This window comes from Eleutherodactylus coqui, chromosome 7 (assembly GCF_035609145.1).
Source record: "Eleutherodactylus coqui strain aEleCoq1 chromosome 7, aEleCoq1.hap1, whole genome shotgun sequence".
In the NCBI taxonomy this organism is placed as follows: Eukaryota; Metazoa; Chordata; class Amphibia; order Anura; family Eleutherodactylidae; genus Eleutherodactylus; species Eleutherodactylus coqui.
Window position 1 is genome coordinate 99,278,246 of NC_089843.1, and position 288,358 is coordinate 99,566,603.

Sequence of the window (288,358 nt, forward strand, 5' to 3'; positions counted from 1 at the left end):
CCGCGTATCTCACGCACGCTGTATAGTGTAGTATAACTAGTTTTTTTTGTTTTTTTTTTTAATTCCCCCACTGTGTCTCTCAGGGGCGTTGCGTATTAAATGCCGCACATATGCAATGTTTTATGTATGTACAACGTTTAATATGCAACCCATAGAGAACAATAGGGCTGTACGCGCGTAGTACGTGGTAAAATAGAACATACTGCATTCCTTTTTATGCACGAGTCAATAAAAATCAATGTAGCTTCATTGACTCCATCTACCGCGTGATACGCAGTGAAATTACGTTTGTGTGAATGAGCCCTTACACAGATAATGTGCACCAATATAGTCAAAGATTTCCATTTGGCAAACTCAGAATGTGGAAGAAGCCTCCATGACAGACAGGGCATCATTGGGAAGACTGCAATTAGGGTGCCTTCACACTTCCCATGTTTCCCTATGGAGCCTCCTTTTTATCGCATCGCAACGCACGAACTTGCGATTTTCAGAAGCGGCAGTGATATTATAGCAAGAAAAAGCATCACCGACGCTCAAAAATCACTAGGAAAAAAGTCATGATTTTGCCGCGATTTTCTCACGAAGATATCGCCAGTGTGAAAGAGCCCTTAGGCCTCATATCCACGGGCAAAATATGATTTTAAATCCGCAGCGGATCACCCGCATGCGGATCCGCATCCCATAGGGATACATTGACCACCTGCGGGGTAGATAAATACCCGCGGATGGTCAATAAAAGTGAATTTTAAAATAATGGAACATGAAAAAAAAAAGTAACATGCTCCATTTTCGTGCGGGTCTCCCGCGGGGGCGGCTCCCGCAGGCTTCTATTGAAGCCTATGGAAGCCGTCCAGATCCGCGGGAGACCTAAAATAAGAATAACTTACCCGTAGCGGACAGGGCAGGTCTTCTCTTCTTCACGGCCAGATCTTCTTTCTTCGGCCCGGCGGATGTGCCCGGAGCATCCACGCGGCGCGCGGCCGGCGGGCCGAGTACATCCGCCGGCCGAAGAACGAAGATCCGGCCGTGAAGAAGAGAAGACCTGTCCGGTCCGCTACGGGTAAGTGTATTCTTATTTTCAGCCTCATGTCCGCGGGGCAGGAGGGATCCGCTACGGATTCTCCATGGAGAATCCGTAGCGGGCCTGATTTTCCCCGTGGACATGAGGCTTTAGGGTCTGTTTACACATGGCAGATTTGTTGCGGATTTTGACTCTGATCTGCAGCAGATTTCACCCTTTCAATTGAAGTGTTGAAATCTCTTGAGGATCCGCGTGAAATCCACACCAACTGACGTGGATTTGCACCGTTATCCACCACTTGCGAACGCACCCGAGAGAAGAACTTGGCAGGGCGGAATTGAAATAAATGATTGTTTATTTTGTCCTTGACTGCATCTGATCAATACTTAATTATTTCATCTCATCTGCAGTGTAATGATAGGCTGCATTATTCATTGAGGCTAACTTTACACGACCGAGCGCGGTATCAGGACGTGAATCTCACCCCCGTATTGCGCTCGCCATTCATGTGAAATACCCAGTGGTGTGGGTGATGGCGGAGTTTCTCCCCGGCACTGTGAATGAGCCCTTAGGTGCCCGTTTGGCCATTGTGGTTTTCAGCTACAGATAGCCTGTGTGAAGCCGACCTCCGTCAGTCACAGTACGGTGGTATGATTCAGCTGCTGTATGCAGTGCTACTTGTTCATGGTAGAGAGGCATGCCGAGCCCCTTCCTGTACAGAACGAAGCTTGAGTGAGCTGCCATTATGGCGTAGTGATGGAGCAAGCACAGTAGCTGTGCCCACACCACCACTAGCAGGTGCCAGTCACGGTTAACCTCTTAGATGCTGCCGTCAATGCTGATCAGGAGATCAAGTCCCTTAGTAGGAATAAAATAAAAATGTTAAAAATTGGTTATAGGAAAAAAATTCGTCCTTTTTCCAGTAATAAGTCCTATATTTTCGGAAAACAAAACCAAAAAACGTATTGTCGCATTTGTAACGAACCTTAAATCAGGATGAACACATTATTTATTCAGCACGCTTGATAACAGTTAAAAAGAAAGAAAACTATGCTAAAATTAGTTTTTTTTTATTCATCACACTACACAAAATGGCAATGAGTGCTAAAAATAATTGTAATCTACCTCTAAATGGTGTCAATAACAGAACCTGTGCCTGTTGCCCCTAGCAACCAATCAGAGCGCAGCATTCAGCTCTGCAGCTGCTCTGGTAAAATGAAAGCTGCGCTGTGATTGGTTGCTAGGGGCAGCAGACATGTTTTGTTTGATACTCTGTAGATTCAGCTCATAGCTCTAAGGTTAATAACTCTATTTCCCGGACGGGTATGTCTGTGGCTACAACACAACATCCTTCTGTGCCCTTAATAAAAATGTCGCTCAGTTGTTGGCAGCGGCGGCGGAAGTGACGTCTTGGTTGCCGGGGCGGTGCTTTCATGGTAGACTGGAGCTATGTTTTGCTAGCACCACAGAGGTGAGTGCGGCGCGCCGTGTTGGAGCCGTGCGTGCAGCGCTATCGCCGAGTACTGCTGAGCCTCAGCTGAGAGCAGGTAACAGCGGAGGTGTGAGGGCTGCCGAGCGCCCTCCTCCCTCCTCCCCCCTCCCCTTCTGATAATGCTGGACGTGGGGATGTTCTGTGTGCCTGGTCGGAGCGCTGACCAGAGCTGTACCCCGCGGAGCTCCGCCCTCTCCCGTCTCCATGGAGACGTGATGCGTCCTCAGTGCTGAGTGACAGCTGTCATGTCCGCTGAGCTGTGTGTGCGGAGAGGGCTGTATATGGCTGATCCGAGGCAGGGGTATACAGTATGACCGGTGGCCTCCATTGTGTGTAGCAGTGAGGAGCTGACCGTGTGATGCGGGATGATTATTGGGGATCCTGGGACTACTTTACAGCCTCAGCGCAGACTTGTTTTCTATTGTACTTTATGAGTGATGGAAGGTCTAACATCAGCCCCACTACACAGGGGTGTGCATCTACACCTCAGGGACACCTTATTAGGGCGCGTTCACACGTCGCTGTTTTGCTGCAGTTTTCACCACTTCCATTTGAATTCATTCGTAAAATCTGCTGCAGATTACATTATAATCCGCAGCGGTGGGCAGACTTTTATGCGTGTTTTTCGCTGTGGAAAATCCACAGCATTTCTGCTACATTTGAACGCACCCTTAGGCCGAATGAACATGCCAGGTCACATTTTGCATGTGGGATCCCGCAGCGGAATCTGACCCAGTGCCCGGTCGGTGTCCCCTGCGTATCTGTCTGCAGTGTCTTCATCTATAATGGGGATGTGCCGGCCAGGCCAGCCAGCACATGCGCAGTACAGATGACGCCGCACCGTCGCTAGGCGATAACATGGATTACGCGGCGCGTCTGCAATCATGTCCTCGTCCCTGCGTGGAAATCACACTAAAATAGGACATGCTGCAATTTTCTCTCTGTGAGTGGAAAATCGCTATTAATTTCTGCTCGTGGACATGGGAAAGTATTTTTGCATAGCATGTCTATGGGAAGTATGTGCTGCGGAATCTGGAGGCGGACGCCTGCTCCGAATTCCGCGATGCAAATACACCCATGTACAGGCGACCCTAGGCCATCTGCACATCGGCAAGAGCAATATCGGGCCATGACTGATGGATGCGAGGCGTTTTCATATGAAAACAGCCTCGCATCACTGCAGGGAATTGCTTCATCCCATTGCTTTCAATGGGGCAGCAGCAGCGCCAGCCCCATTGAAAGCAATGAACGAAGATTGCACTCCCCTGCCACTGCTGTGACAGCAGCGGCAGGGGATTCCTTCATCTCTGCGGGCAGTCCCCTCATCACTAAACACCCTGCCGCTGCTGTCAGTGTTCAGTGATGAGGGTACTCACTGTGGGGATGAAGGAATCCCCTGCTGCAGCTGTCGCAGTGTTCGGGGATGAAGGAATCCCCTGCTGCAGCTGTCGCAGTGTTCGGGGATGAAGGAATCCCCTGCTGCAGCTGTCGCAGTGTTCGGGGATGAAGGAATCCCCTGCTGCAGCTGTCGCAGTGTTCGGGGATGAAGGAATCCCCTGCTGCAGCTGTCGCAGCTATGGCACAGGAGCACCATCTTCTCCCTATGTTTTCAATGGGTGTTGCTGCCGCCGGCCCCATTGACAACAAGGTTAAGGCCCTGGATGTGACAGCATCCAGGGGCTTTACATCCAAGAAAGCTGCCCTCTGCTGTCACAGCGGCAGCAGGGTATAGCGATCCTCTCCCATTGCTTTCAATTGGGGCCGACGCTGCTGCTGCCTGCCCCATTGAAAACAATGTGCAATATCGCAAAAAGAATGGGCATGCTGCAATTTTTAATTTTGTCTTTATGCAGCATCGCTGAAGCGAAAACCAGGAATCTTCTTGTAGACGCCGCAGATTAGATGGAGGTGCTGACAGGAAGGGGTCGGTCATCTATTGAGGCTGCTTGCACAAATTCTGACCTCTCATCAGGACGATGCAACAGAAATCTGGATTCATCTGACCAGGGGATGTTTTTTCACGGCTCAGTGATGCAGTGCTCTTTTGACCCCTGGAGTCTTGTCCTTCTGTTTCTTTTAGCAATGGTTCTCTGTTCGCCTGCTGTTGTAGCCCATCTGTGCCAAGGAAGGAGGAGTTGGGTATAGTGACATGTTAGTTGAAGCACCAGCTTTGCACTCATTGAGTTTGCAGGATTGTGCAGCGCCTGTTCATCAGAATGGTTCTTGACATCCTCCTCTGACCCCTCGACACGTTGTTTATATCCCACCTTTGCTGGATGTCTTCCTCAACCCCACCATTCTTCACATTTTATCCACACTGTTGCACAAGGAAACCCCACAGGGTTGGCAGTATCTGAAATACCAGCCCCAGCTAGTCTGGCACCAATGATCAAGCCGTGTTGACAGTTACTCAGATCATTCAGTTTTCTCACTCTAAAGCCAGTCTCACTTGACCGGATTTCAATTGCGTAATCTGCGATTGTCACCTGCGCGAACAATGCGTGATATTCCATGCCTATTGAATAGATAGAACTTTCGTATGTCTGCTCAAATGAGCAGATAACTATTGCGATTTCTGCGAGCGGATTCAAAATTGCACCATGTTCTGTTTTTGTGCGGAATCTGTACGGGCGGCCTCCATTGAAGTCAACAGACGCCGTCCGACCCGTGGCCCATCCACAATTGGCATTGCAGATAGGCTGCAGGTAGCCGTGTCATCGCCTAGTGACTGTGTGGGGGAAAACGTCTGTACTGTGCATGACCGTCAGTGAGCATCCGTGGTGATCTGCATTACAGAAGTGACAGGTACACTGGGTCGTCGGCCCGCGTCAGAGCCAGATTCTGTTATGGGCCCCCGCATGCGGAATCCAACTTGTTCCAAATCACATGGTCACCTCTGCAGTGACAACTAGACCTGCTTATTCTTGGCGTTGGTGGGGGTCCTAACTTTCCAAGAGAGATGTCTTTAAAGAATTTTCTGCTCAACTCTGATCTCATAGAATAGAAATTGTTGCTATCACATCTCAGGTAGTAATGTAAATGATTTGCAGTGCTTTCCACTGAGCAGTGTGAAGGGCTTCTAGAATAATTTGCACACTGCATATTCACTGCATTTAACCCTTTCCAATCCAATTTTGGATTCAAGGTTTCCTAAAAGGCTTTTTTTTTTTTTGCTGTTATACAATGGAGCCATCTGCTGGCTAAAGCCAGTGTGTGTGCAGCAGAGAGGCTCCGACAGCGGAGTGGCTGGCAATAGACGGTAAGAATACCCTGTTGGACGTCTTCTGACAATGGAGCTGTACAAGCTTTAATCAGAATATAGGAAGAAGTCAGACAGTGGATAGGAAAGGGTTAATGTGTATGACTCGGTGGCGTTCACATTAATCAAAATATTCCACCCGCGCAGCCTGGCTTGGCCTCTAGACGTACTGAACAGATGTTTAACTGTCTGTATTCTGCATGAAGCAGCCGGACCCTGTGAGTCTATTAAATTGGCGGTCCAGTTGTTATAACCGGAATATGGACAGTTAAACGCAGGACTGTATTCCCACCTCAAATCTATATTTTTCAGCAGTTGAGTTCTGTCGAGGATTTCTCGTCTCCCCTGCAGACATGTGACCAGCTTTTTTTACACATAGAATTGGGGTTCTGATACACTTTTTTTTTTGTTCTTTCTTCTGCCTCTAGATTAGAGACCTAAAATATCATGGATCGTTACGGAAATCTTTCTGATGATGGTGAAGTGGATCACTCCTTTTTTGACAGCGACGACGAGGAAACAAGAGGACAAGGTGTCAGTAAGTCGGTTCCAATCACGTATGAACACAAGCAAGATAAACAGGATTCTGAATCGGAGGACAGTGGAAGAGTAGACAAACCACAGCAAGAACCAAGCAAGGAAGGGACTAAAGAGCCTTCAGTGGAAACCAAACAGAAGTCCCCAGAGCTTGTGCTGTCCTTGGTTGCCCCAAGACCCAGCAGTGCAGTAAAACCCGGCAGGAGCTCTGCACAAGGCCTGCGAATAGAAGCTACTGTTCCAACAGGGATCCCCCAGATAAGACGAGACTTTGAGGATAATTATTACCCTGATGAAGATGACAGCAGCGAGGAGGAGAATCTGAGCTCCAGACCAAGACCTGCAAAACAAACAAATCTTGGGAAGAAGAGCATCGGAAAATACAGCAGAGACTTTCCTTCTTCCATCTCTAGCTCTGATACTGAGTTTTCAGATACTACATCTGATGATCACACCTCCAAATCCTATCCGTCATCCAAAGACCGAGCTCCCCCTTCTGCTCATTCTCCAGAGCGTAGATTACATAGACCATCCGTAAGAGACCTTAGGGACTATGTTGATGAGTCAGAAGACACCGTCACGGATGTGACCCCACTCTCCACCCCTGACATCAGCCCAATACAGTCTTTTGACATAGCAGCTACCAGTGAAGCACTAAAAGCTAAAGTACAGCGACAAGAGAACATAAGACAAGAATCCTACGGTAATTTTAGTTTTGCTCTATTTTATTACATTTCCGTTTTTTGTCCTTTTATTCATGGTGTTTATAGCTTACTGTAGCATCATATACACCTCTAATACTGCAGAATTGTTCTGGAACTGGAATTAATATAACGTTTAGGGCTTGTAGTTATATATTCGGCACACTTGTGTAGCAGGTTCTACAAAGTCCACTTCACTATTTTTTTTCCTGAAACACAGATCCAGAGTTTGATGGCAAATCCGACCCAAAGGCTTTACAGGATGCCATGGACCTGAACCAGCTTCTGAAGGGTAATTATGCTTCTACAGTCTTTATCATATATAGTTTTGTAAGCTTTGAATGGGGGTTTATGTTAAGTACTCAGTCTATTAAGGGGTTTGCGTGGGACTAGACTATCGATGGCCTATCCTCAGGATGGGTCATCAATGGTTGATCAGCGAAGGTCCACCACTTGGGATCGCTGCCGATCAGCTGATTTAAATGACAGCTGCCTTTTGGGTGAGGGCTGCAGCCACTTCAGTCCATATCAGGCAGAGTGCCATGCATCATATAGCGACTGTGCCTGACATAGCAGCTCAATCCCATTTTCTTAAATGGGACTGAACAGCTCTCAGACCATGTGACCAGCGAAGGTGACATCACATGCCTGAGAAAAGACCTTAGCATTCACTAGAGCCTCTTCAGTCAGCTAGTCGGCAGGGATCTGGAGAAGTGGACCCTGGATTTGGCCAATCAACAAGTGATGTCCTATCATGAGGGTAGGTCATCAGTTTAGTGCTGGAAGACACCTTTCAATTGCTGGTATAGATGATTTCCTTTAACTCCAGTGAAGCGGCTCTTTTTGGCTTTAACCCTTAAAATAATACAGTGTCAGCCCTCATCCGACATTAAGATTTCCCTGCATAGCTCCAGTATCGGACAAGGGGCGACATGTTTCTAACGGTATGCGGGACAGAGCTCCAATAACTGGAGGCTGTTCTGCATATGCATCTCACAGTATACAGGACAGTCTCTGACATCAGAGATCTGTCCTGCATACTGTTAGGGCTCATGTCCACGGGCAAAATAAGAATTAAAATCCGCAGCAGATTTTAACTCTTCTCCTGCCCGTGGATCCGCACCCCATAGGGATGCATTGACCACCCGCGGGGTAGATAAATACCCGCGGATGGTCAATAAAAGGGATTTTAAAAAAAATGGAGCATGAAAAAATCTGGACCATGCTCCATTTTCATGCGGGTCTCCCGCGGGGACGGCTCCCGCGGGCTTCTATTGAAGCCTATGGAAGCCGTCCGGATCCGTGGGAGACCTAAAATAGGAATTTAAAAGAATTTACCCATCCGGAGCAGGCGGGGAAGGTCTTCTCTTCCTCACGGCCGCATCTTTCTTGCTTCGGCTCGGCGGATGTGCCCGGCGCATGCGCGCGGCACGTCGGCGACGTGCCGCAGCCGTGACGAGTTCATCCGCCGGCCGAAAAAGAAGATCCGGCCGTGAGGAAGAGAAGACTTTCCCCGCCCGCTACGGATGGGTAAATTCTTTTAAATTCCTATTTTCAGCGCTCATGTCCGCGGGGAAGGAGGGACCCGCTACGGATTCTACATGTAGAATCCGTAGCGGGCCTGATTTTCCCCGTGGACATGAGGCCTTAGGGTTAATTTAAAAAAAGCTAATAAAATCATCATGACATTTCATTTTTGGGTGTTTCTGTTGAGTAATTCCAAGGTATCCACAATGTGCTTTCCCACCAAAAATAAATAAGAGCTGGGGAGTGTGCGGGTGGCAGGAAAACTGGAATGGAAAGAGTTAAGAACACAGCAATTTTCTTTTTCAGTTTATTATTGTTGCATTTTGAAAGCCATAACTTTTTAAGATGAAGGGCTTGTTTATTTTGCAGAATGAGTTGTAATTTTGAATGCTGCCATTTTTTGGAGTAATACATTTATAACTTATTGACTAATGTCTATTACCTCTCTATGGAAATTATAGGGGGAATTGGGGGGAAAAAAAACAAATCTTGGAGTCTGGAATGATATAGATGGCAAACACCTTTTAAAGAAGTTTTCCACAGCTTCACATCCACTCTGTCTTTCCAGGTTGCTGCTGTTGTGACCAGTGATTGGCTGCAGCAGTCACATGTCCTTGCCAGCAGCAACCGGGAAGGACAGAGTGGATGTGAAGCAATTTTAAGTTGTGGTAAACCCCCTTTAACCCCTTGAGTGGCACGCCCGGAAATTTTCTGGGACGAGCTCCACTGCTCATAGCAACATAGCCCGGAAGATTTCCGGGCTATGTATCACTATGGGAGCTGCAGAGCACAATGCCACAAGCTGTGACATTGTGCTCTGCCTGCACAGACCCACAGAGAACAAAGCAAGGGCTTTGAAAAACCAGCAGAAGATATTGCCGATGTGCTGGCAACCTCCTGCTTTGTTTACAGGTTGCCATAGAGACCATCGGCTTGTCAGAAGCAAGCCGATGGTCTCTGTGGCAGGGAGAGCTTGGTGCTTGGCTGTCAGAGGACAGCTAGGTACCTGCTCTTACAGCAGAGATCAGAGAAAACCTCCGATCTCTGCTGTGTTAACCCTTTACATGCTGCAGTCTATGTGACTGCAGCATGTAAAGGGCTGTCACTGCAGCATGTAAAGGGCTGTCACCATCGGACCCCCGGAATGTGATCAGGGGGTCCTGATGGGTCCCTGTGGAAGTCCCCTAAAGGGACAAAAAATTAAAATTAAAAAAAAAAAAGTTAAAAAGTTATAAAAAAAATAATAAAAACACTTGTCTCCCTTTACTTTGTAAAAAATCAAAAATACAATCACACATGTGGTATCCGTGCGTCGTAATGACCCAGAGAAGGAAGTTAATACATTATTTAACCCTTTAATGACATAGCCCCTTTTTTTCTTTTTCCCCCTTTCTTTTTTTCCTCCCCCGTTTAAAAAAATCACAACTTGTCCCGCAAAAAACAAGCCCTCACATGGCCATGTCAATGGAAAAATGAAAAAGTTATGGCTCTTGAGACGCAACTGCAAAATTAGTTGAAATTCAATGATTAGACCATTTTAAAAAACCTGCCCTGGTGGGCACGACAGGGTGGTAGGAAACCCGCCACTCAAGGGGTTAAAGGGGTTGGGAGGATTACCACATTTTGACACGATTTCCATAGGAGAACTGTGGAAAGTGTGGCCCGACGTCCATAATCGCTATGATTCTCCGCTTGCGTGATTAAAATCGCAGAGACTCTGCTTGGCGAGCCTATCTATTAGATAGGCACATCGTGGAGTGGAAACCTTTTAGTGCTCCCACCCTCATCCCCAGCGCTGACTATTGCTAGCGATATTCCATCCCGGCCATGGACAGGTGGCCTTAGTCTTGTGCCATTTGTTTTATAGCATATGATTGTCCTGTGTCAGCTCACTCACATTCAATGCATGAATCCTTTGAATCTGCATATAGAGGTCTCCGTACTGTTATCATTTGTGTTCTTTTAGGTCACACAAAATTGTAAGGTGGCAGTTGTATTGATTTCTTTGGGCAGTAGCGGCACATTTGGCATATACCAATGTACTGCAACCCACTGTGGCACATATTTTGTAGTCTAGGTTGCTTTGAGTACAGTAGATGTTTGGTTTTGCATAGATCCCATAGTGGGGTCCCTACGTAACAGACAATCAGCTTAATATCAATTAAATAAGTTCAAGCTTACTTATAGCAAATCATTGACATGAAATAAAAATTGGAAAATATGGAACTACACTATCCTGCCAATAGTAATTGGACACCCAAGTAAGAATCAAAGGTAGCATTTATTTCCTTATGTTAATACTTCGAGGGGCCTTCTTTGGCCTTAATGACATCGGATACTCCCTGTGGCATACTTTCTACTAGTGTCTGATACACTTCAGCTGGTATTTCCCTCCATTCATCCTGAAAACATTGGGTGAGTTCTGTAAAAGAAGATGGACGCTGTTCATATTTCCTGACCCGACGTTCCAGTTCGTCCCAAAGATGTCCAGTAGGATTCAGGTCAGACTCTGTGCAGCCAGTCCAATTGCGGAACATCTGTACCCTCAAACTAGCATAAAACAGCATTGGGTTTATGACAAGGCACGTTATCTTGTTGGAAGTATTGCTGACCATCACCAGAATATTGCCAAAAGCAGATTGTCTAGAATGTCAAGGTACATCTCTGTGTTCATGGCTCTTGTCACTACAACCAACGGACTGAGACCATGCCACGTAAACCATCTCCAGACGACAACACAACTTCCTCCATACTTAACTGTTAGCAGAACACACCCAGGCAGGCAGCGTTCCACAGACATCCTCCACACCCAGGTACGTCCATGTTATTAGGAAAAGGAGTAGCGTGATTCGTCACTCCGTAGCACGATCTTCCATTGCTCAACTGTCCAATGCCGACGCTCCTTGCACCATCGTAGATGGGTCGCTGCACTGCACTTCATGATGGAAGTCTTCTGCGGAGCTATAGAACTAGTATAGCCAATAGCATGCAGTTCCCATCACAAGCTATGGCTGACACCTCCAAGGGTCTGCAGCTTATGTAGCATGGTTTAGGACCCAACATGCTCATAAGACACAATCTATTTTACTAATACGGCTGCCAAATACTTCTGGTAGGATAGTGTATATGTTTCCTTATTTACACATGGGTTACATTGTATACAAAATTCAGAATCGAATGCTAGAGATGAAACATGAAGTTGGCTACATAGATAACTTGACAGAATTTGGTTTGTAACCTTACATGTTATCACATTGTCTGCCAAGTATATACAGTAATTCAGGAGCGAGATTCAAAACCGCCTCCGACCGTGTGTGTGGGCCAGTTCTCTTCTCATCATGAATAGGAGGTTACTGAAGGACACACCAGGGAGCCGCCTGATGCCGGTTATGTAAGAGACGAGTAGATGATTATTACATATAGAACCAAGTCTCTATCAAGGTCACATTGAATTGATGATATCTTCATTCTTATTAGCAGGAGACTTTATCTCTATCTTAGATGGTAACGTTCTCTCGTGCTTTAGTGGTTTGAGGTGGAGGGTTATGCGGATAACAAGGGTATGAAGTGGAACATGGTACATGAAAATGATCACAGCAATCCTTTTTCTATTTTATTTCCTGTATCTCCGTTCATATATACAGATCATGTGCACATCCACTGCACCAGAAAACTCACAAAAAATGGTGAGCACTCCTAGATCACGATGCAAGAATAGTGGTTATTTATTGCTGATACAAACAGAATTGCAGAAATAGCAGCGTTTTGGGCAAAGTATTCATATGTGCGTGGAAAAGGGACCAAACATGATGTCCCTCCAGCGATAACAAAGGGATTGAGCATTGAATGTTAATGTACTTAAAGGGAATCTGTCAGCTACTTTCAGCTCTAGAATCTAAGCTGATGGGCTCAAAGTAGCTGACACACAGAGTTGGAAGTTTTATACTTGCTTTCCTTGCCGTTCCCCTGTTTTCAGTGATCTAACCCAACGCTGCAGTACATTGACGGACGCGCTAAGTAGTCCTCACATTCTACGCATTCAATGACACGTTGGGACAGACCTACAGTGCATCCTTTTGACTGGAAGGACAGTTGAGCTTGGAGGAAGAACAAAGCCCACTTTTTTGCATATTTAAATGGCAGCTGGTGTTTTGTAGATTACCGTTGTAGAACGTCAGTGCCGGTGATACATGAAGCTGTGCAATGATTCTCTGATAGGCTGACAGCGAAGATCAGTCTGCCGGCTCCTGCTCCCAGGCGGCGGCTCCCATGACCGAGTTCTGCCGCGGGATACCGCAATGCCCGTGCACAGGTGGCCTAAGGCCACTCTCATATAGGTGTTTTGGTTTTTTTACAGCTAAAAACGCTGTACTGAGCCTCCAATCATTTCAATGGGGCTTCTCAGATGACCAGTTTAACAAAGCGCTTTTACGACGCGCTAAAATGAACGCTGTATATACAATTTTCGTGCATTCAGCTCGTGTTTGACGCACCACATCACTCTTTGCAATGACTGGGTGTGTTAAAAACGCTGTCAAATGGCGTTCTAAAATGCTGTAAGGTCTGGATCTTTCAAACCGTACGGTCAGTGGATCTGTGAACACACTGGGAACAGCTTAGTTATGTAATCTACTTTCTGGAGCTAATTCAGTCAAGGTTAAAGGTGGAAGCCTTCTTACACGGCAGTGCATGACATAAGAGCTGTGGAAGAGCTGGGCTAAACTTTGTAGCAGGGTTTACTGGGACTTTGCTAAGACTTTAATGGCCTATCCAGTAAAATACCTCCTAAACAATGAGAGGGGCGCTGCACTCGCTAGGTTTCAGCAGGCTCTTTTGTGAAAAGTGGATGTGGCCTGTTGGGTGGGAGTGTGGCCACCCAAACCGACATGGTTATGTATAATCGTGTATTAGGTGTATTCTATGCTGATGGAAATATTATATTAAATAGACTGTCACCTGTTTTTACCCCTATACGCTAAGCTTATGGGCTGAAAATATGTGACCCGCTGAGTCCGGAGATGTCAGTGTTATACTTACCTCCCATTGTTTAACTAGTGTGAGCGCTGGAAGCCGTTGCTGAGTGCAGTGAGTGGCGCTGCTAAGTAATCCGCCCATTATAAAATTAGAACGGCCAAAATACTTACTACACTGCTCAATGCATCGAGTAGTGGTCTTCATCACTGTCACCAGGGGAGCAATGGAGAAGGTAAGCATTCAGTCTTTTTGCGTAGCTGCCTCTCAGCATGGCACATCTTGACTTGGCAATCTTTGCCCGCTCTTCTTTGCAGAAGCGCTCCAAATCTGTCAGATTGCGAGGGCATCTTGTGTGTAGTGCCCTCTTCAGGTCAACCCACAGATTTTCAATGGAATTCAAGTCTGGGCTCTGGCTGGGTCATATCAAAACTTTGATCTTCTATTGAAGCCATTCTTTGGGTGATTTGGAGGTATGCTTTGGGTCGTTGTTGTGCTGAAATTCGTCTTCAGCTTCTTAGCAGAGACCTGAGGGTTTTCTGCCATGATGGACTGATATTTGGAACTGCTCATAATTCCCTCCACCCAGTTCCAGCAACAGGAAAACAGTCCCAAAGCATAATGCTGCCTCCACCATTTTCTCTGTGGGTTTGGTTTTCTTTTGGTGATGTGCATTGCTGACTTTACACCCAACATACCTTTTGGAGTTATGACCAAATGAATTTCCCCTCGGTCTTCTTTAGAAACCCTGTATTTTACAAGAAGCACCAAATAATGTACTTTGCAGAGTGTAGCAGCGTTGGAAGTGCGAAGGGATATAAGGAATTTATCAGATTCTCGGTGTGGGCGTCATGTCACCAGCCCACTAAGCAGCACAGGAGGGAAGATTTCTAGGTATATCCAGCAGTGAGGAGGAGGGAGATCTAAACCACTTACTCTGAGAATATGTTCTTTCTAGAAAGATATAAACATAGAATTAGTTATGAAAACACGACCCACATCCACAAAGCCAGCCATTTGCCAAGCACAGGGCAGTATTGAAGTGAAATGTACTAAAACTGGAGTTTCATACACCAGTCAAAAATCCAAGTGTGCAGAAATTTCTTAAGGAGCGCATGTCTTATACTTATTTATCTTGTTCGTGCTCCATAAATTCACAATCCGACCCGCTATGGGTAGGCGTGGGTTTGATCTACAATTTACACAAGCTCGGCATAAATTTGATGGTCCAGAACAAAAGGAAATAAAATCCCTGCGCTCTCGGTGAACGGATAGTGGATAATAAATATAGTTTGCTTACTTCATAAAGGAGGCCGCTATGTGAATGCCGCTCCTCTAAAATCCAAGTGGCCAGTAATAAATCCAAGTTCATGGTGCAGAAATCCAATTCTTTTCTTTATTATTTCCAATCAGACAGGAACAAAATAAAATATCAAACTAGACAGAGGACTGTCACAGTAAGTAGATGTAAAGCAACGCGTTTCGGAGGTCCTCAAACTGCCTCCTTTATCAAGCCTAGTGTTTAGGAACGTTTACAGAAGGAGTTCTTTTATAGTTAGCTTTAGAGATAAAGTAGGAGGGGAAACAAGGGGATTTTCCTGCCAGATATGCCAGGGTGGGGGAGACCCCCTTTATCACAAGACCCCCTCAGAGATAAAGCAACCAGCGGGAGGATGTCACATCGCGGACTAATTTGTTATCCACTATCCATTCACCTACAGCACGGGGATTTTATTTCCTTTTCTTCTGTTTCACACGACCGAGGTGTCCCATATACCCCCAAACCCCTTTCCCCAAGATCAGACACTTATCCCCTTCCTCAAGAGTTAAGATCTTGGAATAACCCATTTTAAATAAAGGGTTGGGTATTTTTGCCACACAGAATGCAAACTAAAAGGGTTGTCCAGCTCTTGATGATTGATTGACTTATCGTCTGGATAGGTCATCAGATGTTCCATCTGAAGTCAGTAGGAACTGCGCCCTCCGTACCATGCTGGGCCGAAGTATTGTGTATGGACCTGTGTGCTTCTGGCAATGTATGCTGACACTGTGGCCTAGCAAGCAGCTGATCAGCTGTTGGTGACGTATCCTGAGACTAGGTCATTAGCCATTTAGAGTTAAACATCCTCTTTAACTAGACTAAGGGCCCTTTTACACAGAACGATAATCATTCAGATTCACTCTGGATCATGGGAATCTGAATGTAACCACGTTCATTGTAAGCGCTGCCAGCGACTGAACGCCAGACAATAATCCGTTCACTTATCGTTCATCGTTCAGTTTAGGCATGCATAAAAACTGAACGACGATGGGCCGGTGTAAATTGGGGGCAGTTCATCTATGAATGACTGTTTGGTTACTCTGAATGGAGGCTGGCAAGTGGAAGAGATCTCTGACCCGCTCCACCTCCGTTCACTGAGCAATCATCACTCCTGTATGAAAGCACATGAGCAGTTATCGCTGGGACAACTGTCAGGCGCTTCTGTACCCCACAGTCATCCCATATAAAAGGGGCTTAAGTCCTCCCAGGTAATCATGTGCTTCGATGGGTCATATGGTGGTAGTTTCTTTCACCTGCGTAGACTTTCATCTTCAAGAGAAGAGCTCTCTTGGCACATCTGATTGGCTAAGAGGACTCCGAGTTATTGATTTGCAAGTTACACATTGAAATGTAGTCCTGCAGTTGGGTGATCAGCCGCTGCTGTTGGTGCACCTTATAGAATTACCGGGAGGGTGTTATTGTCACATCAGGAAATGGATTTTCTCTAGGGCAGTTCATGGCTATCCTATAACACCGTTGTCTTGGAAATATCTTTATATTTCCCCTTCTACTCTTGTGATCTATGTAAATCATGTTCAGACTTTCTGTATCTACTACCATATGTGATGGGGATGGTAGAGGTTTTGCCATGAATATTGATGCCGTACATTAGGGAATAGCTAGCCATTACAGATCATTTACATGCCACAGAATTGTCTGGGGTTCTTATCTCCTAAGTAATCACATTGTTAGGACATTTTTTTTTTCCTGGCGCCTTAATGGAGCATTCGGGAAAGAGCTGTTGGCATATAAATAAGATCCATCGCTCAGGACTGAACACAGTGTATCTGCATTGCTAATGGAGGCTTATTGTTGGCACATTGTAATATTATTGGAAGCTACTTTCCTTTTTAATGTGAAACAGGGAAAGCTTATTGAACAACGTTACATTCATAATGTCTTTATGTCTCTACAATTAATTATCTACACTGAGATGAGAAACTTGTGCTGGTTCTATAAGCCATGTTCATATGGCAGAAATTACAGTGGAAACCGCTTTAATTTAAAAGGGAATCCGCCATGTAGTTTTACAGAACGCGGTTCTACTTCAGTTTGCAGAAAGAAGTGACCTGTCGGTATTTAAGACACTCCATGTCAGGATATCCACACGGAAAATATTCCTACTGGGGGCGAATCCTGGTGCGGATTCACAACATCTGTAAATGTAAATATGCAGGTGAAATTTGAGATCTGGCCACAGATTTCTGTCGCGGTTTGTTTCAGATCTTTGGCGATTTTTTTATTTTTTTTTATTTTTTTTATTTTTTCCTCTCCTCCCCCCTGCATATATATGCCGAATTGCATGTTGTACATGATCAATGATGTTGGTGGAGGTAAAGGCCATTCATTTACAGTATGTAGGTTCAGAGTGATTAAAGGGGATGCCTGGTTACTGCACAACATGCCCCTTTAATGCCCCTAGTGCTTAAATAAGTAAAAGAGCTGTACTTGGCTGTTCCCTGCCACCACGATCCAGCGCTGCAGCCCTGCTGTGGTCCATGTGTGTGTTGTGACATAAGATGTCACTGCAAGTCACGCAACCGCTGCAGCCAATCAGTAGCTGCATCATCGCCGCTCTTTCCTCTGGCATCAGCACTCGCAGGACCGCTCCTTTTCATAATTTAGCACAGGGGGCACTAATGAGGGTATGTTGTGTAGTAACCAGACCCCTCTAAATGAATTTAAAGGGCAACTAAATATGACTTCTTTTTTTTTATCGCTTTTCCCAAACTAAAGCTTACATTTCTAACGCCCCACCTCCTCTTGTATTCCCAACAGTTTAATCAACCTGTATCACCATATACATCAAACATAATGGACAATGATTATTTGTCGATACATAATGTCCTTAGATGAAGAGTCATATTCTTTGATATCTTGTAGTGAGATCCCTTCTTTCGGAGAACACAGCTGAAAAGCTCTATCAAATACAGAAATACATCAAGGGAACCATATAACCTATACATCATATTATTAAGTTTGTACCCCCACCACCGCCCATTGCAACAGAACAGCTACACAACACTCCTGCGTCGGCTGGGACAGCATCACAATCTAGTTGTTAATCGTTAGTCTTCGGTTTGCCACTCAGCCATTTCCTTCATATCTCGTTGTATTTGTGGCAAACATTTCTTTTAAGACATATTCCTTTTTCGCAGGGTAAAAGACAATTAACTTTAGTTTTAAATTCTCCCACTATGGGGGGCATTTCATCCAGCCAATGTTGGGCTATCAGGTTTCTTGCTACATAGAGTAGCCTCGCTACTGCTATTCGTTCTTGTTCCTCTATTGGCAGATCGCTCACATAACCCAATACGTATTCTAGTGGGGAACGATCCAGATTATCTTTATATACCGTATTGATTAATGAGTGTACATCTATCCAATATTCCGTTTAATTTTGGACATCTCCACATCATGTGTATTAACCCCGCCCTTTGGATCTTACAGCGCATACATAACTGGTTATTCCTTACTCGTATGTCATGCAAGAGCATCTAATGACTTCTAAAACTTCAGCTTCTAAGATCCCGGTCTCCAGCAAGAATGGCTAACCTCATTCCTATATGTCCGAGCCGGAGATTCATGTAGGATAAAGTAAGCTAGTGATCAGGTGACACACATTTTCCTGGACTTGTAGTCAGTTATATCTTTGACCATGACTGTCGTCTTCCTTCAATTGTTCTAGATCTTCAGATCTAGAACAGTTGATTGCATTTAGCGGTACAGCTGACATGCATGGGCTTCAGGTGCATATTTCTGTTCCATCATTCGGTTCGGCTTATATTGCCTTGTAGAAGTGGTATTTTCTTCAGGCATTTTCATCTGCTTCTAATGTTGTCAGTATTTATGGGATGAGTCATGTATGTGATTATTTCAGGAAAATCGTGTTTGTTGTCATAGACACCATTGCTTCCGTTAGCACTACATATCTAGGCAACCGGTTTTGCTTTTATCTCACAGCATTTTGGGGCTTGCAGCATATTGGGTTAATAGTTCTAGCATACTGACTTTGTACATAGTGGAATCACGTCACCTTGCCCACCAAATTCTGTACACATTTTAGTTTATGAAGTGTTTCCCACGGTTTATACACTTTTTTTTTTTTTTTAATTCGGAAAGGAAGATGGGCCAACAGGATTATAAACTCTTAGGTTCAGCTATTTGTGTTGTCAAAAATGGACCCATTAAATGAATCACACTTTTTGTTTAAACATTTGCTAAGAAGTTTTTTTTATTTTTCCTGTGTAATTTGTAGTCACAATTTATATTACAAAAAAACCTAGAATTGTGTATTTTCACACTGGCCACAGAGCCTGGTATTAGGCTGATACTTTCTGTTCTTTGGAGAAAGTTTTGCAGCAGTCCTCTCGCGAACATCACAGGCAGGATTACACTGAAAGGTAAACGCTTAAACTATGTTGAGAAAAGTATTGGACCTCCACCAGTCCTGTGCTGTTAGGCGAAAAGAATATGCTAATCAGATGCGTGAGCATTAGGTATAAAAAGAACATCACACATGCACATTCCAGGGCAGAAGATGCCACTAGCTGTAGAGTTGACAGACTTCCAATGGGTACAGTAGTGGTTTGTCACCTGAGCATCCAATCAGTATGGGACGCCACAGCGCATTTTTGGACCATTCAAAGTCCTCTGTTGGCAATGTTTTGTGAAAGGGAAAACCTCTAGTGTGTGCGGTGCAGCCACATTCGTGGAGACCTTGTAAAGTGACAACATGGACAACGATGCCTTGTAAGAGCTGTGATGGCATCATGCACATTGTCCATGGAAGCACTTGCTCAGGAGGTCTTGGAGGCCATTGGAATATCCTATAGTAAAATAACCATCCATAGGGAGCTCTATGTGAAGGCTTACCACATGCAGCTGCACACAAGCCCAATATCACAGCAGTGAATGCAAGGAGGCGTCTGCGATGGTGTTTGGAGTGTCTTTCTTGGACTGTAAATGAGTGGAAGCAAGTATTGCAGACTGTAAGGAGAATTTATGTGTTTATGAAAGAGAAGATCCCAGATCTCGTGCAGAAGTCTGGGCCCAGGAGAAACACATCACACCAGCTGTGCGGTATCAAGTGATTTCTAATTTATTCTAAGGTGGTCAGAGCATATATAGCATAAATGACATCACAGCAAAAGTATATACCTCCAATACATAATAGGCTGAAACAAAAATGATTAACATAAGTTACACCTCTTAAGGTGTATCTATTACATACAATGAGACCGTTATGAATTCAGGAGAAAGGAATGCATGTAATGCCTTACAGTCCTACCCCCTGTAGTCTTATAGTTTCCTGTCTATAGATATGCATACATGGGGGATCTAGCAGACTCTCATCTTTAATCTATTTTCCTGAGAAGACATGGAGGCCCATAGAAGGGTGTTATTTAACCCCTTCAGTACTTATACTAGCAGCAGGCTATATCTTACTATTCTATAATGCAATATAGAATAATTAACTGATACATTGATCTACAATTTTCTTAACACAGACAGCCGAATGCCAGTACACCATCTTCCAGCTCAGATCGCTGCACTTCCTGGAGGGCAGTTTCTACGCGACTGCATCAACCTAAGGGCTCGTGTCCACAAACGTGCCTTCACCGTGTAACACGCGTGCATTGCACGCATGCACACGCAGTTCACTGTGAATGAAGGCAATGAAGGCCAATGGACTATCGTTCTTCCATGCACATCGGCGTGTGGACACTGCATATCCACACACGAGAAGTAAATCAGAGAATGCTCTCTTTCTCTGTGTATGATACACGGTCCATACGCAATACATTGCATAGGGCAGCGTTTCGATACGCATTCCCGCTCTGTAATTGCATGTCAGTCAGCGCTGGTTCTGCTGCTCAAACCGGCAGAGGATCAGTGGTATGGGGACAAATCGCTGTTACTGTGATCGTTGTCCCTATACCAAGTGCATACCTCAGCAGCACAAAGTGTTCATGTGTATAAGAGAGTCGGGAGATATAGTCACCAGAGCTTTCTGGCAGCGGCTTTCTCCACTCTTGTGTTCGTATGCAGGGGCGTAACTATAGAGGATGCAGGGGTTGCGGTTGCACCCGGGCCCACAAGCCTTACGGAGCCCATAAGGCCTCTCTTCTGCATAGAGGGAGCCCAGTACTATGAATAAAGCATTATAGTTTGGGGCCCCATAACAGAGTTTGCATTGGGGCCCAAGAGCTTTAAGTTATGCCTCTGTTCGTGTGTTTTCATTAGGCAGAGTGCAGAAAGCCACTGCCATACAAGTCTGGTGACTGCTTATCTACAGGGGAACACAAGGATCAGGCACTGAAATTCTACTTGCTCGATCTTTCTCTTTCTTTACCCTTGACATCATCTGCCTGGGAAGAGTCAGGAGGTTCCTCCCTATGCGATAGTTGTGTGGTCCTACCTAAATTGGTGGGTTTGGCCCGCTTTTCCTTAGTGTATATAGGGGCTTTTACTGTGGATATATCTGCTGTATACAGGGGACATTGATGTATCATTTGGATGACACTTTCTGTGTAATGGGCATTCTTTCTAGAAAGTAAATGATATTTGCAAATGAAATGGCTGTTTACATTGGTGTTTACATTTTTTACAGCATTTATGCATCTTGACAAGAAGGATCAGGAAAGGTTTTCTCTTGATCATCCACCCATCAGAGTCAAGAAGAACTACTCTTTCAAAAATGAAGAAGTAAGACAAATTGACCAGGAGAACCAGAGGCTACTCAAGGAACTGTCCAGACATACCGCAAAATCTAAAGCCAAGAGTTTAACTCCTAAGAAACTGAATATGACTCCAACCCGGGTGTATCACAGCGCAGTTAATCGCCAGAAGGAACAACAGCGCATCGAAAGGGAAAACCTGGTAAGAGATTTGCATTTTACATTCTCACTGTAGCATAAATTTGAACATGTTTTGAAATATCCAACAATGCACAATTCACCAATGCATAATATGAATTATTATTATGTACTGTAGTTAACAATTGTGTAATCTACCCTCTTTTTCTGATGCTACATGCAAACTGTCGACAAGCAACTGCCTGTGGATTGTACTAACCCTTTCAAGACTGAATTTTTTTAAATATATATATATATAATCAGCGAACTTTAGACAATCAACAATTGATGACCTATCATGGTCATCCACCTCACGGGCACTCTGACCGCTCTGCGGGGATCCTCACCGGCAATTTGACTGTGCCCACACAGCTGCATATACAGCGAGCTGTGATTCCCTGCATCTTCTGACACCTTTCTATCATAGCCAACAGAAGCTTCTGCAGCAGTTTGTGCTACAGTCATTTTTCTGTTTGGAAGTGGCTTGCCTTCAATTTCCATATGCATCAATGAGCATCAGGCGCCCATGACCCTATCATCACTGCTCTGTTTGGCCCTCTTTGGACCACTTTTGGTAGGTACCAATTCCTGCATGATGGGAACACTTCACAAGACTTGCCATTTTGGAGATACTTTGACCCAGTTTCTAGCTATCCCAATTTGGTTCTTGTCAAAGTTGCTCAGATTCTTATACAGGGGCTTATTGAAATAAAGGAAACACCTAGGATCAATAATACTCATCTAGGCGTTTCCATTATTTTGATAAACTCCTGTACTTGTTCATTTTTATGGCTTCCAATACATCAAATTTAAGAACTGACTATACACTTGTTACCTAATATATTCCACCTCTGACAAGTGACTTTGTTGTAAGCTAATCAATGTTATTCACTTCCCCTGTCGGTGGTTTTACGGTTATAGTTGATCAGCGTAGATGCACATATCGGCTTTCTGGTATGTAATCGGTGAAAATTAGGAGAGAGAGACACGAACCAAGAAAAAAAAAAAAAAAGCTCTGGACCCGGCGTCCCACATACAAAAGTGCTCGAGTCTCCCATTGTAGTCAATGGGGTTCGTTACTCGAGTAGAGCTCTTGAATCTTACGAAAAGCTCGACTCGAATAACGTGGACCCGAGCATTTGGGTGCTCGCTCATCTCTATTGACAACCCAAAATTGGCACCACCATCTGCCAAAATGTATGCCATATCCTGTCTCAGATAGGAAAACGCCAACCTCAGAGTGCGTTTATTAACTTGCCTGATAAATATATTTTATATACACCCTAGAAACATACTAGAGCCTACACACAAAATATATCAACTAGAGCATTTAACAAAACAATACTATATACACCTACAAATAAATACACTCCAACACAAAAGTAAAAGTATACTTTATTATGAACCTCCTAAAATATGTAAAAGATGGCACAGATACTCATATGAAGCCCCATCACAGGAATGATTAATCACAAAACATGATGAAAAGGGTACTATACATGTAATGACATAAAGGAGAATGCAGACCCGGATGACAGCTGTGCAGCTCTCATTTGTCGTTATGTCATTACATGTTATTTATGAGGTCGCTTTCCTGTATCCAATTACACTTTACTATTCAGTTACTGATATAGTAACTTTCTGATTAACGTTTAGTAATTAATTATACCTGTGATGTGGCTCATATGAGTTTCTGTGCCATCTTTTATATACTTTGAGTTCTCATAATAAAGTATGTTTTGTGTTTTGAGTGTACTTATACATATTTTGTCAAAACTACTTTGTTTTACTGAAAAAAAAACCAATACTTTAGCTTAAAATGTAAATATATAGCACATTCTAAACTCGCAAACCCTTGGGCCTGTGTTGGAAAATCCCTAAACACCCTTATGACTACTGTTGCCTTTACTAAAACTTCCCAGACAAGGACAATGGGCTGCGCACTCTAGAACCTTTATATGACCTGGTACCGTGAAAACAGTTGACGATATCTGGCAATCCTATGACGTTCCTCCAACTGCCTTTTATAAATTCCTTTAACTATGACATGCTCTAAACAGCCAGTATGGATCAGCTAGCCTCCCCGCCTCATCATACCCCTTGTTAGGTATTCTAAGAAGTCAGGGTTCTAGAGAAATTATTTCAATATTGTTCACCGACCTCACAAATATTCGTTTGGCTTTGGTACCCCTGGAGGTTAAGTGGTGGCAGATCTCCCCCTACCTTACAGGAGATGATATTCAGGAGGCCATGGAGTTGCATCTCTGCAGCTAATAATAAGTTGGTCTAATTGTATATTTTCCACCAATGCTATCTCACCCCAACTCTGTTCTGAAAAGGTGTGTTGTCACACATGGGGTGCCACCGGTGTCCTGAACACAGGATGGACTTTATGCATCTTTTATGATGCTGCCCTGGACCGTCAGCCTTTTGGGAGAAGGTGATAAAGCTGCTGGGAATGCTGATATCTGAGGTGTGCCTTTTAGGCATCCTTGAGGATGACGTTTGGATGCAGCATCAAAGCGTTTTCTTAAGGAGTATACTCTTCTTGACACACAAAATGATAGCCCTAAAATGATTGGTACCTAGGGTACTGCCTATTGATCAGTGGGAAAATATGGTGAATACTACCCTGTATGAAAAGATGGCCTACAAAAACAGAAACTGCCATGCAAATTTTCAGGTGTGGGGGTCTTGGTGTGATTCATGTTTGACATTGGTATCTCCAAGTGGTTTGGGTTCTCTGCTGAATGTCTAACTTGAGTAGTTGTGGGCTCTGTCGAATTTGCCCTCCTGACTCGTTTCTACTGTGAATGAGATTCTGTTCACAAGTTTTACAACTGTAACTCTGTATTTTAATATCTCTTTGACTCTGCACTTGATGGGTTAACTATGTTTTAACAATTGTTTAAGTAAACCAAATCTTTAAAAAAAATAAATAAAATTATATAATTTTTTTTTCTCTGTAAGCAATGTGTAGTTTGTAGCTTGGGAAATTGAACATGTAATAAATAGAATGAACAGTAGGGGGCACCAGATTATCTGAGAAATAATGGAGACGATTCTCGTGCAGTAGATGTTATGCAGGTCTATGTAATGGAAATAATTCTAGTAGTAATGATGTGCGCATGCATTTCTCTACATATAGTGATTGCTGGATCCTATTGCTGTATAAGTCTGACCGAGGGGCGTCCTTTTGGAATCTCTTATTGCTTGGCTATATTGTATGCTTCCCGTTTAAATAAAAGGCAGGTGTGAGACATAAACCTATATGTCATCATCTGAGATATCGGAATTGACAATGCGGCACATTGATAAGTCTGCCTCAGACTTTACGGTTTGATCTAGTTCTCTTCTTGCACTATTTAGGTGAGTGATCTTTCAGTTCTTAGCAGCATGACCCCTATAACATGTCTGCAGCTCGTTACCCTGCCCACCTTGAGTGCTGCCATTGAACGCTGGAAGCTTTTATGTGTCTGGGTGTATTATGTCTTCTCCTTTTTATTGCTTGGCAGTTTCTGAACTTGGACTTCTCTTTATGATATAGAAGAACACACATTGCAAGTGAATGCCACAACAGCCTTGTGAAAGTGACATTTAAGAAGGATGTCTGTCATATAAATAAGTTGGAACAGGTGGGACATTCAGCTGTCCAGCGTTCCAGCTGTCTGAGGACACAGTGATGCAATGAATGTGCATCTACAGCTACACAGGAGGATCTACAGAGAACTTGGGTTTAGATTGCGGACATTGACTTCAATAGAAGATGCAGAACAAGAAGCATTGTAGACATTGCAGTCTCTGACAAACCGATTATGTAGCAGAGCTCGTTGTCAATCTGATTCCTTATCTCCTATTACTGATAATTATTTAAATCTGGCAGAAGTAGCAGAATTACTTAATTTCAAGACTATTTATTTTATGTAAAGACTATCACCCTGCTGTTGCTGCCCAGATAAACGGTATTTTATTTCGGACTGTTTATGTCCCATTGATGATATTGAAGCAACATGCACAGCGCTGCACATGCAGATGGCAATCATCCTCTACTTCCTATCTCAGCAACTATTGCCAAGAATGGCAGTGTCCTGTTGCTTGTGGGTTTTCTTTCTGTTTCTGCCATTTTTTTGTGTTCTTGGTGAACAGTTGGGGGGGGGGGGGGGGGGGGGGAAAGGTTCCTGAAGTTTTCCACTCAGCTAATCTTCTGTTTAGTTTGAAAGTTCTGACATCCTGTAAAGCCTTGTTATGTTACAGATCTTCATTAGGCTCGCACACCCAAGGGATGTTGCTATTCCCGATGAAAGGCACTTCTGTAATGCACTAAATGAAAGGTTTTATGGCTTACAAGACAAAAGATGTCTGATCAGGATATTGTACTCAGTGTAGTCTTCTAAAAGCCGTGGAAATATTGTATCTCTTCCGGCTACATTGTAATAACCATGACACAATCTTTTCTGGTACAGGTCATGCCACGCAGAGAGGGTGAAAAATCAGAGCCAAACGTTTCGGGAACCAGATTCTCAGAGGTTTTCCTTTCCCAAATTAGAGTTCGGAGTGTCCCTAATCTACTGTTATAACTATATTTAAGCCATAGAAACATTTGTGGGCAAAATGTGTTCTGGGACCTATAGTTTTTGCATACAATATGTCTGCAACATATTCTGTTCACATTGCAAATCCTTCATAGGGAGCTGCTAGCTGCAGAAATACTGTGGTCAAGAAAAGGTGCATTTCATTTAAAGGGGTGTTCCCAAGATTGCCTTTTATCGCCTATTTGTGAATGGGTGAAGATAATCAATTAGAGAATACCACTTTTAAGTAGAAAGGATTGATTTTTTTTTTTTTTTTTTTAAAGACTTTAAATTAGCACATTTTCTGACCCTCCTGGAATCAAGCAGGGATGGAAATTTTGGATAATTTGTTTGATAAGGACACTTTCTTTGAACAGCAACAAGGAAGCTATAAACTCAGTTGTTTAATCAATACCTGTAATTAAGGTGTTTGAACAGTAGGGCTGCAGGGTGGCAGACATTTAAACATTTCACTAAGTGAATTATCCAAAACCATGGCCAAATACAGGGGACCAGGGTGGGGTTTAGCATTTAAGGGGTTGTACGACTTGCAGAATGATTAACCTATCCTGAGGTTATGCTATTGATATCTGATTATGAGGGTCCGTGATCCAGGAGCTCAGCTGATCATCGGGGCTAGTGTTCTAATATATGGAGCTGCTTTGTTGCTGAAAGAAGACAGCTGTATACTGCAGGCTAAGTCCCATTCATTTCAGCCTGCAATACTACTCCAGGCCACTGCACAATGTACAGAGCACTTTGCTTCTGCTCCTAGTAATAAAGAAGCTCTGTCAGCAGAACATTGGCCCTGGTTATCAGCTGATTTGGCAGGGGTCCCAGGGGGCAGACTCTAGCTAACAGCTATTGATGACCTATCCTGAGGATAGGTTATCATCCACTCCCGGCTCGACTACTGCAACTCACTATTCATTGGCCTTCCCCGCACCAATTAAACTAAACTAAATTTAAACTCCTCACCCACAAAGCTCTCCATGGCACCGTGTCGCCTGACCGTACACCATCCAGTTCGTACACTCTGATCCGCTTACACACTCAGACTAAACACTCCTCTAATACAAACCTCACATGCTTGCCTCCACAACTTCACCAGAGCAGCACCCATCTTCTGGAACGTTCTACCCCAAGGTATCCGGACAGTGTCCAGTGCACGAAATTTCAGATACACCTTTAAAACTCACCTCTTCAGGAGGCATACCAAATCCCATGACCTAGTCCCCCTCCCCTCCCTATGGCTCCCCACACCTTCCACCCTGCCTATCGCATACAACCTCTACCCCTGCACCTCCTAACCGCCCCACCCAGTCTTAATGACTGATTTGCACATGTAATTCCCTACTGCCTGTGTTCCCCCATTGCTTGTCGCCCCCCGCCCCAACCCCCCTTGTACCTCTTGTATCACCCCCACCTCATTTGTTTCAAACTGATTGTAGATCACATATAATTGTTGTATTGTTTGTGTTTTTCTCCCATGCTTGAAAGCGCTGCGGAATACGTTGGCGCTATACAAATATTATTATTATTATAATATCAATCTTAAAAGTGGGACAACCTCTTTTAGTTCTAAAGATTTATCAAATGAAACCTACTACTTAAAAAGGTTGAAGTAATCTGACGTGTCACTTTGACATAGAATAACTCCGCGAAGGTTTTGCATATTCAAGTGATTCTGACATTTTTTTTTTTTGGCTACGTTTGGTAGGCAAGAGCGGGGAGGTTTTATATTATCCCGGCAATCCGTGGCTATTGCGCATGCATCTGCCATTTTGGCAGTGTGCGCAGACGCCAGGGTAAGGTCTGCGGATAAATCTGGGGGCTTTAAATATGTAATTTTATCTCCCCTCACGGAAATGATCAATGAGGAACAAACTTTTTTTTTCCTTTTTAAACTTTTACATGATTGCTGTTATCCATTGGATAACAGTGATCCTGTGACCGGGATCCACATGCAGCGCCTCCAGGTGACAGCTCTGTGCTCTCGGCTACTCATATTAGCCGGGAGTTTTTAAGTTTCCTGGGCTTCTGTGAATTTATGTGACGTAATGCCGTCTTGCCCGCAAACACTGGCGTCAGGTTCTGGAGGACGAGAACGCCACGGAACATCGCAGAGGATGGGGGCGAATAGCCTCAGCTCCTCTTATGGATCCGATCCGTAAGGGGTGCTGAAACTTTAACGTTTTTTTTTAACCTTCCATTTACTTTAATGTGATCGGTGATATCGCATGATCGGGGGGCTTCTGGCGGCCCCCTATGATAGCTCCAGTTTGTCGGCTACCTCCCAGGAGCCGGCAGCCTGGAGTTGTCACGTCCAGAGCCTGCAGGGCTTTAATCCCAAGAGGATGCATGTTTTACGTCCTCGGGGATTAAAGCCCACTTGGGCAGGGCGTAAAAACACTGTAGGGTGGTCACTAAGGTGTTAAGAATCATGGAGGCTGCTGTGCTCTTGAAAATGTTCAGTGCAGCAGAAATGTTTTGTAGCCTTCTCCATATCTGTGCGTCCACACAATCCTGTCTCTGAGCTCTGCAGGCAGTTCCTTCTTCATCATGGCTTGGTTTTAGCTCTGACATGCTTTGTGAGCTGTGAGACCTTATTTAGACAGGGGTGTATCTTTTAAAATGATGTCCGATCAACTGATTTTACCACAGGTGACTCCACCAAGGTGTAGAAACATCTCAAAGATGATCCAGAGAAATGGGAGGCCCTCAGAACTAAATTTCAAGTGTCTTACCAAAGGGACCGAATAGTTATGTCTATGCAGAATGTTCGTTTTTAATTTTCTTTTAGTTTACAAAAATTTTTTAACATTCTTCTCTAAGTTTGTCATTATGGGGTATTGAGTGCAGAATGATAGGGGAATAGCTTGAATTTCTTTTTGTTTGCACAAGGCCACAACATAACAAAATGTAAAAAAGTAAAAGGGTCTGAAGACTTTACGGACCCACTTGTATTTTTCACTTCTGAAACAGGTATCATTCAGTGTATATTGTTTGTAGAGATTTTCTTCTGCTACTTACGGCTTTTTCTTTTTACTGAACCATTAAAATAAGTGTTTTTCTGCAGTGTTCCACTTGGCTAATCGCTGGTGTAGGAGATGATAATCTTGACATCTTGTAACACTCTGCTGTATTATATATCTTCATTAGGCTCACACCCATGGGATGATAGTAACCTGATGCAAGGTGCATAAGTAATGCTGTAAATTAAAGGTTTTATGACTTGCAACACAAAATATGCCTGATCAATGTTTGTACCCAGTATGCTCTTCTAAAAGCCGTGGAAATATTCTGTCTCTTCCAGCTACATTGTAATAACTATGGTGCATTCTTTTCTGGCACAGGTCATGATATGTGGAGAGGTTGAAAAGACAGATACAAACATTTTGAGAAGCGATTTATCAGTTGGGTTTTCCTTCCCTAGCATTGCAGCTCTGTTATTTGTGATGAAAGAACTGGAATCTAGGAAATGTTTGAATTGCACATTTTGTCAAATGCATATTTGTTCCAAATTGAAACTGCAAATGAATCATTCAAGGTTGATTGACAGGGAACGTGATGTTTCAACAGTGGATGCCATCATGGGGAGTTCATTGGGAGTTTTCTCTTCTAGTTATTGCACCCACATCAACTCCTCAACTGCATGTACTTCATACTTATTTATCATCTCTGGTAACGCTGGGGGTTTGTCTTACAGGCCTTGCTAAAGAGATTAGAATCAGTAAAGCCAACAATTGGGATGACCCGTTCTGAGCAGCTATTGGACTACCAACGTCAAGCTGGATATTTGAGCTCAACAGCAACATCTCCAAGACCTGGAAAGGCTTCTGTGAGCCGCCTCAGCCATGCTTCATCATCAGGCAAGTACTTTATGTGGTCTTTTGTATTGTATGCACCTGCTGTATACTGGCACATATAAAAGATAAGAAAAAGTCAGCAGGTGTACCCTTTCTGTTTTCACATGTTCCACACCGCTTTTTGAGCCAACCCTCAATTCTGCGTTTCCTTCAGTGTGTTAAAGAGCACCTGCTTTAGTGGAGTTTTCCAAGCAAAAACTATTGGTGACCTATACTTGCCGCTCAGGATCCCCAGCAATCAGATGATTGCACGCCCCGCTGTCAGTGCAGTGGAGCCAGACTTCATCATTGGAGTTAGAAGCAGAAGTGCCATAGCCAGGTTCACTCCCATTGAAATCAATGGCAGCTGAGGCCAGCCATTACACTTCCATCACTTCAGCCTTGGACTCAGGGGTCCAACTTTCATTGAAATCATGAGATTTCATTTTGTATTTTGAGCAAAAGTCTCCACGCCAACTTAGCATGTAGTGGCCATTGATCTTAATGAGAAACCGTCCCTGCAGTTACAAGCGCCAGTCACTACATGGAGGTTGGCGCAGAGGCTTCCGCTCCGACCTCTGTGTTATTGCGGCGCTGACAGCATGCACCCCCTTAGCTGATCGGTTCGGGGTCCGAGCAGCAGACCCTAGCTGATCAACTATTGATGACCTATCCTGATGATAGGTTATCAATAGTATTTCACTGAAAAACCCCTTTAACGTCTAGAGCACCAGCCATGATTAGTTTTTGTGTTTTTCATTCCTGTCTTACAATAGCGATACCTTTTTTTTTTTTCTGTTTTTATTTTTTTCTTCCTATCGCCATAGCTGTATGAGGGCCCGAAAAAAGTTTTAGCTCTTGGAAGGCGAGGATGAAAATGTGGCAACAAAAAAAGCTTTGACTGAATGAGTGAGGAAGGGGTTAAATATTCACAAGTTTTCTGCTACATATTTTAACATCTGTTTCATTCAATTTCTATTGCTGTTAAATACAAAACTGGGTTGTCTAGTTTAGGAAACGTATTTTCATTTGACCATTTTAGGAAATTCTCCCTTTTGGAGACTCTCATCTATTAGCCTGTTAGTGGCTGTAACGGGCATCTCTTTCACTCTGTGGCTTCTACTCTCCCTCATCTTTGAAGATCTAGCATGTCTGTACATTATATAGACATTACATTGATTTCAGTAGTTAATATGCAATGCCTTATCTCCACCCCCCAATTCCCCCACAGATTACAGTTGGTACCTGGTGGTCACAGCAGCAGGACACACTGTGATCAATTAATCATTGAGACAATATATAATTACTTTATATATTTTTACTGGAAACTTTGTCTTTTATTTTAAGGTGGTGTCTCTCGGGTGTCAAGTGCCAGCAGTCGAAATAGTCGTATGGGAAACAGCGCGGCTCTACTTAGACCCACAAAGCCCAGCAATGTCCGAGCAGCTTGGATGTGATGACCTAACCAAGATTTTTCTTAACGTGTTATGATCCTTTAAAGCAGCTTTCTGATTTCGGGGCAAAATTCCGGCCTAGACCCAGAGCGGGTATTTTATCTCTCTGACACCCCTCTGATTTGCTGGTTCGGAGTCCGGATTTTGGCTATCCAAGATGGTCAATGTAATCTTCAGACTATCTAATTCCCACAGTGCATTGGTAGTGTTTAAAGGGGTTGTCCCGAGGCAGCAAGTGGGTCTATACACTTCTGTATGGCCATAATAATGCACTTTGTAATGTACATTGTGCATTAATTATGAGCCATGCAGAAGTTATAAAAAGTTTTATACTTACCTGCTCCGTTGCTGGCGTCCTCGTCTCCATGGAGCCGACTAATTTTTGGCCTCCGATGGCCAAATTAGCCGCGCTTGCGCAGTCCGGGTCTTCAGCTTTCTTCTATGGGGCTCCGTGTAGCTCCGTGTAGCTCCGCCCCGTCACGTGCCGATTCCAGCCAATCAGGAGGCTGGAATCGGCAATGGACCGCACAGAAGAGCTGCGGTCCACGGAGGAAGAGGCCATCTTCAGCGGTGAGTAGAGAAGTCACCGGAGCGCGGGGATTAAGGTAAGCGCTCCGGTGAGCTTTCTTTACCTCCCTGCATCGGGGTTGTCTCGCGCCGAACGGGGGGGGGGTTGAAAAAAAAAAAAACCCGTTTCGGCGCGGGACAACCCCTTTAACTACTCATACACTCTACCTGCTCTCTGATTGGCCAGTGCTGATCATATGATCAGCACTGGCCTATCAGAGAGCATTGTACATTAGGTAAAGAATTGCTACCGACATCTTGGATGCCTGAAAACGGGGCCCATAACTGGTGGGTCAGAGGGATGACGAAAAAAAAGGACAAATGCAAGTAATATACCCCGCTCTTGTCCTGAGACAGAATTTGGTTCCAAAACCAGACGGCTGCTTTAATTTTAAATTATTTTGTAATTCAAGCTTCCTGCTGCTATGGTGAATTCCTTGTCTTAATGAGTGAACAGCATGATGTAGTGTAAGGTTTATTTATATTGTTTTATACATAGTCTATATATATAAAATTGAATGTATGTCTGTCTGCGTGCGTGCGTGCGTGCGTGTGTGCGTGCGTGCGTGTTTGTCCTTTATGCGCTACTACACCATTCATCCGATCGCCATGAAACTTTGGGAAGTTGTTGAGTACACTCCTGGGAAGATTATAGGCATAGTACAAATATCCTACGATAAATGGCGCGCGAGCTTCGTCGAAAGTTACGCCCCCCCCCCACGTAGATCGAATAAGTAAGCCACCTGCTATTGTGATGTCATCACTGATGTCATCAACATCGGACGCCCTTGAACATGCCCCAACATGTTCTATAAAGCTGCATTGTGATGTCATTAAGGCTCTATTATGACACGTACAGCTTGGAACCACTAGAGCACGCCAGCCAATTACCATTGGAGTTGGAAGTGGGTAAACAAGTACTAGGATATCTTCCTAAGAAGCCACAGCAGCTGGATAAATTGTATGTTCCACCCAACGGCTATTTTATTCAGCCCGCAAGGGGGAAGCAGCGGCCTACAAAATCTAATTCTCTCATTTCCTGATGTCATAGATAGATAGATAGATAGATAGACTGTATGCAATAACCCTGATAGATAGATAGATAGATAGATAGATAGACTGTATGCAATGACACGTACAGCTTGAAACCATAAATACTAGAGCACGCCAGCCATTTACAGTCAGTCTCCATTGAAGTTGGAAGTGGGCAAACATGTACTAGGCCAGTGATGGCGAACCTTTTAGGGACCGAGTGCCCAAACTACAACCCAAAACCCACTTATGTATCGCAAAGTGCCAACACGTCAGGGGGCGGGGCTTATCACAACGTATGATTTTACCCCCGTCGTTCTAAAAAGGACAAGGCTGTTTCAGAATAGACCGGGTGCAGATTCTGACTGCTTTTTGGACGCGGAAATACTGCAGAATGTGCTCAGCGGAGATTTCTGTGGAAAATTCTGCAGCATTTCCGCATCTAAAAAGCAGTCAAAATCTGCACCCGGTCTATTCTGAAAGAGCCCTGCCCATTTCTGCCACATGTACACATACCCCAGCGGTAATAGTGACACCTTCACCCCAGCGATAATAGTGACATCCCACAGCAGTAATAATAGTGACACTCCCCCCATTAGTAATAAGAGTGACATACCCCAGCGGTAAACCTCAGTGGTCGCTGCTGCCGTCATCTAGATATATAAAAACGTAGTATGTATGTATGTCTGTCTTCGCAGCAACGCGCGAACATGCCCCAACATGTTCTCATAAGCTGCATTGTGATGTCATTAAGGCTGTATTATGACACGTACAGCTTGGAACCACTAGAGCACGCCAGCCAATTACCATTGGAGTTGGAAGTGGGTAAACAAGTACTAGGATATCTTCCTAAGAAGCCACAGCAGCCGGATAAATTGTATGTTCCACCCAACGGCTATTTTATTCAGCCCGCAAGGGGGAAGCAGCGGCCTACAAAATCTCATTCAGGTAGGTAGGTTCAGTTCTTGGAGGTTGGGGAATGCTTATGGGCAAGGCCTTATGTCTCATCCCAACTTAATTCTCTCACTTCCCAATGTCATAGAAACTTAAAATTTGGCACGAGCATTGATTATGTCATAAATAGGAAAAGTTAATGGGTCCCAACTCGATTATTCAATTCAAAGCGCCAAAGAATTAGCGTTCAAATTTTACGTACGGAATCTAATTCTCTCATTTCCTGATGTCATAGATAGATAGATAGATAGACTGTATGCAATAACCCTGATAGATAGATAGATAGATAGATAGATAGATAGATAGATAGACTGTATGCAATGACACGTACAGCTTGAAACCATAAATACTAGAGCACGCCAGCCATTTACAGTCAGTCTCCATTGGAGTTGGAAGTGGGCAAACATGTACTAGGCTATCTTCCCAAGAAGCCACAGCAGCCGGATAAATTGGATGTTCCACACAACGGCTATTTTATTCAGCCTGCAAGGGGGAAGCAGCGGCCTACAAAACCTCAGTGGTCGCTGCTGCCGTCATCTAGATATATAAAAACGAATGTATGTATGTATGTCTGTCTTCGCAGCAACGCGCGACGGGTACGCTAGTTTTTAATAAAATATAAGTACGTTATTCCAGAATGCTCTTGAGGGACAGCTCTTATATTGCCTGTTGTATTGAAGATTCCACTGTGTTTCTCTTTTAATTATGATGTAATGAAAAGACCCCAAATGGCCATGTGTATATATAATATCTGCTACATTCCAGCTGTTTTATATTTTTCTTGATATTGTAAAGTTCTCTGATTGAACTGCTTTAGTGTATTATGATCATCTTTGTACATGCAGCTTCATTCCTACTTTTGAAAAGTGATTTGTTTACTTAAAAAAATCCTTTATTTTGAGACATTCAGTAAGCAGAAATGAATGTATCACTACTGAAATATAATTGTGCCACATTTTAGGCTAATCTGTATTATAGCACATATTGTGAGGTCTCCAATCTAAAGGCAGCATATGATGGAGCAGGAGATGCTGAGCTTAGGGGTATATAGAGATTCAATATATTTTTTTTTTCTGTCTGAACCTGGAGAAGATTTTTTTGAGTCCTAATTTCCTTCTTCATCTCACTTGCGCTCCATGACTGGCAACATAGGCAGAACAAAATTAGGACTATGATCTGTTTGTTATAAATTGAGTAATAGTAAGCTATATATCTCTGAGCTCAGCATTTTCTCCTCTGTAATATACTGCCAGTGTAATAGGGTAGTTTAGCAGACTTTACAGAGACGCTCTTCCGGAACGACCGAGTAGGCCTATGTACAGTAATCCATATAGACCACATGCACACTTCTCTCTCCCTTAAACATATTTAAAGGCGCTTTCACACTTCATTGAAACACTGCAGATTTTCCACTGTCACTGTACTGAAACAAAACTACAGCATTTTTTCAACATGTGAACGCACCCTTAATCTTTTGCCTAGAATGTTGTTTAATGAAAATCATTTTAATCTTCATTAGGCCTTATGTCCACAGGCGGGCCGGATTACGCATGCAGGAGCCCGCAGCAGAATCCGACCTTGCCCGCAGCTGAGGATCAGTGCATACCCGTCCGGGTCTTCTCTTTCCTTTACTGCAGATGTGTGCAGCAGCGACTTCTGGCGCACATGCACAGTAGAGGTTTGTGGTTTTTTTTCCAAACTCCTGCTTTCCCATGGAATCTGCAGCCCGTCCGCAATTGACATTGCCGTGGATCGGATGGCTTCCATCGACTTCAATGGAAGCCATCCATGTGGAAACCGCACTGAAATGGAGCATTCTGCAATTTGATTTCCGCATCCAAAGAGCAATTTAATCTTCATTAGACCTCCTGTCCACGGTGGGTCGGATTCCACCTGCGGGAGACCGCAGCGGAATCCAACCCTGCCTTCGGACAAGGACTGTGTGTACCTGTCCAGGTCTTCTTTCTTTACTGCGGATGCGTGCACAGTAGAGTGTTTGTTTTGTTTTGTTTTTTCCCAATTGCAGACGGGCCATGGATCTGACAGCTTCCATTGACTTCAATGGAAGCCATCCGTGCAGGAACCGCACTGAAATGGAGCATGCTGCAATTTGATTTTCGCATTCAAAGATCAGTAAATCAAACCCGCATGCTTTAATTCAGGCGCAGACGCCCAAGTTTCCCATGGGCAGCTTGAACTGCGGATCATCCACGTGGGTGCCCCAATTCAAATCTGCCTGTGGACATTGGGCCTAATGAAGTCCGTATAGTTTGCTAAAATAACACCTTAGAGATGCTTCACTAACCGACAAGAAGCTCTGTATGTTCTTGTAAAATGTTTACGTTTAGGCACTCTTTGCTAAAGACGTTTAGATGTTCACCTTCATTTTTCATAGTGGAAATGGTGTGGGTTTTCCGTAGCAGAAAATTCACAGCAAATTCTGCAGCAAAAAACACATCACAATCCGCACCCTTGGATTGCAGATTTTGGTGCCGAATTTGCCATGGATCTGAAGCCAACCTCACCCCTTCATTTGAAAAGGTTAATTCTGTTGTGGATCCACAGCAACAACCGCTTTAAAATCTGCACCAAAGGTTCAGATTTTGACACAGTATTTGCTGAGGATATTGGTGGTGATTTTCTGCTGTGGAGAATTTGCGTAATTTCTCCTACATATGAACATGCCCAGAGGGATCTTCTGATATGCCCTAGGCACATATATGAGAAAATCGACTGTGACCTGAGATCAGAATATAAAGTGGTGAAACCCCTCTAACTTTTCACAGACTTTCTAGTTGAACTCTGAAGCAGCAGATTCATAGTTGCCAACATTTGATAACTTTTTTCTAGGGGCACTAAGGCATTGACAGGATCTATCCTATTGGGGTGCAGGTCATGGATTGCCAGAATCTACACTTTTTATGAATATTTCCTGTATGTTGTCCTTATTATGAGGACCTTACAATAAGAGCGGTATAGAGGGACGACACTGATTGCAACAGTGATGTCTGTCACCATTTGCTTTCTCAGTTCACTTTTTTAACTACTGGATATCCTCTTTAACCTAGAACAGATCCAACACAAGACCCAATAATACACACCCCAATCTTTAGACCTCAGATCACCAGATCCTGCTCTAACCATGCTATTATTAAAGGGAACCTGTCACATTGAAAATGCATTGTATTCAGCAGGCAATATATTATAGAGCAGGAGGAGATGAACAGATTGATATATAGTTTTGTGGGGAAAATTATAACTTGTATTTTATACATTTACATCATTCTGATTTTAGAGGTCCAGTGGGCGGTCCCATCAGTGATTGACAGTTATTTCTGTATACATAGTCACACCCAGCTGCCAATCACTGATAGGACCGCCCACTAATAATAAGCTGAGGTGTAAATGAATAAAATGCAAGTTTTACTGAATCTTTCCCTGTAAAACTAATATCAATCTGCTGAGCTCCTCCAACTCTAGAACATGCAGCCTGCAGAATGAACTACCATTTTCAGGCTGACAGGTTCCCTTTAAGGACATAGTGCATGTCTGAAACATGTAAGCACTTGTGTTTTTCTGTAACCCAATTTCTATGTTGGATTTTAATGGTTCTTAAATAAAGCCTTGACTAAATTAATTCTCCCTGGCGCTGGGCAAGATTCTTTATATTCCTTTTACAGAAATTGGACTGAAAGCGAGCTCCGTGCACTAGATGTGCTCTTAAGAGAAGAAACCAGTTCACCGTTCTTATGTACTATTTCATGCTGGATCCCCAGGTGCAACATCTTCTTACTTTTTCACAATCGGCAGCAATGTGCTGAAGGGTCCATTACGCTAGGACCCCCCAGTTATACTGCATTCTTTTTGAAAAGAAGGGTTTTGAGATTCTTGGGTTCAGTTCACATAAAGTTTCTGCCCTCCTCTGACCTTTCCAACAGGGTATTACTTTTGATTACCTGAAAACTGTATTCAGACGTATCTCACAGCGGATCTGTTCATGTTAACATGGCAAACTTTGGACTTTGTTTGACTTGGTTTCCATTTGCCTACATCTTCTTTTTTTTTTTTTTCTTAGAGGAGACCATATTGTGGTAATCTATACTGCTGTGCCCTATAAGAAAGATGTAAATAAATTGAAAGCAGGTCAAGTAGAGTCAAACGTTTAGACTTTTGGACCAAGTTTGTCTCATTAAAGTGATTGAAATACTGTAAAGCTCAGCATAAAACTAAAATGCTTTGTACTCAGAGTTTTACTTGGTGACTGGTATCGGCTAATGACTGCGGCACAATAATAATAATAATAATCTTTATTTGTATAGCGCCAACATATTCCGCAGCGCTTACATAGACAGGGGGAATACAGAAAGACAAAAGTACAAAAAATTACAGAACCACAGTTACAATCGTAATCAGTTGGTGGAAACAATAGGGAAGGGTCCTGCTCCAACGAGCTTACATACTACAAGTAATGGGGGGATACAAAAGGTAAAGGGCTGGAGATGTGCACGGTATGGCGGGGTGGAGAGTGAGGGATTCTATACACAAACAATGGTCAGATGTTTGGCCATGTGACGGCAGAATCGGTATGACTGCAGGGGCAGTTTATGACAGCAGGGATTGCAGTCAATAGGTCAGAGAGCATGTTATCAGGTGGCATACAGAGGAGTCGGTTTAGGGTATGCGGTATGCCTCCCTGAAAAGGTGCGTTTTTAGAGCACGTCTGAAGTTTTTCGAGTCCTGGATTGCCCGGGTATCCTTTGGTAATGCGTTCCAGAGGGCTGGTGCTGCTCTGGAGAATTCTTGGAGGCGGGAGTGAGAAGTTCGAATTAGAGGGGTGTGCAGTCTAGTTTCGTTTGCCGAGCGGAGAGCCCAGGCTGGGTGATGGATTGAGATGAGGGAGGCAATATAGGGGGGCGCTGCACTGTGGAGGGCTTTGTGGATTAGGGTAGTAAGTTTAAATTGAATTCTGTATTTAACGGGCAGCCAGTGCAGTGACTGGCACAGGGCAGAGGCGTCCGAGTAGCGGCTGGACAGGAATATGAGCCGGGCTGCGGCATTCAGGATGGATTGGAGAGGGTAGAGTCTGGTGCAGGGGAGGCCGATCAGCAATGAGTTGCAATAATCGAGTCGTGAGTGGATGAGGGCAACAACAAGTGTTTTCAGTCAGTAGGTCAGGGAGCATGTTATCAGGCAGTGTACAGAGGGGTTTGTTTAGGGAATGCGGTATGCCTCTCTGAAGAGGTGCGTTTTTAGAGCATGCCTGAAGTTCTGCGAGTCCTGGATTGCTCAGGTAGCCTTTGGTAGTGCTTTTCAGAGGACTGGTGCTGCTCTGGAAAAGTCTTGGAGGCGGGAATGAGAAGTTCGAATTAGAGGGGTGTGCAGTCTAGTTTCATTAGCAGAGCGGAGAGCCCGGGCTGGGTGATGGATTGAGATGAGGGAGGCAATATAGGGTGGCGCTGCGCTGTGGAGGGCTTTGTGGATGAAGGTAGAGAGTTTAAGTCGAATTCTGTATTTAACGGGCAGCCAGTGCAGATTCTTGAGATATTCTTGAGGTGCAGCTGACATGTTCGGGCAAGAGATTGGATGTAGGGGGTAAAGGAGAGATCGCAGTCAAATATGACCCCAAGGCAGCGGGCGTACTGTCTGGGAGTGATGGTAGGGCCACACACTGAGATAGAGATGTCAGGATGAGGTCGGTTTGTGGAGGGTGGAAATACCAGTAAGTCAGTTTTAGAGAGGTTTAGTTTTAGGTAGAGAGAGGACATAGTGTTGGAGACAGCAGACAGACAGTTGGTGATGTTTTGGAGGAGAGGTGCAGAGATGTCACGGGAAGAGGTGTATAGCTGGGTGTCATCAGCATAGAGGTGGTATTGGAGGCCAAAGCTCCTGATGGTTTGTCCAACAGAGGCTGTGTAAATAGAGAAAAGGAGGGGGCCGAGGACTGAGCCTTGGGGGACCCCAACAGCAAGGGGAAGAGGAGGGGAGGTAGAGCCAGCAAAGGAGACACTGAAGTAGCGGTCAGATAGGTAGGAGGAGAACCAGGAGAGAGCGGTGTCCTTTAGGCCGATGGAGCGAAGCATACTGAGGAGGAGTTTATGGTCTACAGTGTCAAATGCTGCGGAGAGGTCGAGGAGGATCAGTAGGGAATAGTCGCCCCTTGATTTGGCTGTCAGTAGGTCGTTTGATACCCTTGTAAGGGCAGTTTCTGTCGAGTGTTGGGGTCGGAAGCCAGACTGTAGGGGGTCGAGGAGAGAGTTCTCTGATAGATGGCTTACAAGGCGGGAGTAAACCAGCCGTTCAAGTAGTTTGGAGATAAAGGGGAGGTTTGAGATGGGTCGGTAATTGGCAACGTCAGTCGCGTCCAGAGTCGGCTTCTTTAGCAGTGGGGATATGATGGCATGTTTGAAAGAAGAGGGAAAGATGCCAGAGGTCAGAGAGAGGTTGAATATAGTGGTGAGATGGGAGATGACCACTGGGGAGAGGGATCGGAGGAGGTGTGAGGGGAGAGGGTCGCTAGCGCAGGTGGTGGGGCGAGCAGACAAGAGCAGTTTGGAGACTTCTTCCTCTGTCGCTGGTCTGAGTACAGACAGTGAGCAGGAGCTAGATGCAGTGCTGACAAGACTAGGGTCAGGGCTAGTCTGGGATTGGGAAGTTATTTCCTGACGGATGTCATCAATTTTCTTTTTGAAATAGGCAGCCAGCTCTACAGCACTGAGATCCGTCACCGGGGGCTGCGGTTTAGGGCCGAGAAGGGAGTGAAAAGTATCAAAGAGCCGTTTAGGGTTGTGGGATAATGAGGAGACGAGAGAGGTGAAATAGACTTGTTTGGCGTGATGGAGGGCGAGGTTGTAGGTTCTGAGCATGAATTTGTAGTGGAGAAAGTCTGTGGATGTTTGCGACTTCCTCCACAGCCGTTCAGCACTTCTAGAGCACCGCCGGATAAAGCGCGTTTGAGGCGTGAGCCAGGGTTGCCGCGGTCTACATCGGATGGCTTGGATCCTGGGGGGAGCCGCTTCATCCAGGGCATGTTTGAGAGCGGTGTTGTAGCGATCGGCAGCCAGGTTGGGGCAGGAGAGGAGAGAGATAGGGGACAGAGAGGACTGTAGGGACTCAGCAAAATCTTGGGTGTGTATGGCCTCAAAGTTCCTATAGGTACGGTAGGTAGGTGGGTGTGGAGAGATGTTAGGGAGTGTGACAGAGAAAGAGAGGATGTTATGATCTGAGAGCGGGAGAGGGGAGTTAGTGAAGTTGGAAGCAGAGCAGAGACGGAGGAAGACCAGATCCAGAGTGTTGCCATCCTTGTGAGTGGGAGACGCTGTGAGTTGAGAGAGACCAAGGGAGGAGGTGAGCGAAAGAAGCTGAGAGGCAGATGGGGAGTTGGGGTCATTAGTGGGGATGTTAAAATCGCCTAAGATGAGGGTTGGGATTTCGCAGGATAGGAAATGGGGGAGCCAGGCGGCAAAGTGGTCCAAAAACAGGCGAGCAGCACCTGGGGGGCGGTAGATAACTGCTACTCGCATGGACAGTGGGCGGAAAAGCTGTAACGTATGTACCTCAAATGATGGAAAGGTGAGTGAGGGTATAGGGGGGATGACCTGGTAGGTACAATTTGGGGAGAGAAGAGCACCTACTCCTCCGCCACGCCTGTCATCTGGTCTCGGATGTAGCCCAGAGCAATTGCCGCTAGGCTTGTTTCTCCCCTCTGTTCATTTAATGGCTCAGAATGACATTAGAACAACAGGCAGTTTGTGGCTATGTAATTGCAAGCAGCAGGTAAGGTTGCTTTCACACGGTCTTGCTGTGGCTTTCAGGGTTATGCATTGAGGATTTCCTCACGTATATCTGACGGCTGCCTCTGACAAAAGCTGCTGTATAAGGCTTTTTAGGTTTAAAAATAAAAATAAGTAAACTGTACAGTATAGATTTTTTTACTCTGTCTTTGTATAGGATAGCTCAACAGACTGATCTATTGCAGGGCGGCTTCAGATTACCGTATATCGGCCGAGTTTTCACGCCCGGCCGATATACGGTGTCCCTGTCTGCAGGGGGGAGGAGGCTGGAAGAGTCAGGAGCAGTGCACTGGGCTCCCGCCCCCTTTCCACCCCTCGACACTATTTGCAATGAGAGGGGGCAGGGCGGAGCGAAGCTCTGTAACTTAGCTCCGCCTCCATTCCACCCCCATTGCAAATAGTGGCGAGGGACGGAGAGGGGGACACAGTATATCAGCCGGGCGTGAAAAGTCGGCCGATATACGGTCATCTGAATAAGCCCTCAGACTGCACAAAAAAGGCATACAGATGTATACAAACCTGACACGCCAAAAGGGCACTCTAGTAAATGGAGGCCTATAGATACCTTTTTGCATATGCCTTCGGAGATTTCCTAGTGCATGAGGCAAGTCAACGCTGCGGAACACATTGTGAAAGCATCCTAAGCCTCTTAAACTGACAGGGTTTTGAGGGCTCAGTATGTGTGTTGCAGTTAGTTGTATCGAGTGGGGGACTCTGCCTAATGGTGTTATAACTATAGACACGGCATGGTAAGCTGGCAGTGAAGAAATAAGGGGCAGGGTTGGAGAACAGATCTGCTTACTCCACCACTGGAAACGGCCATAGTGCTCTCTAAATGCTTCAAAAGTTATACCCTTGAACCCCTTTAGTGGCAGGTTTCTTACCACCCTGTCAGACCCACCAGGGCAGGTTTTTTTAAACGGGACAATCCTTTAATTTCAACAAATTTCCCAGTTGCTTTCTTAAGAGCCATAATGTTTTCATTTTTCCATTGACACGGCTTATTTTTTGCAAGACAAGTTGTACTTTTTGATGGCATCATTTTTGGGGTATATATAATGTATTGCATAACTTTTGTAAAAAAATTTGTAGGGAGATTGGGAGAAATTCAGCATTTTTTTTTATTTCATTTTTATGGCATTCATCGTGTAGAATAAATAGTGTGATAACATTATTCTCTGAGTCGGCGATACCAAGTTTATACCGTTTTTTTAATGTTTTGCTATTTTTGTACATTTAAAACATTTTTTTTTCTTAAAGGTTTGCTTTTGTGTCGCCACATTCCAAGAGCCGTATTAATTTTATTTTTCCATTTCCAGAGCCCCAGAAGGCCTTGTTTTTTTGCGGGCTCTAGTCTTCATTTATCTAATTTTTGGCAACGTGTAAAATTTTGATCGCTTTTTATTCCATTTTTTTCTAGGGACAAGATTTTAAAAAATCTGTAATTCTGGCATGTTTTTTTTATTTTTCACTGCATTGTCTGAGCAGTATAAATAATATATTAAAGTAATTCTACAGACCAGTACGATTATGCCAATACCAAATTGCAATAGTTTTTTTCTTTTTCGCTACTTTTTCACACTTTAAAAATAATAATGATTTTTTTTTATTGCTGCATTCAAAGACCCCTAGCATTTTACTTTTTTTTTTATCAACGGAGCTATGTAAGGGTTTTTATTTTGCGGGATGAGTTCTACTTTTGATTTGTACCAATTAATCCGTGCAGCATTTTGATCACTTTATATTGTGTTTGGATGGTGAGATTGGCTAAATTAGCTATTTTCACCACTTTTTAATTATTTTTTCCATGCTGTACACCCTGCATATTAAATAATGTACTAACTGCCTTCCCTAGGTCATTATGAACACAGGGATACCACATGTGTAATTTAATTTTTAAATTTTTTTATTTTTTACAAAGTAAAGGATGAAAGGTGGTGTTTTGTCGTTTTTTTTAAATTTTTTTTTACATTTTATACTTTTTTTTTAAACTTTAACTATTTTTACATTTTTGTCCCTTTTAGGGGACTTGCATAATACTTTTTTTTATTCTTCTAATACTCTACTATGCTGAGGCATAGCAGGGTATTAGACAGGCTATGACGCTCAGACTGAGTCTGAGCATCATAGCCTAATGTAGCTGTCAGACCTGAAGGCTATATTCAAGCCTCCAGGTGCCACAGAGACCCATCAGGACTCTCTGATCACATTGCAGGGGGTCCGATCGTGACGGCCCTTTACATGATGCAGTCGCACAGACTGCGGCATGTAAAGTGTTTAAACAGCGGAGATCAGAGGTTTTCTCCGTTCTCTGCTGTAAGAGCTGGTGCCCAGCTATCATCCGACAGCCGATCACCAGCTCTCCCTGCCAGGGGGACCATCAGCCGGCTTCTGAGAAGCCGGTGGTCTCTGTGGCAACATGTAAACAGTGCAACATAGCCTGGAAATCTTCTGGGCTATATTACTATGGGCAGTGGAGCTAGTCCTGTAAAATTTCCGGACGTGCCACTGAAGTGGTTAAAGCACTTATGAATTTAGATGATGTCCATGCCCAAAAATTAAGAAACTCTACATTAGAATTTACTTCCTGGTATGCCAGAATACAGAAGAACATCTCTGCAGCCTTTTTCAGGGACAGAATAGAGGGCACACCTAACTAAAGTGAAAGGTAAGGGTTTTTTTTATTCCTTTTTATCCAATTGAAGAAATGATAGTTTTACCTTTTAATTAGCCCCCTCTTAACCTCTGTGTCGTTTAGATTCCCTGAAGCCATGTGATCAGTGAGGTATAATTTTAACTTTAGGTGGCTTTACCAGGTGGCTATCACCTGAATAATTTCTTCATAGAATAAATTCGACAGTTGTTCCAACTACACACAGCCACCAACTGAGTGACGAGCAAGATTCTATTCACTATATGCTAGTTGCTTTGTTTCAGCTCACCTAAAAATAGTAAGTGGTTCATTAATTATCGCCTGGTGTAAACTGGTAATTGTTGTCCTTCAATGACTAGCCAACAATTTTGCAGGGAGATATGCACTTGTTTGACAGGTGCTTCCCATCAAATTGAATACTAATTGTGCTCCCGCCTTTCGTCAAACATTTTGCCCTCCCACTTAATTCTCATTGGTTCCCGAAAACACTCAAATACATGTAAGTGATCCTTGACTGAACAATACTTGCTGCTCTTCAAAAGCACACTTTTTGTCTCTAGCTGTTTTTTGTCTTCGAAGATACACTCGCTGTTGTGCTATCTCGCTAGTTTGGTTTTCAGCAGAATAGAGATGAACCAAGCTGTGAACAAAAATGAAAGTAAAGTCCTTGCAGGCAAGAAGGAGGAGAGGCTGCGGCACTGACTGTTCCATCGAACCAGTGATAGACACTGGCAGTAAGTGTTTACTCGAAGATCGCTCACATGTATTTATGTGCAGTCAGAGGACTCTGCAACCATTGAGCGTGCATTGGGGAAGGGTAGAAATTTCAAATATACACCCAACAAAGAGCCTCATGCCTCCTAACTAGTTGACAATATTTTCGCCCTTGTAAATACTTCCAACAATGGGTTTAGAGTTTGGGAAATTAAACAAGTAAGCAACAATCACTCTGTGTAAAAACACAAAAACACCAGTCGATCATACGCTATAGCAACTATTACTAGCAATTATTCAGCTGAACGTTATCTCGTGTAAGGGCTCTTTTGCACAGGATGACCTGTCGGCTGCAGATGCCCTACAGGTCATCCCAGCGACAATCATTCTTGTGCTTCTACACGGGAACAAGCATTGCTCTTTGAATGAAGGCAGAGCAGGCTGGGATCGTTTTGGCCTACCTGCCTCTATTCACAATAAACAGGCAGTTGTTCAAGTGACTGACTGCCTGTTTACACTGGGCGATCCGTTGTTCAGTTTTCTAGCCATGATTTAGGTATTGAAGAGAATTTGGCATAATTTGTTCATCATCTGATAGAGCAGAGGCAATTCAGCTCTTCATTAAATGTTGATGCCACTTTGCGCAGATCTGGTGCTTGGGTGATACAGTTGAGTAATTCATATTCAACATTTCTCATAATGAGGGACCTTATAAATAAGAACTATTTTATTCTTTGTAAGATTACTTTTATTTATAAATTAAATTACATAACTTCATCCCTTTATGTGTTTCACAGGTTTCCATGGATCCAGCTACAATCATACAAAGTGCAACAAAATACATGAGAGGAGATTGTATCCATTCTAAACATGTACAAGATATGCATCTTAAAGTGTACATCTGCACGGGTTGAGAAACTATTACTGTGTGCTCTTGCTGCATACCTGCCTTTCACACTCAATTTCCCTAGGAAATAGGAATTTTATTCCTGAAATCAGATGCATCCGTGAGTCTCTATGAAGTATATAGAAAGGATTAACATGGTGTTTATTAGTTTATACATATTTCTTGATTTCATCATACAATACTAGTACAAATGCACCACCCATGCCTCTCAGAACGTTGGACCAAGCACCCTTGAAGAAGGCTTTAGATCCTTCATCTTTTGCAATCTTCTTCCAGCAGTCAATTGTTCCCTTATACATGATATCAGCTGTTGGGGTAGAAAAACATTCAAATTATTAGAGAAAAAAAAAAACATTGAAAAATTCTACCCCGTCTTCCTGAAAATAAGCCCTTCTCTGATTTTTAGGGATTTTCGAGGAGGCTAGAAATATAAGCCGTGTCCCAAAAGTAAGTCCTAGCTGCATTACAAAAAAAACCACAATACATTACCTAGCAGGCTCGGTAGGGGCCGAACACCCACAGAAGATTGCTTCCTGGTTACGGGATTTATAAATCCCACCTCCAGGAAGTGATGGCTGTGATTGGTTCAGCCAATCAATGTAACGCTTGATGAACCAATGTGATGGCTGTGATTAGTTCATCTAGCGCTGCCAATTAATTGATTGGCAGCGCTCGAGAACCAATTACAGCCATCGCATTGTAGAGGCGGGATTTATGAATTGGTCAATCAATGTTACGGCTCAGCCCATTCATAAATCCCACCTCCACATCGTGATGGCTATATTTGGTTCACTAATCACAGCCCTCGCTTTCTGGAGCTGGGATATATGAATCCTATAACCAGTAGGCGGCTGAGGACTGCAGCAAGCTTGCTGGAGCTCTGGAGACCAGCAGGAGGACCTGGGCCGAGCCTGCTAGGTGAGTATAATAAGACATCCCCCGAAAATAACACATAGTGCCTCTTTTGTGACAAAAATGAATATAAGACAGCGTGTTATTCTCGGGAAAACACGGTAGTAGCTTAGCAGTATAATGCACAGAAAGCCAATTTAAGTGCTATGGACACATTTTCGGGAGTAATTTTTTTCACTTAAATACATGTATTTTAGGCTGACAATCATTTTGTAATAAGGCTTAACTAATACTTTTACACTGTTTGTCCTCTGCAGCTTCTACTTATCACTGCATATTGACACCGCAGTCTAAGGCTAGCTTTACACAGAGCAACTATCATCCCAAAAAATTGCTCAATCTAGCAAATGTTAAGTTATAGTTTTTCCGTGAAGTACAGCCACCAACAGGGTAACGATTGCACATTTGCTCTCTACTAACTAGTATTTTTCTAGATCACATAAACAATAGTCACTGGTTGATCAAAAATCATCTGGTGTAAAGTCACAGCCTTTCGTATCTGAATGACTTTTGAACGAATTAGCATGGAGACTAATTTTCATCGAGAAGCCCCCCCCCTCAGACAATATCTCGGTAAAGGCCCATTTAGACACAGCAATAATCACTCAAAAGAGCGACTTTTGAGCGATCATATTTGTGTCATTTACAGCACAAGATGATCGTTCAAGATGAGCGATCACCTTACGCTGCCAGCAGAGGATGCAGAAGACAAGCGGGTTGTCCCCGCTTGCCTTCTGCATACAGCTGTTCCGCACTCCAAGCGCCCAGCTATTTTACAGTCGAGCGCTCAGAGCGCAGGATGCAGAAGACCAGCGGGGTGTCGCCACTGAGCTTCTGCATCCAGCTGTTCCCCGCTCCGAGCGCCCGGCTATTATATAGGCCAAAATACATGCATTTACCTGCTCCTCCAAAGGTGTACATAGCCTTTAAAGTTGCATTCTGGATGCACCAAAGTTTGGGAAATCCATCACAACATCAGTGATCTCTGCTGTGAAGAATCCAGTTTTGTATCTTATTCTCTTCAGACTGTGTACTTTGCACTTTTCTTACAGACTTAAGGTCACATATCCAGCACTCTGATAATGCTCTGTGTCCTGCAGTTAATCGGACGGCTTTATGTTAACTGTCATAAAGAAAAACTGTCTTTCTCGCACATTAGCAACCAATCACAGAACAGTTTTATTTCACATTCTGCTCTTCAGATGAAAGCTGCATTGTGATTAGTTGTTATAGGCAAGAAGAATAGTATTTCTTTATGGCTACAGACATAAAGTTTACCCATTGACTGCAGGACGCAGAGTGTTGTCAGAGTGCCGGTCATGTGACCTGGAGCATGTAAGAAAAGTACACAGCCTGTAGTGAATGAGTTGCAGAACTGGATTCTTCACAGTTGAGGTCAGTGATACTGTGATGTATTAACCCAAAATAAAAAAAAACAACGGAGTGCTTCATAAAACCTTGTACAATCCTATAAGTAATTTATGTAAAACATATGAGCCTGGAGCCACTTCAGGAATACCCCACTTCTAAATAATTCTTAGCATTTTCCACATATAGCTCCACTCTAGTCTTTGGGTTGGTTCTGCTATTGCAGTCCAGTTCATTGACTTGAATGTAGTTGAGCGCCTATACTAAACACAGCCCTATGGCAAAAGTGGTGCTGTTTCTCAAAAATAAGCATACTGGTTTTTTTTCTTGACCCAGACAACCCATTTCTATCTTCTCCTGTGACCACATCCAAAGCTAAATTGATCGCATTTAATGCTAAGCTGTCAAATAACATATCTAACATTATGGTGTAAAGGCCGATTAAGACACAACGATTATCGCTCAAAAGATGTCGCTCAAGCGACTTTTGAGCAATAATTGTTGTGTTAATTACAGCGCAAGATGATCGCTCAAGATGAGCGATCACCTTGCGCTACCAGCGGAGGATGCAGAAGACAAGCGGGGCCGAGCGCTCCATGCCGGGTATGGAAAACAGACCTGGACCGCTCTGTTCTTCATACTCCGCCTGTCATCAGGTAGTGGGATACAGCTGAAACAATAGTATCAGCTGTATCCCACTGTGAATCCCTGACGAGGTTCATCGTCATCTTTCAGCACGATGATGAGCGTTGGGATAACGAAAAAATGCACAATGTAAGTGCAGTTACACACAATAATTATCACTGAAAAGACGGCTTTTGAGCGATAATCGTTGTGTCTAAATGGGCATTAAGTAAACCACAGCCTGTTTCCAAGAACATATTACAGAATTTTGAATGCAGGTATACTAGTAGATATGAATGTAGGAAATATGTGGAAGTGAAAATAATAGTAAACCAAAGTGTTTCTGGCATTGTGTATAGGTTTAGGCTGTGAAATATTGCTAAAAGTGGTGTTGTGGCTTAAATGGGAATTCCATGTGAAATTTTATGAACCACAAGCTAAACCAAATGATACAATATGTATGTTACTCTTTGTGCAGGACCTAAATGGAAGTTCTAAAAGGTCACCTTAGCTAAGTGCTATATGCATGTGTGCAGAAAATGATGGCTAACTGATGGTGTCCTCTTTCTTTCCCATTTACCACTGAAAGGACATCACATTAACCAGTACAACTAGACCGCTCTAAATAAGAATTCAAAGATGGACTCCAATCTTAAAGCACTGAGGTCTCAATTTTAAAAAAGAAACCAAATGTTAATTTTGACCATCTCACCTCCTTTTCTGCCAGACTGCATCATCATACGACGTCGGACAGTGTCAAAGGGGTAGGAAACAAGACCAGCTACGGCAGTGACACTCTGAGCAATCATCCAGCTTACTATAATGTGCACATTCTTGGGATCTGGCATCATGCCTTTAGGGAAATCACAAAAAGTAGATTAGCATAAGGTAATGGCATAATGCCACATTAATTGCATTTAAACACATAGGGATTTACTATATTGTCCATGCAGGTTGTCTTGGATTTAATCTTGTTATACACAGATCAGCCATGACATTAAAGCAGCTGCCTAATATTGTGTAAGTCCCCCTCGTACTGCCAAAACAGCTCTGATCTGTCAAGACATAGACTCCACAAGACCTCTGTAGGTGTCCTGTATATCTGGCACTAAGATATAGCATCAGATCCTTTAAGTCCTGTAAGCTGTGATATGGGGCCTCCATGGATCACATCTCTTTTTTTCAGCACATCCCACAAATACTTGATTGGGTTTATATCTGGGGATTTTAGAGGCCAAGTCAACAATTCAAACTCTTTGTCGTGTTCCTCAAACCATTCCTGAAAAATTTTTTGCAATGTGGCAGCATGCATTATCCTGCTGAAAAAGGCCATTGCCATTAGAGAACACCATTGCCATAAAGGGATGCAGCAATGTTTAGTTAGGTGGTGCATGGGAAAGTAACCACCACATGAATGCCAGGACACAAGATTTATCAGTGGAACACTGCCCATAGCGTCATACTGCCTATGCAAACTTGCTTTCTTCCCATAGTTCCCCCTGGTGCCATCTCCTGTCTTGCACATATACCCTGTCATCCACATGATGGAAAAGAAAATGTGATTACTCAAACCAGATTATCTTTTTCCATTGCTTCATGGTCCAGTTCTGATGCTCGCCTACAGGACTTCACCAGAGCAGCACCCATCCTCTGGAATGCTCTACCCCAAGGCATCCGGACAATTCGCGATGCACGAAATTTCAGACGTGCCTTAAAAACGCACCTCTTCAGGGAAGCATACCAAATCTCCTGACCTTGTCCCTCGCCCCTCCCTATGGTGCCGCACCCTGTTTGCCTTCTAATAAATGATCTGTACATGAAATTTCCTATTGCCTGTGTTCCCCAACCCCTGCACCTCCTGTACCACCCTCAACCCATTTGTGTCTAACCCAATGTATCTCATATTGTATTTGTTGCAATTGTTGTATTGTTTTGCATTTATCCATGCCTGAAAGCGCTGCGGAATAAGTTTGCGCTATACAAATAAAGATTATTATTATTATTGATGTCCACATGCATGCCCATTGTAGAGACTTTCAGTGGTGAACAAGGGTCAGCATGGGCACCCTGACTGGTCTGCAGCTAGGAAGCTTCATATGTAGCAAGCTGCGATGCCCTGTATGTTGTGCCACCTTTCTATCATTGCCAGTATTAATCCTTTCAGCAATTTGTGCTAGAGTAGATCTTCTGTAGGAATGGGCTAGACAGACTAGCCTTTGCTTCCCACAAGCGTCAGTGAGCCTTGGACTCCCATGACCCTGTCGCTGGTCCTTCCCAGATCACTTTGGGTAAGTACAAACTACAGCTTCTTGGGAGCAACCCACAAGACCTGCTGTTTTGGAGTTTCTCAGATCTAGTTGTTTAGACTTCACAATTTGGCCCTTGTTGGAATAACTCAGATCCTTATATTAGCCCATTTTTCCTGCTTTCAACTGATTGTTCATTTGCTGCCTAACATATCCCACACATTGACTACTGCCATTGTCATGAGATAGCCAATGCTATTCACTTCACTTGTTAGTGGATTTAATGTTTATGGCTGATCAGTGAAATTGATTACTTTTTTACCAGCTCTGATACCTTATAGAATGATCAACATTGAATCATTTGAAAGAAAACTACGCCTTTTAAATAACTTATAATTCGTACAATTATGGCTGGCCAGGGGAACTCTTCTGAGCCAAATATTTTTCTTTCACTGTGATACGGATATGCCAATAATGGATTTACATCTAACTACAAACAAAGGTTTAGGGAGAATGTGGTTGAATTAGATCTTTGTTACCTTCTGCAAAAATTGTTACAGCGCACTACCACTGTGAATCACCAGTCACAGGAACCATGGTCAAGTCCCACTGCTAGACTTACTCTGCATGCTGGGCCATGTCTGATCCCTGGTCCTCTTCTTCTACATGATGCCTTTTCACTGCCTGTAGGGCGGGCATGCACTTCTGCTCCCTATCTTAAAGGACCAATGCACACTCACAAATTCCATCCCTCAGCAATCCCTGTACACCTCTGTCTATAGTAGGCATCCTTCCCTCTTAGAAGATGCCTAAGTAATTGGTCTATAATAGCCATTGTGACAAAGCCCCGATCTGTGTATCCCAGTTTTGGCTCCTGCTTTGACTCTTGACTACCCTGATCTCTGTGCTCCCTGACCCCAGCTCTGTTATTTGGACTACTCTGTTGCTCATTGCCTGACTTGACCCTCTGCCTGGACCTCATTTATGCATCTGTGCCACTAGTCCTGACCTTAGCTTGTCAAGCCGCTACACTCCTGTACAAATCATTAGGTACTGCACCTCAACCCTGCGCATCATCTCTGCCACTCTATTGGGACTATCGGTGTCAGAAACAGCTTGGAGACCCCCCAGCAAAGACTGTATCCCACTTGGCAGGGTCAAGGGTGAAAAGCGGAGTTCCCCAGGTGCTGCCTCCATAAGTAGCCCTAAGTCAAACCAGTGTATGGCAAGGCGGATCCATATCTGCCTGACAATATCTATGAATATATATGAATGACATTTGTTCCTAAAAATTCTTCTGTATATCTACATTCAACATCATTATTGGATTTCTCTTACCCTTAGCAGTGTCATAGACACCAAAATAGGCTGCTCTGTAAATGATGATGCCCTGGACGGACACATTGAATCCCTGGTAGAGACCTTTAGCACCATCTGACTTCCAGATTTTGGCTAGGCAATCTCCAAGTCCATTAAACTCTCTCTGGGCTGGACCTTTACCCACATCAGCAGCTAGACGGGTTCTGGCAAAATCCAGAGGGTACACAAAGCACAAAGATGTGGCACCAGCAGCTCCTCCAGATGCCAAATTACCAACGAAAAACCTCCAGAATTGAGTGTGCTTATCTACACCCCCCAGAAAGATTTGCTTGTACTTGTCCTTGAAGGCAAAGTTGAGAGCTTGGGTTGGGAAATAACGGATAACATTAGCAAGGTTGCCTCTCCAGAAGGAAATGAATCCTTGTTCTTTGGGAATTCGGACTACACAGTCAATGATTCCCTTGTATTGTGCCTCTGCTGAAATCTGCTTGCTGGCATGCTGGACCTAAAGAGAAAGGTTGAAGAAAGTAAGTATTTGTCTAGGTAAGAAATTTTACATATTCATGTTAATAGTAGTCAAACGAAAAGATGTCAATGCATTGCAGTTAATGTGTGTGAGCTCTTTCTCACTTGTGCCTTGATGTTCTGTTGTTCAGCTTCATCATTGTAGCCAAACAAGGAGAAGAATGGAAGTCGTGGATCCAGGACATGCCAGAACACAATGACTCTGGACAGGCAACATTGACTATAATGTGATCAATTCATATTTGAATGAAGTTAAATTACAATAGTAGACAATTTCCAAGGATAAGGGTGGCGCCATTTCTGGAAAATGTTAGACCTGTCTTTCTCACTTAAACATTCTCAAGGCTCAAGCCTACATGCAGCCTTTGTTCTGGCCAGCAATTTACCTCTCTACTTGGCGCACCCCCTCATAAATACAAACCTCTTGAAGCATTTCTCTATCTTATTCATTTGACTAGGTACAAAACCTTAAAACACACCTTTTTCAACCAGTTTCTAACCTGGCCTAAAGTCTCCTTCAGCAGGTATTTCAAACAATGACAAGTAGTTCAATTTTTTACCTGTTTTAAGTTATGAACTGATGAAGTAGTAAACTACATGTAGCCAAAACCCCCTACCCACCCACAGCAGCAAACAACCACAAATTTAGCCACTAAGGCCTTAGTCAGACGGGCGTTTTTAGCCGCGATTTGCGCATGCGCATGCGTCCGGCGATTTTATAAAACCATTGCATTGCAATGGTATCGGACACATGAGCGCTTTTTATGCGCTCGTCCGATAAATTATAGAACAAAAAATCGCAGATCGCACCTATCTGTGATCTGCGATTCCTGTTCTCTTCTGTTTATGCGCTCAATGGGGCCGGCGGCAGCAGCGCCGACCCCATTGAGAACATATAGAAGACAAATCATTCTTCTCTGCCACAGCTGTAACAGCTGTGGCAGAGAAGAACGATGTTTGCCCATTGAATTCAATGGAGCGGCAATACAGCCGCTCCATTGAAAGCAATGGGCTGCCGGCGTGCGCGGGGTGAATTGTCGGGAAGGGGTTAAATATATAAGCCCTTCCCTGCAATTCATCCTAAAATGTGTTAAAATAAAAAAAAATTATATACTCACCTTTCCGCTGCAGCCGGAGTCCAGCCGCGGCCGCTGTCAGTTCTCCTGAACTGCTTCTCAGCACTATTCAGCCGGCGGGGCTTTAAAATCCCCGCCTGCTGAATGATCTGCCTCTGATTGGTCACAGCCCTGACCAATCAGAGGCCGGTTTCACTCACACACCCATTTATGAATTCATGAATGGGTGAGTGACTGCTGCCTCTCAGCGCTGAGCCAATCAGGGGCAGGTCTGACTCACATCCATTCATGAATTCATGAATGGGTGTGAGTGAGGCATGCCTCTGATTGGCTCAGTGCTGAGCCAATCAGGGGGCAGGTCTGACTCACACCCCCTTCACACCCACTGCAGGACGGCCGCGCGGAGCTCCGGCTGCCGGGAGAAGGTGAGTATACAAACTTTTTTTATTTTAACAGATTTTAGGATGAATTGCAGGGAAGGGCTTATATATTTAAGCCCTTACCGACAATTCATCCCGGGCTCGCCCGCAGCGCATTGCTTTAAATGGAGGCGGCTCTATTGCCGTCTCCATTGAATGCAATGCGCTGGACAGCTCCGGCCCGTTTCTAATGAAACGCGGCTAGGAGCAGATTTTCGGGCGATTTGCGGGCGACTTGCGTGCACCGGTCACGCGATTTGCGGATGCGCATCCGTCATGCGATCCGCAAATCGCGCGAAAAAACGCCCGTCTGACTAAGGCCTAAGACTAAGTTCACACTAGAATTTTTTGAATGATCCAGTTTTACTAAAAACGGAAATCAGCAAAACTGAAGCGAAAAGCATTTCTTATGTTTTGGTAGATTCATAAAATGGATCTGTCAAAAAATGAATTAAATGCTTTGTGGCATTTTTCACCATTTAGAACCAATCTGATTTTTTTGGGTTAAGGTTTGTATAGTGGTTCTTCTTCAATGAATATGGTTCAGTGGTTAGCGCTGTTGCCTTGCAGTGCTCAGGTCCTAGGTTCAAATGTCACTAACGACAACATCAACTTTGAAAAACTCCATACAGATGTCACCCTTGGTCAGATTTGAACCTAGAACTCCAGCACTGCAAGGCAACAGTGTAAGGACTGGGCCACCATGCTTGTTCTTCCTTCTTTTGCTTTGTCCTCATTCTCCTTTTTCTTCCTCCTCCTCTAGAGGAGAAGGAGAAGAAGAAAGTGAAATAGGAGAAGGAAAAAAATAAGGCGAATAAGAAGGAGGAGAAAGAGAATGGAAAGATCTTGTTCTCCAGAAAAGGAAGAAGCAGGCAGAGGAAGAAGGAAAAAGCTTGGTGGCTCAGTAGCTAGCACTGTTGCGTTGTGGCGCTGGGGTTCTTGGTTCATGTCTGACTACGGACTACATATGCATGGAGTTTGTATGTTCTCATTGTATTCTTCCTTCTCTTCTCCTCCTCTGGAGAAAGAAGAAACAGCACAGTGTTTAGCACTGAATCTTTGCAGTCCTGGAGTTCTAGTTTCAAATCTTAATCTCATATCATTATGGTGTTTTTTAATCCCTTAACGCTACAGGACGTATGGTTACATCCTGGCTGAGGAGCACTTAATGCAACAGGATGTAAATTTACATCAGAGAATGATAGTTCTGTAGAAACTGTTTGGGCAAGAATACAAGGAGAGAACAACAGAAAGGACACCATTATAGGTATTTATCATAAGCTGCCTGGACAAGCAAAAGATATGGATGAACTCTTACTACATCAGATGGTCGAGCTCTAAAAAAAATACGACACAGTGATCATGGGAGATTTTAACTATCCAGACATTTGTTGGAAATCTCTCTCAGACAAAAGTAATGGGTCCAACAATTTCTTATCCACTGTTGCTGAAAACTTTATCTTCCAAAAGGTAGAAGAGAAAACAAGGGGATCTGCTATCTTGGACCTAATTCTTACCAACAGGGAGGAAATGGTTGAGGAAGTATGGGTGACTGGGGCCTTAGGAGGCAGTGATCATACTATCCTTGAATTTTGGATCAAAAGGGGAGGAAGACCTGAGAACACTCAGACCTCTAGGTTGGATTTCAGAAAGGCAGGATTTTTATGGACTTAGAAAGAGCGTAGGAAGGATCCACTGGCTGGATTTTCTTAAAGAGACAAATGCCCAAGAAGTTTGGGAAATATTTCAAAATGAGATTCTCAAATCATTAACAATCCCTAAAATAAGGAAGAATGGAAAGCATTTAAAGAGATTAGGATGGAGGATGACGGAACTTAAAGGGGTTGTCCCGCGCCGAAACGGGTTTTTTTTTTTTTCAACCCCCCCCCCGTTCGGCGCGAGACAACCCCGATGCAGGGACGTACAGACAGCTTACCGGAGCGCTTACCTTGATCCCCGCGCTCCGGTGACTTCTATACTTACCTGTGAAGATGGCCGCCGGGAACCTCTTGCTTCGTGGACCGCAGCTCTTCTGTGCGGTCCACTGCCGATTCCAGCCTCCTGATTGGCTGGAATCGGCACGTGACGGGGCGGAGCTACACGGAGCCGCTCTCTGGCACGAGCGGCTCCATAGAAGACTACAGAAGACCCGGACTGCGCAAGCGCGGCTAATTTGGCCATCGGAGGGCGAAAATTAGTCGGGCTCCATGGGAACGAGGACGCTAACAACGGAGCAGGTAAGTAAAAAACTTTTTATAACTTCTGTATGGCTCATAATTAATGCACAATGTATATTACAAAGTGCATTATTATGGCCATACAGAAGTGTATAGACCCACTTGCTGCCTCGGGACAACCCCTTTAAATACATGCTGAAAAGAAAGAAAAATATGTTTATCAAATGGAAAAAGGGGGGAATATCTAAAGAAGAATATAATGCGGTCTGCAGAAACTGTAGGGTAAGTGCCAGAAAGGGTAATAATGAATTGAGGTTTGCAACAGAGGATAAAAGCAATAACAAAGGATTTTGGGGGTATGTCAAAAGCAAAAGAAAAGTCAAAGATGCTATAGGATGTTTTCAGGATGAAAATGGTGAATTGATTAAAAATGATGTTGAGAAGGACGAACTTTTAAATTCCTATTTTGTATCTTTGTTCTCTCAGAAAGTAGATGGGACATCAACTGATCTTCCCTGTGCTATTGGGGGAATAAAAGAATGCAGGCTATCTATAAGCAGAGAGATGGTAAGGGGAACACTTAGCTAACTTAAAGGAATTCAAGTCTCCAGGTCCAGATAAATGACATCCTAGGATACTAAAAGGAAGCAGCAGATGTAATTGCTGAACCACTCGCCATAATCTTTAAAAAATCCTCGAGAACAGGAGAAGTCCCAGAAGATTGGGAAAGTGCAAATGTTGTCCCTATCCTCAAAAAAGGGAAGAGGGTGGATCCAGGAAACTACAGGCCTGTGAGCCTGACTTCTATACCAGGAAAGCTCTTTGAACAAATTATTAAACACCATGTATGCAAGTACTTGGATGGGAATTGAGTAATTAACCAGATCCAGCATAAGTTTGTTACAAACAAGTCATGTCAGAGGGAATGATCAGGAAAATGCAGTAGATATAGTGTATATTGACCTTAGTAAAGCATTTGACAAAGTATCTCATACCATCCTTATTGAAAAAATGACCAGATATGGGATCGACAAGGCAACTGTTAGGTGGCTTCACAGCTGGTTGAGTGATCATTGTCAAAGAGTGGTCATAAAATGCTGCACATTCAATTGGAAGAATGTGTCAAGTGGGATACCACAAGGCTCTGTCCTGGGCCCAGTGTTGTTCAACATTTTTATAAATGATCTGGAGGAGGGAATTGAATGGAAACTGATCAAATTTACCAATGACATAACGTTATGGGGGATAGCTAACACTAGAGAAGAAGGAGGATTCTAAAAGATTTAGAAAAGCTTAAATAGTGGCCAGCGACTAACAGAATGGTATTTAACAAGGAAAAACGCAAAGTCCTACATCTTGGCAAGAAAAATGAAAAAAAGCACATACAGAATGGGAGAAATTGTGCTAAGTAGCAGATGTGAAAAAGACTTGGGTACACTAATAGATCACAGACTGAACACGAGGCAACAATTTGATGTAGCAGCAAAAAAGGCAAACAAATCTGAGATGTATTTAGAGAGGAATAGAGTCTAGATCACGTGAGGTAATGAACCCCCTCTACTCTTCCTTAGTCAGACCCCATCTGGAATACCGTGTCCAGTTCTGGGCACCCCATTTTATAAAGATAGACAAACTGGGGAAAGTTCAGAGAAGCACTACCAAGATGGCGAGTGGTCTGCAAATCATGTCCTATGAGGAACGGTTAAAGGATCTCGGAATGTTTAGCTTGGAATAAAAGAAGTCTGAGAGGAGACTTAATAGCTGTCTACAAATATCTGAAGGGCTGTCACAGAGCAGAGGGATCAGCCCTGTTCTCATTTACACAATGAAAGACTAGAAGCAATGGGATGAAACTGAAAGGGAGGAGGACACAGATTAGATATTAGAAAAAACTTTCTGATAGTGAGGGTGATCAATGAGTGGAACAGGTTACCACGGGAGGTGGTGAGTTCTACTTCAATGGAAGTTTTCAAACAAAGGCTGGGCAAATATCTGTCTGGGATGATTTAGTGAATCCTGCACTGAGCAGGGGGTTGGACCCGATGACCCTGGAGGTCCCTTCCAACTGTACCATTCTATGATTCTATAAGTTAGGGGAATGGTGAGTTTATGTATGTAGTTTATAGCTTCTTTTCATGAAAAAAGTTGTTAAAGACACCCTTACTCCACAATTCAGACTTCCCTCCTGGGCTAGAAGAAGCTCAATTCACATGGTGGAAAACAAACAACTTGACAACCTTATACGATTTTCTTATCCATGGTAAACTGATCTCGATGTCCACCTTTACCAATCTCTATAGCCCTCCACCTCAAGAATGGTGGAGAAAATTACAAGTCTTCCACTTCTGGACCTCAATACTAACACCATCAACAAAGATAGAATTGAATCGCATGGAAGCAATGTGCAAATTCTGCCCTACACATCCAGGTACTCTATCCCACTTTTACGCTATGTTAAATAGTACACTTCAAGAATCTAAGCTACCATGTATGTTGCAATGGGAATCCGACTTGAACACTTCTCTATCGTTAGGCCGCTGGCATCATTGTTGCGAGACCCTAAGCAAGAACAGCTGGCAAGTTGCATTAACTGAAACCTCTCTAAAGGTGCTGCACCAAACGTACCTAGTACTGGAGAGATTGATGTCACATACCCGGAAGTCTCTCGTCTATGCTTCAGGGGATGTAGTGACACGGGCTCCCATCAACATATATGGTGGACATGTCCAATTGCACAGGCCTTTTGGAAAAAGATATCCTACCTTATAGCCTCGGTAACGGGGATAAGCTTTGGACTAGACCCATTTATCCTATTACTAGGAAATAAGCTCACAGAGATACGCAACCCTTCTTTCAAACTACCTCAGCACATTACTATGGCAGCTCGCATATTAATAGCACAATGGCGGAAGCCCACACTACCATACGAAGCCTGTATTACCCGCATAAACAGAATTTTCATGAATGAAAAACTTGTAGCCATTCGCCAAGATAAAACTCCTCAATTCGAGAAAATATGGAGTCCCTGGATAACGTATATTGATATCCCCAACCTGCATAACCACATGAGACCATAGGTGGAGGACACTGCTTAAAAAATCCTATAACCACCAAAAACGTAAACAAGTTACCTATCTAACACCAAACCTCTCCGCCCCACAATAATTACAATAGATCGGGCGCAAAGGACACCGAGATCTGTTCAACCCCTACCCCCCCTTTCCTCCAAAAATATGTGAGATATATAATAATCTGCTGTATCCTTACTACATGCAAATTGAATATAAACCCTGATTGGTTATTCTGTTATTATGTTTATGTAACATTAGGATAAACGGTAACTCTGTTCTACAATGAAAAGACCATAATATATCCCCCTGCGCGGGGTAACTGCGGCAGAGTGTTGCCAACCTTACTATTCTAATTCAATAAAAACCGCTGAAACATAAAAAGTTGTTAAAATGTTGCCAGGGCTTCTAGAGAATACCTGTTTGTCTTGCCTCTGTTTCCCATATAGAGTGATTGACAGCTCTCTCTTTATAAAAACTGATTGAGGAAAATCTGTCAGTCACTCTGTACGGTGGGGAAGCAGGACTATTTTTTCTCTGAGTCCTGATATCATTCAAGGAGCTTTTTACACCCAAACACTATGAAATCATAGAAAACTATATACCCCTGAGGTCTGCATCTCCCTCTCTATCGTATACTATCCACAGATCCACTTTAGAGCAATAACTATCAATTGGGCATTGTCATCTAGCTTTACTAAATGACCTTGTGTAACTTCAGTTTTTCCCTTTGTCTCCAAGCCCTTACCTGTTCCAGATGTGTGTGACATTAAAGGGGTAGTACCAAAATCGCAAGTTATCCTCTATCGGCACTGCTGAGCCCCCCCACTGATATCCAGAACAGGATTTCTGTGTCCTGCTCTGCCTGGTATTGCAGGGGTCTCTTCACCGCTCACAGTGGTGGCAAAATGAAGGGAGCACTTGCCACACATTCGCAGTCAGCGCTCCATTTATTTAAATAGGGCTCACGGAAATACCAGAGCGGGTGCTGCTTGAGTGACAGCCCCACAGCCCCACTGAAAGTGAATAGAGCGCTGGTGTACTTGAGTGACCAGCACCCTAATCAGTCCCCTCCTCACTGGTGTGGGTGCAGCAACTCTGAAAGGAGGAGGATAGGAGACATGGGACAACTGATCTCAAGATTGGCAGGGGTCTCAGAGGCCCCATGATCAGCAAGTTATCATCATCCTATTGATGGAAAATAACATCCAATCTTGGTACAGCCCGTCTAAAGGAGTTTTATGAGATGCATAAAATATGTACATTGTATAGTGGCTGTGCCTGGTATAGCAGCTGAGTTCCACATTCACTTCCTTGGGATGCAACTGCTCTCAGGCCATGTGACCAATGATCATGAGATCACATGCATAAGAAGAGACTGTTGTACTTAAAGGGGTTGTCCCGCGAAACAAAGTGGGGGTATACACTTCTGTATGGCCATATTAATGCACTTTGTAATGTACATTGTGCATTAATTATGAGCCATACAGAAGTTATTCACTTACCTGTTCCGTTGCTAGCGTCCTCGTCTCCATGGTGCCGTCTAATTTTCAGCGTCTAATCGCCGGATTAGACGCGCTTGCGTCTTCTTTTCTGAATGGGGCCGCTCGTGCCGGAGAGCGGCTCCTCATAGCTCCGCCCCGTCACGTGCCGATTCCAGCCAATCAGGAGGCTGGAATCGGCAATGGACCGCACAGAAGACCTGCGGTCCACCGAGGGTGAAGATCCCGGCAGCCATCTTCACAAGGTAAGTCAGAAGTCGCCGGAGCGCGGGGATTCGGGTAAGTACTGGACGGTTTGTTTTTTTTATGCCTGCATCGGGTTTGTCTCGCGCCGAACGGGGGGGCTATTGAAAAAAAAAAAAAAACCTTTCGGTGCAGGACAACCCCTTTAAGTTGGTGCTGCTGCCTCTTCAAACAATCTGATATTGATGACTTATCCCAAGCATAGATTATCAATATTTTACTCTTGGAAAGCCCCTTTAGGGTGCGTTCACACATAGTGGGTTTAGTGTGCTGCAAACCTGCACCAAATGGTGTGGATTTTGAAATGGAATTTGGTGCAGATTTACTGCAGATTTATTCTGCTACGGAAACTCTGCAGCGAATCCACAATGTATGAACACACCCTTAAGGTAAGATGAGCAGAATTCAGCATAGAATTCAGCAGGAGAATAATGAAAGCTGCAGCTTCTTATGCATTAGGCCAGATTCACACGGCCTTATGCGTGTTTGGGCACAACACACATCGGACAGCATATGGACACCCGGCTGTTTGTTGTCCAAGCTATTCGGACCCCATACATTTCATATGCTATTCTTGTCTGTTAAAATGGGAGAAAATTTCCTTGACACAGACCATCAGATTGCTCATTTGAATAACCTTATAAGCTATAATGGCTCCATGTGCTGACCGTCAAATACACCGACAGCATATGGACCCATTATACGGCTGTCTGAATAACCCCTTAGAATAATGCAAGCTGCCGAAACAAAAACATCACCCCAAAAGTATTCATAGCCTTTAAGGACTTAATTAAAGACTGTATTAATTATGTACTAAAATGAAAACTGTTCTAAATGCAATTGACAATATTAATTTTAATGCATTTATTTTTACACATTTGTTAATTAAAAAGACTATATTTTAATAACCAGAATGTACAATTTGTAGATCTTTTCACTGAAAAGTAAATTGTGCCTCACTATCACGCATAGTATTACTATTGCAAATGCTATTACTATTAAATTCACTATTACACATACTAGTAATTTGTTGTATCAAAATACACAATTCTCACAAAAAAGCAGAATAGACCAATTATTGTGTTGCATTTGTAAGAAGCCAGTGTCTGTAAGACTGACTTGGCGTGTGTTTCAGGGCAACCATGTGACAGGTCAGTTCTAAAAACAGTCAATGGGCAGAGCAGGAGACACTTTCCATATTTAGTCACTCAAAGCCTTGCTTGGAACATATCATGTAGTGCCCTCCCCACGGGCTTAGCCTCTGCCCATTCTGGCTCACTTGTATTCTGACGCCTGCATGTGTCGTTTGTACATCTTGTGACCTTCCAAGTTCCATGTACCCTACTACTTACAGGAAGCAGTGGTCTAAGAATAAGAGTCGGCACGCATTTACTAACCATACATATTATCCTGTATAGCAGTTGAACTATAGTCTAGCAGAAAACATATGTAAGCATCTAATTATAGAAGTTAGGGCACTGCTATGCCAATATTACAGTATCTGAACTGCACATATTATAAAAATAAACATGCTGTTACAACCACTACTATTAATACTATTACCATTACTACTACTACTAATAATAACAATGTTACCTGCAGCAACAGTTTCACTCTTTCGATTGGGGCCACAGCAGTCTTAGAAATAGCTGCAGCAATGCCACCAGCTAAAAAGTCCTTGAGAAAGCTCATAGCTTGGTTACTCATCTTGCAAGCGGTAGAGTTGGAGCACCTGCTTCCTTACAATATAATGTCAATACTTCTTCAGGCAGCTCCCTGTCTGTACTGCCGGCCAAAATAGGACGAGTGACAGACTAACTCCTCTTTATAAAGACACTAGATATCCTCCAGGGGTGGGAACTTGAAGAGTGCTTGTAATTGGCTGTTGTGCCCAGATCAGAGGGCAAAGGGGGCATGGGAGACATGTTGCTTCATGGAGACCCCCATGATACACTTAGGGACATTTAAAGGACATTTTAATGTTATCTGCTCAAGTGTGAGCAGCTTTGTGTCACACCGTGTACCCATAATATTAATAGCTCACTGGGTAGTTTAAGAAAGGATACGGACATTGGAGAAGCAAAATAATGGTGACAATCATAGGGATCTTTCCTCATCCCATAAAAGACAGAGTTTTGACTTCCTGTAATGGACAATTTTGACATACAGTGATTATGACCAGATTGAAAATGTTTATCCCGTTTAAAGACAATGATAGTTAACATGATTGAACTATTTAATTATTTTTCGGCATTAGGATGGGGATTTTCATGAGATATTCAGACAAGCAGAGCAAGTGCTGGTATATTGCAGACAGAGGCCCATGAAGAGGAGGCTTCAGGGCAGGTCAGCCCCATCCTCCTTCACCATGGACAAGGTGAACCAGTAAAATAGTGGACCATCCTACAGGGATTGATGTATAATGAACCATTACAGGTGAGCGATTACCCTATTTTTATTTTTTATGGAAGTTCCTATATTTAAACATCGCTCTGTGAACACAATTGCTGTATTATACTTGATTTCATTTATTGGATATTTTGTAAAGGCTGATTTAGACATAACGATTCTCGCTCAAAAATCGCTCAAAGCCGTCTTTTGAGCGATAATCGTTGTGTCTAATTGCACTGACATCGTGCAGTTTTCGTTAAGCAGTCACTGATCATTCTCTTTTAGCATGCTGAAAGAGAACTATCAGCCTTATCAGGAGTTCACAGCAGGATACAGCTGATACTATTGTTTCAGCTGTATCCTGCTCCGTGAATACAGGCGGGGTATGAAGAACACAGCAGTCCAGCTGTGTTCTTCATACCCCGCACGGAGTGCACAGCTGTATACCAGCTGAACGCTCCGTAAACACAGCCGGGATATGAAGAACACAGTGGTCCAGCTATGTTCTGCATACCTCGCTCAGAGCCCTCAGCTGTATAACAGCCGGGCGCTCTGAGCAGAGAACAGCCGGAAGCAGAAGACAAGTGGCCCCACTTGTCTTCTGCCAACCCCGCTTGGAGCGCAAAGTGATCGCTTAACGTTTGAGCGATCACTTTGCCCTGTAAATGCACACAACAATTATCGCTCAAAAGACATCTTTTGAGCGATAATCGTTGCGTCTAAACCAGGCTTTATTTTGCAACTGTTCAAATATTGTTACAACTATGAAGAGCTTTATGAAGTTTATCATATTAACTAGAAGCAGTTATCTAATCAGTTTAGTGTTTCCTCTTACTGACTGTTTTCATAGAATTTTTAGTTTGCTACTTCTACAAATGGTCTAGTTACAATTTTTCATTAACATCAAATACAGATACTTCATTTTCTGTATGTAATTGGGGCTCTAGGTCATGCACAAGTCACCTTCACATCCGATTCCATAGGACGTCACAGCAAAGTTCCATGTGACACTTGATGTGACTGAAGAGCACAAGCTGCTCTGTCCTGGATAACTGTTACTATAGCTTCACAGGACCTACAATGTGCTACAAATAAATCTGTACGGGATGCCACAGGAAGGGTCAATGAAAGAGCAGTCATTGTTTTTTCCACTGTATGTAGTAGTCACCTGAAAAAAAGAATCTTCTCTAAACTTGTCATTGAAAGTATGCTGGCTGTTAGTTGCTTGCAAGTGAACTGTTGTTCCCTTTGTTCTGAATCTAGAAATGATACAAGTATTTGTTAATCATCACAAATCTGAAATAAACATCAAAATACTGAATTCCTTTTTTTTCATTCTTTATTTTGAAAAAAAGGAATGAATAAAGGGAAAAAACTTCCCATCCTGCAAAATCAGTATAAATCGAACAAAGAATAAGGCACAAATAATATCAACTATAGACATTGTTATACAAGAATCAAATACCTACAGCATAGATTGGAAAACAGAGTCTCTGCCTCCAATTCGCCCTCTGACTTTAATCTTTTATAAAAAGAACAAAAAACAGAGGAGATACGGCAGAAGAGAGAGAATAGAGACTAGAAAAAGGAGGGGAGAAGAAGGAGTGGAGAGGGAGAGATAAGCCTTATTCACATGGCACGCATAGATTCCAAGTGAGGAATTACACACGGAATCCGCCCGTGCCCGCTGCCGGCAACCCAGTTTACCTGTCATTTCTTCTTTTCTTCTGTACTGTGGATGAACCGCCGGCGCACATGTGCAGTACAGATTTCCCCGCCGTCGATAGGCGATGACGCTGATCCGGCAACACTTCTGCAATGCTCATTGTGGAAGTTCTGCTGGATGGACGGCTTCCATTGCAATGAAAGCTGTCCCTGCGTATCCCGCTCTAAAACAGAGCATGCTGCAATTTTTTTCGGCACGTTGTGTCCGCAAATTAAATCCGCTTGTATGCATGGAGAGAGGAATCTCCAGACACATCTATGGGCAAATTGAGCGTGGGATCCGCAATTCAATTTGCCCTGTGTGCATGAGGCCTAATTTCTCGTTAAGTTTATACAGGCATAAAAACCCAATGATAATTGGCCCAGGTAAACAGGCAGTTCATCTACGAACAACTGCCTGTTTACTCTAAATAGAGGCAAGCGGCCAAAGACATCTCCAGCGCACTACACCTTGATTCAGAAAATCACATAAAGCGTCTATATAATTACTGATACAGGAGGACAGGCATATACACCATTTATCCCCCAACATGCAGACAGCCAAATTATTAAAAGAAGGAGCAAATTACACATGTGAAGGACGCTGGTGAGGGTGGGTGCTTAGTGCTTATTCCTACACAAAAAAGTAGATGCAGGGTGTCAGACCACATGGTATATGTAGTGAACCATGCAGGCTTACATCCTATTAATGACACCATATTTGAATCCAGCGGGTTGCCCTGCACCCCAACGGTGAACGACATTGGCACCGTGGGCTCCCCCAGCATTCAAAGCCACACTGCATGTTTCTGATAAATAATGATAGGTGTGAGGTATTAGTTGATATTTTGACAAAAATACTTGAGCTCACTACCCATCGTCAAGGGCCCTTGCTTATTGTGAGTCCCTACACTAACATTAGTAAAAAAAAATCACAGAGAGGGATTTGTTTTTATATTTCCCTTTCTGTGATTCTTTTTCCACTTCTGTTCAGTGAGTGATTAGAGTTCCTGTAGTAATAATAGTAGTAATAATCTTTCAGATGACTTTAGGGGTGTAAGCGCTCGAGAGTCGCCCCCTGTAAAAAGCAGAAAGAAAGGGGAGATTGGAAGAGATAACGAAAGAAAAGAGAAAGCAGGGGAGAAAAAAACAGAGAAAAGTTCTTTAAAAAAGCGTAGTTTAGAGACAGTGATACATCATGACGAAGCACTGAGCAAATAAGGTTTGCTGGAATTCCGTCCAGTAGTACCACGTTTTATAGAATTCATGAAACGTATCACGCAGTGAGGTTATCAAATTTTCTATATACAGTGCTTTGTAGAAATATTCACCCCCGCCTTGGTTGATGTGAGTGCTTTGAAGAAGAATGCTCTAATACCAGGTACGCTTTGCAAACGGTACAGCACTCTAGGCAAAATATTCAGTTTGAAAATCTCCCAATTCAAGTTCCTCTTGTGCAACCAGAGCAGTTTTCCTGTATGTTTTCCAGCAGCCAAGGGAAGTTTACTTGATGTGTAATCTGCAGATCAGAGGAAAGGTTAGTTTCTAGGAACTTTTCGATATGGCGAGCGCAGCAGAAACAAAAGGACCTTTCCAAAGAGCGTGCCAAGTTAGATGGAAGAGTAATGTTCACTGCTTCCGATTTAGATTAAAATTAGACAAGTTGAAATAACTCTTGAACTCATCAGATTAGGAAGACAGACTGAAAGATGTGATACAAAAAGTAATTAATTATCCGTGTTGGCTGCTATTTTATATGTTGACCCGTGAGCAGAGATTTCAGGGTTACACTGAACGCGTTGAAGAAAAGGTTCAATGGTAAGTAGAAACATTAAAGATCATTAAAGTCCTGAGACAGAATGCCATTAACCCAGACCCTTGGGCCGGGTTCACACAGGCGTATGATTACCATGTATTACGCAGGCGCTCTATGCCCATGTTATACGTGGTAACTCGCAAGTAATCAATTACATTGGCTTACGCATTTCCTATCACATTTGTATGTCGGAATTGTGTAATATGCAAGTGCAAAAAAAAACACAGGATGTTACCAGCAGGGTGAGCGAAACAGGTGAATATACAATTTTTAAAAAATTTCTCCATAAAAGGGCTTAAAGACAGAGGAAAGGCATTTTGGAAGTATAATAACAGTGTAGAGGCATATTAGGGCAGTATGACAGAGAGGAGGCATGTGGAAGCATGATTACTGAATGGATGCATCTGGGGGCGTTACTATTACTGCACGGGGGGCATCACAAGTGGAATTATTACTATTTGAGGTATTATAGATGGGAATATTGTGTAGAGGTATGAAAAAACAGAGGCAGGTTGCTGGAAAATTGAGGAGCCAAAGATGTCTATTTGCTGGTAAATGTTCATGCTCGAGGCGGAATGCCCATTCAAAAATTCTATCTATCTATCTATCTATCTATCTATCTATCTATCTATCTATCTATCTATCTATCTATCTATCTGTCTGTCTGTCTGTCTGTCTGTCTGTCTGTCTGTCTGTCTGTCTGTCTATCTATCTATCTATCTATCTATCTATCTATCTATCTATCTATCTGTTTTGACAATTTTGGTGATGGTGGTGCCCAGGTACATCCATTGCACAAGGGCCTTCTGCACTCTATGACCAAAGCTGTTGGGAGCTCATGGTTTGCTGTGGCATTGCTGGTGGTCAATCAGCAGGAGCGTAACTATAGGGGATGTGGTTGCACCCGGGCCCAGGAGCCTTCAGGAGCCCATAAGACCTCTCTTCTTCATACAGGTTTCCCAGTGCTATGAAAAGAGCATTATACTTGGGGTCCCCTGTACAGATTTTGCATTGGGGCCCAGAAGCATCAACATACGCCTCTGCCTACAACCTGTTGTGATTGGATATATTTAAGCATAATTAGAGGTGTGACATAGTGAAATAAATTTGCTGAGACTTCTGTGTCCCTCTTTCTGTTTATTAAAAAGAGAGAGTTATGATTATGCCATACTCTTGATTGACAGGAGTGATTCTCTCTGAGGCCTTAGTCACACGGGCGTTTTTTCACGCGATTTGCGGATCGCATGACGGATGCGCATCCGCAAATCGCGTGACCGGTGCGCGCAAGTCGCCCAAAAATCTGCTCCTAGCCGCGTTTCATTAGAAACGGGCCGGAGCTGTCCAGCGCATTGCATTCAATGGAGACGGCAATAGAGCCGGCTCCATTTAAAGCGATGCGCTGCGGGCGAGCCCGGGATGAATTGTCGGGAAGGGCTTAAATATATAAGCCCTTCCCTGCAATTCATCCTAAAATGTGTAAAAATAAAAACTATATATATACTCACCTTCTCCCGGCAGCCGGAGCTCCGCGCGGCCGTCCTGCAGTGGGTGTGAAGGGGGTGTGAGTCAGACCTGCCCCCTGATTGGCTCAGCGCTGAGCCAATCAGAGGCATGTCTCACTCACACCCATTCATGAATTCATGAATGGATGTGAGTCAGACCTGCCCCTGATTGGCTCAGCGCTGAGAGGCAGCAGTCACTCACCCATTCATGAATTCATGAATGGGTGTGTGAGTGAAACCTGCCTCTGATTGGTCAGGGCTGTGACCAATCAGAGGCAGATCATTCAGCAGGCGGGGATTTTAAAGCCCCGCCGGCTGAATAGTGCCGAGAAGCAGTTCAGGAGAACTGACAGCGGCCGCGGCTGGACTCCGGCTGCAGCGGAAAGGTGAGTATATAATTTTTTTTTATTTTAACACATTTTGGGATGAATTGCAGGGAAGGGCTTATATATTTAAGCCCTTCCCGACAATTCACCCCGCGCACGCCGGCAGCCCATTGCTTTCAATGGAGCGGCTGTATTGCCGGCTCCATTGAATTCAATGGGCAAACATCGTTCTTCTCTGCCACAGCTGTTACAGCTGTGGCAGAGAAGAATGATTTGTCTTCTATATGTTCCCAATGGGGTCGGCGCTGCTGCCGCCGGCCCCATTGAGCGCATATAGAGAAGAGAACAGGAATCGCAGATCGCAGATAGGTGCGATCTGCGATTTCTGTTCTATAATTTATCGGACGAGCGCATAAAAAGCGCTCATGTGTCCGATACCATTGCAAAGCAATGGTTTTATAAAATCGCCGGACGCATGCGCAAATCGCGGCTAAAAACGCCCGTCTGACTAAGGCCTTAAACAGAGTTTGCCAGAAAATCCACATGAGGAAAATGGCATTCAAAGTAATAGCAGCACTTAACAGCACAATACCAAGCATGTTTCTGCAAATGACCAACTATGTACACACACATCAAAATGACAGTAGGTTTTTACCCCGTGGTACTGCGTTTTGGTATTGCACTATATTGAGAGAAATGCTTTTTCGGTACTATGTAATATACAATAAAGCTGGTTGTGACCAATGTTTAATGAAAAAAATTTGGCATGGAGGTTAATTACTTTGTGTGCCAGCCGTCTTATAAAGGAAGATAACAGTCCCAGAGTCTAATCTCCCAAGTGCCACTGTCACCATATATAGATTTAATAGGGTGGGGGTTAGGACATCTCTTACAGAAGAACAATCCTTGATCATTTGTATGTCTATCTATTTAGATAAGTGATAGAACTTTAGACGTTCAATTAGTAGGTTGTTTCCAGAAGTCTTGAGCTAACTTTAATTGTTACCTCCAAAGAGAAACCATAGCAGCAGAAATACATCTGCTAGTCCTGTGTAAACAGAGGCCAGCCAAGCTTTTCATAGGGACCTATTAGCTGAAACAGAACAACAATGCAAAAGACGCATAACAAAGGAGAGAGCAATTAGCAAACACTTGGTATTTGTGTTATATTAAAAAATATCCAAACATATATACTTAGATAGATATGTATATGTAGTATAGATACAGATAAGTAATGAACATGAGGTCATTCTCCAGCATCATATAGCTCCCAGTTTCATATACAATATGCATTTATATCAATATAAAAGAGCAAGGTTACTTCTGCGGCCTCCTTGACACGCACCCACATCCATCTTGTTCCAGTATAGTTGTCAAAAAACGTCGAGCATATCAGGTATTTTACATTGTGTCTTTTACAATTGTTGTAGGTGACATACTTGAATTTGTTACATTTTTTTACAACATTTTTCTGTCATTCTTCATGTTCTACAGAGATGTTTATTGGAAAAAAGGCCAGATTAAAACACCATACCTACAATATGCTGCATTTCAAAGAAAACACTGCTGTTCCAAAACAGAAAAAGAACACAAAAAAATGCATTGTTTTTAGTGTGTTTAATATTTTACTATAGATTTGAATGTAACATCTCATTGTACAAAAAATGCTGAAAAAACCACAGTAAGATATGCCATGAAAAACGCCATACAAAATGCGACATTTTCCAAGAAAAGTAGCGGTTTCCCTAAATCTACAGAAAATGTTGAGTAATCCTGTTATGATTTGCCAATCCTAGTATTTTGTATGCAAGAACAGCTGTCAAAAATACTGAAAACCAAATGGATCCCATTATAACACAGTGGGGTTCACCAGGATTCATCAAGTACTATTTGCAAAAACATCTGGTATAGCTGTCATGGCTTTGTTATCAATGGAAGCCATTATGCTAGCGAGACCAGAGCCTAACATTGCTAATGCTTTATTGATTTTGTCCAGATTTTGAATACAGGAAACAAGCACAGTTCTGAATTTTAGTCATATATAGTTGAAAAGCATCATGTAACTCAAAATTGGAACAATACAAGTAAAGCAAAGTATTTGCAATGTTACTTAAAAGGTTATATAAAGTGGAAGGTTGTAAACTCTTCAGAATTTGGAGTCTGCCTTTAAAGGAGTATTCTATATGTACTCCATCTGTAGGCAGTGCCGTCACTGATCAGTGCAGATCCAATAATAATAATAATCTTTATTTGTATAGCGCCAACATATTTCGCAGCGCTTACATAGACAGGGGGAATACGGAAAGACAAAAGTACAAAAATTACAGAACCACGGTTACAATCGTAATCAGTTAATGGAAACAATAGGGGTGAGGGTCCTGCTCCAATGAGCTTACATACTACAAGTAATGGGGTGAGACAGAAGGTAAAGGGGCTGGAGATGTGCACGGTATGGCGGGGTGGAGATGTGCACGGTATGGAGAAGTGGAGATGTGCACGGTATGGAGAGGTGGACCGTGAGGGATGCTATACACATAGACAATGGTCAGACGTTTAGCCATGTGACGGCAAAATCGTTATGACTGCAGGGGCAGTGAATGGTGGCTAGCAGAAATTGCAGTCAATAAGTCAGGGAACATATTATCAGGCGGCATACAGAGGAGTTTGTTTAGAGAATGCGGTATGCCCCCCTGAAGAGGTGCGTTTTTAGAGCACGCCTGAAGTTCTGCGAGTCCTGGATTGCTCGGGTAGCCTTTGGTAGTGCGTTCCAGAGGACAGGTGCTGCTCTGGAGAAGTCTTGGAGGCGGGAATGAGAAGTTCGAATTAAAGGGGCGCGCAGTCTAGTTTCGTTAGCAGAGTGGAGAGCCGGGCTGGGCGATGGATTGAGATGAGGGAGGCAATATAGGGTGGCGCTGCGCTGTGGAGGGCTTTGTGGATGAAGGAAGCGAGTTTAAATTGAATTCGGTTTCTAACAGGCAGCCAGTGCAGTGACCGGCACAGGGCAGAGGCGTCCGAGTAGCAGCTGGACAGGAAGATGAGCCTGGCTGCTGCATTCAGGATGGATTGGAGGGGGTAGAGTCTGGCGCAGGGGAGGCCGAACAGCAAGGAGTTGCAATAATTGAGCCGAGAGTGGATGAGGGCAACAATAAGCGTTTTTAGCGTGTCCACAGTGAGAAAAGAGCGGATTCTTGCAATATTCTTGAGGTGCAGCTGACATGTTAGGCCAAGAGATTGGATGTAGAGGCTAAATGAGGAGTCGAATATGACCCCAAGGCAGCGGGCGTGCTGTCTGGGAGTTATGGTGGTGCCACACATTGAGATGGAGATGTCAGGATTAGGTCGGTTAGTGGAGGGTGGAAATACCAATAGGTCAGTTTTAGAGAGGTTTAGTTTTAGGTAGAGAGAGGACATAGTGTTAGAGACAGCAGACAGACAGTCGGTGATGTTTTGGAGGAAAGGTGCAGAGATGTCACGGGAAGAGGTGTATGGCTGGGTGTTGTCAGCATAGAGGTGGTATTGGAGGCCAAATCTGGGTTCCCCACTGACAGCTAGAAGGAAGGGGTTCCAGCACTCCATCAAGCACCCCAGCTTCTTCTGAAATTTTCCATGCACGGTGCCAAGGCCTTCCAATAGGTGGCACTGTGGAGGTATTATTCCATCTCCCTTATTTGCATATTACCTAGAGGAGTATGAATGGCCTTTTGAGTCTCCTCACTCACCGTCTAGGTGATCTTTCTAAGGAGAAAAGATAGTGGTTGTAGAGGTGCTATGCAGGTACTTCCCTTGGATTTCTTCTTAGTTCTCCACACAGCAGCTACTGACCAGAAGAAGGTCCAGAGAGAAGACCTGTGTGCAGGAGGAAAGGCATTTTCCCACCCGCTTGACCAGTGAGTGATGAATGTAGCAGAGTGGTCTCCCTCCCCGCAAGTCTTCCACCAAAGGGACTGCTGCAGCAGTGACCAGGCATAAGATGCGCACTGAGTGTGTGTCACCCACTCAACAGACCTGAGAGACTACATCTGAGGAGTATCTTTGGGGGCAAAAACAATGGTAGATCCAGTGACAGTGAGAAAACTTGGTCAGCAGGCTGTAGTTTTCCTGGGTCCCCCTCATAGTTCAAAAGCAAGTAATCTTGTAGTGATTTTGGCTGGCTGCAAGGTAGGGACGGGCAGAAGCCTCTTGCAATGTGTCCAGTTTGGGCCCACTAGACCCAGTAGGGAAAGTAAAAGGAAAGCAGCTGCCCTATGCAGAACATTGCCCCTGTATGAGGGACGTTCCTATAGAGCAGGGGTGCATAACCTGCAGCCTGGGGCAATGTGCAGCCCATGGAACCATTCTGTACCCCCAACCATTTGGATATAGAAATACTTGCTTGTGTGCGGTTGCTCACATACACTACCGGTCAAAAGTTTTAGAACACCTAAATTTTTCCAGTTTTTATTGATATTCACACAATTTAATGTCTCAAATGTACTATGAAATGAAAGCAGAGAACAAATAAGATAAAATGAATAAAAATAATGATGGATTAACTTTGTGTCACCAATTAAATCTAGATTTTTGACTATTCAAAGTAGTCACCTCTGAAAGAACTTCAGAGCAACGCAGTGAGAAGACCCGGCTAGACGTGCCGAGCCCCGGCAGCTGCAGAGAGGCGAGTATATATATTTTTTTTTTATTTTACACATTTTAGGCATGATTTTCAGGGAAGAGCTAATTTTTAAAGCCCTTCCCCAAAAATCACTGCAGTGCTTGCGTTTTTGCGCACATAAATTCGCCCATAAAAACGCCCGTCTGACTGAGCCCTGGAAATCTCAATTTTTATTGTAGATTTTTAATTTATGTATCATGCAAAGACATTTGGCGCAGAACTCAGTTGCCCCAAGTGTATTTTTACTTTCAAAATATTTTATTGAAATTTTGTGAAAAAAACATGCTGTTTTGATGAGTTCCCCACGCAGGGGGCATCTTAAGATCAGTATTAATATAGAAATAAAAAGGAATACCAAAAAAAAACAAGGAAAAAGTATAAAAAAGAAAAAGGATAATTGAATAACTAAGGTTCCAGATGATTTATTGAGCTCTATGATGTTAGCTGTCAGACTCCGAATCCTCCCCTTTTCCTCCCCTCTCCCCACCTTTTCCTACATGAGGTGTGTGTTGTGTGAGATCCTCATCATCCCGCTCCTCTCTCACCTCTGCGTTTTCCGACGATCCCCTCCCCCTATCCCGCAGCCCCTCTAACGCTATTGCTTTGTCATGTACTCTATTCCACCCTCCACCCTCCCCCTCTAGAGCGCCAGGGAAAGCATTTCATTAATCCCAGTCCGTTATCTTACGAGCTAAGAGGCCTGGATATGCCCGGTATGCCTAGACGATCCACCCAAGTTTTCCACGTCTTGATGAACACTTCCATACTGTCTCCCCTCTTGGCCAACAATTTTTCGTATAGCATCATTCGCGATACTCTTGCTATGATACGCTCCAAAGAGAGAGTGGGTAACAGCCACCGAGAAGCAATATAAATTTTAGCCGCCATACAAATATGCTTAGAAAGCTTATGTTGCTGGTTGTTGTGATTCAAGGGTTTGTCGGCTAGGAGGCAAGCAGATGGGGATAGGGGGAATGTTCTGCCCAGGACTCCAGAAATAAGTCTGGTCACCTGTCTCCAAAGCGTCTCAACCATCGGACAGGTCCACCATGTATGGGCCATTGAGCCCAGACTGTCACAGCCCCTGAAGCAATTCGGGGATGTGGATGGGGAGTATTTGTGGATCGTGGAGGGAACCAGGTAGGACCTATGTTGGATCTTCAGCGAGGATTCAATAAGAGCTACTTGGTGGCTACCCTTTGAAATGAAAGTACAGCAGTGTTGCCATCGGGGTGGAGAGAGGGAAATGCCAAGGTCTGATTCCCAGCGACGCATAAAGGGGAGTTTGGTTTCTGGTAGGGGTTTATTCATGATGGCATATAGTGAAGATATCATGCCTGGTTGAAGTGGGGACCAAATGCAGGACCTTTCAAAGCCTGTGGGAGTGACGGAAGAGCCGGTTGCGCCTAGCAGGGAGTGAAGGAAACTATAGATTTGTATCATTTCTAGCCATAGGCGCTCCGGGATGGAGTATTTTTTGGTCAGCTGTTGTGGGGTAAGGAGTTTGCCCTGCGGCATAAAGGGATGAAGAAATGTAATGTTCCTATCTCTCCACCACAGAAAGCTCTCAACCTGTAGGCTTAGGGGGAACGCCTGGTTAGGGAAAACAGGTAGTAGCGGAGAGACAGGCGACATCATGGCATATTTTAATCTGTTTTTCCTCCAGATCGAAAACTGGTGGTGGGTTAGTGGGGATAAGTGGTGGGTATTTGTAAATTTCCAGTTTTTGTCCCAGAAAATTGCCCCAAGGTCCATCGGGGCTAAAAGAGAAGCTTCCTGCTCGGCCCAAAGGGGTCTCCCCGTGCCAGCGAATATGAGTGGGATTTGTGATAGTTGGGCTGCTAAGTAATATTTTTTCAGGTTAGGCACTGACAGGCCCCCAATTCTTTTATGATAATGCATCACTTTTTGTTTAATTCTGGGTCTTTTATTTCCCCATATAAATTCGAAAATGGATTTCTGCATTTCTTGCATATCTTTTGTAGAAACATCTATAGAGAGACATCTAAATAGGTATAAGAGATGGGGTAGAATTGTCATCTTAACCGAATTGATACGACCTATCCATGAGAGGAAGGGCTGGCTCCATTTTTTCAAATCTGCTTTTAGGGATGCGAATAAGGGGGGGTAGTTCCATTTATATAGAACCTCTATATTGGGAGTGAGTTTTATATCCAGGTAGGTAATATAATGTGGGCATGCCTTGAAGCCAAAATGTAATTCTATAAGTTTCTGCGTGTGTGAGGGGATGTTGTGGAATAGGGCCTCCGTTTTGTCCATGTTGACTACCAAACCTGATACTTCTGCAAACGCATCTAGGGTTGTTATTAGATTCAGTAGGGAAGTAAGGGGTCTGGATAGGGTAAGGAGAATATCATCCGCAAAGAGACTAGCTTTATATTCTTTGTCTCCTACTTGAATTCCAGAGATGTTCAGGTTTTTTCTAATGGCCTGGGCGAGAGGTTCCATCGCCAATGCGAAAAGGGCTGGGGACAGGGGGCATCCTTGTCATGTTCCTCTGGACAGATATTTTATTGTCTATGGAGGAAGGGAGTTTTAGTTCAGCTGAGGGAGTTGAGTAAAGGGTCCGCAGCGCTGTGGTGAAACTCCCTTGGATGCCTACCTTTTCTAGGACTGCGAAAAGATAGTCCCATGTGAGGCTGTCAAAAGCCTTTTCAATATCCAGGGCCACGGTTATCAGCGGGGTTTTGTAAGTTTTTGAAACATGGATAAGGTTGAGGACTTTTCTAATATTGTCGGACGCCTGTCGGGAGGGGATAAAGCCAACCTGATCCTTGTGGATCAGTGAGGGAAGGAAGTCATTTAAACGGTTAGCTAGGATACTGGTCAGGATCTTGTAGTCTAGGTTTAGGAGTGAAATTGGTCTGTAATTTTTAGGTGAGGTGTGGTCCTTATTTGGTTTGGGAATAACTGTTATGTGGGCCTTCAGGATCTCTTCAGGGACCATCTTTCCTGCTAAGATATCATTATAGAAACATGTTAAAGGGAGAGAGAGGGACAGTGAATTTTTTGTAATACAAGGCCGTCAGACTATCGGGGCCCGGAGCTTTACCTGGTTTTAAGGACTTAATGGTCTCCTCCACCTCTTCCACTGTGATATGTTGGCCAAGACGCTCGCTCTGGGGGACCGTGAGCTGTGGGAGGGCAATGTTCTTCAGGAAGTGCTGAGGGGCAGAGGGGGATTTCTGAGGTTTATATTTATATAAGTTGTTATAAAAGTCGTAAAAGGTTTGGGCTATTTTATCTGGATTCGAGGTGCACGACCCATTATCCGCTCTGATAGAGTGGACGGAGTTAATCCTTTCCTTTGTTCTGAGTCGTGATGCCAATAGCTTATCCGGTTTGTTAGCTAGTTTGAAGTAAACGGACTGTGTCCACTGGAGGGCCCTCTCTGCCTGAGATGTGTATAAAAGATTGATCTGAAGTTTTGTGTCTCTTATATTTCTAATCAGGGCTATACTAGTACGTTGCTGATTGGCCACTTCGAGCAAAGCAAGGCGCCTCTCCAGGGCCAGTAGGGCCTGTGCTTTTTCCCTCTTTTTAATGACGGCTATCCTGGAAATTTGGCCTCTTATGAAGGCTTTGTGTGCCAGCCATATCCACACAGGCTGTGTGTCTTCATTGTTGTTAGTTGATATGAATACTGCCAGTTGCTCCGAAATCTGGGTGGTAGTTATGGGGTCCTTTAATAATGATTCGTTGAGTCTCCATCTCCCAGAGGTGGGCTGGGCAAAGTGGTCGACAAAATGTGTTAGGAGGATGTCATGGTTGGACCAGGCACACTGAATATGTGTCATCTGCGCGAGAGAGGGGAGCAGATGGGTTGAAACCAGCGCCCAGTCAATACGTGAGTAGGACTTATACAGGGCTGAGAAAAAGGTGCAACCCCTTCTTGAACCATGGACTTCTCTTCAACTATCTGCTAGTGCTAGATCTTTCAGCGTAGCGGTTATCGAAGCCCTTTGTTTAGGGATGATTTTATCTAGACTGTGGGATGATCGATCCAGGGAAGGGGAGAGAACCATGTTAAAATCTTCCATCCAGTAGATGGATACCCTAGGCAGTGTTTTAAGTTTTCCAGTGATCTGGGAGAACAGTTTGAAGGGGCTGTTACCCGGGCGTATGAATTTACCAGAACCAGCCTTTGGTCTCGTAGTATGCCTTGTAAGATTACATATCTACCCAGGGGATCTATTTCAACATTGGTGATCGTGAAGGGGAGTGAGTTATGTAAAAGGATGGTGACTCCTTGGTGGGTTTTTTTGGTTGCTACAGATGAGTATGTTCGTGAATATTGGGGGTGCATACATCTGGGGGCCAAGGAGGAGGAGAAGTGTGTCTTCTGGAGGCAGATGACATCGGGCTTAGTTCTGAGGTACTGGATAAATGCTTTCCTCCTTTTTAAGTGGGGAGTTAAATCCTTTCACATTATGTGAAATTATGGTGACCATTGTGAGGAGGAGAGAGTCAACCAAATTACACTAACAATCAGAGGTGTAACTTGAAGCTTCTGGGCCCCAATGCAAAACCTGTAATGGGGCCCCCAACTATAGCACTTTATTAATAGTACCGGGCTCCCTATATGGAGAAGAGGGGCCTTATGGGCCCCCTAAAGGCTCCTGGGCCTGGGTGCAACTGCATCCCCTGCATCCGCTATAGTTACGCCCCTGCTAACAATCTGTCGTGGAGTTTGCGGGCCTGCGGAGCTCTGAGCTTCAAGCAAACAGCGTGTGGAAACAACTTTCAACATAATATATGAAAACAAGATAAGTAATAAAAAAACAAAATATTGAGTAGTATTGGGTTCCAAAACCCAAGAAATCCCAGACTGAGTGTTCCCTACTTATGTAGAGGGGGTAAACCCTGAGTCTGGAAGGGAGTGGGCATCAAGTTTCTCCGCCCCGTCCCAGTATGTAAATAATAACAGAAACATCCAAACATAGCGATTTACGTAATGTAGTAGATGGAAGTCAAAGATTTCAGGGGTCATTCCCTAGTCACTCACACCCTACCCCCCAACCTCTCCCATTTTTCCTCTACGCTCTTTGAGCACTATCTTTGGTTAAGAACTCCTTTTTTCTTTTCCTGTCCGTTTTTCTATCCCCTCATGGACCCCTACCTCGAGGTGGGTTAGAGTTTTTTTTTTTTTCTTCCTTAAAGGAAAATGGTGGGCGGAGGTGGGTCAGCAACAGGCTCCACAGAGGTGAGGTGGTGGAGCGGGAAAGCGGGTGCTACATAAAGTGCACATATGCTATAAATGTACTAAAGATTGAAATGCACCATTCGACTATATTGTTTCCCTCTATGTCTCAATAAAAACCTTTTGAACCAAAGATTTCAGGGGTCATCAGGAATGTGCGAATCTGCACAAAGCCGAATGAGCTCTGTGTGGTGCCCGTGGCAGTACTGCGCACACCCAATTCCTCCAAGAATGACGGAGGCAATCAGTGCACACAGCACGTGCCCCAGGGACCCCCCAAGCAAACCGCATCAAAAGTGGGCTTAATGTAGCGTTCCACGGGGGCCTGGGTGTAGGCCGCCACATGGGGCTTTGTATAATGTCAGTGGGCTGATTTTATTGGGGTTGTTCCCTCTGAGCTCAATGACCCCTCCCCCTGGTAATAGGAGAAGGGGGAAAAAGTGTCCCAGGCCATTCAGTGGACGACTCAAAAAAAAAAAGGTAGAGGAAAAAAAAAAGTAAAAGTTTTCATTCTTTCAGTAGATGCAATAAAGAGAAAGTTAGAATATGTAGCCTGTCTCAGTCGCTCGGAATCCGACGATCTGCCGCTGCCACTTGGCGTCAATGATTTCCCACCGTTGTCCAAAAGCAAGCCGGTCGTTGTGGTCTGGGGGACCTGCCATTCTCCGCTTCAAAGGGAATTTGTTCTTCCTCCAGCATGCACTTTCCTTCCTCCAGTGATCTGATAGTGAACGATCTTTGATTAATGCGGACCAGTAAAGCGAAATTCCATCGGTATCTGATGTTTGCCTGTTGTAAAGCAACGGTGATGGGTCTCAAGGCTCGCCGTTTAACCAAGGTGGACGGTGCAATATTGGCAAATATTTGAATGGAGGGGGGGACCCCTGGCAATGTATTCATGTTACGGGCGGCCAGCAGGAGTTGATCCCACATTTCAGAGTAGTGAAGTTTTAGTATCGTGTCTCTTGGAAGATCTGAGTTAGTTGGCTTTGAGAGGGCCAGGTGAATTCTGTCTATGCGGAAAGAGTCATGTGCTACTTGGGGGAGGAGGGCGGAGAACATGTTAATGGCGGCCTCCTTCAGGTTGGTATTGGACTCAGGTAGACCCCGTATGCGGATATTTGCCCTTCTGCTTTGATTTTCAAGATCCTCACACTTCAACTCAAGGGCTTCCACTCTTTCAGCATAGTCATCCGATCTTGCTCGCTCGTGGTCTAGTGCATCAATAATGTCGTCGGTCCTATGTTCAAGTTCATTGGTGCGTTGACCCAAGTCGTTAATCTGTTTGGAAATGTCGTGCACCGCAGTTTGAAGCTCATCTCAGAACAATTTCTTGATGTGAGTAAGAAGCTTAGATTCCGATGCTGAGAGGTCGTTGTTTTGAGTTATTGTAGGTAGGTCGATGGTCTGGCCAGTGAGGAAAGGTTCCCCCGAGTCAGAGCTGTGGGATGGCTGCTCCATTTGAGAAAGTGGGGTGAATTGATTGCTCGAGAAAAGTTCTGGTAAGGTGCATTGAGTGGCCGGAGGTTGTGATTTGTTCTGTCTGCTGATTCTGGACATATTAGGTATTCAGATTATTATATTCGTTGAGTTTGGTGTTAGGAAGTGTCTCTGTGCTGGTGGCTGGGACGGGGTCAGAACACAGCTCATTGGGTAGGTCATGACCATTCCACTAACTGTGTATGAACAACTCCCTAGGTGTGGAGGGAGGCAGTCAGCAATGGGTGCACAGAGTGAGCGTCGCTGAAGACCTTCAGAGCAGACCATGTCCTGGGACTGGAGGCAGGAATTTGTAGTTGATGCAGTCTAGTAAAGGGTCTTATCCGGTTATCAGGTTATAAGGTGGCTTACATATGTATGAAAATGTTCTCTTGTTCGTAATAACCAGAATTATATTGAACTTATGGGTCGAGGTTGACCCTTCTCTTTTTCTTGTCAGTGCCAAATCTTAAAGAGATTTTCCCCGTTCAGGGAAGGTCTGATAAGGTTAGGAGGGTTGCCCTGGGTTCTGGAGGGTTTTTCTCTGATCTTCACCCACCAGCGGGTTTCTGTATCAGCAGTGCTGGTAGTTGATTGCTTTATTGCCTCCCTTATGGTGCCCGCTGTGCCTGGTATTGTTGGCTGGTGTGGTCAGGCAGTCCTCCGCTCAGTGCCGTCGTGTGCCCTTCACCCTTCCCCGAGACTCAGGCCTGAGGCTTCACCTCGCTTTGTAGGCTGTGCTTTAAGATGGCGGCCGTATAGGCCATGGCGCCTTAAAGTCCGGGCCTCTGGCACTTGCGTGGGCTCCGGTGCTGTAACCGGGCTCCGGGTGTGTGGCTGCGTGCTCCTTATGTCAGTGCCTGGTGTGAGTTGCAGAGTGCATCGGCTACCGGACAGGCCACTGGTATTCCCAGTCAGCACTGCTTCCTTTAGGGAGGTCTCCGGCACCCGCTTTCGGCGGTCCCCCGCTTCTCAGCAGGGCTCTAAGTTCTTTGGCCGCGGCTTCGGAGCCGCTGCTGCTTCGTGTGGGCACCTGGGACAGTCGCGCCAGACGACTCTTACGGCTCTGCCGTTCCCGCCCACGGGAGGTTGTGGTGGTGCTGGGCTGCGGCTACGTCTTCCTCCGTACATCTGCGGCGCTCGTTCAAATTGCTCTCCCGTGGCCAGGTGGAGGATCCGGTGAGCTGCGGGTATAGTTGCTGGGGTGATCTTCAGTTGGAACACCTTTTTGGGCACAAAATACCGAGATTCAGTGCCGGAGCTGAGCTGCGTGCTGCCTCTTCCTCCGCCCCTATATCTCTTTTCACCCCAAGTGTATTTTAAACCCCTTAGTGACATAACTAATTGTTGCCTCAAGAACCATTAAATCATTTCTAGAGATGAGCGAACGCGTTCGTCCGAGCTTGCTATTCGTGCGAATATTAGGGTGTTCGGGATGTTCGTTATTCGTAACGAACACCATGCGGTGTTCTGGTAAATTAAACTTTCTTCCCTGAGACGTTAGCGCTTTTTTTTGGCCAATATAAAGACAGGGAAGGCATTACAACTTCCCCCTGCAACGTTTAAGCCCTATACCACCCCCCTGCTGTGAGTGGCTGGGGAGATAAGGTGTCACCCGAGTATTGAAATCTGCCCCTCCCGCTGCTCGCTATGGATGCATTCTATATGCGCTCAATGGGGCCAGCGGCAGCAGCGCTGACCCCATTGAGAACATATAGAAGACAAATCCTTCTTCTCTGGCACAGCTGTAACAGCTGTAGCAGAGAAGAACGATGTTTGCCCATTGAATTCAATGGAACCGGCAATACAGCCGACTCCACTGAATGCAATGGGCTGCCGGCGATCGCAGGATGAATGGTCGGAAAGGGGTTAAATATATAACCCCTTTCCTGCAATTCATCCAGAAATGTGTTACACTAAAAATATATACCGGCGTATAAGGCGACGGGGCGTATAAGACGACCCCCCAACTGTCACCTTATACGCCGGTAATACAGTGGAGCAAAGAATAAAAAGCATTACTTACGTTTTTAGATGATCTGCGGCGCTCCTGCAGGCTGTCACTCCCTCCTGGTCCACGGCAGACAAGCTTTCTCCACGAAAGACTTTAAATCCCTGCCTCCAGAAGCACATGTGCCTTCAGCCAATCACAGCCAATGACAATGATGTCATTGAATGGCTGTGATTGGCTGTGTTTCTGGAGGCGGGGATTTCAAGGCTTGAAATCCCCGCCTCCAGAAACACAGCCAATCACAGCCATTCAATGACATCATTGTCATTGGCTGTGATTGGCTGAAGGCACATGTGCTTCTGGAGGCAGGGATTTAAAGTCTTTCGTGGAGAAAGCTTGTCTGCCGTGGACCAGGAGGGAGTGACAGCCTGCAGGAGCGCCGCAGATCATCTAAAAACGTAAGTAATGCTTTTTATTCTTTGCTCCACTGTATTACCGGCGTATAAGGTGACAGTTGGGGGGTCGTCTTATACGCCCCGTCGCCTTATACGCCGGTATATATTTTTAGTGTAACACATTTCTGGATGAATTGCAGGAAAGGGGTTATATATTTAACCCCTTTCCGACCATTCATCCTGCGATCGCCGGCAGCCCATTGCATTCAGTGGAGTCGGCTGTATTGCCGGTTCCATTGAATTCAATGGGCAAACATCGTTCTTCTCTGCTACAGCTGTTACAGCTGTGCCAGAGGAGGACGATCTTTATGCTGACAGTGGGGGGGGGGGGGGGGGGCACTCTTGCCGCTATTGTGGCTTAATAGTGGGACCTGTGAACTTGAGATGCAGCCCACCATGTAGCCCCTCGCCTGCCCTATCCGTCACTGTGTCATTCCCATCACTTTCCTGAATTGCCCAGATTTTCACACATGAAAACCTTAGCGAGCATCGGCGAAATACAAAAATGTTCCGGTCGCCCATTGACTTCAATGGGGTTCGTTGTTCGAAACGAACCCTCGAGCATCACGGGAAGTTCGTTACGAATAACGAACACCCGAACATTTTGGTGTTCGCTCATCTCTAATCATTTCCCCTTTTGAGTTCCGGTTGTCATAACTTTTTTTTTTTTTTTTTTACTGTAGCAGTATGGCACCTTGTACTTGCAGGCCCAGTTCTAGTTTTGGGAGCCAATTTCAGGTATACATAACAAATTAAAGGCCTTATTTTTTTACTGAGGGGCAATGGAAAAAAAAGCAATTTCATCATTGTTTTTTTAATTTATTTTTCTGGCATTCACCATGTGGTATAAATATTATGTTACTTTTATTCTATGGGCCATGATTATGACAACATCACATGTATAGAGGTTTTATTCTTTTTTTATTACTTTTGCACAATGTAAACGGTTTTTTTTTTACAAAGACTTTTTTGGTGGTGCCAAATTCCAAGAACAGAACAGTTTTATATTACAAGGGCTTGTTTTTTGTGGGACAATTTACAGTTTCTATTGGTACCATTTAGTGGTATATATCACTTTTAAATTATTTTTTATTCCTATTTTGCATAAGGAAGATTACCGTACATACTCGAGTATAAGTCGACCCGTGAATAAGCCGAGGCACAGATACAGCCCTTTCAGCAGGCGGGGATTTTACATCCCCACCTGCTGAAAGAACTTCACTGCACTGCCGGAGGACCAAGCAGCTGGATGCGCCTGAACCGCGACAGCAGCGGAGAGGTGAACATTTATTTTTTTAATTTTTTACATGTTAGGGATGATTTTCAGGGAAGGGCTTTAAATATAAAAATCACTGCACGCAGCCCATTGCTTTCAATGGGGTTGCTGGCAGCAGTGGCAGCCGCATTGAAAGAAATGGTGCACGGACCTGCACTCCAGTATAAGCTGAGGAGGACGTTTTCAGCATAAAAAATGTGCTGAAAAAGTCTGCTTATACTCGAGTATATACGGTAACTGAAAACTGCTAATTTGGCATTTTATTTTCTTTACAGAATTTATCTTGCTGGATTAATAATATTATATTTTATAGTGCAGGGTGTTATGGATGTGGTGATACCACTTATGTGTAGGTCATTTTGTTTTTATTTTTTCAATACTTAAAGCCTTATGCAAGGGGAAGGAAGTTTTTACATTTTTTTTCTGTAAAAACATTTAGATATCATGGCTACTGACATACTTTTGGTGTGGATGAGGCGGAAAAAAGAGAGAGGGGTGGAGCAAAACCCGTATGGTCATGTTAATTGTGAAGAATGAAATTACATATAAGGTGAAAAGAGTAGAATGATATCTTTAATGGTAGAAGTGCTGCCTGACCAGATGACACACCACTTGGGTGGGCATAATAGAACAACAGAGTAGGACTAAAAGCTGGCAGTGGAGGAGGCTCAACACTCCAGGTAAAACCATGTAGGAAGTGACCAAAGGTATGGAAATATTCTCCACTATTACTAATAGTGTCTCCTTTATCAGCCCCAGTAGTAAGAGTGGGTATTAGTGTATCTTGACGCCACCGGAAGGTAGGGGTGTGACAGAGCTTATATAGAGGGACGGCCCTGTCACACCCCTACCTCCGCATTGGCAGTTAATAAGCGTATTGTGCTGTGCCCCTGCAGCAGTGTTACTCACCAGCCGCCCGCCCTCGTTGCTCTCTGGTTCCACGCGGATCCGTTGGGTGCTGCTTGTGGTGCGGCGGAGGCTTTTTATGAGGCCTCACAAAGCAGGGCCGGAGGAGCGGGAGGCACAGTAGCGGTGGGGAGCAGCGCCTTGGACATAGCAACAGCTGAGCTTGCAGCGGAGCACAGGGGAGACTGCAGCCGGCCCCACCTCAGACTCCGGAACCCAGCGACGAAAGTGGAGCGCAGCAGGTGACAAAGTGGAACACTGCACATGACCGGGGACTGGAGGCGCTGAGCCACCGCAAGAGACTGCCGCAGCGCGGACAACTGGAGGCAGAGGGGAGCTGAGGAACGCCTTGAAGTGCACCGCCGGAGGCTGCAGAGCAGCCGGTGGTAAGGTGAGCAGGACATGAGCTTTTAAGAGCAGTGCTGTAGCCCACAGTGCAGCCAGGGAAGGCGAGCATCGCAGGCGGGGGAGCGGGGAGCAGAGACGGGGGGGGGGGGGGGGGGGTACTAAGGCTAGGCTATTTCGCTGAGTGCCGCTGGCTTCTGCCACAAATCCAGCATAGTAAGACCTTCAGCTCTTGAGCGAATTGGAAGCTAGGCGTGTGAGAGGAGCGTTCCTCCTGTCAAACCCCTAGCTTCCGGTGGTGTCAATTTACACTAATACCGTAACAGTGACCCCCACAGTAGCCCCAGTAGTAATAGCACCCCCCTGAAACCCATATACTTACCTCCTTCTGGTCTTCAAAGCGATGCTGCTCTTCTTCTCAGTGCTGCTGTGTGGCGGAAGTGTGTGTGCCCAGACTCCTCTTCCAATGATTTCAATGAGAGCCGTGCCTGCAGTTACAAATGCTAGCCTCTACACGGGGGTCAGCGAGGAAGCTGTCGCTCCGACCTCTGTGTTGTTGTGGCGCTGACAGCATGAGCCCACTCAGCAGATCTGTCGGGGTCCTGAGTGATGGACCCCAGCCGATCAACTATTGATGACCTATACTGATGATAGGTCATTAATAGTATTTCACTGGAAAGCCCCTTTAATTTATTTTCTGGAAAGTTTACATAGTAATATCAAACGAACATAAACACAGATGCAGAATCTTATCTCCAGGTAACAATGATTCCTGTGACTGAGAAATACAAAAGCTGTATGACTTTACTCTACCATGTCAATAGGCTTCTGTACACATGTCCAGTCTTTCTGTTTTATGATTTAGTTGTGGTCACAAAAAATAAACATTGAAAGATATAAAGGGCATTTTATATTATGCGCATTTCAGTAGAAAGTTAATAACTAGTGCTACTGCAATTAGTAATATCAATGTAGTAATTTTCTCTAAATATATTGTGTTCCCTGTTTATTTTGAAATGGCCCTGTCGCTTATATAACGATGAAGGTAAAATCATACGTTGTGATAAGCCCCGCCCCCTGACGTGTTGGCACTTTACGATAAATAAGTTTGTTTTGAGTTACAGTTAGGGCACTCGGTCTCTAAAAGGTTCGCCATCACTGATCTAGATGCATTTTGCCATTATATGACCCTCAGCAGTCATAATATGGCAAATACCTAATAAGATGGTTCATATACTGTATAGCAGGGTCCCCAACTTTTTGCAGGTTGCAAGCCACTTTCAAATATAACAGATGTGCTGAGGGAGGGAGCAGTTAGGCTGCAGATGGAAGTAGAGGCTTCTTCTATTGGCTACTTCAGGGACAGAGTACATCGACCTTTGGGGGGCAGAAATGGTGAAGTATGAGAAGCTAGAGAGCTCAGAGTCAAGAGGATCCTCATTCCCTCCCAATGTTGGTTTGAAAAAGAAAATTATCACTCCCATCAAACAGGTGTGGACTGTTGATAATCCTATTAAATTTATACAAAATTAAAGCCATATTATTGCTTTTACCTGAGACTTGATTTGTTCATTTCAATTGTTATATTAAAATTCATTGTTTAGAAACATAAATGTCGTCACCTGGAGCTTGTGTTCACTTCACATGGAGCCTCTGTGCTACAGCAGCTAACGGCCTATTTGAAGACATGGCCTCTCCTGAACCACATAGCCGGGACCAGACTATGAGTCCTTCATGTCCCACCTGCCCACACAGGAGCACAAAGGAACTATGACCTCCCTCATGAGGTTGGACTTGGCACTCCCTGTCCGGAGCTGGGTCCACTTACCGCCCACCAAACTGATATCAGGCCAGAGATTCAGGGAACCCTCAAGCCTACTACCCCAGCCCCATGTCTTTTATGTGGATGTACTGTGCAAAGTGTCTTGTTTGCTGTTATGTGTATTGCACAGCTGCAACATGCAAGAGGTTAATGTCTGACAGTGGCTGGGATATGTCTGGTAAAAGTAACAAGTCTGTCTCGTCACATGATGTTTGTACATAATAAATACGAGTGATTGAGAGCTAGGTGAGGTCTTCTGTCATCTTCAACGGTTGAGAAAGGAGTTAGTGTGCCGGCCACAAGGGGGTACCTTTAACCCTCATGTGGTGAAGTGATGGAAGTGGAGGAAAGGTATTCTGAGGCCCAGAGTCATAACTTAAAGCTTCTGGGCCCCTAGTGCAAAACCCGCAATAGGGCCCCCAACTATAATGCTTTATTCATAGTACTGGGCTCCCTATATGGAGAAGAGAGGCCCTATGGGCCCCCTAAGGCTCCTGGGCCCCGGTGCAAGCGCATCCACTGCATCCTCTATAGTTACGCCAGTGCTGAGGCCTACCATTCCAGGAACAACCTCTGAGGAGTGAGAGAAGAAAGGAGTCCGCTGTGCAGTGTTCATGCTGCAGAGTACAAGTGAGTGTCCATGGAGTGTTCCCTTCCTCCGTCCCCCTGCGGAGTGTTTCCTTTCCAGGAGCCAAACCTTACAGATAACTTAGGCTGAAGGTCCGATGTAATCCTATGTGCTCCTCCCTGACCTTGCCTAACTGTAATTCCTGAACTGGTGTGTGAAGCTTATTTGGCAAGAAGTAAAGTTCCAGTCACTGCCCGTTCCCAGTGATTGAGGCATTCAATGTTAACTGTGTGTGGACTCTCTTATTTATCTGCGAGAGAATCATCGGTGTGAAAAGAATCTTGGTGTCATGCATGACAACTAATCCATTCCACTACACCTATTCAGGTAACCACCACCCGGCGTTGCCTGGAGTAGGCCTAGGGGTGCCTTGGCCGAGGTTCCGTGCATCCCTCCGGGGAGAAGTCTGGTAGAGCCACCGTGACAAGTGACACCTCTACCCCCGCCATCTCCCCAGCGTGGGCCTCGTGTCTTGGTCGCCGTGGGGCACCACAACTCTTCTTTTGGTGGTCATGAACAGGATAAAACACCTCTGTGCTACATCTACACTTGCGTTACCGCAAGGAAAAGTCAAGAAAATTTATTCTGGCGAGTTTGGAGCTAAAGCAAAGTCTCCGTTAGCTACACCCATATATACAGCATATGTTCTATGTCCGCATGCGCATACCATGTTTATAGTATACCTTTTTCTCAGTGTATAATGTGAATCAGTAAGCAGTTAGTTATTCACAGTAAAAATACAGCATCAGTCCTGTTTGTAACCTTGGATTGTTACATTTTCAGAATAAGTTACATTATAGTCAAATAGTTAACCTGATTCCAAACCTTCCAGAGAAGAAGCTGACTGACTTTACAGGACAGCGTGCACATTCTGAATAGTGTAAAGTCTAGTTACAGAGTAAAGGTGTGGCTGTCACTGCTATTCACAATGACAATGAATGCAGGGGCTTGGTTAGTGCATTGATGGACAGCAAGGCCTCCTGCCTGCTGCCTCCTGCTACAATGCATTGGCAGGAGATTTTAGGTTTCTCCATGTTGCCTCTAGCAACCTGTCTCTGTCCAATAAAAGAGAACAACACTACACCAAACACTGCGAGGACTACAAAGCGAGTGAGCCCGGATAATAAGGAATTAAAGAGCAAAGCTGCATAGCCAGGCTTACAGTAAGTAGTGGATAAAAACTGTTTACTTAAACTTTGGAGAAATCAGAAAGTTTTGACTATTTACCTGTTTAACAGTAAAATCAAGACTTAATTTATGTGTTAAAGCAGTGAATGTCATTGAATGGATTGCATTTAAATGCGCAGTACACCACTGATCCTGGAGGCATGAAAGGCAGGATGTTTTGGTAGATTAATAGTCTATTAACTCTGTGAAAACAAAACTTTAACAAGAAATAGATTAAACCAGCGCAGTGAACAATGTGTTGTGGACATGAAGCACGATTTCACTTATCATGATAGTTACATTACTGTATATACTGTACTTTCTGGGGTAAATGTACAATGAATATGCTCTTCAGTACTACTTAAAATGTGTAACTATAAATTTGAGAATGTACTTTCATTATCTCATCATATGCAATGATATTAATACGCACCAAACATATTTGGGTATTTGACAGCATAATGTTTATGAATAATGGCCAATATAACAAACCCAACCAATGCCTCAATATCAGAGTCAGCCACTGTGCCACCAGGGCATTTAAATATCAAGCAAGCAGTTAATGTTTTGCCAGACAAAGGGGCTTTGTCTTTCATGTGTTTGCCCTTGTTAAAAGATTGTGTTTGCTGGGTTGGAAGAGAAAAGAGGGATCCTCTACTCCAAGGCAGTGCACATATAGGGCTACAATCATGCACCATGTACAATATCCCCTACTGTAGCTTGTGAGTTATTCAAAAGTGCTCCCAGCCTGGGGGAAAAGACGGTGACACCAACCTGCTATTCTAGTTTGAATACTGTTTGTTTTTGGTTTTAGAAAAGTATATACAAAGGAAATCTGGTGTGGGGGGTCTGGAACGCAGACCGTAATGCGAATGTTGCCTGTATCCAAATTAAGAGGAAATATTATATAGAGTACTCATAGTTGAGAACCATAATGACCCACTATACACAGACTTAGTAAATCAGAATGAATTCCCTTTATTGTTGTACATTGCTAGTTTATATGCAAGTTGGAATAGAAGGCGTTTCCAATACCTAGTTTCATTCTACTTTTGCTGACCAAACCCTCATTCCAACAGATTACAATAGGGCTGTAAATCAAAAGCCTTTTAAACAAAAGGTATCAACAAAGCTGTTTGAACTATACATAAAACAATTACATGTGATAATAAAGGTGGTCTCCTGGCTGTCTGAGTACCTACTTAGTCAGAATGTAATCTTAAAGATCCATCAACAATTTGCACATCAAAAGAGGGGACATTGTTTCTACTTTTCACATAGACAAAACTGGTCCAGCCACCTACTGGGAGTCAGCATAAAGTTGATAAGTTGGTATTCAGTAAGATAGCTGAATAAAATCTAATTAATCATACATTTAGTATTCTAAAATCAATATCCAAATAAACGCTTGAATATACCTTTTTACATATGATTCTATATCCAAATTCTACTAGCAACTTCCGGAATGTTTTACATATAATACATAACATTATATAACCAAATAACTAATGTCACATTTATTACACTGTTTCCTTATCTTTCTTATGTTAGATTATTGATTAATAATGATTGACCCCTATCATTCCCTCATTTGGACATCAGAGCCACCATTATCTCCTGGTTCTATCACCCATAGGTGCCGGGTTCCCAGGTAGGAATGGTGCACTCTATGTCCATCAAGATATGAAGACATAATATCAAATATTGCAAGTCAATCAAGTTTACAATACAGTAATCTTAGATTTATCAACATCAATATCGTCATCGTCATATTAGACACTTAAAGGGGTGTATTTTTGGGTATGTCTCGAAGAGTCTCTACAGGAGTGGGGACAGATAATAGACAAGTCCGCAAAATGTCCTCTCCACTCCTGAGGTTGGGCATACACGTGTGGGAAATATTTGCCCATCCAGTCCATCGCTTCTCCATGTGGATCGTTCGTAGTGGTGTTTCCCAATAAGAAGATAGTCCAATAAGACAAATGCAAAAGTCAAAATCAAAATGTCCATTACCTCCCCCACCCAAACAACGCCGGGATCCCACCCATCACTTTTCCTCTGGCTCGGGAACTTTCTTGCATTGGGAGGCATGTATCCACTTTTACAGAAGTAGGCGTTGACAACAGAACTTGGTATGGTCGTCAAACCTTGGGTCCAAGGCCTTTACTACGTGTCTTTTTGCGACCACCCAATCTCCAGGTGGCAAGAAATGAGTCCCCTCTAGGTTGTCAGGGTCTGGAATTGGGGAAAACACTAGATCGGGTGTTATTTTCAGTTTACGACATAGTTCTTGTACATATTCAATAACCTTATCACACCCCTGCTGTAGGGCCTGTGGATGGTACAGGCCTAATCTTGGCATAGAGCCAAACACTTCTTTTAACTTAAGCATATCATTTTAGTTCTTTCAACTCTGTTAAACTCTGCGGGTGGTATGGAGTGTAAAACGCTTGTTCCACCCCCAAGGCTGACATCACCTCTCGCATCACTTCACCTGTAAACTGTGTACCTCTGTCACTCTCAATTGTCTCTAGTACCCCAAATCTACATACAAGTTCTGACACAAGTTTAGTCACTGTACATTGTGCGGTGGCTTTGAACAGGTCCACGCACACAAGGACGTACTCATACCTGCCTGATTTGGGAAGCTGGATGTAATCGATTTGTAATCTCTGAATAGGATACAGTGGTCACTTCACATGCCTTCACATATGCCTTCGCCAACCTGTCCAACCCTGGAGCATACCATACCTTGTCCATAACAGAAACCATGGCATTCCGAGAGGCATGCACTTTCCCGTGAGCTAGGACGGCGAGGTGGGTGTATGCAGCCGCTGGTACATCATCTACGTCCCGTAGGACGCCAAATTCCAAATCAACAAGAGCGGTGGGACCAAGATCCAACTTACAGCACAAGGGGTCTTGCGTCCTGTCCAGGAGAGCTGCAGCCTTGGCTGCCCTATCCCCTTGTTCTCTGGTGACTGCCCCTGCGTGTGTGCTTTAACCTTTATTATGGCCACCTGTCCTGGCAACATGATAGCTTAATGGGCTTGCCTTGTGCCGTGAGAAAGCTCCTGGACTGCCAGATGGGTCCATAATCGTGTGCAGTACCAAAGACGAGCCTGGAATCAGTGTAGATATTAGTAGTGGTATATTTTTCAATCGTACAGGCCTCAGTTCCTGCGCTGACATGTGTGGCGGCAGTGGTTTTTGTACAAGCATCTCATTCAGTGTGACTACTTCAAAACCTGTTACAAACCCTCCTTTGTCATTCAGGTATCTAGATCCATCCACAAACATTTCAAGGTGGGGGTTTAGGAGGTGTTTGTCAGTGACATGTGCGAACCCAGCTGTCTCAATCATGCTGGTGTTCTGCGTCAAAGGCCTCCTCTTCATCATCAGTCAGAGAATTTGCAAAGAGCTGGTCCTCTGTACTTACTCCCCCATTTGAATCAGTGTCACCTAATGGCAATAAGGTGGCCGGATTCAAAGTGGTGCAACGTTGAAATGAGACATTTGATGAAGAGTGTAAATGCAAGTTCCATTTTGATCCGTCTAGCACGGGACAGATGTCTATGGCTTACCTGTGTCAGGATACCATGTATGTCATGTGGGGTGTAGATCACCATGGTGTGATCTAGGACAACGTCAGAACTTTTGTCCATTAGTGCCTGAACTGCTAGAACCGCTCGGACGCAGGATGGAGACCCTCTAGCCACCGCGTCAAGATGGGCACTGTAGTATGCTACAGGTCGCTTTTTGTGTCAGTACAGCGGTGGCGTGTCCCTCCATCTCAGTGACGTACATTTGGAAAGGGTTGTCATAGTCTGGCAGCCCCAGTGCACCCGGTTACCTGTACTTTCAGCAGATAGAAGGCTGACTCGGCCTGCGAGGTCAGGGCAAATGGCCGTGAACCCAAACAGTCGTACAGAGGCTGCATGGTCATGGAGGCAGAGCGTCCATTGCCAATAGTATGAAACCAGTCCCAAGAAGGTACGCAACTGGGCATGGGAGGTGGGAAGTTACATGTCACTTACCACCTTCGTGCGTTCCGGCGTCAGGTGCTTAGTACCTGGACCTAGGCAGTGGCCCAGGAACACTACGTGAGACTTGCAGAACTGAAGTTTCTCTTTGCTGGCTTTTCAGCCATTCTACTCTGATGGAGGAAACACAAAAGGCTTAGTGATGCATTGAGGTAACTGTCAGCAGTACATAAAAGTAAATTAAAAACAAATCATCAACATATTACAAGAGGGCGGTGCCCTCGCGAATTGGCCAGGCGTCTAATACCAGTTTCATGAATCTGGTGAACTGGTATTGGGCTATACTGTGCCCCTTGTGGCAGCACTATCCAACAGTACTGCTTTCCTCTGAAATTAAATACAAACAAATACAGACAGTCTGTCGAGGTCCGTCTGACTGGTAGCCCAAAGGCTCAAAGGAACGACACTAAGAACTTGTTTCTCTGCGTGCGTAAGAGTGAAGACAGGGAGAGGTGTCGCTAGGTCTGCTGCCATCCGACCGAAGGTCGGGTGACTTTCAGACCTGGGGTGTATACGAGCCTCACCGGACGGGTGAAATTCGATACAAGATCCCAAGGATCCCATCATTTCGGTTCCCAATATGCTTTCAGGACTTTCCAGCACAAGGAAGCGCATGAGGCATCGTGACCCTTTAAACATTACCTCTAGTGGTTCAGTTTCTGCCAGCTGAATCGGCACTCCTGAAACCCCTTGCACCAATTACTGCTAGACAATCAGGCTGGTATTCTATTTAAAATAGATCAGAACCTTGTAGCAAAATTAAAAATTAAAAATTTAGAAATTGCTGACCTGCAATACCTGGATCACCTATGTCAGATATCCAGTTCCTTGGGCTAAGCAATGACTCAGGAATTGGAGTTTGTCTTGGAGTGGCTTACTATTTGTCAGGACCTGCGGAAAGCTGAGTTTCTGCAGTGGCTATCAAGACAAATACATGAGCCGGATCTACCAAGAGAGCAGTTAGTTTACAAAACCTCCTCTGAACTGTCACTTGAGGTTTCAACCCGTACCGATCCATCCGGTGAAAATTTGATGGATGCAGATAAGGCTTGTAAGATATTAGTACAAATAACAGACATGAATTACAACAAGGCAGAATAATCCACAAACATGTATTCATATTGGAATATGATATTCTTTAAGCAAATTCATTATTAATCTGATCCTGCCTGCAATGTCTCATCAAATTTAAGAAGAAAAAAAAAAAATTTCCTAACTGCCCAAGCTCCTCACCCCCTCCTTTGTAGACAAAAGAAGGATGAAACATTACCTACTTTTACATTATCTAGCTCCACCCCTTCGATGCTGGTCGTTTGCATGTCTCTCCTACAGAACATTCTTTCAGAGACAGTGCAGTACTAACAGCATTTAGCAGTGATATAGACGTCCAACCAATCACAGAACTGACATTTACACAAAAAGCAAAGAAACTAAAATATATCTTAAAAAAAAAAAATCCCTATATGTTCTCTATTTTTAAGACCGTATAATTCACATAATTCATTACAAGTTTCTTATTTCATCAGCGTCTGTCTTCCTTTCTATGACCCTGAATTTTATCTCTATGAAACAATAGCTAAGATATTAATAAGCAACTAAAACATTCAGACTTTAAACAGCATTAATTATTAGTAATTACTAGACGTATACTTCTCTCCTAGGCTGGTCTGTGTTGAGGGTGGAAGAACACCTCTTCCTATTGTTCTTCCCTCCCATCTCCTTACATCACCTAGCTCCACCCCCTGTGGTCTGGCTCAGCGTTTGGTCTTTCTTGCCTCATTTAGTTTCTAGCCACCGGACAGTATATACCATATAACACAATCTAACTCTCATACGGGCCCTTCATTAATACACGAATTCACACTCACTGGGGTTTTTAATTCACTCATACAGACTGATAATATGTGAAGTAGAAATTGGGATTGTATTTACTGTACACCAGACTTCCAATAATGAGCGAATTATGTATAGATAAGAAAAACTCTTAGTACCGCGGTTTTTACACGATTCGCTCAGAATAGGCTACCCAATGACAAACATAATACAACTTATGCCCATTTCCACCCACATACTTATATTCACCACTCCAGATAGCAACTATTATTACCGTGCATTGTTAAACCTTCTACCTTTCCTTAACTCATTGACTTGCTTTTTTTTTTTTTTTTTCTTTCTTTTAACAAGTTATACTACACTTTCTTTGTTCCCTATTAACCTGCACAGTCTGCTTACACCATTCCTTACTACAGAGACAATACAACCCCCCCATAGCTCATACCTTCTTTACACTCAGGAAAAAAAAACCAAAAAAAAAACCACCCAGTATATATATACTTCATTGTTCTTTTGAACACCCACAGATGTGAGTGGGGTATAACTTTCTTACACTTAGAAATTAGACATTACAAGAACACTAAGACGTACAACAAAGATTAGTTTACATAACAACAAGACTTACAAGACAAACGATAGTGGTTTTCATTGGGACAGATTCCGGCGATGCGGTGCGTTGTCGCCGCTGGGAGTGGTGCCCTGATCTGTCTCCTGATCATGAGGGTTCTTGGGACAAGGGCAATTCTTGGCCAGGTGGCCATTCTTGCGGCAATTATAACACTTACGTATTCCTCTGTTGGGTCTGTCCTGGAACTGCACCTTTCCCCCTTGGTTGCTATAGTATTTAACCGCCGCTACAGGGCGCTTCTCATCCATAGCAAACCCTACTGCCTTTTTATACAAGTCCATGGGCTTGGCTTGTCGCCAGCCGGGGGTACATGCCTTTACTTTATCTGCCAATGATGGGCCGATGCCTTGCATGAACACCTCACACATCATTGGGTAGTACACTTCATCTGCACAGAGGGTGAAACCAATGTCCCTAGCCTTCGTTCCCAGCCTACTAAAATAACATTCAATAGTTTCATTCTTTTCCCGTCTACACATAGTTAAAGCCATTTGTCTTCGTAAAGGGTTTTGTTGTCCGCACCTGGGACAATCCTGACAGTCAAGAAGAATGTCGGAGCTGTCCGCGGTTGGTAGGACCGGGTACATCCTAGCCGGGTTTGGCACCGGGGATGAGTACACAAGTATGCCGTCATCCTTCGGTGCACAATCCCATTGTTCTACATTTACGTTTTTGCTATATCTTATTATGGCCTCTACTCCTTTTTCTAGACCGGCGTTTCTGATATCTTTCATGCTTTTTCCCGTACTATTGCCAGAACTCATAGTTAAAGGTTCCTGCTTTTCTAAGTCCTATCTTTCTATATTTTATACACTTGTCTGCAATCGTCTCCCCCTTCCCTTTCTCACACAGCTTATGGCACACAGAACCTTATTTGTCACACAGGTTTCTATTTGTCACACAGGTTTCTATTTGTCACACAGGTTTCTATTTCACACAGGCTTCTATTTCACAGAGGCTTTTATTTCACACAGGCTTCTATTTCACAGAGGCTTTTATTTCACACAGGCTTCTATTTCACAGAGTACACTAAGGACCCCTGGTCCTGGAATAGTTTTACGGACTCCTTAAGGGGGGGTTTAGGGGAGACCAGACCTCTCTTCTAAGGGAACTTCTGGTGATATTATAACAGACTCAGTAAAAGCAAATTATGGCTAACACGACACAGACTATCAACGTACAGATTTCAACAATTACTACAGGCAACATGGCAATATACACACAAGAGTTCTTCCGTCTAGCACGGTCACTAAGAACACCGTAAATAACAGGCAGAAGCGTCCTATATAACATACAGCAACTCACCCCCTGTCGACACGAGGACTGAATGAAGTCAGGAGAGCCCAGAGCTTGAGTGGCAAGTCAAGAGCTTACCGTATACCGGTGTTTTGTAGATCTGGGGTCCCGTGGCCTCTCGTCCGGCTGGTCGGCAGGTAGTGTAGTCAGGTATCGGCTGCAGGTAAGGAGTTAGCTTTGGCCCCACGTTGGGCGCCAAATAAACTGTGGGGGGTCTGGAACGCAGACCGTAATGCGAATGTTGCCTGTATCCAAATTAAGAGGAAATATTATATAGAGTACTCATAGTTGAGAACCATAATGACCCACTATACACAGACTTAGTAAATCAGAATGAATTCCCTTTATTGTTGTACATTGCTAGTTTATATGCAAGTTGGAATAGAAGGCGTTTCCAATACCTAGTTTCATTCTACTTTTGCTGACCAAACCCTCATTCCAACAGATTACAATAGGGCTGTAAATCAAAAGCCTTTTAAACAAAAGGTATCAACAAAGCTGTTTGAACTATACATAAAACAATTACATGTGATAATAAAGGTGGTCTCCTGGCTGTCTGAGTACCTACTTAGTCAGAATGTAATCTTAAAGATCCATCAACAATTTGCACATCAAAAGAGGGGACATTGTTTCTACTTTTCACATAGACAAAACTGGTCCAGCCACCTACTGGGAGTCAGCATAAAGTTGATAAGTTGGTATTCAGTAAGATAGCTGAATAAAATCTAATTAATCATACATTTAGTATTCTAAAATCAATATCCAAATAAACGCTTGAATATACCTTTTTACATATGATTCTATATCCAAATTCTACTAGCAACTTCCGGAATGTTTTACATATAATACATAACATTATATAACCAAATAACTAATGTCACATTTATTACACTGTTTCCTTATCTTTCTTATGTTAGATTATTGATTAATAATGATTGACCCCTATCACTGGTATATACAGTATAGTGCAAATCACTTTATTTACCTAAAATGATGTTTTTGTGCTGAAAAGTCCCTCTAAACTGCTGGCCACTAGCGGTCTCCCTTCCATCTAATTTGCCTATTGTTAAGTGAAATCTGTCTCTAGTAACAGAAGAAACAATACAGATAGCAGAAAATGGAGGAGGGCGTTGACTCATGCTGCCCATAGAAGTCAATGGAAAGGAGAGGTTGAGGAGAAAGAGTCACAGTGATGCTTCGGCAGCGAACTGGTAAAGCTCTGTTCACATTTGTGTTCAGGTTTGACTATAGTGGGATCCAACTGGCTTCCGTTACGCTGTCTAACAGTTTCCTAGATTAAATAGAACAGCATGCTACACTATTTTATCTGTGATTTCCTGATGGAACGGTGCTGCACATCCCAAAGAGAGTCTCGAACATAGATCTGAACAGAGTCTAAGGCATCTACATCTACTGGAGTCTGCAACGTAGAGATGAATAGAGCCAAAGTGATTTATAGCTACTGGAATCGCATTAATAATACTCAGCACTTCTCTGACGTCCTCCATGCTGAAGTTATTTCTCTGTATATGCTACAGAAAGTAGGGAGTTAAACCTACTACTTTCTCTATAGGCAGTGTATGGAGTCATCAAAGTAGCAGTTTTCATCCACCTTATTATAGATGTCGTATAATGGCCAGAAATGTTATACCACATGTACACAGAACACAGCTTATTCTGAGAAGTCACCCAAAAGTGTGGATAAGCTTTAATCCACAATGCCTCCATGTTAGTAACAATTACAGGCCCCTAACCCTTTAAGCCATGTAGTGACAGATAGGCACTTAAAAGCTCATCATAGTGCCCCCAGCACATTTTACCTACCCACTGCACAGTTCCCAATGCCACGATGTACCATTGGCAGTAAGTAACTGTGGGAAGTTTATTATAGGCCACTTCTGAGTATTTGCTTGTTTTTTCTGTTTGATCATGGACATATTCACAAGGGGCAAAAATTACATGGGCTGTCTGATCGTCAGCCCATGTAAAAATATATAGATTGCATCTGGCATGCTCTTGTCTAGGGTTACATTGCAATGTGCAGCATTGCCTTGTGTATAGAACTCTCCAATAAAGATTCCCCTCCCCCACTGCTTCTATACAAAGCAGCCAAGCACATTTTGGGGGCTTTAAAAGGTAACAAGAGGTGCAAATGATTGTTTTCTCATGTTATATAGAAAAATGCCATCTATTGTCACAGCTCATGTCAGATGAGGACGATCCGGCGTCCGCCCCAGCCTATGTGATCCATATGCCGGCACATGCTCAGTGGCATTTTGGCATTGGATGCCTACACGAATCCTTCTCTGCTGATGTGTAAATGGTTTGGTTTGCTGGGAGGTGTGTGTCCCCAGCTGGCCAATCTGCACTTGTACACATTTATTCCGGCTCCTCCTCATAGAGGATGCCAGTTACACTTCTAGTCTGAATGTATTCTTTGTTTAGCTGATGGCTCCTGTCCTTTTACACTGTCAGATCATTCTGCTTGGTGTTCAGTATATTTGGGGGGCTTTATCTTCTATCTCCTAATTTCCATTTTTGTATTAGTATTTCATCTGGTTCAGTTCATGTTGTTTAACATCCATACTACATGTATTGCTATTTTTTGTTGCAAACATTAACCCAGTTTCCATCTAGGGATAGGTTCCTGACGTGGGGTTGCCTTCTTCAAGGTGAGTGCTCCACTTTAGGTAGGGTCTCACTGCATTAATAGATTAAGGTCAGACTTCTGGTTATGTTAGAGATATTTTGTGCTCCCTACGTTAGTATATTATGTGTATTTCTGTCCTTTTACGACACTAATTATGTCCATTCAAGGTAAGGTATTTGTGCGTCCATCTGAGATGTAACACCTGTCTTATTAAAACGTAGGAAAACTTTACCACTGACTGTGTTTTGAAATACCTGTTTTGATGATTTCGATTTCAAGATGGATAGGAGCTCCTATAGCTGTAATTATGTATCTAGACTTGGGAACCAAACAGCTGCATAAAATATTAATGATATCGGTCTGTGTTACACTTACACACCTATTACTCAATATTATGAAATATACTTTTTACTATAAGACTGATTGTACATGTGATTGGCATTTTTAAGTATGGTTTTCCTTTATGTTCTTCAGATTTCAGCAGTTGAGCTCTACAAGATGTCCAATCATCTTCTATCACCACCTCGATCCTCAATGCCAAGACTACCCATCATTGAGCATCCATTGTCTCACCTTGGTGACCCAGAAACCTTGTCATTAAGAGGATTTTCTAGGGCTGATGTACCATGTCAAAGAGAAGAAGAAGTGCTACAAACCAGAAGGAACATTGAAACAGCATTGTCCTCCTCCAGAGAGAGAAATCTGCCACTCACACCTTTGAAGCATCATATTCCAGAAGGTGTTCAGGTGACCATTGCAACTGACCAAAACAAGTCTAGGCTCCCTGTATTTGGTAGGTTTACACATGGAATATGTAAAACAGGTCTTATATTTACTAAACTAATTTTAATAGGTTTTAATATCACCAATAATCCATTAATGATTTTATTTATTCTCCTTATTTAAATACTCTGAAGATGTTAAGATTTAACATCACTTGTGCGTCCATTTTCTTATTTCTTAGTCTTTATTACAATGTATTATAGTGTATGGTGTTGTGTTCTATCCATAATTGTGCTTATATGTATTGCAATACTTAATAGCGTAATAAATAGGAAGATTAATTGAATTAATAAATGTAACCTGTACACTGCCTATAATAAGCTTGATCTTGGATTGGTAGCTAAGAAAGCTTGAGAATGTCTTGACAATAGGGAGTGTAAAGTAACCCAATTTATGACCTTCAGAACAGACATCCATTGTCTGGGACTGCATTGGTTTCTAAGTGCTCATTTTACTATTAAATGCTTTTTAATTGCCAGCGATATAGAATGGGTGTTGCCATAGAGAGAACAGAATCTTTCAACGTTCTTTCTGTGCTTTCTTTTTACAAGACTTGACTTTATAGATGTGTTTGCGGGTTGAATACCTCATGAATAGTGAGCTGTCTGTTGAGAATACGTAGATTTACATGGATGGATATTTACAGTACATTAAAGGGAACCTGTCACACGGCTCCCCAATCCAGCGCTATCACCCCCGAAAGTCAGTGCTTAAGGAGCTGGATAAATATAAGAAATACCTCCCTGGACTCCAGGCAACCTACCATATAAGCACCATTATTTTATTTCATGTTCCATGTAGTACTCACCCACCATGCATAAGTACTGTGTCTAATGGTTGTGTCCCAGGTCATTTAAGCCCCTTTGTTATCAGAGAAGTCATTTACGTTGACTTTATTCTGACCACCCGACCACCACATTAGTCACTGGTCAAACCAGAGGTCAATCTCTTCCTACAAACTTGACTTCTAGTTGCCCACAATTTAACGTCACCATTAAATTTGAGCCACCCTAGTTCCATGCAGAGCCTGGCAGCTGTGAAACTTCACCAACTGGAAGGAGAACACAAGAATAAGATAGGCTGTGAATTGTGGTAGCAGCTGCTCTGCGTTTGCACTGAACATGGCTTCTGCTGAATTCAGGAGGTGGCCCAATCCAAGATCATGGAGCAATAGGCCTGGAGCAGCTTCTGGAAAAGATAGTTAGATAGCTATGGACTCTTTTATTCAAAAGCTATTGATCCCAGCAGATTTTGTGGTTCAAGGGCTGCTCAAGAAAATTGATTGCTGACTGCAAACGATATCGCCGCATTTTTTTTAACGCAAATGTTAGTGGGACTTTCTAATGTTAAAACAGTATTGTACAAAAATCACATTTGTGTATTGCTATTTTGTGTTATGCGTTTTTAACAATAGAAAGTCCTATTGACATTCGCATTAAACAAATGCAGTGATATCGCGTGAAAAAAAAACGCGTGTGAAAAATGCTATTGTGCAGGGGCCCTTAGGCTGAGCTGCATTGTCAGATCAGAGTGCTGCTGCAAAAGTACAGAACCTCTACATACATAGATATAGTATTTAAAAACATTCACACCAAATTAAGACCTTTGCAAATGTAGGCACAGCTGTGAATGTGTCCGGAAGCTGCATGACATATTCCCAGATCAGAGAGCACACAGTTAGTATTCAATTTCAGCATGTACAATATGGAAGCACAACATACTGTTCTTCTGCGAAGAAGTCGCCTATGGACTTTAGATTCAGTGCTGGATAAACACCTTGGTCACAAGACAGCATCTCCCTTGTGAAATTACATGTGAAGTATGTAAATTGGAAACAAGATATAGGGAAGTTCACTGCAAAGCATTATCTGCTATACTGTGAAATAACTTGCCAGGATATATGCTGAACTAAGTGGAATTAGTGATGGCAAAATCAATGGAGGAGTTTAAGAAGGGGACTCGGCGTGTTTTTGAAGTGCTATGATATTGCAGGATATAGACATTAAATAACCAGTAGGGTTGTTGATCCGGGTCTTGGAGTCAGGCAGGAACTTTCAAATGTTGATCCAGGGATTATTCTCACTGCCATTATGGAGTTGGGAAGGAATTTTCCCCTCAAAATGGCTTCTCCCTCATTGTTTGGTTTTTTTTTGCCTTCTTCTGGATGAACAAGGGTGGGGGAACTGGCTGAACTGGATGGACATTTGCCTTTATTCAGCCTTACATACTATGTTACTAAGTGTATTTAGAAGTTAGTGATTTAAAATTGGAATCAGAATCTCATATGATAGCCAGTGTGATAACTGGCAAAACTATTTACTTTATTTACCTACAATGATGTTTTTCGGCTGAAAATCACTTTACAGTGCTGGCCACTAAGGGTCTCCCTTCCTTCTACTTTGCTATTCATTGCCTGCTGTCAAGTCTGTTACTGGAGATATCAGGATGGCCAAACAAGAAGTGGAGGAGGGGGATGAGTCAGCTTGTTTCCTGAAGTCTATGAAAGCAGAGGGTAGGGAAAAGAGGTAATGACGCGCACACACACACACTGAGCTAATTGTGAGTTATTTGCTGCTATTTATTCCCATTCACACTTCTCTGCTCTGCAGCAGAAGTCTACGCGCCAACCTCAGTGTAGTGGCCGGAGCATGTAACTGCAGGCACAGCTCACGTTCATTTCAATGAGAGCCGTGCCTGCAGTTACAAGCAGCAGTCAATACACCAGAAGTCAACGTGGAGACTTACCCTGCTTCCGCTCTGGTCTCTGTGTATTTGCAGCGCTAACAGCATTTGCCCGCTCAGCTGATCGGTTAGGGTCCCGAGCGACGGACCCCAGCTGATCAACTATTGATAACCTATTCTGAGGATAGGTCACCAATAGTATTCACCCTGCAAAAACCCGTTAAGGGCAAAAGCTTCAAAACACATGCATTTCCCCTTCTCCCAAGTAATTAACAAATATATAAGCTCATAGGCAGTATATGTATAAGACATGTCTAATTACCTAGTGGACTCAGATACAGCAGCTAGTACCTCTAAGTAATGCAGTCAGCATATAATAGTCAAATTCCAGTGCTACACAGTGATAGTAATTAAGGTGCAGTTACCTCCAGTGATCACAGGTGACATCTTCTCTGATTTGTGATGTCCATTTTAGTTTTTCTACTCTATCCCGGCAGAGACTGCCACAGCGACTTCTTCTAACCATAACTCTTCTCTTGGCATTCTCCCCTTCGTGCCGCTATTCCCTCCTCTTATTGTTCTTTCCACAAAGTAATAATGGCCCCTCTACACCACCACATATTACATAGTGGTCCTTCTCCGCTGTTACACATCCAATAATGGTCCCTATGTATGTCCCCACACATCCCGGAGTGGTACCCCTGGTGCTCCCACACATTCCACAGTAGTGCCCCAGGTGCCCCCACCTATCCCGCAATTTTGCCCCTGGTGTCCCCATACACCTCATAGTGGCCCGTGCATGCCCCTACACACTCCACAGTAGCTCCTGAGTGCCCTTACACAGCCACAGGCTACAGTACTCCCTCTGTGCTCCTAAATTGCCTCCAAATAACCCCTCCATGGCCCGTCTCCTACACTGCAAGTCTGGATCTGCACTTGCAACTTCCTTGAATCACACAGAGCCGCTACCTGAGCAGTCCAACTTCTCCCATTCTCAGGTCACAACTTCCTTCACTCACGCAGCCCCACTGCTTTGAGGGCTGTACAATTCTCCTCTCAGAACTTGCCCACCCTCTGTTGATACCCTCCTCCACAATCCACACAAGCCAGCTTATTGCAATTTATCTGATCTCCAGTCACCATCACAGGTTAACCATGCACCAGACTAACACATGCACAGGCCACAGCATACCAGTCTGGCATCTCACACGTGTTCACACGCACTTTGCCTCCTACTACTGTGTTCCCCGAAAATAAGACCTACCCCTTTAATAAGCCCTATATTGATTTACAGGGGGAGGTTTGAAATATAAGCGCTCTTCCCAAAGGCATAATTTGAAGCTCCTTGGCCCCAATGCATAACTTGTCACAGGGCCCCCCAACTATAATGGTTTATTGATAGTACTGTGTTTCCTATATGGAGAAAAGTGGAGTCCCAGATTATTCGGGACTGTGATCAGGACTTCAGGCAATGAGTCTGAGATAGTGGTGACAGAAGGAGGCCACCGACCAGGCACCAGGTAACTGTGTCTGCTAGAAGAGAAGGAATTGTGTCAAAAGCATTATCCTAAGGACCACCTCACTGTGTAACAAGTACTGTGCATCTCATGCTAGAAAAGGACATTTGATTGTGTTGAACGGTTAAAGAATTTGGTAATGTTTGGCTTGGAAAAAAGAAGGCTGAGAGGAGACTTAATAGCTGCTACAAATATCTGAAGGGCTGTCACAGGGCAGAGGGATCAGCCCTATTCCCATTTGCACAAGGAAAGACTAGAAGCAATGGGATGAAACTGAAAGGGAGAAGACACAGATTAGATATTAGAAAAAACTTTCTGACGGTGAGGGTGATGAATGAGTGGAACAGGTTACCACGGAATGTGGTGAGTTCTCCTTCAATGAAAGTCTTCAAACAGAGGCTGAACAAACATCTGTCTGGGATGATTTAGTGGTCCTACATTGAGCAGGGGCTTGAACCGGATGACCCTGGAGGTCCCTTCCAACTCTACTATTCTATGAATCTTGTGTGCTCCAAGTGATTGTTCCCGAGAGGCTGAAGCCTGTGGGTATTGAGAGGCTGCCCACAAAGGAGCTAAAACAGGTTTGGATTCCTCCCCGGGTTGGGTAATTTATGTTGTTCCTGAGTTCTGTCAGTAAAATGTTTCAAGAAAGTTGTCCCCTGGCTCATGTACCTGGTTCTGTCCACAGTTATTCATAAAGGTGATCTACCCTTGAGTCCAACTTACAGTCTCATAAATTCCTGGCAAATAAGAACTTGCCTGCTTGAGTTTACTTGTACAGGCAGGATAGAGCTTCAAATGTCTGTGATTTTTTTTAAAGAAATTGGTCTGGATAATATTGTTATATTCTTTAGTTTTCTTCTTCATTAAGACCCCGTTCACATGTTCAGTATACTGTTAGGATCCTGACATAATGCACTCATATTTTGCCAGAAATGCATGTAAAAAAAAATCATACCGTAATAATAAACATGCCTCCGATTTTAAAATCTACAGCATACGTAATTATTGCCATGGATTTCACATGGAAAAGCTGTGAATTAGCCCCATGAAATAACATTAGGGCTCATTTATATGCAGCCAAACAGCAGCAGAAATCAGAGTTTTGACTAAGGATTTTTGATGTAGATTAAAAAAAAAAAACCAAAAAAAAAACCATTATAGATTTGCTTAAACTTGTGCTTTCTGAGCATGGTCTAAAAATAAAGCCACTTTCACATGGGTGGCAAAACCGTGCAATTTTCCTGCGATACAACAGTGCGAGAGAATGCACGCTTGTGAAACCCATGCATTACGATGGGTTTCTTCACACGAGCAATGTTTTCTCTGATGTTATGTTGTGAGAAAAAAAAGAAAATCGTGGCATGTTCTATCTTTCTGCGATTTGCTATTTTTTCTCCCCCATGTTTCCCTATGGAGCCTCCTTGTTTATCACATTGCATGAACTTGCGATTTTCATGTGATGCGATTTCAACATTAGAAACTCCTATAGACTTTAGTGATTAAAAAATTGCTCGATTTTAACGTGCAATTTCATCGCAAGCGGCCGTGATGCGAGATTAATCTCACATTCGTGGAGCAGATCAGTTTCAGTGCGGCTGGGCCGCAATGGATTGTCCGTAGCATGTGGACAAGATTTTTGCAAATCTTGTCCACTTTGCTGCTTAGTTTTGGGCTTAAGATCGCGGGTGGAATTTCCATGCAGGCTGAGTCCCATTCACTTCAATTGAAGTCAGCTTGCAGTACAAACCTCGGCTACTGCACAATGTTTGAAGCTGTCTGAAATCAGCTAGAAGAGGTTAGATAACCAACAATGTTTATCACGTATCCACAGTATATGTTATAAATGTATGATCGCTGGAGGTCCAACCACTGGGACCCATAGCGTTCACAAGAATTGGGTTACAATTATCTCGCTCCATTCTCACAGCCCATTATTGTGATCTAGCAGCGTCCCAGCAGTCAGGCTGTCAGTGATCATACATTTATCACCTAAACTGTGGGTAGACACTAAATGTTGTCTTTTAAGAATCTCCTGCTAATGTCTTGGTGCTAGATATCACAGGTCACTTTCAGTGATCTTATGAACTCTGTACCCTCACTGATCAGAGTTGTATTCATGGCACGAAAGGGACCTACACAATATTAGGCACCTTATTTTAATGGTATATCTGATCTGTGTATATTATTCCGAACAACCCCATTAAAGAGATATTCCCACTTGAAACACAAAATATGTTGTAAATGTCTCACAGATGTGGGTCCCACTTCTGGAATCTGTAGCCATCTCTAGAGATGGTGCTGGCCAACACATACAGACGGAGAATCCACGAGGTGACCATGAATGTTTTCAGCTCTCTCCATTCACTTTAATGGGACTTACAAGTGTTGATATGCCATAAATGTATAAGAGCGCAAGACTTCTTTATTTCTGAACCGAGATCAAGCGTTTAGGTTATGTGCAGAAAGTTAAAAAGTGTTTCCCACACTTAGCAGTAGATTTATCAAAACTAATGCAAGAGAAAAGTAGAGAACAGCCAGCCCAAGGAAACCAGATTCCAGTTCTGATTTTTTAGAAGCCTTCCGGAAAATAAATGGTGGGCAGTGTGGTTGGTTGTAACTGTAAACTTCTTCACTTTTCCCTCACATATAGTAATATGGCCCGGCACAGTGTTTTTATTAATCTTATTTATTGTAATTTCAATGGAAGAATAACGTGGGTATAAGAGCTGCTGCACCACCACTGCCAAATATGAACCCTAAATACAGACCTGGAGCAGAGGTTGTTTCTCTATAATAAACAGTTTATTTCCAATTCCCAGCAGCTTTGTTTATTGACTTCTGCATAAGATTTTCTAGATTCATTTTTTTGCGAATCTACACCTCTCAGCATCCACAACACCACATTTGTGAAAGCAAGACACTTGTATTACATTATGGCTTTATTTCTACCTAGTGGTCGACTTGAGGAAGTTCGCAGATTACTTCTTAAAGGAGGCTTACAAAAAAAAAAGCAATTGGAAGCATACAAAAACTCCATTACTACGCATATTGTAACGCTCTGTGATTTCTTGCTTGATTTTGATTAAATTAAGGGCGCATTCAGACGACTGTATATCGGCCAGGTATTCACGCCAGCCGATATACGGCGTCTCTCTCTGCAGGGGGAGGAGGCTCGAAGAGCCGAGAGCAGTGCTCGGAGCTCTCGCCCCCTCTCTGCCTTCTATCCACGCCCTCTCCGCCTCTCTGCACTATTTGCAATAAAAGGAGTCAGGCAGGATGGGGCGGGGCTAAGTGGTGGAAGTTAGCCCCTCCCCAGCCCGCCTTCCCTCATTGAAAGTAGTGCAGGGGGTGGAGAGGAGGCAGAGAGGGGGCGGGAGCTCAGAGCACTGCTCCCGACTCTTCCAGCCTCCTCCCCCTGCAGAGAGAGACGCCGTATATTTGCCGGCGTGAATACCCAGCTGATATACTGTAGTGTGAATGCACCCTAAAATATAATAATTTAAAAAAATATTTGCTTTGCCACAGTCTTTGTTCATAAATTATAAAACCTGAGTCACACAAAGGAGTATTTAGTCATTATCTGGAAGCAGGTATTTTTGAGATATGCTCTAGCCTGTCTGACATGCTTTCTCATAGCGGTTTGTGGTCCAGTAACTATTTAGTGCCATTATGTTTTATAAGCCAAATTAAACATTCCTTATGTGCAAACGAAAAAAAACTGAAATAAATAACTAAAAGCAATTTTTTACTCTCCATATTTTTGCCCTTGCTAACTTATCCTTCATGTTTACACTTCAAGTTAGAAGGTTAACTAGTCACTCCATTAACAAAAGAGTTTTACTTAATGTGGTCACTAATAGTACAGTACTTGAGTAGATTATAGGGTGTTGGTTACAAGCTGCTTTGCTCATTTGGTTTGGTCGGTGTTTGTTGGCATTGAGATGATTTATTTACCTAGTGTATTATTACTGTGATTATACAGTAGCTTGCAAATAGGAGTCTTTAAACCAAGGAATCGCTTTTATCTACTCAGCAGTTACAGAAGTGCTCAGAAAAAACTGTGTAGATGATACAATTTTATGTATTCAATTTCAAAAAATGCTAATTTTTTTTATTTTACCAAATCAACAGATTGTCCCAACATGTAATACAATTGACTGCTGGTAATGGGGTGCAAAGGTAGTAGTCACACCTAGTCCCTGGTGTCTGAGGAGGCCCAGTGGCCCTCTGCTATGTAAGAAGACACCATACTTATCTATAGCACATGGTAGATGGGAGGCCATATTACATATGTGGCAATGGTTGCCCTTGTGGCTCAAAATGTTTACAGCATCCTGTTAGTTGAATACAGCATGAGAACTATATCCTGCTAATGATAACATTACATTATTCTGACCGGGAAACTTTTCATTATGTCCAATCACAGGTGTAAAGGCTGACGTTGGGAGTCGTGCAGACAGTAGAGTGAGCACTACAACCAGCAAGTCCAGTTCTATTTCCCGACCTGGAACTCAACTCAGACTTGAAGTGGATGAGGTAAACTGCTGAAGCGCTGTGGAATAAGTTAGCACTATACAAATTAATATTATTATTAATATCCTTTCCAGTGAAGTGCTTTTCAGTTGCATTGATGATTGCTATTGTATATTTGCAGAAATGCCACTGATATATCCTAGTTCTTAAATGTTCTTATGCAGAAACTTATAATATGCAGCATTTATATTACTTCTATTTCATAAATGACATTATTGTTCACTTCAGCTGGAGCATACATTGCGTGAAAAGTTGAAGGCTGGTGGATATTTTAGTCTCAGAAAAATGTTCAAGAACAATGATCCTGAAGGAAAAGGGCAAGTAAACAGGTTGGTGAATATAAATCATAAGGTGACCAGATTTTACAAGGGTGAAAGTGGGACAGAGGGGTGTGGTCAAGGGCGGGGCCTATCACAACATATGATTTTACCTCCATCGTTATAAAAAGCACAGGTTCGTTTCAAAAAAGACAGGGAGCATATTCCGCAGCATTTCTGCATCCAAAAAACAGTCAAAATCTGTACAATTGGTGTGGATTTTGACTGAAAATCAGCTACGTATCTGCAGCTGATTTCATACTATGCGGCGCTTCTCCTCACCTCCTCCAAAGGCTTCCCACTGTCAGTGCTCCCTGGCTAACGATTCCCTGTAGTGGCCTCACCTGACCAGTGGCACCGCACCATACAAAGCCACTGGGAATCGGGGGAGTGCCGCATAGTATGACTGATTTCCAGTCAAAATCCAAGTTTCTGCTGTGGACATTCCGCAGCATTTCTGCCACATGTAAACATACCGTAAGTCAGCTTGATGTATGCTGCCATGTGCAGAGTGGCCTCAGTAGTAATAGTGACACCCACAGTGGCCCTCAGGAGTAATAGCGACCCCCACAGTGGCCCTCAGTAGTAATAGCAACCCCCACAGTGGCCCTCAGTAGTTATAGTGAACCCCACAGTGGCTCTCAGTAGTAATAGTGACCCCCACCATGGCCCTCAATAGTAATAGTGACCTATAGTGGCCCTCAATAGTAATAATGACCCCCACAGTGACCCTCAGTAGTAATAGTGACCCCCATAGTGGCCTCAGTAGTAATACTGATCACAACAGTGGTCCTCAATAGTAATAGTGACCACCACAGTGGCCGCTGTAGTAATAGTGACCCCCACAGTAGCCCTTTAGTAGTAATAGTGACCCCTTTATTAGTCCCGGTAGTAATAGTGACCCCCCACAGTGGCCTCAGTGGTAATACTATTCCTACTGGGGCTGATATAGGGGACACTATTACTAATAGTGTCCCCTATATCGACCTCAGTAGTAACAGTGACCCCCTACAGTAGCCCCAGTAGTAATAGAGCCTTCCCATATACTTACATTCTCCTCATCTTCAGAGCACCGCTGCTTCTTTTCTCAGCGCTGCAGGCGAAAGTGTGTGTGCCCGCAACAGCGCCTCCTCCTTTCTCCTGCGGAACTAAGGAGAAGAGGTCAGGGGAGGAGAGGAGGAAGATCCCAGATGCACACACTGCTGTCAGTGTGTGCATCTGGCAGCGGCGCCGTAGAGTGGTTACCAGCTGGGGAGCTGCGGCACCCCGTCTGGTAATCACTTTAATGGTGAGCAGGCACCCCAAAAGCAGAACATATGGTTGCCCCGTTGGGGTTCGGGCGGAAAGCGGAACACAGGGCCCCAAAGTGGGAATACCCCGCCTAAATTGGGACGTTTAGTCAATTTATATATCATGTATATTTTATTTGTATAGTTAAGCTATGAAGAAGTGAATTTGTAAAGAGATCATAGACCTAATTAATATCCTTGGGAAACTAACGGCATGGATACTATTCCAGGACTGATGCAACTTTGGTCTGATATTCATAAACTTGACTCCACTCTAAGTAACAGTAGACTTCAGTGATTGAAGTAAAAATAATGGTAGGACCACTTCTATTGCAGCTTTGACAACACTGGTGTCACGTTGTGCTCCTGGGACCTGTGGTTCTATGGACTTCCAGGAGTACACTGCTGCAGGTGTGGTTGATTTGGCTGGCTGATGGTGTGGAGTTGTCCAGCAAGCCAATCTGCATGCGTATGTATATATAAATATCATCCACTCTTACTAGATGGTGCTCCTCATTATCCATTTCCCTCTCAGAATTCTGGTGATGTGCATATTTCCGTGTGGGATTTCCCTGTGTCTGTAGGTGTGCAAACACCTGGTGTGAATAATGACTTGTTCTGTGTTATTAGATTTTCTGTGTTGTTCTCAGCATCTGTAGATGAGCAGATGCCTGTTGTATATTATGTCCTATCTAATTTAAGACAAGTTTCTCTAGGTTCCTGTGTTGGGCCGTCCTTTTCGGGATGATCACCACGCTTGTATGCAAGGTTCCCTTTTTGTGGTTTAGTTGTCTTGATAGAATAGGGACTCACAAGACAATAAAGACCCTTGACGTGGGCTTGTGAGCTTAGGTACTTTGGCCAAAATGCTTTCTAAAGCCACTCTCACACATGCATTAACAAAATGCCGCATTTCAAAATTGAAGCATTTTACCGTGATTTCTAGCTGCGTTTCTGAACGAATTGTACAGTGTTTGGCAGCGTTTTTTAACACACCGCATCATTGTGATGGGTAATGAGAGACGTTAAATAGCACTGAAATGCACGAAAATAGAGCAGACAGCACTTAAAAATCTCAGCATTAAAAACCCTGCTTTCAAACGCACATCTGTGAAGCCCCATAGAAATCAATGGGAGTGTTGTACTGCGATTAGTGGCCTAATACCACATATTTATTTATATTCTAATTTGCTTGTGTATTACTACTTTTGGTAAGCATTTGGCTACCTGGTGTTGGTGTAGGGTCTGTGTTTTTTTTATACTCTTGTTGCTCGCACATTTGGTTTACATTTGGCGTGACCGGTGTCTGAACGTGTGTGTATATCCCTATATCCTTTCTCTTCCACTCCCTGCGTCTTCTTTTTCCTGCTGTGCTGTGCGCCAGAGTGTGTCCCAGCCTGACCTTGGGTCTTCGTACCCAAACTCAGAGCATTACATGCGCATGTGATGCTTCCAGTTTGAGTCTTGAGACCCACAGTCAAGCCCGGGCACACTTTGGCAGTCCTTATGTGAAACTGATGCAGCACAAAACAGTGTGGACGGACCCTAATGACTCATTCACACCAGCGTTTTCCCTCCGTTCAGGATTTTCATCTCTATGTTCCATTGTGGAGCAAAGAGATAGAATTAAAACAGAATTAAACAGATCTGTTTTCCCCCAGTGATTTCAATGAGGTTTTTAAAACACTAAGCAAACAACCTTTAGTTATTATTAACCCTATAATTTTATAGAGCAAGATGATATTGTGATCCCTCCAACTTGCCCATCTGCTTTGGTATGTTTCCGTTTTGTGTATGGACTCAGTGTCTCTGTATATTTTATATCTATATTTTAATTTATATTAATAAACCTTTGATATTAGTTTTTAATTAGCAATCCCCATCTTTATAAACAGCTGTATTCCATCACTTCTGGGGACTGTAATTATCTAAGACATTTCTTTGTCAATTGACTCCCATCTGCATCAGCTGCCCTGCTGCACAGTCTATACAGGAAGGAAGTCTGTGCCTCCAATATTCTTGCCTCCACCAGGAAAATATGTAAAAAGTAGAAATGAGCGAGCACCAAAGTGCTCGGGTGCTCGTTGCTCGAGTCGAACTTTCCGGGATGCTCGAGGGTTCGTTTCGAGTAACGAACCCCATTGAAGTCAATGGGCGACTCGAGCATTTTTGTATATCGCCGATGCTCTCTAAGGTTTTCATTGGTGAAAATCTGCAAAACCCAAGAAAGTGATGGAAACGACACAGAAATGGATAGGGCAGGCGAGGGGCAACATGCTGGGCTGCATTTCAGGTTCCCAGGTCCCACTATTAAGCCACAATAGCGGCAAGAGTGGGCCCCCCCTAACAATTTTTACTTCGGACAAACCCTCATTAGTAAGCCACACCTTAGCTAAGCACCACACTACCTCCAACTAAGCACAAGCACTGCCTGCGGGACACACCTCTGCCTCTTCTCCTGGGTTACATGCTGCCCAACCCCCCCGCACGACCCAGTGTCCACAGCGCACACCAAAGTGTCCCTGCGCAGCCTTCAGCTGCCCTCATGCCACACGCTGGCCTCATAGCCACACCACCCTCATGTCTATTTATAAGTGCGTCTGCCATGAGGAGGAACCGGAGGCACAGACTGCAGAGGGTTGGCAGGGCCAGGCAGCGACCCTCTTTAAAAGGGGCGGGGCGATAACCCACAATGCTGTACAGAAGCAATGAGAAATCCAATCCTGTGCCACCGCCATCAGGAGCTGCAAACGTGGGCATAGCAATGGGGAATCCATGTGCCACACAGTATACATTCTGTCAAGGTGTCGCATAGCTCAATCCACACTGCAAGGGGAAAGCCATCTGCGCTCTGCCCCCATACGCAAGTCAGTCAGTGCCTTTGTGCCAGACAGGTCAAACACCGCAATGGGAACTAAGTTTGCACCAACAGCATAGGTGGGTCCTAGGAAACCCAAGACATGAACAAAAATTGATCTGAGCGGCCAAACATGGCAGACTTGCACCACGCCCACGGCATAGGCCTCAGCCCACAGATTCAGCAATCCTAGGCAGGAAGCGGACTTTCACTGCACCCAGGACATAGGCCTCTGCACAAACCCTCAGCAATCGCGTGCCTACAGCGGACTCCAATGCTAGCGTAGCTGTGCACGTCTCATTAGCGCTGTATTGCTCCTGTAGTTTGTCCCAATGCAGTGCCCCGGATAGTAGAGCTAACGTCATATTAAATACAGGTGGGCTTCGGCCCACACTGCATGCCCCAGTCAGACTGGGGTTCTTTATAAGTAGACACAGGCAGGTACAACTCCGTGTGGACCGACAGCATGGGTGGGTCCCAGGAAGCCACCGGCGTTACATAAATAAATCCCATTGCATTGCCCAGGACAGCTGAGGTAACATCAGATTAAATACAGGTGGGCTTCGGCCCACACTGCATGCCCCAGTCTGACCGGGGTTTTTATACATAGACACAGGCAGGTACAAATCCCTAATGTGAAGTCAGTGTGGACCCAAAGCATGGGTGGCTCCCTGGAACCCACCGGCGGTACATAAACAAATCCCATTGCAGTGCCCTGGACAGCAGAGCTAACATCAGATTAAATACAGGTGGGCTTTGGCCCAAACTGCATGCCCCAGTCAGACTGGGGTTCTTTATAAGTAGACACAGGCAGGTACAACTCTGTGTGGACCGACAGCATGGCTGGGTCCCAGGAAGCCACCGGCGTTACATAAATAAATCCCATTGCATTGCTCAGCACAGCTGAGGACTGGGGGCATACTAATCCTAAGCATACGCTCGCTTACCATATAATAAAACATATCTTATAATAACCAATACTTACAACTTCTTGCTGAAAACGTGGGTTGGCCACAGCTTTATTAACATTTTTTAAACATATATTATAACCTTTACTTTTAACCTAACTACCTAAGTCTAAATTCCTCACGCTTTCCCATGCCTAAACTGTTGAACTTTTATTACCGGAACGGCCACAGGACGTTCGTAAGCCCCTTGTTACCTCGGGCTTGCAAACCCTCCTCTAAGCCGTAGCCCGCATGGGAAGCTCCCGGCCTACAATTCCCCAGCTGTGACAACTTCCGCCTCTCTAGAACACCTTGCATCCTTGCACCCTACCCCTTACCTGGGCGGGTGGGTGGGCGTCTGTTCTCCTCCTACGTCCTTCTTCTTCCACTCCTCGGTCGTTTGTGGCTTTTCCCGCTCTTCTCCTTACTACTTCCTGTTCTAACTCCTCCCTCCCCACTACCTTTGCTCGCTAATTGACTAAACCCCTCACCCCCCTGCCCCCAGTCCCACGCCGCCTCGTTAATCACTTTGCGGCTTGCAAGTAACGTCAGATTAAATGCAGGTGGGCTTCGGCCCACACTGCATGCCCCAGTCTTACCGGGGTTTTTAATACATAGACACAGGCAGGTACAAATCCCTAATGTGAAGTCCGTGTGGACCCAAAGCATGGGTGGCTCCCTGGAACCCACTGGCGGTACATAAACAAATCGCATTGCAGTGCCCTGGACAGCAGAGCTAACGTCAGATTAAATACAGGTGGGCTTCGGCCCACACTGCATGCCCCAGTCTGACCGGGGTTTTTAATACATAGACACAGGCAGGTACAAATCCCTAATGTGAAGTCCGTGTGGACTCAAAGCATGGGTGGCTCCCTGGAACCCACCGGCGGTACATAAGCAAATCCCATTGCAGTGCCCTGCTCAGCAGAGCTAACGTCAGATACAATACAGGTGGGCTTCGGCCCACACTGCATGCCCCAGTCAGACTGGTAATATGTACCTTAACAGTAACCGCGTTGGTGGGAAAGTGGTAGCGACTGCGGACCTAGTAGCGCGGTTTTATTTAGTTGGTTTTCAGAATGTGGCCAGGATTAAGTGGGCCGTGGCGGGGGGATGGTGGGGGGGCTCTCTTATTGTGTCGTTAAAGGTGAAATTCTTGGACTGCCACCAGATGGACCAATGCAAAGGCATTTGCCAAGAATGTTTTCATTGTTGGAGGAGGAGGAGGGGGATGTTTTTGAGGCAGTACATGTCCTCTCCACGTGTCCATGGTTATATACACCTTAACAGTAACCGCAGTGGTGGGAAATGGCCTCGCTGCCATGATGTCTTTGGGAAGCCTCCGTTTCCACACCCCAGTGACATAGCATTAGCAGCGGTATAGGCAGAGCCCAGAATTAGTAACATTTCAGCGGTAGCATTAGGGACAGGCCCCAGTAACATTTCAGTAGCAACAGTATAGTCAGACCCCAGTAACATTTCAGTTCCAGAAGTGCAGACAGACCCCAGTCACATTTCATTGGCAGCAGTGCAGACAGACCCTAGTAACATTTCATTGGCAGCAGTGCAGACAGACCCTAGTAACATTTCATTGGCAGCAGTGCGGACAGATCCCAGTAACATTTCATTGGCAGCAGTGCAGACAGACCCCAGTAACATTTCATTGGCAGCAGTGCAGACAGACCCCAGTGACATTTCATTGGCAGCAGTGCAGACAGACCCAGTAACATTTCAGTTCCAGAAGTGCAGACAGACCCCAGTCACATTTCATTGGCAGCAGTGCAGACAGACCCCAGTGACATTTCATTGGCAGCAGTGCAGACAGACCCAGTAACATTTCAGTTCCAGAAGTGCAGACAGACCCCAATCACATTTCATTGGCAGCAGTGCAGACAGACCCCAGTGACATTTCATTGGCAGCAGTGCAGACAGACCCCAGTAACATTTCATTGGCAGCATTAGGGAAGGGCCCCAGTAATATTTCAGTAGCAACAGTATAGACAGACCCCTGTAACATTTCAGTTCCAACAGTGCAGACAGACCCCAGTAACATTTCATTGGCAGCAGTGAAGACAGACCCCAGTAACATTTCAGTAGCAACAGTATAGACAGACCCCAGTAAAACTTCAGTTCCAGAAGTGCAGACAGACCCCAGTGACATTTCATTGGCAGCAGTGCAGACAGACCCCAGTAACATTTCATTGGCAGCAGTGCAGACAGACCCCAGTAACATTTCATTGGCAGCAGTGCAGACAGACCCCAGTAACATTAACGTAGAAGCAGTATGGGCAAAGCAGCAGATTCACATTTCCCTAGCAGCAGTGTAGGGAGAGCACAGCATTTGTAACATTTTAGTAGTAGCAGTATAGATAGGCCCCAGTAACATTTTCGTCAAAGCAGTATGGGCAAAGCAGCAGATAAACATTTTCCTGGCAGCAGTGTAGGGAGAGCATAGTATTTGTAACATTACAGTAGTAGCAGTATAGACAGGCCCCAGTAACATTTACGTAGAAGCAGTATGGGCAGAGCCCATTATTTGTTACATTTCTGTTATAGCAGTATAGACATGCCCCAGTAACTTTTCCGTTGAAGCATTATGGGCAGAGCCCAGTATTAGCTGAATTACAGTAGTAACAGTATACACCAACCAAGGTAAAATTTCAGGAGCAGAAGTATCGGCAGACCGAAGTAACATTTCTGTTGCAAAAGTCTAATCAGACCCCTCAAGCGTTACAGTGGCAGAAGTATAGGTAGGCAGAACAGAGTTACATTTCTGTAGCACAAGTATAGGCCAACCCCAGACACAGTGGTGTACCATAAGTGCAGGCGAAGCCCATAAAAATTACTTGGATTACATTGTAGGCGAGGGCCTGAAAAATTGGTGTACCGACAGTACAAATGTACCCCAGAAAAATTGCCCATGCCCAACCTAGAGGGCAGGTGAAACCCATTAATCGCTTAGCGTACTGTGGCTTAATTTTTAACTAGGCCTGGAGGCAGCCCAGTGTAAAAAACAATTGGTTCAGGTGGAAGTTTCAATGCTTTAATGAGAATTGAAACAGATAAATATTATTTAGAAAAGTTATATGAGCCTTTTGGCCCACAGAAAAATTGCCCATTCGCGGTGATTACGAGAGGTTTCAGGAGGAGGAGCCGGAGGAGGAGGGCGAATATCATACACAGATTGACAAAGTTCTTTAGGTAGCGCTGCTGTCCGCTGGTGGAGAAGAGCAGTCTGGGGAAATCCAGGCTTTGTTCACCTTTATGAGTGTAAGCCTGTCGGCGCTGTCAGTTGACAGGCGGGTACGCTTGTCCGTGATGATTCCCCCAGCTGCACTAAACACCATCTCTGACAAGACGCTAGCCGCAGGGCACGCCAACACCTCCAGGGCATATAGTGCGAGTTCGGGCCACGTGTCCAGCTTTGACACCCAGTAGTTGTACGGAGCAGAGGCGTCACGGAGGACGGTGGTACGATCGGCTGCGTACTCCCTCACCATCTTCTTACAGTGCTCCCTCCGACTCAGCCTGGACTGGGGAGGTGTGAGACAGTCTTGCTGGGGAGCCATAAAGCTGGCAAAGGCCTTGGAGAGTGTTCCCCTGCCTGCGCTGAACATGCTGCCTGATCTCCGCGCCTCCCCTTCTACGTGGCCCTCGGAACTGCGCCTTCTGCCACTAGCGCTGTCAGATGGGAAGTTTACCATCAGTTTGTCCACCAGGGCCCTGTGGTATTGCATCACTCTCAAACCCCTTTCCTCTTCGGGAATGAGAGTGGAAAGGTTCTCCTTATACCGTGGGTCAAGCAGTGTGTACACCCAGTAATCCGTAGTGGCCAGAATGCATCTAACACGAGGGTCACGAGAAAGGCATGCTAACATAAAGTCAGCCATGTGTGCCAGGGTACCTGGACGCAACATATGGCTGTCCTCACTAGGAAGATCACTTTGAGTATCCTCCTCCTCCTCAGGCCATACACGCTGAATGGATGACAGGCAAGCTGCATGGGCACCCTCTGCAGTGGGCCCAGCTGTCTCTTCCTCCTCAGGCTCTTCCCCCTCCTCCTCCTCCTCGCGCTGAGATATAGACATGAGGGTGTTCTGACTATCCAGCGACATACTGTCTTCCCCCGCCTCCGTTTCCGCCCGCAGAGCATCAGCCTTTATGCTTAGCAGGGAACTTCTCAACAGGCATAGCAGGGGAATGGTGACGCTAATGATTGCAGTATCGCTGCTCACCATCAGGGTGGACTCCTCAAAGTTTCCAAGGACCTGGCAGATATCTGCCTTCCAGGCCCACTCCTCTGTAAAGAATTGAGGAGGCTAACTCTCACTTCGCCGCCCATGTTGGAGTTGGTATTCCACTATAGCTCTACGCTGCTCATACAGCCGGGACAACATGTGAAGCGTAGAGTTCCAGCGTGTGGGCACGTCGCAAAGCAGTTGGTGCACTGGCAGATTAAACCGATGTTGCAGGGTGCGCAGGGTGGCAGCGTCCGTGTTGGACTTGCGGAAATGTGCACTGACCCGGCGCACCTTGCCGAGGAGGTCTGACAAGTGTGGGTAGCCTTTCAGAAACCGTTGAACCACCAAATTAAAGACGTGGGCCAGGCATGGCACGTGAGTGAGGCTGCCGAGCTGCAGTGCCACCACCAGGTTACGGCCGTTGTCACACACGACCATGCCCGGTTGGAGGCTCAGTGGCGAAAGCCAGCGGTTGGTCTGCTCTGTCAGACCGTGCAACAGTTTGTGGGCCGTGTGCCTCTTCTCTCCTAAGCTGAGTAGTTTCAGCACGGCCTGCTGACGCTTGCCCACCTCTGTGCTGCCACGCCGCGCGACACCGACTGCTGGCGACAAGTCTTGATTGCGAGGTAGAGGTTGCGTTGGAGGAGGAGGAGGAGGAAGGTTTAGTGGAGGTGGCATACACCGCCGCAGATACCAGCACCGATCTGGGGCCCGCAATTCTGGGGGTGGGTAGTACATGAGCGGTCCCAGGCTCTGACTCGGTCCCAGCCTCCACTAAATTCACCCAATGTGCTGTCAGGGAGATATAGTGGCCCTGCCTGCCTGTGCTTGTCCACGTGTCCGTTGTTAAGTGGACCTTGGCAGTAACCGAGTTGGTGAGGGCGCGTACGATGTTGCGTGAGACGTAGTCGTGCAGGGCTGGGACGGCACACCGTGAAAAATAGTGGCGACTGGGGACAGAGTAGTGCGGGGCTGCCGCCGCCATCCTGTTTTTGAATGCCTCAGTTTCCACCAGCCTGTAGAGGAGCATCTCCAGGCTGATCAATTTGGCTTTGTGGACATTTAAAGCTTGAGCATGCGGGTGCGTGGCGGCGTATTTGTGCTTTTGCTCCAACAATTCTCTTAGCGACAGCTGGACGCTGCGTTGAGAGACATTGGTGGATGGGGCCGAGGACAGCGGAGGTGAGGGTGTGGGTCCAGGCCAGGAGATGGTCGTGCCTGTGTCCTGAGAGGGGGGTTGGATCTCAGTGGCAGGTTGGGGACCAGGGGGAGAAGCAGTGGCGCAAGCTGGAGGCGGTGAACGGCCTTCGTCCCACCTTGTGGGGTGCTTGGCCATCATATGCCTGCGCATGCTGGTGGTGGTGGCTCCCCGGCTGATCTTGGCGCGACAAAGGCTGCACACCACTGTTTGTCAGTCACCTCATTGTCCAGCGGCCCTTCCTCTGAATCCTCTGTGCGCTCCTCCCTCGGACTTACTGCCCTCACTATTACCTCACTGATAGACAACTGTGTCTCATCGTTATCATCCTCCTCACCCACTGAAAGCTCTTGAGACAGTTGCCGGAAGTCCCCAGCCTCATCCCCCGGACCCCAGGAACTTTCCAAAGGTTGGGCATCGGTCACGACAAACTCCTCCGGTGGGAGAGGAACCATTGCTGCCCAATCTGGGCAGGGGCCCGAGAACAGTTCCTGGGACTCTGCCTGCTCCTCAGAATGTGTCATTTTCATGGAGTGAGGAGGCTAGGAGGAAGGAGGAGCAGCAGCCAGAGGATTCAGAGTTGCAACAGTGGATGGCGTAGAAGACTGGGTGGTCGATAGATTGCTGGATGCACTTTCTGCCATCCACGACAGGACCTGCTCACACTGCTCATTTTTTAATAAAGGTCTACGACGTGGACCCAATGCAGGCTGAGGCTAGGCAGTGTGTATTGCACTTTCAATCTATGGGCGTCGGGCAGACCGTGAACTTCTGAGACAGCACACGTATAACAGAGCGTTGTAGAAAATGTGTGGTTTCTTGGCGTACACTTAGAGGCAGAGTGAACTGAGGCGACGCAAAGTGCGGACAGAAAAATGTTTAAATGAAGGCTGCAGGCAGGCTAGGCTGTGTCATACAGAGGTACTACAACTCCCAGCAACCACTGAGTTAAATGCACACGGTCGCAGGTTGCCCTAAGAAGAACCGTTGGGGTTCTTGTAGACAGGATTCTACACTACCACTGTCCCTGCCTGACCAATAGTGCCCCTATACTCAAGTACAGACTGCAGCCTGAGAACGCTACAGCCTGCACGCCCGATATACATTAAAAAAAAGTTTGTGCAAAAGTGCTTACAGCAGCCACTACAGGTACTACAACTCCCAGCAACCACGGAGTTAAATGCACACGGTCGCAGGTTGCCCTAAGAAGAACCGTTGGGGTACTTGTAGACAGGATTCTACACTACCACTGTCCCTGCCTGACCAATACTGCCCCTATACTCAAGTACAGACTGCAGCCTGAGAACGCTACAGCCTGCCCGCCTGATATACATTAAAAAAAAAAATTGTGCAAAACTGCTCACAGCAGCCACAACAGTAATGCACTAGGTAAGCTGTGGCCCTAAGAAGGGCCGTTGTGGTTCGTGAAGACGCTAACAATGTCCCTATAGCAGCAGAAGCATCAGCAGCACTTTCCCTGATCTCTCTTAGCGTGTGTCTGTGGCGAGCCGCGGGCGGGGCAGATTTAAATACTCGGGGGTCACTTGATCTCGCCAGCCACTCACTGCAGGGGGGTGGGATAGGGCTGGAATGTCACAGGAGGAAATTGTAATGCCTTCCCTGTCTTTCTATTGGCCAGAAAAGGGCGCAAATTTCTCAGGGAAGGAAATGTAATGGAGTCAAGTGCCGCGTGGTGCTCACTTCGAGTAACGAGCATCTCGAACACCCTAATGCTCGAATGAGCATCAAGCTCGGACGAGTGCGCTCGCTCATCTCTAGTAAAAAGCAAATAAATAGCTACTTAAAAATAAATAAATAAATAAATAAAAAAAATATATATATATATATTTGATAAAACACAATGCAGTTCCCATCTTGCTTCACCAAAAATATTTACAATACATCCTGTCACTGTGGCATCTTCTCTCTTCCAGAGATGTTCTCCTTATGATGTTATCAAAATTTCTTGGAAGACGAATAGGTTCCAGACCATTTCAGCAACTTCTTTTAAGGTATGTATAACTAAATATAAAAACCACTTCTTTGGTTTGCTGCATGTAGTTATTTTTTTCTTTTATTTTGCTTTGTTTCCAATTTTTGTTATTCTAGCTTGTTTCAGAACTTCTATGAATAAAATATGCACCAAGAGGCCATTATATGAATAATTCAGTAAAAACTGCAAAGCACAACTTAGATTGGTATCTTTTGAAAACAAGTGTGAAATTTCTAGCGTGTTGTATTCTCCTGGTGGCTTTGTGTTTGCTTCTGTAAAATACCATTACCAGAAGATGTTCAGACTTACTTTAAGACAGAATTTTAACTATCCGGCAGTAATAGTTACATAGTACAGTTGAAAAAAAAGACAAATGCCTATCAGGTTCAACCTGATAGACATAGATAAAAAAAGAGAACATAGATAAATGGAAGATGCAGTACTTTAGAACTTTGTTTCTCCGCATTGCTTCCAAGGAAGGTTAAAAACCACAAGCTGTAAACAAATCTGCCCTAAAAAGCAAAGATTTATGGTGGTTTCATGTCTGCATCGGGGGTTCCGTTTTCCTACTCCGTTCAGGCAGCAGGATAGGAGAATCTCCTGGCTGAACAGCTCCATCCTTATGACAGAACTGAACAGCACCAAAAGGACCCCATTGATTTTCATGGGGTTTGTTTGGTTTCCATTCAGCTGCCCGCTATATTACCGCAAGCAAAAGCACTGCATTTTGTCCCAGATCAGCGACTAAACCTCCGACCGGTTTGCAGATCTGAAACCACCCTTACCTACTGATTCCAAGTGATGGTCAAACAAGTAACTCATATTCTATAGTTTATTTAAGCGCTTAGCTATGTTCACATCTGCATTCAGGAATTCTGTTCCATGGAGTTCAATGGGGGTTTTAGGGCTCTTAGTTTGTGTCTGTTCTATCTTTCCATTTTTTTGAAGCTATAGCCTAGTCTATTGTGCTATTTTTCCAGCCCAAACAAAGGAAACCTGATGGAAAGTGACCTTTATTTCATTTTTACAAAGTTATCAATAGAGAACAGATGCAAACAGAAAGCGTCCACTTGTATCCATTATTTGTTCTTAATAATGCATTTGTTTCTTCTTATGCACATGTGTAAAAGGAAGTTGGAAAAAAGTTTTTTACACTAAAAAGTGGATCCATTAAATTGGATGCAAATGGATGTCAAACTGATGCAAACTGAGGCTGTTTCTATTTTTTGGATATATACTTCTAAAGCCTGGTTTAGACAGAACGATTATCACTCAAAAGATGTCTTTTGAGGGATAATCGCTGTGTGCATTCAGCGTAAGGTGATCGCTCAAACATTGAACGATCACTTTGCGCTCCGAGCAGGGGCTGCAGAAGACAAGTGGGGCCGCTTGTCTTCTGCATCCAAATGTTCTCTGCTCGGAGTGCCCGGCTGTTATACAGCTGAGCGTTATGAGCAGGGTATGCAGAACACAGCTGGACCGCTGTGTTCTTCATACCCCAGCTGTGTTTAGGGAGCGGGATACAGCTGAAACAATAGTATCAGCTGTATCCCGCCGTGAATTCCGGATAAGGCTTATCGTTCTCTTTCAGCATTGTGAAGAAGAATGATCAGCGATTCCTTAATGAAAACTGCATGATGTCAGTGCAGTTAGACACAATGATTATCGCTCAAAAGACGGCTTTGAGTGATTTTTGAGCGAAAATCGTTGTGTCTAAATGGGCCTTTACTGATCCGTTTTTTAATCTGTTTATTGGATTGTAGACAGATGTGTTAAAAATGAAAATTTTAATGCAGTTGTGAACAGAGGCTTAATGTGTGTTAAGAAAACACCTAGGTTTTCTGAAGTTTCCACCTGTTACTGCTGAGACCAGATCCTGAGGTAAGTATTTCACAGATTTACATTTCTTACGTTAAAGAAGGCTTATTGTCTTTGGAGAGAAAAAAAGGTTTATTGCTTATAGTTAAATCCAGCTCACAATTCTAAACATTTTCTGTATTTACACGTATTAAAAAATGTTGTTATCTCCAGATATTCCATGACTATTGTTAGTAGAGCGCCACCTGTGGTTTCTATTGAAGAGCTTTTTTGTGTCTCATCCACCTCAGTAAATGTTCCAAGGTGGTCACACCTGCTCAGTCTTGCTTCTCCGCACTAACATAGATCTCTCTTCTGACATCAGAGAAGATGTAGCAACTTCAGAAGCAGCCGCTTGCCACACCAGGGATCCCTCCATAAACCCAGTAGAGCAGAAGGGAGCAAGACTGATCAGGTGGAACAATTACTGAGGTGTACAATGGGTTGTGTTAGGACTGTGGATATGGAACCACTGTGTGAATTTACCGGGTAGGTGAAGATCCGATCCAGTACGTGTGACAGCTAACCACAGCGTGAGAGGTAAGATACCAGATGAACAGCCCCGTATATGGATGGAAACTAGGGAAGGCATCTTGCCCTGAGCTGATAACCAGGAGAAAGAGATCCCTGCCTATAAGCGGAGCACTCGTCCTGATAAGGATGACCCCACGGTCTTCCTCTAGGCGCTGACTTACCCTGATGGGCCAGAACACCTATAGGACAAAGATAGAACAATATTGGGGAGTACAAAAACAAAGGAGGAAGAAGCTAACAAGGATAAACAGAGAAACGGACAAAGGGAATAACAGACCACAGAGTACACGAACGAAGAACACAGAACACAAGCAGACAGCAAGGTAGCAAGGTAACTGCCGAAGCAGCGGCTGGACATGATGAGATAGGAACAAACTCTCATCAACACTGCAGCAAGGCTGAAAGGCCCAGGACAGCTATATAGGGTGGTGATTGGAAAAGATGCATCAGCTGAACGGGAGGCCTGAAGCTATTAACCCTAGGAGTCCTGGAAGAGAGTGAATAAAAGCTCAGGGAACAGATAGAATGGGACGACACCCATGTTTGCCGCGCACAGAAGCAGAAGATTGTGTCTGAACAGTGCACCTAACAGGTTGTAGTATTCTAACATTAGTCCTGGAATATCTGGGGATTTGGCTTGTTCATGCATGGGAAATATATGGCTGGTTGCAACTTCCAATGGACAATGTCTTGCATAGAAGAAAGCAGACTCCATATTCAAGATCAAATTAGGCCATTATTATGGAGCTGAATTCAGTTGCCCACTTCAGAAACACTTGGTATTTGTTTTCATGTTCCTTTCATAACTCTTGCGCCTATTTTACATCCCCTTGCTTGATAACCATGCAGTTTATCTGTTAAGCGGAGATGGAACCAACCTAGGCTGGGTCAGCTCTCCATAAAGGTCCTCCTAGTAGAAACAACATGATTTGCCTCTGTGGAGCATATGTTCTTGCCCCCAGTGGTAAAAGCTGATCAGGGGGTTTCATATGATGGCTTTATCAGTTCATGCCACTCCTTTCACATTGTAGATTACTGGTTAAAATTGGTTTTACGACTGTAGAAGATTATTCAAAACAGAACATATGAGAATAGCTTAAAAACTCACAAAGGTTTTACTGAATCTGCAGCTACCAATTCTATTGCAAAGGAGTTTCTGTTGTGGCAAGCTGGGGTCACTCGCCTACAGGATCGCCATCTTTCACTCATGATGGTTGGCAATTCTTCAAGAACTTCACCTCAAGTCCATATCTTTAGGGAATATCTGGATTTGCAGCCTTTTATTTCCACATTACAGAAAACATGTGTACAGCATACAACACAGTTCATTATCTGTACCCCACCAGGGTGTGAGTCTAGGGTTGTGCAACACCCCAGAGGGATGACCCTGGACACTTGACTACTGTGCAGAGCTGGGTGGGATAAGTGTTGGCTTGTCACTGCGGCACTTACCAGGCTCTGGTCCCTGAGGGACATCACGTAGCCAAGGCCAGAGCAGGATCGCAGGCCACCTTCGACACCCCTAGGATAGGGAATGCCAATAAACAGGTTGATGGGGCTAGTAGCAGTTATCACTTGTGACGCCACTGTTCCCACACACTGATATGCTACATGGTGGAGAAATAACACAGAGACTTGTGTATGGTACCTCAGGTCCCCAGGAACAGTAAGGGCCCGGTATGACTTTACTTGAAGAATAAACTTTTACAACAGGTATTCAAGGCAATGCAGGTACAAATCTATTAAGTGCAAGCAGGCTAGAGCTCAGAGGTCAGGGAGGATACACAGGATGAAACTGGTCCTACAGTCCACGTTATCTGAACAGCACCTCTCCTGGACTCGGAGCACTCCAGAGGAGGAAGGGGGTAGGGGGTCACTCCTTAGACACTCCAGCAGACAATTATATAAAGCAAAACACTTAACAATAATACCCCGCACTGCAGGTGCGTGGGTGTGTCTCAGTAAAGTACCTCTGTGCGGGATCCTGACTTTGGACGGCGCACAGGAAAAACTTGCAATGTAAACTGGTGCCTGTGCTATGGGTTCCTCTATACAGAAATAGTTTGAAGTGCTCTCTCTCTCTCTCTGATGGTGGGTCTTACTCTATTCACATCCAGACTTCACTCACTACAGGATATCTCTCTTCTTCCTCCATCTTCACCTACATGGAAGCTGAAGGTGCTTCCATGCGGCTGTGTTAGCACTCTCAGGTAGACAAGATGGAACACCTTTTCCCGCTCTCAAACACTCCTATTTATCCCTTCACTCATACCAGATGATATGACAAGCTGATGTTATCTACATGCAGGCAATGATTTTATTACAGTTAACCTCTCAAGCGCTGCAGCTGTGCAACACACACACTGGATATGACAGGACAAACTTTGCACAGTGCATTTACATAGGACAAAACATGTATGATATTTATGGAGGGGACCAGGATGGTGTTCTAGGCCACTACAGTTGTCCTCCCTGTCAGACTTGGGGCCTTCACTATAGGGGAATGAGTCTAGGGTCATCCTCCCTGTCGGAATCAAGGCCTTTGCTAGTCCACACTGGACATCAGGCTTGCAGCCCTTTCAGCGCTGCTTCGCTGTTACTCTTCCACTGAGTGTGGCAGAAACTGATTCTTTTATGTTGCTTTCTGCCACACCGATAGGTGTTTTCTTTCACTTCTGATACCAGAATGCATGTCTATAGCACCATACAAGCTGTGTACTGCATTGCTGCACTATATAAAAGTCGCACATCTCTAGCATCAATTTTAATATACTTATCTTCTGTCTCTAGGCTAAAACTTAATGAAAACACCATAATAAAATTTGAAGAGCTTTATGCAGCAGTAAGAGATCCAGTACCATCAGGACGTCCAACTTGGCTGGATCCGGTTAACAGAAAAGTAGACGAAGTTTTGATGACAGCATCCCAAGTGCATGCACAACTGAAGACAAAAGAAAAGTAAGAACCACAGTTCTTTAATTAAAGCCCCATTCGCATCTGTGTAGGAGGCTCCGTTTGAAGCCTCCATTGATAGTATGACATTAAAATCCTGACCAAAAAAGCACTGCATGCTGCACTATCTGGGAAAATTTCTTATGGTACACTGGAAGGCTGAAAACACTAATATAGAAAAAAAGAGGTCAGCATGCAAAAGCCTCGAAAAAAAGGACTTTTAAATTATATTAAGTAGAATAATATTAAAATATCACATTACAGAAGAGACCAGTGCACAAACAAAAATAAATAATGCATCAAAGAAAGGAAGGCATTAAGCCCGTCATGTTCATCAAGACATGTATATGTAAGGAATATCCAGTGCTATCACAATCATGTTTACAATAATGACAATTATAAAACAAACCTATTAAATACTACATATTCACATGTGCAGGACAATCATAAGAACATGAGCATATCAATAGTGCCAACCTTATAACCAGCGTCCCAATGCGTGTTTCTCTCAAGCTTCCTCAGGGAGTCTTATTATTGTCCTGTACATGTGAATATGTAGTATTTTACATATTAGTAGATATGTATATACACTAATATGTAAATTTTGTCTGGGAACTCGTCTCTTCTGTAATGTGATATTTTAATATTATTCTATTTAATAAAATTTTAAAGTTCTTTTTAATGAGGCTTTTGCGTGCTGACTAGAGATGAGTGAGCGTACTCGCTAAGGCTAACTACTCGAGCAAGTAGTGCCTTATGTGAGTACCTGCCCGCTCGTCTCTAAAGATTCGGCTGCCAGCGGGGAGCCGCAGGGGAGAGCGGGGAGGAACAGGGGGAAGATCTCTCTCTCTCTTCCCCCCCTGCTCCCCCCTGCTCACTCCCGCAACTCACCGCTCTCCCCCGCCGGCACCCGAATCTTTAGAGACGAACAGGCAGGTACTCACATAAGGCACTACTCGCTCGAGTAGTTAGCCTTAGCGAGTACGCTCACTCATCTCTAGTGCTGACCTCTTTTCACAGCACAAAATAATGGAGTAAGAACTACATACTATATATTCTATTTCATACAAAACACAGAATACATTATAATCACGTAATAGGAACAACAGATTGAAAAATATTAAATAAATAACTAAAATCAGTCATAGGTGGGATCACAATAATCATATAAAATATAAAGTAGAGAAAAGAGAGGCTACATGCTATATATTTTTAACAAAGTACTGTATAGATATATAAATAGTAAAAAATACTATAAAAACATAGCAATGAACCTCTCTCTAAAGACCCCTGAAAAACCTGTAATAACATGGTTGCATACCAGCAATGGGTATATCAAAGGCATAAAAAAGACCCAGAATAAATAAATAGAGGAGGTAATGATTGATTTTAAAAAAAATATTTTTAAATGCATTGTTCCTAATATATGCTTAGAATGTATTGTGTGTTTTGTATAAGAAAAAAATATAGTATGTGGTTCTCCCTCCATTCTTCTGTGCTGTACTTTAATATATGGTGGAGTGATACGTAATATTGGTTTGTTTGACACTTCTACCAAATACTGGCCTAAGGCCTCATGTCCACAGGGACAGATCCGCAGTGGGTGACCCGCACGTGTGATCCACGCCCCATAGGGATGCATTGGACACCTGCAGGTAATTAAATACCTGCGGATGTCATTTTCCCTTGAGGCGCGGATTGCGTGTGCAGAAAAACACCCGCAGCATGCTCCATTTTAGTGTGGGTCTCCCACGGGGACGGCTCCCGCAGACCTCTATTGATGCCTATGGAAGCTGTCCGGAACCGCGGCACACCCGCAGCTGAATTCCTGCTCTCTGGTGCGGGAGCGCAGGAGAGCAGGAGTTCAAAAAACAAAAATAAAGTGCACGGCGCATGCACGCGGCACGCTGTTGGCGTGCCGAACACATCCGCCGGGCTGAAGAAAGAAGATCCGGCCGCAACGGAGGGCAGATCTGCAGCGTCCGGACAGGTAAGTAATACTTACTTTTTAGCCTCATGTCCACGGGAAAGGAGAGACCCGCTGCGGGATTCTGCATGAAGAATCCGCAGCGGGCCTGATTTTCCCCGTGGACAGGAGGCCTTAGTGTTATACAGATACCCTGCGTTATTCTTATACACTATTGACCTTTATTTGTCTATCCATTATGCAGCATAATGTTTGCTGATGGTTTTAATATATGCAACTTTGATTTATTATATTGCAGACCCTAATATAGTCAATGAGGTCTGTTTGGCAATGTTTGTGACCCTGTGGCTCTGTTATTTTCGTTATTATGCTCAGAGGATGAAGCCAAGCATTGGAAATCACACCGGAGGCCTCAACGCAGGTGTTAGTGAGGCCTAAACAACCCAATGACAGGGTGTATCTCTGCTGGGGCCATCAGCAATCTGTTTAGATTGTGAGGGAACCTGGCAGAAAGTGTTCAGCTTCCCTGCAGCGCCACCATAGGGAATTTAAAGTATTACATTTTATCATTAAAATCAATGGTCTACATAAATGTATCAATGTTCTGGATCCTCCAGACTGAGATATCCTCGCTGTAATAGATGGAGGTTCTAAATATGGGACTCCCATCTATTACATTAGGATTTCCTAATGACATACTGTACCTAAAAATGTTTTTTTTTTTAACCTGTAAACCGTTGAAGTAACTCTGTGTGGCAACTTTTACCCTGTTGAGCAAGAAATATTTTTTAAAAATGTTATGTAATATATCAGTATACTGAAAGGGGGTTATCCAACCTTTTAAAATTGATGGTCTATCCTCTGGATAAGCTATCAATATCTGACTGGTGGACGTCTTCTGCTCAAGATCCCCGCCAATCAGCTGATTGAATGGGTTTTAGTGCTTGAACGAGCACCTCAGCCTCTTCACTGTTTACATCTGAGCACTGTCATGCTCGTACTGCAGAACACAATATTATTGATAGCAGCCATTCTGAGTAATAAAGGCTTGTCCTATTCACTTCCCCTTCAATTAACTGATCAGCAGGGATTCCAAGCGGCAGATCCCCAAAGCTCAGATATTGATGGCCAATCCTGAAGATAGACCATCAATTTTACAAGGTTGGATAGCCTCTTGAATGCTGCAGAGCATGCAGGGTATAAAACACCACATATTCCAAGTCATATAATGGCCAGAACTGATGCTATTCCTCATGTAAACAAACATGACAGCTTATCCTAAAAAGTCTTGTGAGATGACATGTACGATTTAACATAATTTACGCCACAGATTGGAATGGCATAGTCTACTTTGCTGTTGTATATCTCTTTTTGGCTGTACACTAGTGTATACCAGTCAGACAGAGACCAAACGGACACTACTTTGGCCTCCATCTGACTAATGGAGCTCTATGGACACATTCAGCATATACATCAGGTGCTTTCCTGGCATACACACTGAACGTAATCGAAATACGTGATCTGATTAGGCCCTAAGAACTCCTTGGCTAAATACTGTAGTTGTCTTGATCCAGGGTTGGGTTACCTATTCTACTAGGTCATCAGTAACTAAGGAGTCACACAATCACAAGACTCATCTAATCCTTATACAATCGCTTTGCTTAGAGGTGATTTCATTCCTATGAACAAAAGGTCACAGGAAACTGGAGATAGAAGTGACTACACTATGTCAGTACAATATTGGTTTACTCACATACAAAGGGTCATTATAAAACACATTTGTATTAGACTGGAGAATTAACATCCGACATGTAATTGTTTTTTTCTTTTATTAAAACTAGGTATGCAGAACTTAGTAAAGTAATGTCAGAGAAGAAGCCTGATGGTTCTACAAGGATCTTACTCCCAGAGTTCAGAGATATTCTTGCACAACTGGGATTCTGTATAGAAGATGAAGAGTTTAATAAACTTTGTAAAAGGTTATTCATTTTTATTTCTATTTGCAATAATAATAGGGAAGCTAAGGAAGAGAGCTGTCTCATGTGTACGGGTAGCCATAGGCTTCATTGAGATTTGTCATGTGGTGACCTCTTCTTCCTTAGTCACTGTTCTTTTGAAATGCATGCTTCTGAGGAAGTTGTATCAACAGCATCTTTTGGAATATCTTTTGGAAAACATGTGATCTACAGTAGGTCTGGATTCAGTCTTCAGACCCTTTCACTTTTTTACATTTTGTTATGTTGTGGCCTTGTACACATTAAAAAAATCAAGTTTTCCCAATCATTCTGCATTCAATACCCCATAATAACAAAGTAAAAACAGAATGTTAGAAATCTTTATAAGTTTTTTAAATGAAAAACTAACATTTTGCATTGACATAAGTATTCAGACTCTTTACTTTGACACTTGAAATTCAGCTCTGTGGGCTCCCCTTTCTCTTGATCATCTCCAAGATGTCTCTACACCTTGATTGGAGTCACCTGCAGTAAATTCAGTTGATTGGGCATAATTTGAAAAGATACACCCCTGCCTATATAAGCTCTCACAGCTCACAAAGCACATCAGAGCCAAAACCAAGCCATGAGAAGGAAAGAACTGCCTCCAGGGCTCAGAGACAGGATTGTGTTGAGGCACAGATATAAAGGAGGCTACAAAAAATGTTTGCTGCACTGCAAATTCCTAAGAGCACAGTGGACTCCATAATTCTTAAACGGGCGAGCTTGCGACCCACCAAACAAAGTAATCAAGTAGAGAAGGTAAGAGAGGTGACCAAGAACCTAATGGTAACTTTGGCTGAGCTCCAAAAATCCTGTCTACAGATGGGTGAAACTTTCAGAAGGTCAACCATCACTGCAGCACTCCACCATCTGGGCTTTGTCGCAGAGTGGCCAGAAGGAAGTCTTTCCTCAGTAAAAGATACTTGAAAGCCCACTTGGATTTTTCCAAAAAACACAGAAAGGACTCTCAGACTGTGAGAAACAAGATTCTCTGGTCTGATGAAACCAAGGTTGAACCTTTTGGCCTCAATTCTAAGCATTATGTCAGAAAGAAACCAGGCACTGCTTATCATCTGCTCAATATCATCCCTACAGTGAAGCATGGTGGTGGCAGTATCATGCTGTAGGGGTGTTTTTCAACAGCTGGGACAGGGAGACCAGTCAGGGTTACTAGAAAACTGAATGGAGTAAAGCACAAAGATATTCTTAATGGAAACCTGATCCAGAGTGCAAGGGACCTCAGACTGGGCTGGAGGTTCACTTTCCAACAAGGCAATGACCCTAACCTCACCGTCAAGACAACACAGGAGTGGCTTGGGGACAACTCTGTGAATGTTTCTCAGTGGTCCTGCCAGAGCCGTGACTTGAGCCATATTCGAACATCTCAGAATATACCTGAAAATGTCCATCCACAGACGGCCCCCATCCAACCTGACAGCTTGAGGGGATCTGCAGAGAAGAATGGCAAAAATTCTCCAAGTCCAGGTGCGCAAACCTAGTGGCATCACACCCAATACAAAATCTTAGTTTTTCATTTAAAAAATAATTACAAAGATTTCTAACTTTCTGTTTTCACATTGTCATTATGAGGTAGTCAATGCAGAATAATTGGGAAAAACCTGATATTTTTTTAAAATTTGCACAAGTTCACAATAGGGATGAGCGAATGTACTCATTTCGAGTAATTACTCGATCGAGCACCGCGATTTTCGAGTACTTCACTACTCGGGTGAAAAGATTCGGGGGGCGCCGGGGGGAGGCGTGGCGGAGCGGGGGGTAGCAGCGGGGAACCGGGGGGAACCCTCTCTCTCTCCCTCTCCCCCCCACTCCCTGCTGCAACCCCCCACTCACCCACGGCGCCCCCCGAATCTTTTCGCCCGAGTACGGAAGTACTCGAAAATTGCGGCGCTCGGGCGGAAAAGGGGCGTGGCCGAGTAGGTTCGCTCATCTCTAGTTCACAACATAACAAAATGTAAAGGGTCTGAAGACTTTCCAGACCCACTGTAACTCTAATCTAAATAAAAATGTAGTTGCAACTGAAATTGTCATAAACATCCCTCTCTCCATATATTATACTTACAAAGGTCCAAAAGGGTGAGATGTAAAGAGTTTCGTGGTGACAAAGATGTTTTTCATTTTGGATAAAACAAAAAAAAGGTTTGGTATGCGGTTAGCCAGTTGAGCAAAATGTGATTTTATTCAGTAAGAGAAACCAAGTAATCCTGTAGATATGATGCCTTTTAATGGCTAACAAAAATTCATGATGTAATAGCGAGCTTGCGAACCTCTCAGGGTCCTTATTTGCAGGTTTGCAGGAGAGATAACACACAGGCCTGTGACCCCCTAACACCAATTTAGATATCATAAAACTGTCACATTCCTTACCAGCCGGACTAATTAAGTATTTACTTCTCTGCTCATCTTGTCTGGTATTGTTTTAAGTGCAAATTAGTCTCCCTATGTCTGTGCCGCTTCATAGCTGTACATTTGTAAAGATCTTTTTTATTACGCCTGAGGAAGGATCCTGAAAGGTCAGAAAACTCAATTGCTGACCAGCCTTCATAGAACATTAGGGTTCTGGAGAACCCTCCTTGGGAAACACTCAGGGAAAGTAATAGAAAGGCTATGTAAAGCTTTTCACAGATGTATTGGATACTATTTAAAAACATTAATTACTGAAGGCAGCTGGTAAAAAAACACCTAAGGCTGGGCTCACACAGGGCGGATTTGCCGCAAAAATTCCGCGCGGACTTTTGCCGCGGCATATCCGCCTGCGGCCGCTAATCTCGGGATTATCCAGCAATATGGACGAGATTTCTCAGCAATCTTGTCCACACGGGACGGCCAATCCGCTGCGGTAAGTCAGGCTGGAATCGCGGCTGCGGCGGCCGCAGCTGCGGTTTCAGAGTATGCAGCATGTCTATTTTTTTTTATTTCCCCCGCGGCCGCGCTCTCCTCTATGGGAGCACCGGCCGCAGCAGAAGAGCGAGCTGCCGGGCTGCTTCAAAGCCGCCGCGGGTTTTTCCGCAGCGGTTCTCCCGGCGGAAATCTCGCGTTTTTTGCTGCGGCCAAACCGCGGGATTTCCGGCGGGAATACGCCCCGTGTGAACCCAGCCTAATAGTGTATTGTGTGTCTATGTAAACCAATGTTTCCCAACTCCATGACTTCACAACAAGTCAGGTTTTCATTTTTCATGATTTCCATAGTTTTGTACGGATGATGTAATTATTGTCAGTGCTGCAGACATAGCCACAGACGTTCTCTCTAAAGGAGATACTTAAATCATGACCTGTTGGGGGGGGGTTATGAGGACTGGGGTTTGGGAAGCACTGAGGTGTACAAATTATATGTATTTCTGTTCCACAATTTGCTAGGATTTATTGAGTTAAAATCCTCATTGCACTGCAATTTTAATTGGTAAATGTGGCCATGTAACCACAGGTATGACATGGAAGGAAACAGTGTGATTAAGGCAGACTATCTGCTGAAAAGACTTGGAAATGAAATCCAGAACCAGTTTTCAAGCAATATAAAAACTAAAGGTAAGTAGACAAAGAAAGTGATATAACATTATATTCCATTCTCCTTCACCAAGGGATAGGATTGCAGCAGTTCTGGGTAAACTAAATCATTAAGGGGGGATTCCTATCTCAGCAAATCATGAATGAGATGAGAATACCTGTCTGTAAACTGCTGCCATTGGTGGCCAGGATTGCGAAAACAGTAGAGCTGGCTGTACTTTATGCTATTTCTGTTACTCCCATAGACATGAATGTGAGGTACAGAAGCAGTGTACCAAAGAGAGCTACACAGTTTTCACGACTTGGGAGTTATTGGAGCAGCATACAATATATAGCTTGCCTGTTTTTGTAATCACAGCTGGTACCCTGACACTGGAAGCTAGGGGTTGACCGGGCAGAGCTGGAGGTAACGCCCCTAGCTGCCGATCGCCTCCTGGTCTCTACTGTGTCCTATCCCCACTGTTACTTGCGCTGGATGACAGGGTTCTGCTTTGTGCAGCTGTTCCGTCTTGAGCCCTGGACCCTCAGCTCATGCATGCCATTCTCTCCGGCTGGCAGTGTGCCACAGTTGGCATTCTTCCTACTCGCTGGCCAGTTACTTGCTGGTTGTCAATCGGCTGCTGCTGTTTTGTGGGGGCTATCCTGTCTTAAGCCCCGGCCCCTCCAGATGGTAGCCCTCCGCCCCTGCCGCCGGGGATAGTGACAGCGGGGTTGGGAGCGTACATGTGAGACTGGCGGGGGGACGGGGGGAGGGTGACAGCGGGGTTGGTACAGCGGCACCAGGAGGTCAGATGGGAGCCCAGCGGGAAAAGTGACAGTCGAGGCAGGCGGAGGGCCCAGCGCGAAGAGTGACAGTAGGGACAAGAGCGTAGATGGCAGTAGTAGACTAGGAGGAGGAGTAGGAGTAGCAGGAGGAGGGCGAGGAGATGTGTGAGCTGTCTGCGGGGAGAGCCGGTACTTGTGTCTCTGGGGAGCCGTGTGCAGGCCATCAGCCAATCCGCAGCTGTGGGAGTGACCTGCCGGTCCCCTGTAACTCAGCCCGGCCAACCAATGTCTCCACCCATACTTCCAGTGGAGACATATTACACCAGTACCACCTCTGGTTGTAGCATACAGAGGGGTAGTCTGATCTCAGCCATAATTGGTTCATATGGCAATACTCCTCTAACATACAGAGTAAATGAACAGGACTTTGACATTACAATATTACATATACGCACTCTACTCGTAGTTTGGGAAAAACAACACAATATAATGGTGCTTGTATAAATGAAGCAGTTAATAAGTGAGCTAAAAACCTCTAGTTATTTACATGGGATAGTGCACCTCCTAGTGGGCATTATATTGATAGCACAAGGCACCTACAAATTCTTTACCGTTCTTTTTTTTTTTTTTTAGTTTGTCAGTGAAAATGCCCCCTTATTAAATGAGTATAGTCACAACGGTATTATTTTCAGTCTTGAAAAATTGGACCGATTTTTTTACATTTATTTTTGTGTGTGGGATTTTTTTTAAAGCAATTTATATGTGTTTCTGCTATTTTTTCCCCACACAATTCTCGTCTGTTTTCCATCTAATTTTTTAGACGTGTAAAAAAAACCCACACACTTCCAGATTCTGCACACTTTTTTTCTTAAGGGTACTATGATTACATGCGATAAAAATAGATCATAATTGCACTAAACTAGTACAATCCGATATTTTAAACTCACTGATGAACATGCTGTGATTTGTTTGTTTTTCCTCAGACTGTATGTCTGATTAAAAAATCACCCATGTTAGTTTACCCATTTTACAGAAACAAAACTGGATGGAAAAATGGGTCATGTGAACATACCCTAAGGTTTATTTACACAAACGATTTTCCGTGCAAATAAATTGGTCCAAAATTGGATGAAAATAAAGCATTTTATTTGAAATGGTTCACATATGGGATTTTTATTTTTAAATCGCAGCATTACCTATTCATGTCCAATTTTTGGCTGAAAATAGTTTTATGTAAGTGTGCAGTGTCCCACACATTTACAGGAACTATGAGAATTTTGGGCGCAACTTTTAAATCGGTCATGTGAATTAACCCTCACTTTGTTAAAGAACAGAGGAACATGGAAGTTTGGTGTATTTCCATAGCACGCTAAGACCTCACATAGCTGATCTGCATTAGATGGATCCATAACCCGGCAGTGTGCCTGTAAGGGGGAAATTTGCTTTTAGCCATTATCTTGTCATAGTTAAGACAGAAAAACACATAATGTTTTATATAACCTGCTCTGCTGTAGTATCTATTTCAACCCCAATTTCAAAAAAGTCGGGACTGTGTAAAATGTAAATAAATCTTACAAAATAAAGTTTGATTTGGGAATCTCATCTAACCATATTTTAATCACAATAGAACAAAAAAAAATATCAGAAAAGTCAGACATCTTTCCACTTCATTTTTAAAAATTAACTCCTGTAGAAATCACTCTTCCCAAAAAACAACCCCTATTCACCCCCGCAATCTTTACCTATACCTTCCCTGACCTCATCCAAAGTACAGACTTCATGTAAAAAGAAGTACAAAAGATGAATAGGACCATTGTTTAATGTTGTATAATGATAAGTTACCTAGCTTTGTACATAATGCGTATGTATACCGTATTTTGTATTTCAATAAGAATTTATTGGACCAAAAACAGCTGGAGGGTCAATTTTCTACTAATACCACTTACCTTTTGAGCCTTTTGCAAACCCTGTACCAACTTTTTGGAGATGTTTTGCTGCTGTCAATTTCTAAATTTTTTGAAAATTAAATGGAAAAATGTTTCACTTCCAACTTTTGATATGCTTATATGAAGTTTCCAAATCATTGCATTCTTCTTTTATTAAGACTAATTTACATTCCACACAACATCTCAGTGTTTTTGGAACTGGGGATATATACCTAGCGTAGTTCATGTTGTCATGCATCTCTCTAGTTCCTGTAGTACAGTCTAGAGAAATGTCTCGGGCAGAACTGGAAAGAAAAGCCTCACTCAGCATCGAGAAGTGGTTAAAAGATAAATTCAGAGAAGGCTTTCGGAGCATGAAAGAAGAATTTGAAAGGCATGACCCACAAAGAATTGGCAAGGTGGGTAGAACTGTGTTGTATAAAAATGCTGTAGTTCATTTATTGTAACTGTAATGGAAGTAGGGTAGCGGATAGAAAGTAATGTATGTTTGTATATAGCCCTAGTATATCCAATATGCAATTAGAGGGGTTGCCCAGTTTTAAACTATCCTCAAGATAGATCATCAATATCTTGCACTGAGCTGATTTTCGCAGGAAGCAGACAGTTCTGGTCTCACTGCAGTAACCATCCTAAAGAGCTATAAATGTAAACGTTTTTGTTAACTTTTTATACACATTACCCCTAATAAAACACAAAACAAAAAAAATCAGTGGGAAAAAAAGTATTTAAAACTGCACTATATATCACGAAAAAAAAAAACACAGCAAAAATAATTTTGGCAGTGCGAGATAAAAAAAAGGGCCATAAAACCATAACCTGCATAAAATCGCTAAACATTTATATCGTTAAGTCCTTTAAGACTGAAACACTCTGGTCCTTAAGGAGTTAATCATTAGTGCTGTGTCTGCCTAGCTACAATAATTTAGTTGTTAATATGTGTCAATAAAACTCACAGAGGGCAGTATAGATTCTAGATTATAAAGTAGATCCAATCAGAGTAGAACCTAAAATGAGGATCCAGGAAAACAATCTGATATATTACACTAGCAAGGTTTGAACCTATTAGAACCACCCAGACTAAACTGACAGAATGAGATATATCTTTGTCCCTAGTTCTAAATCAAGCCCTGAAGTAGTAATGGAGCCTGTTGCCCCACCAGCTAGACTCAACCTGGCTTGGTATTCTACATATATCCCTACATGTCTATGTAACCCCACTCCCCAATTACATGTTTATGTTTGCATTTTCCTGACCTCCATGGATGGAGAATGAAATATTATGAAACAAAAGATTTACTTTTTTTTGTGTCTCAAGGTTGAGAAAGCTGACTTTCTGGCAGTCCTAGAAAAGTTTAACTTAAAACTAAAAGAAGAACACTTTAACCTGTTCCTAGCAAGATGTGGGCTTGAGAATGCTCTGACAGGCATCAGTTACATGGATCTGCTTAGAAATTTCCAAGATCGCAGTGAGAAAGGCATCACACATAAGATACTCTCTGACCCCAGTCATAGGTAAGCATGTCGGAATCATCTTAACTGATTATTTACAAACATGTAAGCCCATGTGAGTGCTAGAAGGACAATGTATTGGCATACATTGAGTCCATTATACGCCATGAACATGTTTGATAATAAACTCAAATGTATTGAAAAACAAGATGCAAGTATAATAATATGTTCTATGTGATAATATTTACGGAAAATAGTTATATTTCTGATCTTCATATTCTTACAATGAGAAAAAAAGTAAGAGGTGAAGATGGAAATGTAATTGTTGATAAACTATCCTGACCCAGTGAGTTAATTTAAGACAATGCTTCAATAAAATAGGTAGAATTTTATAATAACACTTTTAGACTTTAGTCTATTTATTTTTGAAGACTCTAATCCAGTCACGTATGAGTAGATTGGAGCATTTATTGCACATATATTCTATTATGATTCTCTTTATTTTTTCTTTCATGTTTCAGTGTGACTTAATGCATTTACACGCTTGTCCACTGGGTGTCACTATAGACCGCATTGCTAATATACAGATAACATCTGGGCAGCAAATGGAACTTCATAGTTACATATTATTGGAAAAAGTGTCAAATAGTTTAAAATATACATTAAATCAATATGTGAGCTAAATACAGAATAAAGTAACTAGACCAGAGTACACAAGAAACACATACCCCCAACTATTGAACTATGGGTAGGCTGTCTATCTGGGTCTCATGTGGGTTTACAATTATGGATTGCAATGTAAGATATCTTTAAATATTGAGGATTAAGATTACTATGTATTTTTTACTTATCAAGGCTGTTAGTTGGTTGTAGGCCTGTAAAGCGCCCACCCTATTAACAGCTGCACATGAGGGAATTTATTTCTAGGCAATTCTATTATAGTATAACAGGTCTTACTGTTTGTCATTTCTATGTAGTAGACGTATCCTCCTGATCCATTGTCTGACTTCCACCATTTATTTTGTTCTTCAATTGCAGATTTCACCGGGAAGGGGCCATTAGTCCTTCATCTACACTAACTGCAGTAGAAGCCAGATTAGCAAACCTCTTCCAGTCAGACTTCCTGGCCCTCCTAGCAACTTTTGAGTATGTTTTTAATTACTGTGTATCTATGAGCAGGACAATTAGAGGCAAGCTGAATGTAAATGTTTGCAGAATATTTATCTACACCCATTACATCTACATGATCTACATATTCCATGAATGTATATTAGAAGTAAGCAGTCACAAAGTTTCAGTGCGCTGCCATTAAAACCTGTTGCGCTATATATATATATATGCAATCCACCCGATATGGGGATGCAATTGTGACTGAATCAATTAATAAGTGATAGAAAAACCTCTATGAATTCATATGGAATAGCATACCCCCTAGTGGGCATTATGTTGATAACAGAAGGGACCTAGAAATTCTGCAAATACTGTATATTCAGTACCATATTAGACATTTGTATAATCTCAACAGTCATTCCAGTATTGCTATAGAAATTGCTACAGATTTGCCTTTTAGCTGTATAATGTATCAAAAAAATGCCAGACTACGTTGCATAAAAGGCAGCTGACAACAGTTTTTGTTGGCTACGCATTCTTGTATTTTACAAGAAAACTACGTTATAGTAGCGCTGACATCTGAGGAAGCCTAAAACACAAGTTGTGAACAGCACCAGCATCACTGCTGTTCATGAGCTGCAATGTCACTATGGTCCAGTGTTGCTCTTGAGCTCCACCTAAAATTGTGACCATTACCTACAGCATACTAGTCTGGTACTTCACATAGATTGCCACACTTACCCAGAATGGCACAAAACCTTCTCATTATATGTGTTGGCAGGTGTGGTAATTAGCAAAAATACACTTTCAATATTGCATGCTGGCAAGCATTTCTTTTGTTATGGGTCTTGTAATTAGGGAGGTTACTAATATAAAGACATCTCTAAAACAGTTAGTATTTCATACTATACCTATGATGTGTTTAATTTTGTCTTTTTCCTTTTTAAGATTAATATATGACTTCTTGGTCCACCAACTATTACTACCTCATTATGGTATATTAGGGGCAAATATAGAATTTTTAAAAGGGGGTTGTTTTCAATGAGAGACTTCGTATGGCATCCAGTGCCCCTTGCACGTGGTGCTATGCTGCCGCTGGCCTCATTGAAAACAACGGGCGCTGCGATGCGAGAGCATGGAGCAAGATAGAATATGCCACAATTTGTTTCACGCAGAGAATCGCATTGTGGCGCCATGCAGGAAATTATCGCTCATGTGTATGACTCCATTATATTTGTGTGTCCCACAATGCACAAATCTTGCAAGATTTTCTCGCCTATGAAAGATGGCCTTAGAGTAAACCAACTAAATAAATACAGGACCAAGACCAGGCCCTCTAAATAAATCCAGACCCCAGAACCAGTAAATACAGACGCAGACCCCCTAAATAATTTCAGACACATTAAAAACAAACCTAGAGCAGACCCCCTAAATAAATTCAGACCCGAGACACACTAAAGGCAAACCAAGACCAAACCCTATAAATTCAGACTCCAGAGCCACTTAATGCTGAGCTAGACCAGATCCCCTAAATCAGGCTGGCTGCACACGGCCGGGTCGGATTCTGCTTGCGGGAGCCTGCAGCAGAATCTGACCCTGTGCACAGCTGGCATCCGCGCGTATCTGACTTTTCTTTCTTCTTTCTGTACTGTGGATGGTCTGCACGGTGAGCCATCGGACATGCGCAGTACAGTTTTCATTTTTTTTTAAAGTCCAGGCTTTTCCCGTGTTGTCGCTAGGCGATGACGCAGAATCCGCAACCTTTCTGCAATGTTAGTGACATTGCGGAAGGGCTTCGGGTCGGACGTCTTTCATTGACTTCAATAGAAGCCGTCCGTGCGGAATCCGCACAGAAATAGAGCATGCTGCGATTTTTCCTCCGTGAGCGGAAAATCACAATTGATTTCTGCGCATGTAGAGGAAAAAGCGCTTTACCATGGCATGCTATGGGCGGTATTTGCTGCAGAATCCGGAGGCGGACACTGCTTCGGATTCCGCAATGCAAATCTGCCTGTGTGCGGTCGGCCTAAACATCCCAGACCCACTAAATTCAGATGCCAAAATTACAGACCAAGATCACACCCTGTAAATAAATTCAAATATAGTCGATACAGGACCCAGATCCCACAAATACAGACCCCAAACCTGGCAAACACACACTCAGGGCAGACACCCTAAATAAATTCGGACTCACTAAATACAAACTCAGAACTGACCACCTAATTAAATTCATACCACAGACCAAGTAAGTAGAGACCAAAACATAAATAAATTCTGACCCTAGATCACCTAAATACAAATCCAGACAAGACCACCTATATAAATTTAGATCCCCTAAATACAGACCTAGACCCTCTAAATGGATATAGACCTCAGACCCCACATACCTGTACTTGTCTCACACTCTCCTCCTTTCACTTAACTGTTCACGCCTTTTGCTCGAGGAGCTGCATAGTCATGTGACCTTTATCTCTAAAGATCCTGGTCCTGAGATCATTGCACAATGCAATTTTATCAAGGTTTTTTTTTTTGCCATAATTTGCAGTCTTCGGGCCAAGGATTATTTGACAAAGCAGTTTTGACATAGTTTTGCAATGATTCACAACAAAACAAACTCAATCAAGATACAGTCACATGAATTGGTGCAGATTGGTGCAAAATCCTTAACAAAACCCGCGTAAAATTCTGCATCAAAATCCACACCATTGGTCTGGATTTTGACACAGATCCGCAGTTGACTTCAACCCTTCAGTTGAAAAGGAAAAAATTGCTGTAGATCTATGGCAAAAGTTGTGTAAAACTCTTCACCAAATGGTGCCACTTTTGTTGTGGATAAGCACAAAAATCCACAGTGCAAAATATGTGTGAATGTACCTTAAAGCCACGTTGTGTAATCTGGTAGGGCAAAATACGGTCCTGCCTGCAGGGGGGGGGGGGGCAAGTTCTAGGCAACTGGAAGCCCCCTCTAAGTGTGCCTCCGGGGCTGAATTCTCCATCAGAGTAGTTTTAATGGAGTCTGTTACCAATTTCATGCTGTCCAAACTATGGACTACAGATATGCGCATTGCCCATGTAAGTTTTATTCTGAAATGCTGCAGCGCTTCAGAATAAACACAGTTTAAACCTTGACTGTTTGAGTCGAGACCCTAGTTACAACTCAGAAGTGGGCCGTGCCAGCCTTTCCCTGCGCACAGCTCTCTTCTCACAAGCAGGAAGCAGTCCTCCTTTAACAAACAGCCCCACAGTACTTCTCATAACAGTACCAGTTGCACAGTGATTCTGATAAGTCTCCAAGCAAAGAGAATGGAGCTGCCAATGATGGCACCCTGTTCTCTACAACAGTAGGATGCAGCTGGCTTGTCACTGATGTCTCATTTTGAACTATTGGAAGTTGGGACTCGGGGAAGCTTGTCTGTGTCCTCATAGTTGATGGCCACACAGGTCAACCCTATGTGACCATTGGAGTGCAAGTTATATAAATCTGGTTTAGATCTATCGGGATATCTTCTTAAAGTGGATCATTTTAGGGAAAAAACATCAAAGGCACAGCCATTTCAAAAATAGGGACAGCTGGGAAGTATGCAGAATCTACAGCATATAGTATTTCTTGGCTAATAACATATTATTTTTTCTTCTATTTTTTTCTTAGAAAAATTGATAAATTCAAGACAAATGTTGTAAGCCAACAGGAATTCCGAGCAGCTATAGAGAGCAGGTATGACAGCTATAGTAAGACATGGACGTATTTCACTCCTCATGCAGCCATCTACTAAATCTATCTATCTATCTATCTATCTATCTATCTATCCATCCATCCATCCATCCATCCATCCATCCATCATGTGACTGACATCTGAGTCATGTCTATTCCTAGTCAATATATTACATATGTTGTTATAGTTTCCAAATATATATAAGTTTTTAGGCAGATATATTAGTGTTTAGCTCAATGCCCCTCCTTCATCAGCTTCCCCTGCTGCTCCTCTGCCTTCCTCTACACTGTCTCACAACCTCTGTCGCCTTGATTCCCACTATTGTCTTTTAATCCCATCATTGTCTCAATGTTTCATCATTGTCTTCTATTCAGTCCTCGTGCATAACGGCCATTGTTGCAGTGTGGACGACTGACATAAAAATGAAAGTTTTCTAGAGATGCTGTGGTCATTTATAGTAAAGCCTGTTGCCTGTTGAGCACATGTCTGACTCGTTTCCGAGTTCAGCTGCCCCTCTGCCACCAGTACACAGAGACACCTTGAGTATGCATAGATGAAAGAAAGAAATAGCTGTGGGAGAACAGTATGGTTCCCAACTGGCTAAACCATTCATTGACCAATATTGTGAATTGAGTTCCAAAGTGTAAGTTCCTTGGGAATATATACTCACCGATCAACAATAACATTAGAACAGAGCCATCTGCCTAACATAAGTCACCCTCGTGCTGCCAAAACACTTCTGACTCTTTGAGGTATACACTTTACAAGACCTCCTGAAGGTATTCTATGGTGTCTGACACCAAGAAGTTAGCAGCAGATCCTTTCAGTCCTGCAAGTTGCAAGGCAGGACGCCCATGGATCAGACTTGTTGTTTGAGCACATCCAATGAAAGCTCGGTCAAATTGAGATTCAGAGAATTTGGAGGCCAATTAAACACGTTAACGCTGCATGATGTACAGTCACGTGATGGAGGTTATATGGAGCGGGACTGGGGGTCAATCTCACTTAACACAATGTGGATGTCGGCTGTCTTTGGCAACTGACATCTGCCCGCAACAGCCACAATGACCCTTTAAATGCTACCATAAATTTTGACTTTGGCATTTAAATGCCCCGATCAAAGTTCGGGGGTCCTCAACGCCACCCCGTTCTCCCCGCAATGAGATCGCAGGTGGCGTTCAATTGACCTGATTGCCTATGAAGCCATGCCAGTTTTGTGGCTTGAGAAACTGCCTGTCGGATCGCAGTATAATGTTACACTATGGTATTACATTAAACTGCAGGAGCAATCAAATGATCGCAAGTTCAAGTCTCCTGACCATGAATAAAAAAATGTTTTATTAATTATTTAAAAAAGTAATAAATGTTTTTAAAAAAACCTTTCTCTATATTTATAAAAAAAATCTAAATAAAAAACCCCCAAAACATAATTTTGATATTGCTGCGTCCATAAAAGTCCATTCTGTCCAAATAATTCACTATTTATTCCGCACAGTGAAAAAAATACAGAATGTTAAAATTGCGCTTTTTTGGTCACACTGTCTCCAAGAAAAAAATTGTAATAAAATGTGACCAAAAAGTCAAAATGGTGCCAATAGAAACTACAGGATCTCCCACAAAAAACAAGTCCCCACACAACTATGTCGATGGAAAAATAAAATAATTATAGTGGTCAGAAGATGCAGAAGATATATATATATTTTTAAGTAGTACAGCAATAGAAAAATTATATACATTTTGTGTTGTCACAATCGTACTGACTAGAGATGAGCGAGCGTACTCGGAAAAGCACTACTCGCTCGAGTAATTTGCTTTATCCGAGTATCGCTGTGCTCGGGTCTGAAGATTCGGGTGCCGCTGCGGCTGACAGGTGAGTCACAGCGGGGAGCGGGGGGGGAGCGGGCGGGAGAGAGGGAGAGAAAGATCTCCCCTCCGTTCCTCCCCGCTCTCCCCTGCAGCTCCCCGCTTCGTGCCGGCACCCGAATCTTCAGGGACGAGCACAGCGATACTCGGATAAAGCCAATTACTCGAGCGAGTAGTGCTTTTCCGAGTACGCTCGCTCATCTCTAGTACTGACCCATACAATAAAGTTATGTCATTTTTGCTGCAGATGACAGAATTACTTATTTTCTCATTTCACTCAACTTTTTAAACGTTTTTCAGTACATTATATTGTACATTACGCAGTACCATTGAGAAATACACCTCGTCCCACAAAAAAACAAGCCATCAGACAGCAATGCTGCTGGATAAATAAGAGTTACCTTTTAAAGATGGATATGCAGTATACACATAGGGGAAAATGCTAAATTTAACCACATTTGGGATAGATGGATTAATTTCCCAGCCACGTTTTCTTTTCAGTACCCCACATGTGACACCTGGTAGGTGTTTTTCTATTTCCCCCAGTCTCTATGCGCCCCTTTGACTGGGTATTGTTTTTTAGTAGATATGCCATATGTCAAATAATCACATGATGTGTTGCTGCTATAGCCCTGTAACTCTTTAATAAACTTTATAAATTAATGGATGCATGTCTGTGATAAGCATAGATCTATCCTAAGATACAAATAAAATAAAATAAAGGCACACTAGATGAACCATGTGGTCTTTTTCTGTTGCCCATTTTCTATGTTTCTATTTTCTGTGGTCGTTGTTGACTTAAAAAAAAAGAGTGATAGAAAAGCGGTTAAAGTATAGCGCTGGGTATTCATTAGAGGCAGCAGAGCAGTGACAAGACTGGGATGCTCTTGGTCTTGATAATTATGTCCCATGACTGATAACATCCCAATAGTAAAACAGTTGTCATGTGGCAGAGCTACCTAGGGGCATTGCTAGCACTGGAGCTCCAGGGCACCTACCCTGGACCTCCAGCCTGTTGTCCCTTTGCAAAACAAGTTGTGACTGAAAGAAGTCATTACGGTGCTCTGGGCTGGCTAGAAAACATAGGAAAAGTGAGCAACTCCAGTCAGAATGGACGTTACCTGTTATCACTGGATATCACTTATACGGTCTGCAGAAAACATAGATGCTGAATACTGTATAATGGTAATAATGTTTGTACAGTGGATTTATATAGTAAGAGAATCAAAGTAACATTCAGGCACTATGTAGTGGTAATGATAAGGCAATATTATTGCGCCTTGTGTAGTGGTAGTACGGTAGTAACATTGCACTTTCTATAGTGATTTTTATTCAGTAATAATATAGTAATAGACAGTCACTATGGAGTAGTAGTGATAATGGCGTGGCGGTTTTATCTGGGCCTTGTATAGTACCGTAGTAACATTGGGCTTTGTTTGGTTAAGTAACAGTATGTAGATAATGTAATTACTGTATGGTGGTAATATTTGGTCTTGCTATAGCAGCAACAATGTTATATGATAACTATAGTAGTATATCATTTTTAGTGGGAAACAACATATGCTGTGGGACTGGTGCCCCTGATCTTTTAGGACGATAGCAACACCCCTGTTACTGCATCTAACTAGACCCAGCAGCATATACTTGTTTTTGTAATACATTGTCAGAGCTATTTTTCTCAACAATTGTGACTACTATGAGTTACAACAAAAGTATATAACATAAAGTATATAATATAAACATCATAATAGTATTAATGGCTTGTGAATGTCTTTTCTGACCTTTTGGGAACAAGTTGTAATAAAAAATTTGCATAAAAGTTCTGCCCAGAAAATATATGAAAAGTCATTGCCCTAACTTTTTTTTAAAGAAAATGATTAGCAATGAGTAGACTGAATTCAGTTTTAGAAGGTACTGTACATAGAACAGAAATGATTCTTTCACTGATCAAGTGCAGGAAGGTATAGATTGGAGGCCAGTCTGTCAGCAAGAAGAAATATAGGAAAACAACAGATAGTAGAAGAAAAATCCTGTATATTATTTCTTATTTGTTTAGCTGTTTGATTTAAATTGTTTAAAAATATGGTGCTATATGAAACAACTTTAGTTAAAATTCATTGTAATACGGACACTTGATTACTTGGAAACTGGGCAGTTGTCCTTCATACTAATCATTCAGTGTTCTTAATATCTTCATGTTCTAGAAATGTGGTGCTAAATATTTATTTTCCTCATTTTCTACATCTCTGAAGGTTAATGTATCTAACCTTTAAAGAGCTGTGTGTGTGCTGATATAATTGCATTAACCATATTACCATATTTTATTGTGAAGGGATATATACCTTGTATGTACATATAGAGACAGACAGAATTGCCTTTTATATGCTAATCAACCTCAATATACAAAACTTTACAGGACATTTAAGTAAGGGGCCTATTTAAGTCCTGAGAAAGACATTTATGTCTACAGCCATGACAGGGAATCTTTCTGTATTTTTACAAAGGTCTATTTTGTTTACATAAATCTGTCAAAGTGATGAACAGTCTGCAGGATGAGTTGAATGGTTACTTCTGGCATAGTGTTCTTTACCCTTTCGACAAGTAAAGGAACTCACGGCTATTCCCATCCCCTCTGCAACCTTCTTCCATCAGAAGTCAGCTGTCCATTATCAGCCTCTCCACATAGTGAATGAAGCCTTGTTCATCATTATTTTCTTAGATCATCCTGATTTATTCCTGTGTTTTAGGGATTATGCTTAAATTGTGCTCCAGGGATGAAAACACTTATTTGCTATTGAATAAATACAACTACTTTTGGAATATATGTATGCAAGGTTTCTTTAGAGCTTTTTTTACAATATGCTTTCCAAATTCACTTCTTTTTCTCATGAAAAGCAATGTTTTTGTACATTTCCTTTCATACCAACCGGGGCTAGTGAAAAGCCTTTTGAAGTGCTAGCTTGTTTAAGCAATACCACTGTTTTAGCGTAATGAATACAGTCTTACAGAGAGGACAATCCGACATGGTTCTGTATGCCGGTATCTCCTCTAGCCAAGCTCTCTGTCAGGGTTTTGGGTTTGAAATTCTTTCACTGCTGAAAAGCCTGATTAACCTCTGATATTCACGTGTATGCTTTAGCTGGCAAGGGGCAATGAGGTGACAAAGAGTTAATGGCAACCATATGCTTGGATTATTGAGGTTGCCGGCAAGCCAAATGAGCTCTGTGATTGACTGGCACTAACTTCTGTTTCAGGTTCGGTGTGGAGATTACTGATGAAGACTTTGAGCGGCTACTTGACAGAATCCCCCTTGACGAAGATGGGAATGTCAGATACCCTTACTTCATGGCAATGTTTGATTCTCGGTAATTAATGTCTTCTATTGATCTATTCTTTGTAGGCAGTTTGTGCTCAGAATACACTTACTACAAGCATTGCTATAGTATAGACAATACGTCATTTACACCTAGTCTAGCATATAGCACATTCTTAGGCCGCACATTAAAACCATAAGTTGCAATTTATTATATTCTATGTAAGATCTAATTCACTTGAAAACACTTACATCTCTTTTTATACTTTATGAACAACTTCACAAAACTGGACATGTAATTATTAGAGATGAGCGAGCACCAAAATGCTCGGGTGCTCGTTACTCGGGACGAAATTTTCGCGATGCTCGAGGGTTCGTTTCGAGTAACGAACCCCATTGAAGTCAATGGGCGACCCGAGCATTTTTGTATATCGCCGATGCTCGCTAAGGTTTCCATTTGTGAAAATCTGGGCAATTCAAGAAAGTGATGGGAACGACACAGCAACGGATAGGGCAGGCGAGGGGCTACATGTTGGGCTGCATCTCAAGTTCCCAGGTCCCACTATTAAGCCACAATAGCGGCAAGAGTGGGCCCCCCCCCTCCCAACAATTTTTACTTCTGAAAAGCCCTCATTAGCAATGCATACCTTAGCTAAGCACCACACTACCTCCAACAAAGCACAATCACTGCCTGCATGACACTCCGCTTCCACTTCTCCTGGGTTACATGCTGCCCAACCCCCCCCCCCCCTGCACGACCCAGTGTCCACAGCGCACACCAAATTGTCCCTGCGCAGCCTTCAGCTGCCCTCATGCCACGCCACACTCATGTCTATTTATAAGTGCGTCTGCCATGAGGAGGAACCGCAGGCACACACTGCAGAGGGTTGGCACGGCTAGGCAGCGACCCTCTTTAAAAGGGGCGGGGCGATAGCCCACAATGCTGTACAGAAGCAATGAGAAATATAATCCTGTGCCACCGCCATCAGGAGCTGCACACGTGGGCATAGCAATGGGGAACCTATGTGCCACACACTATTCATTCTGTCAAGGTGTCTGCATGCCCCAGTCAGACCACGGTTTTTTATAAATAGTCACAGGCAGGTACAACTGGGAATCCCCAACTCCGCAATGGGAATTCCGTGTGCACCCACAGCATGGGTGGCTCCCTGGAACCCACCGGCTGTACATAAATGTATCCCATTGCAGTGCCCTGGACAGCAGAGCTAACGTCAGATTAAATGCAGGTGGGCTTCGGCCCACACTGCATGCCCCAACCTGACCGGGCTTTTTAATTCATAGACACAGGCAGGTACAACTCCCTATTGTGAAGTCCCTGTGGACGGACAGCATGGGTGGGTGCCAGGAAGCCACCGGCGGCACATAAATATATCCCATAGCATTGCCCATCACTGCTGAGGTAATGTCATGTTTAATGCAGGTGGGCTTCGGCCCACACTGCATGCCCCAGTCAGACTGGGGTTCTTTAGAAGTGGACACATGTAGTTACAACTCCGTGTGGACCGACAGCATGGGTGGCTCCCTGGAACCCACCGGCGGTACATAAATATATCCCATTGCAGTTCCCAGCACAGCTGATGTAACGTCAGCTGTAATGCAGGTGGGCAAAAAATTAATTGGATTACACTGTAGGCGAGGGCCCCCAAAAATTGGTGTACCAACAGTACTAATGTACCTCAGAGAAATTGCCCATGCCCAACCAAGAGGGCAGGTGAAACCCATTAATCGCTTTGGTTAATGTGGCTTAATTGGTAACTAGGCCTGGAGGCAGCCCAGTTAAAATAGAAATTGGTTCAGGTGCAAGTTTCAACGCTTTAATGAGCATTGAAACGTATAAAAATTGTTTAGAAAAATTATATGACTGAGCCTTGTGGGCCTAAGAAAAATTGCCCGTTCGGATTGATTACGTGAGGTTTCAGGAGGAGGAGCAGGAGGAGGAGGAGGAATATTATACACAGATTGATGAAGCAAAAATGTCCCCGTTTTTGATGGTGATAGAGAACGATGCTTCCATCCGCGGGTGCAGCCTACGTATTGCTTAGGTATCGCTGCTGTCCGCTGGTGAAGAAGAGAAGTCTGGGGAAATCCAGGCTTTGTTCATCTTGATGAGTGTAAGCCTGTCGGCACTGTCGGCTGACAGGCGGGTACGCTTATCCGTGATGATTCCCCCAGCCGCACTAAACACCCTCTCTGACAAGACGCTAGCCGCAGGACAAGCAAGCACCTCCAGGGCATACAGCGCGAGTTCAGGCCACGTGTCCAGCTTCGACACCCAGTAGTTGTAGGGGGCAGAGGCGTCACCGAGGACGGTCGTGCGATCGGCTACGTACTCCCTCACCATCCTTTTACAGTGCTCCCGCCAACTCAGCCTTGACTGGGGAGTGGTGACACAGTCTTGCTGGGGAGCCATAAAGCTGGCAAAGGCCTTGGAGAATGTTCCCCTGCCTGCGCTGTACATGCTGCCTGATCTCCCCGCCTCCCCTGCTACCTGGCCCTCGGAACTGCGCCTTCTGCCACTAGCACTGTCGGATGGGAAGTTTACCATCAGTTTGTCCACCAGCGCCCTGTGGTATAGCATCATTCTCGAACCCCTTTCCTCTTCGGGAATGAGAGTGGAAAGGTTCTCCTTATACCGTGGGTCGAGCAGTGTGTACACCCAGTAATCCGTAGTGGCCAGAATGCGTGTGACGCGAGGGTCACGAGAAAGGCATCCTAACATGAAGTCAGCCATGTGTGCCAGGGTACCTGTACGCAACACATGGCTGTCCTCACTAGGAAGATCACTTTCAGGATCCTCCTCCTCCTCCTCCGGCCATACACGCTGAAAGGATGACAGGCAAGCAGCATGGGTACCCTCAGCAGTGGGCCAAGCTGTCTCTTCCCCCTCCTCCTCATGCTCCTCCCCCTCCTCCTCCTCCTCAACGCGCTGAGATATAGACATGAGGGTGCTCTGACTATCCAGTGACATACTGTCTTCCCACGCCTCCGTTTCCGAGTGCAAAGCGTCTGCCTTTATGCTTTGCAGGGAACTTCTCAAGAGGCATAGCAGAGGAATGGTGACGCTAATGATTGCAGCATCCCAGCTCACCATTTGGGTAGACTCCTCAAAGTTTCCAAGGACCTGGCAGATGTCTGCCAACCAGGCCCACTCTTCTGTAAAGAATTGAGGAGGCTGACTCCCACTACGCCGCCCATGTTGGAGTTGGTATTCCACTATAGCTCTACGCTGCTCATAGAGCCTGGCCAACATGTGGAGCGTAGAGTTCCACCGTGTGGGCACGTCGCACAGCAGTCGATGCACTGGCAGATTAAACCGATGTTGCAGGGTCCGCAGGGTGGCAGCGTCCATCTTGGAGTTGCGGAAATGTGCGCTGACCCGGCGCACCTTTCCGAGCAGGTATGACAAGTGTGGGTAGCTTTTCAGAAAGCGCTGAACCACCAAATTAAAGACATGGGCCAGGCATGGCATGTGCGTGAGGCTGCCGAGTTGCAGAGCCGCCACCAGGTTACGGCCGTTGTCACACATGACCATGCCCGGTTGGAGGCTCAGCAGCGCAAGCCAGCGGTCGGTCTGCTCTGTCAGACCCTGCAGCAGTTCGTGGGCCATGTGCCTCTTCTCTCCTAAGCTGAGTAGTTTCAGCACGGCCTGCTGACGCTTGCCCACCGCTGTGCTGCCACGCCGCGCGACACCGACTGCTGGCGACGTGCTGCTGCTGCTGACACATCTTGATTGCGAGACAGAGGTTGCATTGGAGGAGGAGGGTGGTTTAGTGGAGGAAGCATACACCGCCGCAGATACCAGCACCGAGCTGGGGCCCGCAATTCTGGGGGTGGGTAGGACGTGAGCGGTCCCAGGCTCTGACTCTGTCCCAGCCTCCACTAAATTAACCCAATGTGCCGTCAGGGAGATATAGTGGCCCTGCCCGCCTGTGCTTGTCCACGTGTCCGTTGTTAAGTGGACCTTGGCAGTAACTGCGTTGGTGAGGGCGCGTACAATGTTGCGGGAGACGTGGTCGTGCAGGGCTGGGACGGCACATCGGGAAAAGTAGTGGCAACTGGGAACCGAGTAGCGCGGGGCCGCCATCATGCTTTTGAAAGCCTCCGTTTCCACAAGCCTATACGGCAGCATCTCCAGGCTGATCAATTTGGCAATGTGCATGTTTAACGCTTGAGCGTGCGGGTGCGTGGCGGTGTACTTGCGCTTGCGCTCAAACAGTGGCGCTAGCGACGTCTGGACGCTGCGCTGAGAGACATTGCTGGATGGGGCCGAGGACAGCGGAGGTGAGGGTGTGGGTGCAGGCCAGGAGACGGTAGTGCCTGTGTCCTCAGAGGAGGGTTGGATCTCAGTGGCATGTTGGGGCACAGGGGGAGAGGCAGTGGTGCAAACCGGAGGCGGTGAACAGCCTTCGTCCCACCTTGTGGGGTGCTTGGCCATCATATGCCTGCACATGCTGGTAGTGGTGGCTCCCCAGCTGATCTTGGCGCGACAAAGGTTGCACACCACTGTTCGTCGGTCGTCAGGCGTCTGTGAAAAACTGCCACACCGTAGAGCACCTTGACCTGTGCAGGGTGGCATGGCGCGAGGGGGCGCTTTGGGAAACAGTTGGTGGATTATTCGGTCTGGCCCTGCCTCTACCCCTGGCCACCGCAATAGCTCGGCCTGTGCCCACACCCTGACTTGGGCCTCCGTGTCCTCGCCCGTGTTAGGGATAAAATCCATGTTACGTTAATATGCTGTGGGGCTCCAAATCAGAGCTGGTTATGCCGGCCACCATGAGAAAGCAATAGACACAGGCATCATGGTCGTGTCTTAGAGCAATCTGAGTTTATTTCGTACATTGACTTATTCTTATACAAAAAATAGTAGGCGTATCAGAGGTTGAACTGCTTTACAGAGGTCGACCTGTTTTTCTGGTAAGTGATTTTGTCTTCTCTATAAACAATGCTTTATTTGTTTGTTTGTAGACATCGTGTCTGGTACCCTGATTATCATCACACTCTACATTCTAATTGCATGCCCTACCTAGACAGCAGTACAAAGCATTCCATACAACCTTTTGATCAGTGTAACGAGATAAACAGGATCTTTGGAGACATGATGGACACTTAAGATTACACCTCTACATAATGTAATTAAGTACTAGGCTAAATGTACAAGCATTTAGCAGACCTTTTCATAGGGCACAGAATAGAGTGTACAATTTAGGCCTACAGCCTCCGGAAACGTATATTACAGATGGATGAAATGTATACATATATAAGTTTTCATGTTCATAACCCTCACAGTCCCCCATTTTGAAACAGTCCATCTTGAAAAGAGCCTTTGTAGTGGTGCTATCAAGGGTGCTAAGCCACCCTTGCCGGTCTTTCTATCCTCTTCGCCGGATCCCCACTGTTGTTGCTCTTTTACGTATGACTGTTTTAACGATATCGTAGAGGGAGCGATTCCAGATAATTTGCTTGTCTCCGTATCCCACAGAATGTCCATAAATTGCAAACACTCAAAAGAATGAACAAAAGAAACAGTATTAGTAATGGGTGAAACATAAAATCCATCATCTTTCCTGCAATAGGTGACCATTCAGTAAAAATATCATACCAGTTATACTCTGTGTCTACCTGGATCTCAATACCTAGGCTGACTAGCTTATCTCCTACCCATACATTTTTCTAATTCCATAAGGGAGAGGTTAGTAACATCCAAATGTTTTTAAAGGTGTTCAGTATCTATCATTAGTCTTACAATTCTACCCAAGGATACAGTCAGAGTTGACATAGGGATAGCATCTGGGTGCTAGTAATACTTTATTGCAGCTTCAGCATCTGGCAAAAATGTGTAAGTTTCTGTAAATCTATGTATCACCGATATGTTCTGTATACATCCAGACAATGGAGTGGTGAGATTATATATACTGGTGGTTCCAGTTCGGTTGGCAACAAAGAATAAATATATACATATTGGGGGCCAACTTCTATCAGCATATAGAAGAAGCAGGTAACACCGTCCAATCACATATGCTGATTGAAGGCTGCTGGAAACATGGCTCATATGCGGCTGTACTCCGTCCGCATGCTAGGCCATCCAGTGTTTCTTCACAGTTCTCTATACCATGGGTTTTACTTTCACTATAAATCATCATACCTGTGAACTTGGGCAACCAATATTGTAAAGCATATAGAGGCGGTCCGAACACCACAGGTAGTACTACAGACTTACACATCAGGCTTGTGTCCTTTACATCATAAAAAGTCATTTCTCCAGTGCAATACTCATCAGAGCATTCTATACTATCAGCCCCGGGCTGTATCCAAGATGCTACTGGAATTACATTCTTGAAAATATTTCTCCACAATTTTTCATTATTTGTCATCACATCTGACTGTTCTTTGTCCCTCTCGTGAATCATATATACATATTGCAGGCTACATTGTGTATAGTTCATGAATTTACTCATATTTACAAACAAATCCTTTTAAACCGCAAAACCAGATTAAAAAGCGTTAATACATCCTTATCATATCCTAATGCAAGACATCGGGGGAGGAACAAGGAAGGCATGCATTGTGCCTGAACATTTATCAATCTAGAAACATCCTGTCCTACCCCAGCCATTCTATTCTTCATCACCTCTAAATCTATAGAGTTCAGAACCCCTACACCTGTACCAATTCCCCCTAATAGGGTATCATACCATTTTCGTTTTCCTCTGGTGCAGGGTTTCATTGCCTGAAGAGAAATATTATAATTCAATATGGTTTTCTGGCTCTTTGTGGATGATAAGGGGTGTCAAATGCCTGGGAGTTACCCAGGGCAGACATGAAGTGTTGCATTATTTCACCTGTGAAATGTGTACCTCTATCTGACTCGATTACCTCTGGTACCCCGTATCTGCAGATTACCTTATTCATGAGCTTCTTTTCGGTTACCTGCTCATTTACTTTTGTAACAGGGTACGCCTCCAACCTGAAAAACATCAACAACAAGCACATATTCATACTTCCCAACACGTGGGAGCTGAATGTCGTCAATTTGCAATCCCTGAAATGGGTAGAGTGGTCCTGGCAAGTGCCTTTGTGGTCAATTTACTTCTACCCTGTTGCTTACGGCATAGCTCATGCAAAACTGGACAAATGATGTAGCAGCTACAAAGAACCCAGGGGGCAACCCTTTCTCTCTCAAGCGTAGGTAACATAGCTGCCTTCGATAGGTGAGTCTTTCCATGGATCAGCTGGGCCATCATGGGGTACAGGGATCGTGGTAGGCAAGTTACTGACTGTTTGCCATACGCCACCCTGTTCTACTGCTCTCATATTAGTCCATTTATCTTTTTCTTCTTTGCTGGCTTGTGACTGTAATGTCTTTAGTACATCAATGTTCAAATTTTTATCAAAGTCCAAATCATAGTCTCTGACTTGTGCGGTCAGTATCTTCTTTTCTTCTTTCTTCCACGGCTTGAGGGCCGCTGTCTGCGCTGAAGTCTGCTAGGGCGTTGCCTTTTGCTTCTGCACTGTTGGCTTTAGTATGAGCTTTCACCTTCAGGATTGCTACTTTGTCTGGTAGGAGTAGGGCTTTCATAAGGTTCTGTACTGCTACACCATTCTCAATGGGTTGTCCTACAGAAGTTTAAAAATGTCTGGCCTTCCATATTGGGCCGTAACCATGATCTATGCCGAATACATACCAGGAGTCAGTGTAAATGGTTACCTTCTGTCACTCTACACGCCTCAGTGAGGGCCTTCAGTTCCGCTTCTTGTATCGAGACATGCGGAGGCATTCTGCTTTTAGAGATCTTGTTGTGTGAACATCTGGTGTGGAGTCGTCAATCACCCTGGTACCATCTATAAAATACAACTCAAAATATGTATTAACAAGGGGTTTCAATAACTCTTTAAAACTTAAACTTTTCTTGTTGCATCAATGCTAGACAATCATGCTGATATTCTATTCCAAATAGATCACGTTCTTATTTGCAAAAATTTTTAAAAAATAGCTGATCTGTAATACATAGATCACCTATGCATCCCCCTCCCCCATTTGATCACCTATGCCTCCCCCTCCCCCATTTGAAACAGGATACTCGATTGGAAGAAGAGTAGCCGGGTTCACCATTGAAAAGAAATATTAAAGGGGGGGCATGAGCAAAGCACATTGCAACCTTATTTGACAAGCTAGAGACAGGTGTTTAGGTTGTACTTGAGTGAGTATACTCTGGATGTCATGAGGGGTGAGAACCACTAGGGGGTAGTCCAGGACCAACTCAGAAGATTTGTCAACCCTTACTTGTACTGCTGCCACCGCACAGACACAGGAGGGGGCTCCTCGGGCTACCGGATCCAATCTCATGGAGTAATACCCAAGTGACCGTGGACGTCCTCCATGTTTTTGTGTCAATACTGCTGTCGCATGAAAGGCCAGGGACGGCAGTATGAGACAAGTCCCAAAAAGGTGCGAAGCTTTGGCAGCAGAAGAAGATACAGAAATGGCTTGAACTGCAGCCCTGCGTCGTTCTGTGAGATGTCTGCCTTCTTGAGCTAGACAACAACCTTTTGTTTACAAAGCTGTAATTTTTCCTTTTTAAGCCTTGCAGCCATTTTCTGCTAAAAAAATTTTAGAAGAGAAATAGATGCAGATTGACATGTTTCAGATCCTCAACACAAAGCTGGAAAGTCATTAACATATTGCAACAGCACAGTCCCCTCAGGCGGAGTCCAAGCCTGCAGGACAGTTACATAAATGCCCTTTTGTCTGAAAAAGGGCCGGAGATTCAGACTGTCTCCACTCTGGTTTATTATCTATGACCTTAGGGATTCCAATAGACCTTCTACAAAGGCCATACTAAGTACATGTTTGCCCATCTTTTCTATGCCCCTATACCCCAGATCTGACTAATGTTGTTGAAGGCGGGCATAGAATTGTTTTACACTTTCTTCCTTCTCTTTGTGTGATATTAGAAAGAGACAAGGAGGATTCTCTCAATTTATTTTTTTTTTTTTTTTTTTTTTTTCTTTTTCCCCAATGTTTCAGACAAATTAAAAATATTTTACCACTTCTCAATTCTCTATGTTTAATTTTATCCCAATCTGTGCCACAATAGTCTTTCACATAATTTTAGATTATAGTTCCCGCTGCCTTCCCTGTTCTACATATACTCCTGCATCTCCTCCTTGTCCTCCTTCTCATGCTTTCACTCACTAGCCTAGGATCTAGTGAGCATAGGCATAACCGGTTTGCACCGAGGAGCTCCGCAAGCAGGGCAGCTCTCTCTCCAATCCGGGTTCTGTTGTCCACAATGCCAGCAGGTCCATCCCTCCAGTCCAATGTTTGACCTTGGAGTGGATGACTTGGCATAGGGTGGGGAGGAGACGGTTGGAATTGAGATGAAGGAGGGGGTGAAGATGGAAGAGGGAACTAACCCGACAATGAGAGAACATCTTTGAATTCTTTTCTCATTTCATTTTCAGCTACTGAACAGTATATATATATATATGTAATACAACATACTTCCTGTGTAGCCAAATATAACCAGTTCTTAATTCAGATTTCTTTGCAAAGACAAGTAGGTCTTCTAAAGCCCAGTACTCCCCACCCTTTGAAATTTATCTTATCTTCTATAGAACACAGAAACTTGTCCAGACAGATAGCAAAAGCTGTATAACAGGTTCCACTGCCTGTAAACATCTTCTAAACTGCAAATTCACACTCACTAAGGGGGGTTTTATTCATTCCTATACGGACTGATAATATGTGAAGTAGAAATTGGGATTGTATTTACTGTACACCAGACTTCCAATAATGAGCGAATTATGTATAGATAAGAAAAACTCTTAGTACCGCGGTTTTTACACAATTTGCTCAGAATAGGCTACCCAATGACAAACACAATACAACTTATGCCCATTTCTACCCACATACTGATATTCACCACACTGTGACCACTCAGCGGCCAATATATTATAGGGGGCTTTATTCCACCCTGGCATAATTAACAATTCATCGGACACTTCTTTGTTCTTAGCTACCGACATTTTCATACTATTGCAAATTTTCTTAAACAGCGACATTTTCACACTATGCCAGATTATCACAAGAAATTCTTCAACTATCAGTTTATCAAAATTTTCCTTTAAAACAAACTAGTGTATTACTCTCTGCGTAATCCTGTTCACAGCGCTATTAATGTATTGCTGGAAGGAGCAAGACTTAGTTCAAATTACGCTTTATAGAGAGTTAGACACTATAAAAGGTTCATACTGTAGTTGATTGGGACCCTAATAAGTGGGATGGGGACCAATATTCATTTGCCAATTTCTTTAGCTATCTTCCGCACCTTATCCTCTTTACCAGCAGTATGGACAATGGCTGGCGGTTTATGTACACCAAGAGGCTTATTGTTTTTATTCTTTCACACACATAAAACAATTGTTTGTTTCACTATTTTCTTATGCAGTTTTCCATACCTTATCCTCTTTACCAGCACTATGGCCAATGGCTGGCGGTTTATGTACACCAAGAGGCTTATTATTATTATTATTATTATTTTCTTTATACACTCTTCAAATAAAATACTGTTGTTCATTGAAGATGAATTACACTTTAAATAGAACTTTTGTTATTAATTTGACTAAAGTACTTATCAGGTGTTTCAAGTACACAATTATCTCATATTAATATCTTAATTCAATAATATTCAAATTAACACAACCCAATATTTTTGAATTCCACATATTCCACGAATCTGTATATACATATATACACTGTGGTAATCCTGGGCTATTATCTCACACAACTAGTCTCAGGAATAAAATTAGATAATTAGATGCCCCTCCTTTGGTCACTCCATTTGTTCAAGTGGGAGACTTAACATGGAGTCTAAGAGTGACCTTCACTCTATACATTACCACAATATACATATATATACACCAACATCCACTTAAAATGGAGACACACTTTTCACCTAGGCTGGACTGTGTGTAGGGTGGAGCAAGACCTGTTCCTTTTGTTCTTCCCTCCCATCTCCTTACATCACCTAGCTCCACCCCCTGTGGTCTGGCTCAGCATTTGGTCATTTTTGCTTCATTTCGTTTCTGGTTACCGGACAGTATACACCATATAACACAGTCTAACTCTCATACAGGTCCTTCCATTTATACACACACATAAAGACAAAAACATTTGCATGTCAGTTACTATTTTTTTTTTGTCAGTACTTTAAGTGTCAGTACTTCCTCACTTGTCTAAAAGTGTCGGTACTTCCCAACCCTGCTTATTTCCCCCCGTCTCAATTACTTCTCTTATACCTATAAGAGGCTCCCATCAGGGATTTTATCCCCTGAAAAATTTTAGGCTTCCCTGGTACAATTTATACCATGCCTTCCCGAGATCGGCAAGCGGGTTTCATATTCTGTACTTCCTCACCCTGCATATTTTACCTCGTCTCTACTACTTCTCTTATGTTTATAAGAGGATCCCATCAGGGGTTTTATCCCCTGAAAATTTTAGGCTTCCCTGATATAACTTATACCATGCCTTCCAGAGATTGGCAATAGGGTATTACTTCCTCACCCTGTATATTTTACCTCGTCTCTACTACTTCTCTTATGTTTATAAGAGGATCCCATCAGGGGTTTTATCCCCTGAAAATTTTAGGCTTCCCTGGTATAACTTATATCATGCCTTCCAGAGATTGGCAATAGGGTATCATATTCTGTACACTGACCATGCAAAGTAACAAATAAAGACAATAACAGTTAAACACCCGCACAGCATATTCAGCCCACCATATGAATTCTTAAAAAGCTTGAAGATTTATAAGAGGCATGCACTTCTTACCCCTCGGACAGGAAAGGAGCAGCCAGGAAGCACGGATAGATTGTGGCAAGATAAAACCTTACCTTACTGCGCAGTTTTTGTCAATCCGTGGTTCCGAGTGGCTCCTTATCCCATCTGGGTCCGGGGGGGTTCGAGGTGTAGGTGGTCCTCTTGTTCCATCAAGCCCCGCGTTCGGGCGCCAATTTTGTTAGGGATAAAATCCATGTTACGTTAATATGCTGTGGGGCTCCAAATCAGAGCTGGTTATGCCGGCCACCATGAGAAAGCAATAGACACAGGCATCATGGTCGTGTCTTAGAGCAATCTGAGTTTATTTCGTACATTGACTTATTCTTATACAAAAAATAGTAGGCGTATCAGAGGTTGAACTGCTTTACAGAGGTCGACCTGTTTTTCTGGTAAGTGATTTTGTCTTCTCTATAAACAATGCTTTATTTGTTTGTTTGTAGACATCGTGTCTGGTACCCTGATTATCATCACACTCTACATTCTAATTGCATGCCCTACCTAGACAGCAGTACAAAGCATTCCATACAACCTTTTGATCAGTGTAACGAGATAAACAGGATCTTTGGAGACATGATGGACACTTAAGATTACACCTCTACATAATGTAATTAAGTACTAGGCTAAATGTACAAGCATTTAGCAGACCTTTTCATAGGGCACAGAATAGAGTGTACAATTTAGGCCTACAGCCTCCGGAAACGTATATTACAGATGGATGAAATGTATACATATATAAGTTTTCATGTTCATAACCCTCACACCCGCGTCCACGTCCTCTAGGCCTACCCCTCCCCCTCAGCATGCTGTATTACCAGTAGTGCAGAAACAGAACTCTGTAATTAAATGTGCCACTTATTGGCCTGTGGTTGGAGGCTGACTTCGCTTACGGAACGCACAGCAGAGCTAGGAAATAATTTTGCGCACGCCTGCTGTAACACTTAGCTGGCTGCGTATGAATTAGGAGGACAACTACCCCCAGCACAGACCCAGTACACTGAGGACAGTCACAGGCAGCCCAAATAGATTTTTTTTCCCAAATGTTTTTGGAAAGGCCCACTGCCTATATTCAATAAATATGTCCTCTGTCCCTGCCTCACCACTACTGGCCCTGGAGTATGTAAAATAACTGCAGACTGTTGCACTGTGGACTGGAATACAGCGGTGATGTAACAGCCAACACAGAGCCAGGAAATAATTTTGCGCAAGCCTGCTTTAACACTTAGCTGGCTGCGTATGAATTAGGAGGACAACTACCCCCAGCACAGACCCAGTACACTGAGGACAGTCACAGGCAGCCCAAATAGATTTTTTTCCCCAAATGTTTTTGGAAAGGCCCACTGCCTATATTCAATAAATATGTCTTCTGTCCCTGCCTCACCACTACTGGCCCTGGAGTATGTAAAATAACTGCAGACTGTTGCACTGTGCACTGGAATACAGCGGTGATGTAACAGCCAACAAAGAGCCAGGAAATAATTTTGCGCAAGCCTGCTGTAACACTTAGCTGGCTGCGTATGAATTAGGAGGACAACTACCCCCAGCACAGACCCAGTACACTGATGACAGTCACAGGCAGCCCAAATAGATTTTTTTTCCCAAATGTTTTTGGAAAGGCCCACTATGTACACTAAATATGTCTTCTGTCCCTGCCTCACCACTACTGGCCCTGGACAATGTAAAATTACTGCAGGGCGCAATGCTCTGTACGGCCGATATACAAAAAAAAAAAAGAAGTGCAACACTGCAAAAAGCAGCCTCCACACTACTGCACACGGTTAGATGTGGCCCTAAGAAGGACCGTTGGGGTTCTTGAAGCCTAAAATACTCCTACCACTCTCCCTATAGCAACTCCAGCAAGACAGCACTTTCCCTGATCTCTGTCAGAACGCATCTGTAGCGAGCCGTGGGAGGGGCCAATTTATATACTCGGGTGACACCTGATCTCGCCAGCCACTCACTGCAGGGGGGTGGTATAGGGCTTGAACGTCGCAGGGGGAAGTTGTAATGCCTTCCCTGTCTTTCTATTGGCCAGAAAAGCGCGCTAACGTCTCAGAGATGAAAGTGAAAGTAACTCGAACATCGCGTGGTACTCGTCACGAGTAACGAGCACCTCGAACACGCTAATACTCGAACGAGTATCAAGCTCGGACGAGTACGTTCGCTCATCTCTAGTAATTATTTCCATTTTCAAAGACACAAAAATTAAATTCGACCAAAAGAATTTGTCTTCTATTTGGCTTTTTATCCAATAGAAGAGTAAAGAGCAAACAGGAGTATCAGGAGAAATGAAGCACTAATATCAAATGTTACATAATTAAAGGGTTTTCCGGGACATAAAAAAAAATTAATTATAATCGCATACTCACATATCCAGCGCTGCAGCTCCGTTGCCCACCGCATGGAACCCGGAAGAAGTGTCAGACAGTCACATGCTGTCCATTGTGCACGTTACAGTTTCAGCAGTGATTCTTCTATGGCTACTGAAGGCTGTGAGAGGCTGAGCAGTCGCATGCACAATGGACAGCACGTGACCACCTGCCACTTCTTCCGGACTCCGTATGGTGGGCAACGGGGCTGCAACGCTGGATGGGGAGCTGTTGGGATAGGTGAGTATTCAATTTTCATAAATTATAATCCCTTTTAACTTTTTTTTTATCTCAGAAAAAACCTTTAACCCTTCCGTGCAAATGATGGACCATTACATACTAGTTTCAATAGGATGTAATTATATATTCTGATAAGAAGTGCACATTTGCTTCATGGACATTATAGCTACGTTTTAATAATAAATAATGCAATAATGTTAAATTTCTATTTACAAATTTCAAGAGAAAGTAAGTTGAGCCTTGGAAATTACCTGGATTTCTGTATTGATTACTGAAAACATGTGGTTTGCTTGTTATCTAAGTCACAATTATACACAAACTGTTAGGTTGTGCTGCTGGGACCAGTTCTTCCATGGGTTTCCAGGAGCACAATTTCACAAGTGTGGGATGTTTTAGTTGGCTGGATGTGGATTTCTCCAGCCAGCCATTTCCAACCGGTCTGCTGCATATATATACCAGCCCTCTGGCTAAAGGATGCTGGTTTTCCTACAGCTTGGGGTTTTGCTTTCATGCATGATGTGTTGTATGTGTCTGTGTAGGTGGTCAGACATGTTTGTGAACAGTGATGTGTTCTGTTGGGGCTGCGCAGGTGGCCAGACATGAGGTATGAACAGTCCTGTTGTCCTGCATGTTATCCCTACTGTGTTGGTGTGAACTGAGTCCAGTCTGCTTAGATCGTTTTCCATCAAGGGCAAGACAGGTTCTTAGGTTCCAACATTGGGACGACCGCCCAGTTTGCAGGCAGGTATTCTGGGGTAAGTTGTTTTGTGAAAGTAGGGACCCATTAGATAATGAGGACCCTTGAAGCGAGCTCGTGAGCTTAAAGGGGTTGTCCCGAGGCAGCAAGTGGGTCTATACACTTCTGCATGGCCATAATAATGCACTTTGTAATGTACATTGTGCATTAATTATGAGCCATACAGAAGTTATAAAAAGTTTTATACTTACCTGCTCCGTTGCTGGCGTCCTCGTCTCCATGGTGCCGACTAATTTTCGCCCTCCGATGGCCAAATTAGCCGCGCTTGCGCAGTCCGGGTCATCTTCTTTTCTGAATGGGGCTCCGTGTAGCTCCGTGTAGCTCCGCCCCGTCACGTGCCGATTCCAGCCAATCAGGAGGCTGGAATCGGCAATGGACCGCACAGAAGCCCTGCGGTCCATGAAGACAGAGGATCCCGGCGGCCATCTTCAGCAGGTGAGTATGAAGACGCCGGACCGCCGGGATTCAGGTAAGCGCTGTGCGGGTGGTTTTTTTAACCCCTGCATCGGGGTTGTCTCGCGCCGAACGGGGGGGGGGGGTTTAAAGAAAAAAAAAAAACCCGTTTCGGCGCGGGACAACCCCTTTAAGTGACTCCGCCAATTCACAAACTAATACCTCATACCTTTATAGCTTTTCCATCTGCTTATGCGTGCGGCTATGCAAGGTAAGTGTTTTGGTCGTTTGTCAGTCATTGGGTTATGTCTGCCCATGAGTCCAGTTCACAGTTCACTATAGTTTGGGGTTCCATGTATTTATTTGCATAAAAATTTCAGGTTCCAGAGCCAGGGTGTCCAGGTTGGACGTGACACAAACACAATGTAACTAAATTAATTAAACAGTTATACTGTTCATGTGTTTTTGCCACTGTGCGCCACTACCCACCCTGCTTCCTGCTGCTGGGGCTATGGTTGGGTTCCACTCTCATCCTCATGCTGCATGCCCCAGAGCTTGCCTCCTGGTGTTTGCACATAGGGCTCTTGCACACACCTGACATACATCTCTGGCTGTACTAGGCATCCCCCATGGAGGATACCTAAGCTATTGGTTCTCAACCCATTTGTGACAAAGCCCCCGTTGTGTTTACTCCGGTTCTGACTTCTGCCTATTTCCTGACTGCTGTTCCCCTGACCTTGGCTACATTATTGGACTCTGTTATTTGCCTGCTGCCTGCCCTGACCTTTTCCTGGATATCCTTTTTTAAAGTAGTGCTACCAGCCATGCCCATTGCTAGTTATATGGACACGTATCAGGTTCCGCAGCTCGGCCCTGTGTAGCGTCAGCAGACACACAACCGAGACTGTCTTTGGGAGTAACAGCTTGGGGACAAAAGCAAAGATCAAATCCTGCTTGGATGAGTCAAGGGTGAAAAATGGGGTTCCTAAAATGCTGCCTCCTTTAATAACCCAAAGTCAAATCTGTGTGTGGCAAGGTGGATCCACATCTGCCTGCCTGACACTTTTATTGAGCAGCCACAGTGCAGAGGGAAAAAGTAAATGCATCCTTGAATTTAATAACCTGTAGACCCCTACATGCCATAAACATGTCTACCTAGGTTAGGTCTGCAATGAGGCAATTTAAAGAGGATTAGATAGCATTCTCAGCCTAAATCTAACAATGGCATAATATTATTAAATATATTAAATAATAATTTAATAGTATTATGCCATTGTTAGATGTGAGCTGAGAATGCTATCTATTCCTCTTTGAATTGCCTCATTCCAGACCTAACCTAGGTAGACCTGATTATTATCAGTGCAGCTTTCAGATATGAGACACTGAGATAGTGGCAAACGTTTTTAATATAAATCAATCAAGGCTATGTTTTATAGGAGTATTCACATCTCAGACTTTTATTGCATATCTGCAGGATCTGCCATAGAAGTCTAATATGTGAGGGACCTACCTCTGAATACAGTGGCCAGGGTGGCTGGGTGAAAGGAAATAGCCAAGCACCCTGCATTTCTCTGTTTCCGTACATGCCATGCAAGTCAATGGGAGTTACTCAAACAGTGTAGCACAGTGAGCTGTGTGGTTTCTGTAACAAGGGTATCTTACAACCTGCTGGATACGCAATAACATATTGCCATGTACTTTGTTGACGTGTATACATGCCAATATAGAGCATGCTGTGATTTTTCTTTGCTCGTATTTTGCGCAATTCGTGTGAGTGAAAACATGCCTGCCTATGGGAAATTGGTACAGCGTATTCCTTGCGCAAGACATGCGTGCGTTCTAATGGAGCTACGGAATCTGAGCTGAGCTTGTTTGTGTCTATCAGCCAGCTACCTTGTGATCAAAGGTGTTCCCATTTTGGCCATGTTTGACAGAGTTGAAAACACCCGTTTAAGTCTGTTTTTATAATTTTCTCATAATAATTATGATAGAAATTAGACCAAAATTTATTAGTATTCAATACAGAAATCCAGATAATTCTAAAGGGTTCACTTATTTATTTTTGTCTGTTTCAGTAAACACTTGTATTTCCAATGAAATAATGCTAGACCACCTTTTTCTTAGTGCTTTGTATTTTTTAACTCAGATTTTGGTGTGAAATTCACACCCTCATTTGAAGAGGTAGAATTCGCACCACATGTCAATTTCCACACAGATTTTGGGCAAATTTTCTCCTCATACTATAGGAGTGTGTAGCAAGATTTATCCATGTACATATGTGTGAATAGTAACAGATGTCTTAACTAGAGATGAGCGAACATGCTAGTCCGAGCTTGATGCTCCTTCAAGTATTAGCATACTCGATGGTGCTCGTTACTTGAGCGAGCACCACGCTGAGTTCAAGAGAGAGAGAGAGAGAAAAAAAAAGAAAAAAAAAAGCTCGGCACCGAGCGGGTCCATTGAAAAAATGCTTGAGTCTCCCATTGACTTCAATAGGGTTCGTTACTCGAATAGAGCTCTCGAATATTACAAAAAGCTCGACTCGAATAACGAGCACCCGAGCATTTTGGTGCTCGCTCATCTCTAGTCTTAACATTAGCTCGAGCATTCATATTTGTTTGTGTATGAGTGTCTCTCCTATCTCCTCCTCACCCTTCTTTCTGCATGCATGATTCATCCCCCAGCTCTACCATCCTAGTGTCCTCTGCCAATCATGTGAGAGCAGACAGTGGACAGCAAGCTAGGGAGAATGAAAGGATTTTCAACACAAAAATTTTATTTTAGGTAAATGAAATTTCAAGTACTTTTGCTAATCATTAGAGATGAGCGAGCGTACTCGGATAAGCACTACTCGCTCGAGTAATTTGCTTTATCCGAGTATTGCTGTGCTCGTCCCTGAAGATTCGGGTGCCGCTGCGGCTGACAGGTGAGTCGCAGCGGGGAGCAGGGGAGAGCGGGCGGGAGAGAGGGAGAGAAAGATCTTACCTCTGTTCCTCCCCGCTCTCCCCTGCAGCTCCCCGCTCCGGGGTATAACACAAGTTCCGTAGGCCGAATACAGCCCACCACCTCATTTTATGCATCCCACCGGCCGTGCATTAAACCTCAAAGGGGTTATCCAGGCAGAGCCCTCCAGGATATATCGGGGTCGGAGTGGCCGGTGCTCGTATTTGCATACGCAGCTCTCATTAAAATCAATGGGACCCCACCCTTCAATTACAAGTGCAGTTTCCATTGGGGGTCACTGTTACTATTGCAGCCACAATGGGAGTCCCTATTAGGGCTTGTTCACACGGGCGTAGGTGCATGTTAGTTGTGCAAATGCGCTGTGTATTTGCCGAACCAAAACTCACGCCTGCATTCTTCAGCCACTCCAGCATGTTTTTATGTGCACAAATACATTGCATCATTGAAATGGAGCACGAATACGCAGGTTTCCTGTGTATTCACTGAATATTTGCACTCATCCAATTACTTCAATGGCCTATTGCAGTGTGTTATACGTACCGAAAGGGGTCATGACACGTATTTTTTAAGCAATGGGTTCTATTCATAGTGTGCATGAAATACAGTGCGCAAATACGCTCATGTAAACGAGCCCCTACTGTATCATTACAATCGGTCCTTTGAATGCAATCATAAGGCTGATGTGGCCCTCGGTAGAAAATTAGTTTGACACTCCTGAGTTATGTATTATATCCACTTTTTGCTTTATTGGAGAAATACTAGGGTCTGGGACACCCTTGAACCTGATTTGTTTATTGCTTTTGGACATTTATTGTATTCTCTAATATGCCAATCAGACATGTCAAAAGGTGTAATTAGTTACATTTTGTGTATGAAAGAGTGCACATCTGTACTGATGGATACTACAGATGTGTTCTGTGGACATGGTCCTACTGGTTAGAATCTATCTCCACAGAGGACCTAACTCTACAGAAGTCTTTGTGAGGGTCCTGCCCCAACTGCCTATTTTACTTTTTCCATGTTCTTATCTCCTCCTATTATGTTGCCCTTCATTTTTTTCATTGTTCATGTTGTATGTGTCACCTCCGTTTCTGAACGATCACTCCTCAGGGGAACTGTTCCCTGCTTTTTTGCATTGTTCTTATTACTGTTTTAAAAAATATGATCTAAAAAAGGTTCTTCACAATGATGCCATGTTTAGTCCAGGTTTTGGGTTTCACTTGATGGCACTGTATTGTTGGCTCATGCTTTCTAAACTGCATATTTTTGTTCACGTAACATTATGACTGCATTCTCATTCTGACTACTTGTATTGTTGTTGTCCCTCTTGGATAAACTAAAAATGTTAAAAAAAATCTCATATCAAAGGGAAACCAGGAACGGAAGTCCCATATAATATTCAGAATAAACCAGTCCCAGCACCATTTTCAACTCAAATAGCCCGCAAAAGGCTGCAGAACAAGCTTGAATGTGTGCTGATTAGAAGAGACAGCCGTTTGGGTATGGTTGGAGGAGTTAGAACCTCCAGCCATACTGCTGCTGTGAGCTACTACCTGGGAGAGACAGATAGATCAGAAAGAGCTGAGAGGGCTGCAAGCCTGAGGTCCAGTGCGGACCAAGCAGTGGGAATACCACAAGTCTGACATGGGAGGATGCCCCTAGACTGACACCCTGGTTGGGTACAGTATCATGGACATTGCTATGATGTGCTGTGGCACTAGGCCACACTGCATTGGAGAGAATTGTAATCCTATGTGAGTTGGCAGCTAGATGGTTAGGATTTATGTTTCTTAGTGTATGTGTTTACTGTTAGTAAAACAGTGCGAAGATTTGTTATCTATTATTGCAGCCAAAATAAATGGACTACCTGCGTTTTAGCACCAAATCTGGTGTGGACCTGGGTTACTGAGGTGTGACCACCCATCTAGGTGGAGGAAAAATGTAGATCATGAGTAGTGACTAATCCCCTATTGTCATAGTTTATACCGATTTTTTAATATGCTTTTCTAAGGAGCACTTTATAATCAGGTGTTTTTTTAAACCGAGGTTAGTAGGTAAGAGATTTAAAAAAAAAAAAAAAAAACAGCTGGAAACTGATACCATCTTTCGTCAACAGTTCCTCAATTAGTTTAGTTCCCAAACAAAATTGCATACTTCAAAAAATATAGATTTTAGCCCAGCAGTGCATGCATGAAAATACTACTACCGGAAAACCTGTTTACATGCTCTAAATAGTCTCTTTACAATTTTCTTATGGCCATACTCAAATGTGCTAATTCAATAAGTCCTTGTCACTACAGGCTGTTGCATCTTGCCCAAGCTGATTATATGTATAGACAATAGGGCTCATTTATTATTCAAAATACACCAGCTTTTTGGCTTATAAGCTTGCACCAGATTTATCATGTGCTTTTAGACACTTTCGGACAGTTTTTCTGATTTGTACAAAGAGGGGTGTGGCCTAAATTGTACCAAAAATTGAGCTAAATTGATAAAAACTAAACCAACTAATAGATGATCTAAACTAGGCTAGATAGTCTTAAAATGCAACAGATTTATCAGTCGGTTATAAATTTAGCGCATTTTAAGACCGTCTAGCCTAAGTTTGTACTGTCTAATTTTTAGACAGTATTAGTAAATAAACTCCAATGTGGCTGATATAACATTTCTGAGAAGCTCTGTTCACTCCTCTTTTTCTCTGGTTTTCCATTGATTGGGGGGGGGGGAGATGTTTGGAAATAGGATTTGGTTTTGCACAAAATTATCTGTTGTAATGATAAACAACATTTGCAAAGGACAACATTGTGTACAACATTTTCCTTTTTACTATTTTTCCTTACATTGCAGTCCATACAACTAGTAAGAAGGAAACAGATGTCTTTTTACTGACATTGCTGGAATTTAGTGCTCAAGAAGGGTTGACTACTGATGACACGGCGTACAGGTCTCTAAATCCTAGTGACAACTGATACATTTTTGCATTGTTTTTTAACCAATTTTGATCCTTTCATTAACAAAAATGGAGAAAGACACAATTTCCAATGTGAGCTTAGTCTTATTTATGTGACATGTGTTAACATTGTCAACTTTGTCATCATTGTGTATTCTGCAAATCCTTCCAATATGCCTTGACACTTGTTCTAACGCCCCTTTCTATGTAGTATATTTGCTCTTTTTGTGATGGAGAACAGAAGTAAAATGTTGACTCAGGGGTTTTCCAGGATGATGGACGGCTGGTGTTTGAATAGCAGATCCATGTGTAACTATAAAAATAAAGGAGAAAATACATAATGTCATTTAATGTTCCACATTTATGTAAAATATAAAGAATACCCCTTATAAAGTAGTTCCCTTATTCTTAATGTTTCCTTTCACTTCTCTGTTCGTATGTTAGTCAGATATTGAGACATGCTTTGTTGAGCAATTAAATCATCTTCTGCCAGACCTCCATAAGAAACCTTTGTGTGGTCCTGCTCTCAGATAGGCATCAGTCCCTAAAGTTGACAGGGGTATTTTTTTCTAAACAACACAAAATGTGTGTGGGAACTTGCAGGAAGCAAATCCAGTCTTAGGTCTAGATTTTTGTTTCTTCTATACATAGAAGAGAAAAGTGACGTTATAGATGCATCTGAAGTTAGTCCTACTCAAGCTTGGAAAGAACAAAAGAACAGTGTTGTTTGTGGGATGCATCCCCGACTTATATATTCTTCCCATGTCAGTATAATCACTACTGGGAGGTAGCTCGATTAAGGATTACCATATCATTAATAGTATCCATGACTTTTGTTCAAAGGCTACTTGTGTAATGTTGCCTTGTGGATGAAGCACTTTAATCCTCTCAGCCGCAGCTGTAGAAAGGGGTCTTCCTTAGCTCCCCACACTGACTTTCCGTGTCCCCTTGGATCAGTTCTAAAAAACAGACAGAAACAACCGTCAGCTGAAAGACAGAAAAAAAGAAACAATCATTCTACATTTCCACATTCATCTCCCAGCTTCAATCCCTGCCAATGTTTTCCATTCTTCTCCTTTTTTTTCTAATAACCAGATCACCACTCGGATGGTGGTCAGATTAAGCAAAGAACAATGCCATTTTAAATGTTAACTTTGCATCTCATTATATTCACCTTGCATGAAAAGAAAGGCACCATTTACTACTGTGTCAATTCAGTACCCATAGCCAGGATTCGTATCTCTGCAGATACTTCAGGAGATAGCTTATTGCTTTGGAAACAAGTTGACGATTGTAGACCATTTTGTTCCATGCAAGACATTAATGCAATTACTGTGGATGATGATCTCCTTTCAAACATTAAATCTGTTAACTGCAAAGTTTGCATTTTCCCCCCAAGAAGAGTATTTGGCTACTTGCTTAAATTTGTTATTTATACTGACCTACTCTTCAGTTTAAGGGTTCTTTTGGATGAGCTGATTATCGTTTGAACAGGCAAATGAGCGAGTGACATCATCGCTAGCTTGTTTACTCTTGTGCAGCCTGTTTAGACATGCAGATAACATCATTGGTTCTTTCAAACGAGAATCGTTTAGTCTTTCATAGTCACTGTATAAGTCAATGAGAAGGACTAAACAATGGCTATTTAAACTTAACGATAAGTGAACGAGCCAACGATGATTTTTATGCCTGCATAAAATCAATGATGAACGAAAAGTGACCGGTTATCGTCCGGCATTTGGTCGTTGGCTTAAGCTTAGACCAAACGATTATTGTTCACATTTGCTCATTTGAAAGATTTTTTGATCAATAATCGTTCTGTCGAAAAGTACTTTAAGTTTTTGTTTAGACAACCTATTTTCAAATATCTTATTAGGCAGAGGTAAGAGCAGCTACAAAGAGTGTCTTACTCTGGAAGACAGAGCATGTCCATATATTGCACCCCCAGCTCATTGATGTCAGTGTGCACCATGTAATGCTTCACTTTCCCTGCACTGGCATTGTGGGGAAACTGAATCCCTCTACAGAGTACAACTGATTGATGGAGACCTTTCAACAAGCCGGTCTGTAATTAGCTAATCATCATAAGATTCATCTAGGAAAACAAGCTGCCCAAAAAAGCAAACCCCATTTAAACCAGGTTTTCCAAGACTAAAAAATATTTCATGGATAGGAAATGGGACAAAAAAACCAAACTGATCAGCGCTCTCCAGTAAGATGTCCCACCACCTGCAATGGCCAAGTGCTGTTTATTCTTCAAGTGACCTCTGCAGCCAATCTGTCTCACCACAAATGCCATGACATAGAGGCATATTTGGGTTAACATCACAACATCAGTCTGGCCCATGTGACCATGGCATCAGCGCATGTGCCTTGTCATTCAGCACTCTGCACCAATGTTTAAACAACGGTCTGATGCTGTGGGGACTGATTCGTCGGTGGGGAAATTGGTTCCCCAGCTGGCCAATCAGCCTTTTTTGCAGTATATAAATTCCGGCCCCTCCTTTCAGAGGGCACTGGTTATTCCTCTACTAGATGTTCTGATCCGGTCCACGTTCTTGCTAAAATCATCAGTCAGTTACATCACTGTTTTTGATGCAGTTTGTTTCAGATTACATATTCTTCATAGTTCTGCTGAGGCTTGTTGTATTTACATCTGTAAACTGTGATCTCCCTTTTATTATCTAGGTTCTGTACTAGGGCCACCCTCATCAAGGTGATTGCTCTGCTTTTAGGCAGGATTTTACTATTTTACTGTGCTAGGGTAAAATTTCCTTTTCCCCTTTTAGTTACATTTTATATGGTTCTGTTATCAGAGTTCTATACTAAGTATATATCCATCCCGTCAGACAATTTTACATCTAATCCGGGCGAGGTGATTTAGCATCTGGTTCAGACGTAACACAATCACTGGCCTCAATGATGATACTGCCATGAATTGCATGTGACTGCTGAAGCCAGTGATTTGCTATAGCATTCACGTGAACAATAATCAACACATGACCGCTTCAGGAGCACCCGGGACTGGAGTGGCTGCACTGTGCACTCCGATGGGGGGAGACATCACTGGGGAGTAATGCTTAGTTTGTTGTGTTGTACCACTTCTTGCCCGTCGTTTTTTTTTTTTTGTCCATGTCTAAATAAAGTAAAATTTTAAAACATGATCACATCATAGCTCCATAACATTTTATAAATAGTGGAAACAACAAGACAAATTATTTGATTTACTCTAACCTATCCTGCAGTACATCTATTCTAAATGAACAGGGCAGGTAGTAGTGGTCCTTTCCTGAATGTGTATAACCTCTTGCTTTAAGTAAATTGGGTTACAGGTACTGAATCATAAGTGAAAACTGCAGTTTTTAAACCAGGTAGAGGAGCTTATTATGCGGGACCATAAGCCCGTTTTAGGAAGCAGTACACAGGTACACTTCTGTCTGTGCTCTACAGCTGTTACATTCACCGGCCTCATGTTTAATCATTTTAACAATGTAACTCAAAACTTCGTAGTTTTAATATTTCAAATTGTAAATTAAAACATTACTAACAGAAATGGAAACAATATCCACCAATGTTGATTGGTGAACCCCATAGTAGACTTCTTTTGAGAAAGCATCTAAGTATCAGTTTCAGCCTCATCCTGTGTCCTGTTGAGTTCTTGTGTTGCTTGTCCCGCAGGGTCACATTGTACATGGAAACCCCACTGAGACGCTGCCTTAGGTCAGCAGCAGAATGCTCATTCTCTGTATGCTCACTGCCACAGTCATTGTCTATGGACAAAGCACTCTTGTGGCAGTACAGCCAAAGAGTAAAATTGCCCTCAGAGTGGATATGTTGTTCTTATAATACATCTATGTACTACAAGAACAACTGGTGATTTCGGTTGTTTGAAACCGTTATCATGCCATAATGGCTGATGAATCTTCAAGACAGATGTGCGCCGAATGTGTACTCTTACTGGAAAGTTTTAAAAGAGCTACTGACTATAAGACTACCATATGGACATTGTCTTACCTTGAATTAGGTAATAAATTGATTGACCAGCGATTGATTCTACTTGCCTTCACTGTTGCTTTTTGGTCACATCTGTTATTGGGTATCTTAAAATGATTTTTAATAGTGAAAATACTCTGGCATACAGTGTTTTTCCATAAGTGACCTTAGTCTGGTCCTAATCAAATCTGAATTTTTAGAATTTTCTGTAGATAGCGTCTCGATCATCGGTAACTGATGATTATAGTGTATTTAACTTGGGTTGTATATCGTGATTTCTGGTTGCAACCTTCAGCTATATCTTGAACTTCAGATTGATACCAGTCACGTTCCTTGCTGGACTCATTCATATTGACCTTGTGTTCATCTTCTGGCTAGTATCTTGCCTGTTACTTCTGCCCACCAGTGATCACCTGCCTGGTATTGACCATTGGCCTGGGTTGTCAACATGAATTTTTATATTTCAGGAGAAATTATTTTTAAAAAGTAGCACGGACAACAAACTTTTTTTTACAGAAAAATGGGAAAGTTATAGGGAATGATAAAGATTATGCGAGGAGCATTCAAGTCCTAAGGTTTCCTAATTTTTTAATTAAAAAAACTACTTACCTCAGAAAGCTGAAAGCATTGTTACTACTCAACATAATCTCCTTCTTGACGTATACATTTTTCACAACATAGATGCCACAATTGCATGGCAACTGTGAATGCTTATTTAAGGGTCTATGACAAATTGTTAATGCAAGAGCAGCATGACTGGAAACTGTGCGACCATGGAAAGTGTTCTTCATCCATGTCTTATCCATTATGACATTTGACAGAACGAAGGCATCATTCTTGCTATCATAATATGTCAAAATTGCCTGAAACATTGCCATTGTCTTGTGATCGCTGGTCAGCATTCACAGCACTCTCCTGGAGAAAACCTTCTGCATCTTCGGGTCATTAAGCAGGATGGTGTGCACAGATCCTTTGGAAATGCTGACTTTGCAGGCAGTATCTTCCACAGTCAATTGGTGGTCCTCTATAACCACTTGCTTCACCCGCTTAATCATGTTTTTGGACCGTTTGGTGTGTGGCTGATGCTCTTTTAGTTCATTCTCACACAACGTTCAGCCTTTGAACTATTGCAGCACAAACGTACCATTTTAACGTCCATGACACCTTCACTGCATGTCTCCCTCAACTGACGATGAATGTCGATGGGTGTCATTCTATACTAGTGAAGAAAACTGATGACTACGTGCTTATTTATTTACGTAAAAGTCACCATTTTTTGTACACTTTGTACACTGGATAATCTGTTCCACTCATCCCTAAAGAATGCCCATGTCTTTTAAAATGTGTCCCATGTTTCTATCTGCTCCTATTCCCAAGAGAAAAATTAGGAGGCCTTAGAACTTGAATGCACCTTGCATGTGTATATTATATGTATTATGCATATCTATAGCTCTATATATTGTCAGCATTAACTGTGAACTGTATAACAACCAGCATTTTTATCCCCAGCTTCAAATAAAAAAAATGTACGAATTTGCAAATAGTTGGCAACTCTGCAGTTGGTTATTCTGAAACATCCATTTACTTTATATCTTCACGATGCTCCTTTAGTATCAAGTAGCTTAAAGGGGTTGTCCAAGTTATGTAAAAAAACACACCAGCTGATACTCACGTCTCCCTACTTCCTGCTTGTGCACCACCGGCAGGTTTCCCTGGTGACATCATCTTTACAGTCTACAGTCAGCCTGAGCCATCTCCAAACAAGCCACTGCAGCCAATGACAGTGTTCAGTTAAAACTGCTGAGCACTGTCATTGGCTGCAGTAGCAGGGTTATAGGATGTCACAGGCTGACTGCAACCTGTAAATAGCACAACAGAGACCTAAGGCTGCCGGTGGGGGACGAGCGGGGAGTGGAGAGAGGTAGCAGCTGATTTGTTATTTTACATCACGGGGGAGCCGTTGATCCATTAAGATGCCCTTCACCTATAAAGGGGTTGTCTAATTTATGTAAAGAACCAAATTGTTTCTTAAACTCACTGCCTGGTCAGTCAGCACCAAGCTAATTGCAGCAGCAGAGGTTCCACCTTAGGCGAGTGCGAGCATTGTAACATTTTCTATCTGTCCCAGACAGTCATGATGCTTCTTACAGCTATGACTCCTCTTTCTAGATCATTTCACAGTGAATAATTATTTGCAGTGTTCTGTATATCTAGATCACATAATTTATTATCATAAAAAGAGACCTACTAGTTCTGGTCTTACACGATGCATCATTTTCACCTACTTCAGCTTTCTTTGTCAATCAGAAAACGTAACATTTCAAATATATGTTATAAAATAAAAATGGCAGTCGGGCACACCTGAGGCACTGTGAGCATACCTGCCTGATATGTATATTAGGGTTAAGACTTTTTTCACATTTTTTTTCAAATTTGAAAGCCTGTGGTGGCAAACGATGTTAAATTGTAAAAAAAAACCTCTGCACCTATTATTTGTTGTTATTTGCAGTATATGGCAAAAATGAAATGATATTCGGTATAGGAGGTTTTTACATGACCAAAAGAAAATAACAGCAGAAAACTAACATGTAGGCAAAAGTTCATGAAATGCAACATCAGGAAAATTAATATTTTGTCATAACCCTAATGTATATGTTGAACTAGTGTTATGGTTTAAATATAAAATAAAGTAAATTAAGGGAAGCATTACCCGTACATTAAATGTATTACATGTTCCAAATTCTAAGCATACCGTAACCCAACTTTTACTTGCCTACATTTCAGCAGTTAAAGAGGTTTTCAAGGAACAATACTGCCTGCAGTTACAAGCGCCACTTCACAGAAGTTGGGGCAGAGACTTCTGCTCTGACCTCTGTGTAATTTCGACATGCAGGGGCACACAATCAGCTGATCGGTTGGGGGCCCGAGCAACAGACCCCAGACGATCCACTATTGTTGACCTATCCTGAGAATAGTTCATCAAATAGTTTTCTCCCTGGAAAACCCCTTTAACTTAGGAAATCAGTTAGGCTGTAAGTTCATCAGTCCCTTAAAGAAAAATAAACTTGCAATAATACACGTAAACCAGTCCATATATACACACACATATACACACAGGTTGTCCCACTTGCTGAAGGTCCAGAAGAATTGACCACAAATCCAACCCCTAATGAAGTCATTTTAGTGACATTTGGTCAAATGTCATAAAAACATATCCCCATTTGCAGGCAAGTACTCCTGAACGTCATGTTCCACATGCTGAGTGTTCTAAGCATGTCTCATGTCACTGCAGCAATTTCTTGTGCGATGTTCCTTTCCAGTTCCTGAATAGTTTATAGCTTGCTCCAGTAGACCTTCCACTTTAAGGAGGCTCCACAAAAAAATGTCCAGCGGGGTTAAATCAAGTGACCACCGTCCCTCAGAAATAATTTGATCCCCAAAAAATGATTGAATCTCAGGCATGGTGGCATTGGATGTTTGGCTGGTCATCCTATCCTATTAATTAGCCAGTACTAATTTGTTCCTCATCATTATCAATTAACAACTATGTGGAAAATCTCCACAAATATCGCATTAGTCACAGTTCTGTCAAAGATGGTGCCAATTATCCATCGCTGTGGTATCATGCACCATATGCCAATTTTTTCAGGATAAAGCATGATTTTCAGTTGCCCACATGCTTCATCTGTAAACCTTGTGACATCAAAAATATTCAGAATGTCAGCAACAAATTCTTCAAACCAATGGCAGTACACAAGGTGTTTGTTTTTATCTGGACCTTTCAGTTCATGCACCACAGTCATTCGGTATGAATGAGGTCGAGCTTTCTTTGCAGCTCTTCAGTACATGCTCTTGAATGTCCCAAACTGCTGAGCCAATTTGTGTAAAGACTTTTTGGAAAAGCCAACAATCTGTCTTCTAACGTTCTAACCATTTCTTTGCGGCATTTTCGGCCTGCCTCCACCATGCATGTCCAATAGTGCTCCTGTCATTTCTAGTTTCCATACAAATTTCTGAATACACGACTTTCTGACTTTACATTTCTTCACAAATTTAATTAGACAAGACTTAAAGCCCATTTACACGGAGCGATGATCACTCAAACGATAGTTTGAGTGACAGCTTTAAGCGATCATTTTGCTTAAACTATTAAGTAGCTACTCAGCTACTTAATAGCAATTTACTGTGCAAATGAAGCCTTTAGCTGAAGATGAAAATGTTATGAGGAGCTCCTGATTGTCCTTGGTCTCATTGGATGTTTTGATGAAATTTCATTAAAATGTGTTCATTAGTCTTGGAGTTATAGCCAATTTTTCATGGCCTCCAGCATACATACCTAGATAGAAATATATATAAATAAATACATGTGTGACTCTGACATATGATAATAGTATGAAGATTGTATTATGCTTTCTGTTAATGTGCCAAAATAAAATATGGATTTATTGAGCTTTACCAAACTTCTGGCCTGGGCGTGGGTTACAGACGTGCGACCATCCATCTAGGTGGAGGAAAAATGGTGATCTATAGAGCTAGCAACATCCAGGTGGCGATATATGCTACTAAAAGGATTAGCACAACTCCATTGGACAGGTGAGAACCAAAACTGGCCTATCCAGGACTAGATAACTCTATTCTGTTCTGATGAGTTGAAGTTTCTCTAATATGGGAAGGGACAGAATTTGGCGTAAGCAGTATGAGTCAGATTCAGATGTGTTGTGTGAGTTGTCAACATGTAGACGTGTGCACTTGCTGCTGTTAATATAATCATTAATTAGAATGGTGTGTAATAGCAGCATTTATCTATACGATAAAAGACCCTGGTTGATTATTGCTCAAAAGTAATAAGATACCAATCTTGGCAGTAAATGGCCAGAACTCAGTGGCCACTTTTCTATACGTTAAGTCACATAGGGATTATTCTTGTATTGACATAAGCATTCATTTGCTAATTTGCTGGACACTGAACAGCTAATACCCTAATGGCCTCTCCGCCCAACAGTCTTGACTAAGTCCCCAATCCTTTACAATTATTTACAATACTTTTTTTTAACTTCCCTATGCTTCATAAATGCCAATGTTTTGATCGCCTTAAGGAAAAGAATGAGTTAAATGGACCAACATTTTAGCCCTGGCTCGAAAACCGCCTCTTTTCAGAGTCCCCTCAGCACCTGCAGGATATTTGCACATACATAAATAAATAAATTAACAATGAATAAATAATTTTAATCCTGCCACCTTTAAGATTTGATGCTTTGGCACTGGCTGTGTGTTTGTCAATTCCTAAGTCTTTTTGATACAGTCCTCAGATACTTGGTGTCTGTCAGGCAAATTTTGGGTATTGTTTTCGCTTGATTAGTTCTGTATGACCCAGGATCGCCCTCAAAATCCACATCACTCATCAGAACTCGGAAAGGCCTTCTTGCTTTTTAAAGGGATGCAAAGTGCCTGCCATTCCTCCGGACAAAAGCCTCACATTTGGCCTTGTCAAGGCGTCTGTATTGCTCAGTGAAGCGGAGATAAAGCTCATTAGGGTACACCTCTATTTCTACTGCACGGCTATACAGTACTTTTGCTATTGATTGTCATGGAAGAATGACCCTACTGTATGTTTTTTGAACTAGACTAAGAACAAATCATGGGGTCCCATGCAGCAGGAAACTGCGAGCACCATATAACCTGTCTATACAGTATCATTTTTATCTATATATGTAATTTCTTCAACATTTCTTTTTTATCCTGTCACAGCAGAATACAGCTAAAGGCCAAGGTCACAATTTCATGTGTATTGTATTTTTAAGCTACCATACTTGGAGGCAGCTTCATGCCTCGAGCCCTGTCTGTGTTTTTTTTTCATTTTGTGGTGCCATTCGTTTGTTTTATTGTCGTTTTATGTTGTTTCCACTGATTGTATATCACTGCAGAACGTTCTGCCACTGCAGTATATCAAGTTTTATTTTTAGTATTATTATTATAGTACTGACGTATCCCCATATTAAACAATAATTACATGATCAACGTCGTTATTATATGATTTATTATATCTGACTTTTGCTATTTGCTATGGATTGTTTCATTCATCCTTATGGGACAGTGCGCACACAGAGCCGTCTGAAAAGAGTCAAGCTATTTGTGCATGCCAAGTTTGCAGGGACATAGCACAGGAATGGGAGACTGGGTGAGAATAAAAAATACCTTCCCAGACTCCCCGTTCCTTTACCTTTGCATCAGTTTTCAACAGTTTAAACAGAAAATAAAATGGTTTACACAATATAATAAACAAACAATCAAGATCTTGGGGTAACAGTGTAGGAAATAACGATGTCTTTTGTTATATCGGAAACACAATTTTACAAATATGACAAACAGTGACTTTGATGTGTTTTTTTTGGCAAGTAGTCATTCTGTCAGCATTCTGTCCTAGAGACTGTCCCGTTTAGGTAACAGCACTGATTACTGACCTATTCAGTGTCTAGATTGACCAAGGTATGCTCTGAGTCTTTACCAATCCTGTTCTGGATCTGTTTGCCCACACTCTATAGCCTCATATAAACCTTGCCCTTGCACTTCTTCCCAGATTATTAAGCTTTCTATCTTTAGTCTTGTTCATTGCTACCTTACATTGCAATCTCTTAGCGCTTATTTGTGTGCCAACCTGGACTGTTACTTGACTGCGCTTGCTTCATTACACCATTCTTCCAGATTGGTTCAGGACTGGACCTCTAAAACTACATCCAGAACTCAACATATTTGCTGAAATATTTAAGCTCAATGATTGAGCACAGTTAGGAGAAAGAGAAGGGTGGGTACAAGGTACACCTGATGATGGAAATGTTAGAAATGATTAGGTCTTAAAGGGGTTGTCCCGCGAAACAAAGTGGGTCTATACACTTCTGTATGGCCATATTAATGCACTTTGTAATGTACATTGTGCATTAATTATGAGCCATACAGAAGTTATCAAAAGTTATTCACTTACCTGTTCCGTTGCTGGCGTCCTCGTCTCCATGGTGCCCGTCTAATTTTCAGCGTCTAATGGCCAAATTAGACGCGCTTGCGCAGTCCGGGTCTTCTCCTTTTCTCAATGGGGCTCCGTGTAGCTCCGTGTAGCTCCGCCCCGTCACGTGCCGATTCCAGCCAATCAGGAGGCTGGAATCGGCAATGGACCGCACAGAAGCCCTGCGGTCCACCGAGGGAGAAGATCCCGGCGGCCATCTTCAGCAGGTAAGTAAGAAGTCACCGGAGGGCAGGGATTCAGGTAAGCGCTGTGCGGTGTTCTTTTTTAACCCCTGCATCGGGGTTGTCTCGCGCCGAACGGGAAGGGGGGGGTTGAAAAAAAAAAAACCCGTTTCGGCGCGGGACAACCCCTTTAACAACAAGAAAAATACATTTTATAAACAATAAAGGAGTCTTTCTTTCTGGAAGTTGTCAAGTTTTCCATACCAGTTATCTCCGTGACTAGGGCAGACTAATGAAAAAGATAGTTGGTGGAGAAAATGATTTCCAGCCAGCCAGCATACATTCCTTAGCACCATTGAGGAGATGTCTGAAAAAGGAGCATCTATATTTCTGCAGAGGGATGGAGAAGGAAGACTCAGTGATCTGAGGTTATCTGATAAGTTATAGAATGGACCTTTAGCCAAGGAGGTGACAGGACCAGAAGACATACAAAAGAGTACCTAATTCTTCACCATCTACAGTAAAGGGAGAATACTTGGGGGAATATTTTCCCTAATACCACGGGGACTCAGTATCAACAGGGCAGTCGTTTGTAATTAGTATCCTGATGCCTAGATGAAATTAAAGTTTTGTGCACTAAGAGGAGCAGGTAGGATTTAGAAGCTGTAATTCTTGTAATATAGTTCATTTTACTTCCATTTTATTTTAAAGACATGATTTTTCAAACAATATTTTCACTTTATAGACAGGGAGTGCCAAGTCTTTTTGACCAACGATCAGAAGGGAGCTCAGCATTTGAAGAGGATATGGAGCATAGACCTGGCCCTGGGAGAACACCAGAGCAGGTAAATGGTATTCATGTTCTTGCGAGGAGAAGAGTACTTGGGAATATATGTGATAACATGATATATTTCGACCACGGTATGAAATGTTATACAGACATATTAGATATGAATACTGTATCCCTATGTTATACTAGATTGGCATACAAAAGGCAAAACTTACAGTCCAGTGTCAAACATTACCGTTTCTTTTTTGTACACATAGGGCATATTTATAAAAATAGTTTGTGCCAGAAACTGATGTAAAAAATAAAATCGTAACTTTTTGCGCAATGGGGTATTTGCGCAAAAATTTGCAACCTTTCTTCTCTCTACGCTGCCTTTGCTACTTTTCGAGGCCGCCCTGAACCGACAGATTTATGTATAAATTTATGCCAGAAACTGGTGTAAATTATACCAGAAATGTACGCCAGGTCAGATATGGAATATATTTATCTAAAGACGCACAGATGTGCTGAGAATGCACGGAATACGTGGAAAGGCGTGAAGTGCATAGTGCGTCGGGGAGATCATACTAAGCCTGGTGTCGTAAATGCTGGGCGTAGTAAATTTTCCCCATAAATGACTGCATCTCGCATGTGCGTAGGCTGGATGGTAGCTACATTTTAGATTTGCATGCAAGTGCAATGTGTTCTTCAAGCACTTTACTACTGGAAGCACTTGTCATTTTTTTATTCAGCAAGTAAATTTGATGCAAATCGCATGTTTTTATCTTAAAAAAAACAATGCATGCAGGAAAATCGCTGTGAAATTGCAGGTGAAACGGTCAGTTTTTACCTGAACTACATTGCACTCACCCATGTAAGTACAGCTTAAGAGCTCATTCACATAGATGTAGCGTTTTTCGGTCCATGCATATGCAGCTTATTAGACATGTATTCACAAATCAAAAATCGCTTATTTGGGGCGTATTTCAGCCCTTCGAGAAGGGACTATTGTTTCTATGTGCAAATACACATTGAATACACATGTTTCATGTGTATTCACTGGATATTTGCGCATTCCCATTCACTTCTATGACCTATTTTGGTCCGTAATATAGACCAAATAAGGACATGCTGCTTTGTTTTCATTGAAAAATATGCAGATGTGATTAAACCCATTGAAATCAATAGTTTCTTTTCACTGCATGTAAATAAGTGAAATGTAACACATGGTGTATTTCTGCACATGTGAATTCGATCTAAGGGAAATTCATCAGTTTGCTAACTGATATTAAAGGGGTTGTCCCGCGCCGAAACGGGTTTTTGTTTTTTTTCAAACCCCCCCCCCCCCCCCCCCGTTCGGCGCGAGACAACCCCGATGCAGGGGTTAAAAAAGAACACCGGAGAGTGCTTACCTGAATCCCCGCGCTCCGGTGACTTCTTACTTACCTGATGAAGATGGCCGCCGGGATCTTCTCCCTCCGTGGACCGCAGGGCTTCTGTGCGGTCCATTGCCGATTCCAGCCTCCTGATTGGCTGGAATCGGCATGTGACGGGGCGGAGCTACACGGAGCTACACGGAGCCCCACGGAGCCCCATTGAGAACAGAAGAAGACCCGGACTGCGCAAGCGCGGCTAATTTGGCCATTAGACGGCGAAAATTAGTCGGCTCCATGGGAACGAGGACGCTAGCAACGGAGCAGGTAAGTGAAAAACTTCTTGTAACTTCTGTATGGCTCATAATTAATGCACAATGTACATTACAAAGTGCATTAATATGGCCATACAGAAGTGTATAGACCCACTTGCTGCCGCGGGACAACCCCTTTAATACATTTATTTTTAAAGAAAATATATTAAAGGGGTTTTCCCATGATTTAAAATTGCTTCACATCCACTGTGTCCTTCCTGATTGCTGCTGACCAGGGCATGTGACTGCTGCAGCCAATCACTGGCTATAGAAGGTCACTGCTGGGACTAGTGATTGGCTGCAGCAGTCACATGTCTTGGTCAGCAGCAATCAGGAAAGACACACAGTGGTTGTGAAGCAATTTTAAGTCATGGGAAACCCCCTTTGAAAGAATATTTGTGTGTACACATAGGGCATAAAATTTTTCAAATGATTTGAATTGATTGTAACAGCTTGTAACACATACAATTCATATATTTAAAAGTTGCTTAAAACATGATACCTAACATAATCTTTCTTCAACAAGTTTTTTTTTTTTTTAAAGCAAACCTCACCACTTCTCTGGCTACCTGTGCGTTAGGATACATCATTGTACTAAGACACTACACCTGCTTTGATTGACCATTGCTGTCCACAAGATTAGTGCTGGCCAGTCAGATCAGCATATAGATCTAGAGGAAAACAGGTTTCATCACCAACACAGAAAAGGGTTCTTTACTGTAAGAGCAGTTAGACTGTGGAACTCTCTGCCTGAGGATGTGGTGATGGCAAAATCCATAGAGGAGTTTAAAAGGGGACTTGATGTCTTTCTGGAGAGGAAGGATATTGCAGGATATAAATCTTAGGTTAATTGTTAATCCGTGTATACAGGCAGGTAGGAACTATTAGGGGTTGGTCCAGGGATTAGTCTAATTGCCATTAGGAAGTCGGGAAGGAATTTTTCCCCCAAAAGGGCTAATTGGCTCCTGCTCTTGTTTTTTTTTTTGCCTTCATCTGGATCAACAACACAGGAGGATAGCAGGCTGGACTAGATGGACTAGTTGTTTTTCAGATACAGAGCTCCTGCACAGCCACGGGGTTAAATGATGATAAAAATATGGTTGCCTGCAGTCACCAGTAGCAGGAGCTTACAAACTTAATGAATACTGTTTTACAATTGAGTTCAATGTTTGACCAGTATGCAGTATGTTTCTAAGCTCACCTTGGCGGTGGATGCTGGTAACCAGAATTATTTAACTTAACTCTAATGCCTGTGTAGTAGATATGGAGCTCTGGAGTTTTGGAGTTATTAGTGTTAAAAAAAGCAAAAATCAAAGTAATGTTGCAAGGTGGATATTCCCTTTAAGTATGGTGTAATTAAATAATTGTTCAAGAGCAACGGCATAGTCTGGGTAGGTAACAGAAAGGCCTAGCATCAAGACAATGGGAAGACTGTGGCTAAGGGTAAGGTTGGGACATCAAAAACCGATATATTGAAATATCGATATATGGCTAATGCTTTGGCGATACTTTTCATCGATATTGTTATGTCCGATATATCGGTAACATTGATAGTTTAAGGTGATATAATATTGATTTTTGTAAAGCAGAATCGTGTCTTGTGGTCTAGTGACCATATTTTCCTTCTTTACATTCTGTCCTTTCCTTTGTGTTGGTACAGGATGTAGTTTTGCTCGCAGCACTAATGAACTTATAAACAAGTTCTAGAAGCTTTTGGAAAGTGTGAGGTGACCCTTTGTCACCAATAAGGTTTGCTCCAGGCAAAACGACTCTCAGAAAAAGTGGGGTCTTCCGCCCCTTTCCACATGCGTTTGTTCATCCCGTTAGGCGCAGGCTCTGAACGCTTGCGTCTAACGCGATGGCAGTGGGCAATGCTTTCTAAATGAAAGCATCTCCACATGCAGATGGAGGGCGGCGCTGAACACACGAAGGTCGCGTCCAGAAAAGGAGACGCGACATGTTGGCATTCAGTGTCTAACACGAACGCAGTGCACATAGAAAAGATAGGAGACCCATTTAACGCAATTACAATTGCGTTCAGGGCTCTGCGTTCGCGTTACCAGGCCCTGCATTGTTTACAAGTTGCCATGCAGACCGTTGGTCTCTCAGCGGCAACTTGAAAAAATGCAGGGCACGCAGCCCCACAAACACACAGAGCTCATGCTCACATCCCGTCAGATCCAGCGCCCATCTTCTGGCTTCCCTGTAGCTGGCAGGACCTTGTTTCAATGTGTTTGTTGGCTCATTAGGTAACGATTATTGAGGCCAATGATAAAAAACATCTTGTCATACACCTAATTTTAATTATATGTTTCATCTGTAATTTTTTATTTTCATTTGTAACTTTAATATATTTTCATGATGTTATTAATAATTAAAAGTTAAAGGGTTTGTCCCGCGCCGAAACGGTTTTTTTTTCTTCAATAGCCTCCCCGTTCGGCGCGAGACAAACCCGATGCAGGGGTAAAAAAAAACCAAAACGGATAGTTCTTACCCGAATCCCCGCGCTCCGGTGACTTCTTACTTACCTTGCGAAGATGGCCGCCGGGATCTTCACCCACGGTGGACCCAGGTCTTCTCCCATGGTGCACCGTGGGCTCTGTGCGTTCCATTGCCGATTCCAGCCTCCTGATTGGCTGGAATCGGCACACGTGACGGGGCGGAGCTACGAGGAGCAGCTCTCCAGCACTAGCGGCCCAATTCAGAAGGGAGAAGACCGGACTGCGCAAGCGCGTCTAATCGGGAGATTAGACGCTGAAATTAGACGGCACCATGGAGACGAGGACGCTAGCAACGGAGCAGGTAAGTGGAATAACTTCTGTATGGCTCATATTTAATGCACGATGTATATTACAAAGTGCATTAATATGGCCATACAGAAGTGTATACCCCCACTTGCTTTCGCGGGACAACCCCTTTAATAATAAATTCAACAGTTTAATGTTTTAAAAGAAAACTATAATTTTTTTGTTGACTGTGTTGATTTATTAACCCTAGACATGTGTACCAATATTATCAGGCTAGTATTTGAGAAAACATTGAATTGCTGTAATTGCAAATACTGTATGTTATTGTTGGCTGCTGTAACAATTTGGTATATAATCTTTGGGTGGTGTTTGCCATCTGCTCTAAAGCAAACCTTTTGTTTAATCATTTATTTTCCAAACCCAGCACAAAGCAGGGAATAGCAAATACATAACAGAGCTTTCTTCATTTATAATAAGAGGTAGCAGATAGAATTTACTCCAGATAGGATGCCCCCCATAAATAGTAGTAGCCAGATGTCCTCATATAAAGTGGTAGTCAGAGTGTCCTCACAAATTGTGGCAAAGCAGAGACCCCATGATTAGTCCCATCCAGTGTATCACGACATGTGCTAGCATAAGCATTTCTCTGAATAGTGCCAGTTGTAGTGCCCCCAATGAGAGTGCCAGCCAGAGTATCACTTTAAATTATAATTCTTATCTTTTACTCACCCTAGACAATATTCTGTTGTTGTTTTTAAGCTGTTTAAGATCATTAAAAGCCTCATCCATAATAACTGTACAGCATTGGAGAAGGAATTTGAAGATTTGGATGAAATGAATTCAAGACGCCTAACACAGGAGACTATGTATTTCCTTTTAAAGCGGTATGTATCTTTTATTACCACTATATTCTTCTTTTAATTACTTTACTTAACAGAAGAGATACATACTTATTGTATTTTTAATAACTTGTTCATTCTCTGTGGCATACATGTATGTCACAGAGGTGTAGGCAGGTTTAAAGTGCGCTAAACGGAGAGCTAAACTGACACCTGCTGGACTAACACCTACCACAAATGGCAACAAGCCAGCTCCAATGGCAAATATTTGACAGCTTATGTGTGGGGTCAATGGCAATGTGAACTCGGGGTGCGAATGCCTAATTTTTATTGTGGCCAGGCGTAATAGGTGAATATTAAAAATACAATATACTGCAATACTGAAGTATTGACGTATATTGTAGAAGCTATCAAGCGATCACAAGTACAAAAAGATGTAAAATTAAATCAAATAATTTTTTTAAATGCAAAAAAATATAAAAATAAAAAAACCCTTGTCCCATTTACCCCACAAAATAATCTAAACAACAAAAAAATAAACATAGTTGTTATCCCGACATCTGAATAGGACAGAACTATCTAAGTATGACCTAAGTATGTGCTGCTGCTTAGCCCAGTTCCTCCCATTCTGTATATGCTTTTTTCATTTTACTTGCCAGGATGTAGAATTTTGCATTTCTTCCTGTTAAATTGCATTCTGTTAGTCGCCGCCCACTGTGCAAGCTTGTCCAGATCTTTTTGAATCATCTCTCTCTTCTCTAGTGTTAGCTACCACTCTTAGCATTGTGTTGCTGGCAATTTTGATCAGTTTCCCCTCAATTACCTCATCTAGATAATTTATAAAAATGTTGTACAACACTGGGCCCATGACAGAGCCTCGTGGTACCCCACTTCAAACATTCTTCCAATTGGATGTGCAGTCATTTATGACCACTCTTTGCGTATGATCACTCAACCAGTTGTGAATCCATCTAACAGTTTCCTTGTCGATCCCATATTTGGTCCTTTTTTTCAATATGGATGATACTCTGTCAAATGCTTTACTAAAGTCAAGATGCACTATATCTACTGCATTTCCCTGATCAACCCAGTCATGAATGGGTGTGAGTCAGACCTGCCTCTGTTTGGCTCAGCGCTGAGCCAATCAGGGGCATGTCTGACTCACACCCACTGCAGGCCGGCCGCGCTGAACTCCGTCTGCCGGGACAAGGTGAGTATATATATATATTTTTTTATTTTTATACTTTTCTGGATGAATTGCAGGGAAGGGCTTATATATTTAAGCCCTTCCCGACAATTTATCCTGCGCTCGCCGGCAGCCCATTGCTTTCAATGGAGCCTGCTGTATTGCCGGCTCCATTGAATTCAATGGGCAAACATTGTTCTTCTCTGCCACAGCTGTTACAACTGTGGCAGAGGAGAATGATTTGTCTACTATATGTTCTCAATGGGGTTGGCGCTGCGGCAGTCGGCCTCATTGAGCGCATATAGAGAAAAGAACAGGAATCGCAGATTGCAGATAGGTGCGATCTGCGATTTCTGTTCTATAATTTATCGGACAAGCGCATAAAAAGCGCTCATGTGTCCGATACTATTGCAAAGCAATGGTTTTATAAAGTCGCCGGATGCATGTGCAAATCACGCGAAAAAACGCCCGTCTGACTAAGGCCTGAACTAGCAAATTGACGTATTAACTCTTTGTGGAGATAATTGGAAATAGGAGGGGGAATTGTGGACATCATAACCCCCTCCTTCAAAGTAAGTTACTTCAACCTGAAAGTGCATATATTGTACCATCCCATGGGGAAAGTGGGTCCTGTGAGCGCAGGAATCTTTTACTAAATATTTCCTTCTTTCTTTGTATGGGGGCACTTTATATTTGGTGAACCCCAGAAATTCCAGCAGCTCTCCCCTGGACAAGTGGATGCCATTGGACATAGGACCACACAGAAATTAATCCCTAGGTGAGACCACTGGTACTCTAGGGTGCCAGTAGTCTATACTAGGTGAGATTTTATTTTCATTATTTTTTTTGAATCTGTTATATATCTGGTGCTTCCTCAACAATACACATTTTATCTCTGTGGAGATGTACACTTTCCTAACATACAACGCAATACCTCCTCCTCTTTTATTAAGTAGGTTTCTTAAAAATAGGTTGTAGGCTTCAAGCTTTATATTTCAATCATGTGTATTATCCCACCAAGTTTCCGTGATGCCTATGACATCATATTCTTCTTCCTGCATTTGTTTCCCATACTCTGTGCATCTGTGTAGATACATTTTAGTTTGTGATCGATTACTCCTCTATTTTCCTTCTCAATTTTTTGTCTTTGTCTTTTTCCACTTTAAATAGCAAAGTTCTCAATTGTATTCATTAGCTGTATATTTTTACCTGGCCTTTCACTTCCCTTCCCAAATTGTTCTAGTTTAAAGCTTTTCTGATGGGTGTAGCAAGGTGCCTGCCAAATATATGCTTTCCTGTCTTTGTATGGTGTACCCCATCTATAGCAAGGAGTCCATCATATAGGTACTTTACTCCATGGTTTAGAAATTCACATCTATGCTGACAGCACTGTTGACGTAGCAGTTGTTCACCTCTAGAATCCTCTTCCACCTCCTTATTTCATGGCCATCCACTGGAAGGATGGATGAGAAGAATACATGTGCTCCTAGTTTCTTCACTTTCCTGCCTAGGTCTTCAAAATCTCTGCAGATAGTTGCAAAGTCCTTTTTTGCAGTGTTATTTGTCCTTACATGCATCAGTAGAAATGGGTAGTAGTCTGTAGAATTGAAGATTCTGGATAGCCTGTCACACACATCTTTGGTTTTGTGCAACTAGAAGACAGCAGACCTCACGTGAGGTGTCAGGTCTGCAGACAGCTGCCTCTGTGCCTCTCAATAGGTAATCCCCCACAACCACCACTTTCCTATTCTTCTTCACGACAACACTTTTTCTCCATATAAGAGGATTCTGAGTGGTTACTAGACTGTTCTTTATGGGCAAAGTCATTTCTTGATGTACCTCTTCATTGTTCTCCTGTGTGAGTGCCTGGTACTGGTTCCTGACCAGTATGGGTGCTGACTGACATGATCCTCCTGCTTCTATGAGTCTCATTCTTCCATTCCTCTGCTTCTGTAGGTACACTGAAAATTTCCTTCAACATTCTAAAGTTACTTCTGGTCTGTCAAGGACATCCCCGTCCTCAATTTGTTTCAATGTAGCTATTCTCTCCTGAAGACTTTGCACCTTTTCCTCTAATAGAGACACAGGGTTGCATTTCTGGCAGGTTGAAGTTTGCCTTTTTCTCTGAAGGGTCTATAAGCACATAGCATACATTGCAGCTCACCATATGGCTACTCTTCCCTTCCATGTTGCGCATAGTCAGTTGCTGTCCACTTCAAAACTTCTAATAGTTAAAAATTCTCCTAATGATATTTAATCTATGACAGAATTAAGGGTTTTTTTGTCGCCCCCGTCTCCCAATAAAAAATTCATTAAAATGACCAAGAAGTCATATGTATTAAAAAACGTAAGCAATAAAAACCAAGCTCACCCTGCAAAAAAAAAGCCTTCACATAGATGGAATATGGAATAGACATGGAATATATCAATGATTTGGCCTATTTTATATCTCGTAACCTTTCTTATGTTAACTACAGATGTAGCAACGTTTAACCTTACTTTTTTGGCATGTTATGATAACTTTCTGTGCCATTGCTTATTTAGCTTTTTTACAATGGGTTTGTTGTGTTAAGAGAACAATAGTGTTATGTCTGAACCAGACACCAAACAACTTGTGCAGATAGGACATAATAGTTGTACCAAGAAGACGGATATACACATAATTTATAAACGTAGAGAACAAAACCATTACTAACTAAACAGTGGGGAAAGCAAAATCTCACTGTATCATAATTATATGAGGAAAACCCTACATAAACCCTTAGTGACCAAGCCTGTTTGCGCCTTAATCACCAAGCCAAATTTTGGAAATCTGACATGTGTCACTTTAACATAGAATAACTCCGTTAAGGTTTTGCATATCCAAGTGATTCTGACATTGTTTTTCACCACATATTGTACTTCATTTAGGTGGTAAAAACAGACAGATAGAATTTGTGTATATTTATTAAAAGTGCCAAAATTGGGAAAATTTTGAAAAAAAATTGTCATTTTTTCACATTTTGAATTGCAATATCTCAAATATGTGCAAACATACTGTACAGATTTTTGATAAGATATATATTTCCATTTGTTAGCCATAAAGGAGACATACAAATTTAACATTAATTATTAACATTTTGTTTTCCTACACCAAGCCAAGATTACAAAGACTCATAGGTGTCAGAATGATAGATACCTCCACAAAAACCCCATTTTGAAAACTACACTCCTTAATATATTCCCTGAGGTGTGTCATGAGTATTTTGACCCCATGTTTTTTTTTCAGGAGTTAATGCAATTTAGAAGAGAAAAAAATAAAATGTCATATTTTTGCAAATATGTCATTTTAAAGGCAATTTTTTATCTATAGTATACATGAAAATGAGGATTTATGCCCCAAAATGGATACCCCTGTTTGTCCTGTGTTCTTAAACATAACCATTGTGGCCCTAATCTTATGTCCATATGCACAAGGGGGCCCAAAGTGAATGGAGCAGCCAGTGGCTTTAAGAACAGACATTTTGCTTGAAGGTGTTTTAGGCCCCATTGCCCACTTGTAGAGCCCTTGAGCAGCCACCACAAATGACACCATTTTGAAAACTAGACCCCTTATTGAATTTATCTAGGGGTTTACTGCGTATTTTGACCCCACAGTTTTTGAATTAATCTAAGCAAAGCAGAAGGAAAAAAATACAATTTTCATTTTTTTGGCAATTGTGTCAATTTAAAAACAGTTTTCTTTCTACAGCATACATATGAATGAAGACTTTCACCCCAAAATGGATACCCCTGTTTGTCCCGTGTTCAGAAACATACCAATTGTAACCCCAATCTACCTATAGGACACTTGGCTAGGCCTATAATGGAGGGAATACCCATTGGATTTCAGGGTACAACTGAATAAATACCAGGCCCCATTGCTCACTTGTGCAGAAAAAAAAATTGACTCCCTAAAAATACAAAAGTAAATGAATGTAATAATGTAAACTGTGTGGTATGTCTGAAAACAGCGGTAAATAAGGAGGCCTGGTTGGGCACATGGGGCAATAAAACCCGGTATCCCTCCTCCTCCCATTCTTTTTTGGGAGGTATTTCTTGACCTCAGTGGCAGGAATGGGGTATAAAAAGTGGCACTCTGTGAGACTTTGTAAGCTTGCTGAGGTGCTGCGGTCTCACACAGAAGAACTGGAACAGCAGGAAGGCACGCATTCCAGGGGCTTCTTGTAAATTACGTATTACAGGTAGCTATCTGAATAACACCGGGCTCACATGGCCGTATATGGAATCTGCTCGCAGATGTCTGCAGTGGAGACCCACATCGGCAAATGTGCAGAAGCCCGTGGCAGGTCCAGATCGCCGTGGGACATCACGGAGGACGGAGGTGAGTATTTTCAGTTACCGTCTAGGATTCTTTTTCCGTAATCGCCATTATTCATTGGATAATGGTGATCACAGGCTCGAGGACTGGTCACCGCTGTCCTTGGGGACATCTCCTTTCAGATCGCCCAGGCTTCCCGGCCTTCTGCATGTCCACATGAAGTTGTACGTCTGGCGCGCATGCACGGAACGTGGCGTCAGGTCCTTTCTGGACAAGATTGTGCTGCGAACATCGCGGAGGACAGGGGTGAGAACGCTCAGCTGCCCTCATGGATACAATCCATGAGGAAAGCTGAAACTTTAACTTTTTTCACTTTCTGTTTACTTTTATGTGATCAGCATTATCCATTTGATACCGGTGATCGCATTACCACATCTCCCCCTATAGGGCTTTAATCCCCAGAGAAAGCGTGTTTATACGGCCCAGGGGATTAAAGCCCAGCAAAGCAGGATGTAAAAAATCTATGGGGTGGTCACTAAGAGGTTAAAAGCAGGGATGATCGCTCTGAAAAGGGCAGCCCCATCTTCAAAACCAAGGGCAACCAAGGCCCTAGGTGGTAACAAGGGTGACAATTGACAGAAGTAAATAACAAAAGTCACAACAGTATTAGGAAGCAGATCTTGCGACACCAATAAATAAGTATATACATCAGGAACTTATCTGAAAGTGTGGTGACACCAGGAGGATGTGGACTGGACTAACATTCACAATGCAGAGGAGTTACTTGTGTTCTCTGAGAGGAGCGGTCGGAAAAGATGTACAACAGTGAAGGTTAATCAGTCGACTGGGGATCCACCTCCCCACTGTCCAAAAAAGCCTACCATTAGCCGAGGATGTGTACTTGTCAGTGCACGGCCCCAAATGACAGAGCGTATGCGCCAGCACAAAGGTTCAATGAGCCAGAGCTGATTCCATGACCTCATCCTGGATGTGGCTGGCATACCCCAACAAATGGCTTTTAAATGGCTTAAGATAAAATAATTTACCAAAGAAAGTTAGTACAGTCAAGTTAAACTTTGCTTTATCTCTGCAATATTTGCATTTACATTTTTGGTTTATTTAATTTAAAACATACCATTCACATCTTCATTATACTGTTAAGTGTATATCATATTGTCAGAAGCTTTGTGACATTGTAGATGTATTTGGACTACAAAACTAAATTTGCACTTAAAAGGGTTTTCCAGTGCTATGATATTGATGACTTAGCATCAGAACAGGTCATAAATATCACATAAGCTGAGTCGGCTGCCCTGAATTCCCGGCAATCAGCTGATGTGAAGGAGCTGTGGTGAATCAGAAGACTTACAGTAAAACTCTGTCCATTGTGCAGTTGCTCGTAACGGTATCACAACCCTCTACGATAGATTTCAGCGGGACAGAGTTACAGTAACGTATTGGACACCACACAATTGATGGACTTTAGAATCTTCCAGTGTGCCGTAGCTCCTTGACATGATCTCATTGTCAGGGGTTCAGGGCGTTGAACCCCTGCCAATCTAATTTTAATTACCTATCTTGATGGTAGGCCATCAGTATGATAGTTTTGGAAAATTCCTTTAACTGTAAATTACAGTACTCTCACTTTTAAGATTGTACACTTACTATTTCACTATACTTTATCATATATTTTATTTTTTATCTATTGTAGATTTGATATCCAACCTGAGATCACTCGAGGAGAGGTCCGAAGACTTTGGAGCACATTTATCACTAACCAGGACAAAACTCTCGACTACCTGGAGTTTGTGAGGCATTTTGGATATTCCCCCAAATCAGCATGCTATCCAAATGCAAAGATCAGCCCCCCAAAGAAAGGAGATGGAGATTTTAAAATCCGGTCTAAAAAGCTAAACTGTGACTCCGACATACTTATAGATAACGTCCGTGCAAAGGTAAACAGCATTAAAGGGATGTTCTGGGATTTTAACATTGATGGTCTGTTCCAAGGATAGGAGGTCTATATCAGATTGGTGAGGGGTCTGAGTCCCATGGCCTCTAATGATCAGCTGATTGAAGAGGCCGTAGTGCTGGAGTTAATGCTGTGGCTTTTCTTTGTTTACCAAGCACAGCTCTGTACATTTTGTAGCTCAGTTCTATTACAGCCCTTGCTGCAATTATATGATTAAAGCAGCATTTAGAAATATGCTCTACAGCAGCCTCATAGACAATTCACACAATGGACAGGAGGGGGCCCATTAACTTCTATGGGACACTATTCTAGACATGCTCTGTGACTTGTGCAGAGGTCATTTTGTAAACATTTGTTTGTCTGTCTTTAGGATTTATTTTATAGATCGTGACCTCAAACATTAAAAGCAAAGCAGACATAAATTCTTAAAAGATATGTGTACCCCTTCCCGCTCCAGGATGTACATTTACGTCCTGGAGCGTTGGGGTATGTATGCAGAGAGGTTGTGGGGCGATCTTTCTGCATACAGCGCGGGCGTCAGCTGTTTAATACAGCTGAAACCCGCAGGCAATAGTGGCTATTAACCCTTTAAATGCCCCTGTCAATTCTGATAGCGGCATTTAAAGCCCCCGAACGTTGTTTGAGGGTCCCATACGCCCCTTCCCCCGCGGTAAGATCAGGGGAGCCATGCAGGTGTCATGGCTGCCAGGGGCCTTCTGAAAGGCCTCAGGGCTGCCTTGAGAAACTGCCTAACAAGCCATCCCCGTAGGGGGGCTTGATAGGCTGCCTGTCAGAATACAGTATGATGTAATGCTATAGCATTACATCATACTGCAGGAGCAATCAGGGGGACTTAAAAGTAAAGTGAGAAAAAGAGCAATAAAGTTTTTTTAATTGTAAAAAAAAAAGTAATAAAAGTTTAAATCACCCCCCTTTTGCCATATCTATAATTAAAAAGTCTAAATAATAAATAAAAAAATATATTTGGTATTGCCGCATCCGTAAAAGTCCAATCTATCAAAGTAGTGCATTATTTACCCCGCACGGTGAAGCCAGAAATGCTTTTTTTCAGACACCCTGTCTTCTAGAAAAAACGCAATAAAAAGCGATCAAAAAGTCGCATGTATTGCAAATTAGTACTAACGGAAACTACAGGACATCCTCCAAAAAATGAGCCATTGCTGAACTACATCGACGGAAAAATAAAAAAGTTATTGCACGCACAAGATGACCACAGAAAATAATTGAAAAAAATTTAATGTCTTTGAAAAAAAAAAGAGTAGTATAGTAAAAAAAAAAAAAACTATACAAGTTTGGTATCATAGCAATCGTACTGACCCATAGAATAAAGTTATCATGTCGTTTTTGTTGCAGTTTGTGCGCTAAAGAAACAAGACGCACTGAAAGATGGCAGAATGTCGTTTTTTTTTTTCATTTTACTCCACTTAGAATTTTTTAAAAGATTTTCAGTACATTATATGGTACATTAAATAGCACCATTAAAAACTACAACTCGTCCTGCAAAAAACAAGCCCTCATACAGCGACGTCGATGGATAAATAAAGGAGTTATGATTTTTTTAAACGGTGGAGGAAAAAACGAAAATGATTAAAAAAAAAAAAGGGCCACGTCATGAAGGGGTTAAAATAAAAACTTGATGTATATAATAGGTTATTTTCTGATCACATATTCTCTTTAATAGTAATCTTGGAGAACCTCTGCTGTTGGTTAGTGCTTCCATTCAGCCTTACTAAGCAATGTACAGTATATGGAATACACATTTTCCCATATGCTTTCAGTGAGCTTATCAAGTTCAACAGATTGTATGACATATGGAGACACAAATACCAAACTGCTAATAATCCTAGAATGTGGTTATTACTAAAGCGAACAGTTTAAACTATTAAAAATAAATAATATAAAAAAATGAAATACTTTAACCATAAGAGTAGCACTATCAGTTTATGATAAAGTGTATATGTGTTCATATGTGTATTTTAGGTGGAGTACTTATGGGATGACCTTTGCCGAGAATTTGAAGACCTCGATCCTTATCACACAGGCTTTGTCAGCAAAGAGGAATTTAAAGATTTGTTATCTGAACTTTGCATACACTTGAATGATTATGAAAAAGAAATGTTATCAAAGAAGTTTGAATCTAATGGTGATGGCCGGTGAGTTTTCATATATTTACTACATGTGAACACTGCTTTCGGTGAATGCAAAGGGAAAGTAATCCATATTGCTGCAGCACAAATCAGCAATAAAAGCTGTAAATGCAACTTCCCCATATATAGATTGCAAGTCTTGGATACAAGACTGCGCAGACAGCATAACAGACATGCGACTAACATATGGGGGGGGGGGGGGGGGAGAAGGAGAACATGACATAAGTGATTATGAATAAAACGGTCACTGACACCTGGCAGTTTGAATAAATGAACTGTTTTATTTCTACTAGCCTCATATACCATTTTCCATCTCTTTATTGACATTATTCTTTTACGTGTTGGGTTGACTCGGGGTCGGCCACAGCTTAACATAATATTAAATATAACTTTATTAACCATACACACCCGAACTGGTATGGACCCGTTGCCCAGCAAAACCATATAGCAGTAGGTGACCAATTTAATATTCACAGACCACCAGCTGTTCCAAGCTCAAAACATGAAGCATTTTCATCCCCAAATCTGCTGTCTGAAAAGGAAAGGGTGGGTGATTCTCTCCAGCAAAAAACAGGGCTATTACCCTCTGCTGGGTGCTTAAATAGTGTTCTGCCCCTTTGCTACCCCAGCATGCACGACGGCCGGTAGCATCAGCCATCGGCATGCTGCTTGCCTCACTTCTGTCTGATCGCCCTGCCCACTTCCGCCTGGGAAGCTCAATGTCCCAGGAAGAGGAAACACGCACCCTCCCTGGCCAGCCAGAAGGTAAATGCCCTAGACCCCAAAAGTTGGTGGGGCCAAAATGGAGCTCTCTACTGACCTTCCACCAGCTAAAATATTAACCCCTGTGGCGCTAAAGCACACCCCCTGCGCCAGCACAGTCAAAGTCCCTGTGGCTATACGCCTGTGGGACTACAGTATTGCTCTAATTAGGTGCTCAGACCCTATGGCATATTCTGCAACAGTATTGGGGAATATGCTCTCCTGTGGAATATTTGGAACCCAAAATCCTCACCGCTAATCTACAGATTTTGGTGCGGAATTGAAAATAGCAGAATCCTGACAGCAATTCAGGGACAGCAAATTCTGCAACACTGTTGCAGAATATTCCGTCCTGTCTGAAAGGTCCCTATGACGTATAATTCACAGACAGAAACACATGCACAGATAATGGGTAAGTATCTGGCTCAGTGATAGAAAACAGAGGGTGGTTATAAACGGTATATACTCTGACTGGGTCACCGTTACTAGTGGGGCACCACAGGGGTCGGTTTTGGGCCATATTCTTTTTAATATATTTATTAACTAGCGTACCCATCGCACGTTGCTACAACGTCAGAAGAAGGGAAATTCAAGGCAACTCATTATGGTAACATTTAGAGATGAGCGAGCATACTCGTCCGAGCTTGATGCTCGTTCGAGTAGTAGGGTGCTCGAGATGCTCGTTACTTGAGACGAGCACCACGCGGTACTCATCTCGATTAAACGAGCACTGACCATTGAATTCAATGGAGCTGGCAATACAGCCGGCTCCATTGAAAGCAATGGCCTGCCGGCGAGCGCGGGATGAATTGTCGGGAAGGGCTTAAATATATAAGCCCTTCCCTGCAATTCATCCAGAAATGTGTAAAAAAAATATATATATATACTCACCTTGTCCCGGCAGAACGATGTTAGCCCATTGAATTCAATGGAGACGGCAATACAGCCGGCTCCATTAAAGGCAATGGGCTGCCGGCGATCGCGGGATGAATTGTCGGGAAGGGGTTAAATATATAAGCCCTTCCCTGCAATTCATCCAGAAATGTGTAAAAATAAAAAATATATATATACTCACCTGGTCCCGGCAGACGGAGTTCAGCACGGCCAGAGTATATATATATATTTTATTTTTACACATTTCTGGATGAATTGCAGGGAAGGGCTTATATATTTAACCGCTTCCCGACAATTCATCCCGCGATCGCCGGCAGCCCATTGCTTTTAATGGAGCCAGCTGTATTGCCGGCTCCATTGAATTCAATGGGCTAACATCGTTCTTCTCTGCCACAGCTGTTACAGCTGTGGCAGAGGAGAACGATCTTTATGCTGACAGTGTGTGTGTGGGGGGGGGGGGGTCTCACTCTTGCCACTATTGTGGCTTAATAGTGGGACATGGGAACTTGAGATGCAGCCCAACATGTAGCCCCTCGCCTGCCCTATCCGTTTCTGTGTCGTTCCCATCACTTTCTTGAATTTTCCAGGTTTTCACAAATGAAAACCTTAGCGAGTATCGGCGATATACAAAAATGCTCGGGTCGCCCATTGACTTCAATGGGGTTCGTTACTCGAAACGAACTCTCGAGCATCACTGAAAGTTCGACTCAAGTAACCAGCACCCGAGCATTTTGGTGCTCGCTCATCTCTAGTAACATTGAATTTACATGGTGTAATTTTTTTAAAACTTATTAATTTTCATATGGAAAACATTTCAAAGTGTCGTTTTAATTCTATTTATTTATTCGAGTGTTTGTGGATCCACGATATTTTTAGTTTTTCCGTCTGGTGCGTACAGGTATAAATAATAAGGTTTTCCGACCCGTGAGCTGGCCACATATAATTGTCCATGTGAGAAGCACGGATTCTCCAAATCTAGCCCACACACTTGCAGCGATTGTCCTTGTGCTTTGTTGATGGTTATTGCAAAAGCGAGTCGCACCGGAAACTGTAAACGTTTGAATCCAAATGGCATATCTCTGGGGATAATTGGAATCCGTGGCAACAGAACATGTTCCTCCTTGAATTTCCCATTCAGAATTGTAGCTTCAATGACATTGTTCATCATTAGGGATGAGCGAGCGTACTCGGATAAGCACTACTCGCTCGAGTAATTTGCTTTATCCGAGTATCGCTGTGCTCGTCCCTGAAGATTCGGGTGCCGGCACGGAGCGGGGAGCTGCAGGGGAGAGCGGGGAGGAACGGAGGGGAGATCTTTCTCTCCATCTCTCCCGCCCCCTCTCCCCTGCTCCCCGCTGCGACTCACCTGTCAGCCGCAGCGGCACCCGAATCTTCAGGGACGAGCACAGCGATACTCGGATAAAGCAAATTACTCGAGCGAGTAGTGCTTTTCCGAGTGCGCGCGCTCATCTCTATTCATCATCTTTTTAACCGAAAGTCTTGTACCATTGCAAAGTCATGGTACACGCGCGCCTCCTATCGTAGGATAGATGAACTTTGCCAGAAACCTTCCCAGGAGTGTACTCAACAACTTTCCAAAGTTTCATGGGGATCTGATGAATGGTGTAGTAATGCATAAAGGACAAACAGACAGACATATATTCGTTTTTAAATATATAGATGACCCAGTAGAAGGATTTTGCAGTAAAAGAACAATATTTGCAGATGATACAAAACTATGTAAAGAAATGTACACAAGAGAGGACACAAGGATTGCAAGAGAATCCGTATAAGTTCGGGGCTTGAACAAATACTGCCAAATGAGATTTAAAATTGATAAATGTAAGGTTTTGCACATAGGCAGGGAAATACATGTCACCATTACTAAATGAGAAACCAGTGGGAAACACTGACATGGAAAAGGAATTGGGAATTTTAGTTAACTGTAAGCTTAACTGGAGCAACTAGTGTCAGGCAGCAGCTGCCAAGGCAAATATGATTATGTGGTGCATCAAACAAGGTCCAGGGGCACATGACGAGAACACTGTTCTTCCTCTTTACAAGTCACTGGTCAGACCACACATGGAATATTGTAAACAGTCTTGGGCAGCAGTACTCAAGAAGGTCATATCCGAGCTTGAGCGGGTACAAAGGCTGGCAACTGAAGTGATAAACAGAATGAATGGACTACAATACCCAGAGAGGGTATCAAAATTGGGATTATTTAGTTTAGAAAAAAGGCGACTGAGGGGCAACCTAATAACTATGTATAACTATATGAGGGGACAATACAGAGATCTCTCCCATCATTAAAAATACTAACGATGACCTGTCCGTCCATACGTGAGTGAGTAGGGAGTTAGTTTGTGTGTGACTTACATACTCTGCCCCGATCACATGACTGTGACGTCATCGCAGGTCCTAAAGCATAAAACATGCAGAGCCTGACAGCAGGCATATTAACTTTTCCCACCAGACTCCTGCCCTATTCAGCGATTCCAGCAACCTGATTGGTTGTTTGGGTTGGCTGATTCACCGCCCCTTCACTGCCCCCTTTTGAGATGTGCACGAGGATAGGAAAAAGTTAATATTCGTTCTATCCATGTGCACATCTCAGAAGGGGGCAGTGAATCAGCCAACCCAAACAACCAATTAGGTTGCTGGAATTGCTGAATAGGGCAGAAGTCTGGTGGAAAAACTTAATATGCTGACAGCAGCCATGTGCTTATACAGGATCTGTGATGATGTCACCATCATGTGATCAGTCACCTGGGATCTAACCTCTGCCCCTGTTCACATGACATTAACATCATCACAAGTCTTTCACTTTATTAAAAAAAACTGCAGAGCCGCACAGCAGCCGTGTGCTTACAGGAACTGTGATCATGTCACCATCATGTGATCAGTCACCTGTGTAGGAAGAGTCCAAGGCCACATGACCAGGGGGTGATCAGTGTGTCCAGGACTCTGCAATGATGGTTGTAATCCCTGTTGTATGGGATGAAGAAATGAAGAATGTATGTAGCAAAGCTGAGTGTGTGTTTTTGATGCACGAATGTAGCAGAGCTGTGTGTGACATGCATGTAGCAGAGCTGTGTGTGATGCACATGTAGCAAGGGTGTGTGTTACATGCATGTAGCAGAGCTACACGTGTATGTGATGTGTATTTAGGAGAGCTGTGTGTGATGTGCATGTAGGAGAGCTGTGTGTTATATGCATGTAGGAGAGTTGTGTGTGACGTGCATGTAGGAGAGCTGTTTGTGATGTGCATGTAGCAGAGCTGTGTGTGACATACATGTAGCAGAGCTGTGTGTGACACACATGTAACAGAGCTGTGTGTGACGCACATGTAGCAGAGCTGTGTGTGATGCACATGTAGCAGAGCTGTGTGTGACGCACATGTAGCAGAGCTGTGTGTGACCTGCATGTATTAGAGCTGTGTGTTACATGCATGTAGCAAAGCTGTGTGTGTTTGACGTGCATGTAGCTGAGCTGTGTCTATGTGATGTGCATGTAGCGAGGCTGTGTGTGATGCGCATGTAGCAGAGCTGTGTGTGTGTTTGATGTGCATGTAGATTAGCTGTGTGTATGTGATTTGCATGTAGCAGAGCTATCTATTATCTATCATACACCCTGGAGGCGCAATGACGATGACATCATCACAGGTCCTAAAACAGCAGCCATGTGCTTACAACTCCAATTGGCTTCTACCTCATTGTCTTTTTTGCCTTCCTCTGGATCAACATTGGGGAGTAATAGGCTGAACTGGATGAACATATGTCTTTTTTCAGCCTTACATACTATGATACTATGTTATTATTTCAACTGAGCTTTGTATTCCATCTGCTTATGCATTTTATTTCATGTTTAGGGTATCCTACGTTGAATTTCTAAAACCTTTTGTGCCACGCCAACAAGCTTTCAAGACTAAAACCAATATGGAGGCAGTTATGTGGAGTTCACAGTCACAGGCAGATCCATCTGAAAATCATGCTAATTCCCTGGGAATGCTAACATCGAGAATGCGCAAGAAGGTAATTTCACTTGAGTTGTATGTCATACAAGTCTATTACGATAATGAATTCCATTTGTTTTATTCATCAGTCAAATGTACTTCTAGGAGTCTCGCAAGCTTTAATGTGACACTCTGGTCCTGGACAAACAAAGATGGCCGCACCACTTCTCTGACTACCTGATGCACACTGTGTATCAGTATATATCATTAGTCAAAGACACTATACCTGCTTTGATTGACCAGTGCTGCCCACCTTAGCAGTGCTGGTCAGTCATAGCAACATGTAGTGGGTTTTACTACCAATACATACTATACACTAGAGGTTTCCAAACCTTTTCAGCAATGGAACCCTTTTTGAAGCAAAAGTTGCTCATGGAGCCCCAAAGTAGGGGAGAGGATGTGGTGAAGGGGGGTTAAGGGTGTGGCTTATCACAACATATGATTTTTATCTCCATCGTTATAAAAATGCCAGGGTCGTTTAAAAAAAAAAAATAAAATAACAGGGAGTAACGCTGGAGAACTGGATGGGCAATTGATGAACATTATATTTAAAATTAACATGCTTCGGAATTAAAATCCCGCACCACATGTCAATATTCGCACTGGTTTTGTGCAGAATTTTTCCACAGCGTGGAGATGAGATTTTCAAAATCTCATCTACTTTGCTGCTACAGCTACTGTAATTTCCACAGAAAATCGGCCCAGTGTAGTAAAAGTGACCGCTATATTGGTGGCCTCAGTAGTAATAGTGTCCCCCACAGTGGCCCCAGTAGTAACAGTGTCTTCCACAGTGGCCTCAGTAGTAATAGCATCCCCCTACCGTGGCCTCAGTAGTAATAGCATCCCCCTACAGTGGCCTCAGTAGTAATAGCGTCCCCCACAGTGGCCCCAGTAGTAATAGTGACTCCCACAGTGGCCTGAGTAGTAAGTGACCCCACAGTGGCCTCAGTAGTAAGTGACCCCACAGTGGCCTGAGTAGTAAGTGATCCCACAGTGGCCTTAGTAATAATAGCATCTCCCACAGTGGCCTCAATAGTAATAGCATCCCCCACAGTGACATCAGTAGTAATAGCAACCCCACAGTGGCCTCAGTAGTAACAGTGACCCTCACAGTGGCTCCAGTAGTAATAGTGACCCCCACAGTGGCCCCAGTAGTAACAGTGACCCTCACAGTGGCCCCAGTAGTAATAGTGACCCCCACAGTGGCTCCAGTAGTAATCGTGACCCCCACAGTGGCCCCAGTAGTAATTGTGACCCCCACAGTGGCCTTACTAGTAATAGTCACCCCTACAGTGGCCCCAGTATTAGTAGTGACCCCACATAAGCCCCAGTAATAATATCAACCACCTCTGAAATATTAACTCCACAGTAATAATATTAATCCCCTCAGTAATATTAATCCCACAGTAGCCACAGCAATATTAACCCCCCTCAGTAATATTAACTCTACAGTTGCCACAGTAATAATAGCCCCCCAACCCATATACTTACCTCCTCCTTACAGTCAGCACCGCTCCTACTCTGTTTGGAGCTGATCCCCGCTGCACACTGACGTCAGTGTGTAAACCCAGAACGATTCCTCTCTTGTCCTCTCTTGCAGAACTAAGGAAGAGAGTTCTCAGGGGAGGAGGATCCCGGGTGCACACTGACATCAGAGCTGCGGCACCGGGGCCGGTAATCACTATAGTGTTGAGCAGCCGTCAGCTCGCTTGCCATCGGTTCACCACCACGGCGCCTCGGTCGTAGCCCTGACTGATACATGCGGAGCCCCAAGGACTCCACGGAGCACAGTTTGGGAACCGCTGCTATACACAATGTGCATCAGGTAGTCAGAGAAGTGGTTCGGCCATCTTTGTTTGTGCATGCCTGAGAGTTGCTGTTAAAGGAGCTGATCTTATAGCTATGTACAATCATGCTTATTTGTTCCTAAATCACATGATATTTTTAAGCGTTGTTCTTTTATTTTTATTTACTGTTTTGTTAATTAAATATTAAATGTGTATGGTATGAGAATATACGGCTCCCTCTTAGTGCTCCCCTCTATGGCATAAAGTGAAGAGTCATTGCAACACATGATTCCCGCTCTGGCAGACTTGATGTGATTGTCATCCTACCCAGTAGTGGTTGCTGCAGGGGAAATAAGTGGGGGCATGGATCTTACCCCAGTGAAAACAGCTGTCCATCAGAGGTTAAAAAAAAGCTAGAACTTAGATAATCAGCTAATGAAGGTCAGTTGTTAGAAAGGGTTGTCGAGATGGAACAACCTGTGTGAGTCCTGCCAAGTCTCTTGATTCATGACTAGTTGCAAGACTGAGGCATTAAATAAGTTATATGGGTCTGAACGATTAATGAATAGGCCATCAGTAGTTGATCTGTGGGGGTCCGTGGCTCAGCCTATTCTGTGCATTTTTCATAGAAAACACCTGTTTACATCTATGCACTTAGCTAGCTAAAGAAGGATTTCTCAGCATCGTTTTTTTCAGGCTGGATAGTTGAATAGGGGTTTTCTATGAAAATTATACAGAATAGGCGGATAAAACATATTGCAAAAATGCTTATAATCACCTATTCTGTACATTTTAGAAGAAAACAATTAAACTGTGGTTACTCTTTCTCAATTGCTACATCTGTCCATTGAAAAGTTTTCAGATATTTTTTAATACACGTCTGTATTGCAGTGTATTATGCTTGTCAGCATAATGCCAACAGAAATTCTGTTAAGCAGTACTGCTGGCAGCACCTGATTGGTGTAAAAATAATATGACAGACCTGTGGGCCTACAGTATATTAGGTCCCTGACTGCCATAACAACCCATCAGTACCCTGCAATCACATGTTGAGGGCAGACAGTGGGGTGACCAAGGCAGTTTCCTCTGTCTGTCTAACCACTAAGTTGCTGCAGTCACTATTACCCATGACATCTAAGTGGTTAAATGGCAGGGATTAGAGTGTCAGCTGTGATATACAGTTGACATCAGTTGTAGATAGCGTGGTTTTATGCTCGGCAGATTGTATAAACCCCACGTCAGCAGTGCCATGTGTGTATGTCAGATGTTGCCAAGGGGGTTTTAAAGGTGGGCATCTTATATGCTTAAAAGAAAAATGCTGGGTTCAATGTTTGTCTGTCAGAGGGTAAAAATATAAATTGTTGGCCTCTACCTATTAACACTTGTGTAGGGAAAGGCAACTAATGCACTTTTGCTGTTTTGGAAAAAGATGTGTCAACCACAAGCTGCTACAATGTAGAAACCATGCTGTAACAGTAAATCCATGGTGTCAGCAAAATGTTACATATGAGTAGTCTGTTATGTTTGCTCCAATGACAGATTACTCTGTTTTATGTTATTATAATGGTTGGTCCAACTGAGTAATTTGGCTAATACATGAACTCTTGTTCCTTCCACCTGTTCTGTGCCCAGACATTTCTAATTTACTTCTTGTCTGGGACTGTGCTTTGTATCTGTGCATAATTATTGATGGCTGTGTCAGACACTTGAAATGGACACCCAATAATTCACTAAACCAAAGCAGTGTGTACCTGCTGCAGACTGAAAATGGGCGTCCCTTAATAATGACAGATTAGCTGAGGTTTTGTATTGATATAAAGAAGCTCACAGAGGACAGATATGAGGTCTTGACAATTTGTATTGGACACCCGCCTATATTATGTGCATGGCTGGCCATGCATGAAATGATAAATAGTGTGGCCTGAAAAGTACTGCATCATGCATGTATTGCCCTCCTTCCCCTTAATCAGAGGGGTGGAAATACTAAGCTTTCCTTAGTTAACCGTTTTTCTGCTGTTTCAGCACAGGGCTGTATTTTAAGGAAATGCAAGGTGCTTCCATTTAAAAAGCTTAGAGTGCGTTATTAGTATTGTTTTCAGTGCACGCTATGTGTCAACTATTGTATACAAAGATCATAGTACTATTGTCATTTTCATACATTGATGACATAGGTGTAGGCATCATGTGGTGACTTCTACAATAACCTAGTTAAGAAACATATGATTACCTTGTCTGCGATTGCAAGAATTTAAAGACACTCCTTTTCTGAGACAGCTTTGGTACACAAGGCCCACCAAAAATATATATTTACCTGGAAATAAAAAATCACCTTCCTTCTAGATCATACAATAAATATGTAATTGTTTATTTTTAAAATATTGGTAAAACAAGGGAGGTACTGGTTTACTAATCGTTACATGCTGGTTTACTAACATCATTGCATTATTTATATACCGGCGTATAAGGCGACGGGGCGTATAAGACGACCCCCCCAACTTTCACCTTATATGCCGGGAATACAGCGGAGCAAAAAAAAAATCATTACTCACCTCCCCCGGCGTTCTGCGGCGCTGCTGCAGGATGTCGCTCCCCCCTGGTCCCCGGCAGAGCATTGCTTTCTGGACGCAGGGCTTGAAATCCCCGCCTCCAGAAAACACACGTGCCTTCAGCCAATCACAGCCATTCAATGATGTCATTGAATGGCTGTGATTGGCTGACGGCGTGTGTTAGCTAATCACAGTATTAGCTTTCTGGAGGCGGGGATTTCAAGCCCTGCGTCCAGAAAGCAATGCTCTGCCGGGGACCAGGAGGGAGCGACAGCCTGCAGCAGCGCCGTAGAACGCCGGGGGAGGTGAGTAATGATTTTTTTTTTGACACTTTCTTTTTTTTGTATTACCGGCGTATAAGACCACCACCCGACTTCAGAGCAGATTTTTCGGGGTTCAAAAGTCGTCTTATACGCCAGTATAAACGGGATATATATAAATATATATATATACACACACATATATACATATAAATACTTTAGGGCAAGCGCTTACTCCTTTCATCCATCATAACAACATATATAACTTATTGAAATAGAGTCTCTGGTTTATGCAGTTACAATGATGTAATACACATTTCAGCTTTGTTTCCATGAGCGTATATCAGCCACTGTTTTCACGGCTGGACGATATACTCTGCTCTGCAATCTGAGCAGTAAAAGCTCGTGAACGGGCGCACATATCTAACGTTTGTGTACCCGTTCAGATGGCATGGGCCCCAGCGCAAATACGCCGAGGCCGCCGTGACGTCGTTCCTTCCCTCCCCCTCGCCATCTCACCTCCTCTCTCCTCCCCTCTGGCTGTATGCAATAGGAGGGGGCGTGGCAGAGCTAAGCACCACCCAGTCCCACCTCCTCCCATTGCTGGCTGCTGACAAGGGGTGGGGAGAAGCTTAGCTCAACCCCCACCCCACCCCCTCCCATTGCAATCAGCCAGAGGGGAGGAGAGAAGAGAGAGGGAGTTTAGCAGTCATGCTGCTAAACTCCCTCCCTTCTCCGGCCACTGTCATTTGCTCCCATAAAATAGTTCCAGGACTATCTTTTGGGCCCCACGTAAAAATGCACAGCGCTATACTGGCCGGACGGGCGCTTTAATGTCACGGGAATACAGCCATGTGATCTGATGCATTGGAATCCAATGCATCAGATCACAGCATATTTCAGCCGACCGTGAAAGTGGCAGGCCAATATACACTTGTGGGAAAGAGGGCCTTCCACTGCTAATGTGTTAGTCATCCTGGCCAAAGCATACCTTATCAATGCCTCTGCAATGAAGGTTTATTTATTTCCCATGCTGCATGCAAGTTACTGGCAAGTGGTCCGGTGGTGGGCCAGAACATCTGTGGTGGCCTTTTTTCCTCTATAGGCGCTGCCCCTCTGCTATAGTGATGCAACGTAGATGTGACAAGGCGCCTCCTGCACCACCGCTGATTGTAGCACTTAAAGTCGGTGATTAGTTATGCATCCACAGTTGAGACTGATAATTCTGCGCATAACAGGTCCAGATGAACTGTTCATGGGCTGGTCCTGGAGTCCACGGTGCATGCGCGAGTTTGATAATCCCGATGATGACAAGGAGGTTGTCTCCACATCACTGTAGCAGAAAGGGGCAGTGAGTAGGGAGGTATATAGGTATATAGCTTAGATGATCCAGCCAGCCCTCCAGAGACAGCTTACCCCTGGACCACTCACTGGTAATTTGCATGTGGTGCAGGAAATTTAAAAACCTTTATTACAAAGATATGCTTTGCCCAGGATGAATAACAAATTAAATTTACAAATGTTATTATGGAGTACGGGGTATAAGAACTTCAAAACTGATGACAGGTTCCATTTAATTCCTCTCCTTTTTCTAGATCTGTTTCAGAACCCTGACAGACCCCATTATAATCCAATAGGGTCTGCCAGTCACTGTTTTGATCCATCCAAATTAGGATTGGCTTACCGAATATGCAATAATTGAGTGTTTTATTAATGCCATACATTAATTCAATACCACTGGCAGCAAATCCATGTAGATACAATATATAATTTATAAAAAAGTACAATGTTTAGGCTGGTTTCACACTGCCGAGAAAATCACACGAGATTTGTGCGTTGCGAAATGCACAAATATGGACCCCATTCATTTGAATGGGGTTATACACATGAGCGATGTTTTCCTGCATGGAACCGCGATGTGATGCTATGCAGGAAACACATCACAGCATGCTCTATCTTCCTGCGATATTGCCCATTTATTTCAATGGGGCTGGTGGCTGCAGCGCCGGCCCCCTTAGAAGCAATTGGAGAGCTCCGTGATTCTCTGCCGCTGCTGTGACAGCAGCAGCGGGGATTGTCTTCATCCCCGTAGTGATGGGAGGCTGTTTTCACATGAAAACGCCTCGCATCCTCGGGGCTTTAACATGGATGGCGAGGGGGATATCAGGCTGTGATTCACGGCCCGAAATCGTGGCAAAATCGCGTCTTTATTCATGCAATTGATTGAGCATCATCGATGCTTTTTCTTGCAAAAACATCGCTGCTGTTGCGATTTTCTCACACATTTTTTAGTTCAATTTTCTTGTGAGAAAGACAATAGGATTTAGGAATAGAATGTTAAAAACGTATTGCATGAAAATTGTGCATTGCGATGTGATAAAACAGAGGCTCCATAAGGGAAATATGAGCGGTAAAAAAAGAGCAAAATGCAGAAAGATAGGACATGCCACGATTTTTTTTTCACGGAGCATCTCATGAGTAAAAACATCTCAAATGTGAAGGAAACCATTGAAAAGCATAGGTTTCATAATTCTACGTTTGCACGCGCTCTCGCATTGCGTGACAATCGTGCAATTTTTATCGCCGGTGAGAAACCGGGGTAAGGGTGCAATTACGCTTCGTCAGGCAGAGTTTGTGGTGGATGATTGGCAAAAAAATGGTCTGAGTTCTCGCTGGACACATATCTGTTGCTGGACACATTTCCAAACAGGTTACCATGGGAGGTAGCGAGTTCTCCTTCAATGGAAGTGTTCAAACAAAGGCTGGACAGACATCTGTCTGGGATGATTTAGTGAATCCTGCACTGAGCAGGGGGTTGGACCTGATGACCCTGGAGGTCCCTTCCAACTCTACCATTCTATGATTCTGTTATTAACCTTCAGATGTCCTTTCTGGCAATTGTGAACCTGATTGAGATAAGTTTTTTGTACTTTTTTCGTAAATTATATCTTGAAAATGTTGAGAAATTGAAAAACAATTTATTATGATAAAGTTGCAGAACTTTTCATTCTGAAAATTACCTTTACTAAAACTCGAAACCCCTCAAAACATCTTTGCACATCACAAAGCTTGCTTGTGAATTCTAGTTAATAACATTCCTTCCTTTCTCTTAAAGGAGTTGCCCAGTTGTGAATTACTGATTGCCTATCCTTAGAAGAGGCCATAAATTGTAGATCAGCAGGGGTCTGCCTCCCAGCATCCACATCGATTAGCTGTTTTGAGGATGGGTGTAGCCATGCATTCAGCTAATTTCTGCAGGAAGCAGACAGCTTTGTTCCCACTGCAGTGGCCATGTTTGGAATTACATGTAGTTGAAGTGAATGAGTACTTTGCATGCAATACCAAGCCTTGCCACTGCAGTAAGAAAGGAGCTGTCTGCTTCCCGCAATAATCAGCTCAATGCACTGGCCCATGGAACAGCTGATCAATGGGGTTCCCAGACAGCTGATCTACTATTGATGGCCTGTCCTAAGGATTGGCCATCAATAGTTTACAACTGGATAACTCTTTTAAATTTGTTTTCTACATCTAAGCAATTGGATTTGGATTTTATTATTATTTAAAGGTGTTTTTACCACTAATGATATTTATCTCCTATCCATAAAGTAGGGATAGGTATCTGTTTGTTGGGGGTCTGACAACTGGGACTCCCACCAATCCCAAGATCAGTGCACCCCGAATGCCCCATGTGAATGGAGTAGTAGTGTGTATGCTTCACCACCTCTCCATTAACTTCTATAGAACAGAGAGAAAGCAATGTGCTTGACTATCTCCCTCTGTCTTGTAGATGTGAATGGAGTGGTGGTCGAGCATACATACCTTCGTTCCATTCACAAGGGAAATTGGGAACCTTTGTTTTCGCGATAGCTGGGAATTCTAATGGATGGACCTCCAGCAATAACACATTTATCACTTACCCTGTGTATAGAGGATAAATGTCTTAAGTGAGAAAACCCATTTAAATGGAGTTATATAATTTTGTTCACATATATGAATAGTCAAAAATTCTCAGGTTGACATGGGGGAATTTAAATTACCATCTTTTCTAACATGCAGCTGAAAGGAGAATGGAAGACTCTACGTAGAGCTTTCAAGAAGCTGGATATGGACAGCAGTGGTTACTTATCACTACCAGAATTTAGGTCTGTTTTGAAGCTCTGCAACTTTGTACTTGACGAAGATGAGGTTTTTCACATCATGTCCAAATATGACCAGAATATGGATGGCCGAATCAACTACAAATCTTTTCTAGAGCACACATGTAAGAACCAGAGCCCTTCTAGTCTCACAACACCTCTGGCAAATACTGTGTAAGGTTCTAAATCTATCAGAAATAAATACCTACTCTAATTGTTTATTCATATTCCTATAACTGTGACCCTCCAGCTGTTGAGAAGTAGAGGTTGTCTGGACATGGTGTGACTTGTATGTCCACGACACTGGAGAACCATCCAGTTGACTATGCTTCCAAAACTCCTCATTAATGAAGATGATGACGCTAAGCTCATGTGGTATGTACTGTAGGTGAAACTCAAGGCTATGAAAATAATAAGTGTTTAAAAAATAAACCTTTCCAATTAATTTGAAACATTGCTTAGGAATTAGCATTCATTCTTATCATTTTGTAAAAGTAGCATCGTACCCCTCAATTCTTAAACAATCTATTTCCTACCTAACTACTCTTTTCTTAAAGGGGCTTTCCAGGACTTTAATAAGGTTTAACAGGCAAATATTATTGATGACGTTTCCTCAAGATTGGTCCTCAATAATTGATCAGCTGCAGACCATCACTTGAGACCCTAGCCAATCAACTGATCTGGTGCTTGCTATTAGTGCCACAAGCACTTAGATCCGACCTCTGTGTAGTGGCTGGTGCTCATAATTGCAGGTGCAGCTGTCATTGACTTTAATGAGAGCAATGCCTGCAATTACGAGTAATCTGCTTCTGCTTTCTACCCCTGTGTGTTGTGGTGCTGACAACAGGCGCCCTACCAGCTTATCAGATGCGGTTCTGAGTAGTGGAGAGCAGCGGATCATCTATTAATGACCCATCCTGAGGATAGGTCATCAATAGTATTTGCCTGGAGAACGCCATTTCATGTTCATGATCTATCCTTAGAATAGACCATCAGTATTAGGGCTCTTTCACACATGCATCAGTGTTTTTACGTTTGCCTGCCGGTGCTGAAAAAACACATGAATCGGCGCACAAAGCTAATGTTTGTGCGCCCGTTCAGACGGCCAGCGCACAGCGCATATATGGCGAGCCCCAAATGCCATTGGGCGGGGGGAGACAGTTTAGCTAGTTTGCTAAGCCCCCTCTTTACCCCTTGTCAGCAGCCAGCAATGGGAGAGGGTGGGGTGGGAGCCCCCTCCCATTGCAAACAGTCATCAAGGGGTGGAGGGAAGGGGGTGGGATTTAGCAGACACGCTGCTAAACTCCCTCCTACCTACCTTCTCCGGCAGCTGTCATAGGCTTCCATAGGAGTCTATGCAGCAGCCGACGTATTCCGGCCGGAGAGTTAGTTCCAGGACTATCTTTCCTGGCCGGCGTTAAGTCACCCGGCGCTATATTAACTGTCCAGGTGCTTTTACGTCATGGGAATACGCCCATGTGATCTGATGCATTGGAATCCGATGCATCAGATGGCAGCGAATATCAGCTGGGTGTGAAAATGGCAGCCAATATACACTAGGTCTTAGCACCCCTACGATTGCCTATTTGAAGAGACCATTGTGCTCCAGTGAGTAAGGAATCATCCTCCATATATTTTGAAGTGGCAGTGCAGCTCAGCAGTGAAGTGCAATTCGCTTGAATGGGTCTGACCAGCAATGCCACCAATGCCAGCCCAACTGCTGCAAAATGCACAGAGTTATGCCTGGTAAGCAATTAAGGGGACACGGTGTTTGCCAGACAGTGCGATCCTTTCAATCAGCTGTTTGGTGGAGATGCTGAAAGCAGCCCCTCCAATCTAATATTCATGGCCTATCCGAATAAGAGGCCATCCAAATCAAAATCACAGAAAATCCCCTTTAATATTGGTGGTTTACACAGACACAGCGATGTACATATATGTGTGGCTACGCAAGATACTGCCAGCCATATAGACAAGCCACTGCTCCCGTGCAAATAATGAAGGAGCCAGCAGTCTCTTAAAACGTCAATACCAGGGCTACCAATGTATGACTCCTGGAAACCCTTGTCAACTCCCTGCTATAGTTTCTGTTTTCCACAATTCATTTCATGTCTGGAATTTATAATTAATGTGGGTTACTGGTTTAAATATTTATGGCCAGTTATTTCTAAATGTGATTTTTAGCATTAAGGATGCTTCTTAGGATACTAATTCATCGTAATGGCTTATACACTGCAGCACTGTTTTATAGTTACTGTACCATATCAAAAATAAACTTATATATGGCTTAATGTTTTTGCATTTTATTAATTCCTTTGTATATAAAAATTAAACCTGTCATGGGAGGGTGGATCAAGAAAGGGTCTTCAGAAAAGAAATCTGTAGATACATGGAAGTTTTGTTAAGAAGGTTATTAAAAATACAGTAAGAGAGTTTTAGAACATTTGCACAAATCTGTATATGTCCAAGAGTCTGTTGATTCATTAACGCTCATTTGTTTCACATACTTAAAATTATTTACTTTTGAGCCAATAAATTGATGTAGATGTATCATAGCCGATGGTGTCAGTGCAGCAAAGTTTATCTTCTATCAGGACTCATCGTAATATCAGGATGCATTTTCTATGTTTTTCCATAGGTCTACAGGTAGAAACCTACAATATTAACTTGGTACAAAAATGACTAATATCATATTCGGATCTGCTACATCTGTTCTATATCGTCTTGCAAATTGTTTTAAATATACTGGACATGTAATTTCTGTTTCATTTGACTTGATAAAGCATCTATAAAGTATTCTGAAGCTAGAAGTATTAAGTGGGTATGATGGTATTTTTACTATTAAAGACGTATCTTCAGAATAGGTCATCAATAGGAATGAGCGAACGTACTCGTCCGAGCTTGTACTCGTTCGAGTATTAGCATGTTCGAGATGCTTGTTACTCAAGGCGAGCATCACGCGATGTTCGAGTTACTTTCACTTTCATCTCTGAGACGTTAGCGCGCTTTTCTGGCCAATAGAAAGACAGGGAAGGCAATACAACTTCCCCCTGCGACGTTCAAGCCCTATACCACCCCCCTGCAGTGAGTTGCTGGCGAGATCAGGTGTCACCCGAGTAAATAAATCGGCCCCTCCCGCGGCTCGCCACAGATGCATTCTGACATAGCTCAGGGAAAGTGCTGCTGGTGCCGGAGCTGCTATAGGGAGAGTGTTAGCAGTGATTTTAGGCTTCAAGAACCCCAACGGTCCTTCTTAGGGCCACATCTGACCGTGTGCAGTACTGCTGAGGCTGCTTTTTGCAGTGTTGCACATTTGTTTTTTTTTTGTATATCGGCCGTGCAGAGCATTGCGTCCTCAGTCTGCAGTAATTTTACATAGTATAGGGCCAGTAGTGCTGAGGCAGGGACAGTGAAAAACGTGAAAGACATATACTGTCTATATAGGCAGTGGGCTTTTCCAAAAAAAATTTGGGACAAAAAAATATATTTGGGCTGCCTGTGACCGTCCTGACTGTACTGCGTCTCTGCTGGGGGTAGTAGTCCTAATTAATACGCAGCCAGCTAAGTGTTACAGCGGGCTTGCGCAAAATTCTTTCCTGGCTCTGCGTTGCCCGTTACATCATTGCTGTCATCCTGTCCAGAGGGAAACAGTCTGCAGTAATTTTACATAGTATAGGGCCAATAGTGCTGAGGCAATGACAGTGAAAAACGTGAAAGACATATACTGTCTATATAGGCAGTGGGCTTTTCCAAAAAAATTTGGGACAAAAAAATATATTTGGGCTGCCTGTGACCGTCCTGACCGTACTGCGTCTCTGCTGGGGGTAGTAGTCCTAATTAATACGCAACCAGCTAAGTGTTACAGCAGGCTTGCGCAAAATTCTTTCCTGGCTCTGCTGTGCGTTCCGTAAGCGAAGTCAGCCTCCAACCACAGGCCAATAAGCGGCACATTTAATTACAGCGTTCTGTTTCTGCACTACTGGTAATACACCATGCTGAGGGGTAGGGGTAGGCCTAGAGGACGTGAACGCGGGCGAGGACGCGGAGGCCCAAGTCAGGGTGTGGGCACAGGCCGAGCTCCTGATCCAGGTGTATCGCAGCCGACTGCTGCGGGATTAGGAGAAAGGCACGTTTCTGGCGTCCCCACATTCATCTCACAATTAATGGGTCCACGAGATAGACCTTTATTAGAAAATGAGCAGCGTGAGCAGGTCCTGTCGTGGATGGCAGAAAGTGCATCCAGCAATCTATCGACCACCCAGAGTTCTGCGCCGTCCACTGCTGCAACTCTGAATCCTCTGGCTGCTGCTCCTCCTTCCTCCCAGCCTCCTCACTCCATTACAATGACACATTCTGAGGAGCAGGCAGACTCCTAGAAACTGTTCTCGGGCCCCTGCCCAGAATGGGCAGCAATGGTTCCTCTCCCACCGGAGGAGTTTGTCGTGACCGATGCCCGACCTTTGGAAAGTTCCCGGGGTCCGGGGGATGAGGCTGGGGACTTCCGGCAACTGTCTCAAGAGCTTTCAGTGGGTGAGGAGGACGATGACGATGAGACACAGTTGTCTATCACTCAGGTAGTAGTAATTGGAGTAAGTCCGAGGGAGGAGCGCACAGAGGATTCGGAGGAAGAGCAGCAGGACGATGAGGTGACTGACCCCACCTGGTTTGCTAAGCCTACTGAGGACAGGTCTTCAGAGGGGGAGGCAAGTGCAGCAGCAGGGCAGGTTGGAACAGCCAGTGCGGTGGCCAGGGGTAGAGGCAGGGCCAGACCGAATAATCCACCAACTGTTTCCCAAAGCGCCCCTCGCGCCATGCCACCCTGCAGAGGCCGAGGTGCTCAAAGGTCTGACAGTTTTTCACTGAGAGTGCAGACGACCGACGAACAGTGGTGTGCAACCTTTGTCGCGCTAAGATCAGCCGGGGAGCCACCACCACCAGCCTCACCACCACCAGCATGCGCAGACATATGATGGCCAAGCACCCCACAAGGTGGGACGAAGGCCGTTCACCGCCTCCGGTTTGCACCGCTGCCTCTCCCCCTGTGCCCCAACCTGCCACTGAGATCCAACCCCCCTCTCAGGACACAGGCACTACCGTCTCCTGGCCTGCACCCACACCCTCACCTCCGCTGTCCTCGGCCCCATCCACCAATGTCTCTCAGCGCACCGTCCAGCCGTCGCTAGCGCAAGTGTTTGAGCGCAAGCGCAAGTACGCCGCCACGCACCTGCACGCTCAAGCGTTAAACGTGTACATAGCCAAATTGATCAGCCTGGAGATGCTGCCGTATAGGCTTGTGGAAATGGAGGCTTTCAAAAGCATGATGGCGGCGGTGGCCCCGCGCTACTCGGTTCCCAGTCGCCACTACTTTTCCCGATGTGCCGTCCCAGCCCTGCACGACCACGTCTCCCGCAACATTGTATGCGCCCTCACCAACGCGGTTACTGCCAAGGTCCACTTAACAACGGACACGTGGACAAGCACAGGCGGGCAGGGCCACTATATCTCCCTGACGGCACATTGGGTGAATTTAGTGGAGGCTGGGACCGAGTCAGAGCCTAGCACCGCTCACATCCCACCCACCCCCAGAATTGCGGGCCCCAGTTCGGTGGGGGTATCTGCGGCGGTGTATGCTTCCTCCACTAAACCACCCTCCTCCTCCTCCTCCTCCTACGCAACCTCTGTCTCGCAATCAAGATGTGTCAGCAGCAGCACATCGCCAGCAGTCGGTATCGCGCGGCGTGGCAGGACAGCGGTGGGCAAGCGTCAGCAAGCCGTGCTGAAACTACTCAGCTTAGGAGAGAAGAGGCACATGGCCCACGAACTGCTGCAGGGTCTGACAGAGCAGACCGACCGCTGGCTTGCGCCGCTGAGCCTCCAACCGGGCATGGTCGTGTGTGACAACGGCCGTAGCCTGGTGGCGGCTCTGCAGCTCGGCAGCCTCACGCACGTGCCATGCCTGGCCCACGTCTTTAATTTGGTAGTTCAGCGCTTTCTGAAAAGCTACCCATGCTTGTCAGACCTGCTCGGAAAGGTGCGCCGGCTCTGCACACATTTCCGCAAGTCCCACACGGACGCTGCCACCCTGCGCACCCTGCAACATCGGTTTCATCTGCCAGTGCACCGACTGCTGTGCGACGTGCCCACACGGTGGAACTCTACGCTCCACATGTTGGCCAGGCTCTATGAGCAGCGTAGAGCTATAGTGGAATACCAACTCCAACATGGGCGGCGCAGTGGGAGTCAGCCTCCTCAATTCTTTACAGAAGAGTGGGCCTGGTTGGCAGACATCTGCCAGGTCCTTGGAAACTTTGAGGAGTCTACCCAGATGGTGAGCGGCGATGCTGCAATCATTAGCGTCACCATTCCTCTGCTATGCCTCTTGAGAAGTTCCCTGCAAAGCATAAAGGCAGACGCTTTGCGCTCGGAAATGGAGGCGGGGGAAGACAGTATGTCGCTAGATAATCAGAGCACCCTCCTGTCTATATCTCAGCGCGTTGAGGAGGAGGAGGAGGAGGAGGTGGAGGAGAATGAGGAGGAGGGGGAAGAGACAGCTAGGCCCATTGCTGAGGGTACCCATGCTGCTTGCCTGTCATCCTTTCAGCGTGTATGGCCTGAGGAGGAGGAGGAGGAGGATCCTGAAAGTGATCTTCCTAGTGAGGACAGCCATGTGTTGCGTACAGGTACCCTGGCACACATGGCTGACTTCATGTTAGGATGCCTTTCTCGTGACCCTCGCGTTACACGCATTCTGGCCACTACGGATTACTGGGTGTACACACTGCTCGACCCACGGTATAAGGAGAACCTTTCCACTCTCATACCCGAACAGGAAAGGGGTTCGAGAGTGATGCTATACCACAGGACCCTGGCGGACAAGCTGATGGTAAACTTCCCATCCGACAGCGCTAGTGGAAGAAGGTGCAGTTCCGAGGGCCAGGTAGCAGGGGAGGCGCGGAGATCAGGCAGCATGTACAGCACAGGCAGGGGAACACTCTCTAAGGCCTTTGACAGCTTTATGGCTCCCCAGCAAGACTGTGTCACCGCTCCCCAGTCAAGGCTGAGTCGGCGGGAGCACTGTAAAAGGATGGTGAGGGAGTACGTAGCCGATCGCACGACCGTCCTCCGTGACGCCTCTGCCCCCTACAACTACTGGGTGTCGAAGCTGGACACGTGGCCTGAACTCGCGCTCTATGTCCTGGAGGTGCTTGCTTGTCCTGCGGCTAGCGTCTTGTCAGAGAGGGTGTTTAGTGCGGCTGGGGGAATCATCACGGATAAGCGTACCCGCCTGTCAACCGACAGTGCCGACAGGCTTACACTCATAAAGATGAACAAAGCCTGGATTTCCCCAGACTTTTCTTCTCCACCAGCGGACAGCAGCGATACCTAAACAATACGTAGGCTGCACCCGCGGATGGAAGCATCGTTCTCTATCACCATCAAAAACGGGGACCTTTTAGCTTCATCAATCTGTGTATTATATTCATCCTCCTCCTCCTGCTCCTCCTCCTGAAACCTCACGTAATCACGCCGAACGGGCAATTTTTCTTAGGCCCACAAGGCTCAGTCATATAATTTTTCTAAACAATTTTTATACGTTTCAATGCTCATTAAAGCGTTGAAACTTGCACCTGAACCAATTTTTATTTTAACTGGGTTGCCTCCAGGCCTAGTTACAAATTAAGCCACATTAACCAAAGCGATTAATGGGTTTCACCTGCCCTCTGGGTTGGGCATGGGCAATTTTTCTGAGGTACATTAGTACTGTTGGTACACCAATTTTTTGGGGCCCTCGCCTACAGTGTAATCCAATTAATTTTTTGCCCACCTGCATTAAAGCTGACGTTACATCAGCTGTGCTGGGCACTGCAATGGGATATATTTATGTACCGCCGGTGGCTTCCTGGCACCCACCCATGCTGTCGGTCCACACGGAGTTGTAACTGCATGTGTCCACTTCTAAAGAACCCCAGTCTGACTGGGGCATGCAGTGTGGGCTGAAGCCCACCTGCATTTAACATGACATTACCTCAGCTGTGATGGGCAATGCAATGGGATATATTTATGTACCGCCGGTGGGTTCCAGGGAGCCACCCATGCTGTGGGTCCACACGGAGTTGTAACTGCATGTGTCCACTTCTAAAGAACCCCAGTCTGACTGGGGCATGCAGTGTGGGCCGAAGCCCACCCGCATTAAACATGACATTACCTCAGCTGTGATGGGCAATGCAATGGGATATATTTATGTACCGCCGGTGGGTTCCAGGGAGCCACCCATGCTTTCGGTCCACACGGAGTTGTAACTGCATGTGTCTACTTATAAAGAACGCCAGTCTGACTGGGGCATGCAGTGTGAGCCGAAGCCCACCTGCATTTAACATGACATTACCCCCAGCTGTGATGGGTAATGCAATGGAATATATTTATGTACCGCCGGTGGCTTCCTGGCACCCACCCATGCTGTGGGTCCACAGGGAGTTGTAACTGCATGTGTCTACTTATAAAGAACCCCAGTCTGACTGGGGCATGCAGTGTGGGCCGAAGCCCACCTGCATTTAATCTGACGTTAGCTCTGCTGTCCAGGGCACTGCAATGGGATACATTTACGTATGCGGTGGATTCCAGGGAGCCACCCATGCTGTGGGTGCACACGGAATTCCCATTGCGGAGTTGTACCTGCCTGTGACTATTTATAAAAAACCGCGGTCTGACTGGGGCATGCAGACACCTTGACAGAATGAATAGTGTGTGGCACATAGGTTCCCCATTGCTATGCCCACGTGTGCAGCTCCAGATGGAGGTGGCACAGGATTGGATTTCTCATTGCTTCTGTACAGCATTGTGGGCTATCGCCCCGCCCCTTTTAAAGAGGGTCGCTGCCTAGCCGTGCCAACCCTCTGCAGAGTGTGCCTGCGGTTCCTCCTCATGGCAGACGCACTTATAAATAGACATGAGGGTGGTGTGGCATGAGGGCAGCTGAAGGCTGCGCAGGGACAATTTGGTGTGCGCTGTGGACACTGGGTCGTGCAGAGGGGGGTTGGGCAGCATGTAACCCAGGAGAAGAGGCAGCGGAGTGTCATGCAGGCAGTGATTGTGCTTTGTTGGAGGTAGTGTGGTGCTTAGCTAAGGTATGCATTGCTAATGAGGGCTTTTCAGAAGTAAAAATTGTTGAGGGGGGGGGGGGGGCCCACTCTTGCCGCTATTGTGGCTTAATAGTGGGACCTGGGAACTTGAGATGCAGCCCAACATGTAGCCCCTCGCCTGCCCTATCCGTTTCTGTGTCGTTCCCATCACTTTCTTGAATTGCCCAGATTTTCACAAATGGAAACCTTAGCGAGCATCGGCGATATACAAAAATGTTCGGGTCGCCCATTGACTTCAATGGGGTTCGTTACTCGAAAGGAACCCTCGAGCATCGCGAAAATTTCGTCCCGAGTAACGAGCACCCGAGCATTTTGGTGCTTGCTCATCTCTAGTCATCAATAGTTGATCAGCATGGTATGCCGCTCGTCATCCCCACCAATCAGCTTATCGTCTGGCCCATTGTAAGTGCAGCGGGCTGGAAGTTGTCATCGGTGGTAAGAGCTATAAGTGTCATAGATTGTTTCACTCCTATTAAAACCAATGGGAGCGATGTCTCCTGTTACACTTCTGGCTCCTCACTGCAGACACATCCAAAAGTATAATAGCAAAGGCTTCACTCTAAACAGGAGCAAAGCCTTTCTATTACACTTCTGGCTCTGACCACCAATGCAGACATCCAGCTTGGCTGCACTAACAGTGGCAGGAGGATCAGCTGATTGGCAAGGATCCCAAGCTGAAGATCCCTGCCGATCAACTGGGGAGCCAGGCAGAGGAGCAGCAGCACTTCAACAAGAAGGAGGGTGTAAGTATGTTGGTCTCGGGGGAGGATGGGGGGCCGCTGTGGGATGTAACTATTACACTGGGGCCACTGTGGGATGTCACTATTACTACTGGCGACCGCTGTAGGATGTCACTATTACACTGGGGCTGCTGTGGGATGTCACTAATACACGGGGGCCGCTGTAGGATGTCACTATTACACTGGGGCCGCTGTGGGGTGTTACTATTACAAGGGGGCCGCTGTGGGGTGTCAGTATTACACTGGGGCTGCTGTGGGATGTCACTATTACACTGGGGCCACTGTGGGATGTCATTATTACACTGGGGTACCCTGTGGGGTGTCATTATTACACTGGGGCTGCTGTGGGATGTCACTATTACTACTGGGGGCCGCTGTGGGGTGACACTATTACACGGGGGCCGCTGTGGGGTGTCACTATTACACTGGGGCCGCTGTGGGATGTCACTATTATATTCGGGGCCGCTGTGGGGGGATGTCACTATTATATTGGGGGCCGCTGTGGGGTGTCACTACTAAACTGGGGGCTGTTGTGGGATATCATTATTACACTGGGGCCGCTGTGGGATATTACTATTATACTGGCGGCCATTGCGGGATGTCACTATTACACTGAGGCCGCTGTGGAGTGTTACTATTACTACTGGGGACCACTGTGGGGGGGTCACTATTATACAGGGGGCTGCTGTGGGGGTGTCACTATTATACTGGGGGCCACTGTGGGGGGGTCACTATTATACTCGGAACCACTTTGGGGGGTCACTTTTATCACTAGGGCTGCTGGGGGGGTCACTGCTGGGGTATGTTTTCATGAGGCAGAAATTGACAGGGTGCAGATTTTGACTGCTTTTTGGATGCGGAAATGCTGCAGACTTTTCCACAGAAATTTCCACTGAGGACATTCTGCAGCATTTCCGCATCCAAAAAGCAGTCAAAATCTGCAGGCTGTCCTTTTTAGAACAACGGGGGTAAAATCATATGTCGTGATAAGCCACGCCCCCTGACATGTTGGCACTTTGCGATAAATAAGTGGGTTTTGGGTTGCAGTTTGGGCACTCGATCTCTAAAAGGTTTGCCATTACTGCTATATATGAACAAGAAATGTCCGTAAAAATTTGAAGTATAGATGGATTAATTCAGAGACAACTGTGTAAGTGAATGTTATGAACACACTTAGTGATCATCTGCTCTGTGCCAAAAGTGGAGAATTGCACCACAGTTATGCTGATGGTATCGGGGATGGGGGAGCAGAGAGGTGACATCAACAGTGTGTGTGTATGGTTGTATTTATATATCCATGGTATTGCAGTCTTTTGCCCTGATTTGAGAAATTGCTGTTATTGCCGATGCAGCTCCATAGATATGTAATGGAGACCATATACTATGTTTTGTGTTCTCCCTTATTTCTAGGTTCAGTAATGGATTCTATACGATACTATAAATGTAACCTGTACACATTGTTTTTCGGAGTTGTTGACTGTAAGAATAATTTTGACACGAATGTTTCAATGTTGTGTAGTAAATGCTTATTTTTGTCTTCTTGATTAAAAACAAAACTACCACCTCTTAAAAAACAGCTTAAGGGATCATTCACATCAGAGTCCGTCAGTTTTCTTTTCTGCTCAGGGAGCAGGAAAACAGCACCTCTTGGCTGCCTTATGATGGAACCAAATGGCACTGAATGGACTCCATTAATTTTAATGGAGTCCGTTCGATTTCCGGACAGCAGTCCAGCATTTTGCCAGAATTGACAAAACGAAATAGTGCAGCTTGCTGCACTGTTTTGTCCTGTTTTTTAGAAAAATTAATGACAGAGATTCCAAATGGAACCTCCAACGCGGATGTGAACCAGCCCTTATATAACTAGTATAACAAGTGGTTTCTCCAAAATCGATACAAAATACCACTTTGCATAACTACTGCAGTCTTAGAATTATTCAACCGCCTCATATCAAGCGTCTTTAGTATTTAGTAGGGCACCTTTTGCTATTATGACCTGCTGCAAATGTGATGCACAGCTGAACACCAACTTCTGACATTGTTCCTAAGGAATCTTAGCCCATTCCTCATGGTCAATGGCCTCCAGTTCACCAATATTCTTGGGTTTTGCATGCTGCATTCATCTCCTTCAAATACCACCAAAGGTTTTCTATGGGCTTCAAGTCAGGCTAACTGTGACACCACTCCATAATTTTCTAGGACTCCTTCTGAATTCAGGCTTTGGTGGATTTTGAATTATGCTTGGGATCATTGTGCTGTTTGAAGATCCAATGACGCCCAAGCTTCAGCTTCCCCACAGAAGGCATGACATTTTATTCTAGAGTGACAATCTCAGCACTGAAAGAACAGTATATGGTCAAACCCCATTGATAAGAGTAATGGTATCATTCATATATTTTCAGGAGGACTAGAGGATGGCACAATGCACAGTTTTAACAAATGATGCTTCAGAATAGTTAGTTAATGGATCATACAAGCTTTGACTGAAACAGATGTTTAAAGAGGCTGCTGGCCCACTCTACTCCTTCATATGGGCTGAAATGGGAGCTGCAAATTTCTGTAAATCTCTAACCCACTACAACACACAATCAAGGATGATTTAGAACTATTTGCAGGAAGGATATATCACATACATCCTTGGCTACTGAAGTCCTTCTCTGAGAGGACATATAAGATGAGATATTCTCAGCAGGCAGAAAAAAACAACTACATTTTAGATTGTAAGGAGCCCATCACCCTTAAAGGGAACCCGACACCACATATGAGCACCATAAAATAAGTCCTGAGGAGCCCAGGGATCTACTTTTCATATTTACCCGACTCCCCGTTTTTGCATTGTTACACGTGGAAGTCAGCGCACAGACGGAGCCATGGGCTCATCTCTGTAGACTGCATGAGCACTTCCATAGAGAACAATGTATGTGCGTGCCCAGCCTACAGGGATGATTACACAGCACTGTCTGAGCCCCGACTTCCACGTGTAACAAGGAAGAAACGAGGAGCCACGTAAGTAGAAAAAGTACCTACCCTGGACTCTTTGTGACATGCCCAGAACTTATTTTACAGTGATCACAGACTCCCTTTAAGCCTTGTTCACACTGAGCATTTTCACATGGATTTTAGCATCTAATCCATTTGTATTTGCATTGAATTTCACAGGAAATCTGTGCCCCATTTTCAATGGAAATCTGCAATGCAGTTCATATGATGCAGATTTTTTACACCATTAATTTTAAAATCTGTGTTGTGAAGAAACTTCATGTCACTTATTTACTACAGATACCATACGTTTCTGCATCCAATTGAAAATATATACATAATGCAAGGTAAATCTACTATATTTGAAGTCGGGCTAACCAGGTGCCTTGCTGCTCCCTTACATCCTCTAATATAGTATAGCAAACAGGTTACATAACATAACACTGTATCATAACCATAGAACATTGCACAAACACACCGATTACCCCACAAGTCCTTATGTTAACTAATGCATTATTGTCTTTGACACCACCACCACCACAATGTCAGACAATTGTGCGGAGGGAGACTCCCACTCCTCCCACGCGCTGAAGAGTCATTCACCCCAAGGATCTGACTGGTCCTCCATCAGGCGTCACTTTCTTGGCCCCTACGTCATCAGGACTTACTGGTGGTCTTTTACTGATTCCCTTCTGTGGCCTCCGCCACTTCAAGAGTCCTTGCTGTTGCTGAGACTGGAACTGCTGTTCTGCTCTCTTCTACTCACACTCCTGCACACACTGCTGCATTCCCTCTGCTATGGCTCGTTTTCTGAAGTTCTGTGATAGAGCACAGACATTTATAAGGTCCCTGCTGCCCCAGCACCTTCCAGCAGGGGGAGGAGGCAGGGCTTATTGGCCCCATCACGGAAGAGGCACGTCTTCTTACAGGCAGTTCAAAGTGCCTCTGTTAACCTTTTCCTTCCCCTGCCTCTGCATTGCCAGGGGAGACGGGCCCTCTACCAGGTAGATCAGGGGTGCCCTGAGCATCTCTGATAGCTCCCTCGCTGCCTAGCTGGATCTCGTGCCATAGGGTGCCCTCTGTCACAGCTAAGCTGCAGGGTCCTAGCAGACCCTGATCAGCTCTTTTAGTGACTATTGTCACTACAGGGGGATATTTTTACCTTTAACTGTGGCTCCTATGGATGCCCCAGCTACAGTGGAAAAGTGTGAAATTTAAAAAAACAAAAAGACAATGAGAATGACCCCCAGAGGTCTTATATGGCGTCATGGAGGACATAGATGTTAAAAAAATATTTAGAAAAATAAGTTAAAAAAATTACAAAATAAAATAAAAATATATAAGTAAAAAAGAAAATGACCCAATGCTGACGTCAACCAAAACTATCGCTATATCCACCTTGTAATCCAAAACTATGAAATTATATATCAAAATATCTGAAACAAAATGAGGAATCCATTCCTGTACTTTATTTTTAAAATTAGTATTCTTATGCTAAAATAAACAACTATAAGTAAAAAAGAATTAAACTTTTTTTTTTAGCTTTTTACCCCAAATAAAACAAAAAAATATCAATGCAAAGCTATGTAAAAAATAGCCCTGTATATCACGCGAAAAAACGCAGTTAAAATAATTTTGGTAGCTGAAGAAAAAATATTAGGGCAGTTAATCCACCCCTTTTTGTTAACATTAGAATAACACATTTTACTGGCAACATAAACTTGCACCATCCACAAGTGGACATGCCACATTTATATGAACCTTTGGTAGTTAGCCATGTGCTCACATTAGACCTTGTGTCTATAACTGAACATACCTCTCTTCGCAGAAACATTACAACCTGCTTGCAATATCCTCTTAAGCTTATAGTCCGTGTGCAGGATAGGTGAATATTTCTTAATTATAGAGACTACCCTGTTGTAATCTGTGGATTACCTCGCCCATGTAACTTATTCTTCTTTCCTGCAATTGAGGCCTCTTGCACACAGGCATTCGGCAAAGCGACGTGATTTCAATCGTGGCGCTTTACCGGGATTTTAACTTCACTTTCGACCACGTCCAACAGCGGAGTTTAACATATCTCATCATTGATGAGGTGCGCTAAACATCCAAAATAGAACAGACTTGCTTGAAAATTGCGGCGCTGTAAACCACTGTGATTGAGCGGCTGTCTGAGAGGCTCCATTGAGAACAATGGGAGCGTTCTACTCTTACTGTTATTTTTCAATGCAATATGCTCTCCATGTTGGATCAAAAGATTTGAATTTCATCTCTTCCGCAATCGTCTAGCAATGTATTGACTTTCCTGTATATAATCCTCATTATCACTACACAAACACGTGGCACGGGTAAACTCCCCCAAAGGCAGATTCTTTTACAATATGAGCCGAAAGACTACTTTCTGCATGTAACAAAAAATTCCCAAGAAACTGGTTTTCTGTATAACCTGGTTGAAATTTGTGATTGTTCCCAGCAAGAGAAACTAAGTAATCTTGTAGATGTAATACCTTTTCATTCAAAAAGTGTTTCTTAGGACAGAGTAACCAAGACACATGAAGCAATCACATTTGGTTTACAAGTACATGTGAGCAACATATTAGACGATACTTTCCTAGTACTTCTGGCTTCTATCTTTGTTACCTGTAACTAGTATATGTCTGACCATTTTTGAACCTATGTGTAAATCTAACTAAGCAAATAATAAGACTAAAATCAGAATCAGGGCAGAGACGGAAAAAGAAGAAATTAAAAAAACAAAAAAAGCAAAACACTCTTGGAGCACGGATAGGGTATATAAAGAAAAAGAGGGGAAAGATAGGGGGTTGAAAGGGGATACGGGATGCATCTTTGTAATGTTTGTGAAAGACTGCATACGCGTGCAAACTGGAAACCTCGTGGCCTAGACTGATGAGAAAAAGGGATCTGCCTCCCCGTGACAAAACCAGCGGAGGCGACATCTAACCTCCGTATATGGGAAGAAGAGGGGTGAAGACGTGCCTAGGTTGTGGCTGGCTCCTGATCTACCCACTCCTTGAGTCTGGGGGTTACCCTGAAATCCAGCCAGGGCTGCCATATCGCATAAAACCCATCTATAGCCATGTCCTTGTCCACCCTCATCTTCTCGTACCTCGCCAGTGTGTTTACCGCCTCCACCCTTTGAGTGCCAAAACCTTGGGATAACTTGTCTGACCACCTGGACAAAGAAACGCATCAGACTCTTTTTTGCCTTTGCAATGGATCCCGGGAACATAGACAGCACTGCTACCTCAAAAGTGAGCGCCCCATCTACACCACATAGGCTGTTGTATAACTTCATTACACCCGTCCACAATGCCACCACAGGCGGGCACTCCCACCATATGTGGGACATATTGCCACTTCCGTTGGAGCACCTCCAGCACAAGGGGGAGACCTGGGAAACCATTCTACTCAGCCGTTCCGGGGTTCTGTACCACCGTGATAATATTTTAAAATTGAGTTCTGCCATATCACTGGAGGGAAGCATCTCCTCGGCTCCTCCCATGCCCCCACGTGAAGTAATACATTTTAATGGCTAACAAAAATGCATAATGTCATAGTGAGCTTTCAAATCTCTTAGGGTTCTTCCTTAGGTATAATGAAATAGATTCGAAGAGGCATGAACATATATATACACTCATTGGTTGAAATTGTACCTGATTGCACATTGCTCAAAAGTAACAAATCAAGAAAAGTGATATTTTCTGTAGACATTATGTAAAATGGAGATTCATAACATTGCTGGTAATGTGGGAGACGAAGTCCGGTACTGCAGATAGGTGATGCTCCCAAATAAATAAAATGTCATCTATGTATCTTCCATACCAGACATCATTCCCCGCATGGACAGCACAATCCAAATATATGGATGCTATAACAAAAGTTTTTTTTTTTACTTCATATGAATGCTGGAAGAAATTTAGTGTTTTTGAATTGGATCCATCTGTGGCTGAGGTGGCTTCCTTCCCTTCATCATGCGTCTTATATTCCAGGATAGTGTCCAGTCTGGGTGAGCTTGTTTCACTTTTTCTATTGATTATGCCCTAACAGATGCCTGTGTATTTTACATGCACACACAGTAAAGTAGTGTCAAGTATGCATAGGTCACTACATATGTTTAAAAACTATCAAAATAAACATCTAAAAGTCCTAAAAATATGTTAAAAATTCAAAATTATCAAGAAAATTATGTAATGCAGACAATACAAAAAATGCATTTTTAAATGAATCAATTTAATTTAATCAAAGCTGCAAAAACACAAAAAATGTAGATATTGTATATCCCCATATTCATTTTGATGCATGCAATAAAGTTATGCACTCTATTAACCCCTCAATGACATGGCCTATTTTGGGCTTAAGGACGCAATGATTTTTGGCGGATTTTCTTCTCCATTTATCAAAAGTCATAACTTTTTTATTTTTCCGTCGGTGCGGCCGTATAAGGGCTTGTTTTTTGCGTAGGCGAACTGTAGTTTTTATCGGTGCTACTTTTGGGTACATTTGACTATATTGTAAAACTTTTATTTTTTTTTATGTTAGCAGGGAGAGAAAACACATCAATTCTGCCATAGATTTTTTTTTTTTTTTACAGCGTTAATCATGCACCATAAATGACACAATCCATTTTTTCTTCGGGTCGGTACGGTTACAACGATACCAAAATTCTTATATTTTTTTTAGGTTTTTCCACTTTTCTGCAATAAAAACCCTTTTTTGGGATTTTTTTTTTTTAAATCACTGCATTCAAAGTCCTGTAACTTTTTTATTTTTCTATGTATGGAGCTCTCTGAGGGCTTATTTTTTGCAAGACGAGCTGTAGTTTTTATTGGTACCATTTTGGGGTACATATGGCTTTTTTGATCACTTTTATTGCGTTTTTAGCGGTTTTTTTACGCTTTTTTCCGTGCACACTCAAAAGCATGTGCAGCTTATTGTACGCGCAGTTACAGATGCGACAATACCAAATATGTGGGGTTTTAATTTTTTTTAACCTTTTGTTATGCTAATATGAGAAAAAGCATAAAAAAAGGGTTTTTTTTACATTTTTTTAAATTTATTTTTTTAATCTTTTTTTTTTTACACAACTTGTGTCTCCCTGGGGGACTTTGACCACAGTACTGCCCATCGCTGTGATAAGGCATGGCAGGGCTACTGCCCTGCCATGCCTTATCGCTTATACCTCGATCATAGGCATTGGCAATACAGGACACCAGTGTCTGGTGTCCTGTTGCCATGGCGACAGGCCGGGCTCTCGCGATAACATCACGGGAGCCGGCTGAAGACACAGAGGGAGCGCGCTCCCTCTGTGAACTCTTTAGCTGCCGCGATCTACTTAGACCGCGGCAGGGAAGGGTTAACAGCAGGGTTCGCATCTCCGATGCCTCCCCGCTCTTGCAGTGGGACGCCGGCTGTGACTGACAGCCGGCTCCCGCTGCGGGATAGCGCGAGATCATATGTGATCTCGCGCTATCCCCAGGACGTAAGTTTACGCCCTGTTGCGGGAAGTACCCCGCCCCCAGGATGTAAACTTACGCCCTGGAGTGGGAAGTGGTTAATTGAGGACTGGCGGTAGTGCAATGGCAGTACAGAGAGTGGTTACTCAGTGGACACAGGAAGGCTCCAGTATTTACAGAACTGGCACAGATGTACACAGAAGTGCAATGACACATAAAGACGGACAAATTGTGTAGATGGCAGTTGTTGATCCCGTGGTTGGAGTCAGAGTCATTCCATGAACAATTGTAAACCAATTGCTTGAAGCTGGGTTGCATTCTCAGCCCCCCATGCAGTATGTTCTGTTAACTCAATTTTACTGCCAGCAACGACTAACCTGGTGTACTGCTAGACGAAACTGGACACATGAATGGAGAAGAAATTGAGTTTAGTGACGAGACCAATTCTGTCAGGAGAAAGTGATAATCGTCAATTTATCTGTCAGTGTTTTAGAGAAAGGCCCACACTGCTGTGATTTCAGAGCACCACACAGATTTATTGTATATTCCCAAAAATGATGCCTAAAAAATATCTCCCCAAAAAAACCAAGGCCTCAAGTAACCAAGTAGCCTTAAAGATAAAAGCATGGTGAGGAGGAAAAAAATGTCTTAGGCCTTAAATGGTGATTAACTTTTTAAACAGCTAATATAACAGCCAGTGTGATAATTGGCAAAACTGCTATTTATTTTATTTACCTGAAATTAAGTTTTTGTACTGAAAAATCACTCTAAAGTTCTGGCCACAAGGGGTCTCCCTTCCTCCTAACTTGCTGTACACTTGCCTGCTGTCAAATGACACCACTATGTTAGAAGAGGAGTTGGTGTCGAAAGATGAGTCACGTGCTCATTGAACTGTATAGAGAGCAGAAAAGAGGGGGGGGGGGAGACATTCACACACAGATGCCATGTAGGAATAATGGTGAGTTACCTGCTACTGTTTATTCACATGTACACTGCTTAATAATGATGAACACTCCTACATGTTGGTGTTATGTATATCTGTGTGTTATAGACAGTTGGAGACCGGAATCTGCAGTTCTCTGTGCTCCAGTATAGAGAACACAACACAGCAGCCAGGCTCTTCCTTCCAGTCCTGTGATAACCTAGAATCAGATATACACCCTGTATAGAATGGCCAGACATAGTTGAATTCTTCATGTACACACACAGCAGTTTGCTCTGAAAAGTCATCTGAAAAGTTAGGTATGCTTTTAGGCCACAAATGGCTTGGTCCTTAGGGGTTTAGTAAATACATCAACATAAAAGGACTATTTCATACGGTTCATTTTAATGTAACAGCTGTGTTGTCTTGTTAAAAATGTCATGAATAACATACAGATTATAACAAATAAAATATTGATAATAACACTAGCAGTTTAAGACTACTGCGTCTTTCTATCCTATTCCAGTCTTCCCAAAAGACATACGAACTGCACACAATCTGCACCCACTTACATATACAGTAAAGCAGGTTTTCTTACATGCTCTTCCTAGTTCTTGGTCGGGGATAAGATTAATACTTTTTCCTTGCACTACAGGCAGCTGCCGGAGAGGCACCTGCACCGCTCATTCTAAAGAGGTCCCAGTGGCTTTGGAATAGATTGTGGTGGTTTGGTTACAGCATGGTGATCTGTTTGTTCAATAACGCTTGGGAGCACAAGTGAGCTCTGTATTAAGGAAAAGGAGGGGAGTCCTATGCAGACTCAAGACTTCGAGCTTGGTAAAAAGGGAATCATGTAGCTTTGTTCCAGAGAACAGTGTAGAACCTTTGATTTCATGGAGATGATGATATTTATTCTTGCCTACTCAAGGGTGAAACCCAAGAAACAAGGGATTGGCCCATTCAGGGCCATTGCAATGAATTAGCTCAAAAACCCACGGCCAGCTTTTTTCTTTCTTTCTTTTATATGTAGGGATTTGATTGGAAATCGGCCGTACACAACTTATTTAAAGAAAAGAGGTAAAAAAGAGAATACGGATAAATGAATTCATGCATTGTGGGAGCAGAGGAAACATGTTTAATCACAATCTGGTTTAAATCAATCTCCCCCTGCTAAGCTGATCAAACATTTTTAATCTTTTTTGGAAAGCCTAAACTGTGTTAGGTTCGACTTTTGCCCAAGTGGGAGTTGTGGCTAGTGTTGTCTAGAGATGCCAAGCAACCAACATCACAATACAGCAGTACAAAGTGAGGGTATGCCAATAAATACAGTATATTATAGATGGAGCTATGGAGTAACTCATTATTATGATATAACAATATCAGTATATTTCAGGAATTTCTTCCCCTTCCTTCAGCTCAATAAGGCTAAGTCTTCATCCATTGACTGACAGTATTTGTAAGCAACTTGGCATAGCACTCTATTTTTCTGCTGTAACTCAACAGTTAAATTTGGAAAATCATCCTGCTAGGGACTGAGTAGAAATAGGAAAACAAGGCTGCTTTCTTGGAAAAACAGCACCAAACCTCTCCATGGGCTATGTTCGTGTTTGGAAAAAATATGCCATTTTTTTAAATTCTAGACACCTCTTAGTGAAGTATATCTTGCCATGAGGCCCAAGCTCCTGGTCTCACCATGGATAATGGCTAAGGTCCCGATTTGCAAATCGATCAAGTTGTATGCAAATAAAAAACATCTTTTGATATTATATTACTTTGTGTATTTTGTGTCACAGTCTCACTTTTCTAGATTAACACAATAGGTTGGTCGTAGGAGTTGGTCATTTTCTAAACATACCACTACACGGTACAACTATCAGGCGACTATTGCGCCTGTGCTTTTACACAGAAGTGATAGTCATTCCAAGAATAGAGGTGAAGCACACACAAGATATCTTCTGGTCGCCTGCTTCCATTCAATGCAAACAAGCAGTCGCTCATAGATTGAATGACTCCTATTTACACTGAGTGAGAAGTTGCTCGGTAGTCGTTCTATTTCAGCTCACTGAAATGGAATGACTATCGACTACTGAGTGATTTCTCACTCAGTGCCCTGTCGAGGAGTCTGTGTGTACACGGGCCAACAGTCATCTATAAATGTGAGTGATTAGTTGGGCAACTATCGCCCGTGTGAGTGATTATTTGGGCAACTATCTGCCCATGTAAAAGTACCTTAAAACTCACCTACTATTGGTAGAAGCTGGAACTCCCCCTTGCATTTCACCAGTATATATTTTCTTAGTTGAAACCAACTACCTTCAAATTAAGTATTCTCAGGCTTTAAAAAATAGCTATTTCTGATCGACAGTTTACAGATTCAGAACTTCAACTTTCCAATATTACTATAAATTTCACAAACTTCATAACATAACTAAAGCAAGATAATAAATAAAAATAATGTACTTTACTGAAAGGGCATTTAAAAAGTGAATGCTGTCAGGTCCTGCTGAGTGACAACAGCCTCCCATGGCAGGTCAGGGTTCTGGTCTTGTCCCACAACAATACTGGTTGCTGATTTTTAATCCCTGTCTCTTACAAAAGGAATTCCTAATCTGGCCATAGACGTGAGATAGCAATCAGCCCTAATAACTCACCCACTAAAATGTTTGGGTTGGCTGAACGTGCATGTTATTTTAACAAGGCAGGAGATAAGCAGCTGTAAGATACATTGGATGCCCAGTGTATAAGAGACACCCATCTAGTAAAGCTTTGTACCTCCTTCAGAACCACAGAAATTCATTATGGCATAGATTCTATAAGGTGTTGACATAATTCAACGGGAATACTGGACTCAAGGTGTGCCAAGAAAACATTCCCCACACTATTACTCCACCTTCACCAGCCTTAACTTATGACACCTGACAGGAAAGGTTCATCGATTCATGCTGCTTGTGCAAAATTCTGACCTTCCCATCAGTGTGGTGTAACAGAAATCTGGATTCATTTGACCAGGCCACGTTTTTCCATTGCATAGTGATCCAATTTTTTGCGCTCTTTTACTCACTGGAAATGAGTCTCACCATTCTGTTTTTCTTAGCAGTGGCACTCAAATGCGTTATCTGCTATTATAGCCCATCCGTACTAAGGAACAATGAGTTGTGCATTTGGACACATGAATTGGAACGCCAGCATTGTACTCGGCTTCAATTTGCTTGACCGTGCACCGCTGTTCATCAGGACAATTCTTGACACCTTCTTTTGATCTCTTTTATCAACTATTTCACTGGATGTTTTTCCTCCATCACACCATCTCAGCATACTCTCCACACCATTGCATTAGGAAACCTCACAAGGTCGTCAGTTTATGAAGTTGTGGCTCACTTAGCACAAATGACCATGACTTAGAGCCCATTTAGACACAACGATTATCGCTCCAAAGTCACTCAAAAGACATCTTTTTAGCGATAATCGTGGTGTGCATTTACACGGCAAGATGATCGCTTAATATTCGGCAGTTTGAGTGACAGTTTTGAGCGTTCACTTTGCATAAGTGAGGAAATGAAGGCTCACAAGTGGGACCACTATCTTCTGCATACAGCTGTTGTATTCTCGGAGCGCTCAGCTGGTGTAAAGCTGAACGCTCCGAGCGGGGTATGCAGAAGACAGGTATCTAGTTACAGCAAGTATTACAGTCTAAGGCCTTAGTCAGACGGGCGTTTTTTCGCGCGATTTGCGCATCGCATGTCGCATGCGCAAATCGCGTGACCGGAGGCGTAAAATCGCAGGAAAAATCTGCACCTAGCCGCGTTAATCGTCGCAGCAAAACACCCGTCTGACCGGAGAAAAATCGCCGTGCGCATCAAAATGCGCATGAAACTTCGTCTGACCGGCGAAAAAAATGATTTTGTTGCGCACATAAAACGCAGAACGCAGATAGGTGCGATCTGCGAATCGTCGTGTCCTATAATTTTTCGCATATGCGCATAAAAAGCGGACATGTGACCATTGGTTCTATATATGCGCAAATCGCATGCGCATGCGCAAATCGCGCGAAAAAACGCCCGTCTGACTAAGGCCTAAAGCTGCATTCATAATTCTGCTGGATTTAGAAAGTTTGTTAATGGCCACATCCCTAAACATATGTTCCACATGGTGTAAATGTTGTGCAAAGATGAATACAATCAGTATGAAAAACATGCATTAATATTGATCAAACAAAGAATGCTGGGAGGTTTGAGCTCTGAAGCCTGCATTATTGTGAATGCAGCTCTGACTATAATATAGGCTGTAACTCATAAGATTTTGCAGAGATGTTCTGTAGATACATGTTATGTCTTTCTGTACCTCAGAAGTTACAGAAACACCATAGTTTGCTTTGATATACTTTTTCAGTAACACCCACTCATTTCTATGGGAGTTAAAAAAGTATAGCACAGCCCACTCTTTCCAGAAATCCTGACCACCGTTGGCCTTCACATATAGCTGGATGAGGGGAGGAGGGGGGGCTCAATCCTTGTTGCAGGTCCTAGAGGTGGGACTCGCATATATTAGACCTTTATGTCATATTCTGTGGAGTTGAAGATGACAATACCCCTTTAAATCACAGTTTTAGATTTAGTTCAGTGGTAAGAAAATAAGAGCTTAAAGGGGTTGTCTCGCGGCAGCAAGTGGGGTTATTATACACTTCTGTATGGCCATATTAATGAACTTTGTAATATACATCGTGCATTAAATATTGGCCATACAGAAGTTATACACTTACCCCCACCGGTGCTGGCGTCCCCGTCTCCATGGCGCCAACCAAAGCCGCCTTTTCCCTGGATTAGACGCTCTTGCGCTGAAGGGGCCGCTCCGGCGTGCTCGTGCCGCACAGGTCTTCTGCGCATGCGCAGAAGACCTCTGCGGTGCGAGCACGCCGGAGCCGGACAGAAGAGGGCAGACTGCGCAAGCGCGTCTAATCCAGGGAGAGGGCGGCTTTGGTCGGCGCCATGGAGACGGGGACGCCAGCACCGGAGGGGGTAAGTGTATAACTTCTGTATGGCCAATATTTAATGCACGATGTATATTACAAAGTGCATTAATGTGGCCATACAGAAGTGCTTAACCTCACTTGTTATCGCGGGACAACCCCTTTAATCATTGTTTAATGAAAATTTATGGCATATACTTTTTGTTTAAATTGCATACAGTGTCAAAGATGTTTTCTTGCTGTCAGTAAATTTAAACATTAGCTTTTACTTATCTTTTGTTGTATTAAGAGGCTGAAATCTACCCTGTTCTAGTCCTGCTTAGACTGACTTCATATCTGCTTTAGGAATTCTGTTTTCTTGTTCTTTTACCGGAACAGGAAAAACAGAACCCTGACCCGAATGGGAGCCATCCTACAGACTCCATTGGCCTTGTAAGGGTTCCGGCATGCCACCCAGCATTTTACCGAATGAAATAGCAGTACATGCTGCGCTTCTTTATCCTGATTTTGTGCCAGATCTGTGTGGGAGCCTCTGATGCAGATGTGAATAGACCCTTACACAGCTACAGGGTTTTGTTACAATGCATTAGAGTACAGAAAAGCAATAATCTGGTGTGCAGTGTAGAATAAAGATTTTTGCTTCCGTTGTGTTTCTCACTGAGGATGCTCTAGATTGATAAATTGTATGAAATCCAGTAGCAGTTTGTCTCAGAATGGGAACAATGAATGTTTACAGTCACTAACAGCAAGCAAGATACCTAAAATGGTAAGGAACTAGAACACCAAATTTATTAAGAAGTTGTTGAACTTTTTTTCATATAATAACACTTTCACTTTCAGAACACTACGAGCACTTTATTAGCATGTTTCAACATAGAAGAGATGAGGCCCCATAGCAAGAACTTAAATGGGTCCTCATTATGGTGTCCGGTTTTGCCACTCAGGATAGGAGGACCCAGGGTTTGTTTCCCATTCCATGGCCTTTGTAGTGACACTTGTGTCAGTTCACATAGTCTGCCTCTATGATACATACACTCTTGTGTTTCAGCATTTACCAGGCACTTTGGATTTTAATAGTCAGTTAGATATTTTTCTTGAGACTAACACATAGGGTTAAATAAGCAATATGTACCAATATAACTATTTTTGTAGTGGAGAATGCAGCCAGCAGATGGGCCCCTGCACATGAACAGTATACATGACTCCTAGTTTCCAACTAATAATTTGATGCGTGTGGCATGTTAGTTTCTGGTTCTCCAAAAAAATCTCTAACCATTCTAGTACAGCACTAGTTATTGAAAGCTACGGGTGAGAAATTATTCTAGTCTCTTATGTACAATCTAAGGCTATAGAAAGTGCTGTCATTTTTCATTTAAAGCAACAGTGGCCCCTTTTATCCGCTATGCAGCTGCACCAGGCACTAATATTATGCTCCCTCTCCCTGTATTTTTAATAGACTGTACTGTGTTATTTATGAAATCACAGTCTGATGTTGGTTTTAGGCATCAGAATTATTTTGCAAGAAGTTTCTAAAACTCCAAAGAGTTTTTACACAATAAAGTCTTAATAAGCAATACACAAAATAGTGCACAAACGTTTATTACAAATTTACAGTATAAATATACTCTGTAAAACATATGAGGCTTTGACACAAGAAAAAGTTTTGCATTTCAATAAATTAATGACCACGTTACAATTTACAAGTATTTACATAATAATGGTGATTTTGACCCCTGGTGGCTGCTGCTGAGCAGCGTGACAAAGGGCTCATCACAGGGAGCAGAACAGTCTCTGTGGGGTGGTGCTGGCACAAAGTTCTGTCAGATCATTAAGAGTCATTATACTTTAATTTTCTCCTTTAGGACATTTTGAGGTAACTACATATTGAAAATGTGCACATTGTTCAACCCACTAAGAATAAACATACTTTATGGCTAAGCATAGGCGGCTTGGTTTACTCAAGGCAGCTCCTTAGAGGCAATATAGGCTGTAATACCAATAGAAAAATACAACAAAAGGTCAAAATATTTTGTATAATGAGGTGGTAATTACTGGAATGAAACAGTGCCAGTAGCAGCCAATCAGATTCTAGTTATCATTTCAATAGTGCAGTTTGAAAATTAGAGCAAAGATTGGATTGGTTGTTGTTGACAAGACCATTAACCTTTAAATTTATTTACATGTATGGTCGCAATGAGATAGGTAAAAATGTTATTTTTTTTTACTACCCGCAAGTCTTGAATTTTTGCATGTTGTGAATATGTCTCACTTACTTAAAGAGGTTGTCCAGTCACAAACTATTGATGAGCCTTTCTACAGAATAGGGGTCCTGGGTGGCAGTGCCCCACCAATCTACTATTGATAGCCTATCCTACAGATTGGGCCATCAATATTTTGCAACTAGATAACCCCTTTAATATTATGGAGGGTAAGGGTCACAGGACCGCATGATGCTGTGCACTGTGCATACTGAAGCTATTGGCATGGGAATGCCCCAACAGGTTGAGATAATGTCTGTCCAGACTCTGCATTGGTGATAAGAAGCTACTATGTTGAGTCTGCTGTGGTGGCGTGCATGGGAGAGGCATGGTAGTTGGACCTGTAAGATAATTTAGTGTGGGGCTCCTGGTAGCGCTATGCCAAGAAAATGATCCACCTGGACTTTGTGTAAATGTGGAGTCGCCAGGACTTGGATAATCAGGTGGAGAAGAATGAAGTTGGCAAGACATATCCACTTCCTGCAAAGAGGTGAACAGAGGCTCTGTGGTCAAATGAGCTTTAGACTGAAGGAAAGCAACAATTCGAGCATATTTAGTGTCCTTGGTTTCCATTCTTTCTACGGTGGTCAAGTAGTGGACCAGGTTTTTCATGCACTCGTGATAGCCATAATGGAAATAATTGGCAAATTCAGAGAGAAGATCTGTTGGGAGCAGAAGGAAAAATAAGTGTGGGCCGAGATGATGCAAGAAGTGATCAAACAGTGATAAGTTCGTGGGCATGAGCCCCTACAGGTTGGCATGCAATGTACATCTAGATATAATTCATCCAGAAAACCTTAGTGGCAACAGATCCTGGAAGACCTGTTATATGCAATTGACTACAAAAATATAACACACATGGAAAACTAAACATCAATGCTTAGAAAGGATGAAGATGAAATAAAAACAAATAAAAACAATTCATTTTTCTAAACTACAAAAGCAGCTGATAACTCACCTTTATCTCTCCCTCTCGGGAAATCAGCAGCATGTAACGCTCTAAGGTACTGGACAGTCATTTCCAAAATTTCAGCTTTTTCCAATTTACCAGAATTCTGCAGATGAAACAGTCATTTAGTTTCTACAAATTGAGGAAAGTTCTTATAATGGCGCAGTGAGCTATAAACGCCCAAATTGTTCAGACTGCTTAAAAATTTCTTTTACATTTGCAGTTTACTAAATAAGAACATGGTAGGTTTCCATCTGTCAGAAATGACCATTCAATGGGTGAAGTGAATTACTGTTGTCTACAGCAACGCTGATCCATTTGAAAATGTGTCATAGCTGCATCATTCAAGGAATGATGTATGGCATCATTGCAGGAAATAGGTGATTATAGAAGATATGGGTGGGTGGGTGGATGGATGGATAGATAGATAGACAGACAGAGAGGGAGATGGATATGTAGATAGATAATTGGTAGAGAGGGTGAAGGATACATAGATAATTGGTAAAAAAAGGAGAAGGATAGATAGATCGATAGATAGGTCGATCGATAGATAGATAGATATGAGATAGATAGATAGATAGATAGATAGATAGATAGATAGAGGAGATAGATAGATAATGGGTAGAGAGGAAGGTGGGTGGATAGGTGGATAGATAGATAGATAGATAGATAGATAGATAGTAGAGAGGGAGAAGGATAGATAGATAATGGGTAGAGAGGGAGAAGGATAGATAGATAGATAGATAGATAGATAGATAGATAGATAGATAGATAGATAGATAGATAGATAGATAGATGATAGGTGGGGGGGATAGATAGATGGATGATGGGTAGAGAGGGAGAAGTATAGCTAGATGGATGATGGGTAGAGAGGGAGAAGGATAGATGGATGGATGATGGGTAGAGAGGGAGAAGTATAGCTAGATGGATGATGGGTAGAGAGAGAGAAGGATAGATGGATGGATGATGGGTAGAGAGGGAGAAGGATAGGTAGATAGGTTAAGAGGATAGATGTCTCACCTGTTTTGCCAGAGCCATTGGCACAGTCTTGCCCAGCTCACTGAGGCAGCGGTTGATTCTGTCTCTCCTCCTTTTCTCGATGACTTTGTGGGACACGGGGGTCCTCTGGAAGGAAAGAGATGAGAGGAGTGATTAGTGGCGGCGGATGGCGGAGGAGCGGACTCTGCACGGGGCTCTGCACAGGATTCTGCACTCACTCTGCGCTCCTTGACTTTGGCTGGCAGAGAGGTCCTGGCAACAGGTGCCCCCATCAGCCCGAGCTCCATGCTGCAGTGTGGCTGGCTACTGTCTCTGCTCTCCCACCCGGGCTGCGCTTATAAAGCGATCACTTATCAGCCCCGTGCATTGAGGGATTAGCGGCGCAGAGAATGGGGAGGAGGGCCGATCACCCGGGGGAGACACAATCCCCATACGGGGCTGCCAGGGAGGGAGGGGGCAGCAACTATGTTAATCCACGTGGCCCTTGAAGGACAAGTGCAGAAGCGGGCAGAGGTGAGAGAAGGGCCCGGCACCTAACATGCTGCTGGTGATGCCATGAGAGCATGGAGCTGCCGCCTGACCCCGTGCCAATGTCAAGTGGCAGCAGCAGAGGAGGCAGTGCCGGCACAGCACTCCCTGTATGCAGCCTCTCAGCCTTCACTGCTCACATGGACTTTTATATCTACTACAAGTTGGGGCTCCTATCTCTCTGCACCTCCTCCCTTGTCTGATTTCTGACCATCCTTCATAATTACCTTTGATGAACCTACCAAAATACATTGTAAAACTGGCCATTCCGCCTGTACCTCCAGTAGATAGAATATTTCCCCTCCAGTAATACAAATGAATCAAGTAACCAAAGAGGCCACAGATCAGTGAACAGCTACTGACTATGGTAAAATAAATTGCTTGCTGGCACCATGGTTTACAAACATATTGGGGAGCAGCATTGTCACAAGTTGTGGGGAAAAAATCGAATACATTACAAGCGCCACGTTTATTCTGACACTTTTAAAGCCTCACTAGACAGTTTTGAAAAATGTCTAAAAAAGTAGCTAAGGAGCTGTAAAATGTGCCAGATTTATTAAAGGGGTTTTCCCACTGAACAGTTGAAAGCCGCACCTCGCTGTTACCACCTGATTCTGTGCAGATTACAGTGTCTACTTAGGCTGGGTTCACGCAGGATGGATTTGCTGCGGAAATTCCGTGCAGAATTTCTGTGCTGCAAATCCACCCGCAGCTCCTAATCCCGGGATTAGCCAGCCATGCGGATGAGATTTTGCAAAAATATCGTCCACACGAGGTGGTCAATCCGTTGCAGCAAAGCCGGGCGGAACCGGCGATGCGGCGTGGAATTGACAGCCGAAGCATGTCATTTCTTTTTTTTTTTCCATTGCGGCCTCACTCCTCTCTATGGGGAGAGAAAGCTGTAACGGAATGCCGGCGGCCGAACCACTCCAAAACCCGCTGTGAAATGCTGCAGGTTTTGAAGCTGCGTCTCTCCCGCAAAAATCTTGCGCCTTTCAGTGCAGCCAAGCCGCGAGATTTCTGCGGGATTTCCATCCCATGAGAAACCAGCCTTAGGAATCTTTCACATTGTATGAAATTGTTTGCAGGACGCAGCAGAGATGCGGATTTTGTCAATTAGAGCAGATTTTGGTGTGTTTTTAATTGCGGAATGCGTTCTACAAAATGTCTTGCAGAATTTCTTGCCTTTTATTCAGCAGACTTAAATTGCAGAATTACATCTCCTGCATGTTAGAAATCCACAACAACAATTCCACAAGATGTCCTTAATTCCACAGCAGAATGCTTTTGCGTTGCGGAACGTAATCTTGTGGTTTTGAAGTAAAGAGGCGCAGATTTTAACAGGTGCGAAATTCAGGATCGTAGGGATAAGATTGTGACGCAGAAATGTGTGTGCGGACCTGCATTGTGTGGACTCTGCAGATGCAGAATTTCACACCAAAATCTGCAGGTCTAATGGTTTTAAGCCATTTTGAATTCTGCATCAAAATCTGCAAGTAGCCTGTGGATTTTGGTGCAGAATTTACTACGGCTAGTGGTGCGTCATGTGGCGTTTTCCATTCTGTGTGAAAGGTTCCTTAAAGTGTTTTTATAGTGTAAAAGTAGTAAAAAAAAAACAAAACATAAACATTTGGTATGGAAGTAATTATATTGATCCACAGAACAAAAGTAACACATTTATTATGCTGCATTGTAAACAGCATAGAATTGACAGTGTAAAAAAAATCAATGGCAAAATTGCTTTTTTACATTTCACCCACAAAGGGTTAATAAGGGTTACTCCATAAATTCTATGTGCCCCAAAATGGTAGCATCGAAAAATACAACTAGTTGCACAAAAAACAAGCCCTCATCCTGCTACCTAAATGGAAAAATAAAAGTTAGGGATATAAGGATAGGTCATCAATGTCAGATCAGTGAAGGGTGCCACTGCCATTCAGCTGTTTGAAGGGGCCATGTACTTGAGTAAGTGCTGCGGACTATTCTCAGGTGACATCATGCCCATTGGTCATATGCCCTATATCCGCCTTACTCCACTGTATTCAGGCATTAGACATGCAGGATTGAATGGAATTGAGCTGAAATACCAACAACACTACTACAAAATGTACAGCGCTGTGCCTGCAATTCAATGAAGAGGCTGCAGCACCCAGCTGATGAATACTGGCCTCATCAAACTTTGATCTGATGTTGATGATGACCTATTCTGAGGATACATTATCAATATTTTAGCCCTGGAAATCCCCTTTAAGGACAAAACTGACAGCGTCCTGAAGGGGTTAAGGATGTGCAAAATTCTGGTGTAAAGTAAGTCAGCCAAGAGATGGTGTAAGGGAAAGTGTTTAACATGTTTAGCAAGATGCTCCAGAGTTATCATACAGCGTGCACTATTGTGATACATTTGGCGCCATGTTTACTTGTCTGTTTTAGGTTTATCTTAGCTTAGGAAAGTAATAATAAATCTCCTCCATCATGACCATGCAAAATGCCCTCCCTGCATTCATTGACCCTTGAAAGTTTATCGTTAAAGCTGACATAAGCAGCACTGGCCAATCAGAGCAGCATGTAGTATCTTAGACTAATGATGCACTAGAGTCAGTCAAATCTACCTACAATGGGACTAGGCAATCTGCACATGCGCCGCTCCTTGCTTGTGTGATAGTTGGATGGTCTATAGATGGGCATTATAGGCTTTAATAAAGTAACCATTGCCACACATCTTACTTATTGTTCCCTACATGACACTGCTATCACCAGCTTTATGCTAAATTACATGCATTTACCAACCAAAGCCCTTCCTGTACCTTTGTATCCAGAAAAGCAATTTGTTTAGTAAAAATGCCTTTGTTCTTCTACTCACCTTTCTTTTTGGCAACATGGGGTCATGAGCCTATGGTGAAAAAGCTGCTGCTATTCAGGGGATACAGTCAACAAACACTTTATCACCTGAGGATGAGTCCTCTGACCAGTATGAATTATTGAATTCCTGTTACATAAACCTCCAGCTGACACCATGCATCTATTATGTCCAAGCTGGACGTAAAACACCTCATCCGGATTGGATGCAATTTGTTGTCTTTAAGAGGATGAATATAGACACAATTTATAATGCAGAAAACTAAAATATGAATAACGAAACCAAAATACCGGGATACCGGATATCTGACCCATATCTACTAATGCGATGAAGCCTTACCTAAAAGTGGAGGACTTACCCCGATGAAGGCAACCCCATGTAAGGAACCTAGTTGAAAAACAGAAATGATGTTTGCTGCGTATGAAAACCCAAGATGTGGTGTAGGTGTAGGCAAGCATGCAATAACTAGATGGAATACATTAACTACAATAATCAGGATACGGATGTCACAACACCCCAGAATTTACAAAACACTAAACAAACTCATCTGACAATTGATCGGGACAGGAGCCGCTGATGTGACCAGAAACACCCACAGACTAGACGTTTGTGGTTCAAATAAATTTTTATTTTAGTTACATATCATACAATTAAAGATTCTGTTACAATCATTGCATCAGTACTATAGAGTTTTTTATGAAAAAACTACGCAAAAGGAAAAAAGGGGGGGAAAAGAAGGAGAATACGAAACTATGGATGGAGGGAAGGCTCTGGTTGAGGAACATGCCTGGCGCTGCTGTCTCGATCTGGTAGTGGCTGTCTAGCGGGATTTCCTCTTATACTCGTCCTTGCCTTTCCTCTAATAATTCGGTATCATGTTCAAGGCTGGGGAACTTGGCTTGAACTCAGTTAGGAATGTGGAGATGGCGTCGCCTATCCCTTCATGTAAGATTGTCATAACTAGGACACACACATATACAGAGAGGGGGGGGAATACTTTTGGGAGGGGGGGGGGTGAGAGGTAGGTTTGTAAGTGTAACTCTGGGTGGAAAGTCTTCTGCATTCTGCCCCGGGAGGTGGTTCAGTCAAATGAGCCTTGGTCTAGCCAACGTTTCATGTCGTCCGACCCTCTAAACACTACCCATGGCTGCCATGTCTTATAGTAAGCTTCCCAAGATTTGGGATCCTCAGCTCCCTGTTCATCGAATCTCATGAGAGTGTGGAGTTCCTCAACCCACATGCCCCTGGTTGGGGTGGTCGCGGAGCGCCAGAACCTTGCAGAACCTTGGGACCAGCCTTCTCACTGCCAGGATAAAGTGCTTTAGGAGACTCGATTTGGCGGCTTTCTTACTGCCCGGGAACAGTGAGAGCAAGGCTAGTTTTGGAGTCATTATCACTCTCGAGTGGTTGATGCGGTTATATAGGGTGGTCACCTTGTCCCATAGGTCGGCCACCGGGCGGCATCCCCACCAGATGTGGGTCATTGTACCTCGACTCCCATTACATCTCCAGCACACGGGGGAGGACTGGGGAAAGATCCTCTGTAGTTGGTCTGGGGTTCTATACCACCTCGAGACTTATAATTAAGGTCTTATATTTTGCTGGCTGTAGATAACTTGTGGGTTAGGTACCAAATTTTACCCCACTCCTCCTCTGTGATATTTTCCCCTATTTCCCGTTCCCAGACTAGACGTTTGACCGGCATCCTCCATGAGGAGAAACTGGAATAACTTGGTACAAACAGTGGCACACATCTCCCAGCTGACCAAGCCATCCATACAGCCACAGAGAAGTGTTTCTGTCAGCATCCGAAGCCAAAATGACAGTGGCGCTGGCATACAGGTCATGTGGGTTGGGGCAGACACTGTGACGCTACCCCATCCCGTTGCCTAGTATAGCCGGCACGCCGTAATAGCATCCTTGACATGAAAAGAACATTATGTGTACAGGGCAAATAAGAACTTTGTAAGTCTACACATCCAATACTGAACTAGAGCACTGGAGATGTGGGTAATTTATGGAGTTTTTCCATTATAGGCAACTATGGCATAACCACAGAGTATGAACTGGACATAAAAATATTGTGGTATGCATCTTCGGACACTGTACTGTGGAGCTAGTTTTTATATGAAAATAAGTAACAATACAAAATCGCCATACCAGGAAATTTTAGAGTCAAAGTGCTCTCCTGTAGTAAGAAATAGTCCATGCGTGGGAATACATAGGAGGCTAACAGGAGGTGGATCAAACATGGAAACACGCCAAGTAACTTTTTGGGGTAGCTCTGCTTGAAACATCGCTCACTATAGTCCCATACTTCATCCATCTCTTGATATCGGTCTGAATAGATTGCCAGTGCCAAGATTCACCGGTATGGTGATTTTATATCTTTACTGATTTTCACATAAAATACCGAAGAGTGTTTTAAAATACATGCGTGTAGTGCCCTTATTCTTGTTTAACTAGAAAAAAAAAACACAGTAAAAAAATGTTAAGAAATCTGCAGTGTATGAGCAAGGCCCAAGAGTACTTATACACAGGCCAATAGTCACTCAAGTAATCCTTCAAAAGAGTGGTTGTAGGTGACTGTAGTCTCATGTAAACACAAGGCCCAACAGAGCAAGTAAGCAAGAATAGCTCACTTGTTGGAGTCTCTGGGTTTTTAGCTCACCTAAAATCCAAGCGTCTGTCAACCTGTTTAAACAGGGATATTTGGCTTGCTCTACCTCCATTCTGTGAGCGATCATCAGGAGTGATAATCATTGGGATGGCTGTCACCCCATGTAAAAGTACCCTAAGATTCCATCAAGTCACCTGCAGTCAAGTCTGGTTACAGTTAATCTCATCTAAAGGCCCTTTAATACAAGACAACCTGTGGAGTGCATTTACCCAACAGGTTGTCCCAGCAATGATCATTTCTGTGCTTTTACACAAAAACGAGCATCGCTCAGCGAATGGAGGTGAAACAGGCCGGGGATTGTTCCAGTCCACCCATCTCCATTCACAGTAAACAGGCAGTCATTCATAGAGGAACGACTTTCCGTTTACACAGACCAATCTTCGCACAGGTTTTATGCATTCATAAACTGAATGACGAACAATTAGAGAGCAAATTGTCGTTGGCTGCGAAAATTTGAATAATGTATGGTCCTGTATAAAAGGGTCCTAAGTCAAACGACCAGTTAGAGCCCTGTGCACAAAGGCACACAGAGTACCTACCGAGAGTATACATATAGGCAAATTGCTCGCCACATGGGCCGTGCAGACCAGACTGTTAGGTGATGGCACCTGTGGATGGATGAGGGCACGCACACAATGTGTGCATCTGATCATTCGACATGCATAATCAGCTCCAACTGTTTAGTTGTCCACCATGCAGAGACAGGTAGCACCATCGTTACACCCCTGTGTCTACTGGAATAATTTCCAGGCACTTGGCTGAAGGATATTTGGTCTTACAATGCCCATTATGTTGTACTGCCTCTGACACCCACCATTACCTCCATTTGTAGTGATGTTGTGAATGATAAAACTGGACTGCAATGTTGTGGAACCAGGTTGTCTTCAGAGATGAATCCAGGTTTAGTCTGTATACTGGCAATGACCGTATTCATATCTGGAGACCAAGGAGTGAGAGCCTCAATCCTGCCTTAATTGTGGAGCGGCACACTACCCCCACTGCTGATGTGATGGTCTGGGGGGCCATTGCATACAACAGTCGTTCACTGCTAGTAATGATATGAAAGACAATTACAGCTATGTTCAGGACATCCTGTAACCACGTGTTGCCTCTCATGGGGCTTCCAAGATGCATTTTCCAGCAGGATGTCACAGGGATGCCTAATCAACTTTGCCACACTTCCATGGCCTGCCCATTTATCAAATTTACCGCCAATACAACATGTATGGGCCCATCTTGGATGCCAATTTAAAAAGCCTATGAGTTTGCATAATCTAGAGCAATGGTGGTGAACCTATGGCACGTGTGCCAGAGGCGACACGCAGGGCCCTCTATGCTGGCACGAGCACCAGCGGCTGCTCACCACGGTAGTGAATACTGGCCTGGGTGCCACGGCTCCCCGGCCAGTATTCACTCTGTGGTGCTTCTAAGCGGTGCTGATCCCAGGTGCACACTGTGAGGTCAGTGGGCCCCCTGGATCCTCCTCCCCCCTCCCTTGACGTCTCCTCCTTGGTTTCGTGAGAGCAAGGGGGAGGAGGTGTCCTGCAGCACACTGACATCACTGGGGCTGCTGTGAAGGACACTGTTATTACTGGAGTCGCTGTGTTGTCACTATTACTACTGGGGCCACTGTGGGATGTCACTATTACTACTGGAGCCGCTGTGGGGTGTCACTATTACTACTGGGGTTGCTGTGGGATGTCACTATTACTACTGGGGTTGCTGTGGGATGTCACTATTACTACTAGGGTCACGGTGGGGTGTCACTATCTCTACTGGGGCCGCTGTGTGGTGTCACTATTACTACTGGGGCCGCTGTGGGGTGTCACTATTACTACTGGGGTTGCTGTGGGTGTCACTATTACTGCTGGGGCTGCTATGGGGGGTCACTATTACTACTGGGGCTGCTGTGGGGGGTCACTATTACTGCTGGGCCTCTGTGTGGGGTCACTGTTATGGCTGGGGCCGCTCTGAGGTTCACTTTTATGGCTAAGGCCGCTCTGGGGGTCACTATTATGGCTGGGCCACTGTGTGGGGTCACTGTTAAGGCTGGGGGCGCTCTGGGGGTCACTGTTACAGCTGAGGCCGCTCTGGGGGTCTCTATTACGGCTGGGGCTTCTCTGGGGGTCACTATTATTGATAGGGTATGTTTACTCGTTGCGGAAATGCTGCAGAATGTTTCTCAGCGGAAATTTTCATGGCAAATTCTGCATCAAAAAAGCAGTCAAAATCTGCAAAATGTCTACTTTGCAACAGCCTTGTCCTTTTTATAACGATGGTGGTAAAATCATACATAGTAAAAAGTCACGTTCCCTGACATGTTGGCACTTTGCGGTAAATAAGTGGGTTTTGGGTTGCAGTTTGGGCACTCGGTCTCTAAAAGGTTCGCCATCACTGATCTGGAGGCTCAGTTGCAGTAAATCTGGACCGATATGCCTCAGGATACTATACGGCACAGGTGTCAGACACAAGGCCTGCGGGCCGAATCCGGCCCGCCCCCTCATTTTCTGTGGCCCGCCGGCTGTGCAGTAAGTTCCCTCACTCCTCTGTGCTGCTGTCAGTAGGCGATCTTCTCTCGGCTTGTACTGTCTAGTGCAGACAGTAGTAGAGGAGTGCCGATAGCAGACTGACAACGGCCGCGGAGGAGGGAAGAAGAGTGCAGAGAACATGATCTCTGCAGCAGGAGAGCGACGCTGAGGAGGAGCAGCTGCAGGGTGGGATCCTTGTGTGTGTGTGTGTGTGTCTATATATGTATGTGTGTCTATATATGTGTGTCTATATATATATGTGTGTGTATATATGTGTGTGTGTGTGTCTGTATATATTTATGTGTGTGTGTATATATGTAAATGTGTGTGTGTATATGTGTGTGTGTGTGTGTGTCTGTACGTATATGTGCAGAATGGTGTGCGTCTGTATGCGTAGAATGGTGTGCGTCTGTGCGCGCTGAATGGTGTGCGTCTGTGCGGGTGTATGCGCAGAATGGTGTACGTGTGTATGCGCAGAATGGTGTGCGTCTGTGCGGGTGTATGCGCAGAATGGTGTACGTGTGTATGCGCAGAATGGTGTGCGTCTGTGCGGGTGTAGGCGCAGAATGGTGTGCGTGTGTATATGGTGTGCGTGTGTATGCGCAGAATGGTGTGCGTGTGTATGCGCAGAATGGTGTGCGTCTGTGCGCGCAGAATGGTGTGCGTCTGTGCGGGTGTATGCGCAGAATGGTGTGCGTGTGTATGCGCAGAATGGTGTGCGTGTGTATGAGCAGAATGGTGTGCGTCACTGGCCACTATGGAGGACCTTATTACCAATCGGGCCACTGTGGGGTTTACTTTTACTTTACTGTCTTACAATTAGAATCGGCCCTTTGAAGGCAACCATAAGGCTGATGTGGCCCTCGGTGAAAATGAGTTTGACACCCCTGCTATACGGATTCGGTATGCCACTATGCCCGTTCTTATCACATCTTACATTCAATCGTATCACATCTTACATCCAAGCTAGAGACGGTCCAGCAGGGTACTAGAGCCCCCCTTCAATAGGTCAGATTTCCACAATAATTTATCCTTTTGGTCTGATATTATAATCGTACTTCATTGCTACAATCACACATAGAAAGCTTCATTTCATTCCAACAACTCCTTCTATGTGCTTGTTTTTTTTTACAAGGAGTGTTATAACTTCTCAGATTCAGGATTATATAGCAGACAGTCCGTGCAAAGGCTTTATTAGTCCTTCTAATTCTATGGGTATGGTTTCTTTTTTGTTGAAAAAAAGATAGTGGTTTCAGACTGCATAGATTACCATGAGTTGAATAAAATCGCTATTAAAGAATCATCACCCGTTGCCACTCATCTCTGACCTCTGCAATAATTTACTTGGAGCCTGTTGGTTAACCAAGTTAAGGTGCTTTTACACCTAACGATTAATCGTTCAAACGAGCGAATGTTGCCAGGGTTCTCTCGTTCGCTTGTGCAGCCTGTTCACTTGCTAGATCGTTCAGTTATTCATATTTACTGTATAAGTGAATGAGAACGACTGAAAAATCGGTATTAAAACCGATTGATTAGAGCACATGATTTCTGCCAATTGTTTTCGGATGGATCCTTCCAAAGATCAGGACATTAAAGACTAAGGCCTCCTGTCTTTCAGTCAGTGAAAAAACTATCACTGTATCGCCGGCTTCTCGTTACGTGTAAACGCTCCCCACTCAGCGTTTCACATAGCAGGTGAAGCACTGAGCGAGAAGCCAGCGAGAACCCAGAAATGGGTTAGGATAGGCCATCAATAGTAGATGTGCAGGAGTCTGTCACTTGGGAACTCTGCCGATCAGCAATTGACCTACCCAGTGTGCTTGTGTACTGAGCTGATTTCTGCAGATAGCAGACAGCTCTGTTCTTACTGCAGTGGACAGGCTTGGTATTACAGGCAAAGTTCATATTTATTTCAATGAGAACTTGGCCTGCAATACCAAGCCAGCCACTACTGTAAAAACAGAGCTGTCAGCTTCCTTCAGCTCAGTATTAAAGTGCACCAGCTCAATAAATGACGACCCCGTCAATATACTATTGGTGGCCTGCTAGATTAATGTTACTACACCCAGGGTTTCAAAATAGTAGCGGTTAGAGGGGTTGTACCAAGATAGGTGATAAAAGTCTGATTGTTGGTGGTTTCACCACGATCCCAAGAACAGGGGTCCTGTGCGCCCCCCCCTTCACACTGCAGGTTCACTGCATCCCCTGCACTGAGGAGATTGAGTGGAGGAATTGCTGTGCATGTGCACTGCTTCTCCATTTATTTTCAATGGGACTGCCAGAGATAGCCGAGCACAAGCATTCGGCTATTTCTATCACGCCCATTGAAATGAATGGAGTGGCCGCAGCACATGCACAGCCATCACCGTATTCAATTTGATGTCACTGAGGGTAGCAGAAGCATTCTCACAGTGATAGAAGAGGACACCCATTCTCAGGATTGATGGGGGTGTCAGTGGTGAGATCCGCATCGATCAGACTTTTATCACCTTTCTTGTGGGTAGGTGATAAAAGTCTATGTTGCTACAACCCCTTTAATTCTGCTCCCTACTCTTACTCAGCTGTACACCCTTTACTAATCCAGCCGGTTATATACAGCTTTGCTGTGTCCAGAGCTCTGGTGCCAGTTAATATTGCAGCTAGTCTGTGAGCCCTGGTGTGGTTTACCCAGCTTATTGTGGATTTCTGCCCTCTCTACTGTGTCTTGTTGTCCTTCCAATTTGTCCCTGCTTAATATCTGTTTCTGCCTCCTGATTATTCTTGGATGCGGCATCTTCCTCTGACCACTCGGTGGTGTTCTCTGGCATCCTCTGATCCACGTTCTGTCCATTTGCTCTGTGGACGTAACCAAGGGGCTCCTTGCTGCCAATTCCAACCCGCCCTTAAGAAGGTGGCAAGGGAGAAGACCAGGAGCCCCTGCTAAGACTACTAGGCAGAGCGACTTGCCAGACCACTGCAGCCTATCTAGGGACCTTTCACACGGACAGAATTATTCGGACAGAACGCGTCACAAGGCACAGTTGAAGCTGCCACTGTGGAATTCTGCACTAAAATAAGCAGCGCTAACTACAGATTTTGATGTGGGATTGCAGGCAGATTTAATTCCCTTTCATTTCTGCATCAAAATCCGCATGTAGCCCTTCGGATTTTGGGGTGGAATTTTCTGTGTTGTGGTGCGTCTTGCGGACTAATTCTGGACACGTGAAAGGTCCCTAATGCAGATGGGTTGGACAAATAACGTTAAACACATAAAATAGCGATCGTCCAGTTACTCTCTTTCACTGGTACAGTAAGTAAACGACTGAACGATTTAGCAAGCTTCACGCGGTCGTATGCTTTTTGCACACCACCTCAGCACAACGCATTTGCATGGTGAACAAGGCGCTTTTGTACTTTTACTGTATTTTACTGTACTTTTTGCGCATGCAGGGCATGTTCACATGGACGCAGGACACACCCCTGCCCTGATTTAAATGGCTATTAAGCCTCTGTGGGTCACAGGTGTGCTCTTTTCCCATAAGAACTGCAAAGTGTTTCGATCATCTCATTGCGCATTCGTACACCCCCAATAGACTTCTGTGGGGACCTTTGGTGCACAAATGATCGCAAAATATAGCAGGTTCTATTTTTTTCCATGCGCAAAAACAGAAAATGCGTACCAACCCATTGATATCAATGAGTTCTATTCTTTGCATTTTGTGCCTGTACATCTTGCGCGTGCAAAAAAGTGCACAAATGCGCCCATGAAGGAGCCCTTGGGTAATAATCAGATCACTTTTTATTAGCAATCAACGCAGGAATTTAGGTAATACTAAAAGATTTGCTTCCTTCCTCTTGCAATTGTACATGTGATACATAGAAATCTACAGCCTTATACTGTACCTCTGTGCTTATGTAATATCACATATAAGCCCACAGAGTTGTTTTCTCACTGATTCTCATGAAATGCATAGTCTATGCTGTTGTTCTTGTTAGCTGTTTAGTCGTTCACGACCCCCGGTGACCCTAAAGGCAAGCTCTCTCCATGTTTTTCGGTTTTGCACTGCTTCGCTCAGTTGTGTGATATCCATGCCAGTATCAGCTCTGACAGTATGAGCCATCGTGTTCTTTGATGGCCAGGTCTTCTTTTGCTACTGATCTTTCCAAGTATAATAGATTTTTTCCTAGCGATTCTGCTCGCATTACATGGCCAAAATCCATGAGTCTGAGTCTGGTCATCTTCCCCTTCAGTGATATATCAGCTCTTATACGACTCAGGACTTCTCTGTTTGTTACTCTCGCCGTGCAGTGTATACGCAGGAGCTTTTGCGAGCACCACAGCTCAAGCACATCAGTCCTCTTTCTATCAGTTTCTTCTGCAGTCCAGCTTTCACACCCATACATGGCTATGGGAAAACGATGGTTTGCACTATCCTGTATTTAGTTGCAATGTCGATATTCCTACTTTTCCAGATTTTGTCCATGTTTAGCATTGCGCTTCGCCCCATTGCTAAACATGGACTATGCCATGCTGTATTACACAGGTATTCGTCCCTTGAATGTTTCAAAGAGAATATAATGCCAGAAAACAGAATAATAGGTCTCTGAATGCCACTGTACACGCCCCGCGTGTTATGGGGATAGGTCTGCTGTACTTTCCTCCCAAACAGGAAACAAAATATTGTGCTATTTGGTTAATGCCAGATTCAGATGGCTGTATGTGACTTGCATTGAACAGCACATGGACAGCACCCTTGTGTTGTCTGATCTCAATGGACTCTGCACATTGCATGTTTGATTCTCATCTATGAAAACTGACGAGAATAGGACATGCAACAATTTTTTTCACATGGACCATTAGCCCATGTGAAAAATCATTTATGTGAACTGCCTTGTAGACTGTAATGGATAGGGGATAACTTTCAGATCACTGGGGGCCTGACCACTGGGACCCCCAACGATGTCAAGGCTGTGGGTCCTGAAGGTCCCTGCATAGAGTGGTGGTCAAGCATGATCACTGCAATTCAATGGGACTGCCAGAGATAGCTGACTACTTAAACTCTATTTCTGGTAGACCTGTTGAAATAAATAGAGCAGAGGTACACTTGCTCAGCCACCACTCCATTCATGCATCAACCTTTTGGACCCCCATTCTTGCAATCAGTGAATGTCCCAATGGTTGGACCGCCACCAATCTGGGACCTATTCCCTATCCCGTGGACAGAGGATAACTTTTAATCTTAGCGCAACCGATTTAACAGCTGTTAATTCAGAAAACAGCTGATTTCTGAATCTGCTGTGTTCATGTTGGGAGTGCTCCCCCTCTCTTCCTCCCACCCCTTATTGACTGATGGCAAATGCATTGCAGCCACCAGTCACTGAAGGGAGTGGAAGGAGGCAGCGAAAGACTCATACCTTTGAGCATGCTTTATTTAGTGTTAGGTGATATTAACCAAATGACACCGTATCTTTGTCACTTGGAGCAATAGTACAGCCAAGTTGTCCCTATAATATGCTGCCCTTAGATGGGACTATTATTGCAATGTTACACAATCAACCAACATAACAACAATACACCATCCTGTATCAGAAATATATTATGCCGCTACTTCTAAATTCATAATAACGTAAACCTACTAAACAGCACATGGACAGCACTGTACTAATCAATATATGTTATATACTGTATAGCTATTTTATAACAGATCTGTATTACATAGCTGTAAATGTGGACTACGTACCCCTCATGTAGCCTTAGAATTCAATGAAAAGATTCTTGGCTGTCTGCTGCCACCACTAGGGGGAGCTCACTATGTCTCCCGTATAAGTGAGCATGAGCCACATAGAGACATATGCCGTTAGCTCATCTTAGTGGAGGCTTTCAGTAGACTTTGGCAGCTCTGCTATTGGCTTAGGAGTTCTCCTCTATTTCTAGTGTGGATTAAACAATAGAAACATATGACCTAACTCCTTCGGATAAACCAGTGTGGGTTTTGGACCTACTGAATCTGAATCCGGATGTTGGCAGCTGTAGAAACGTTTGAGTACTGGTAGCATCAGGGATTACTAGAACTTCATACAAGGGTCAAAAGTCAACTAAGACAGACTACAGTGTTGTGTCTTCCAGAAAGGATGGAAATGAATAGAAACCAGGTCAAATGGAGAATAAAGTTTTCACCATATCAATGCAAGGTGTTTACAATTGCACTTTAAAGGAATTCAGATCAGTCGCCATCTGGTTTCTTTGGATACCCATGTTGTCTTTGTGATACACATGTTGGCAAGCACATTGCAGTGTCCACCCAGCCTTTCCATCCTGGGGTACTATCTGAATAGCCAAAAACGGCATTCAGATATAACCCTAAATGGGCTAAGGTACAAAGGCTTTCGTATATCAAACTGAGTCCATAGTCACCATTTAACCCAGGTACCATTTGTGCATTATTGAGTTTTATAGTCAACTATGCTATTCTGCTTTAGCAAAAACGCCAGAAACCTGGTAAAACCAAGAGGAAAGTTTGCAGCTTTGGTCTCCATTTGACTAATGAAAGCCAATGGTCCTGTACAGTATTACTTTGAAATACCATTTTCGGCTATTCAGATGGAACCCTAGAATAAAAAGGCTTGGTGCATACTGAAACAAGGAATATGCAAGGGGATGTGCGAAATACAGCACAAAACTGCAGGAAAAGAAAACATGGATCTCATTAGGCTAAATAGTCGTCTAAATCAGAGTTGGAGGTAACCTCGTTCATAGCGTAAATACGTTGAAATACGTGTGAAGGAGCCCTTATGGTCAGTTTACACCTGCTGATTTCTTGTTTGAACGAGTGAATGATATCAAAGCTCGCTCATTCGCTTTATATTTGTTTACACAGGCAGAAACATCGTTGGCTTTTTCAAACGAGAAATCGTTCAGTCGGTCACATTCCCTGTAAAAGTGAATGAGTTTTTTTGTGCGGTGTATCAGCGTATTTTACTGTACTTTTTACACGTGCCGGGTATGTTCATTTACATGCGACAAACGAACATGCCCAAATTTAAATAACTATTTTGCCTGCAAAGTTCCAGCTGTGTTCTTTTTTTAACTGAATTGCGCAGTGTTTCACACATTGCCTTGCGTGCTGTGTGTGCATTTGCGCACCCCCATAGACTTCTATGAGCACCTTGGGTGTGTAAATGCGCAGGAAAACACAGCATGTTCCATTTGTTGGCGTGCGAAAGAAATGTGCACTCAAAAAACGGAAATGTGAATGAACCCATTAAAATAAACGGGTTCTTTTCTCTGTATATTGTGCACACAAATATGCCCATATGAAGGAGACCTAAAGACTGGCTTTACATGAGCGTAAGCGTATTTGTTCGTATTTTTGCGCTGCACTTTTGGCATATTTTAGTGTACTTTTTTGGAATGCAAAAAAAGTATCCACTGATACTCTCAGCCATTTAAATGGCCAAATTCTCTAATGAGTGCCAGATGCGTTCTTTTCCTGCGCAAATGCACATGAAAATAGAGCATACTTTGTTTTTTGGCGCTACACTATTGTTCAGGCAAAACACACGCTTGTAAACGAACCTATTGAAATCAATTAGTTCTATTTTCTGCGTATTGTGCACGCAAATATGTCTGTGTGAATCTAGGCTGAAGGCTCTTTTACACAGACTCCTTCACATGAGTGTATGTGTTTTTGCGCAAGCCTCAGTGCAATGTATTTGCGCTATGAACGATGCTTTTTTTGCACGTATTGGCACATTTTACTGTACTTTTAGCACTCGCAGGCTGACGAACGTGCCCCAATTTTAATGGCTATTTAATCTAACGAGTTACACGTGTTCTTTTTTTACAGAATTGTGCGGCTTATTGCGCATCCTGTTGCACATTTGCGCACAACCACCTATTGATGTTAATGCTTTTTTATAGCTCTCATTGACTCCTAAGGGATTTACGGAAACAGTGTAGCTCAGAGCGCTCATGTACTTTTGTGCTACTGACCACAACATTCAGGGTGGCCAGGAGAGGTGGAAGCCTGAACAGAAGTTAGATGTGGGTCCCAGAGGTCCCTCTCCAAAAAAAAAATAAAAATCAAATGCATTATTGAATGATGCCTGCATATCTTACTAGTGTTGTTTTGTGGTATTTTTTTAATCACGCATGAAGATTATTTTTCTTTGGCATTCTTACCTATATGTCAGAGAAAAAGCCAATTTTACAAAAATGCCATGGACCCAAAAACACAATAAAAGTGAGGGAAAATAATATTTTACTACCGATCTTCAGGAAACATCTGAAAGCACCATTTTTTGCCGGCAACGAACAGCCCTGCATCAAAATGGTTAAAATGTGTCATTTTTACAATAAAGAATATTATATATAAAACCAGTCTTCAGGATCAATTTTAACACAATTTGTACAAAGCTGAAACAATGCATGTGCTTACTACATGGTAACTGTTTATATAATAAAATGATGAAAAGACCTGACTATCTACAATCAGTTTATGGTCCATGATGGATGAGCCATATATTGTGCATCACTGTATGGAAAAGCCACACACAAAAAGTGCACTGCTTTCCAATACAAGCAGCTATATACTTGGGAGTATAAGGCAAAACAACGCCCAAAATGTCACGTAAAAGTATTTCGCATCACTTCTGTGTAACACAAAACCAGGAGTTGTCCAAAACATGGAAGAGGTGCAAATCCTTCCATTATATTTTTTCTAGGTTTCTGCTGCACACACATATAGCGAAGTCACAGTGTTTAGGCATTTACTACTAAACAGGAAATAACCCTATACATGAGCGTGCGGACACATTATTGTAAGATCCCTTTATGTATTTCCATTTAACATGTACATTTTATCCCTACAATTGGTGGAAATTCTGTTTTCATGTTGCACTGAAAGAAAGGGTTAATTGGTAGGTAAGTAAATGGTTAAACACATAGCAGCTAAAGTATTTTGTTCATTGATTTTATTTCCACACTTGATCCTTGTAAAGCTGTCCATAGACTTCACTAACATCTTCATCCTAAGAAACTCTAAAGAATGAGATTGTTGTATCCATTACAAGATGTGGCCACCTTAAAAGCTATTGATCCAGCCCTAGCAGGGGGCTTTATTACTCTTGGTGGAGCTGGGTGTCACTTCAATAGGGCTTTCCAGCCTTGGCAACGTTCAGGTTCTGTGCCAGGGTGCAGCAGGCAGTCAGTGCACCATGGCTCCACCAGGGCGCATGACGCACAAAGTGGCAGAAAGGAGCAGGGGCACCCTATTTTCTCCAGGCTTCTTCTCTCTCCCACGATTGCCTGTGTGTAAGATTCCCAACAAACCACCCCAAGTCCACCCAAGCCCCCTGACTGCCTGTCCAGAGTCGTTAAAGCAATTAAGTAAGCCTTTAATAGGCTGTTCCGCCAAGTTCAAGGGAGATCCATGCCAGACGTTTGTTCTGGGGATTTCTCACACGACTTGCTGACACATCTATCTTTATGAGAGATGGCAAGCTTTTTGTTTACCCTTCTTTATTTGCCCGGCAGGTGTGGGGCTGAGGCTGGCACACGAGGCTCTTGGCTCCTGCAGGCTTTTGGCACACGAGGGCTCCTGGGCGCACTCCCCTTTTTGGAGAGGCTCAATTTGTAGTCTATTATCCTATAAGAAAATGTCCCATTGAGAAAGTGTGAATGGTTGTATGGACCTAATTTTTCTAGAAAGAAAAGAAATAAAGCGGAATGCAGCTGCTCTTAAACGTGTCTGATTATTCAGTGTCACCTGCAGGAGAGAGGCACAGGACGCAGCCAGCGCCACCCTTTAGCCCTCTCTATTCATTTGCCTAATTTTGGTCAATTTAACAAACTTCAGGAGAAATGATGGTGCCATTGTTGCAGAGGGGAGAGCTTTCTGATCGAATTAACAGCATGTTTTGATCCGGTAAATGTCATTAAAAGGAATGAAACAATCTTGTTTAAGGTTCCCTGGGTAATGCGCCAAGAGAGGACGCCAAGGCGCAAACATGACAAAGGCTGCAGTGGATACTTTTGTAGCCTCCACATTGCTGCATTCTCATTCACTGGGACACAAGAAAGGGTATTATTTCATACTTGAATACGTTTTAATCCAACAATTGTCTAATTTTCTGCAAACATATTTGCACAGTATTGTCAGGCTGGATGTCTCTGTGCTCTGGTGCCAAGCGCTGGTTTTTACGCCTCCATCACACCACCTTCTGTATGTCTATGCCTGGGAATGGAAAGGAGGGGGGTTCAAAGAAGCTGTCTTGTCTCGGACTGGAAAATGATATGAAAAGAACAACAGGCACATTGCAGAGAATTAGAAGGAGGGGAGACGTGGGCACCCCAGGGCCCCTCATCCAAGATCCATGTCTGGAGTGCGTTCAAGGCACGTTTAATGCATTGGGAAAGCTGCTTGGATTTGGGGGAAACTTTACTTCTCACATAACTCACTGTTTTTGTTATTTTACAAGGTGCAAACACTGTTTTCATGTCCATCACGAGGATTTGGGGCATAATCACTTAATGCAGTGTACAGCTGTTTGGCACAGCCGTGCCATGTCCAATAGGATTCATTGGTACCAAAAACAGTGCATTGAAATCAGTATCTCTCAGCTTCATTTATAGACTTACAACTAAATGTATGCTGTAAATTATCTATTCACCTAATTCAATAATTTTGTTGCCATTTTTAAAGAGCCAGTGACCATTTAATGAGATTTAAATGACTAATTTGCATATTGAAAACAGATGATTTAGATGTTTGGTTTTGCTTACATTTAAGGATATTTTTCTATTTTTCTAGCTCATTTGTCTGGTATCTAAGAAAATATTAATGCCTTCACAAGTGTTAACCTGTTGTTAAAGGGGTTCTCTGACAATATAGAAAGATTGTTAAAATAAAAGACACATTTCCTACCAAAGAGAAACGTTTATCAAAACTACTCCAAGCGAAATGTGGAGCAGATGTTCACAGTAACTCATCAGATTCCAACTCTCATCTTCCAGAGACTTTAAGAGCAGCTACATGAGTGGTTGCTATCGACAACAGCTGCACTTTTTAGCTAAATTTTAATAAACTTTTTTTAATAAATGTCTACAGAAATGTGCCCCACCAGTGCCAAATCTGCGGAATGGAGAGAAAACAGTGGGTTTACATATGTTTAATTCGCACATGTGGGATATTTACGTATAGAACCTAATGTATCAATCCCATATTGATCAATGTAAGGAAACAATGCTGCCAGAGTACATATGAATCATGACAACATCCATGCACCTCGTTATTTGATATTTTGTGTGTGTATATATATATATAATATATATATATCTCTGTCTATATATATCTCTGTCTATATATATATATATATATATATATATATATATATATATATATATATGTGTATATATATATATATATATATATACACTGAAATGCTAAAAGTTATTGGATAGCAGTATGTAAGGTGATTATGAAGTAGCGTTACCTGACATGACAGCATGGGAACGCCCACACCTGTATAAGTTGTGAGGTGTTACCTTCTGAGTGAGGCTGCATATTGCTTATGGTAGATCAACGGGAATTATCGGAGTTGAACCAGGCTTGATAGTGGATGCCAGACAGATGGGACATTTCATTTCCAAAGTTGTGTGGGCATTTAACATTCCTTGATCCACAGTGTGACGTGTGTCCTGGGAAAGCATCATAGAAGGCAGGCATTACCACCCACAATGGACAGCTCAGTGGTCACCCACGAATGCTTAAAGGGAATTTTTCACATCCCCATGGCACCATAAATGTTACGGCACTCCGACCCCCCGAGCGCCAGATGGGGTGCCCTGAACTTACCACACCCCACTGTCCCTGCCTACTTGCCTCGACCTGGCTAACCCCAGGCGGACAACTGGGCGGCGGTCCCTACTGTGGCTAGGGACCTGGCAACTGCACAAGATGGAACTAACTAACGGGGGACAGAGTGCCGACAAGGGAGGCAGATGGAGTTACCAAACAGAAAATGCTGAGCTAAAGACAAAGCTGGGGACAGGAAACTGACAAGCAGACTAGCGGACTGACTGGAGAGAACTGCAGACAGAACTAACTAGGAGCTGACAGAACCAATAACTAGCAATGAGCTCAGGCTCACCGAAGGGACGAAGGGTTTCAACAAGGACTTGTGGAAGACCCTATGCACTTTCCACATGGCTGCCAACTCAAGTTCGTAAGCGAGCGGGTTAATTACACGCGTGATGGTAAAAGGGCCTACAAAGCGCAGCGCAAGCTTTAAGGACGGGACCTTCAATCTTAGGTTCCTGGAAGATAGATACACCTTCTGACCCACTCTGTAAGGTTCAGAAACTGAGAGGCTTCTCCCACTGCGCAACTGCATGCAAGACCCCACTACCTCCAGATTCTTCTGTACTTCCTTCCATACCGCCTGCAGCACATCAGTGGCGACATCCGCTGCAGGACAGGCAGACGGGGTAGGAAGAGAAGTAAGGAAACGAGGATGCTGGCCATAAACGCAAAAAAACGGAGAAACCCCTGTAGAAGAACTAGTACGGTTTTTCAGCGCAAACTCAGCCAACGGCAGAAACTCAACCCAACGATGAGCCTTCTCACTTGCAAACAGCCTTAAAGGGGTTGTCTCGAGGAAGCAGTGAAATTTTTTTTTTGCCCAGTCCCCCTAATTAAGCATACATTACTAAGCCCCCCTGTAAATGACTTTTCTAGCTGGTTTGTACTTACAGTTCCAGCGTTTCAGCAACTTATAAAAAGTTTCCCCAAGATGGCCGCCGGCTCTTTTCCCATCGCTTGCTGTAGCCCGACGTGCGCGCTCCCGAGACGCTACCAGCTGTGTCTCCCTGACAACCAGACGCCCCGCAGCCGCCGACCGGACCCCGGGATTGAACGCGGCCAACCAGTCACCCACCGCCAGGCAGCAGGTAACCGGCGCTAGGCCCCGGCTCCCCCGCGCTAGCCCCCGGCTCCCCCGCGCTATCCCCCGGCTCCCCCGCGCTAGCCCTGGCTTCCCCGCGCTAGCCCCGGCTCCCCAGCGGTAGGCTCCGGGGCCCAGCGATAGGCTCCTGAGCCACAGCGGTAGGCCCCGGGGCCCAGCGGTAGGCTCCGGGGCCACAGCGGCAGTCCGTCACACGTCACCCCCGTCAGTCCATCACCCATCACTTACCTGGGCGACTGGGCTGGGCGGCTGGGCGGCTCGGCTGGGCGGCTCTGCTGGGCAGCTGGGCGGCTCTGCACCTTCCTCTAAGAGAGGATGGTAGCAGAATGGCGGCTCCAGCACGCTCCCGTGAGGATACAGCTCATCTGCGCATGCGCAGAAGAGCTGTAGCGGCGAGCACACTGAAGCGGCTCGTGCTCAGAGCAGAAGAGCGGACTGCGCAAGCGCGTCTAAAAAAGCAAGCCGCCAGCGAATTTAGACGGAACCATGGAGACGAGGACGCTAGCAACGGAGCAGGTAAGTGAATAACTTCTGTATGGCTCATATTTAATGCACGATGTATATTACAAAGTGCATTAATATGGCCATACAGAAGTGTATAACCCCACTTGATTTCGCGAGACAACCCCTTTAAATATTGCACCAAATCCTGGTTTTTCCGCTCAGTTTGACCATTAGTCTGCGGGTGAAATGCTGAAGAGAATGAAAGCGAAGTCCCAAGGTTTCTGCAGAAGGCCCGCCAAAACTGCGCCCCGAACTGAACCCCACGATCGGAAACAATGTTCTCAGGAACTCCATGGAGGCGGACAATTTCTTTAACGAAGACCTGGGCAAATTCAATCGCCGAAGGAAGTTTCTCTAACGCCACAAAATGGGCCATCTTAGAGAAACGGTCCACCACCACCAGAACGGTGATGAACCCTTGTGACTCTGGCAAGTCAGAAATAAAGTCTACCGAAAGGTGCGACCAGGGGCGCAACGGTACAGGCAACGGTCTCAGGGGGCCCTCCGGACGCCGCCGGAGCACCCCAACAGAGCACCCCCTTACGAAGTCACGTATCTGACGAGACATGCCAGGCCACCAGTAGAGCCTGGAGCAGAGATCCAGAGTCCCTTGCACTCCCGGATGACCCGCGAAAGCTGACGAGTGGGACTCTTCAATAAACGTGAGACGTAATGATTCTGGCACAAACCATCTGCCCTCTGGGAGGCCTGGGGGAGCATCCTGCTGGGCCCTCTGGAGGCGGGGAATGAGACCAGAGTCCACAGCCGCAACCACAACCCCAGGTTCCAGGATATTTTCGGGAGGAAGCGACTCACATTCTGGCAACCCAAAACTCCGCGAGAGAGCATCAGCCTTGACGTTCTTAGGCCCCGGGAGATACGTCACTACGAGGTTAAACCTAGAGAAAAACAGTGCCCACCTGGCCTGACGTGCAGTCAGCCGTTTAGCGTTAGCGAGGTGTACTAGGTTCTTATGATCGGTGTACACCGTGACGGGATGTCTAGCGCCCTCAAGGTGGTGACGCCACTCTTCTAAGGACCACTTGATTGCCAATAACTCTCGATTGCCTACATCGTAATTACGCTCTGCCGAACTGAACTTTCGTGAGAAGAATGCACATAGACTGTAGCCAGCCCTCCCGCTAACCACTTGGGACAACACAGAGCCAGCCCCCACCTCAGTTGCATCAACCTCCACGAAGAAAGGGCGTTGCGGGTCAGGTTGGACGAGCACCGGGGCGGCCGAGAACGCCCTTTTGAGATGATCAAACGCCTCCAGGGCCTCAGGTGCCCATCTTACCAAGTCAGCCCCCTTCCTGGTAAGGTCGGTCAACGGTTGAGCAATGACCGAGTAGTTTCTAATGAATTTGCGATAGAAATTCGCAAAACCTAAGAACCGTTGGAGTGCTTTCAGATTACCTGGTCGGACCCACTGGGAGATAGCTGCCACCTTATCCGACTCCATTTGCACGGAAGTCGGAGAAATTATGTACCCCAGAAAGGACACTTGTTGAGTGCCAAACAGACATTTTTCCAATTTGACAAACAACTGGTACTCACGTAACCGGGTTAGTACCAACCTAAGGTGCTGCACATCAGAGTCCTAGTCAGGAGAATATACCAGGATGTCGTCGAGGTAGATGACTAAAAACACCCCCAGGACGTCGTGAAGGACCGCAATCATAAACCCCTGGAAGACAGCAGGGGCATTACAAAGGCCAAAGGACATCACAAGACATTCAAAATGTCCCAACGGAGTATTGAAAGCCGTCTTCCACTCGTCCCCCTCGCGGATACGGATCAAATTATAAGCCCCTCTTAGATCTAGTTTAGAAAACCAGTGGACTCCCACCACTTGATTAAGGAGGTCAGGAATCAGGGGCAGGGAGCACTGGTTCTTGACTGTGATCTGATTTAAGGCCCGATAATCTACACAAGGCCTCAATGTCCCATCCTGTTTGGCCAGGGACTCTGTAATATAGGTCTTGAGAGCTTCATGCTCCCACCGGGATAAGTTAAAAATGGCTCCCTTAGGGATGGGCTTATTAGGAATTAGGTCTATCCCACAATCCCACTCTCTGTGAGGAGGCAGGGTCTCAGACAGGCTTTTGGAAAACACATCCCGGAAGTCAGACAAGTATTCCGGAATGAGCGCGGTATCTACTGAGCAGAGAGGAAGGGGAGCGAGATGGCTATGACAGGATGGTCCCCAATGAGTCAGTTCCCGGGTGGTCCAATTGAATTGGGGGTTGTGCAACGCCAACCACGGCATCCCTAGTACCATGTCTACCGACATTTTCTCCATCACCAGGAATGATAGTTCCTCCGAGTGGAGAATCCCCACCGTGAACTGTAACACTGGGGTCCTCCAACGTACCACGCCTGTAGAGAGAGGGGTAGCATCAATACTAGTAAAATGAATTGGCGTCTTCAGCGCCACAAATTCAGCCATCAGGGGTCTGACAAAAAAAGGCATATCAGGTTAGCGGCTGCTCTGGAATCAATAACCGCCTGCCCTGGTCGGAAAAAATTCCGGAATCTCACCTGACACGGTACCAGAAGCTTAGGAAGTACCTGAAGTCCTAGACGATCCTCCCTGCAATCGCGTAGGACTTGGAGTTTTTCCGCCGGTTCAGACTGCGAGCGCTGAAGCTTCAGGGGGCAGGTGATCACCCGATGTCCAGCTTTCCCGCAGTAGAGGCAGAGACGATGCAACAATCGAATCCGGCGTCGCTCTTTCGGGTCCAGCGGATCCACCTCCATCGGTTCGGGAGTAGAGACTGGTAAGGAAGAGGAGGGAACAGGACAAACGACCTCCCTGACTCTACAGGCCTGTTTATCTTGCTTCCTAGATCTGAGCCTCCTATCTGTCTTCACCGCTAGCTCCATCCCCTCCCTTAAGGACCCGCGAACGGGATGGGAAATCAACAGGTCTTGTACCACGTCCGAGAGGCCCTGTAGAAAAACGTCTTTCAGAGCGCTATTGTTCCAAGCCGTATCACCCGCATAGCGTCTGAAGTTGGAGCAATAATCCTCCACACAAAGCGACCCCTGATGCAACGCCAACAGCCGAGAAACTGCCAACCCCGCTCGGTCCGGTTCATCGAAGATACCCCCCAGTTCCCGAAAAAAGGAGTCCACGGACTGCAGGCAGGGGGAACCCTCGGGCATGGAAAAAGCCCTGCAGCAGGGACATTATAAGCCCGACCCTCTGGACCTCCGAGCCGGAAGAACGGGGGCGCATCCGAAAAAACAAGCGACAAACTTGTTGGAAAACAAAAAACTTGTTCCTCTCCCCAGAAAACACCTCGGGAAGAAGGCACTTGGCTTCTGGACTGGTCGAGGCGTCCGGACCCTGCGACAACCCCCGCTGCTCCTAGGCTGCCATACGAGTGGACAAATCCTGGATCACCGGCACCAGGGCTTGCAGCTGGTTCGCGAGGGAGCTGATCGCCTCCATGAAAAACAGTTTTAAGGGCCAGTTATTATGTTACGGCACTCCGACCCCCGAGCGCCAGATGGGGTGCCCTGAACTTACCACACCCCACTGTCCCTGCCTACTTGCCTCGACCTGGCTAACCCCAGGCGGACAACTGGGCAGCGGTCCCTACTCTGGCTAGGGACCTGGCGACTACACAAGATGGAACTAACTAACGGGGGACAGAGTGCCGACAAGGGAGGCAGATGGAGTTACCAAACAGAAGATGCTGAGCTAAAGACAAAGCTGGGGACAGGAAACTGACAAGCAGACTAGCGGACTGACTGGAGAGAACTGCAGACAGAACTAACTAGGAGCTGACAGAACCAATAACTGGCAGTGAGCTCAGGTCACTGCCAGCCTTATAACTACAAGACTCCGCCCAGGGGAGGGAGTGGGAGGAGCCAACTCCCCCACTCACAGTACAAGAGAGAGGAAGGAGTGCGGGCGGACCCACCCATGCCGCCGCACACCGGCCACCCCACATCGCCCAGAGAGCCCTGACGTCACAGCTCCGGGACGCCGAAGCCGGAGCGGCGCGCGCTGACCGTGGGACCCAACGTCGCACTGCATGGTAACAATAAACTAACTTATGGTGCTGTTAAGGAATGTGACAGGGAGCCAGGTGATGTATTTTTTATACTCACTCGATCCCACAATCCAGTGGTGTCGTCCTCTGAAGCCACAGCGTGGCACAAAAGTCTGACTCTTTTCAGAGTCCCGTGTGTTCGCTCTCTTATACTAGTCTATGGGAAAGAATGTGCACGGGACTCTGAAAAGAATCAGATTTCGGTGCGTCGCCATGACTTCAGAGGGGGACACTGTTGGATCCACGGAGCGGTGAGTATAAAAAATACCTTTCCCGGCTCCTTGTCACCTCTCCTAACAGCACCATAACGTAGTTTATGGTGCTATGGGGTGTGACATGTTCCATTTAATGATTGCAACTGGCGCCATCTGACTAGGATTGTCCATGTGAACATACTGGCAGAAATCACATCCACATTCAATACAGGAGGCCTTACATGCATATCTCACAGGTCAGCGTAGCGTTCTTTAGCTTCCATGGGATATGGAGCAGAAGACCCACCAGAGTGCTTCTGTTAACACCACGAAACCAGACACAGCACCTCACCCGGGCTTTTGAGGTTACTAACTGGACCCTAGAGCACTGGTAACACATAGTATTGTTTGATAAGCCATGGTATTAGTTGTTTTGGGCTGATGGTAGGGTTTCTTTGGCATAGACACCATGAAGCTATGGACCTCAGTTGGCAAAAAGGCACTAGGCGGGTTGGTGGTGGTTCAATTCTGGTGTGGGGTGTGTTTTCATGGCTTTGGTTACGACCACTGGTCCACCTAAACATGTCATTGACTAGTGTCTGCTACATTTCACTGCTTGGTCACCATTTGCAGCCCTTCATAGACTTCATCTACTTCCACAATGATAGGATATTCTAGCAGGATATTGCACCATGCCATCAGGTCCAAGTTATCCAAAATTGGTTCAAGGAGCATTCTGAAGAGTTCTTATGAATAGTGTGGCCTGCACATTCATCCGAAATGAGCCCAATTGAGGATTTATGGAATGTGGTAGAGAGGTCTATTCACACCCGTTATCTATAAATACCCTGGGCTATCAAGATGGCATAGCTCAACATCCCTCCAGACGTCTTCCATCCACTTATGGAATCGAAGCTACATTGAGCCACTCTGCCAGGTTAGAGGGTGTCCTTCCTGATATTAGTTCCTGTCTCATGTCAGTGTATCTATAGAGATAGACTAGATAGATAGATAGATATGAGATAGATAGATAGATAGATATGGGATAGATAGATAGATATACCTCCAGTCCAGTGCTAACAACTCCATGCCCTTTGCTTCAGTCCCCCCTGATACAGGAAGCAGTGATGCCACATTTATCCATAGACGGCATGTGATCATTGAGGCCAGTGATTGGCTGCAGCAGCGTGTGAGCAATGAACATGACATTGTTTCCTGTAACAGCAGGGACCTGAGGGGACCAAGTTGGCCTTGCTGGACCATAGGCATAGCAAAATTGTAAGTAATGGCTATTTTATTTATTTATGCCATTACCTAACCTGAGGCACTATTTCTGAATGTAGGCATCAGAGGCTGCAGCATCACAATCCCTAACTCCTGGCATCATGGTGCTCAGGATTTAAGCCCCGATGCCAGGAGATCGAGCAGTGAAGCTGCAGCCTTTGAATGGCTTCAGCGGTCATCTGACTTACTGTGATGGCTGCTGTCATAACAAACAGCGGGATCACAGCAGGATTGTAGTGGTTGATCCTGGTGATGGCTAGGTATAGCTTTTTTTTTTTTTAACTGCAGATAGCTGTATGTGAGGGATGTTGTCCAGTAACCGGATAATCCCTTTTTATGACACTGGCTTTATGTTTGGCGTTGTTCTTCTGTTGCAGAATAAACTAGCAGCCTATTAGAAACCACTAAAATTGTATTGTGTGATGGATAAGTATCTGCCTGTATTTCTCAGCATTGAGGGCACCATTAATCCTGATTAAATCCCCAACTTCATGTGCTATAATACAGCCCCAAACTTGGAAGCAGCCTCCACCGTGCTTCACTGTTGCCTGCAGACACTCATTATTGTACTGCTCTCCAGCCGTTCGGTCAACAAACTGCCTTCTGTCCCAGTCAAATATTTCAAATGTTGACTCCTCAGTCCAGAGCACCTACTGCCATTATTCTGCACTCTAGTTCTTATGATTTTGTGCACAGATGAGTCACTTGGCCTTGTTTCTACATTTTTGGCTGCAATTCTTCCATAAAAACACTTCCAGCCAGACTTCTCCGGACAGTAGATGGGTGTACCCGGGTCCAATTGGTTTCTGCCAGTTCTGAGCATCTTCTGATTTCAAAGGTAAGCAAGCATGATGTGTCTTTCATCTGCTACACTAAGTTTCTTTGGCCAACCACTGTGTCCACAGTCCTCAATGTTGCACGTTTCTTTGTGCTTCTTTAAAAAGAGCTTGAACAGCACATCTGGAAACATCAGTTGGTTTAAAACTCTTTGCCTGGAAGAGACTTTGCTGATGCAGAATACCTTCTTTGTGGCTGTGCTCAGTCTTGCTATGGTGTATGACCTGTGACATGAAACTGTCTTCCACAGCCTCACCTTTGTAGCAGACTTTGGCTATTTCTCACCCAGTTTTAAGAATTCTACACAGTTGTCTCTGTTATAGTTAAATAAAACCTACATACGAAAGTGATGATCATTATCACCTGTTTGGTATAATTGGTTAATCATGCACCTGACTATAATCCAACAAAATCCCTGACTTTGTGCAAGTATACCAAGAAGAATTGATGCTGTTTTGAAGGCAAAGGTTGGTCACACCAAATATTGATTTGATTTACATTTCTCTTTTGTTCAGTCACTTTGCATTTTGTTAATTGACATAGATAAAATATTAATATTTCTATTTTTGAAAGCATTCATAATACTCTGCAGCATTTTCCACACCTGCCTAAATCTTTTTCCCAGAACTGTATTATATTATTATTTATAATTATTACATTTATTCTTCTTTCTTCTTCGTTTCTTTTAGGTAATCATGAAGACAGGTTTTCTCTTGTAGTAGATTCCTGCAAGCAGTTATACATTACTTTCTAGCTGTATACACGGAGAGTTCTGTTTTCTTTAGCTCCAGGGTTTAGCAAGATGTCTCCCTCATCTACGGTCTTCTTATCGCATGGGTGGTGCAAAGGCCATTAATTAAGCTATGTTTACATTTGCATCATAAGCACAAAATTCAGAGGCAGCACTCCCCTATTGAATGACAGCTGAGAGCTGCCTCTGATTGGTCACAGTGCTTAGCCAATCAGAGGCAGCCGTTTCAGCAGGTGGGGATTTTAAATCCCTGCCTGCTGAAATCACTTCAGAGCAGTGCAGGAGAAGACCCGGCTAGACACGCCTGAGTACCGACAGCTGCAGAGAGGTGAGTATATATATTTTTTTACACATTTAAGGGATGATTTTCAGAGAAGGGCTTATATTTAAAGCCCTTCCCCGAAAATCGCTGCAGGGCTTGCCAGCAGCCCATTGCTTTCAATGGCTGTATTACCGGCTCCATTGAATTCAATGGGAGAACATCGTGATCCTCTGCTACAGCTGTGGCAGAGGATTTCTTCATCTCTGCGAGGAGTCCCATTGTCACTGGACACTGTGACAATGCTGTCACAGTGTTCAGTGACAAGGGAACTCTCCACAGAGATGAAGAAATCCTCTGCCACAGCTGTCACAGCTGTAGAAGAGGATTGCAATGTTCTCTGTATGTCAATGGGGCCGCTGCTGCTGCCGCCAGCCTCATTGACCAAAGGTGAAAATCCTGGATGTGGCAGCATCCAGGGTTTTCACATCCAAGGAATCCGCTGCTGCAGCTGTCATAGCCACAGCAGGAGATAGCGGGCAGCGCACTTTATGTGCGCAAAAACGTGGCTAAGTGCGTTTTTTTCTGTGTGCCACCCGCTTTGGTCACGCAATTTTTTTGTGTATTTGCGTTCTGCACACAAAAAATTGCACATTAAAACACCCGTGTGATTGAGCCCTGCTGACACAGCCCTTTTTTCCCATTTTTGTTTTTCCTCCCTCCCTTTTAAAAAATTGTAACTCCTATATTTATCTATCAACATCACTATATGAGGGCTTGTTTTTTGTGGGACGAGTTGTATTTTTCAATGGTGCTATTTAATGTACCATATAATGTGCTGAAAAACGTTTACAAAATTCTAAGTGGAGTACAATGAAAAAAAAAAAAACGACATTCCACCATCTTTCTGTGCATCTTGTTTCTACGGCGCACAAACTGCAACAAAAATGACATATTAACTTTATTCTATGGGTCAGTATGATTACTACAATACCAAACTTGTATAGTTTCTTTTGCTGTACTACTTTCATTTTTTTTCAAAGACTAATTTTTTTTATTATTTTCTGCCGCCATCTTCTGCGCGCAATAACTTTTTTTTTCCATTGACGTAGTTGTGCAAAGGCTCATTTTTTGCAAGATATCCTGTAGTTTACGTTGGTAGCATTTCAAAATACATACGACTTTTTGATAGCTTTTTATCACTTTTTTTTCAAGGAGACAGGCTGACTGTAAAAGTGCATTTCTGGCATTCTTTTAATTTTTTTTTCAGACCAAGTTCACTGTGCTGGGTAAATAATGCACTGCTTTGTTAGACTGGATTTTAATGGACCTGGTGATACCAAATATGTATTTTTGTTTTATGATTTGGATTTTTTTTATTATAAATATGGCAAAAGGGTGGTGATTTAAACTATTATTACTTTGTTTTTACAATTAATAAAACTTTATTGATCTGAATTTTACTTTTTTTTTTTTAGTTCCCCTCCCCCTAGGGGACCTCAACTAGCGATGCTTTGATCGCTCCTACAGTATGATGTAATGCCATAGCATTATATCTTACTGCAACCTGACAGGCAGTGTATCAAGCTCCCCACAGTGATGGCTTGATAGACAGTCTTCCAGGACAGCCCTTGGGCCTTCCAGGAGGACCCCGGCTGCCATGACACCTGCACGTACCCCTGCGATCTAATCGCGGGAGGACCGTACGGGACCCCGGGGGATTTAAATGCCGTTGTCAGAATTGACAGCGGCATTTAAAAGGTTATTAGCCGCGATCGGATGCGCAGCTAATTGCAGTTATTGCCCACAGGTCTCAGCTGTAATAAATAGCTGACGTCAGCGCTGTATGAAGAGCGGTCGCCCCGTGATCTCTCTTCATGCATACCCCGATGCTGCATGATGTAAATGTACGTCATATAGTGGGAAGGGGTTAAAAACATGGTTAGGTGTGGATTTGATCATTGCAGATTTACAGTGTAATTGCTGCAGGTTTCCCCGTTGCAGAATGCCTGCAGCGATTATGCTGTGTATGAAGAAGCCCTTAGGGTGGCTGTACATATGATGGAAATGCTGCGGAGTTTCTGTAGCGGATTTTGCTGTAGAAATTCCATGGTATTTAAAGTACAAACCTTGTGGAGGTGATTTCACAAGTCTCCTTCACATGGTGCGGAAGATTTGCACAAAAAATCTGCAGCATTTTTGAAAATGACTGCAGATTCTAAGTCTGCAGCATGTCTTTTTAGGCTGGATTCACAGGAATATATTTGCACAGCATAATATGCACATTTGTGCGGGTAATATGTATTGAAGAGAACCCATTGATTTGAATTGGTTCGTTCACATTAATGTATGTTACATGCTCATTTCGTTTGCACAAAAAAATACACAGCATACTTTATTTTCATGTGTATTTGCACTGGGAAAGAGCACATATTGAACTAATTATACTAATTGTTCATTTCAATGAATGGGAGCATGGTTGAGGGTTTTTTACATGTGCATGTCAGTGCAATGGAGCGCTATAGGTATATTCTTGTGTTCCAAATTAAGAGTTAAAATTCGAGCAGCTCGGAGAATCACTGACATGTCACACAGCATTTGTATAAATCGAAAATTATTGAGTTTATTTGTTAACCAGCCAAAGTATTTATAGTCCTTCAAGACGAATACATTGAAAGCGAGACTAAAGGTCACCTGACTTATCATATACATAACTTGTTACATCTCTTTATTACTCTTTATTATTAACACCGGTTTCTGGGTCTCTTAGTCACACCCTGTTTGCCAACTCTCGGAGATCCTTAATTGGTAATCTATAAGCATTCCTGAACTTCGTTAAGGTTTATATACTTAAATATATTTATAGAAGACCAAATAAAATAAAACACATGATAAATACTTCCATTTGCTATGCAGAGTACATTTCTAAAACAAAGTCCAAATTTAGTCAGCTATCTTGCCACATATTTGTGTGAGTGAAGGTTAATTGCAGCTTTCTTCTTCAGGCAAGTAAGTTAGAAAAGGAAGTGGGGAACAAGACGGTGTTCAGAAGACACTATGGTCTCTCTTATATGCAAATGTGCATGAGTACAGTAAAACACGCACATAAAATGTGTAAATTCGCAAATACACTGAGGAAATGTGCTCGTAAATGTGTTTGTGCCCGTGTGACACTGGCTTTATGCTGCAGATTTATGCTACAAAATTCAACCCTTTAAATATAAGGGTAAAAATCTATAAAATTTCAACAAGTAAATAAGTGCGGATTTGCCCACGGTACATTTACTGTGTATTTACTGCGGATTTTCCAATGCAGAAAGCCAGCACAGTTTATGTGCTGTGTGAAGCTGCCATAAACAGGAATTATTCTGCCAGGATGCAATGGAATTTGCCTCTGCAGCAATCTGCAACAAAATCCGAACAACTAACTGCGGATTTTGATGGGAAATTGCAGGCAGATTTAAGCAATTATGAGTACCATATTAAAATCCGCACTGTAGCCCATGCAGATTTTGGTGCAGAATTTTCCACAGGACTGCAAATTTTGCCGCATCCTGGTGCAATAATTCTGCCCATGGGAAAGAGTCCTAAGGTGTCAGCAGCCCTGCCAGATGAAGCAGCTACTGAATTCTGCACTGAATGAGTTTCTCCTGGGAGTACTTTTTCAAGCTGAAACTAGAGAAATGTAGCTACTATATGTATAAACTTGCATGGAGGTGAGGGGCACTGTAAAGACAATTTCTTTATCTTCCTGTGAGGATTTTACTTCCTCAATTGCTGAAGATAAGTGATGTTCCTGTTATTCATCTACAGCATCAGAGGGTGAAATTGTAACTGAAGAGTCAGATTCAGATGACGGTGAGGACTATTATCTCATGCGTAAAGACAAGTTTCATGGTTTGTTAACAGCTGTCAAGAAGACAGTTGAATCAGACAAGGTTGGACAGGAAAGGTCTAAACAACAGAGACTTCTATTTTCTAAAGACCAAAGAAAAATTATTCCCCGGACATGTAGTTCTGGACGAATGGCTTAAACTTGACTGAAATAAACCAGAGAAAAACGTGATCCTGATTCCAGGTTCAAATTTACATTCAAATTAGATTATGGATTTTCTAAGTCAAACTCTTCTCTAAGGCCTTAGTCACACGGGCGTTTTTTCGCACGATTTGCGCATCGCATGACGGATGCGCATGCGCAAATCGCGTGACCGGCGCCGAAAAATCGGCCGAAAAAACGCCCGAAAATCTGCTCCTAGCCGCGTTTCATTAGAAACGGTCCGGAGCTGTCCAGCGCATTGCATTCAATGGAGCCGGCAATACAGCCGTCTCCATTGAAAGCAATGCGCTGCGGGCGAGCCCAGGATGAATTGTCGGGACGGGCTTAAATATATAAGCCCTTCCCTGCAATTCATCCTAAAATGTGTTAAAATAAAAAAAAATTGTATACTCACCTTTCCGCTGCAGCCGGAGTTCTGCCGCGGCTGCTGTCAGTTCTCCTGAACTGCTTCTCGGCACTATTCAGCCGGCGGGGCTTTAAAATCCCCGCCTGCTGAATGAGTTGCCTCTGATTGGTCACAGCCTGACCAATCAGAGGCAGGTTTCACTCACACACCCATTCATGAATTCATGAATGGGTGAGTGACTGCTGCCTCTCATTGGCTCAGCGGGACCAATCAGGGGCAGCTCCCGCTGAGCCAATGAGAGGCAGCGGTCACTCACCCATTCATGAATTCATGAATGGGTGTGTGAGTGAAACCTGCCTCTGATTGGTCAGGCTGTGACCAATCAGAGGCAACTCATTCAGCAGGCGGGGATTTTAAAGCCCCGCCGGCTGAATAGTGCCGAGAAGCAGTTCAGGAGAACTGACAGCGGCAGAACTCCGGCTGCAGTGGAAAGGTGAGTATACAATTTTTTTTTATTTTAACACATTTTAGGATGAATTGCAGGGAAGGGCTTATATATTTAAGCCCTTCCCGACAATTCATCCAGCGCTCGCCGGCAGCCCATTGCTTTCAATGGAGACGGTTGTATTGCCGGCTCCATTGAATTCAATGGGCAAACATCGTTCTTCTCTGCCACAGCTGTTACAGCTGTGGCAGAGAAGAATGATTTGTCTTCTATATGTTCTCAATGGGGTCGGCGCTGCTGCCGCCGGCCCCATTGAGTGCATATAGAGAAGAGAACAGGAATCGCAGATCGCACATAGGTGCGATCTGCGATTTCTGTTCTATAATTTATCGGACGAGCGCATAAAAAGCGCTCATGTGTCCGATACCATTGCAAAGCAATGGTTTTATAAAATCGCCGGACGCATGCGCATGCGCAAATCGCGACTAAAAACGCCCGTATGACTAAGGCCTAAAGGTGGATTTGGAGATCTGAATAATATCTAAAACCAAGATTTTTTCTTATTTAGAAGACGTTTTACTATTAGAAGATCCAATGGACAGAAAGGTACAATCCTTGCTTAAAAATCCTAGATCTCTTCTTCTGCAGCCTGCAAAGCAGCCCTTTTCCTAATACCAGTGGTCAAAGACCTGAACATCTGGCAAAGTCAGTTGGCTTGTGATTTGGAAGTAGGGGTCCCAAGAGCGGAAATCCTGTAATCAAGGCTGCATCTGAATTCATTTGCGATTCTTTCCTGGATATTGTTACATGTTCATCAAGATCCATAGCCTTCACCAATGCAGCAAGAAGAATACTCAGGATCATGCGATGGCTGGGAGATGTTCCATTAGAACAAAGCAATTTTATAACTTTCCCTTCCAACCTACTTCTCTATTTGATCCACAGCTGGAGAAAATGTCATAATGCTTAGGCAGAGGTAAAGGCATAATATTCCCAGAGGCTAAGAGAAGGTTTCTACCAAAATCCTTTCATGGCCAAAGGTTTGGAGGAAACAATTTCTCAGGCAGCAAACAAATCAAAGCAAGAATAAGTCTATTAATCAAAAAACAATCCCAGTAATGACACCAGATGCCCAATTCTGCAAGTAAGAGCCAGCATATGATCCTACATAAGCACAAACCACATAGAAGATATAACCAATTTCTGTATATTTAAAAATAAAACCTAATTAGGCTACTTTCACACCTGCATTAGGGCTCAGTTCAGGGTTTCTATCTCTCTGCTCCGTTTAGAAAATAAAATAAAAACAGGTAAATTTTTCCCCTATGGATTACAATAGGGTTTAAAAAAAATGGAAAGCGAAAGAGGAAGGCTTCTGTTTGCTTCCATTTCATCAGCTTTCCGTTTTGTTGGATAGAAAAATAATGCTGCAGACTGTGCTATTTTTCCATTGAGTAAAACGGAAACCTGACAGAATGAAACACCCGCCTGAGGATTGCTATTTCACAGAAGTGGTGGGAGGCGTTTCTGTATAAAAACGCCTCAGGTCAAACCCTCGGCCAGAGTACAAGCTGACGGGGTGTTGTCTTCATCCTTTTCTATATCAAATGGTACCCGACAAGGCTGCCCTCTGTCCCCATTATTATTAGTTATGACGATAGAGCCCCTTGCGGAAATGATTAGATCCTCCCCAGAAATAAGAGGAGTTTCTATGGGATTAAGACAACACAAAATCGGTCTTTTTGCCGATGACATTATTGTCACCATGACAGACCCCCTAAACTCCCCAAGAGAAGTAAACAACTGTATCACCCAATATAGCAGAGCCTCAGGCCTCATGTCCACGGGGAAAATAAGAATTAAAATCCGCAGCGGATTTTAACTCTTCTCCCGCGCGCGGATCCGCATCCCATAGGGATGCATTGACCACCCGCGGGTAGATAAATACCCGCGGATCGTCAATAAAAGTGATTTTTAAAAAAATGGAGCATGAAAAAATCTGGACCATGCTCCATTTTCATGCGGGTCTCCCGCGGGGACGGCTCCCGCGGGCTTCTATTGAAGCCTATGGAAGCCGTCCGGATCCGCGGGACACAAAAATCATATTTTACTCACACGCTCCGGTTCTTCTCTTCGGCGCCGCGTCATCTTCTCTCCGTCGCGGCCGGATCATTTTGCTTCGGCCCGGCGCATGCGCGGGGCACGTCACCGACGTCATCATGCACATCCGCCGAGCCGAAGAATGAAGATCCGGCCGCGACGAGAGAAGATGACGCCGCAGCGAAGAGAAGAAACGGAGCGGATGGGAGGTGAGTTTATTCTGATTTATTGTTATTTTCAGCCCTCATGTCCGCGGGGCAGGAGGGACCCGCTACGGATTCTACATGTAGAATCCGTAGCGGATCTGATTTTCCCCGTGGACATGAGGCCTCATTATACAAGCTAAACTCTGACAAATCCCAGATATTGGGGATTAATGTCGATTCTGATTTAAAATTAGATATACAAAGGGAGTTTCCTTTCCAATGGAAAACCGAGATACCATATTTAGGCACCAACATATGCCAAAACCCATTGGAAACAATCTCTGCAAACTTTGACCATCTATATATTTCCCTTCAAACAGAGATGGGCAAAAAAGAATTATCTTGGTTTGGCAGAATGGCACTTTATAAAATGATATTACTCCCGAAAATCCTATATCTGTTCCGCACACTGGCATATCCAATTCCCCTATCCACGATTCAAAAATTCCAGAGACAACTACTCAAGTTCATTTGGAGCGGCAAGAAACCGGGACTGGCAGCGTCCATACTATACCAACATAGGAAACAAGGAGGCCTCGGTGTACCCAACCTCCAATCCTATTATAAAGCTTCTCTATTAAGCCAATCTAGTATATGGCTGAAGCCCCAACCATCTCCATCCTGGTGCCACATAGAGAAAAATAGAAATGGAGATAAACACCTAAGCTCTTTAATTAAAGCCTCAATTCTGGGGGCTCTGATTCAGAAGATCCAACCATTAATAGATCTTCAAAATATCTCCTTATTAATGTCAAACACCCTACATTATTGGAACCAATTGGCCCTTGGATATAAGATTGATTCAAAGGGCTCACCAGCGGAGCTTTCATTTGAAATCCTCTCGTATTTTATACGAAACCTAAATCTAAACAGATGGCTGGCGAAGGGAGTAAAATCTATCTCCGACATACTAAATAATGGTAAACCTATACCTTTTCAAATAATCCAAAACAAATTCAATATACCCGACTCAGAAGCTTTCTCATATATAAAGATTATCTCCTTTCTCAAACACGCCGATATATATAGCTTCTCCTTCCCAAAAGAACTGGAGATCATATTTCTCAGATGCAGAAAATCCCAAACTTCCCAAATTAAAATTTTTTACAACGCACTCACTCAAAATTTTAACAGATCAAAAAAGATTCACTTATTGAACTGGGAACACACAATAAAAGAAAACATACCACTCCCCAAATGGTTGAAAGCCTTTGAATGGGCAAACAAAGCTACTTTGTCGGCCAACATTCTCCAAACCCACTACAAGGTGTTAACCAACTGGTACTACACACCCTCAAAAATGGCAAGATTCTTTCCAGCTCACTCTAATTCATGCTGGAGAGGCTGCGGACAAGAGGGTACCCTGTATCACTTGTTCTGGGAGTGCCCCCAAATTCATGGTTACTGGAATGGTATTCAATACCATTCAACTTATAACTGGCACACGTCTACAATGCCTACCCCAACTAGCACTTCTTCTCATCGATTGCCAAACAATACCAAAAAAGAAAAGAAAGTGGATATGCCATTTTCTACTAACGGCCAAAAACATCATAGCAAAAAAATGGAGAGAGGTTTCCCCACCCTGAATGAGGGACCTCCTAGGTGCAGTTTCAGATCACTATTGCTATGAAAAAATATATGCAAAATTTAATAACTGTCTCCCAAAATTTAATAGCACTTGGAAGAAATGGCAGCAATTCGAGTTAAATAATAAGTTTTGACATGGTTAAAAACTGTTTTGTTGATCCTTTCAACTACTGATTAAACTTAAAGAGTATTTCATCATATTTAGAATTTATACCGCTGCATAAAATGTAGAATTTGAAACACTCAGTAACAACTTTGTAAGGATGTATACAATGTCTACTGCATATGTAATGTTTGTATATGTACTCTTGATCTATTACAAAACCCAATAAAAATTATTTGAGAAAAAAAAAAAAAACGCCTCAGGTCGGCATTAAAATAACACGTTGACAAGCGCGATATTGGGCAGAGCTTATTGGCCATATATTGTGCTCACCTGTATAAATGTAGCAACACTGATACATACATAATCCTCTAGAATCTAATCATTATACCAACAATCATGAACCCAACATATAATATAAAGTGTACGTGCAAAGATTCAGGCAATCAGAAATAAATGAAGTAATGGCTAGATACTGGTACTAAACACGGTAATAACATTTTCAAGAATGTATGTTACCGGCAGGGATAGGAGCCACACTCTGAAACATGCTTTGCTTCAGTTTTGTCTGAAGGACTCCAGGAGCTGGACAAAGCTATTTTTCCTTTAAGTGATCGCATGAGTTTTCTCGACTATTCAGAAGGCTCCTCTGGAGTGATTTATCGTTTGCACGAGTGAACAAACGAACGACAACAGAGTTTGCTCATTCAGCCAACTACAAAATAATCATCGCTGTTTACATGCAACGATGTGTAAATGAGCAAACGATAATTTTTATGCCTGCATTAAATGAATGGTGAACGAGAGGCGAACAAATACTGGGAACAATTTTGAACAAAATTTTTGTTGACTTCGGTTTTTCAGGCGATTTAGACTAAAAATAAGCATGCTGATTTCAAAAGTGCAGTTTTCTTCTATCATGTCAGTTGTTTTTCCTACAGCTTATCTAAGTGTGATTACTCAAGTCTGGATTAAGTGGAGCACTAGTGTTTTTCTATTGGCTGAGAGCAAGCCTCCCTTGAGTGGGGAGGGTTGGAGAATGACCTTTGACACCGGCGACAGGTTGTTATTTGTCTAGGCTATTCAGTTACATGTGTGACACACTTATTTCCTTTCCTTCAGATCATATCTGCATCTGCTATTTCTTGACGTAAGTGCCTAAACAGCAGTAATTCCTTTTGCTATATCTGTGGCAGTTTCACCATTCCAGTAACAGGGCAAATATAAGTGCATTTATCAAGCAAGCTTATTTTGTATATTTCAAAGTTAAACTTCATGATCAAGATAAGTCTTGGGCGCCTCACAAGGTGTGCAAACAGTGTGTCGAGAGTTTACAGATGTAGACGAAGAGAACACATAATAAGTGGACATTTGGTATACCCATGGTTTTACTCCATTTAGAATTTTTTAAAAGTTTTTCAGTGCATTATATGGTACATTAAATAGTACCATTGAAAAATATAACTCGTCCCACAAAAAACAAGCCCTAATACAGCGACGTCGATGGATAAATAAAGGCGTTATGATTTTTTTTAAGGGGGTGGAGGAAAAAACGAAAATGGAAAAAAAAGGGCCACGTCATGAAGGGGTTAATGGAGGAATTGGGAAATACAATCTATAACTCCACTAAATGGTAACTGTTCATCGATAGCTCAATGGCAATTTATTTGGTGCAGTCAATTCAGTTTCTCTATCACAAACACAATTGGATCACCTGTTTGACCTTAAAATGATATGCTTCCCTCTTGGTCAGCAATGCGGATACACCAAGTATCCCTGTTATCTATGCATATGGGACAGCAGAACTTGTGAGAAACATTGGGTGGAGAGGCCTCAAACCTGGTCATCCAAACATTCTACATGAGACACTTGTTGATAGAAAGAATATTCTCACCTCTGCACATGAAACTGGGTCTCATGAAACAATTCATTAGAGCTTTGTTAACTGAAGGAGACTGTTTCAAGTACCTAATTTTGGCATTATCTAGCCTGTCATTTGAAAAAATAAAAGCCGGTGTGTTTGATGGTTGACAAATTCATCAACTCATGAAAAGATGAACATTTAATCGGGACAATGTCAAAACTCCAAAAGAATGCTTGGTTATCATTCAAAGACATTGTCAAGGTCTTTCTTGGAAATAAGCGAGCAAATAATTACACTGAAATTATCCAGAAACTCCTGGAAAAACTACAAAATCTTTGATTGCAATATGAGCATCAGGGTACATTTTCTTCATAGCCATGTTGATAGCTTCCCGGAAAACCTTGGTGCGGTCAGTGATGAGCAAGGTGAACGATTCCACCGAGATTTGAAGGTAATGGAGGGACAGTATCGGGGTAGATGGGATGTACATATGATGGCTTCTGGATTCAAAAGCCAAAAGTTAGAGCTAAGTCAACAAAAATTGTGTTCCCCAGGCGTAATCATTCTCTACAAAAGGGCTCGAAGATATATGTACTGTATTTTCCTCTGCACTCTTATGAACTCAGGGAGTGAACTGCTAATTTTCAAGTTCTTCAAATAGAAAAAGCATCCCTAAAGAATGTCCTCCTCTCTCAACAAGAAAACCGGGATACAAATGGAAACTAGTTATCAATCATACATAGCTCTACAAATTTCTAGCAAAGAGAAAATTCAAAATAGAGACAATTCAAAAGTATTGAAGAAAGACGACTATTGAGTGACAGTAGTAACATCTTACAGATGCCTACTTGCATATACCAATTCTTCCAAAGCACAGGAAGCTTCTTAGGATTGCTATCCTTACACCCTTGGGGTTTTGTCACCTTTACTATCAGGGAGGACTCTACTATCAGAGTATTGGAGTAGTAACGCATCTGCTATCACTCAGATAGTAGAGAAAATGAGGAATCCAGTCAATAAGATATACTTCCCGTGCCAATTGTGGCATACCCTAGTGTTAGATGGCCTGTCAGCTGGGAGGGGACACTCGTGTATGTGTTTCCTCATCTTCCTCCAGTAATGACAGTTTCAACTTCCCTATTTATTATCCCAAACTCTGTTTGTTCAAAAGGCAAAGGACATGATATTATTTGTTTATTTTACTTATTTGTGTAGTGCATAGATATTCTGCAGTGCGGTACATTATTTGAGCTCTTCATTACAGATTCCGATGAACAGAGGTTTTTTTGGAACATTCTCTTTTTATTGAAAGAAATGTAAAAGACAAATACAAGAAAAATGGAGTATACCTTATAAGAAAATCAACTTGGCATAAATTTGGACTTCCAGGTCCAAAACAGAAAGTATCAAGATAACAAGTTGTTAAGTGAAACAAAGCAAATTTTTGTGGTGGCATGAAAAAATTGCTTTAGAAAAAAAAGGTTTACGAGGGGCTGTTGATAAGTCTTTGGCTTTACCCAGAAAGAAATGAGATAGGAGGATGAAACTTTACATTTATTCCACATACTCTCTACTGATGTCAACACACTTCTTGCATCGGTATTCTAAGTTCTGTAAGCCTTGCAAAAAGAAGGATTTCGGTTGTGCCTCAAACCAGTCATCCGTAGCAGCCATGGAATCAGAAATGGTGGGAAATTTGGTACCCTTGAGATGTTTCTTCAGGTTTGGAAACAGATGATAGTCGGAGGGAGCTAGATCTGGTGAATAAGATGGGTAGTCAACCAGCTGAAAGCCTAGCTCCACCAGTTTTGCCGTGGTCACTTGTGCAGTGTGAGCGGAGGCGTTGTCTTGCAGGAACAAGATTCCTTAAGACAGCTTGCCGCACCTTTTGGCCTTCAGAGCTGCTTCAATTGGTCAAAAAATTCAATGTAATACCTTTGCATTGATGGTGGAACCATTTTGAAGGTAGTCCACTAGCAGCACACCCTCCTTCTCCCAGAACACAGACGCTATCACCTTAGTGGCTGATTTTTGCACCCTGAACTTCTTTGGGTGAGGAGAACCACTGTGCCTCCACTCTTGACTGCTCATTGGTTTCAGGGTCATACAAATAAATCCAGGTCTCATCCATAGTGACCAGTCGATCCAGGAAGTTCTTATCAGTCCGGAAACGCTGACAAATAGACTGGGAAGTTTTCACTCGCATGTTTTTCTGATCTGTTGACAAAGATTTGGGGACCCACTTTGCAGATAGCTTCTTCATGTTCAAATATTAATGGCTACTGATACAAGCACGTTCACGAGAAATCCCCATGATGTCTGCTATTCCTTTAGCTGAAATTGGCCGATTCTCCAGTATGAGGTTGTGCACAGCATCGACAATCTCCGGAACAACCTGTCTCGGTCGTCCAGGATGTTCCTCATCATTGGTGGTGAAGTGGCCCATTTTAAATTTGGCAACCCAGTTCTTAACTATAGAATATGAAGGGCATTGATGCCCCAATGTCTGCCACATATCACCATGAATATCCTTCGCGGACTTTCCTTGCAGAAACAAGAATTTTATCACTCCTCTGCTCTCATTTGCTGTGAACATCGCCTTAGACTCCGCCATTTTGTTTCCCCCTCGTGCCTAGATCACTGTTACCACAAGCTATAAACACAAAATTTTGAAAACATATATTAGAGACATAAGGCTTTCATGTGATGTAACATTCGTTACCATAGAAACAAAAAAAGAACACAAAGCCAAAGACTTATCAGCACACCCTCGTATATTGTGCAAAAGTGGCGAAACATACTTTTAGAAATTTGGTGTTGCCATAATCATAATGACCCATAGAATAAAGTTTACATAATAATTATCCCACATGAACGCTGTAAAAATAAATCACAAAAAACTATGGTAAAATTGCTTTTTTTCCATTGCCTTCAAATCTACTGTCTCAGAAATCAAAGAAAAATATTCATTATTAGAGATGAGCGAGCACCAAAATGCTCGGGTGCTCGTTACTCGGGACGAAATTATCGCGATGCTCGAGGGTTCGTTTCGAGTAACGAACCCCATTGAAGTCAATGGGCGACCCGAGCATTTTTATATTTCGCCGATGCTCGCTAAGGTTTTCATGTGTGAAAATCTGGGCAATTCAAGAAAGTGATGGGAACGACACAGCAACGGATAGGGCAGGCGAGGGGCTATATGTTGGGCTGCATCTCAAGTTCACAGGTCCCACTATTAAGTCACAATATCGGCAAGAGTGGGCCCCCCCCCCTCCCAACAACTTTTACTTCTGAAAAGCCCTCATTAGCATGGCATACCTTAGCTAAGCACCACACTACCTCCAACAAAGCACAATCACTGCCTGCATGACACTCTGCTGCCACTTCTCCTGGGTTACATGCTGCCCAACCCCCCCCCCCCCCCCGCACGACAGTGTCCACAGCGTACACCAAATTGTCCCTGCCCAGCCTTCAGCTGCCCTCATGCCACGCCACCCTCATGTCTATTTATAAGTGCGTCTGCCACAGGAAAAGCAGGCACACACTGCAGAGGGTTAGCATGGCTAGGCAGCGACCCCCCCATAAAAGGGGCGGGGCGATAGTCCACAATGCTCTACAGAAGCAATGAGAAATCCAATCCTGTGCCACCTCCATCTGGAGCTGCACACGTGGGCATAGCAATGGGGAACCTATGTTCCACACACTATTCATTCTGTGAAGGTGTCTACATGGCCCAGTCAGACCGCGGTTTTTTATAAATAGTCACAGGCAGGTACAACTCCGCAATGGGAATTCCGTGTGCACCCACAGCATGGGTGGCTCCCTGGAACCCACCGGCGGTACATAAAAATATCCCATTGCATTGCCCATCACAGCTGAGGTAATGTCGTGGTTAATGCAGGTGGGCTTCGGCCCACACTGCATGCCCCAGTCAGACTGGGGTTCTTTACAAGTGGACAGATGTAGTAACAACTCCCTGTGGACCCACAGCATGGGTGGGTGCCAGGAAGCCACCGGCGGTACATAAATAACTCCCATTGCATTGCCCATCACAGCTGAGGTAATGTCGTGGTTAACGCAGGTGGGCTTCGGCCCACACTGCATGCCCCAGTCTGACTGGGGTTCTTTACAAGTGAACAGATGTAGGTTAAACTCCATGTGCACCTACAGCATGGGTGGCTCCCTGGAACCCACCAGTGGTACATAAAAAATCCCATTGCATTGCCCATCACAGCTGAGGTAATGTCGTGGTTAATGCAGGTGGGCTTCGGCCCACACTGCATGCCCCAGTCAGACTGGGGTTCTTTACAAGTGGACAGATGTAGTAACAACTCCCTGTGGACCCACAGCATGGGTGGGTGCCAGGAAGCCACCGGCGGTACATAAATAAATCCCATTGCATTGCCCATCACAGCTGAGGTAATGTCGTGGTTAATGCAGGTGGGCTTCGGCCCACACTGCATGCCCCAGTCAGACTGGGGTTCTTTAGAAGTGGAAACAGATGCATTTACAACTCCCTGTGGACCGACAGCATGGGTGGGTGCCAGGAAGCCACCGGCGGTACATTAAAAAAATCCCATTGCATTGCCCATCACAGCTGAGGTAATGTCGTGGTTAACGCAGGTGGGCTTCGGCCCACACTGCATGCCCCAGTCAGACTGGGGTTCTTTACAAGTGGACAGATGTAGGTTAAACTCCGTGTGCACCTACAGCATGGGTGGCTCCTTGGAACCCACCGGTGGTACATAAAAAAATCCAATTGCATTGCCCATCACAGCTGAGGTAATGTCGTGGTTAATACAGGTGGGCTTCGGCCCACACTGCATGCCCCAGTCTGACTGGGGTTCTTTACAAGTGGACAGATGTAGGTTAAACTCCGTGTGCACCTACAGCATGGGTGGCTCCCTGGAACCCACCGGTGGTACATAAAAAAATCCCATTGCATTGCCCATCACAGCTGAGGTAATGTCGTGGTTAACGCAGGTGGGCTTCGGCCCACACTGCATGCCCCAGTCAGACTGGAGTTCTTTACAAGTGGACAGATGTAGGTTAAACTCCGTGTGCACCTACAGCATGGGTGGCTCCCTGGAACCCACCGGCGGTACATAAATATATCCCATTGCAGTGCCCTACTCAGCAGAGCTAACGTCAGATACAATACAGGTGGGCTTCGGCCCACACTGCATGCCCCAGTCAGACTGGTAATATGTACCTTAACAGTAACCTCGTTGGTGGTAATGTGGTGGTGACTGCGGACCTAGTAGCGCGGTTTTATGTAGTTGGTTTTCGGAATGTGGCCAGGATTAAGTGGGCCATGGCGGGGGGATGGTGGTGGTGCTCTCTTGTTGTGTCGTTAAAGGTGAAATTCTTGGACTGCCACCAGACGGACCAATGCAAAGGTATTTGCCAAGAATGTTTTCATTGTTGGAGGAGGGGGGGGGGGGATGTTTTGGAGGCACTATGTGTCCTCTACACGTGTCCGTGGTTATATGCACCTTAACAGTAACAGCGTTGGTGGGAAATGGCCTCGCCGCCATCATGTCTTTGTGAAGCCTCTGTTTCCACACCCCAGTGACATACCATTAGCAGCGGTATAGGCAGAGCCCAGAATTATTAACATTTCAGCGGTAGCATTAGGGACAGGCCCCACTAACATATCACTAGCAGCAGTATAGGGGGAGCGCAGTCTTAGTTCCATTTCAGTAATAGTAGCACTCAAGACAGGCCCCAGTAACATTCCCATTGAAGCAGTTTAGGGAGATAACAGTCTCTTTCACATTTCAGTAGCTGCAGTATAGACAAGGCCCCAGTTACATTTATGTAGCTAAAGTGTAGGCCAACCCCACACACCTTTCTGTACCATGAGTGCAGGCGAAGAACATAGAAATTACAATGATTACACTGTAGGTGAGGGCCCAAAAAAATTGGTGTACCAACAGTACTAATGTACCTCAGAAAAAATTGGCCATGCCCAACCAAGATGGCAGGTGAAACCCATTAATCGCTTTGGTTAATGTGGCTTAAGTGGTAACTAGGCCTGGAGGCAGCCCAGTTGAACGAAAAATTGGTTCAAGTTAAAGTTTCAACGCTTTTAAGAGCATTGAAACGTATAAAAACGGTTTAGAAAAATTATATGAGTGAGCCTTGTGGCCCTAAGAAAAATTGCCCGTTCGGCGTGATTACGTGAGGTTTCAGGAGGAGGAGCAGGAGGAGGAGGAGGAATATTATACACAGATTGATGAAGCAGAAATGTCCCCGTTTTGGATGGTGAGAGAGAACGATGCTTCCATCCGCGGGTGCAGCCTACGTATTGCTTAGGTATCGCTGCTGTCCGCTGGTGGAGAAGAGAAGTCTGGGGAAATCCAGGCTTTGTTCATCTTGATGAGTGTAAGCCTGTCGGCACTGTCGGTTGACAGGCGGGTACGCTTATCTGTGATGATTCCCCCAGCCGCACTAAACACCCTCTCTGACAAGACGCTAGCCGCAGGACAAGCAAGCACCTCCAGGGCATACAGCGCGAGTTCAGGCCACGTGTCCAGCTTCGACACCCAGTAGTTGTAGGGGGCAGAGGCGTCACGGAGGACGGTCGTGCGATCGGCTGCGTACTCCCTCACCATCCTTTTACAGTGCTCCCGCCGACTCAGCCTTGACTGGGGAGCGGTGACACAGTCTTGCTGGGGAGCCATAAAGCTGTCCAAGGCCTTAAAGAGTGTTGCACTGCCTGTGCTGTACATGCTGCTCAATCTCCGCACCTCCCCTGCTACCTGGCCCTCGGAACTGCGCCTTCTGCCACTAGCGCTGTCGGATGGGAGTTTTACCATCAGCTTGTCCGCCAGGGTCCTGTGGTATAGCAACACTCTCGAACCCCTTTCCTCTTCGGGAATGAGAGTGGAAAGGTTCTCCTTATACCGTGGGTCGAGCAGTGTGTACACCCAGTAATCCGTAGTGGCCAGAATACGTGCAACGCGAGGGTCACGAGAAAGGCATCCTAACATGAAGTCAGCCATGTGTGCCAGGGTACCTGTACGCAACACATGGCTGTCTTCACTAGGAAGATCACTTTCAGGATCCTCCTCCTCCTCCTCCTCCTCCTTCTCCTCCTCCTCAGGCTATACACGCTGAAAGGATGACAGGCAAGCAGCATGGGTACCGTCAGCAGTGGGCCAAGCTGTCTCTTCCCCCTCCTCCTCATCCTCCTCTTCCTCCTCCTCCTCCTCAACGCGCTGAGATATAGACAGGAGGGTGCTCTGACTATCCAGCGACACACTGTCTTCCCCCGCCTCCGTTTCCGAGCGCAAAGCATCTGCCTTTATGCTTTGCAGGGAACTTCTCAAGAGGCATAGCAGAGGAATGGTGACGCTAATGATTGCAGCACCGCCGCTCACCACCTGGGTAGACTCCTCAAACTTTCCAAGGACCTGGCAGATGTCTGCCAACCAGGCCCACTCTTCTGAAAATAATTGAGGAGGCTGACTCCCACTGCGCCGCCCATGTTGGAGTTGGTATTCCACTATAGCTCTACGCTGCTCATAGAGCCTGGCCAACATGTGGAGCGCAGAGTTCCACCGTGTGGGCACGTCGCACAGCAGTCGGTGCACTGGCAGATTAAACCGATGTTGCAGGGTGCGCAGGGTGGCAGCGTCCGTGTGGGACTTGTGGAAATGTGCGCAGAGCCGGCGCACCTTTCCGAGCAGGTCTGACAAGCGTGGGTAGCTTTTCAGAAAGCGCTGAACCACCAAATTAAAGACGTGGGCCAGGCATGGCACGTGCGTGAGGCTGCCGAGCTGCAGAGCCGCCACCAGGTTACGGCCGTTGTCACACACGACCATGCCCGGTTGGAGGCTCAGCGACGCAAGCCAACGGTCGGTCTGCTCTGTTAGACCCCGCAGCAGTTCGTGGGCCGTGTGCCTCTTATCTCCTAAGCTGAGTAGTTTCAGCACGGCCTGCTGACGCTTGCCCACCGCT

General features: G+C 43.8%; 4 protein-coding genes across 6 annotated transcripts; 2 read left to right on the forward strand and 2 right to left on the reverse strand.

Moving 5' to 3' along the window:
- Positions 1–2,449: 2,449 nt before the first annotated feature.
- CFAP97 (cilia and flagella associated protein 97) lies at positions 2,450–31,766 on the forward strand. Of its 2 annotated transcripts, none has more exons than XM_066573459.1 (6): positions 2,450–2,492; positions 6,201–7,012; positions 7,231–7,302; positions 21,443–21,711; positions 29,967–30,129; positions 31,453–31,766. In XM_066573459.1, the coding sequence occupies exons 2-6, from the start codon at positions 6,220–6,222 to the stop codon at positions 31,560–31,562; spliced, it is 1,407 nt and encodes a 468-aa protein (XP_066429556.1). In that variant the 5' UTR covers positions 2,450–2,492; positions 6,201–6,219; the 3' UTR covers positions 31,563–31,766. The 2 variants fall into 2 exon arrangements, with proteins under 2 accessions (XP_066429556.1, XP_066429555.1); XM_066573458.1 differs by having other exon boundaries at positions 2,487–2,568.
- A 14,521-nt stretch (positions 31,767–46,287) lies between these two features.
- Positions 46,288–63,462, reverse strand: SLC25A4 (solute carrier family 25 member 4). The gene is made up of 4 exons (XM_066573460.1): positions 63,253–63,462; positions 52,665–53,151; positions 49,793–49,933; positions 46,288–46,483 (listed from the first exon to the last, which is right to left on the reverse strand). The coding sequence occupies exons 1-4, from the start codon at positions 63,361–63,363 to the stop codon at positions 46,326–46,328; spliced, it is 897 nt and encodes a 298-aa protein (XP_066429557.1). The 5' UTR covers positions 63,364–63,462; the 3' UTR covers positions 46,288–46,325.
- Positions 63,463–89,105: 25,643 nt separating this feature from the next.
- LOC136572664 (EF-hand calcium-binding domain-containing protein 6-like) lies at positions 89,106–214,115 on the forward strand. Of its 2 annotated transcripts, XM_066573463.1 has the most exons (20): positions 89,106–89,292; positions 99,734–99,768; positions 100,221–100,539; positions 109,158–109,267; positions 109,493–109,593; positions 122,048–122,125; positions 127,288–127,455; positions 131,218–131,355; positions 134,816–134,916; positions 137,853–138,004; positions 138,922–139,118; positions 140,094–140,201; positions 143,815–143,880; positions 148,996–149,106; positions 182,502–182,601; positions 187,719–187,843; positions 194,996–195,239; positions 197,258–197,430; positions 202,952–203,114; positions 211,745–214,115. In XM_066573463.1, the coding sequence occupies exons 3-20, from the start codon at positions 100,245–100,247 to the stop codon at positions 212,000–212,002; spliced, it is 2,688 nt and encodes an 895-aa protein (XP_066429560.1). In that variant the 5' UTR covers positions 89,106–89,292; positions 99,734–99,768; positions 100,221–100,244; the 3' UTR covers positions 212,003–214,115. The 2 variants fall into 2 exon arrangements, with proteins under 2 accessions (XP_066429560.1, XP_066429559.1); XM_066573462.1 differs by lacking the exon at positions 99,734–99,768.
- A 24,365-nt stretch (positions 214,116–238,480) lies between these two features.
- Positions 238,481–240,538, reverse strand: HELT (helt bHLH transcription factor). The gene is made up of 4 exons (XM_066574665.1): positions 240,470–240,538; positions 240,273–240,377; positions 239,262–239,358; positions 238,481–238,965 (listed from the first exon to the last, which is right to left on the reverse strand). The coding sequence occupies exons 1-4, from the start codon at positions 240,536–240,538 to the stop codon at positions 238,481–238,483; spliced, it is 756 nt and encodes a 251-aa protein (XP_066430762.1).
- Between the last annotated feature and the right edge of the window lie 47,820 nt (positions 240,539–288,358).

What these genes read in the sequence shown, in the direction of transcription:
- CFAP97 (XM_066573459.1), top strand. Translation starts at nt 6,220, where the DNA reads ATGGATCGTTACGGAAATCTTTCTGATGATGGTGAAGTGGATCACTCC. An exon ending in CCTGAACCAGCTTCTGAAGG is followed by an intron (nt 7,303 to 21,442) that starts GTAATTATGCTT and finishes CATTTTTTACAG; the next exon opens with CATTTATGCATCTTGACAAG. An exon ending in GCATCGAAAGGGAAAACCTG is followed by an intron (nt 21,712 to 29,966) that starts GTAAGAGATTTG and finishes TTTGTCTTACAG; the next exon opens with GCCTTGCTAAAGAGATTAGA.
- HELT (XM_066574665.1), bottom strand. Translation starts at nt 240,538, where the DNA reads ATGGAGCTCGGGCTGATGGGGGCACCTGTTGCCAGGACCTCTCTGCCA. An exon ending in CCAAAGTCAAGGAGCGCAGA is followed by an intron (nt 240,378 to 240,469) that starts GTGAGTGCAGAA and finishes CTTTCCTTCCAG; the next exon opens with AGGACCCCCGTGTCCCACAA. An exon ending in CCCGAGAGGGAGAGATAAAG is followed by an intron (nt 238,966 to 239,261) that starts GTGAGTTATCAG and finishes TGCTCCCAACAG; the next exon opens with ATCTTCTCTCTGAATTTGCC.
- SLC25A4 (XM_066573460.1), bottom strand. Translation starts at nt 63,363, where the DNA reads ATGAGTAACCAAGCTATGAGCTTTCTCAAGGACTTTTTAGCTGGTGGC. An exon ending in TGTCTATGACACTGCTAAGG is followed by an intron (nt 49,934 to 52,664) that starts GTAAGAGAAATC and finishes ATTTCCCTAAAG; the next exon opens with GCATGATGCCAGATCCCAAG. An exon ending in GCAGTCTGGCAGAAAAGGAG is followed by an intron (nt 46,484 to 49,792) that starts GTGAGATGGTCA and finishes CTACCCCAACAG; the next exon opens with CTGATATCATGTATAAGGGA.
- LOC136572664 (XM_066573463.1), top strand. Translation starts at nt 100,245, where the DNA reads ATGTCCAATCATCTTCTATCACCACCTCGATCCTCAATGCCAAGACTA. An exon ending in GTCTAGGCTCCCTGTATTTG is followed by an intron (nt 100,540 to 109,157) that starts GTAGGTTTACAC and finishes GTCCAATCACAG; the next exon opens with GTGTAAAGGCTGACGTTGGG. An exon ending in GAATCTAATGGTGATGGCCG is followed by an intron (nt 197,431 to 202,951) that starts GTGAGTTTTCAT and finishes TTTCATGTTTAG; the next exon opens with GGTATCCTACGTTGAATTTC.